Source organism: Oryctolagus cuniculus, chromosome 17, assembly GCF_051225735.1.
Source record: "Oryctolagus cuniculus isolate XC-2025 breed Fujian yellow rabbit chromosome 17, ASM5122573v1, whole genome shotgun sequence".
Classification (NCBI taxonomy): Eukaryota; Metazoa; Chordata; class Mammalia; order Lagomorpha; family Leporidae; genus Oryctolagus; species Oryctolagus cuniculus.
The window spans coordinates 46,640,325-46,921,105 of record NC_142883.1 but is presented as its reverse complement, the minus strand read 5'-3'; the positions used below and the strand labels follow the sequence as shown (position 1 = coordinate 46,921,105).

General features: G+C 56.0%; 4 protein-coding genes across 15 annotated transcripts; 2 read left to right on the top strand and 2 right to left on the bottom strand.

Annotated features, from left to right (window-relative positions):
* Positions 1 to 10,056: 10,056 nt before the first annotated feature.
* Positions 10,057 to 56,275, top strand: YWHAE (tyrosine 3-monooxygenase/tryptophan 5-monooxygenase activation protein epsilon). Of its 2 annotated transcripts, XM_070061174.2 has the most exons (7): positions 10,057 to 10,232; positions 45,287 to 45,486; positions 47,406 to 47,512; positions 48,244 to 48,450; positions 50,602 to 50,738; positions 53,651 to 53,694; positions 55,344 to 56,275. In XM_070061174.2, the coding sequence occupies exons 1-6, from the start codon at positions 10,169 to 10,171 to the stop codon at positions 53,656 to 53,658; spliced, it is 723 nt and encodes a 240-aa protein (XP_069917275.1). In that variant the 5' UTR covers positions 10,057 to 10,168; the 3' UTR covers positions 53,659 to 53,694; positions 55,344 to 56,275. The 2 variants fall into 2 exon arrangements, with proteins under 2 accessions (XP_069917275.1, XP_002718936.1); XM_002718890.6 differs by lacking the exon at positions 53,651 to 53,694.
* Positions 10,074 to 105,110, bottom strand: DOC2B (double C2 domain beta). 8 transcript variants are annotated; one of them, XM_089317584.1, is made up of 12 exons: positions 104,414 to 105,110; positions 96,495 to 96,574; positions 93,305 to 93,379; positions 91,779 to 91,888; positions 91,473 to 91,650; positions 88,897 to 89,054; positions 84,767 to 84,848; positions 84,058 to 84,154; positions 80,672 to 83,690; positions 49,510 to 49,554; positions 47,663 to 47,846; positions 10,074 to 46,762 (listed from the first exon to the last, which is right to left on the bottom strand). In XM_089317584.1, exons 1-9 carry the CDS (start codon positions 104,784 to 104,786, stop codon positions 83,554 to 83,556), a joined length of 1,290 nt encoding a protein of 429 aa, XP_089173710.1. In that variant the 5' UTR covers positions 104,787 to 105,110; the 3' UTR covers positions 10,074 to 46,762; positions 47,663 to 47,846; positions 49,510 to 49,554; positions 80,672 to 83,553. The 8 variants fall into 8 exon arrangements, with proteins under 8 accessions (XP_089173710.1, XP_089173706.1, XP_089173709.1 ...); XM_089317580.1 differs by lacking the exons at positions 10,074 to 46,762; positions 47,663 to 47,846; positions 49,510 to 49,554 and adding exons at positions 55,953 to 62,189; positions 63,178 to 63,373 and having other exon boundaries at positions 80,664 to 83,690; XM_089317583.1 differs by lacking the exons at positions 10,074 to 46,762; positions 47,663 to 47,846; positions 49,510 to 49,554 and adding exons at positions 55,953 to 62,189; positions 63,178 to 63,332 and having other exon boundaries at positions 80,664 to 83,690.
* A 22,935-nt stretch (positions 105,111 to 128,045) lies between these two features.
* Positions 128,046 to 257,732, bottom strand: RPH3AL (rabphilin 3A like (without C2 domains)). Of its 3 annotated transcripts, none has more exons than XM_002719053.6 (9): positions 257,628 to 257,732; positions 205,532 to 205,661; positions 203,938 to 204,081; positions 201,649 to 201,778; positions 177,461 to 177,547; positions 150,815 to 150,989; positions 131,355 to 131,468; positions 130,203 to 130,349; positions 128,046 to 129,510 (listed from the first exon to the last, which is right to left on the bottom strand). In XM_002719053.6, exons 2-9 carry the CDS (start codon positions 205,606 to 205,608, stop codon positions 129,476 to 129,478), a joined length of 909 nt encoding a protein of 302 aa, XP_002719099.1. In that variant the 5' UTR covers positions 205,609 to 205,661; positions 257,628 to 257,732; the 3' UTR covers positions 128,046 to 129,475. The 3 variants fall into 3 exon arrangements, with proteins under 3 accessions (XP_002719099.1, XP_089173712.1, XP_069917281.1); XM_089317586.1 differs by lacking the exon at positions 257,628 to 257,732 and adding an exon at positions 218,715 to 218,844; XM_070061180.2 differs by lacking the exons at positions 128,046 to 129,510; positions 130,203 to 130,349; positions 131,355 to 131,468 and adding an exon at positions 139,512 to 139,971.
* A 17,327-nt stretch (positions 257,733 to 275,059) lies between these two features.
* On the top strand, positions 275,060 to 279,622 carry LIAT1 (ligand of ATE1). Of its 2 annotated transcripts, none has more exons than XM_017349306.4 (2): positions 275,060 to 275,267; positions 278,307 to 279,622. In XM_017349306.4, exons 1-2 carry the CDS (start codon positions 275,063 to 275,065, stop codon positions 278,762 to 278,764), a joined length of 663 nt encoding a protein of 220 aa, XP_017204795.3. In that variant the 5' UTR covers positions 275,060 to 275,062; the 3' UTR covers positions 278,765 to 279,622. The 2 variants fall into 2 exon arrangements, with proteins under 2 accessions (XP_017204795.3, XP_089172787.1); XM_089316661.1 differs by having other exon boundaries at positions 278,304 to 279,622.
* The last annotated feature ends 1,159 nt before the right edge of the window (positions 279,623 to 280,781 follow it).

Sequence of the window (280,781 nt, the reverse complement as noted above, 5' to 3'; positions counted from 1 at the left end):
CTCTCTCTCTAACTCTGACGTTCAAATAAATAAATCTTTAAAAAAAGAAAAAGAAATATGAAACTGCACAGAATGCACAAAGCAAGAAAGGCTATGCACAAGACAGACACAGCTCTTAGAACTGGATCACAGTTAACAACTGAAGGAGAGAGAAATGGGAGCAAGAAAACCCCAGGAAGCCTCTGAGAAGCTAACATGTCTGCAGGGAGTGCAGGAGCGCACTAAGGGCCAACAGAGAAGCCAGACCAGTGAGGCCTGCAGAAGACTCACTTCTGTGAAAGGAAAATGAGATAGAAAATAGATTAGTGGTTGCCTCGGGCTGGGAGCAGGCTGGGTACTGATTGTGCATTGGGACAAAGTTTCATTTTAGTATGATGGAAGTATCCCAAGGTTGGATTGTGGTGTTGGTGTACCACTCTGTAAATATACTAAAAGCCATTGAATTGTATATTGAACTTGGGCTTAAAATGGATGGATTTTATGGTGTAGAAGTTGTATTGCAACAAAAGATATTTTTAAGATGTCATTCATCGCTTGTCCGTGTTAGCATCACTGGAGGCAAACAATACATCGTGGGCCCCTGGAGGGAGGGCACAGGAGGCTCACAGCACGCACCCCACTCCCCCACCCCCCCACCCCCGGCATCCTGGCCAGAAGACCTTGCCCCTGGCTTTATTGATGCACAGGAAACATGAAACCAGGGAGGAAGTTAAATATGTCACAAGGAAGCAAAGAACTGCATCCAGAATGGGAAATGTTCTGTAAGTCAAGTGGCTCTGAATTCTCCCAAATACATCGCATGAAAAGGAACAGCAAGTGGTTACTGATAAGAGAACTTTAGAGTTCTTGCAACTGATGCACTGTGGGCATCTGGTTTTTTTTCCTCTTTTCCTCTAAAAAACTTGTTTCTTTTTTTGATTGATTTATTTATTTAAAAACAGAGATACGGAGAGAGACCTTCCATCCACTGGTTCACTCCAGATGGCCGCAATGGCCAGAGCTGGGCCAGGCCGAAGCCAGGAGCCAGGAGCCTTTTCTGGTTCTCCCACATGGGTGCAGAGGCCCTAGCACTTGGGCCATCTACTGCTTTCCAACATGCAATAGCATGGAGCTGGATCGGAAGTGGAGCAGTTGGGACTTGAACTGGTGTCCATATGGGATGCTGGCACTGCTGGTGGTAGAGTTACCCACTATGCCACAGTGCTGGCCCTCTTTCATTAATTTTTTAAAAAATATTTATTTATTTGAAAGTCAGAGTTACACGGATAAAGAAGGAGAGGCAGAGAGAGAGAGAGAGAGAGAGAGAGGTCTTCCATCTGCTGGTTCACTCCCCAGATGGCCATGATGGCCGGAGCTGCACTGATCCAAAGCCAGGAGCCAGGAGCTTCTTCTGGGTTTCCCACGCAGATTCTGGGGCCCAATAACTGGGCAATCTTCCACTGCTTTCTCAGGCCATAGAAGAAAGCTGGATTGGAAGTAGAGCAGCCAGGACTTGAACCGGTGCCCATATGGGGCACCGGCACTGCAGGCACCATGTTCACCCCATATGCCACAGTGCCGGCCCCATGTGCTTCATTTTTCAAAAATAAATTTTATTGCATATAATTTAGATTTGAAACCATGATGTCGGGGCAGCATTGGGCACAATAGATTAAGCCACCTGTATTGCTAGAATCCAGTGTGAACACTGGGTTCCAGTCCCAGTGCTCCATGCCAGTGCACCTGGGAAAACAGAGAGAGACGGCCAGGACGTGGGCCTCCCACTTTGCCCACGTGGGAGGCCTGGTGCAGTTCCTGGTTCCTGGCTTCTGCCTGGCCCAATCCTGGCCATTGCAGCCACTGGGGAGGGGACCAGAGGATGGAAGGTATCTCTCTCTGCCTCTCTATATACCTTTCACATAAACAAATGAGTCTTAAGAACAAACAAACAAACAAAGGTGATGCTTCAGGATACACAAAGTGAGGAGCTTACTCTAGCGACAGCAAATCCCTCATCCCGCACTGTCTCGCTTCTGTGGCGAGAGCAGCTCACATCTCCCCGTGAGTGTGGATCCCACAGACAGCACAGTGCGACTCCCTGTGGTCTTCATCGTGCACTGAGGCATCAGGTGATTCTTAAAGGGGCAGTCGCCTGGCTAGAGGATGATTAGAACTAAGAAAGTTCACATCAGCAGAAGTCTACATCCTTCAGAGATAAACCCCACAGAGGGATCTCATTTATGATATCAATAGTGTCCGAAATACCTAGGAACAAAACCAACTAGAAATGTTCAAGCCCCCTGTGAATCCAACCGTACAAAGGTACTTAACATCGCATGAAACAAAATTTGAGAAACATCGGAGAAATGTGTTCCTGAGTGGGAAGGCTCATTTTTGAAGAACATTTATTTGAAAAGCAGAGAGACAGAGATAGAGAGATCTTTTCTCCATTGGTTCACTCCTCTAATGCCTGTAACAGCCAGGGCTGGGCCAGGCCAAAGGCGGGAGCCAGGATCTCCATCAGGGACCCAAGTACTTGCTCTGCTGCCTCCCAGGGTGCCTGTTAGCAGGAAGCTGGGTCAGAAGCAGAGCAGGGACCTAATTCTGTGCACTAATTAATCTAGGAGTGTAAATAAATTCAGGCCAACCCCAATCAAAATCAAAATGGATATTGAGAGGATTTTTCCAGTTGATTCTAAAGTTCATCGGGAAAGTTGAGAGTAAAACATGAAGTTGTGCTTAAAAGGTAGTATGCACACATAGTTAGAACAGTTTCAAGGCCAGGGATGGCATTGAGGCTTAGCAGGTTAAGCCACCAGCCGGACCTACCACCAGGATTTTTCAGGTCTGTTCATAATCCCAGAGTCTATGTATAAAAAATGGGTTTGTTTATATTTTTGATGCCCTTTCAACAACTCCTGTCCCTTTTGGTTCTGTTTATTGAGAGAACAGGCAGCACAGCCCAACAATCAAGCTGGGTTTCAGATTTCTGCCTTCTCAGCAGTTTCTTAGGAAGAAGGCGCCTTTGGACAGACACGCTGTCCGTGAGCTCCCTGGTGGAAGACTCAGCATCTCACGCTCTCCTTTTTTTTTTTTTTTTTTGTTTTTTTTTGTTTTTTTTTGGACAGGCAGAGTGGACAGTGAGAGAGAGAGACAGAGAGAAAGGTCTTCCTTTGCCATTGGTTCACCCTCCAATGGCCGGTGCGGCCAGCGCACTGCGCTGATCCGATGGCAGGAGCCAGGAGCCAGGTGCTTCTCCTGGTCTCCCATGGGGTGCAGGGCCCAAGCACCTGGGCCATCCTCCACTGCACTCCCGGGCCACAGCAGAGAGCTGGCCTGGAAGAGGGGCAACCGGGACAGAATCTGGCACCCCAACTGGGACTAGAACCCGGTGTGCCGGCGCTGCAAGGCAGAGGATTAGCCTATTGAGCTGCAGCGCCAGCCCTCGGCTCTCCTCTTGATCTGCACGTGTGCCGTAGCCCTGAGGTCAGCCTGGCAGTACGGCTGGCTTTGCAGAGTGGCGTGGGTGTTGTGAATATGGACCAAAGCCATCATTGGGCCACTCCTGTTGGCCATCACCTCTGCCTCCCAGGGCAGCCATTAGCAGGAAGCTGGAGTCACGAGCCCAAGATCACATACGGGCACTCCAGTGTAGGGCTCAGATACCTTCAGTGCTAGGCTGGACAGCTGCGTCCACGCTGGATCTGCTCATGGCAGGGAATGGAGAGAAATGGGCCTGCGCTGGGGCACAGCAAGTTAAACTACAGTCTCAGTACTGCTTTGAGTCCTGGCTGCTGCACTTGCAATCCAACTCCTGCTAATGGGACTGGGAAAACAGTGGAAGGAGACCCAAGTACTCTCCCCACCTGGGAGACCCCGGATGGATTTCCAGGCTCCTGGTTTCTGGGTGGCCCTGTCCTGGCCATTGCAGCCATTTGCAGATGGAAGAACCTATCTGTCCCTCTAGAAATAAGCAGCAAAAACAGAGACAGTAAAATGGATTCACCTGAAAAAAAGAAAAAAAAAAAGGTGATGAGAAGACAAAGTAAAAATACAGAGTGGTGTCGACAATGGTGGAAAAGTTAAAGTTGGGGCCGGCACTGTGTCGTAGTGGGAAAAGCTACCGCCTGCGATGCTGGTGTTGGCATCTCATATGCACGCTGGTTCGAGTCCCAGCTGCCCTACTTCCCATCCAGGTCTGTGCCTGGGAAAGCAGTAGAAGATGGCCCAAGTCCCTGGGCTCCTGCACCCAATTGGGAGACCAAGAGGAAACTCCTGGCTCCTGGCTTCGGTCTGGCTCAGCCCTGGCCATTGTGGTGATTTGGGAGTAAACCAGCAGATGGAAGTTCGCTCTCTCCCTCTCCCTCTCCCTGTCCCCTCTCTCTCCCTCTCTATAACTCTGCCTTTCAAATATGCAAATCTTAAAAAAAAAAAGACTTTAAAAATCTAATGTATCTCTCACTTTCACAGTTCTGCTCTTCTTCCACAATTTCCCCCATTTAGCCTGGATTTACCTTTGTAAAATGCATCTTCCATCCACTGATTCACTCCCCAGATGGCAACAGCAGCCAGGGCTGTGCCAGGCTGAAGTCAGGGGCCAGGAGCTCCACCCAGGTCTCCCTTGTGCTTGTCCAAGCACTTAAGCCATCTTCCACTGCTTTTCCAGATGCATTAGCAGGGAACTGGATCAGAACTGAAGCAAGTGGGCCTTGAACCAGTGCTCATATGGGATGCCGGTGTCACAGGCAATGGCTGAAGCCACTGCAGCATAAAGCCAGGCCTTTTTTCCTACTATTTTATTTCTGTCTTGACAGACAGAGTTAGACAGTGTGAGAGAGAGAGACAGAGAGAAAGGTTTTCCTTCCATTGCTTCACCCCCCAAATGGCTGCCACGGCTGGTGCGCTGCACTGATCCGAAGCCAGGAGCCAGGTGCTTCTCCTGGTCTCCCATGGGGTGCAGGGCCCAAGCACTTGGGCCATCCTCCACTGCGCTCCCGGGCCACAGCAGAGAGCTGGCCTGGAAGAGGAAGAACCGGCACAGAATCCGGTGCCCCAACCGGGACTAGAACCTGGGGTACCGGTACCGCAGGCAGAGGATTAGCCTAGTGAGCCACAGTGCCAGCCTGTTTTGTTTCTCTATGATCTAATCTTTGTTACCTTCTGCTAGCTTTGGGTTTAGTTCTTTTTCTAGTTTTTTATGCATCTAGTGACGTTGTTGAAATCTCTTGCCTTTCAAAGACATCTGAGGAGCAGAGAGACCTACAGACTGAGTTCCCATCTGTGGACTCTCTCCCCAAATTCCCAAAATGGGATCCAGTCCCAAGCTTGCAGCTGGAAATTCAAGGCAGGACCCCGGTACGGATGGAGGAACTCAACTATTTGAACCTCCCAGGGTATGCGTTAGCAGGAAGCTGACATTGCTTGTGGAGCCTCGACTTGACCCCAGGCACTCTGATATATGATGTAAGTGTCCCAATGTCATTGTTTTAGCTGCTCTGCCAAATGCTTGCCCTCTCCTCCTCTTCCTTCTCCTTTTATAGATTTATTTATTTATTTGAAAGGCAGAATTACAGAGATGGAGAGACAGATATCTTTCATCTGCTGGTTCACTCTCCACATGGCTGCAATAGCCAGGTCTGGGCCAGGCCAAAGCCCGGAGTGAGGAGCTTCATCTGGGTCTCCCACGTGGGTGCAGGGGCAGAAGCATTTGGGCCATCTCCTGCTGCTTTCCCAGACTCATTAGCAGGGAGCTGGATCAAAAGTGGATTGGGGGGTGTGACACTGTGGTGTAGTGGGTAAAGCTGCCTCCTGCAGTGCCGGCGTCCCATATGGGTACCAGTTCTAGTCCTGGCTGCTCCTTTTCTTATCGAGTTCTATGCTATGACCTGGGAAAGCAGTAGAAGATGGCCCAAGTCCTTGGGTCCCTGCATCTGTATGGGAGACCTGGAAGAAGCTCCTGGCTCCTGGCTTTGGATTGGCTCAGCTCTGGCCATTGCGCCATTTGGGGAGTGAACCAGCAAATGGAAGACCTTTGTCTCTGTCTCTACCTCTTACTGTCTGTAACTCTACTTCTGAAATAAATAAATAACATCTTAAAAAAAAAAAAAGTGGAGCAGCAGAAACTTGAACTGGAGCTACAGTGCTGGCTCCCCTTTCTTCTTTTCTTAATGTTGATTTTTTCACAAAGATTTATTTATTTGAAAGTCAGAGTTACACAGAGAGAAAAAGAGAGGCAGAGAGAGAAAGAGAGAGAGAGAGAATGGTCTTCCATCTGCTGGTTCACTCCACAATTGGCTGCAATGGCCAAAGCTGAGCCGATCCAAAGCCAGGAGCCAGGAGTTTCTTCTGGATCTCCCACATGGGTGCAGGGGCCCAAGCACTTGGACTATCGTCTACTGCTTTCCCAGGCCATAGCAGAGAGCTGGATAAGAAGTGGAGCAGCAGGGACTTGAACTGGTTACCATTTGGGATGCTGGCACTTGCAGGCTACAGCTTAACTTGCTATGCCACAGTGCTGGCTCCCGTCTCTTTTCTAATGTTTATTTAAAAAAAAAAAAGATTTATTTATTTATTTGAAAGAGTTACACAGAGAGAGAAGGAGGGAGGGAGGGAGAGAGAGAGAGACAAAGAAAGAGAGAGAGGTCTTCCAACTGCTGGTTCATTCCACAATTGGATGCAATGGCCAGAGCTGAACTGATCCAAAGCCAGGAGCCAGGAGCTTCTTCTGGGTCTGCCAGGACTCGAACCATCGTCCACATGGGATGCTGGCACTGCAGGCAGCAGTTTCACCTGCTACACCACAGCCTTGGCCCCAGTGTTCATTAACTTTTACATTTTTTTTTATTGGGAAGGTAAAGTGACAGAGATACTTAGTAACACAGGTGGTAAGGCTGTGATGGGCTGAATGGGGGATGCAGTGGGGCCCAGCCAGTCTCCCTTGCAGACTCTTCTACCCCTACCCAGCTTTTTTTTTTTTTTTTTTTTGACAGGCAGAGTGGACAGTGAGAGAGAGAGACAGAGAGAGAAAGGTCTTCCTTTGCCGTTGGTTCACCCTCCAATGGCCGCCGCTGCAGCCGGCGCACCGCGCTGATCCGATGGCAGGAGCCAGGAGCCAGGTACTTTTCCTGGTCTCCCATGGGGTGCAGGGCCCAAGCACCTGGGCCATCCTCCACTGCACTCCCTGGCCATAGCAGAGAGCTGGCCTGGAAGAGGGGCAACCGGGACAGAATCCGGCGCCCCAACCGGGACTAGAACCCGGTGTGCCGGCGCCGCAAGGTGGAGGATTAGCCTATTGAGCCACGGCGCCGGCTCTTTTTTTTTTTTTTTTTTTTTGACAGGCAGAGTAGACTGTGAGAGAGAGAGAGAGAGAGAGAGAGAGAGAAAGGTCTTCCTTTTCCATTGGTTCACCCCCCAAATGGCCCCTTCAGCCGGTGAGCTGCGGCTGGCGCGCCACGCTGATCTGGAGCCAGGAGCCAGGTGCTTCCTCTGGTCTCCCATGGGGTGCAGGGCCCAAGGACTTGGGCCATCCTCCACTGCACTCCCTGGCCACAGCAGAGAACTGGACTGGAAGAGAGGCAACCGGGACAGAATCCAGTGCCCCATCCGGGACTAGAACCTGGTGTGCCGGCGCTGCTAGGTGGAGGATTAGCCTAGTGAGCCGCGGTGCCTGCTCTACCCAGCTCTTACCTGTGGGCGTTCTCCAGTGGGTTGTGTTCGGTCCTCCTCTCCTCACATACCCCGTAGGCGGCTTCCACGGCGGCCTGTGTTCTATTTGGAATGCCAGGCCCCTTTCCCAACTCCCTGCTGATGTACCCTGCCTGGCTGATCCTTGGGGACCCCAGAACCAACAGGTGCTTAAAGCAGGGTGGGAACCCTTTCTCCTGCCAAGGGCCATGAGGATATTTACAAGACCACCTGTGGGCCATACAAAATTTCAACTTACAAAGTGCACCTGCTATAGATTTGTTGCATTTCAAGTCCCACCTGAAGTTGCTTTGGCAAGGCCAGAGCAAATGGCCTGCAGGCCTGGTGTTCCCTAGGGAACTCAAGTCTGTCTCAACTCTTCCTAGTACTGCTCTGTCTGTGCAATTGCCTCTCATCCTTTGACTAGGGGTGGGAAGATGCACAGTCTTCATTTTTTCCCCTTAGTGAGCTTTGTATTCTATCTGACCACTTATAAACTCTCGTGGCTGCTTTCTGTACCTTTTGCCTAGATTACTGCAATAGTCTGATGATGTATCCTCTTACTCACTGCTACGCAATACTTACTAATCTTTCTAAAGTATAACTAAAATGGTGTCCCACTGCACACAAAGTCACCAAAAGTGGCCCCCTTGCACGCACAGAATAAGAAGCAAAGTTCCAAGCATGCCATCCCAGGCCTTTGGTAACTTAGTAAGAATCTACTTCTGGCCGGCGCCGCGGCTCACTAGGCTAATCCTCCGCCTAGCGGCGCCGGCACACCGGGTTCTAGTCCCGGTCAGGGCGCCGGATTCTGTCCCGGTTGCCCCTCTTCCAGGCCAGCCCTCTGCTGTGGCCCGGGAGTGCAGTGGAGGATGGCCCAGGTGCTTGGGCCCTGCACCCCATGGGAGACCAGGAAAAGCACCTGGCTCCTGGCTCCTGCCATCGGATCAGCGCGGTGCGCCGGCTGCAGCGGCGGCCATTGGAGGGTGAACCAACGGCAAAAGGAAGACCTTTCTCTCTGTCTCTCTCTCTCACTGTCCACTCTGCCTGTCAAAAAAAAAAAAAAAAAAAATCTACTTCTTATCCCAAATCTGCAGACCCCACTACACAGTGTATTTTTTTTTTTTAAGACTCAAAATTGGGAGAGTCAGCATTGTAGTGCAGCAGGTAAAAACCTCAACCCATCTCGCCATGAGGGTTCTACTCCCAGCTGCTCCACTTCCTTCAATCCAGCTCCCTGCTAATGCGCCTGGGAAAGCAGTGCAAGAGGGCTCAAGTATCTGGGACCCTGCATTCCTGAGGGGAAGACCGGGCTGGAGTTCCAAGCTCCTGGCTACTGCCTGGCCCAGCCCTGGCCATGGCGCCGTTTGGGGAGTGAACCAGGGGACGGAAGATCTGTTTCTCTTTCTCTTCATAACTCTGCCTTTCAAAGAAACCCATACATCTTTTTTTTTTTAATTTAAATTTAAATAATTTATTTGAAAGGCAGAGTGACACAGAAAGCGGGTGAGTGTCTGTGTGTGTGTGTGGGGGGGATTTTCCATCTGTTGGTTCACTCCCCAAAGGGCTGCAAAGCCAGGAGCCCAGGACACCAGGGGGTCTTTGGGTGCAGGTGGTGGGGCCTGAGTACTCAGGTGCTAATCCGCCGCCCCCAGTGCATGTTGCTGGTCCCTCAGCTCCGGTATTTATGGGGTACAGCGTGCTGGGAATCCACGGGGAGGGAGCGACACGGCCGTGGTCCTTGCCTTTGAGAAGGCATTTCCATTTCCGGCTGTTGCCTCTCAGTGGTGCCCTTGGTCTTGGCTCAACTCTCCCGCACGGCGGATTCCAGACCAGGCTCTTTCAACAGAGTCCCTGCTCCTGTCCATGGTGGGCTTAGCGGGGAAGTAACACTACAGAGAAGAAAAGGATGACCGTGCAGGCAGGCGAAATGGAGGCGAGAACCTGCGGCCCCCACGCCGCCCCCGCTCCCTGCCAATGACGGCAGGGCCCAGTGTTTTACCCACGGGTTCCAAAGAGCCCGAAGAATGCCCAGGACTGGGCTTGACCGAGAAAATGGGACACGGTAGGAAAGAGCAACTTGAGGTCGGCGAGGAAGGCCTGCCATTACCAGAACCGTTACAGCTTTTCGCTTTCTCTTGCGCAAGCCCGGCCTCCGACCGCGGTCGGGGGCCCGTCTCCAGCCCCCGAGGCTCCCTCGGGGCCAGCTCGCTCTCCCCGCAGTCGCAGTTCCCGCCTCGGTGCTCGGGAGCCCGCCGCGCGGACGGAGGAGGGGCGTCTGGCTGGTTCCAGCCCCTTCGAGCGCCGAGCACCAGGGCCCGCCCCCCGCGCCAGTTGCCAGGGAGCGGTTGCCATAGAGCTGAGCAGTTGTCCGCGTGCGCAGGCGGAAGTCCCGGATTGAGGCGCCGCCATTTTTGCTGCCCGGACGCGGAGCGAGAGGCTGAGAGAGTCGGAGACGCTATCCGCTTCCATCCGACGCGCAGACCCCGCCGGAGCCGCTGCCGCTATGGATGATCGGGAGGATCTGGTGTACCAGGCGAAGCTGGCCGAGCAGGCTGAGCGATACGACGGTGAGTTGGGGGGGCAACGAGGGGCTGGAATTCTCGGACCCTGCCGCCGCCCACAGAGGCCGGGAATGGGAGACAAAATGGCGGCATCGTCTCCGATCCTGGCCGGGGGACGTGGATTCAGGGAGTAGGAAATGGCTTGTGGGCTCCTGGAGCGATGAGGGGCTCCAGACCCAGGAATTTGACCCCTTCGGCGTCCTTAGCTATAGTCTTCGGCGAGTCGGGAGGCAGAGGCGACAGGGTGGAGGAGTTGATTGTAAAATGGCGGCTGGGGGGAGGGCGAGTCCCCGGGCGGGGGAAGGGGAGGAGATGGCGGGTGCTGTCTCCCGGCGAGCTATCCCCAGGGGAGCTTCTGGGACGGCCTTGGGATGTGGAGAACAATTGGGTGGGGTGATGGGGGGAGAAACACCCGCCACACGGGAGAGCGTGAAGACCGGGAGCCGTAGCGCGGGCGCCTTTCATGGAAATATGGCGGGTGGGGGCGGTGGCTTTTCCCCGGAGGCCCAGCGTGGGGCGGCGGCTGTGGAGCCTCACAAAGGAGAACCTTTGCGAGCGGAGGGCTTCTGCAGGCTGGTGCTGGGGGCCCGTCGCGGGTGGGGGTGGGGGAAGGGGGAGAGGGAATCTCTGCAGTTCATCCTTGGGCGGGGACTGGCTGCGGTGCTGGGATCGGGTTTCCCTCCCGGAGGCCGGCGCACCTTGGGCTGGGGGCGTCTGGGGCTTTTCACCCTCGCCTTTTTCTGTGGAGGTCCAGAAAAACGACGCTCCGCTCCCTTCCCTCGGACTGACCTGGGAGAGCTCGAAGTTCCTGTAATCTCTCTGGCACCTTCAGCACTGGGCTCTGGTGGACACAACGGTGAACAAGAGACAAGGAGACCGTGACTCTTGGTAGTGCAGCCTTGGCAGTGCGTGTGCCTCAGTCTATCAGTGCAAATGGTGGCTTTTCTCTCTACCTGTATCATGTGAAACGGAAAGACTTGTTGAAAAATAAAGTTGTCCAAATAACGTTGAAGCAACTGTGTTTTGGTTGACTCCCCAGGTTTGGAATGCGTGTTCATACTTTGGGGTTCTTAATCTATTCAGGCTCTGATTTGTGGCTTGGGTTTTTGGATTGTGAATGTAGGTGATGATATGTAGTGTTTTAATTGTTCCATTTTAAAGCAGTCATTTTGTGGGAAAATTTTAATGGTCGTCTTTGTTCATAGCTCCTTGGACCCTTCAGGGTTCTTCAATAATTCTTTGGAACTTTATCAAAATGTGCATTGTCCCTTATCTAGATAGTCTTGGGCCATGCATTTTTAATCCCCTGCTCCCCACCCATTTTGGATCTAGGTACCCACATCCTGTCAACTGCAGTATTACAGAAATGAGAAGCCGTATATGTGATTCCCGTGGCTTTCATAGTTTTGTGGGGTAGGGTGGGGTGAGATGGTTGGAATCAAGGGCTGTTGGTCCTTGATGACTTAAGTTACATATTTTTCAAATGCTATGAAGGGCCTTTGCTTGCTTTGAATGCCAATTTGGTCATGTGAATAACCACAAGGCAAATCCTAGAGTATCATCGGAAATTTGGATTTAGGGATTTTAAAATTAGGAGAGAAAGCTTCTAACCCTCAAATTTACAAAAGATATCGAACTATATTTTGTCTTTTGTATTGAGTAGGGTTCCTGTTAAGAGGGGGAAGGGAATAAGATGGGGAAGTACAGCTCAAGGTCAGCTTTGCCTTTATTTCAACGTGTTTAAAAATCACACACACCGTGTGCTCGTGGTGCAGCTCTTTCTCTCCCCTCGTGCTCTAAATAGGTTCCCTTCTTAGTCTGTGTCCTTGGGAGGAAACTTGAAATTATACTCGAATGCATTCTGTTGTGTTGGGATTTAGGCTGAGTAAATTGGTGTGATAACCAAAAAGGATAGGGGGGAAGGTTTTTTATTTCGAAATCTGTTTTTAAAATCAATTTGGAAGCTTATGATTGTAGTTTGTGAATAAATGACAGGTTAGTGATCATCTTGAGTTTGAGTGCTGAGAATTTTTGACCAAACCCCTGTTATTCAGAGGAAGGCCCTTTAGAAAAAGCGTTATGGTTACTGGTTTTTTAAGTGTCCCTTTCAGGAACTAAAAGGGGAAGGAAGTAGAGTCTTATTGGATGAGGAGATATTCCTGTGATTAGGGCATAAGCTGGGGATTCAGTGGAAAGGGAGAAGAAGACTGTCACCAGGAATCAGTCTCTACCTTTGTCCACTCATTTGTTAAGTGCAATAATGGAGTTTTGTTTGTGGTGACAAAAAATGATCCTGGAGTCAGATCACCAAACAAGATTTGTCAGGTGTGGGGATTGTAGAAGATAGAATACACTGAAATGGTTTGCTTTTTAATATTTATAATAAATGTTTGCTTTCCAAAGGCCTTTCTCTTTTTTCTGTTATTGCTGGGTGCTTAACTTTTATTTTGTGTACTGTATTGAACCTAGGAACTAAACTTTGTATCTCCATTTAACTCTGTTCTGGGGAACTGGGATCAGTTTAGGTGGACTATTTAATGGTACTGGAGTAAGAGAGCTAAGATGTCCTGAGGAGCAGGACAGTTTTGGGTTGCCCATAGGAAGTTGTAGTTGAGACTAGGACTGCTTACTTTGAAGGTTGTGTTTATTATCACTGAATTAAGCCAGTCCAACTGAGCATGTCTGATGCATCTTACAGACCCATGTACATGAACCACATAGGACAGAAGAGAAGAGGCTACAGAGGGGAAGAAGTGAATGCTTTCCCCATCTTGGGAGGGAGCTGCGGTGGGATATCAACAAAGCAGTGTTTGGGCATGTGGGATGGTTGCTCGTTGTATCTTTTCCTAATCTTCCTGTCAGGAGTCACTCCATTAGGTGGTAGGGAAAAGTTTTGATAGTTCCTTTTAGTTTTGTCTGTAAATACAGCATATCCAATAATTCACGTTTTGTGAGTCACTTAAGAACCGTTGTTTTAAAACACCATGGCCTCATCTCTAGCTTATTCTGCTAGTGAAGGGTGGGGAGCATGTTTTGAATTAACTCCTTAGTACATGTTTTGTGGGGGGGGGGGGAATAAAATAAACGTTATTAATGAGTTAAATGTATTTGTATTAAATGCCAATGCTTTGACTGTAGGCTAGTAATAGTTTTTTTTTTATTGCTATATGTTAGTTAGTAGTCTTTATTGATAAAATTTTCCCCCTACCTTGTAGAATTGGGCAGTGCACTTTTTTTTTTTTTAAAGACTTATTTGTTTGAAAGACAGAGTTAGAGGAGAGAGAGATCTGGTTCACTCCGTAAATGTCCCTGATGGCCAGGGCTGGGCCAGGCCTAAGACCCGAGCTAGGGGCTTCTTTGGGGCTTCCCACGTGGGTGACAGGGGCCCAGTGACTGGGGCCATCATCCACGGCTTTCCCACACTCATTAGCAGGGAGCTGGATCAGAAGTGGAGCAGCCTGTACTGAACTAGCGACCACATGAGATGCCTGCAGTGAAGATGGCAGCTTAAACCTCAGTGTCACAGCACTGGCCCTGGGTAATGTACTTTTTTTTTTTTTTTTTTTAATTCTGAGTTACCAAGAGAGGAGAGGCAAAGAGATAGAGAGAGGTTTTCCATCCGCTGGTTCACTCCCAACTTGGCCGCAGCAGCCAGAGCTGTGCTGATCCAAGCCGGGAGCCAGGAGCAGCTTCTGGGTCTCCCACATGGATGCAGGGACCCAAGAAACTTGGGCCATCCTCTACTGCTATCCCAGGCCACAGCAGAGAGCTGGATCGGAAGAGTAGCAGCTGGGACCCGAACTGGCGCCCATATGGGATGATGGCATGCAGACGGCGCTTTACCTGCTATGCCACCTTGCTACCGCTCCCCTGTATTTTTTTTTTTTTTTTTGACAGGTAGAGTTATAGACAGAGAGAGAAAGGTCTTTCTTCCGTTGGTTCACCCCCCCAAATGGTCACTACGGCCAGCGCGCTGTGCCGATCCGAAGCCAGGAGCCTCCTCCTGGTCTCCCATGCAGGTGCAGGGGCCCAAGCACTTGGGCCAACCTCCACTGCCCTCCTGGGCCACAGCAGAGAGCTGCACTGGAAGAGGAGCAACCGGGACTAGAACTCAGTGCCTGCAGGTGGAGGATTAACCAAGTGAGCCACGGCGCCGGCCCCTCCCATATTGTATTTTTAAAGGTTCCTTCCACAGGTATCTTCTTTCAGCCTGTGCTCTTTGTATACTTTAGACTTTGGGAACAGTGTTGTGTATATTGGTCACTTCAGTGTATTCTGTTACCTTACGTGACTTTTTAAAATTAACTGATGATTTGAAAGGCAAAGTTGGAAAGAGGTCTTCCACCTACGTAACTTTTTAAAATTAATTGATTATTTGAAAGGCAAAGTTGGAAAGAGGTTTTCCACCTGTTGGTTCACTCCGCAGATGGCCACAATGGCTGGAGCTCCGCTGATCCGAAGGCAGGAGCTAGGAGCCTCTTCTGGGTCTCCCATGTGGTCTCCCAGGTCATAGCAGAGAGCTGGATTGGAAGTGGAGCAGCCAGGACTCAAACTAGAGCCCATATGGATTGCCAGCACTGCAGGTGGTGGGTTCACCTGTGACGCCACAGCACCGCCTCCATACTTAACTTTAAAAAAAAAACACACAATGAAATCATGAATTATTGCACATTTCAGATAATAGATACATTCTTTTTTTTTAAGATGTATTTATTTGAAAGAGTTAAAGGCAGAGGCAGAAAGAGGTCTTCCATCCACTGATTTACTCCCCATATGGTGGCAACAGCCAGAGCTATGCTGATCCTAAGCCAGGAGCTTCTTCCAGGTCTCCCACAAGGGTGCAGGGGCACAAGGACTTGGGCCATCTTTTAGTGCTTTCCCAGGCCATAGCAGAGAGCTAGATGGGAGGTAGAGCAGCCAGGACTCAAACCAGCACCCATATGGGATGCTGGCACTGCAGGCAGCATCTTTACCTGCTACACCACAGCACCGGCCCTGATAGATAAATTCTTACTATTGTGAATGTTGTTTAGGGCCTCTTTTCCCCCTTCATATAAAATGTTCTTTGAACACTGATATGGTGAAGAATACGGCTAGTGTTAAACTGCCAATTTTGGAGTCAGTCAGTACAGGTAGACACAGTGAAAAGCAACCCAAGCAAGCTTTTCTTTTCTTTTTTCTTTTTCTTTTCTTTTCTTTTTCTTTTTTTTTTTTTTTTTGGCTAGGCAGAGTGGACAGTGAGAGAGACAGAGAGAAAGGTCTTCCTTTTGCCGTTGGTTCACCCTCCAATGGCCGCTGTGGCTGGTGTGCTGCGGCCGGCGCACCGCGCTGATCCGAAGGCAGGAGCCAGGTGCTGCTTCTCCTGGTCTCCCATGGGGTGCAGGGCCCAAGCACTTGGGCCATCCTCCTGCACTCCCTGGCCACAGCAGAGAGCTGGCCTGGAAGAGGGGCAACCAGGACAGAATCCGGCGCCCCGACCGGGACTAGAACCCGGTGTGCCGGTGCCGCAGGCGGAGGATTAGCCTAGTGAGCCCCGGCGCCGGCTTTTTTTTTTTTTTAAGATTTACCTATTTCAAAGGCAGAGAGCACTTTTCCACCTGCTGGTTCACTTCCCAAATGGCTGCAGTGGCCAAGGCTGGGCCCAGGACAGAATCAGGAGCTACTTCTTCTTCTTTTTTTTTTTTTTTTTTTTTGACAGGCAGAGTGGACAGTGAGAGAGAGAGACAGAGACAAAGGTCTTCCTTTGCCGTTGGTTCACCCTCCAATGGCCGCCGCTGCAGCCGGCGCACCGCGCTGATCCGATGGCAGGAGCCAGGAGCCAGGTGCTTTTCCTGGTCTCCCATGGGGTGCAGGGCCCAAGCACCTGGGCCATCCTCCACTGCACTCCCTGGCCATAGCAGAGAGCTGGCCTGGAAGAGGGGCAACCGGGACAGAATCCGGTGCCCCAACTGGGACTAGAACCCGGTGTGCCGGCGCCGCAAGGTGGAGGATTAGCCTATTGAGCCACGGCGCCAGCAGGAGCTACTTCTTAGTCTCCCATGTGGGTGCAGGGGCCTAAAGACTTGGGCCATCTTCTGTTTTCCCAGGTACTTTTATCAGGGAGCTGGCTCAAGTGGAGCAGGCAAGAATCGTACCAGCACCCTTAATGGGATGCAAGCTTTGCATACTGCAGCTTTACTTGCTACACAGGCCCCATACAGTCGCCCTTTTTTTTTTTTTTTATAAGATTTATTCATTTGAAAGGCAGAGTTACTAAGAGACAAGGAGAGACAGAGAGGGAGATATTCCATCCTCTGAGTTGCTCCCCAAATGTCCGCAACGGCTAGGCCAGGGCTGTGGCAGCCTAAAGCCAGAAGCTTCTTCTGGGTCTCCCATGTAATTGCAGGTGCCCAAGGACTTAGGCCATCTTCTGCTGCTTTTCTAGGCACATTAGCACGGAGCTGGATTGGAAGAGGAGCAGCAGGATATGAACCAGTGCCTGTATGGGATGCCAGCACTGCAGATAGCAGCTTAACCTGTTACGCCACAGTGCCGGCCCTTGTAGTCACACTTTTTTTTTTTTATTTATCTGAAAGGCAGAGAGAGAGAGAGAAAGGTCTTCCATCTGCTGATTCGCTGCCCAGATGACTGCAAAGGCCAAAGCTGCACCGATCCGAAGCCAGGAGCCAGGTCGTCTTCTGGTCTCCCCATGTGGGTACAGGGGCCCATCTTCCACTGGTTTCCCAGGCTACAGCAGGGAGCTGGATTGGAAGTGGAGCAGCCAGGACTTGAACCAGCACCCATATGGGATGCCAGCACTGCAGGTGGTGGCTTTACCTGCTATGCCACAGTGCCGGCCTCTGCAGTCACTCTTAACAGACCTATGTGTAACAAAGTAAGGTGCTGTTTTATGGGGGAGTAGTATGATGTTGTTTTGGGTGACAAGTGTTATTACTTATTTATTCGAGAGATCTGCTGTCTTCTGGTTCACTCTCCAAATGCCTGCAACAGCTGGGGCTGGGCCAGAGCCAGGTGGAAGCCATGAACCCAGAATTCCATCCTGGTCTCCTTCATGGGTGCCAGGGACTCAGGTACTTGAGTCATCAGTGACTACCTCCTGGGTGCATTAACAGGGACCTGGGTCAGAAACAGCAGCTAGGATTCCTACCAGAACCCGGATATGGGATGTTGGTATCTCAAGCAGTAGCTCAACCCATTGGACCATAATGCCTGTCCTTGCATACTAGTATATGAAGCAGTTACTTCATATAGTAGTATCTTGATGTTTGTGGCTTTGGTACTATGTCACTTTTCTAAAGAAAACTGATGTGTTTTTTCAGAAACAAAGTTCCATCTTAAGGCCCAGTGAGTGAAGTTAGAATGAGGGATTTTATTTAGGCAGTCTTAATGTGTTTATAGGGTTGGTGTTTTGGCATGCAAGTTAGGTTACCACTTGCAATGTAGGTTAGAGTCCTGCCTTTCCTTCCAATCCAGTTGCCTGCTAATGCTCCTGGAAAGGCTGTGGATGGTGGCCCAAGTGCTTGGATCCCAGCCACACATGTGAGACACCTGGATGGAGTTCTGTGCTCTTGGCTCCTGGGTTGACCCAGCCCTAACTGTTGTCACTTGGGGTGTGACCCAGCAGAGGAAGATTTCTCTGCTCCCTCCTCTTCCTCCTCTCCTTCTCTCTCCTCCCCTTCCCTTCCCTCCCTTTCTCCCCTCTCTACCTTGCAAAGAATGTGTGTTCACATACAGGTTCCGCAACTCAGCTTTCTTAGGGTGCTTATCATAGTATCTACTGGAATATGGCTGATGCCATGCATTTCTTTGCTCAAGTACTTTTTAAAAATATATGCTATTTCACACTGTGCTTGCTATTTTTTATAAAGATTTATTTATTTGAAATTCAAAGTTAGAGAGAGAGGTCTTCCATCCACTGTTTCACTCCCCAGTTGGCTGCAATGGCAGGAGCTGTGCTGATCCTGAGCCAGGAGCCTGGAGCTTCTTCCGGGTCTCCCATGCGGTGCAGGGGCCCAAGGACTGGGGCCATCCTCTACTGCTTTCCCAGGCCATAGCAGAGAGCTGGATTAGAAGTGGAACAGCCGGGACTCAAACCAGTGCCCATAAGGGATGCCAGCACTGCAGGCGGTGGCTTTACCCAGTATACCACAGCGCTAGCCCCACAATTTTTTTTTTAAAGGTTTATTTGAGAGGAAGAGTTAAAGACAGAGGGAGAGATGGAGAGGTGTTCCATCTGCTGGTTAACTTTCCAAATGATTGCAATGACTGGAGCTGGACTGACCTGGATCCAGGAGCTTCTTCCAGGTCTCCCATGTAGGTGCAGGACCCCAAGTACTTGGGCCATCTTCCGTTGTTTTCCCAGCCATCAGCAGAGAGCTGGATTGGAGGTGGAGCAGCTGGAACTCAAACCAGCGCCGATGTGGGATCCTGGCCATGCAGGTGTAGGCTTAACCTACTATGCCACAGTGCTGGCCCTTCCTCAAGTACTTTTGAAATAGCTACTGCCCCATCTTCTAACAGATACCTTTAAGTTAATAATGGGTAGTCATAAAACTTTTAAGAGGAGCAAAGGTTGCCAGATTCACAAATGTTCTAAGTAGTATGGATACCTGTCAGATAGGATCAATTAAGAGATAATCAAGAGCCATAATAAAAACATTATTTTTATTGAAGTGGTCAGTTAACAGCGTGATAGAGTTAAGTACTGGTATATCTATATTGACAACCGGAGTTGCCAACATAATTTTATGGTTGAGCTCATTAACAAAACGTCCAGGTTAGTCATGCCCCAGGCACAATTTTAGAAGGTCATTCAGATGTACTAAATTCATGGCAAAAGATTGGGTTTTTGTAATTTGACCACCTCAGGATTTCTTGAAGCAGTGGTAATTCATAATTGTGCTGGAACAGCTATCATAAATTGGGATTGTCCTGCACAGTGAACTGCTTTTTATGGCCATGCTACTTAAGGCCATTTGCTACTATGAGATTTCTTACATAAATTTATATGAAAGTTTCCAAAACTGTGTCCATCACTCTACTACAGGGATAATTGAGGTCTGAGTCCCCAGAGGATTGATCTTTTTTTTTTTTTTTAAGATTTATTTATTTATTTGAAAGAGTTATACAGAGAGGAGAGGAGAGGCAGAGAGAGAGATAGGTCTTCTATCCAATGATTGACTCCCCAATTGGCCACAAAGGCTGGAGCTGCACCGATCCGAAGCCAGGAGCCAGGAGCTTCTAACCGGTCTCCCACACGGGTGCAGGGGCCCAAGGACTTGGGCCATCTCTTACTGCTTTCCTGGGCCATAGCAGAGAGCTGGATCAGAAGTGGAGCAGCTGGATCTTGAACTGGTGCCCATATGGGATGCTGGCGCTTCAGGCAAGGGCATTAGCCCGCTGCGCCACAGCACCGGCCCCTGATTTTATTCTTTATCAAATAAAGTTAGCATTTGCCAGAACATACTATAAATCAATGAGTGAAAGATTTCCTTCTCTCAACCCTGTCTCCGCCATAGAGGGAATGGGAAAAGTCAGGGATGTGGTGGTTGCTGAAAATAGAGCTCGATGGCATACCAGCTAGTCACTTTGATAGTGTCAACACCAAGCACGCTGGTTTTGTTGTTTCTGTATTGAGCTGCTTGTATTTAAAGATGTAGAAGGCTTAGGTGTTGGCATGTATACTAAGCTTAGAAAATTTTCCTCATTTTTCTTTTTAATATTTAGTTATTTATGAGAGACAGTGAGAAACACAGCTCCCATCATCTGCTGGTTTACTCCCTAAACACCTGTAACAGCCAGGATTGGGCAAAGTTGGAGCTGGGAACTCAGTCCGGTCTCTCCTACATTGGTGGCAAGTACTCAGTTACTTGAATCTCTTCCCTACCTCCCAGGGTTTGCTTAATCCAGCTAGCTCAGATATATACACTGAGTTCTGAAAATTTGATAAGGGTTTCTTAGTTCTTCAAAGACTTGGGAAAAAAAACAAATGAATAAAAATGTGAATGATTAATGTAACCTTTCTACTGAATTATGTCAATGTAAGAGCTGCTTCTGGTTGTTGTTTTTTTTTTTTTTTTTTTTGCCTCAGCATCCCAAAACAAAAGTTTGAGGTTTTCTTTTTCACTTTTTTTTGGGGGGGGGGGACAGCCAGAGTTAGACAGAGAGAAAGGTCTTCCTTCTGTTGGTTCACCCCCCAAATGGCTGCTACTGCCGGCGCTCTGCGCCGATCCGAAGCCAGGAGCCAGGTGCTTCCTCCTGGTCTCCCATGTGGGTGCAGGACAGAAGGACTTGGGCCATCTTCCACTGCACTCCCGGGCCACAGCAGAGAGCTGGACTGGAAGAGGAGCAACCGGGACAGAATCCGGCGCCCCAACTGGGACTAGAACCCGGGGTGCCTGCATCACAGTTGGAGGATTAGCCTAGTGAGCTGTGGAGCCGGCCTGTCTTTTTTAAATCTGTAAAAATTGTGCGAAGAGATTTAGACTTTCCTCTCTTCCCCTTACTTTCCCCAGTCTCTCATTTTCTACCTCTGCTTTTACTGGGCCTAATGGCTTTTTGTTCTATATAGCTAAACATATCTGCCTGAGAGTGTCCTATTACATTCTAGAAGAGAAATGTTTTGAGGGAATAAGAAGGATTCTTTTCCTTCTTCCTCTCCATATTGAGACTGATGGGAAAAATACTTTTCTGCAGACAAAATTATACAATCTGTGTGAAAGATCATTTAAAAAAATTGTTTTTAACCTAGCAGAAGTTGACTGGGAAGGAATTTTTAAGTTTTTTAGAAGTGATGCATATACATACATAAAATTATTATTTCCTCTTTCTAGAGAATGTATTTAATTGTGGAGAAGAACCTCCTTTTAGTTTGTACACAAAGAAGAAAAATGTGCATACTTCAGTGTTAAGATTACTGTGTTTAGGGCCAGTGTATGGCTCAGTGGGTTAAGCTGCCGCCTGGAAATGTGGTATCTCATATGAATGCTGGTTCAGGGCCTTAATTGCTCCAACTTACAATTCAGCTCCCTGCTCATGTTCTCGGGAAAGCAGTGGAAAATGGTCCAAGTACTTGGGCCCTTGCCACCTATGTCGCACGAAATTGTATGAAGTTCCGAGCTCCTGGTTTTGACCTGGCCCAGCTGTGGCTGTTGGTGGCCATTTGGTGAGTGAACTAGAAGATGAGATATCTCTTTGGCTGTCCCTCTCTCTCTGTCACTCTGCCTTTCAGATAAGTAAATAAATATTAAAGGAAAAAATTGTGTTTTGAAAAGCCTTACTATTCAAAGTTTTAAAAGTTCTAAACTCCTTTAATAGACATGTGGAGTGCCAAGTAAGTACCAGGCAGTATTCTAGGCACTTGAGATTCATCAGTGAATAAAGCAGACAAAAGATGTCTTCAAGCATTTTTTCTAGTGAAAATATAAGTGCTTTCAGAATTCTTAGTGTAAGAAGAGTTAATCTGACTTGGTAACAATGATGGCGTCTTCTCTGTGCAGGGTACTATACCAGGTGCTCGTTGGTTGACTACTGTTATAGTAACTGAAAAACCTATAAAACTACTTCATTGGCTGACACTAAAGCTATTGAACAAAAATGCCATCCACTATTTACTTTTTTTTTTTTTTTTTTTTGGGGGGACAGGCAGAGTGGACAGAGAGAGACAGAGAGAAAGGTCCTCCTTTGCCGTTGGTTCACCCTTCAATGGCCGCCGCGGCCGGTGCGCTGCGGCTGGCGCACTGCGCTGATCCGAAGCCGGGAGACCAATCCAGGAGCCAGGTGTTTCTCCTGGTCTCCCATGGGGTGCAGGGCCCAAGCTCTTGGGCCATCCTCCTGCACTCCCTGGCCACAGCAGAGAGCTGGCCTGGAAGAGGGCAACCAGGAAAGAATCCGGCACCCCAACCGGGACTAGAACCCGGTGTGCCGGCGGCACAAGGTGGAGGATTAGTCTTTTGAGCCGCGGCGCCGGCCTCCACTATTTACTTCTTATGTTAGGTCCTTACTGTTCGCTCAGTCCTCAAGACAAACCTGCAAAGTAGGTATACCCATTGTACAGATAAGTTCCTTTTTTTTCCCCCCTAAAGATAGAGAGGTTGTCTGTTAGTTGACTCCTACAGTGGCCAGGGCTAGGCCAGGTTGAATCCAGGAGTCTGGAACACCATCCAGGTCTCCAGTGTGCGTGGCAGGGGCTTAAATAATTAGACTATCTTCTGCCCTCCCAGATGCATTAGGGAGCTGAATTGGAGTGGAGCAGCCAGGATTCCAAAGGATGCTCATGGGATGTAGGCATTGAAAGTGATGGCTTAACCTGACATGCTGCAGCAACACTCCCACCCCCACGCCGCTCTCCATGCTTAAAGCTTTCTTCCATTTTTTGAAAGGTAGAGTGGCACAGTGATTGGTCTTCCATCCAGTGGATCACTCAGAATGGCAGCAAACAGCCAAGTCTGGGTCAGGAACCAGAAACTCCATCTTGGTCTCCTACATGAATAGTAAGGGGCTCAAGCCTTTTGGCCACCACCTGCTGACTCTCCCGGTGCATTAGTAGAGAGTTGGATCAGAAGCAGAGTGTAAGAGTACGATATTGTAAAAATCTGACTGAACTCTTTGAAATTCTGTTTCTTATATTTTAATTTTATAGTTTAAAAAGTTGCTTTGAGGGGCTGGTGCTGTGGCCTAGTAGGCTAAGCTGCCACTTGTGGCACTGGCATCCCACGTGGGTGTCAGTTCATATCCTGGCTGTTGCAATTCTGATCCAGCTGTCCTGCTTTTGGCCTGGGAAAGGAGTGGAAGATAGCCCAAGTGCTTGGGCCCCTGCACCCACATGGGAGATGTGGAAGAAGCTCCTGGCTTCAGGTCAGCCCAGCTGTGACCATTGCAGCCATTTGAGGAGTGAACCAGTGGGTGGAAGACCTTTCTCTGTCTCTCCCTCTCTGTAACTTTACCTTTCAAATAAATAAAATTTCTTTAACAAAAATTTGCTTTGAATGGTCTTATGGCTGAATTTCTGAGTGATACTATCTTTCATATATATAGAAGACAGTAGTATGTAGGTTGAGTATATTTTCTGGTAGACAAGAGATAATGGAACTGGAACTGTTACTAAATTGGGAGGAGGGGTCAGGTCAGTCAGTCTAGTCCAGGTTTAAAGATTTATTTATTTGAAAGTCAAGAGTTACACAGAGAGAGAGGTCTTCCATCTGCTAGTTCACTCCCCAGTTGGCCGCAACAGCTGGAGCTGTGCAGATCCAAAACCCAGGAATCAGGAGCTTCCTCCGGGTCTCCCACGTGGGTGCATGGGCCCAAGGACTTGGACCATCTTCTGCTTTCCCAGGCAATAGCAGAAAACTGGATTGGAAGTGGGGCAGCTGGGTCTCTAAAACCAGCGCCCATATGGGATGCTGGCACTGCAGGTGGTGGCTTTATCCAGTATGCCACAGTGCTGGCCCCTGAAAATAATTTTATATGATGACTGTACAAACTACAACATTTTATGCTTGCAGGTTAGAGGGGCTGTGAAGCAAATCTGAATTCAGCTTTGAATTTAGTCTGTAGCTTTGGGTTCTACTTGAGTCCACTCAGCCACTGGTTCATTTACTAGTGAAACTTCCCTTCTGCAAAGATGCATCTATAGTCTTATTTGTTGAATGTTCAGTGATAGCAAATTGCCAGTAAAAGTCATTTTTGGCCTGCCAAAATGTCGATTTCATACGGCTCAACATAATGTTAAGTAGTTGTTGGGACACCTTCAGAAAGGCATCAAAAGGTTATAGGAAGTGCCATGGTTATAGAAGGACTGTATGTAACTTTTTGAGATTGGTTTTAATTTTTGTATTACCTGTTTTGCTTTGTCTTTTTCTTTCAGGGATTCAAGAGTTGCTCTTTATTGTAATTCTTTCAATGCTAGTACTTCTGTCATTTTGGAGAACAGGTGGTATATCAAATACTGTTTTTTGTTTCCAAGCAAATTGAAGGGGGCTGCGTCTTAGAATACCAGCATCCCACATCAGAATACTTTTTCAAGTCCTGGCTGTGTTTCTGATCCAGCTTCCTGCTAATGCACCTGGGAAGGCAGCAGAACACAGCCAAGTACTTGAGTCTCTGCCACCTGTATAGGAGACCAGAATGGAGTTACTGGCTTCTGGTTTCCAGCTGACCTAGGTCTGGCCACTTGGAGAGTGAACCAACCAATGGAAGGTCTCCCTCACTTTGTCTCTCCCTGTCATTCTGCATTTCAAATAAATAAATAAATAACATCTGTTTGAAAAGTGGAATTTATTCTTTTTTGCTGTTTGTCAGGAAAAGGGAATGAAAATGAAGGGCCACACTGACTGTTTTCAGGAGATTTTGTTTGAATGGTCTACTTCATAGTTGGTAAAATGCAGTGTAATAAAATGGATTTAAGGTGTTTGATAATATGTTGTATGCTTCTTTAACTGTGACTCATGAAGTCCCATTTGTTAATGTGTAATTTTTCTTACTGCTCTGTATTTTATTAAAGAATTGCTGTTCTTTCCCCTTCCCTGTTGTAAGATACTTTTTTTCTAGCTTTGATATCAGATCAGGTCTTGGCTTATTTTCCCTAGCTTTTTTCACATGACTATTAAATATGTTCAGATTTACTCTTTCAGATGAAGGAATATGGAAATTAAATATTGTTGAGCATAAGAAAAATAACACACTAACTTTTTTTTTTTTTTTTTTTTGAAGATCGTCTATTTATCTGAAAGGCAGAGCGAAAGGCAGAGCTACAGACAGAGGGAGAGACAGATCTTCCATCCACTGGTTCACTCCCCAAATGGCTTCAATGGCTGGGGCTGGTCCTGACTGAAGTCAGAAGCCTGAAACTCCATCCTGATCTCCTGCTTGGGCCACAGTGGCCCAAGTACTTGGGCCATCCTCTGGCTGCTTTACCAGGTGCATTAGCAGGGAACTGGAAGTGCAGTACCTGGGACTTGAACTAGCACTCCTGTGCGATGCTGACATTGCAGGCTCCGTAACCTACTGTAGCATAATGTCAGCCCTTGCTATCTTGTTTTAGAGGTGCACTGCATGTTTTACATAGTGACTTTTTTTTTTTTTTTTTTTTAAGATTTTATTTGAAAGGCAGGGTTATGGAGAGGCAGAAGCTCTCAGCTTTAGTGCTACCCACCTCTGGCCATTATGACCATTTGAGGAGTGAACCAGTGGATGGAGGCTATCTCTCGGTGTTTCATCCCCTCCCCTGAGTCCATGCTGTTTGTAATTCTGCCTTTCAAATAAGTACATTAAAAAAAATTTTTTTTTAAAAACTGTCAAGCAGCAAGGGCATTGTTGGTTGTAGTCAACAGGGAAAGTTTGAGTTGCAGTTGGAATATCCAAAGGAATTAAGATTTGGATGGTGGAAGAGGGAGGTCTTTGGGATGTATTTATCAAAGGCACTGACAGAATTACGCATTTGAGACCTCAAAATGTAACATATGGGTTAGAAAGGAAAAAATGGAGCCAGATAATTCAAAACCAAGTTTGGTATTTTTCTTTTTTGACAGGCAGAGTTAGACAGTGAGAGAGAGACAGAGAGAAAGGTCTTCTTTTTCCCTTGGTTCACCCCCCAAATGGCTGCCACGGCCGGCACGCTGTGCTGATCCAAAGCCAAGAGCCAGGTGCTTCCTCCTGGTCTCCCATGCAGGTGCAGGGCCCAAGGACCTGGCCCATCTTCTACTGTACTCCTGGGCCACAGCATAGAGCTGGACTGGAAGAGGAGCAACCGGGACAGAATCCAGTGCCGCAGGCGGAGGATTAGCCTAGTGAGCCGTGGCGCCGGCCCCGTACTCTTTATTAGCTCTTTACTACATCAAGCACACTGTTAACACTCCTGAGTGCTTATAACCTTTTGGAATTCTGTTTTTTAATCTTGGAAGTCAGGCAAAAAAGGAAAAGAGATTAAACATATGATTGAATTCCTGTTATATGCCAGGGTATTTACTAACTCTGATAACACACTGAGGAGTGGGTAATCCATGTTACCTAGGAGGAAACAAACTCACAGAGGTCAAGTGACATACTTAGAATATAACATATAAATAAACAAGCAGGAACAAAAATCTAGGGACCAATGTTGGTGGTGGTGTATTGGGTAAAGCCAGTGCCAGCATCCTATATAGGTCCCAGCTGCTAATGGCCTGGGGAAAGCAGTAGAAGATGGCCCAAGTGTTTGGGCCCCTGCCACCCATATGAGAGACTGGGATGATACTCCTGGGTTTGGCCTGGCTTAGCCCCACCTGTTGTGATCATTTGGGAATGAACCAGCAGATGAAAGGTCTCTGTCTTTTGATATCTCCTTTTCTGTAATTCTGTCTAATCAATAAGTAAACGATTTAAAAAAAAATGAGAATCTAGTCTGAATCTGACTCCAAAACATGTTTCCTGTGCTGTGTTATTTTTTTATGCTGTGTTTCCTGTAGTGTGTACCCTTGATCTCTACCTAGGAAAAGGACAAATGGTGTATAGATACTAAAATAAGAATGAGGCCAGCTAATCCTCCGCCTGCGGCGCCAGCATTCCAAGTTCTGGTCCCGGTTGGGGCGCTGGTTCTGTGCCGGTTGCTCCTCTTCCAGTCCAGCTCTCTGCTGTGGCCTGGAAGTGCAGTGGAGGATGGCCCAAGTGCTTGGGCCTGCACCTGCATGGGAGACCAGGAGGAAGCACCTGGCTCCTGGCTTCGGATCGGCGCAGCTCGCCGGCCATAGTGGCCATTTGGGGGTGAACCAACAGAAGGATGACCTTTCTCTTTGTCTCTCTCTCACTGTCTAACTCTGCCTGTCAAAAAAAAAAAAAAAAAAAAAAAAAAAGAATGAAAATGTTACTAGAAAAGGATAGCTTCAAGGATCCTTCCCAGATCTTTCATTTTCTGTAATTTAAAGAAAAAGTTTATTTGAAGGGCCTGTGCTGTGTTGTATTGATTGGATAACTGCAGTGCTGCCATTCCATATGGGGGGCTGGTTCAATTCAAGTGCTGGCTGCTCCACTTCTGATGCATCGAAGATGGTCCAAGTATTTGGGCTCCTGCTACCCACGTGAGAGACCTAGATGGAATTTGAGGCTTCAGCCTGACTCAGCTCTGGCCATTATGGCCATTTGTGGAGTAAACCAGTGATGGAAGAGATTCTCTTTCCATTTGTCTGGTCTCTCTGTGTAAACTCTGCTTAACTCTTTAAAAAAATTTATTTGAAAGAAAGAGTGACAGGGAGGGACAGACATACAAGAAAGAGGTCTTCAGTTTACTGGTTTACTCCCCACAGGCCTACAACAGCCAGGCTTGGGTCAGTCTGAAGCCAGGAACCTGAACTCCTACTGGGTCTCCTAGCATGGATGGCGGGGACCCAAGTACCTAAGCCATCTGTTGTCTTCTTTGGTGGGCATCAGCAAGAAGCTGGGTCAGAAGCTGAGGTGAGACTCCATTCCAGGCACTCTGAGAAGATACATAGACATCCCAATTGGCAGCTTAACCACCTGTGCTGTTTACAGCAGCTTGATTCTTTGATAATACTGAACATAAAGTAATGTCTGTTTGGTTTTTGAGGCATGGAGGGAGCCAGCTCCTTCCCAAATGTCCAAATTGGTCCGGGGGCTGAAGCTGGGAGCCTGGAACTCAGTGCAGGTCTCCCACATAGTTGACAAGAACCCAGCTACTTGAGTCATCACCTGTACCTCTTAGGACTTGCACTGGTAGGAGACTGGAATCAAGAGCTTTGAGTCAGGAGTTGAACCCAGGCACTGTTGAGTTTTAACTGCTAGACCAAATGCTTGCCCCTCAATTTGTTTAACTTAAAGATTTTTAGTGTGTGTGTGTGTGTTTTAAGATTTATTTCTTTGAAAGGCAGTTACATGGGTGGGAGAGAGAGCTTCCATCTGCTGTTTTTCCCCCAGATGGCCACAACAGCCAGACTCAATGTGGATCTCCCATGTGGCTTCAGGGGCCCAAGTACTCCAGGTGCATTATTAGGGAGCTAGAATGGAAGTAGAGCAGTTGGGACTTGAACCAGCAGTCATATGGGATGTTGGCATTGCAGGCAGCAGTTTAACCCGCTATGCTACAAAGCCAGCCCCTGAGTAACAGAGACAGAGGGATCTTTTGTCTGCTAGTTCAATCTACGAATGGCTACAGTGGCCAGATCTGGGCCAGGCTGAAGCCAGCAGCCAAGAACTCTGTCCTGTTCTATTACATGGGTTGCAAGGTCCCAGAAGTTATCATTTGCTGCTTTCCCAAGGGAGCTGGGTTGGAAGCTGAGCACCAGGGATTCAAACTGGGCCTCTAATGTGGGAAGCCCGCTGTGTGCTAATATTTCCTTTTTTCCCGGAAAAAGGATTGATTTATTTAAGATTAAGATTCATTTAAGAGGGAGAGACATCTATCTACAGGTTCACTCTAATGCCTGCAACACCTAGCTGGGACTGAGTCAGACTGAGGCCAGGAACCAGGAACTCCACCAAGGAACCCAATTGTTTGGGCCATTGTCTGTTGCGTTTCCCAGGTGCATTAACTGGAAGTCAAGAAACTGGCACTCTGATGTGGGGTGTGGTTGTCTGTCCCCGGTGGCAGCTTAACCCACTGTACCACAACATTTGTCTCATACTTTTTCCCAAGTGAAGGTTCACATGGTAACTTGGCTTAGAATATAGTACTTTGGAAATTTTTTCCACAAGTGTGCATCCTTGAACACAATAAAAATAATTTGAAATGTTTTGATTGTAGTTTTGATAGACATTAACCACAGACAGAATTTGTGGTTTGCTTTTTTTCATAATTTATAATTTTTTCATAATTTATACCCATATCCATACCTTTTTAAATGTCTGATTTGACAACATGTCTTTTTTGTGTGGTTTTATTGGCTTTTGTGGGGACATGTTGATTGAGACATTATAGATTCCCCAGTCTCTTGTTTCATAGGCAGGGCAGGTATGTGAGCTGTTTCGGCTAGTAGAACGTGAGCAGAAATGGATCGGGTAATTATGTGCAGAGGATGGTGATCTTTTGCTGATTCTTTTGGCTCTTCCCTTCGCTTTTTTGACCAGGGAATCCTCAAGTGCCAGGTGGTACAGATACAAATGGTAGACTGTCACTTAAATATGTAATCCAGAAATGAATCTTTGTTGTCGTGCTGCTACGATTTTAGGAATAATTGTGTTCCCAGGCACTTATGGTAATAGAGAATTGCTGTTTGCAATTCAGGACTGTTGATTGGTTAGAAAAGGTATAATGTTCATTATCTTTGTGCTGTCTATTAAGTGTTGCTAAGTAGATTGCATCCAGATTTCTGCCTTCTGTAGAGTTATTCCAAAATTATGTGCTTCTCCAGTAATGAATAAAATTATTCTTTGGCTGGTACATTAAGTATGTGCATGCCATATGAAGAGTGTTTTGATTTTTGCGGCATGCCTCAGAATATGAGAGAATTATAAAAGGTCATAACACTTGGTCCCCCTGTGTAATATAAATTCTCTGGAGGGGTTTCTTTTCATTGCTTAATTTTTAAACTACATCTCTTTGGAAAAAGTATTGCAATTTTTTTAAAAGATTTATTTATTTATTTGAAAGAGTTACACAGAGAGAGGAGAGACCGGGGGTGGGGGTGGGGTTCTTTCCATCCGCTGGTTGACTTCCCAGTTGGCCGCAACGGCCAGAGCTGTGCCGATCTGAAGCCAGGAGCCAGGAGCTTCTTCTGGGTCTCCCACGTGGGTGCAGGGGCCCAAGGACTTGGGCCATATGCTGTTTTCCCAGGCCACAGCAGAGTGGTGGATCAGAAGTAGAGCAGCCAGGTCTCCAGCTGGCGCCCATTTGGGATGCCAGTGCTTCAGGCCAGGGCGTTAACCTGTTGTGCCACAGCGCCAGCCCCAGTATTGCAATTTTTAAAAAAACATTTATTTGAGAGGCAGAGTTACTGAGAAGCAGAGGAAGAGGCAGGGAGGGAGATCTTCTATCTGCTGGTTCATTTCCCAAATGGCTGCAATGACCAGAGGTGAACTGATCCAAAGCTGGGAGCCAAGAGCTTCTTCCTGGTCTCCCATGTGGGTGCAGGGGCCCAAGGACTTGGGCCATGTTCTTCTTCTTCTTCTTCTTTTTTAATTAATTTATTTGACAGGTAGAGTTATAGACACAGAGAGAGAGGTCTTCCTTCCGTTGGTTCACTCCTCAAATGGCCGCTGTGGCCAGCGCTGCGCCATTCCGAAGCTTCCTCCTGGTCTCCCATGCAGGTGCAGGGGCCCAAGGACTTGGGCCATCCTCCACTGCCCTCCTGGGCCACAGCAGAAAGCTGGACTGGAAGAGAAGCAACGGGGACTAGAACCTGGCGCCCATATGGTATGCTGGCCCCCATGTTCTTCTTTACCAGGCCATTTAAGAGAGCTGACCAGGAGAGGAGCAGCCTGGACTTGAACTGGTGCTTGTATTGGATGCTGGCACTGCAGGTGGCGGCTTTGCCAGTCACAAAATATTGCAGTTTTGAGACATTGATCAGAGAGGGTTCTCTTACCATCCTGACCGTTTTGATCTTGCCTGTTAGTTTTTGGACCTTGTTTGGCTTTCTCCCAGTACTGTTTTTGGCACTGTCTGGTTTTCTTTTATTTGGGGTCACCTCTGTTTCCCCCAAAAAGGGATAGACATGAGACTGGTGCTATGGCATGGTAGGTTAAGCTTCTGCCTGCAATGCCGTCATCCCACATGGTCACCATGGGCAACAGTTGGAGTCCTGGCTGCTCCACTTCCTATCAGCTCCCTGCTAATGTGCCTGGGAAGGCAATGGAGGATGGTCCAAGTGTTTGGGCCTCTGTACCCACGAGGGAGACCCAGAGGAAGCTCCTGGCTTCAGATGGGCCGCGTTTGGGCCATTGCAGCCATTTGGAGTGTGAACCAGTAGATAGAAGACCTCTTTCTATTTCTCCCTCTGTCTGTAACTCTGTCTCTTAAATAAATGAATCATAAAAGGGAGGAGGAGGGGACAGACACTAGGTTTTCCTTGGCTCCTCTGTATATCCCAGAGACATGTGTTTTGTAAATATAGTACAAGAACCACTTCTTTATACAGACAGGGATTCCAAGCTTTCAGAGTTAACAGGGTTTCTCTGATAATAAGACAAACATTTTTAAAATTTAGACTATTGTAAATCTCTTCCCTACATCACCTTTTATTATCAAAGGGTAAAATAACATTTTTTTGTCATAAATTACACAGCAGCTGGTGAAATGCTTTAAGGTACTTATCCTCTTTTCCTTGCTGTTTACTTATATTGCAGAAGGACTTTCTGTGATTTTTTTTTCTCTTTTACAGTATCTGTGTTTTCAGGTTTAGTTATTTTGTGATGCAGCTACATAAAGTACTAATCATGAAATTAAAGAAAAAGAAAATTTGAGAGGGTGGTAGATCCAGCGATGAACCTACTTTATTTTTTAAAAGAAGTGCTGTGATTTAATAGAATTATTAAGTTTATCTTTATCTCAAGAATCCTTCTCCATTTGTTAATCCAGGTCTGTGCATATAAAATATATTCTGATAGATTCAGTACTAATAATTTCCGATAGCTGTGCCTAATAACTAATAAGTGGTTCAGGGTGATTTTTGCTGAAATGACTTTTATAACTACAAGAGATTGATTTTATAGTGTTTTTTAGATTTGTTTGAATGAGTTACACAGAGAGAAGAGGAGGCAGAGAGTGAGTGAGAGAGAGGTCTTCCATCTGCTGGTTCACTCCCTAGTTGGCCACAATGTCTGGAGCTGAGCTGATCTCCAGCCAGGAGGTATTTTTGTGTCTCCCACGAGGGTGCAGCACAGGAGCCCAAGGACTTGGGCCATTTTCTACTGCTTTCCCAGGCCATAGCAGAGAGCTGGATCGGAAGTGGAGCAGCTGGGACTCCATATGGGATGCTGGTACTGCAGGCAGCAGCTTTTACCTGCTACGCCAATGCGCTGGCCCCATTTTAGTTTCACAATTTTTAGATACAGTCTGCCTTTTTCCCTGGCTTTTTTCTAATGACTGTTCTGGGTCGACCCAGTTGACTGCCATCATTTAGAAAACTTCATGCAAGCCAGAAATAGCTTTATTGTCTTAGATCTCTTTCATATTGCATCTTTTGAGAAGATTGTTTCTTTTCCAGTCCCTCCCTTATCAACTGAAGACGTCTGCTGTCATCATCACGACTTCTGTCATCTGGATTATATTTGGTTGAGAAGAGCCCACAGTTATTTTGATCATTTTTATTATTATTTTTGGGTAAATTCAAGAGAGAATGTGTATCAGCTGCTAGTTCACCCTTCAAATGTCCATAATGGCCAGGACTGAGGTGAGATTGAGGTTGTGAGTCAGGAACTCAGTCCAGGTCTGCCATGTGGATGGAGGGGACACAGTTGCTTGAGCCATCAACTGCCCTTTCTCAGGACTGACCTGCATTAGCAGGAAACTCAAATTGGGAGCTGGAGCCAGGTATTCAACCCCAAGTGCTGTGTCGTCATATTCACTAGAGGCCAAACACCCACTTCTTAATATTTTGTAGGTTCTATTTCCATTTTATTTGAAAAGCAGAGAACCAAAGAGACCTTCCATCCTCTGCTTTACTTATCAAATGCCTGCAGAATCCAGGAGCTGGTCACTCATTCTGGGTGTCCTGTGTGGGTGGCAGGGATCCAGCTACCTGAGCAATCACTTGCTGCCTTTCAAGGGTGTGCATTAGCAGGAAGCTGGAATTGGCAGTGGAGTCTGGGCTTGAACCTAGAATCTCTGATGTGAGAGGTGAGCCCCTTAAGCAGCATCTTAACTTCTGCGCCAAATGGGCGTTTTAACATCTTTTTAAGTAGACAGAGGGGCTGGGCCAGGCTGAAGCCAGGAGCTTCATCCCTGTGTCCCATGTGAGTGGCAGAGGGCCAAACGCTTGGGCTATCTTCCACTGCTCTTCGCAGGCCATTAGCAGGGAGCTGGAAGGGAAGTGGAGCAGCTGGGTCAGGAACTGGCACCCCAAAGTGATGCTGGTGTCACAGACAGTGGCTTTACCTCCCATGCCACTAAGTGGGGGTGGGGCCCAGGGGCTCTTCATTGGGAATCAAATCTTTTTTTTTGTATAAAGTGATACTTTCCTGCCTCTCTTTTAGGTTGGATAATAAGCTTTTTTCTTACCCCCCCTCCCCTTTATTCAGTCTTGTCTATAGCAGACAAATCAGTAAGACTTTTAGATTACAGTGTTACAGGTTCTCAGTGCCTTTAATTGCCTTACTAGGAAATCGTTTTCGTTATCTTTTAGTTATTTCATGTGTAGGATTCTAGATCATATAACGTTAGCTATTAAATATAATCCGCCTCTATGCTATAATCTTACTAATTAAAATACTGTTCTGTACAGGCACTTGGGTAAACTTTGGTGACATAGACACACACTAACTTAGATAATACACACATAAACTAATGAACAGACATTAGCCCTTCAAAATTATTCTTTTAGGGATTTTTACAGGCAGGTTTTACTACATTTTCCATTAAAGAAAATAGCCTGCAGAAATAGGGTCTTTGAAACTGCCGCCAAAAGTATTATAGCGATCCTTAAGTAGGTTTCACTAACCTTGGACATAACTCAGTTAAACCCACTAAAAAATACATATCAATCTTTCCAACACAGTAGATCTTAGTCTCCCAATCTTTCTAGTGTTTGTGTGCTTATTGCTTATTGTGTCATTAGATATTGTGCTATTCTGGGAAGTACAGATATGAATATACACTTGAGACCTTTTTAGGAATGTAATACTTGATGGGAAGACAAATACTGATCCTCAATACAGAGAAACGGGGAAGCACAGGAAGGCTTCATATACCAAGAGATTTGAATTTGATTCAGAGGAATGCATAGTTTCCCAGGTAAAGGGGAAAGGTCATTGACGAGTTTTGACAACCCTCTTGTGAAGCAAACCTAAGACTTCCAGAATCTTGAGTGACAATTAAGGCAATGTGTGATGCTGTCCACTTTGCTGCCCTTGGTGTGCTTACCTGTAGTGTTTCTTCTTCTTTTTTTTTTGACAGGCAGAGTAAGACAGAAACAGAGAAAGAGGTCTTCCTTTTTCTGTTGGTTCACCCCCCAAGTGGCTGCTATGGCCGGTGCGCTGCGCCGATCTGAAGCCAGGAGCCAGGCACTTCCTCCTGGTCTCCCATGCGGGTGCAGGGCCCAAGCACTTGGGCCATCCTCCACTGCACTTCCAGGCCACAGCAGAGAGCTGGACTGGAAGAGGAGCAACCGGCACAGAATCTGGTGCCCCAACCAGGACTAGAACCCGGGGTGCCGGCGCCTCAGGCGGAGGATTAGCCTAGTGAGCCGCGATGCTGGACCTCTTACTATTTTTTTTTTTTAATTTATTTATTTGAAAGGCAGAGTTAGAGAGGCAGAGAGAGAGAGAGGTCTTCTATCCACTGGTTCACATCTATTCTTATAGACCAAATAAGGGGATTGTCACACAGACGAACTGAAATGAACGCTCAAATGAGAGGCGTAGTGATTAAATTTAAATCACAGTTCTGGAGACATTGCCTGGGTTGTATTTGATTGATGTGGAGCAGATTTAACCTTCATATTCTTTCATCTCCTTGTATTAAATGAGGGTAATTCTAGAACAAATTTCAAAGGTATTTTGGGAAGATTAAATGCATTAATATATGGAAAGCATGTAGAACAAATGCCTAGTGTGGGTTGTTTTGTGAATGAATTTGTTGGGCAGATGTGTAATTAGTTCAATGAGCAAAACCCAGAACCAAAGCCAAAGCAAAAATAAAAACATTACTCTACTGGCATTAACAACCAGGGTGTCCCAGATATAAATTTGTTCTGCTTAATGAACATCTACCCAGGCTTTTCCCACAAATGAAGGAAAAGTGATCTGGAACCAAATAAGCTTAGTGTTTTTATTAATATGCTCTTTGACTTGGATATATGTTTTCAAGTTTATACAAAAGTGGTAGGTATTTTTTTAAACATTTATTTATTTTGTTTGAAAGGCAGAGTTGCAGAGGGGCAGAGAGAGAGTGAGAGAGGTGTTTTCCATCTGCTGGTTCATTACCCAAAAGGCTGCAACAGCCGGAGTTGGGACAGTCTGAAGCCAGGAGCCTGGAACTTGTTCTGGGTCTCCCATGCAGGTATAGGGGCTCAAGGACTTGCACCATCTTCTGCTGCTTTCCCAGGCCATAGCAGAGAGCTAGATTGGAAGTGGAGCAGCCAGGACTCAAACCAGCGCCCATATGGGGTGCCTGCATTGCAGGCAGCGGCTTTACCCAATATGCCACAACACTGGCCCACAAAATGCAAGTTTTTAGTCAGCCATTCATTGTCTATGAACTATCAGAAGTCCAGAAAGTGTACCAAACTGACTGTATCCACAAGTGATTTGATCACTAATTGGAGTTCCTCGATCAGAAGTTAAAACCACAACTGCTGTAAATATATATGACAGCCTTTTCCTCCCCTAGAAATGTTTAGATATGTTGATAAAAGTGCTTGTTGCAAAGCTGATGGTATGAAGTGCTGCTTATATTGAAAATTTTTAAAGATACTTACTTGGAAGTGTAGAGAGAGAGCGAGCGCGCAAGAAGAACAGGATCTTCCATTTGCTGGTTAATTCCCCAAGTGGCCAGAATGGCTGGGATTGGGCCAGGCTAAAGCTAGGAAATCCAACCAGGTCTCCCACATGGATGGCAGGAACCCAAGCACTTGGGCCATCTTGTTTCGCTTTCTCAGGCACATTAGCAGGGATCTGGATTGGAAGTGGAGCAGCCAGAGCACGAACTGGCTACCATATGGGATGCCTGCAGCTTGGCATCACAGGCAGTAGTTTAACCTGCTGTGCCACAACACGAGCTCCATGTTGAGCAATTTTATGTGAATATAGTGGTTGTCAATCCTCTATTGGCAGGTTTTAAGGGTTTGGCTAGCATAAAGTTTTAGATAAATTTTTGGACATTACGTATTTTTGCTTTCGAGAGGCAGAGAGTGTTCATATTGACAGCCTTTTCCTCAAGTGCCTGCAGTGCTGGGGGCTGACTAGGTGGGAACTCAATTGAAGTCTCTCATGTAGGTGGCAGACACACATCTACTGGAGCCAGGACTTGAACCTGAGCTCTTCATTATAGAATGCAGTTATCCCAACTGGTACCTTAGTCACTAGGCTGACATTGCCTAATACTGCTCCAGTATTATGTTTCTGTTGCTAGTATGAAAAGGGTAATAATGACATTAATGTTACGATGAGAACACTTCATTAGGATCATACTTGGTGCAGTTTGGTACAAAGCATTGGTTATATATATTTGAGGGGAATTAAAATTTTTTTCTCCTGCTCTATAGGAAAGGCATAGAGATGGATAGAGATCTTTCATCTGTGGCTCATTCTGACATTCATTTGCATTAGGAAGCTATCTCTTAGAGTTGGCCTTGTGGTATAGCAGGTAAAGCTGCCACTTACGGTGCTGGAATCCCATATGTGTACCAGTTTGAGTCCTGGCTCTTCTACCTCTGATTCAGCTGCCTGCTAATGGCTTGGGCAAAGCCACAGATGATGTCCCAAGTGTTTTGTCTCCTGCTGCTCATGCGGGAGATCTTTATGGAGCTCCTGGCTTCAGCTTAGCCCAGTACTGGCTGTTAGGACCCTATGAGAAGTGAACCAGCAGATGGAAGATCTTAATCTCACTGTCGCTTTCTGGCTGACTTTGAAAATAAATAAAATAAATGTTTTAAAAAAGGAAAAGGCTATCTCCTGACAGCTTATGCTCTCCCATAATCTAGTAAGTAATTAAGTTTCTTGATTTCCTTAGAGGGCTGAAAGGAATAGTTGGGATTTTACAAATGGTGGGTATCAGTAATCAAAAGACTTCAAAAGTATCTGAATAAGAATCATCCTGGAGGCCGGCGCCGCGGCTCACTAGGCTAATCCTCCGCCTAGCAGCGCCGGCACACCAGGTTCTAGTCCCGGTCGGGGCGCCGGATTCTGTCCCGGTTGCCCCTCTTCCAGGCCAGCCCTCTGCTGTGGCCAGGGAGTGCAGTGGAGGATGGCCCAGGTGCTTGGGCCCTGCACCCCATGGGAGACCAGGAAAAGCACCTGGCTCCTGGCTCCTGCCATCGGATCAGCGCGGTGCGCCGGTCGCAGCGCGCCGGCCGCGGCGGCCATTGGAGGGTGAACCAACGGCAAAGGAAGACCTTTCTGTCTGTCTGTCTCTCTCACTGTCCACTCTGCCTGTCAAAAAAAAAAAAAAAAGAATCATCCTGGAGAACATACTCAAATGAAAAGATGCTCAATACCAGTAGTTATTGGGTAAATAAAAATCAAAAACACTATGATAGCACCTCACTCATACCCTTTAGAATAACTAGATTTTTGTTGGGGTGGGGTGGGCTCCTTCTTTCAAAAATAGAAAGATTGGGCCAGTGTTGGTACAGGGGTTTAAGCCGCTGCCTGCAACTCTATGACGCGTGGTTTGAGTCCTGGCTATTCGCTTCCATTCCAGCTACCTGTTAGTGTGCCTGGCAAAACAGGAGGATGACCCAAAATACTTGGGCTATTACCGCTGGTTCACTCCCCAGATAGCTGCTATGGCCGGAGCTGGGCTGATCAGAAGCCAGGAGCCAAAGAGCTTCTTCTGGGTCTCCCTTGTGGATGCAGGGGCCCAAGGTCTTGGGCCATCTTCTACTGCTTTCCCAGGCCATAGTAAAGAGCCAGATCGGAAGTGGAGCAGCTGGGATTTGAACAGTTGCCCATATGGGATGATGGCACTGCAGGTGGCAGCTTTACCCACTATGCCACAGCGCTGGCCCTGAGCTTTATTTATTTGAAAGGCAGAAAGAGAGCAAACTTCCATCCGCTGGTTCACTCCCCAAGTGGCCACAGCAGCTTGGGCTGGGCCAGGTTTGGGCCATCTGCTGCTTTTCAGGCCTATTATTAGGGAGCTGGATTGGAAATGGAGCGGCCAAGACTAGAACCAGAGCTCATGGGATGCCAGTGTTGCAGGCAGAGGCTTAATCTTCTATACCACAGGATTAGCTCTTGAAATGAATCTCTATTTTTAAAGATTTATTTTATATATTTGAAAGTCAGAGTTACGCAGAGAGAGAGAGAGAGGGGTCTTCCATTCGTTGGTTCACTCCCCAGATGGCTGCAACGGCCAGGGCTGCGCTGATCCGAAGCCGGGAGCCAGGAGCTTCTTCCGGGTCTCCCACGCGGATGCAGGGGCCCAAGGGCCTGGTCCATCTTTTCCTGCTTTCCCAGGCCACAGCAGAGAGCTGGATCAGAAGAGGAGTAGCTAGGACTAGAAATGGCGCCCATATGGGATGCCGGCACTTCAGGCCAGGGCTTTAAAAACCCACTGCGCCACAGCGCCGGCCCCTGAAATAAACCTTTAATAATAATGAGACCATTCAAAGATTGATGAGGATAAGGGAGAAATTAGAATGCTCCTACATTACTGGTGGAATATAAAAAATGGTGCAGACCCTGCAGAAAAAGTTTGTTATGTCCTTCCTCAAAAATTTGTCATGGCCTTGAAGTTGTACTCTAAGATAAATACTCCAGACCAGTGAAAACATACATCCACACATGTTGTAGCATTCATAATAGCCAGAAAGTAGGAACCCAATGTTTGCTGAGTTCACGTGAGTGGATAAATAAAATGTATACTTCAATTTATAGTAAATGTCCAGAATGGGCAAATTTAGAGACATAAGTAGACTGGCGCTTGGGAGTAAGAGTTGGGATTGGAGGTAAATGAGAAGTGACTAGTAATGGATTTTTGGGCTTTTCTTTTTGAGTGATGAAAATGCTCTAAGAATTACGGTAATGGTTGCAGAATGCTATTAAAATACCAAGAAACATTGAATTGTATACTTTAAATAGGTGTATTGTTAGGGTATGCAAATTATGTATCAATAAAGCTGTTATTCAATAAAAGGATAGCTGCTGCTTCTGTAGTTTTGCAACACATCCTTTGTTCATTATTTTCTGGATGTCTAAACGAAGGCAATTGTAGTTAGATGGAATAGTTGACTGTCATTAAGTGTTTTTTTTTGTTTGTTTGTTTGTTTGTTTTACAGGCAGAGTGGACAGTGAGAGAGAGAGACAGAGAGAAAGGTCTTCCTTTTGCCGTTGGTTCACCCTCCAATGGCCGCCACATCGCGCTGATCCGAAGCTAGGAGCCAGGTGCTTCATCTGGTCTCCCATGCAGGTGCAGGGCCCAAGGATCTGGGCCATCCTCCACTGCACTCCCTGGCCACAGCAGAGAGCTGGCCTGGAAGAGGGGCAACCGGGACAGAATCCGGCGCCCTGACCGGAACTAGAACCCGGTGTGCTGGCGCCGCTAGGCGGAGGATTAGCCTAGTGAGCCGCGGCGCCGGCCATTAAGTGTTTTAAATATATTTTGCCCCTCCTGTTATGAAAGTATTGAATGTTCAATGTTGAAAATTTGTAAAGCACAGCAAAGTGAAGGAAAATGTAAATTATTTGCAAGGGTCAGCTTTCTGCTAATGTATACCCCTTGAGAGGCAGCAGATGGCTCAGTAATTGAGTCCCTGCCCACCATGTGACATCCAGATTGAGTTCTGGACTCCTGGCTTTGGTCTGGCCCAGCTCTGGCTGATGCAGGCATTTGGGTGTGAATCAGGTGATGGAAGACCTTGGGCTCTCTGCCTTTCAAATAAAATGAAAAATTTAAAAATGATCTGGAGGGGCTTGCGTTATGGTAGTTTCTCACATCAGAGCGCTGGTTTGAGTCCTGACTGTCCTAATTCTGATCCATCTGCCCACTAATGTATCTGGAAAAGCGTTGGAGGATGACTCAATTACATTGACCCCTGCTGCCCATGTGTGAGACCTGCGTGGAGTTGCTGGCTGGACCTGCCCCAGCTGTTAAAGACATTTGGGGGTGGGGGTGACGCTGTGGCATTTTAAAAAACCATCTGGAGGGGCTGATGCTGTGGCACTGCAGGTGAAGCTTATTGCCAGCATCCAATAATGGTGCTAGTTCCAGTCTCAGCTGCTGCAGTTCCAATCCAGCTCCCTACTAGTGTGCCTGGGAAAGCAGTGGAGGGTGGTGCAAGTGCTTGAGCCCTTGCGTCTGCAGGGAGACCTGGATGGAACTCCTGGCTCCTGGCTTTGGCCTGGCCCAGCCTCCACTGATATGGCCATTTGGGAATTTCGGGGAGTGAACCTCCCTAACTCTGCCTTTCAAATAAATCTTTTTTTTAAATTATTTAAAGATTTATTTATTTGAAAGAGTTACACAGGGAGAGAAGGAAAGAGAGGTGGGGGGTGTTCCATTTGCTGGTTCACTCCCGAATTGGCCTCAATGGCCGGAGCTGTGCCAATCTGGAGCAAGGAGCTTCCTCCTGGTCTCCCACGCGGGTGCAGGGGCCCAAGGACGTGGGCCATCTTCTACTGCTTTCCCAGGCCATAGCAGAGCTGGATGGGAAGTGGAGCAGCCAGGACTCAAATTTATGCCCAGATGGGATGCCAGCACTGCAGGGGGGCAGCTTTACCACTACACTACAGCGCTGGCCTCTCAAATAAACCTTAAAAATATATATCTGGAATAGTACCCAGACATGTCACTTTAATTTTTGGTTAATACTAGATAATTGTGTTTATTTTTATCATGCATGATATTGTAAAACCCTACAGTTAAAATAATTAGTACTGTTTCGGCTGTATCTCAGTTACCTTATGAATTTCTTTGTTGTGACTAATTAGAAAATCTTACCACAGGTTCACCTCTGAGGTGTTAAATTCGGTTTTTGAAACTAGTATGGAAGTGAGAATTTATTCCGTTTTCTTTAAATTTACCCTTTGTTCCATGATCACCGTTTGAAAAGAAAACAAAATTTGTTTCAAATGAACACTTTCAGACTCCAGCAAATAAATTTGAGTTCTTACTCATACTCAGTATTTCTAAAAATGCTTTAGAAGTACATGTTAGACGGTCATTTTTACTGAGGTATGATTTATATAGAATAAAATACATACTTAATACAGGGGCAGCTCAGTTAATTTCGTGACTACCACAGTAGATAGAACAATTTGCATGGCCTCCAAATTTCCATTGCATTTTTTCTGGGATTGGATATAAATGGAGTCATATTTTACTACTTTCTCCCATTTAGCCTGATGTTTTTTAGATTAATCCATGTTGCTTCTGTAAATTTCTTTGTATAGATGTGTACCACAATGTATTCATCCCCCACATTGGTTGTTTCCACTTTTTGACAATTAGGAATAAGGTTGTTATCAATGGGTATAAAAGTCTGAAGATAAACTTTTATTTCTCTTGAGTAAAACCTAGCACTGGGATGGTTGAGTCACACACTATTTATAAAGGAAACTGCAGGGGCCGGCGCCACGGCTCAATAGGCTAATCCACCGCCTTGTGGCACCAGCACACCGGGTTCTAGTCCCGGTCGGGGCGCCGGATTCTGTCCCAATTGCCCCTCTTCCAGGCCAGCTCTCTGCTATGGCCCAAATGCTTGGGCCCTGCACCCCATGGGAGACCAGGAGAAGCACCTGGCTCCTAGCTTCGGATTGGAGCGGAGCGCCGGCCGTGGCGGCCATTGGAGGGGTGAACCAATGGCAAAGGAAGACCTTTCTGTCTCTCTCTCTGTCCACTCTGTCAAAAAAAATTTTTTTATTTATTTATTTGAGAGGTAGAGTTACAGAGGAGGGGGGAGAGAGGTCTTGCATTGCTGGTTTACTCCTCAGTTGGCCACAATGGCTGGAGCTGAGCTGATCCGGAGCCAGGAGCTTCTTCCAGGTCTCCCACGTGGGTGCAGGGACCTGAGAACTTGAGCCTTCTTCCACTGCTGTCCTAGGCCATAGCAGAGCGCTGGATTGGAAGTAGAGCAGCCAGGACTCGAACTGGTGCCCATATGGCACTGTAGGTGGTGGCTTTACCTGCTATGCCACAGCGCCAGCCCAGACAGCCTTAATTTTTTTTTTTTTTTTTTTTTTTTTACAGGCAGAGTGGACAGTGAGAGAGAGAGAGAAAGGTCTTCCTTTGCCGTTGGTTCACCCTCCAATGGCCGGCGCGCTGCGGCCGGCGCACCGCGCTGATCCGATGGCAGGAGCCAGGAGCCAGGTGCTTTTCCTGGTCTCCCATGGGGTGCAGGGCCCAAGCACCTGGGCCATCCTCCACTGCACTCCCTGGCCACAGCAGAGGGCTGGCCTGGAAGAGGGGCAACCGGGACAGAATCCGGCGCCCCGACCAGGACTAGAACCCGGTGTGCCGGCGCCGCTAGGTGGAGGATTAGCCTAGTGAGCCGCGGCGCCGGCCGACAGCCTTAATTTTTAAAGAGATGTCACAACACCTTAGTACTTAATTTTCTGGTATATCCGAAGGGGTGATTTTTTTTTTTTAAAGATTTATTTCAAAAGCTGTGTGAGGGGAGATTATCTGCTGGTTCACTTTCAAAATGCCCACAACAACTGGGTTTGTGCCATGTACAAACCAGGAGCCCAGAACTGCACCTGGGTCTCCCATGAGGGTTTCTGGGACCCAACTACTTGAGCCATGATCCATTGCTTCCCAGGGTGCAGGTTAGCAGAAAACTGAACTTGGAAGCAGAGGTGGGACTCAAACTCGGGCACTCTGATGTGGTATGTGGTTGTCCCACTTAGTGTCTGGAAACTAGATTGGAAGTAGAGCAGGGACTCAACTCCAGGCAGTCTGAATGATGTAGGCATTGCAGGTGGCATCTTAACCAAAACCCAAGATGCTTGTTGCTGAAGGGGTGAGTTTTGGAACATTTTATTGGGGTTAAACAGATTTTGGTTTAAAATGAAGCTTCTTGGGTGTCATCCTCAAGAGTTCTGTCTGAATCAGTAAAATTGGAGAACAGTGTGGTAAAGATGCTATTGTCTTTACTAAAAAAATAGTTTTAGTGAATGTATTGATTCACTTAGTATTTACAGAGCTATATTTCTGGTTTCTGAAAGCTCTTTGTCTTCAGATACTGTGGTATTTCTTTTTGTAATCAGACTGATGTCTTGGACCCTTTTCTGTGCTTGCCATCTAGTGGTAACAAACAGTAACTGTCTAAAAGTGTTAACAGTGAATGGATTCTTAGTTCCATTAAAGCCCTTCTAATGGAGGAGGAATAGAAACAACCAAAAGTTTGCACTTATGACTAACTGTATGCTCAATGTATTTATGGAGTATTAATGAATCCCCCCTTTCTCCTGTGACTTTGGGAAATACAACTCAATTGTCAGTACATTAAAAAAAATTTATTTATTTGTTTGAAAGAGAGAAGGAGAGGCAGAGAGAGGTCTTCCATCTGCTGGTTCACTCCCCAGTTGGCTACAACTGCAGGAGCTGTGCTGACCTGAAGCCAGGAGCATCTTCCAGGTCTCACACATGGGCACAGGGGCCCAAAGTGCTTGGGCCATCCTCTGCTGCTTTCCCAGGAACATTAGCAGGGAGCTGAATCGGAAGTGGAGCAGCCGGGACTTGAACCGGTGACCATATGGGATACTAGCACTGCAGGTGGTGGCTTTAACCCACTTTAGACAGTGCTAGCCCCCTAAAATAGACCTTTAAATAAAACCTGTCATCAAAACTATAGCATGGAAGACAAAGAGCCTTTTTTTTTTTTTTTTTTTTTTTTTTTTTTTTTTTTTTTTTTTGGACAGGCAGAGTGGACTGTTAGAGAGACAGAAAGGTCTTCCTTTGCCGTTGGTTCACCCTCCAATGGCCGCTGCAGCCGGCGCACCGCTCCAATCCGAAGCTAGGAGCCAGGTGCTTCTCCTGGTCTCCCATGGGGTGCAGGGCCCAAGCACTTGGGCCATCCTCCACTGCACCCCCGGGCCACAGCAGAGAGCTGGCCTGGAAGAGGGGCAACTGGGACAGAATCCGGCGCCCCGACCGGGACTAGAACCCGGTGTGCCGGTGCCACAAGGCGGTGGATTAGCCTATTGAGCCGCGGTGCCAGCGTCAAAGAGCCAATATTAAAGAGATCTATAATATAAGTTATAAAGGAATAAAAATGACCTCCTATAATGCCCAATATATTTAGTGCGAAATTACTTAAAATCCGTGCAGTTTTTCATTATATGCATTTCCCATAAATTATTGAAAGATCCCTTTTATGGTTTGGAGACATCTCTCTCATAAATGCATAACCATACGTTTCCCATTAAAAAAAATAACTGGAAGTTTAAGATTAAAAATTTAAATTCTAAAATGTATTGTCTGGTGGGCAATACATGTGGGAGATCTGGAAAAAGCTCCAGTCTCCTGGCTCCAGATTGGCCCAGCTCTGGCCGTTGCGGCCATTTGGGGAGTAAACCAGCGAGCGGATGGAAAGCTAGCTTGTTCTCTCTCTCTACCTCTACCTCTCTGTAACTCTGCCTTTCAAATCTTGAAAAAATGTTTATTTTTATTTATTTGAAAGGTGAGGGAGAGAGAAAAGAAGCTCATTCATCTGCTGGTTTACTTCCCAAATACCTCCAACAGTCAGACCAAAGGCAGGAGCCAGGACCTCCAATTGCTTGCATGGGTGGTAGGGACCCAAATATTTGAATCATCATCTACTGCCTCCTAGGGTGTGCGTTTGCAGAAATCTGGATCAAAAGTGGAGCCAAGACAGTGTGGGTTATAGCTGTCCCAAGGGGCAGCTGAGCCTAACCCACTCTGTCTATCCTTGAAGTTACTTTGTTGAAAGTCTTACCTTTGTTTTCCATTAGACTGTCAGGGTGATAAAGTCTTTACTGTGAAAGGGATATGTTGAGTTTGTAAGATGCAGAGGCCGGCGCTGTGTTGCCAGCATCCCATATGGGCGCCAGCTCGAGACCCGGCTGCTCCTCTTCCTATCCAGCTCTCTGCTGTGGCCTGGGATAGCAGTGTCCTTGGGCCCCTGCACCCACGTGGGAGACCCAGAAGAAGCTCCTGGAGTTGGATTGGCACAGCTCTGGCTGTTGGTGGCCATCTGGGGAGTGAACCAGCGGATGGAAGACCTTTCTGTCTCTACCTCTTTCAAATAAATAAAATCTTAAAAGTTTAAGGTCTGACATTTGCTTTTCCTTTATAGAAATGGTGGAATCAATGAAGAAAGTAGCAGGGATGGATGTGGAGCTGACAGTTGAAGAAAGAAACCTCTTATCTGTTGCATATAAAAATGTGATTGGAGCTAGAAGAGCTTCCTGGAGAATAATCAGCAGCATTGAACAGAAAGAAGAAAACAAGGGAGGAGAAGAGAAGCTAAAAATGATTCGGGAGTATCGGCAAATGGTGAGAATGTTGTAGATTTATATCTTTTCATCTTTTACTCATCTGCATTAGAAACTACAAGCTGCACAGTATTCAGGGTCCCATGGAAAACGCAGAGGGTGTTTTGCGCACTATGCAACTGCAGGAAAAAAATTTTATTTAAAATGTTTTTTATTGTGAAAACTCTACAATTGAAAATAACGTTCAGGGCAGTTTCACAAATGTTTGTAGGCCACACAATTTGATAGGTAACTGTAGGTGCAAAGATAATAGTTATTACCCTTATGGAGATTTAGTTTAATCATTGTTTCTGTTAAGGTCTATTTTTTAATTGATAGGTAGAGAAAGAGGGAGAGACACACATTCTATCCACAGGTTCAGTCCCCAAATGACTGCAACAGCCAGGTCTGGACCAGGCTGAAGCTAAAAGCCAGAAACTCCATTCTGGTTTCCCTTATAGGTGGCAGCGGCCTAATTACTTGGGCCATCTTCTGGGGCCTTCTCAGATGCATTAGCAGAAAGTTGGATGGGAAGTGAAGTAGCTGGGACTGGAATTGACACTCATACTGCATTGTAAACATCTCCCTTAGTAGTTTTTTAAAAATAGAAAGTACCAGAATAGTTGATTTGGTAAGAAGTTATTTCAGATGTTCCGTAAGTGTGTATGCATAAAATATATAAAATACTTACTGTAGGTCTTTGAAATGCATAGAGAAAGTTCCCCAGCTGCTGGTTCACTCCCTAAATGCCCACAACAGCCAGCTAGGTCAGGCTGAAGTCAAGATCCAAAACCTCATTGTGGTTCTGTGGATAGTGAGGACTCAAGTACTTCAGCCATCACATGCTGCCCAAAGTCTATATTAGCAGAAGGCTGGAATCTGGAGTGAATCTGGACTTGAACCTAGGCACTATGATACAAGATGTAAGATGTGAGTTACCCAAGTGGCATTTTAACCATTTGCTGTCTCCAGACTCTGGCCCTACTGTAGGATTTGTTAAAAATAGTTTGATAGCCATTAACTAGTGCAGTGACTCTAAACCAGAGGCAATTTTGTCCCTCAGGATAGTCTGAGCTTTTGAGGAGGAAGGGTTTGGAGTAGTAGTTACATCCAATAAAGGGAGGTTTTAGAGAATGAAATCTTCAAGGGTAATCTCTGCTTGAAAAAACACAAAAGGAGGTGGCTTATTCTGAAATGAGCAAATTTTACTCTGGATAAGGGTAGGACTACAGAATATAAAAAGACAACTTATTACAGTGGAATGAAGGGTTCAGTGCTGTAGAGGTTCAACAGCGTCACTGTGAATAGAAAATGGGAGAGCAAGTGAACATGTGCATTTTCAGCTTTTTGCATTGATAGCATGGCAGTTACATTGAATACATTTTTGATGAGGTAACTGGTTATGGATTTCTTTTTTTTTTTTTTTTTTTATTATTATTTTTTTTTTTGACAGGCAGAGTGGACAGTGAGAGAGAGACAGAGAGAAAGGTCTTCCTTTGCCGTTGATTCACCCTCCAATGGCCGCCGCGGCCAGCGCGATGCGGCCGGCGCACCGCGCTGATCCGATGGCAGGAGCCAGGAGCCAGGTGCTTTTCCTGGTCTCCCATGGGGTGCAGGGCCCAAGCACCTGGGCCATCCTCCACTGCACTCCCTGGCCACAGCAGAGGGCTGGCCTGGAAGAGGGGCAACCGGGACAGAATCCGGCGCCCCGACCGGGACTAGAACCCGGTGTGCCGGCGCCGCAAGGCGGAGGATTAGCCTAGTGAGCCGCGGCGCCGGCTCTGGTTATGGATTTCTGCAGCTTAACTTTTTTTTAAAAAATTCATCTAAGTGCCCAATACTCATTAGCAATGCTGTAACTGTACTGTGAGGGTGTGTGCCTGCATATGTGTATAATACTATATAAAATTTCTAGACTTAATCTCTTTTTCCCCCCTCCAGGTTGAGACTGAGCTAAAGTTAATTTGTTGTGACATTCTGGATGTACTGGACAAACACCTCATTCCAGCAGCTAACACTGGCGAGTCCAAGGTTTTCTATTATAAAATGTAGGTTCTCTATTAGAAGAGAAAATGTGAGGTTAAAAGTTGACCCTCTTAGAATCATGACTTTCTATGTGGATTTTTGATTTTTTTTGTATTTGAAAGGGAGGAGGGTGGGAGACAGAGATTGATTGATCTTCTATCTAGTTCACTTACCAAATGGCTAAACAGCCAGAGCTGGGTCAGGCCCACACCAGGAGCCTGGACCTCCTTCTGCATTGTGCATCCCTCTTCCTTTGATGTAAAAGATCCCAAGTGCTTGGGGGGGGACCATCTTCCATCGCCTTTCTAGGAGCATTAGCAGGAAACTGGATCAGAAGAGCAGCTTCCAGGATTTGAACTGGCCCGAAGAATATTTAATGTTAGAAGGATTCTTACAGGGGACAGAATGAGTTTCAACTTAATTTTTTTTAGTGCTCATCTGCAAATTCATTGCTAAAAAATGTAAGAATATAAATGTATTAGCTTTCGCAGGTTCTACAGTGCTATTTTTCACAGTATAATAGATAGAAATTTTGTCCTGACTAGTAAACTGTTTTACTTGCTTGTTATCAGGTAATTTGAAATCTTTATGGGAAAAACTGTAAGTCAGTCATTCCTAAAGTGCCTTTAAAAATCTTCAAGTATGTCTAACAATATGTCTTTGTCACTTATCTTAAGTAACATAGGAAAAAGTTATTTTCTTTAAAAACCATTGTTCCTAATTCTGCTTTTTGCCTCGCTTTGTGTTGTTGTAGGAAAGGGGACTACCACAGGTATCTGGCCGAGTTTGCCACAGGAAATGACAGGAAGGAGGCTGCAGAGAACAGCCTAGTGGCTTATAAAGCTGCTAGTGATATTGCAATGACAGAACTTCCACCCACGCATCCCATTCGTTTAGGACTCGCTCTCAATTTTTCTGTATTCTACTATGAAATCCTTAATTCCCCTGACCGTGCCTGCAGGTAAGTCATGAAAGAGAACAGAAAATTTAAGGTTTATTTATTTGAAGGAATTACACAGAGAGAGTTCACTCCCCAAATGGTCGCAACGGCTGGAGCTGTGCCAGTGATAAGCCAGGAGCTTGTTCTGGGTCTCCCACCTGGGAGTCTTTGGGCCATCTTCCACTGCTTTCCCAGGCCACAGCAGAGAGCTGGATCGGAAGTGGAGCAGCTGGGACTCGAACGGGCACCCATATGGGATGCCGGCACTGCAGGCAGTGGCTTTACCTGTTACGCCACCGTGCCGGCCTTGAGAACAGAACTTCTGAGTGCAGACGTGAGAAAGGTACAAAGGAAGATAGGATTGCCTTTTTGGATTTGTCTATACAATATTGAAAATGCTTTGAATAGTAATAAAGGTAGGCCCATCTCAACCCACTGGTATACGCATTAGGATAATTACATTTATGGGAAGTTGTTATTGGTAAATTGAAAATTTTATCTGACATGTGGAACTTCGTCCACATTTCCCACATGGGTGGCAAGGGCCCAAGCACTTAGGCCATCCTCTGCTGCCTTGCTAAACCCATTACCAGGGAGCTGGATTGGAAGTGAAACATCTAGGACTTGTAACACTAAGTGTACAGTTTAGTGACATTAAGTATGTCCACAGTATTTTGTAACTCACCACTCTTAATTCAAAATTTTTTTTGTTCCAGCCACCCCAAATAGATTGTAACTTACCAGTTCTTCATTTTGCCCTTCTACCAGCCCCTGGTAACTTCTATTACTTTCTATGAATTTGTCTCATTTAGGTATCTCACATAAGTGGAGTAATAATAGTGCTTATCCTTTTTTGTCTGCCTCATTTAACAGTTTCAAGGTTCATGGCTGAATGACTTTGGTTGGTAGTTGAATTTGTTTCCACCGTTTGCCCTGTTGTGAATATGCTGCCATGCACATTTTGTGCTAAGTATCTGAGGCCCTGTTTTAAACTTCACCTAGGAGTAGAATTACAGGGACTTGATAATTCTTTTTGAGTAATCAGCCCAACTGTTTTCTACAGGGATTGTGCCATTTTACCTTCTGTCAGCAATGAGTGCATGAAGGTTCCATTTTCACCAACACCTGTTTAAAAAAAAAAAGTAAAAGATCGATTCATTTATTAGAAAAGCAGAGTTATATCTGAGAAGAGACAGGGAGATACTCCATCTGCTAATTCACCCCCACCCCCCACCCCCAATGGCCGTAAGGGCAAGTAATGAGCTAAGCTGAAGCCAGGAACTTCTTCCAGGCCTCCCATATGGGTGCAGGGGCCCAAGCACTTGGCCATCCCTCTATTGCTTTCCCAGACACATTAGCAGGTTGCTGTAACAGAAGTGGAGCAACCGCCAGGACTTTAAACCGGTGTACACTGAATGTTGACATTGCAGGCGGGGTTTAACACACAGTCTTGAAGTGCCAGTCCCTAATCTATCAGTTTAACAATAAATATTATAGCAGCAAATGAAACTGTTGAAAAGATTGGAGAAAGTGGACTAGTAGATGGAATGTTCTACAAAAGGAGAGGTGAATATAAACTGGATTCAGTTCAATGCAACCTAATATTATTTAATTTGAAGTAGCTATAGTTAATAATGATTGAGTCTTTTTGATTGTCCAGTCTTGCTGACACACACCCGATTCCAGCTTACCTTCATGCCTTATCTGAAGTTTGTACGATTAGTTCAAGTTTTACTTCTTCATTATTTGCTCTTGGGTTCCTGCGCAATCTTTTCTAGAATAGCACTACATTCCTAACTTCAGTCCTCCATCCCTAGATGTTTAAGTTCATTGGGGACTTGGATGGTCTTTTGTTTCCTTGTTACTGATACCATTATTTGGTATGCGTAGCTTTCAGTAAATATGGCTGCTTTATTTAATTTGTATTCAATGGCTTATATGATCAAACATCCCTGAATTCTGTTTGGCCTTTTTTTGGCCCCAAAGCTAACTGTTGACTTGGTTTACGATGGAATTTGGCATATGCTGTTAGGTCTCATAATAAGTAGTGCTTCAAATGTTTTTATTCCCAGTTAATTTTCTCCAGTTAGATCTACACTCTGTAGGGGAAAATTGCTAACTCACATAATTTTTAGTTCTGTTTTTATGATATAATTATTTAAATACTTCCAGGTTGGCGAAAGCAGCTTTTGATGATGCAATTGCAGAACTGGATACGCTGAGTGAAGAAAGCTATAAGGACTCTACACTTATCATGCAGTTGTTACGTGATAATCTGACACTATGGACTTCAGACATGCAGGGGGATGGTAAGCAAATGCTGAAGTTAAACATGCTTTCAGTTAGAATCTAGTCAGACCCACATCCTGACCTCTAAAATGTCAAATTTTAAATAGCTGTTTTTGCAGAAGAAATGTTACCAAAGTGCAAATTCTCCATTTGGGCTATAAAATTATAAGGCAAAGGAGATTTTATGTTTAATATCCAAAGACTCCAAAACTGTAATGTTAAAATTCTTACTTAACACTGTTCTAGAGAATAGTTCATCCAGTAATTGCATTTAAAATGGGATGTTATCAGTAGATATTTAATTTTTCTTTGTGGAACTCTTCCTTGAGAAGGAACTACTTTTACCCTCTTGGAGGCTACAGTGACGTGGAATATTCTGAGGTCCTCATTTGAGATTTCTGGTGCAGTCCAGTGTTTGGAGAGGTTTTTAGTTGGAGATGGGTTGCTACTTGACAAAATTGGTGATTTTTGGAGATTAAAAATCAATGACAGATTTAGGTGTCTACATTTAAAATAAACATTAAACAATTTTTGTCCAAAGCTGATCATTTGAAGGAAGTGGACAGGAGGACAAACCTAAGTATGAATTGACCACTATGATACAGTTTTACCAAGTTGGGTGGGTGGGGGTTGTAGGTTCTTGGTGAAAAAGTTGTTTGTCAGTTTTAGCTATAGGCTTTTCAGAATGTTACCCAAACTGAATTGTATATTGCATTTTCTAAGGCTAGCTTTTGTTGGTTAAACCAGAAATTTTTTTAAAAAAATTTGTTTACTTCAAAGAGGTAGACCTTCATTGCTGGGATAGCCACAACATCTGGGGCCAGGAGCTTCCTCCAAGTCTCCCATGTAGGTGCAGGGGCCATCCTCCGCTGCTTATCAGGGAGCTGGATCAGAAGTGGAGCAGCTAGAGCTCAAACTGGTACTCATGAGATGCTGACACTGCAGGTGGCAGCTTACCCGCTTTGCCACAGTGGCAGCCTCAAATTTTTATTTGAAAGAGGGGAATGATTGAGCTTCTGTCTGCAGATTCACTCTTCATATGCCAGCATTAGCCAGGACTGGGCCAGTCTGAAGCTAGGAACTGTGATCTCTAGTACTTGAGCCATTATTTGTTGCCTCCCAGGGTGTGCATCATCGGAAAGCTGAATTAGAAGCAGAGGTGGGACTTGATCCCAAGGCAGGGTTGTTGTTGTTTTTTTTTTTTTTTTTTTTTTTTTTTTTGACAGGCAGAGTTAGAAAGGTCTTCCTTCCGTTGGTTCACCCCTCAAATGGCTGCTACGGCCGGCTGTGCCGATCCAAAGCCAGGAGCTTCCTCCTGGTCTCCCATGCAGGTGCAGGGGCTAAGGACTTGGGCCATCCTCCACTGCCATGGCAGTCTTGACAGGAACACAGGTGTCCTGAGCAGTGACTTAATCCACTGCACTACCCTACCTGTTGCAGGGATGCTGTCTTCCACCTGCTGGTTCACGCCCCAGATGGCTGCAGCAGCCAATGCTGGGCCAGGCTGAAGCCAAGAGCTTCATCTGGGTCTCTTACATGGGCGCAGAGGCCTAAACACTTGGGCCATCTTCCACTTTCCCATACTAGTGGGGAGCTGGATCAGAAGTGGAACAGCTGGGTTCACAAACCAGCAGAGATGGTGATCCTAGCTGCTGTGCCAGTCCTGGAGTTTTTCTGTGCCTTTACAGATAACTCTCAGAGTGGGTATTAAGGTATGTATGTTGTCAGACCCTCCGCTCTGGAATTGAGTCATGTTTATGGCTGATTTTAGATTATGGTTACAAGTGTGAGAATTAGGTGACAGCTTTTTTCCCACTAGCATTGATTCAGGATTGGCACAAGACCCATGGCACACATGACCTAGGTAACAGACTTCTGTGCAGTTCTTTTCTACACAGCTATCAACTGCTGAGGCTCAAAAGCACTGTACCATTTCTCAACAGGTTCCTTTTAACTTGAAAATTCTATTAATGACTTTTGAGAAAAATGTTAAACTGCTGTGGACTCTTCACAAGTCCCTCTCAGTTCTAATCTCATAAGGGTAGCATGTGGAGGGTTTGATAAGTAGTGGTTGTGTGTGTGTGTGGTTTTTTTTTTTTGATCATTATTAGAGCAACAGGGACAGATCTTCCATCTGTTTCATCTCCCAGATAACCACAGTTGGGCCAGGTTGAAACCAGTAACTCCAGCCTGGTCTCGTTTTCCAGGGACCCAATCGTCTGCTTTCCCAGGGGTATTAACAGGGAACTGTGTTGGAAGTAGAGCAGCTGGGACTCAAACCAGCACTCCAGAATGTGATGCCAGCATCATCAGTGCTGGCTCAAATGGAACATTGTTTTGGTGAAGTTTTTTAGTCACTTTTGTTATTCAGGTAATCTGTTGACAAATTCACAGATATGTACAGGTACTAAGAAATTTTCATTCCTTGAAGAAGTTAATATAATAAATTGAGTTTTTTTGCTTACATTTAGTGAGATAACAGTCATGGAATTGGGAGCTTTCCAGGATGTTACTTGTATTAAGTTTAAAGATCAAATTATTTTGGTACTGGCTAATTAAAGTAGTATATTTCAAAAGGAAAGATTCACTTTGAAGCGTTTTGTAACTATAGAGTATGTTAATGTGTATTGGAATCACTGCATTTTTCTCATCAAGTGATTTCAGTCCTTTTACCTCACTCCAAAATCTAGAACAATAGCCAAGAATGCCCCCAGTACGTACCTGTCAAGAGGAATTTGTTCCATCCTCTTTAAGAGTCAAAGGAAGGCTTGGTCTGATGATTTTGTGTGTGTGTGTGTGTGTGTGATGTTTATACAAAGTTAACAAGACCATATATATATATATCACTAATGTTTTCCTGTCTTGCTCTTATTTTTCTTACAATGTTACTTTCATGTGATTGTTCTCCTTCACTCTCTCCTTTGCAATATAGATTCCTAAAGGAAAATTCAACTCTTCCTTTCCTAAAACTGTTTTGTAAGTCATTATCATAGCACAGTGAATTCTGCTTTTAGTTTTTGATTCTTCACTAATCATGCCTGCATATTATCAGTTGCTTAAACAGTTATGGCCTGCTACCCCTGGTTGGGTGTGACTCCTGATATTTTTTATGCCAGAATTACTTGGAGCTTTTGGAAAATCTAATGGTTGCTTACGAGTGAATTCAAGTGTGTTCTAGTGTTGTATGTATGTTAACTATATTTTCGTGGTGTGTTGCTGTTAAGAGTGAAGTTCTCTGTGTTGTAAAGTTTGCAAACATTGGTCTTTGGATACCAACTGAGTGTCCATTAGTTCTTTCCTCAATAAATGGTTGTCTTTGCATATGTCTTAATTTTTACAGAGTCACTTAAAAACAGACTAAAAGGAGGTCTTTTAAAGGCACAGGGGAGGGAGAATTTTTTTCCATCCTCAGGGTCAGTCAACGAATGGCTGCAACAGCCAGTACTGGGCCAGGCCAGGAACTCCATCCTGGTTTCTCACATGGGTGGCGAGGGCCCATGTACTTGGGCTATCCTCTGCTGACTTCCCAGCACAAGTGGAGCATCCAGGGATTTGGAAGGGCACTCCAGTATGGGATGCCAGCATATTGTAAGCAGGCTGTTAACCTGCTGTACTGCAACACTGGCCCCCTAGAGTCACATTAATTTCAGACATTTTTGTCACAAGGGATTTTAAAGTGATTAAAAGTGTTATTTAACGATAATCAAATTGAGGTCCTTAAAACTATAAAAGCTATTATTCTCCGTGTAAGATCTTCACATTTGCAGGCAGGCAGTCTTAGCACATTGCCTGTGATTGTCAGGCTGATTTTCCACTTACTGATAGGAAACTAGTAGCTAGGAATTTTAAGTGATTATAAGTACGAAAGAATAACTTTTGAGCCTGCATGCTTCCTTATTATGGCTGACTTTTTAAAGGCATAGTAATAGGTAGGTGACCCTCCAGGGAAGAGGCTGGCTTTCTATCGCATGTCATCATAGCGCAGTTGAGATCCCACAGGCTATCTTGTTCAAGAGGAAAAGAGAAATAGCATGAGAACTGGTCCAAATGCCCTTCTTTAATAACCTCAGGGGATCTGGTTTACTTTGCGCATGCTGTTTCACTCCTGGTTAAAGTTCGATGTGACCTGACCAGTGTACAAAATGTAAAATACTCATTTACCACAGAATTACACCCCCTCCCAAAAAAAAGGAAAAATACTACTTTGGAGTATTTTTCCACTTGGTCCACATTATGTTGAAGCCTAATATTGAGCTTGTGGGTAAAGTAGATTGGAGGGGGAGGCGAAAACACACTTGATTGAAGGTGAGGTTATTGAGAAAGAGTATTTTGACCTGATACAAAAGCTTGAAAACCATTTTAAGAAAAGCGTTACTTTGGCTGTCTAAAGAGCTTCTGTAGCATAAACACAGTGAGTTTTACTGTGCCTCAGTTTCTTTCATTCTGATTGGCCACATCAGTTCTGCGGTCCAGCAGCTCTTTCTGGCTTAGGCGTCTCAGGTGTCAAGAATGGTAGAAGTCCTTTGCCTGTCTGTGTTTAATACCAGTTAAAGCAAATTTAGTGAGTCTTTATGCTTGGAGTGACAACCATGTGACTGCTAATTACCTGTCTGTGTGCTTTACAGGTGAAGAGCAGAATAAAGAAGCGCTGCAGGATGTGGAAGATGAAAATCAGTGAGACATAAAAGCCAACGAGAAACCAGCTCTGACCGCCCCACCCCTCCCCATCCCACCCCTTGGAAATTCCCCATTGTCACTGAGAACCACCAAATCTGACTTTTACATTTGGTCTCAGAATTTAGGTTCCTGCCCCCCCCTTCCCCCCTTTTTTTTAAACAGTTTTCAAAAGTTCTTAAAGGCAAGAGTGAATTTCTGTGGATTTTACTGGTCCCAGCTTTTAGGTTCTTTAAGACACTAACAGGACTGCGTAGAGGCCTTTTCAGCATTACTGTATTGTCTCCGTGCCAGATGTGGGGAGGTCACCCTTAGAAATGGAAATTACACGTGAAAGTCACTAGACTTCTAGGTAATGCAGCTGAGAGGTTAAGCACACAATAGAGGCATATGTGGGATCATTTTTCCTTTTCCTACTTGTTTAAATCGGCTTTATACCAATGTTTAAAGTTAATTGGATGTTAGCTTGAGGTGGTTAAAGATTGTTTGGGAGAGTTTGTTGTAATGGTTTTGCTGTAAAAGTGTTTCAAACTCTGCTGAAGTGTTGCTGACAAGCATGGTGCTGGTAACAGTTCAACAATCCGTGGCTGCTCATTCTTGCCTACTTTTCTCTCCCTCTGAAGCAGGTTAGCATTGAAGGTGGTATGGAAAAGCCTGCATGCGTGTTCAATTCTTTGTTTCTTCTCCTTTCCTCTCCCCTGCCCCCCCTTCCCTCCTTCGCTCGCTCAACCTCTTTTGTTCAGTATGTGTAACTTGAAGCTAATTTGTACTACTGGATATCTGACTGGAGCCACAGATACAGAATCTGTATTGTTCTTACTGAAACACAGCATGGAATTAACATTAAACTTAAATAAAACAAACCTAAATTAAAAATGCCAAATATTATCACGCCTCCATCCTTTATAGTTCTAAAATAAAATCTCAAGTCCAAATGCATTGGCAGTATTGTTTGCCTGAATATGAGGGACCCCGCCCCCCTTTTCTTCAGTAAATCATTCAGCCTTTCTCAAAGGTGTATGTTTTATCATTTGGATATGAAGAACACTAATCTCAATTGATTACACGTCCTGCCTTCCAGACCAGATAGCAACATATTTATTTAAATCATTGAAGTACTACATGCATATTTAACACAAGTATAACTGTGGGTCGCTTTATAGCATGGGGCTCTGTGTTGTACAGTAACATAAGGCATCAAGTGGGTCATAATCATCCTTTGTAGGCCAAGGTACGACTACACACTGCTTGCCTGCAACGGGCAGAAGCAGAGGAGCATAATTAAACCTTGTCTCAGTGACAGGTGCCATCATGAAGACAGTGGCACCGCAGTCCCGCTGCCCAGGAGCATCTCGGTGCAGTGTCGTCTCCAGGTAGTTCAGGTATCTGTATGTCACTTTATGGAGGGCATTTAGATTTGAGTAGTGATAAACACTTGATATATCAAAAGTCAGTGTACTAGTTTTAGACAAGTAGTTTCTAGCCCTGCTGTTCTGATTGGTTCCACAGTGAATATCCTTGCAATGGTTTCTGCCAGATACTTGCATGTGTATTTGTAAGATACAGTTCTAGATTGACATATGCCAGGAAATACACATTTTTCAGTGAGTAAATGCTTGTTATAGTTGAGTCTTTCCTAAAAAAAAGGGATTGACACTACATGTATATTCCAGGTTAAGCTCTTAGCACAAAGACTTAGCAAGTTAACGGCCTAGTAGTATCTGGGTAGTGTGTAGCTCAAGCATGTGTCAACAAGTAGAATAAGTCAGGTTTTGTGAGTTGCTGTTTCATGTGATAGCTGAAGACCATTACATACAATTCACCCTGTCCACATGGAGCAACCTCCAAGAGGTTTTCAGGGTGATGGGGATCTGTTGCCATTATAAGGTGGACAGATAACCTGCTGCATTTAAAGCGTAAATGAAGGAATTTATAGCACTACATTTCTTAAACCACTCATCGGATGCAGGGTTCTGTGGGCCGTAAACCACACTGAAACTAGTGCCCGAATGCAGGAGTTTGAAGAGTTCATATAAAAAGAGCCATGTTTTTACTTAACAGTCTGGCTTGTGGAGGTTTATGTGAATTTGCTTTTGAAAGAATTCTTTAGTTGGCCTTGTAGATTTAACAGTCAAGCCACAAGGATTCCTTGACCTTTTTCAAAAAGGAGCAATCATAAGTAGAAGCAGTGAAGGTAATGTGGAAGGGTAGAAGTGATGGGTGTGGGTTTTTAGATCTGGAAGATAATGGAGACTAGAAAGCTAGCTTAGCCCCGTGGGGATAGCACCATGCCCAACGCCAACATCTGGGGGCTGGAAGAGAGTAAGTCATATGCCCAGGCACTGGCAAAAACCTTTCAGGATCAACTACCTTCAGTGGAAACTTTACAACTAAAATGCAGTTGATTTGTCTTGAAAAATGTTCTTAGCCTGAGGGTGTTTTCTTAAACATTAGGAACAACAACAAAGGGGTCTGTACCAGTACTTGTGTTCTGGGGTGGATGACCAGAAAGAATATTTGCAAATTGACATTTTGTTGCATGCAGGAGAATGAGGACGAACTTTTAGTTCCGTCAGCGAAAGGAGAAATAGTGGAACAAACATCTGGCTTTGCTCCTGCCCCAGATGCCAACCTAAGACACTACTGATGCTAGAGCAGAGGCTGCTGCTGACACCTGGGGATAAAGACCTATTACGTGTTGACAGCTGTCGCTGCTTCGCCAAGAACTCTGGTAGATAACGAGTCATTAAAGGAACTTGTGAGCATCTTTGAAGGAAGTGGTGATGTCCACATCCAGCCTGGCTCAGGAAAATGAAGTCCTTTCATAATTGATACTTGGCACTAACAAATACTGTCTTATCAAAACATGTTTTGTTGAAGTACTAATGTGATATGTGATCATCTACAGTTACATCTTAATACCTGTGAGGACAATGTTTTACAACTGATAAAACTTTTTTGATAGGCAGAGTTAGAAAGGTCTTTTGGTTCACCCCCGCAAATGGCCACTACGGCGGGCACGCTGTGCCCATCCAAAGCCAGGAGCCAGGTGCTTCTGGTCTCCCATGGGGTGCAGTGCCCAAGCACCTGGGCCATCCTCCCCTGCTTTCCCCGGGCCACAGCAGAGCTAGACTGGAAGAGGAGCAACCGGGACTAGACCCCAGGGTGCCGGTGCCACTAGGCGGAGGATTAGCCTAGTGAGCCATGGTGCCAGCTGATAAGGGTGTTTTCAACACTTAGGAACACCCTAATTTGGAAGTACAGGTGTGCATTTGTCTATGTAACAAGTCTTCCAATTTAAAAGTTTACTTGGCTAAGTTAGAGCCTCCATCCATATACATGACCACTGACCTGTCAAGTTGCCTCAGTGTTAGAGACCCTTAGGGTCAAACTTGCATGTAGCACTTTCGGAAGTATCTCTGAAACAGGCCTGGTGCTGTCGGTTAGCGCTGCGGGGAGGATCCTAGTTCCCTGTGCTAGGCTGTAGACACTGGGCTGCTGTGTATAAGGGAGGGTCAGGACATTTTCTGTGCGAGTCCCTTTGTGGCATTGGTGTCTCACAGTGGAAGTAATTGCACAACTTGGGCAACTCCTGTCAAGCTGTCATTTACCAGTTTGCAGTCCTGCAACACCTAGCACTACCTTGGCACACGTTTCTGTCTCTTCTCGCTTGTTTGCAGGCCTCCCACAAAGACCTTTTCTCTGCCCTGTTGTTTTGGTGTGGTAGGTTTGGGTAAGGCTTATTTCAGTGCCTAAGTTTTCCTTCCAATAATAGCACATTTGTTGCTATGGTAACAGGCCACAATAAATACCAAACAACATTTATTCTCGATTTCAGGAATGAATCGCCTTTTAAAAATCTTTTAAAACTTGATCCTGTTACTAAGGAGACACAAATCAAAACGAGATGCCTATTTCATCTGCTGTAGTCTGCAGAGAGACTATGGTGAGGGCATGGGAAAGCGTTCTTACATGTACATGGTTCATGTGTGACCTACAGACAGATGTTTTCATGAAGGAACACACTGGGCAGCACTCCTACCAAGAAACAGGTGCTCACACCTCTACCCCTCCCCTCGTTACCTTCTCTCCCCAAAAGGAGACTAGCATTTTGTCACCAGCAGTTTGCCCGATTTTGAACTTGAGCGGCATTTTTTCTCTTGTCACCATCACGCGTGTGGGATTAATCCATGTCCATAGTAAGTTTCCATGGGTATATGGTGCATGTTGTATTAGTGTAGGTGGGTGTTGGGTTGCTGCAAGTGTTAAACATATTGTGGACATGTGTTTTGGTATACACACATGCATTTATGTTGTATGTATCTAAGAAGTGTAGCATACCACATTGCACACTTACATGTGTGTGTAGAGACACACACCTCTAGGGTCAGGGGGGATGCCTATGTTCAGCTTTGGAAGATACCACAAGAAATCTTCCAAGTGGTCACACCATTCTAAAGCTGCACTAGCAGCAGAGGAGCGCTCCAGCCGCCCCTCACCGGCATCTGGCACAGTCCACCCGAGTTCCGCCATTTCGGCGACTGGAAGTGGATTTAAATCAGGACTGCATTTCCCCGCTGAAGGATGTTCCAGCACCTCAATACACTACACAGTCGGGTGGCCTCTTGTTCAGTGCCTGCCTGTGCCTGCATTTCTGCTGGGTTGTCATTTTCTTACTTACAGGCGATATCACCTAGGTAATGTGTGTGTCTGAGCGGTATTAGAGTTACTACGGCCTTTTCTAACTCTGTCCTGCTTTTACACTGGGCTCTCTCCCCATGAACACAGGGCCTTCATTGCTCCAGTTTATCCACTGTTTTCCTTGGAGTGGTAAAGTGACTGTGTGTCTTATTTGTGAAATGATTGCCTGCCCCAAGGTCGTGAATCACTTTCTAGAAACCGTGAGTTACTTGTCATATTTAAGCCCAGAGGCATGTGGGATGTGTTTGTGTGTGCTGTCAGGGAGATGTTAGTATTTCTGCCTGTGGTCATCAGATGCCCTAGTGTGACACTGACTCCTCCTCGGGGCAGTGCCACTCAGATAAAGAATAATTCAGCATCTGCTACTCCAGGTTTGTTGTTTTTCAAGACTATTTGTTATTATTCATTCTTGCATTTTCCACACATAGTTGAATAGTTGCTCACTTTCAGTAACAACAGCAACAATGGAAACCTGGGATTTTTATGAAGATTTCATGACATCTAAGGCATGGCGGGGAGAAGTCACATCCCTGACACAATCATATCCATGAATACAGCACATCCATTTATTTAGATCTTTACTATAATTTTCATAGCTTTTATACAACCTTTTGCTGTTGGATTTCACTTCTAAGTATTTGATTTTTCTGATGTTAAAGCACTTGATTTTCACATTCAAAACAATGTTAAAGATATATTGATGATTGTACATTGACCTTAAATTCAGTGACCTTATTAAAGATTAGAACAACAGTTTGAGGTTGCCTCTGAGGGAGTTTTTGTAGAGGATTACCCTTTGCATGTGCTTCTAAGTATTTACAAAATTCATTCATTTCAGCAAGTCAGGCGTAACCTGAACGCTCAGCCGTGGCACATCCTAACCGTGTGCTGTGCTGCTGTTTCAAGGGGCGAAGCCGGCCCTCTGCCAGCCTAGAAAGGCGGCTGCACAGAGTGTCAGATGAGAACGTGCGTAGTCTGTCACGTGCAAAACAGAAACCCATGCACACGGTGTGTGCGTGTCCATCCTTAGACTCCTGCAGGGTACAGCTTTTCATTGAAAAAACCAAGTGCTTCAGTGAGGCCTGACATTCAGCACTCACGTACGTACGCAGTCCCCACCGCGGTCGAGCGAGCTTGTCTTTCCCCCCGAGAGCTGCCTTGTCATGCTTTGTACTTCCCTCCATTTTGTTCCCCTCTCTTCCTCCTCCCTCTGTCCCTGGAGCAGCCACTAATGTGCTGTTATTTTGCTTTAGTTTGCATTGTTCAGCATTTTGTATAAGTGGGATCAAATACTTACTCCCTTTTGGGAAAGTCTGTCTGGCTTAGCTCAGGGTCATGTTCCGTGATCCACCCACGTGTGTGTGACGTCCCAGTTCCCCGGCTGCTGAGAATCACTCCATTGTGTGATGCACAGTTCGTTTATTCCCCTGTTGATGGACATTGGGTTTATTTCTAGTGTTTGTCCATTACAAATAAAGCTGTGAAATATTTGTGTACAAGTCTGATATGGACCTGTTTTTTTGTCTGCAGATTAAGAAGTTGAATGTTTGGATAGTATGGTCAGCGTACATTTAGGATTGTAAGACACTGTCAGGGTGGGATCAAGTCCTGTGCCCGCATCTGATCCAGCTCCCTGCTGCTGGGCCTTCTGCTGCTGCTTTTTGATGCCAAGTGCTTGGGTCCTTGCACTCAGGAGGGAGACCCAGAGAGTTCTGGGTCCCTGACTGCTGTAGTATTTGGGGAGTGAACCAGCTGATGGCATCAACCAGTCTGTCTGCCTTTAAAATAATAAAGCTTAGGCCGGCGCCGCGGCTCACTAGGATAATCCTCCGCCTTGCGGTGCCGGCACACCGGGTTCTAGTCCCGGTCGGGGTGCCGGATTCTGTCCCGGTTGCTCCTCTTCCAGGCCAGCTCTCTGCTGTGGCCAGGGAGTGCAGTGGAGGATGGCCCAGGTGCTTGGGCCCTGCACCCCATGGGAGACCAGAAGTACCTGGCTCCTGCCATCGGATCAGCGCGGTGCGCCGGCCGCAGCGGCCATTGGAGGGTGAACCAACGGCAAAGGAAGACCTTTCTCTCTCTCTCACTGTCCACTCTGCCTGTCAAAAAAAAAATAAAAAATAAAAATTAAAAAAAATAATAATAAAGCTTGCGGGTCTGGTGTTGTAGCACAGTGAGTTAAGCTGCTGCCTGTGACCCCAGCATCCCATGTGGGTGGGTACTGGTTTGCCTCACTGCTGAACCAGCTCCCTGCCAATGTCCCCAGGAAAACAGCAGTGCATGGTCCAAGTGCGGGGGCTCCTGCACCCACGTGGGAGACCCAGAGGATGCTCCTGGCTCCCGGCTCCAACCTGGCCCACCCTATTTGTAGCAATTTGGGGAGTGAACCAGTGGGTGGACGCTCTCTCTCCCCTCTTGAACTCTGCCTTTCAAACACATCTTGAGAAAATAACTGCTTAAAAATAGAAACTGGCTGGCGCCGCAGCTCACTAGGCTAATCCTCCACCTAGTGGCGCCGGCACACTGGGTTCTAGTCCCGGTCGGGGCACTGGTTCTGTCCTGGTTGCCCCTCTTCCAGGCCAGCTCTCTGCTGTGGCCAGGGAGTGCAGTGGAGGATGGCCCAAGTCCTTGGGCCCTGCACCCCATGGGAGACCAGGAGAAGTACCTGGCTCCTGGCTTCGGATCAGCGCGGTGCGCTGGCTGCAGCGCGCCAGCCATTGGAGAGTGAACCAACGGCAAAGGAAGACCTTTCTCTCTCTCTCTCTCTCTCTCTCTCACTGTCCACTCTGTAAAAAAAAAACAAAAACAAAAACAAAACAAAAAAAAAACACGGAAACTGTTGAACCTGTACAAAGCGGGGCCAGTTTACGTTTGCTCAGCAGTGGGCGGGAGTGCCGTTTCTCCACATCCTCCGGCGGCTGGCTCAGCCGAGCGTCACGTCCTGCTGTTCTAACAGGCGTGCGGTGGAATCTGTGCTTGTGCGCAGCACCCTTAGGTGTGCCATTTGCCACCTGTGTATCTTGTCAGGAGCAGTCTAGTAGTTGAGTTCTGACTGGTGAATGAGGGGTATCGTTTTCAATCATTTACCTTGTTCATTTCAGCAGTATCTGCAATGTTCACGCCACAGGTCTCACGTATTTCATCATGCTGGAGTTGCCACTGGGGATGCCCGTATTCCACACTGAACGCCTGGTTCAACTCCTGGATACTGTTTTCCGTCCAGCTCCCCGCCGTTGCAGACCCTGGACGGCAGCAGGTAGTGGCTCACGACTGAGTCTGCCTCCTGTGGGAGACCCAGAGGGTCCGAGTCCTTGGCTGTTCCAGGCACCTGCTGGTTCACCCTCCAATGCCTGGAACAGCTGGGGCTGGACTGGTGTTGAAGGTGGAGACGCCCACCGCTGAGCCACCACCCCTGCCTCTCAGGAGCCGCATTAGCAGGAGCGTGGAGCCGACCAGGAATCCAACCTGGGCGTTCCCATCAGAAACCAAGTTCATAACCACTCACCTAAGGGCCTGGCCCTAAAGGCTTATTTTTGTGTTTTAATTCTGATGGTTCACACTAATATAGGAATGTATTTTTTTATTTTCATTTTATTTGGAAGATGGACAAAGACTTTAACTCCCCCAGCACTCATGACAGCTGGGGCTGGGCCAGAGCCAGGAGTAGGGCACTCCATCCAGTCCTCTGTGGGTGGCAGGGACCCACGTACTTAAGCCGTCACCTGCTGCCTCGCAGGGTGCACACTAGCAGGAAGCTGCAATGGGAAGTGGAGCTGAGACTCAAACGCAGGCCCTCCAGTATAGGATGTGGCTTCCTACCTAGCGGGCCAAATGCCCGCTACGGTTTATTTCTGTGCATTGTTCTTTTAGAAGTTTTTAAAATATTTTATTTATTTGAAAGGCAGACTTACAGAGAAGCAGAGGCAGACAGATCTTTCATCTGCTGGTTCACTCCCCAGATGGCCGCAATGGTCAGAGCTGGGCCAATACAAAGCTACGAGCTTCGGCCAGTGCCGCGGCTCACTACGCTAATCCTCTGCCTGCGGCGCTGGCACCCCGGGTTCTAGTCCCAGTTGGGGTGCCGGTTCTGTCCCGGTTGCTCCTCTTCCAGGCCAGCTCTCTGTTGTGGCCCGGGAGTGCAGTGGAGGATGGCCCATGTCCTTGGGCCCTGTACCCACATGGGAGACCGGGAGGAAGCACCTGGCTCCTGGCTTCAGATCAGTGCAGTGCGCCATTTGGGGAGTGAACCAATGGAAGGAAGACCTTTTTTTTTTTTTTTTTTTTTTTGACAGGCAGAGTGGACAGTGAGAGAGAGAGAGACAGAGAGAAAGGTCTTCCTTTGCCGTTGGTTCACCCTCCAATGGCCGCCGCGGCCAGTGTGCTGCGGCCGGCGCACCACGCTGATCCGATGGCAGGAGCCAGGAGCCAGGTGCTTTTCCTGGTCTCCCATGGGGTGCAGGGCCCAAGGACCTGGGCCATCCTCCACTGTACTCCCGGGCCACAGCAGAGGGCTGGCCTGGAAGAGGGGCAACCGGGACAGAATCCGGCACCCCGACCGGGACTAGAACCCGCCGGTGTGCCAGCGCTGCTAGGCGGAGGATTAGCCTAGTGAGCCGCGGCGCCGGCTGGAAGACCTTTATTTCTAACTCTGCCTGTCAAAAAAAAAAAAAAAAAAAAAAAAAAGCAGAGTTAGAGATCAATGTTACATCTGCAGGATTCCTCCCCAAATGGCTACTTCTTCCTGTTCTGCCGTGGGGAGGTGGGGCGGGGGAGAGGCCCAAGCACTTGGGCCATCTTCTCTGCTTTCCCAGGTGCATTTGCAGGGAGCTGGATGAAAAATAGAGCAGCCGGAACATGAATCGGCACCCAAATGGGATGCCGGCACCACAGGCACCCATTATACCACAGCACCAATCCCTGGATTGTATTTTTTTTTAAAGATGTTATTTGAGAGGCAGAGTTAGAGACAGGAGATGTAGAGACAGAGAGGTCTTCTAGCGTTTGGTTCACTCCCCAAATGGCCACAACAGCTGGAGCAGGGCCGATCCAAAGCCAGGATCCAGGAGCTTCTTCCAGGTCTCCCATGTGAGTGCAGGGGCCCAAGGACTTGGGCCATCTTCCACTGCTTTCCCAGGCCATTAGCAGGGAGCTGGATTGGAAGCGGAGCAGCCGGGACTGGAGCCAGTGCCCATAGCCAGGTGGAGCCAGGTGCCAGCACTGCAGATTGTATTTTTTCCTTTAATGAGTCTCTCCCGTCCACTTGGGCACCTAAGTGTGACTGCTGTCCCTGTGGCTGTGTCAGGGTCTCCAGCGCACAGCCCTGTTGTGGTCCACCTGCGGGTGACTGGCAACAAGATACCTCAGTTTCCCCTTTCACACTAGGCCATGTGGTCAAGCATTTTATTTGTACCACATGTGTGGTAAACCCCTCAATACTCATTTTTTTATAATAAAAAGTCATTTAGTAAGATTATACGAGGCATAAAACAGTCTCACACATTCACCTGAGGGATCCCCTGTCTGTAGATGCAGACTGCCATCCGGCATCATTGTCCTTCTTCCTAAACAACTTTTTTTTTTTTTTTAAATGATTTATTTGCAAGGCAGAGTGACAGAGAAGGAGAGATCTGCCATCCACTAGTGTAGTCCCTGAACAGCCACAGTAGCCCGGGTTGGGCCCAGCCGAAGCCAGGATCCTGGAACTCTGGGGTCCCACGCGGGTGCAGGGGTCTAGGCACGTGGGCCATCCTCTGCTGCTTTCCCAGGTGTGTTCGTAGGGAGCCGGATCAGCAGTGGGGCAGCCGGGACCCGAGCTTGTCCTGCATGCCCGGGAAGCTTTGCCTGGGTGCCAGACTGTTGGGTGTGGGGTATCTCTCTTCACCTCTCAATCGTCCCGAGCTTTCTCTGGGCCACGGTCAAACTACTTGGAAATCCTTTGATCTGTCTGGGTTTTGCTTTTATCACTTGTTAGGCAAGTCTGGAGTAGTGCTCAGTTAAAGCCAGTGTTCCCCACTACAGAGCCAAGATCTTTCTACCCAAAATCCCTTGGGGGTGATTTGGGGGGGGGGCAGATCTTGAAATTTTTGTATTTCCTCTGGCCACAGAGAGGAGCTGCTGTTCCCGACCTGCATGAACGCTGGCCCGGCCCTTCTCGCGTTTCCAGGCCACCTCACTCTCAGGCACACGTCGGCTGGGGGCCCCTCTGCTCTTCCACCTCGGGTTGCCCTGCTCTCCTGTGCCCTGGCCCAGCAGCCCTGCCAGCAGGACCCTGGGAGCCTGGCACACACGGGGCTCCTGCTCTGCCCTTGGTCGTCCGAGTGCGGCACAGCCCTGCACTCGGCCTGCAGCTCGGTCCTCTCAGGCCAGAGGGTCAACGTGATCCCCGTCATTCTAGCTTGGACAGGAGCGGACTCCAGAGGCCTGCCGCCCCAGCTGCTCACTGTGAGCATTAAACAAGTGGCCGCGCCCGCTACACTCCGGGAAGGGGGACGTCCCAGACAGCCTCTCTCCAGGGAGCGCCTCAGCTGGGCTCTGGACTCTGTGGCGGAACCCACCTCTCTGCTCCTGAATGCAGGCCCAGGGCAGGGACAGACCCCGGCCGTCTCATGGTGCGTAACCAGTGGCCCGGCACTGCTGCCTGCTCCATTTCAGTGAAGAAATTGCCCTCCCAAATAAAGATCCCTTAAGGGGCCGGGTAAAGCTGCCACCTGCAGTGCCAGCAGCCCACGTGGGCTTGGCTGCTCCACTTCCGATCCAGCTCCCTGCTAATGCGCCTGGGAAAGCAGCGAAAGATGGCCCAAGTGCTTGGGCCCCTGCACCCACGTGGGAGACACACATGAAGCTTCTGGGTCCTGGCTTTGGCCTGGCCCAGACCCGGCTGTGGCTGCCATTTGGGGCGTGACCCAGCGGGTGGAAGCTCTGTCTGTGTCTCCCCGTCGGCCCCTCTGCCTGCCTCCCCGTAACTCCATCTTTCAATAAATAAATGTTTAAAGGAAAAAAAAAATGATAGAAGTTCCAACAGGCTTGAAGGTAACTCACTAGAAGTGACCCAATCCTAAGGTGACAGATGGACAGAATGGACCCTGGGACACGTGTGGGGTGGAGGGAGCATCACAAGGTCCAATGGGTGCGCACGTGGAATTCCACAAGGAGGCGGCGCGTACAGCTTCGAGGTAGGACAGTTCCCTCACGTTTCGTGGAGGACACATCGACAACGACGCCCATGGAAAACGAAGCCCAGTGAGTAGAACACCAGCACCTCGGCCATCCTATGCCCAGACTGAAACCCGAAGGCAGGAACACGTCGGGAAAGCAGCCTGCACACACGCCGGCGAGCCGCTCTCGGGCAGTGCAACTCGCGTTACCCACTTTTCCAGTCTTACTTACTAAAAAGCTAAGTACCTGAAAGGCACCAAGGTACAGAAACCGCACGTCTGGTTCACTTCCCCAGATGCCTCCAATACCCAGGGCTGTGCCAGGCTAAAACCTGCTGAGGAGCCAGGAAGTCGATCCGGGTCTCCCACTGGGCAGCAGAGCCCCAAGCACTCGGGCCATCTTCTGCCGATTTCCCAGGCGCACTAGCAAGGAGCTGGATTGGAAGTGGAGCAGCCGGGACTCGAACCAGTGCCTGTGTGGGATGTTGGTGTCACAGGCAGTGGCTTAAACCTGCTATGCTATAACACCGATTCCTTGTTGCAAAATTTTAAAATATATGTATTTATTATTTCAAAAAAAAAAGCTCTATTTGCTTGAAAGGCAGAGTTACACAGGGAAAGGGAGAATTATCTTTCGTCCTCTGGTTCACTCCTCAAATGGCTGCAAGAGCCAGGGCCGGGCCAGGCCGAAGCCAGGAGCCAGGAGCCGCAATCAGTGTCCCACGTGGGTGGCGGGGGCTCGGCACCGAGTTCCCAGGTGCATTCGCAGGGAGCCGGGCTGGAAGCCGCGGTGCAGGACTCTGGGATGTGGGATGTGGGGGTCCCAGGCTCCGGCTGAACCTGCTACGCCACAGCACTGGCCTTTTCCAAGTTCACCTCTTCACTCTTCCCCACAGCTCTGATGTGACACGTACGGCCACTTAGCGTGAGTACAGTAACTAAGATGGAGAGCTCACCGGGGTTCCGCAGCAGGTGTGAGCAGGAAGAGATGCACGGGGAACCCGAGGACGCCGAGATGACCTGCGCACAGAGCAGCAGGAGGAACGCAAACAGAGCCCGGCTGCCCCAGGACGCGACGCCGCCGTACGTCTGGCGTTTCCCGGGTGCCACAGAATGAGAAGACAAAGGGGAAGAGAAACTCGCAATAAAAAAATGACCCAAACGTCCCAAATCCGAGGGGAAAGAAAGATAGGGATTTACGTATACAAGCAGCTCAGTGACTACAAACAGGATGAGTCCCAACAGGCTCTGAAAGGGCGAGAAGAAATCGCGTGCGTGGACCCTCCATTGCAAGAGCAGCCACTTCCGCCTCAGAAGGTAGCGTGGCGACACGGCTAGAATCCAGAGGGGGAAAGCCCACCCACGAAAGGCAAGAGCTGCCCTTCAAGAATGACGGGACAGGGGCCGGCGCTGGGGCATAGCAGGCAAAGCTTGGCCTGTGACACCAGCATCCCTTATGGGCGCTGGTTTAAGTCCTGGCTGCTCCACTTGCTATCCAGTTCCCTGCTAATGGCCTGGGAAAGCAGTGGAAGAAGGCCCAAGTGCTTGAGCCCCTGCCACCCGTGTAGGAGACTCTGTTGAAGCTCCTAGCACCCGTCTCCTGGCTTTGGCTTTGGCTTAGCCCCAGCTGTTGTGGCTGAGTGAATCAGCAGATGGAAGACCTGTCTCTCATTCATTCTCCCTGTGTATTTCTGCCTTTCATAGTAAGAAAAATAAATACTGATGGGGACAGGCTGGGTTAGTATTGTGCACAGGGGGTTACACCATTGCTGGAGACGCCCGCATCCCTTGCCTCTGATCCAGTTTCCTGCTGACGTGTGCTCTGGGAGGCAGTGGAGCATCGATGGCTCCAGTGCATGGGCCCCTGCCACCCCGTGGGACCTGGATGGAGTTCCTGCCTCCTGGCTTTGTTACGGAACAGCCTGGGCCATTGCAGGCATTTGGGAGATGAAACAGAAGATGAAGCTCTCGGTCTTTGTTATTCTTCCTTTCAGATAACTGGGGCTGGCGCTGACTGTGGCACCGTAGGTTAAGCAGCCCTCTGCAGCACCAGCAACCCCTATGGGCGCTGGTTTGAGTCCTGGCCACTCTGCTTCTGATCCAGCTCCCTGCTAATGTCCTAGGAAAGCAGTGGAGAGTGGTCCAAGTGCTTGGGGTCCTGCCTCCCACGTTGGAGACCTGGATGAAGCTTTGGCTTGGCACAGCTCAGGCAGTTGTGGCCAACTGGGGAGTGAACAAGCGTATCGAAGACCTCTGTCTTTTCTCCAAATAAATAAATCTTTAAAAAAAGACAGAAGTGACATTTCCAGACAAAGGAAACAGGATTCATAACCAGCAGGCCCGCCCTACAAGAAGAGGTCCATGGAGACTTCAGGCTGAAATGAAAGGGCATCAGACAGGAATTCAGACAAAAGCAACTATAAAGAACACTGGCAAAGATACCCTCACGGGTAAATAGACCACCACCAGTGTTATGTACCGGGCACGTGGTGTTTCAGAATTTTCATTTTATACGCAGGAGAGACAGTGCACCATTTCCCACCTGCTGGTTCGCTCCCTAACCGCCTGCAGCAGCCAGGACTGGGTCAGGCTGGAGGCAGGAGTCTAACTCCGTGTGTGCTCCCCATGGGGGTGGCGGGGCGCCCAGCACTACAGCCATCGCGGCGGACTCCCGGGGCACGTGCTAGCAGGAAGCCAGAACGGCATCAGACCTCAACCCAGGCGCTGCGGTCTCCGAGCTGCACCTTAGCCACTGGTTTTGACCTGAATGGCTCCGTCAGGGTCTCCCACGGTGGTGGCAGGGCTCGACCACTGCCCGAGCCATCATCCGCTGCCGCCCAGATGCCTCAGCAGAGGCCTGGATTGGAAGCAGAGCGCCCAAGACACGGCCCAGCACTCTGAAAGGGGACATGGCCTCCCAAGCAGCAGCTTTGCCCGCTCTGCCACGATACTGGCCCCCCCGCCAAGGTGCGGCTTTGAGCCTCCTCCCTAGATCATTTAGCTAGTCAAGTGCACAGAACAGAAGCTGGAAATACAGTAGTGAGCAGACAGTATGTACACGTGTGACCTGTGGCAGGAAACGGAGGAGGGACACAGGTGTTTAGGAGCAGAATGTTTGTCTACAGTTGGAAGCAATATTACTCACACCAGGTTGTTACCAGTTCATGATGTTAACTGTAATACTCAAGGTAACCACTAGAAAAAGAACATACAGAAGGGTTTGGCACTGTGGTGGGCTAACTTAGTGGGCTAAGCCTCTGCCTGTGGCTCCAGCATCCCATATGGGCACCAGTTCGAGTCCCGGCTGCTCCTCTTCCGATCCAGCTCTCTGCTGTGGTCTAGGAAGGTAGTGGAAGATGACCCAAGTGCTTGGGCCCCTGCACCCATGTGGGAGACCCATAAGACACTCCTGGCTTTAGATTGGCTCAGCCCCAGCTGTTGCAGCCGTTTGGGGAGTGAACCAGTGGATGGAAGACCTGTCTCTACTTCTCTCTGCAGCTCTTTCAAATAAATAAATCTTTAAAAATTACACACACACATACACACACACACAGAAGATGAGGGAATAAAAATATGAAAAAAAGTAATAGTAGAAATGAAAAAAAAGATTTAAGACAGAAAAGAGATGAAGTACATCGTTATCAATAATCACATTAAATGTCAATGTGGTAGATAATATTAAAAAGGTTGAGACTGGCCAACTGCATTAAAAAACACACAGATCCATTTATATGCATACAAGAGACTCACTGTTGACATAAGGACACAAAAAAGGTTGAAACAATGAAAAATGATATTCTGTGTGCATTATTAGGACAGACACAATGAATGTTAGTATTCTTAGAGAACATGAACATCAAATCAAAAAGTTGGGGCTGACATTCTACTGCAGTGGTCTAGTGCAATGGGTTGTGCTACTGCCTTCAAGGCTGGCAGCATATGGGGGTGCTGGTTTGAGTCCCAGCTACTCTGTTTCTGATCCAGCTCCCTGCTAATGTGCCTGGGAAGACTGGATGATGGCCCAAGTTGGGCCCCTGCCACCCCTGTGGGAGACTCAGGTGGAGCTCCTGGCTCCTGGCTTTGTCCTGACCCAGCCCCAGCTGTTGTGGCCACTGGGAGAGTGAACCAGCGTAGGAGATCCGTCTCCATCTCTCCCCCAAACCTCCTGTTGCTCTACCTTCCAAATAAATGAAACTTAAAGTCTACAAGTTACAAGGAAGGACATTACGTAGTAAAAAATGTTCAATACTGCCAGACAATATAACAAACATGATGCATATAAATAGGATTCCCAAAGTTCATAGTTCATGAAGCAGAAACTGACAGAACTGAAAGGAAAACTGAACTACTTAAACACACACACACACACACACACACAAAACGCGGAAATGGAATTAAAAGTTTGAGAACAAAAATTTTGAAACCTGTGCGTTGGAGGCATCTTCCTAAACTTCATGGAAACACATACCATAAAAACGTCTAGACATGATTTCAAAAGTGCTCTGCACCAGAGCCACTTGTCCGGGCCCGAGCAGTAGGTGCAGCTGTCAGGATGCTGCCTGGGGCACCTGCCTCCCATGCTGGAGCCGAGTCCAAGTCCTGGCTCCGCATCCCATTCCCGCCCAGTGCACCATGGGAGCAGAGCGACAGCTCCGTTTCCCTCCCGTCACCCACGTCACCCACGTGGCAGACCCAGACTGAGATCCTGACTCCCGAATCCAGCCTGGTCCAACCCCGGCTGTTACAAGTATTTGGGTGAGTAAATCAGCAGATAGAAAATCTGTTTCTTTCTGCCTTTATTTTTTATTTTTATTTGACAGGTAGAGTTGTAGACAGAGACAGAGAGAAAGGGCTTCCCTCGTTGGTTCACCCCCCAAGTGGCTGCTACGGCCGGCGCTGTGCCAATCCGAAGCCAGGAGCCAGGTGCTTCCTCCCGGTCTCCCATGCGGGTGCAGGGCCCAAGCACTTGGGCCATCCTCCACTGCCTTCCTGGGCCACAGCAGAGAGCTGGACTGGAAGAGGTGCAACCGGGACAGAATCCGGCGCCCCAACCAGGACTAGAACCCGGTGCCCATATGGGATGCCAGCACTGCAGGCGGAGGATTAACCAAGTGACCCACGGCTCCAGCCCCCTGCCTTTATTTTTAATTTATTTTATTTATTTGAAAGAGTTACAGAGAGAGGTAGAACCAGAGAGAGAGAGAGAGAGAGAGAGAGAGAGAGAGAGAGGTCTTCCATCCGCTGGTCCACGCCCCAACTGGCCATGACAGCTGGAGTTGCTGGCCCTGCAGTTTGTTTGTTTGTTTTTTTTTACAGGCAGAGTGGACAATGAGAGAGAGAGAGACAGAGAGAAAGGTCTTCCTTTGCCGTTGGTTCACCCTCCAATGGCCGCTGCGGCCGGCGCACCGCTCCGATCCGAAGCTAGGAGCCAGGTGCTTCTCCTGGTCTCCCATGGGGTGCAGGGCCCAAGCACTTTGGCCATCTTCCACTGCACTCCCTGGCCACAACAGAGAGCTGGCCTGGAAGAGGGGCAACCGGGACAGAATCCGGCACCCTGACCGGGACTAGAACCTGGTGTGCCGGCGTCGCTAGGGAGTTCTCCGTTTATGTCTCTCCTTCTCTGCCTTTCAAATAAAATGAAGATGAACAAATAAAAGAAAATCAATACAATCACATGAACAAAACGAAAGAAAAACCACACGATTATCTTAACTGATGCAACAACAGTTGACAAAATTCAACATCCTTCAATAAAAGCAGTAACCTAGAAATAGAAATTCAGTACAACAAATGGTGTGTGTGTGTATGACACTTTAAAAAATTTGCAGAAAACAGGATTCAAAGTTTATTTTGATGCAAAATTTGGAATGCATGCCTATGTGGGATCTCCAAAAATGCATGGGAAAATGGGCGTTTTCAATATGCTATGCATGAATTTAAAAATATCTTACACCAAAATAAACTCGTCATCTAATTTTCCCCACACGTTTTTGGACTATGTGCACACACCACACCAAGTAGTACTCATGATGAACCCCGGGGGCTAGCATGCTCTGCTGAAAGAGTTTCCTCCAAGGTCAGAACAAGACAGAGATGGCTTTTTTTTTTTTTTTTTGACAGGCAGAGTGGACAGTGAGAGAGACAGAGAGAAAGGTCTTCCTTTGCCGTTGGTTCACCCTCCAATGGCCGCCGCACAGCGCTGATCCGAAGCCAGGAGCCAGGTGCTTCTCCTGGTCTCCCATGGGGTGCAGGGCCCAAGCACTTGGGCCATCCTCCACTGCACTCCCGGGCCACAGCAGAGAGCTGGCCTGGAAGAGGGGCAACCGGGACAGAATCTGGCGCCCCAACCGGGACTAGAACCCAGCGTGCCAGCGCCGCAAGGCGGAGGATTAGCCTAGTGAGCCACGGCGCCGGCCCAGAGCTGGCTTCCTTCAGTCCTTCTATGCAATGCCCAGTTGGAAGTGCTGGCCAGAGCAAGTCCTCAAGAAAGCAAGCGTTCAAACTGGAGAGAGAGGGGCAATTGCCTCTGGACGTAGAGGACATGATCTCATCTGCGGAAAACCCGAGGATTCCCCCCCAAATTGTTACAGCAAGAAGCCAATTCACAAAATTGCACGATACAAAAATCAACGCATACAAATTCTATTTCTGTACACTAGCCACAGATGTTCCAGAACTAGAGAATTATATTCACAATAGCATCAAAAGAGTAAGTCCTAAGGAATAGTGAACTGAGGAGGTGAAGAGCTTGTACATGTAAACTACAGAGCATTTCTGAAATAAATTAAAGACATAAATAAATGGAAGACACCTGTGTTCACAGCCAGGCAGATGTAAATTAACATAATAGTATTTGGGGCCGGCACTGTGGCGCACCAGGTTAAAGCCCCAGCCTGCAGCGCTGACATCCCATATGCGTGCCAGTTCCAGTCCCCGCTGCTCCACTTCTGATCCAGCTCTCTGCTGTGGCCTGGGAAAGCAGTGGAGGATGGCCCAAGTGCTTGGGCGTCTGCACCCGCGTGGGAGACCAGGATAAAGGCTCCTGCCTCCCGGCTTTGGATTGGCCCAGGTCTGGCCATTGTGGACATCTGGAGAGTGAACCAGAAGATGGAAGACCTTTCTCTCTCTGCCTCTGCCTCTCTGTAACTCTTTCAAATACATACATATATTTTAAAGATACTAGTATTTGATTTTCCAAAGTAGTCTATGGATCCAATGTAACCCTTCAATATTCTAATGGCCTGTCTGATTATTTTCTTTCCAGAAATAGGGAATTCCAGCCTACAATTCATATGGAATTTCAAACCAGCTTGAATAATTACTTCTCCAACATTTTCCCCCTATATTTAAAAAATATTTATATCTCTTTCAAATAAATAAAGAGGGAAAAGGAGAGACAGATCTGCCATCCACTGGTTCACTCCCCAAATGGCAGCAATGGCCAGGGCTGGGACCGACTGAAGCCAGGAGCCAGCAGCTTCCTCCAGGTCTCCCACATGAATGGCAGAGGCCCAAGCACTTGGGCCATCTTTTGCTGCTTTCCCCCCAGGCCATTAGCAGGGAGATGGATCGGAAGTGGAGCAACCAGGATGTGAAAGGTGCCCACGTAGGATGGTGGCATCACAGGCGGTGGCTTAACCTGCTATGCCACAACGTCAGTCCCTCAAAATTGTTTTCTTTCTTTGTTATTATTATTATTATTATTTTTTGACAGGCAGAGTGGAGAGTGAGAGAGAGACAGAGAGAAAAGTCTTCCTTTTTGCCGTTGGTTCACCCTCCAATGGCCGCCACGGCCAGTGCGCTGCGGCTGGTGCACCGCGCTGATCCGAAGGCAGGAGCCAGGTGCTTCTCCTGGTCTCCCATGGGTGCAGGGCCCAAGGACCTGGGCCATCCTCCACTGCCTTCCTGGGCCACAGCAGAGAGCTGGCCTGGAAGAGGGGCAACTGGGACAGAATCCGGCGCCCTGACTGGGACTAGAACCCGGTGTGCCGGCACCGCTAGGTGGAGGATTAGCCTATTGAGCCGCAGCGCTGGCCCAAAATTGTTTTCATTTCCCATTAAAAAAAAAAAAAAAAAAAAAAAGGCAGCACAGTACTCAACTCCGTGTGGGGTCAGCGCTGTCACACAGCGGGCAAAGCCGTCGCCCACATCCCATATGGGTGAAGGTTTGAGTCCTGGCTGTTCCACTTCCAATCCAGCTCCCGCTGATGGCCTGGGAAAAGCCATGGAAGATGGCTCAGGCACTTGGGCCCCTGGCACCTACATGGGAGACCCAGAAGAAGCTTCTGGCTTCAGCCTGGCTCAGCCCTGGCCAGTGCTGCTACCTGGCGAGTGAACCAGCAGACGAAGATCTGTCTCTCCCTCTTTCTCTGTAACTGTTTCAAATAAATTAAACTTTACAAAATACATGATAAAATAAAACTGACAGGCAAAGCATAGGCACACAGACCAATGGGACAGGATGGAGAGCCCAGAAACACAGCCTCACATCTTTGGTCAGCTGATTTTCCAAACAAGTCCCAAGTCCACTAATGGAGAAGAAAACAATCTTTTCAACAGAAAGTATTTGGAAAACGGATATCCACATGCAAAAGAACCGAGATGAATCCTTAGCACACCCCATACCACACAGAACATCAAGTCAGTGGGTCACAAACATTCAGAGATAAAGCTCTCATGAGGGCCGGCGCCGCGGCTCACTAGGCTAATCCTCCACCTAGCGGCGCCGGCACACCGGGTTCTAGTCCCGGTCGGGGTGCCGGATTCTGTCCCGGTTGCCCCTCTTCCAGGCCAGCCCTCTGCTGTGGCCAGGGAGTGCAGTGGAGGATGGCCCAGGTGCTTGGGCCCTGCACCCCATGGGAGACCAGGAAAAGCACCTGGCTCCTGGCTCCTGCCATCGGATCAGCGCGGTGCGCCGGCCGCAGCGCGCCAACCGCGGCGGCCATTGGAGGGTGAACCAACGGCAAAGGAAGACCTTTCTCTCTATCTCTCTCTCTCACTGTCCACTCTGCCTGTCCAAAAAAAAAAAAAAAAAAGCTCTCATGAGGACACGTGGAGCAAAACCTTTATGACATTGGATCTGGCAATGGCTTCTTGGATGCGACATGCAAAGCACAGGCAACAAAAGAAAACGGATGAATCAGCCTTAACATCAAGAGCTCTTGTGTGTCAAAGTACTCTGTCAAGACGGTGCAGGCGCCGGCACTGTGGCACAGCGAGTTACGCAGCTGCCTGCGATGCCAGCATCCATGTGGTGCCATTTGGAGCTCTATAAAGCCCCGCCTGCAACCCAGCATCAGGTCCCGGACAGAGCTTCAGGCTCCTGGCTTTGGCTGGGCCGGCCCTGGCTGTTGTGGCCATTTGGGGAGTGAACCAGCAGACAGAAGCTCACGCTCACTCTCTCTCACTCATTAAGATTTATTTACTTGAAAGGCAGAGTTGGAGAAAGAATCTCCCATCTGCTGGCTCACTTCCCAAATGGCCGTGGCGGGGCCGGTCCAAAGCCAGGAGCTGGGAGCTTCTTCTGGGTCTCCCAGGTGAGTAAGGGGCCCAAGACTTGGGTCATCTTCCACTGCCTTCCCAGGCACATTAGCAGGGACCTGGATTGGAAGTGGAGCAGTGGGGACTTAAACCGGTGTCCACAGGAGATGCCTGTGCCGCAGGCGGCAGCTTAGCAGCTTAACCTGCTATGCCATAGCACCTGCCCCTAGGACGGCCATTTTTAAGAACACCACACTAGGGCAGGTGTTGGGGCACAGTGGGTTAAACCACTGCTGCTTGGGGTGCCCACATCCCATACCGGAGTGCTGGTTTGAGCCCCACCCAGCACCTCTGCTTCTGAGCCAGCTTCCTGCTAACGCATCCCCGGAGACAGCAGGGGATGGCTCGAGTGCTTGGGCCTCTGACACCCACGTGGGAGACCCAGATGGAGTTCCCAGCCCGGCTGTTGCTAGCATTTAGGGAGCAAACCAGTAGATGAGGGATCTCTGTTTTTGTTTACTTGAGAAGCAGAATAACAAGCACAAAAGCCTAAACCCGAAATTAGAGAATGGCAAGTATCGGTGAGGATGCGTATAAAGTGGAAGTCTCGCGCACTGCTGGCGGGAATGCATGGTGACGTGGAAGACAGTGACACAGGTCCTGCACCGTCACACAGAAGCATCGCGTGTCTCGGCAGTTCCGCTTCTGCGTGTCTATCGGAAAGGATTGGAAGCAGGGGCGCAGATGCTGACAAGTCCGTGTGTGCAGCAGCAGGATTGCTGATCGCCCACGGCGCAGACCGTCTGCACGGTCGTCAGCAGATGAACGGACCGACACGAGCCGTATGTGCGTGGAACAGCGCATGATGCCGCGTCAAAAGCAAACTCTGGCGCAGGCTACCGCACGGAGGGACCTTGCAAATATGCTGGCCAGTCCGAGCCAGGCAGGAGGACATTCTATCTACATGAGCCAGCTCTACGAGGCAAATCCGCAGCCACGCAAAGTAGAACAGGGCGACAGGGGGCAGGGGAAAGGGAACGCGGAGTCACTGGAAGGGCACAGAGCTGGTCGGCCGATTAAAGTCTGGGAGTGCACAGCCCCGCGGGGACGGCTCCACTGCCTGGCCAGGCTCCTAGAGAGGTGCAAGTGGGCGCAGTGCTTGGCCTAGCAGTGAGGATTCCGGCTGGGAAGCCTGCACCTGCACCTCCCTGTGCACATGCTGGGAGGCGGCAGGTGGTGGCTCCGGTTGTTGTGCCCCCATCACCCCCGAGAGGCCGCGACAGAGTTCTCTGCTCGCAGGCTCAGCCCATCCCAGCCGTTGTAGGTATCTGGGGAGCGAACCCATGGATTGGGGGGGGTTTCCATCTGCTGTTTCGCTCCCCAGATGCCCCCAACAGCCTAGGCTGGGCCAAGCCAAGGTCAAGACCAGGAACTCCATCCAGGTCTCCCAGGTGAATGGCAGGAATCCCAGGATCTGCATCAGCAGGGGTTGAACCTAGGTCCTGACGTGGGGCGCAGGTCTCCCAACAGGCGTGCTGAGCACTGGGCGAGCTGCCCTCTGTCTTTGCTTTCACCTGGCTCCCGCCCAGGGCTGCGGGGTACCAGTCTCTCCCTGGGCTGGCTGCTACTTCCTCCTCTCTCTCGCTCAGGGACTTCCTAACCAAGTACGTGGGATCCTGCATGCCCTGCTGGTAGCCACAGTTCCGCCGTGTGATGTCACCCCTGCCCTCTGACCCAGGGAGGGAGTGGCAACTCCAGTGAGTCATTTCTTTCCCGAGAGGCAAGGGAAGAGACGCAGGAACGAGCCCAAGGGGGAGGCCATCCGCACTCAGAGCCGTGGCCGCCATTCCGCATCCTCCCCCGACGCTGCGGTCTCCCAATGCTTGTCCACACCGCTAAAATCGGATTCAACCTCAACAAGGAAACCTGCCTTGGTGACAACACGGACGGCCCCAGAGGATGGGATGCAGAGTGAAAAAGGCAGCCACGGCCGGGCGAGCCCCAGCACTGCCCAATGCTGCTTACACGCTGCACAACTGCCAGACCCACGGGAGTGCGGAGGCCTACCAGTGGTTGCCAGGGGCTGGCCATCATGGGGTCGTCCAATGGGGGCAAAGCTCCCTCAGGCCAGCCCATCAACCCTGGAGAGGGCTACACCACGCGGGGTCTGTGGCTCACCAGCCCAAGCGTGCACAACTCACGCTGTGTTCCTACCACAATCCACTCCCCACCCCACCCCCCAATAAAAAAAAAAAAAGACCAAAGGGACGCAGGGGGCCCCGGCAGTGGGGGCCCGTCCATCCCCTCAGTGGCAGGGGAGGGGGGCATGGTGGGTGCAGGGGTGTCCCAGCTCCTGGAGCTGTGCGTGGCTCATGCCCATCCTTGTGCGCCAACTAGCACCTGGGCGAAGCAGGAGTGCATGGGCAGAGTGGGTGTGGAAGGCGCAGGGCAGCGAGCAGGAGTCCGAGCTGTCTGGTCTCGCAGTCCCAAGCTGCCCATCAGGAAGTAAACTCGGGTGGGGAAGCCACCCAAGTGCCCCCAGCGCCACATCACCTCCAGGTCCTGCCCCGCGGGCCCCTGAGGCAGAGGTGACCACTGACTCTCAGTCCAGACGGACAGCAGGGCCCAGGGGGTGAGCCCCGGGCGGTCCTTCCCGGCACAGCAGAGTGACAGTCCTGGGACCTGGGCACTTCCCACCAGGCCTGACCACTACCCGCTTCTGCCAACAGTGCAGCCCAGAAGTGAGGCGCCACGAGGCTTAGACAGCAGAACCCTTAACATCCTCGGGTGAGCCTTGTGCCTGTTTCCCCATCTGTCGAACGGGGACTGGACCAGTACCTCACGGCTGGGAGGATTAAATGAGGTCATACCCACGGGACACCCAGAGCAGTCCGCCTCAGTGCGGGGTTGTTGCCCCCAAGAGTGCGATTCCGGCACCTTCTCTCTGGTCCTGGCAGAGTCCCTGCAGTACTTGGGGGCTCTCCTTCCTGCACACACGGTGCAGAGCTGGGAATGGAAGCGACACCCTCCTGTGGGACAGGGCTATCCTAACTCCTAGGCCACACAGCCACCCCTTCCCGGAGCTTGCCTTTAACAGCCACCCCTGGATGTCGAGCCCTGTTTCTTTTTTTGGGGGGGGTGTTACTGCAGTCAGACAGACAACGGTGGCCCCCACTCTCCTAACAGCTAGCAGAGAACACACACACACACACACACTGACGACACACGGTGCAGACCGAGGGGTGCCGTGGTATTGGAGCCCCAGGCCGGGCTCTCGGTCACAAATGACAAACACCCCACCGCTGGGAGTGGAAGGCCCGGAAGGCCCCCCGGGGCCTGGACCCCAGGCCTCCAAACAGGGCCTGGTCCCCGCCCCAGACACTGCCCAGCGGCACTGCCACCAGGAATAAAGTCATGACTGAACCCGAGCTAACAAGAACCAGATGGTCCGCGGCTAAAGCTGATGACACGAGGCCACGAGGCCACCCTGCCTGGCCACGGCCTGCCCTGCGCACACGTGGCCATAGCACCCTCCCCGCCCCCTCTCCGACGTGGGGTACCCAAGCCCCGTGTTAGGACGTCCAACCTGCACCCGACTGAGAACACAGCACAGCACCCCGCACCCCTGCCCGCTTTTGAGGCCCCTCCTCTGCCTCCCCAAAGACGAACGAGGACAGCCAGACGCCCGGGAGCCGGCGGCCGTCAAGGGATGGCCTCGCCCCAACCGCGCCCCCTTGTGTTGTCCACTCAAGCCGCGGCGGGTCGCTTCCCCGCGCCCCACCGGCCTCCCAGCTGCCCCCAAGCCACTGCCCGGGCCCCTTGCTGCGCTGGCCGAGCCGCCCGCCCCCCAAACTCCCCACCTCCTCAGCTCACAGCCGCCCCGACCTCCCGCCCACCTGCAGGGGTCACGTCGGGAACGGAACGCCCAAAGGCACTCACTCACTCACTTTAAGGAGAAACGCGTAGACGCGGCTCACGGTGCTGCAGGGCCGGCCAGGCGGCGGTGCGGTGGGCGCCGAGAGACCCCAGGGCCGGCTGCCTGGCCCTCTCGCGTTTATAACCAACTTTTCTGCCGCCCACGCCCCCCGGAGCACAAGGCCCTCCCACGAGGCCCACCTGGTGTTGAGAATTCGCACCAGGACTATGGGAACCAAGCTCGTGATACATGGGGGGCCTTGGAGGAGAGTCGACCTGCCGGCCACGGCCCCCTAGTTCCTTTAGGCCGCGTCCTTGGTCGTCATGTAGCATCATTATTGCGTTGGCTATTGACGCTGTCGCTGATTCTACCCCGCGTGCCTGGCATTAGTCCTAACGCCGCACAGCCGTTGGGCTGCACGAGCGGCACGGGGCATACCGGCCCAGGTGAGGCCCGATTTGAATTTCGGGCTTGCAGCGGGCCGGCCGCGTGGCTCTGCGCGAGGAGTCTCATTGCCCTCTTGGGGCCCCGTTTCCCCATCTGGAACTTGGCGGTCTCCGTCAAGCGGGGGTCTCGGTGACAATGCGCTTCCCACTCCCACCGCTCCACATCCATGAGAAGGAGGCTCCCAAGCCAACATCGCCGTACGACGTGTCCGTTTACTTTGGGTTATATGTCATTATAAACATTAACAAAGAAGACTTAAAAAGGACACCCTGGGGAAAGGAGGACGAAAGTATAAAAGTTGTGTCGTGGGGCCGCCGCGTGTTTCTGCGGCCGTCACACGGTGGCAAGACGGTGTGAAGCAGTGCACGCGAGTCCATGCAGCAGGAGGTTCGTCGTGTCGCGGAGGAATAAAGGGCAGGGCATGCACGGCCCGGGGAGGTGCAGCTCCTCGCTCTCGCCACTAGAGGTCAGGAGGTTACCGCTTCAGGGCTGGAAGACGGGCCCGTCGGGGATTGGCTAGTGGCGGCGGTGGGCGGGGCGGAACCCAGGGCCGGAGGGGGCTGCAGCGCTCCGGCGACCCCCCTCCCCCGCCGCGTTACTGACAACAGACTTTGGAATGACTTTTTTTTTTTTTTTTTTTGCATCAGACTTCCCGTCTTTGTGGGGCTGACGGGCCAGGGGGAGGAAAGATGCCTGTTTGGGGTCAAAGCAGAGCCAGTTGTTTTCAGGCTCCCTCGAGGAGGGGGGGGGGGGCTCCTGCCTGAGCGCCCCACAGGGCACCTGCAGACACGCGCGCATGTGTACAGCTTTGGGGAGGCCGCGGGCCCTGGACTGGGTGCCCAGAGTCCTGCTCCAGCCGGGCCCCTTACCACGACCCCCTCTCCCCTTGGGCCCCCAGAAGCCCCCTGTTCTAGCTGTGTGGACAAAGGAGCTGCCGCCTTGCCCCCCGGGCCACAGGGTCAAAGGCTGGGTAAGGGCAGAGTTCAAGGCCTGGCCAGGGGGCTGGTTTCTGAGCCAGCAAAGGGACAAGGTTCCTTGTCTCAACACACCACAGAGCTCCCCGACAGACAGGGGCCCGGGTCCTCTGCCCCTGGGATGACAAGCCCCGCTGTGTGAAGGGTCCCTGGGTCAGAGCACGCGGCCCCCTTAACCCAGGGCAAAGGCTCCGGAAGACGGGGCCCCAAGGCTCCTCCTGGGGTCCCTGTGAGCCCAGAAGGGGCTGATGGGCACTTGCGGGATTTGAGCCACCACCCCGGCCACGCTCGGTGATGTGCTTGGTGTCTGCAGCAGATTCCGGCCCTCACACCATTGGGCCCTGGGGTGGGTGGGCAGCAGGTGGGCAGCTAGTGGGACCCCCGTGTGAGCCCAGCACCCCACTTCCCCAACCGCCGTGACGGGCGCCGCTGCGGATCCCGGCCTTGGGCAGGTCACCTTCCTCCGTGGGCCTCTGTTCCCGCCGCCCAGCTGTGGGCTCACTGTGACGGGGCAGCGGCCTTGACACCCCTCCATCCTGCATCTGTCCTTCCAGTGTGGGGGGCCCTGGGCAGCCGGGTTGGGGGTTTCCGGCCCAGCCCACCCCCTGAGCTGGGGCTCCCTCTCCAGTATTCCCAGGCTTCAGGAGGGCCAGCAGGCCATGGGCAGACACTGGGGGGCTCGATCCCCAGCCTGAGCCAGACGTAGAGGTCAAAGGGCAGAGGGGGAAGCCACAGAACCACGAGCCTCCTCCGCACGCCTGAGGACACCCTTCTGTCTTAGCCGCCCCAGCCTCCCGCCCCAAGGAGCCAGCAGGAGCGCGGGGCGTGGGCTGACCTGCCCCTGCCCCTGTCCGCAGCCCTAACACATCTGCCCCCAAGCAGGACCCTGGGGCTCCCGGCTCCATCACCTTCCCCCAAGGGCCCCCGCCCGCCCCGCCCTTTCCCCCATTAGAACTTCCCCCTCCAGGAAGCCTTCCCTCCCCTCTGTCAGGTGGCACTGCTCATCCCTGCTGCAGTGGTCTGCAGGGGCTCCCTGAGGGCAGGCCGTGGGGGTGGCGGATGTGAAGCGCTGTCAGCCGGCCCGTGTTCCCTGCCGTGTCCTGGCCCCCAGCCCGCAGGCCCCTCTCCACCAGCCCAGCAACGCCAGAGAGAGGCGCATGCCTTCCAGCCCGTTTGCCTACCCCCGGGAGTCGGCGTCCTTGGCAGTACCGTCTCCCGCCCGCCCGGCCTGCCCTCCCAGTGCGCCCCGCTCCGTCCTCTCAGCGTGTGCCTTGCTGCTGACCTCTGCATGGTTCCGTGCCCGCTGGCCGGCCCCGTCCCCTCCCCCGAGCAGGTGCTGGGGCTGAGGCCGGCTCTACCCTGCCTGGCCCTCTGTGGCCTCCAAGGGGCTCTGGGTCCGAGCAGGTGTCCTGGATCTCCCCCCGCGTGGGGGCTGCAGCCCTTGGTGGCAGCCGAGGAAGCCCAGGGCGCAGCGGGCGCGGGGCCGGGGCGGTCAGTCGCTGAGCACGGCCCCTGGGAGCTGGCTGGTGAGCGTGTGCCAGCGCTCGATGCGCTTGTCTTTGTTCTTCAGGCAGTCGAACCAGTGCTTCAGCCGCTCGCCCTTGGCATTGATGCCGAGAACCACGCCACCTGCAGGGGGCGGCAAGGGCAGCCAGCGGCACAGGCACGGCGGCAGGTACTTCCCTGCCGCTGGGCTCTGAGCGTGGGCAGCGTGTGCCCTCCCTCCACCACTGTCCCCACCGGCCAGGGCGCAGGGGGCTCGGGCCGGCCCCAAGTGCTGACCGCCAGGGTGGCTGCGTGGCCCCCCGGTGCTCCTTCCCTCTCTGGGTCTGTCTGCCCCTTTGAGGGCCCTCGTGCTGCCCAGGGCAGCTGGTTCCTGACCCTGACTCTCCCCAGAGGCCAGGGAGGAGGGTCCATGGCCGGTTTAGGGCTTCAGGCCTCAGCTGAGCCCAGGGCAGGCAAATGGCCACCCAGCGTGCCCGTCATGCCTCCTTACCAATGAAGTCGTTGGACTTTCCGATGTCATAATCCCAGACGGTGACCTCCAAAGTCTTCTTGGCCAGGTCCCCGTGCTTAATCTCGTAACAGAACTCCTGCTGACCAGAGGGCGGGTGATGGGGGATGGGGTGGGTGGGGCGTGTGCCGGGCGGTGGGCGGGTCCTCACCCATGCCTCCCACTTGCACATGAGGGCCCCGGGGGTCCCCGCACCCTCCTCCACCTGCTCCTTCTCTATGTTCCCGCATTCGCTGCCCACTTGGCCGTCCCCGACCACTCTCGGGCCTGGCTGGGCTGACCGCCTCCTCCTCTGGGACCCTCTCCCTGGCTTCGGGGCCCTCCACTCCGGGAGCATCCTCCAGCCACCTCTGCCTGGCCTGGAGCGGCCGGGGTGGCTCTGGCTCGGCCGAGGCCCTCTGGTGCCCTCCCCACCTGCTCCAGGGAGACGGGGATGCACCCACGTGTGCACCTCCCGCTGTACCACCCCCAGGCTGAGGACCTTCCAGGAACAGGGGCATCTAGATCCCTCCACTGAGCACCCCTCTTTCTCACATCTGCTCCTCCCCAACCCTGCGACCTCAGCAAGGAGCCCGATCGCCTCCACACTTGCCTTTCCTGCCCTACACCCACATGGCCACACCCTACCCGTGGCCCCCAGCCCCCCATCTGGCTCCCACAGTGGCCTGGGTGGTGCTCTGCGCCCTTGCACCTCATTGAACTCCGGGTTCAGGGTCTTCTTCTTGACGGCCGTCTTGTGTTTGGATCTCTTGTCCACATCTGGCTTCAGGTATCTGGAACCATGAGGGAGGCCAGGCAGAGGGTCGGGGGGAGTCCTGGGAGCGGACAGGCCGGGCAGGGCTGCGCAGAGCAGTCCGCCCTTGGGGAAGCGTGCCCGGGCTCCTCCTGTCCCAGCACTGCAGTGGCCGGGGTAGGGGCCAGCCGGACTTCTGCTCCTGTGCCCGCTCCCCACAGCCCCTAGGAGGCAGGGTCTCTCTCGTTTCTGGGTGTCTAATTCTTATAAGGTTCACGAGTCCCACCAGAAGAACGTTTTTAGCAGAGTTGGGCCCTGGCTCAAACCTCCTTCAAAAACAGATTTGGGGCCAATGCTCTGCCTCAGTGCTGGCATTCCATATGGGCACTGGTTCTAGTCCCGGCTGCTCCACTTCCGATCCAGCTCCCCACTAATGTGCCTGGGAAAGCAGTGGAAGATGGCCCAAGTCCTGGGACCCCTGCACCCAAGTGGGAGACCCAGAAGAAGCTTCTGGCTCCTGGCTTTGGCCTGGCCCAGCCCCAGCTGTTGTGGCCATTGTGAATCAACAGATGGTTCTCTCTCATTCTGCCTTCCAAGTGAATAAACAAATCTTAGAAAAGAAACACAGGTGTTGGGGGCCAGCACTGTGGTGTAGCGGGTAAGGACGCCGCCTGCAGTGCCAGCATCCCATATGGGCGCCAGTTCGAGTCCCAGCTGCTCCACTTCTGATCCAGCTCTCTGCTGTGGCCTGGGAAGGTGGCCCAAGTCCTTGGGCCCCTGCACCTGCATGGGAGACCCGGAAGAAACTCCTGGCTCCTGGCTTCGGATCAGTGCAGCTGCGACTATGGCAGCCAACTGGGGAGTGAACCAGCAGATGGAAGACCTCTCTCTCTCTCTTTCCCTCTCTCTCTGTGTAACTCTGACTTTCAAATAAATAAAAAATTAAAAAAAAAAAAAAAAAGAAACACAGGTGGCTGGGGGGTGCTTGGCTTGGTGGTTAGGACACCATGCCGCATATCTGAGTGCCCGGGTTTGATTCCCAGCTTGGCTCCCGGCTCTAGATCCCTGCTCCCACAGAGCCTGGGAGCAGCAAGTGATGGCTCAAGTGGTTGGGTCCTGCCACTGTCATGGGAGACCTGATGAAGTTCCTGGCTCCCAGCTTCAGCCTCCGCCCAGTCCCGAGCATCAGAAACAGCAGATGGAAGCTCTCTCTCTGCTTTCCATGTAAGTAAGTAACTGTAAGGCACACTCGGCTCTCTGCGTCCTCAGCGGAGTGGGTCCAGGGCACCCCTCCGCCATGGGCACCCAAGTCGAGGCTGTTCCACTCCCTCCCGTGACCAGCACGGGCTTTGCAGAACGCCTGTGGGATGCTCCTCCCTGTGCTCACCAGCATGCCGGGATCGGTGATGGTGAGTGCCGTGCCAGTCGTTGCTAAGCCACACTCGATTGGAATACTGACAAGAAAAGCCATCTGTTGGCCGGCGCCGCGGCTCACTAGGCTAATCCTCCACCTAGCGGCGCCGGCACACCAGGTTCTAGTCCCGGTTGGGGCGCCGGATTCTGTCCCGGTTGCCCCTCTTCCAGGCCAGCTCTCTGCTGTGGCCCGGGAGGGCAGTGGAGGATGGCCCAAGTCCTTGGGTCCTGCACCCCATGGGAGACCAGGAGAAGTACCTGGCTCCTGGCTTTGGATCGGCGCAGCATGTTGGCCGCAATGTGCTGGCCGTGACGGCCACTTTGGGGGTGAACCAACGGAAAAAGGAAGACCTTTTTCTCTGTCTCTCTCTCTCACTCTCTCACTGTCCACTCTGCCTGTCAAAAAATAAATAAAAATTTAAAAAAGCCGTCTGTATGCCATCAGTCCAGATGTAAGTCTTGAGTATCTGATACATTTTTTTAAAAATTTATTTTCATTTACTCGAGAGGCAAGAAACAGAGACCCCCATCTGTTAAGTCACCCCTCAAACACCCAGGCCCACGGTGGGAGCTGGGAACTCCACTGGGTCTGCGTCACCTGCTGCCTCCCAGGTGTGCACGAGGAGCAGGAAGCTGGATCGGGGGTGGAGCCAGGACCCTGAGCCCAGCACTCACCATGGGAGTGACCTCAGCTGCGAGGGGAAACACCGGCCCTCCTCAGGGTTTGCGAGCTGCGATTGGGTGAATCTGCAGCTCAGCCCACAGTCTGCACAAACAGCAGCACCATGCACAGTGCTGGCGGGCTCTGCAAGTCTGGGAGCTGTCGGCGTGTCCTTTGTAAGCGCAGGGCACGCCATCACACGTGTGTGCCACGTCTTGTTAGCCTGTTCCTCTGCTGACGGCCGGCGGCTGTTTCCAGTTTGCTGCTGCTGTGAGAAGCAGCTTCCCACCCGAGCCTGGGGGCCTGAGGCGCACACGGGACAACCAGCACACGTGGGGCGTGCACCCCCCACCTGACGGCATGCACAGCGCCTCCTGGGTGAGTCCAGACAGCTGCTGCGGCCCCTCTCTCCAGCGCTGCACACAGCAGATCGCACAGTCTTGCTGTTGTTGAGGCTGGGCCCTGTTCACTGCTGATCACATGGAAACCGGCAGCGCCAGCACCATTGTCGGGCAGCCTCCCCTGGCGCCTGCTGTCATCAGACTTTTAAAGCTAGCAGCCTTTCTTTCTTTGGAAGGCGGAGTGATAGAGAGGCAGAGACGGAGAGATCTTCCAGCTGCTGGTTCACTCCCCAGATGGCTGCAATGGCCAGGGCTGGGCCAGGAGCTCCACCTGGATGTCCCAGGTGGGCCAAGCACTCGGGTCATCTCCTGCTGCTTTCCCAGGTGCATTAGCAAGGAGCCAGAGGGGAAGCGGAGCAGCGGAGACTTGAACTAGCGCTCTGACGTCGGATGCCAGCATCCCAAGTGGAGACTTAACCCAGTGGGCCACAACGCCGGCCCCTCTAACAGCTCTAGGGGATGCGATTCACAGGGTGTGCGGCACATCACAGGGGACCCCAGAACACGTTCACTGACCAGAGCAGAATCCCATCCCCCTGGGCAGGCGCTTGCCTGCTGCCCCCGCCTGCCCCAGCCCTTGGCAACCCCTCATCTACTTCCCGCCTCCCCGGATCTTCCTGTTCTGGACACACACAGGATGCGCGTCTGCCATCTTCCATCTGGTGCCACGTCTCCAGGGCCCGTCTTTATCAGAGCAGGTATTAGAACGCCATTCCTTTTGACGGCTGTATAGTATTCCAGCGCACACGACACCCACTCAGCAGTGGCCAGGCCCTTGTGCGTTGCTTCCACCCGGGGGGCAGTGGGAAGTACCCCCCTGAGTGTGCACTCGCTTCCTAAGTGACTGCCGACTGTTTCCCAAAGCGTCTGGGCTCCTCTGCATAGACTTTTACAAGTGACAGGAGCGTGACAGCGGCCGGGGGGCAGAGCCCAAGTAGCGCTCCCTGCAACAGATGACCCTGTGGCCTCAGTCTCCCGGGCTTCCACAACACTCTCTCCTGCTTCTGAGTCCTGACCCCTCTATCCCCGCCCCTCTCCCACCTCCTTCTCTTGAGCCAAATCCCGCTCTCCTCAGTCTGGCCCTTCCACAGGGTCCCTGGGAACCCACCCGTGTCCACCCACCTCTGGCACCTGTCACCCTCTCAAATGCCACCTGTCCCCCCCAAACAACAGCTCAGGGCACAGCCCAGCCCCCAGTGGTGTCACCCCCGTGCCACCGTCAGTCCCCACTGGAGGGTGGGGGGCTCTGATGTGCCCCTGTGGTCCAACACAGGGCCTGCATGCGTGAGCAGCTGCGGGGTCCCCGTGGAGTTCCTTCGCGGCACTCTCCCTGGCCCCTCTCCCCTGGCCCCTCTCCCACCTGCGCACGGCCCTCTGGGGTGCTGGGGTTGCGGGAAGGCCTGGCCACGGTGCCAGGAGATAACTACTCCCTGCCTGCATGCTCTGCAAAGGCATCCACCTTCTGTAAGCCTTCATGTCCTCACCTGTGCAATGGGCTTGCCACCCTCGCCCCGGTGTTGTCAAAGGAGCACCTAAGAGAGGGCACCGAGGTGGACACCACGCCCACTACCTGCCAGGGTCCCGGATGCGGCGGGCTGGGGCCGTACACTCACATTTTCACATAGGGGTCTGAGTAGCCGTTGGCGTCCATGGCGGCCAGGTGTGCGCAGCGCACGATGCCCACGAGCAGGCCCTGCTTCTGCGAGCTGTACTTGAGGGAGATGAGGATGCGGCCGCGCTCCTCCAGGGACTTGTCTTCCGTCTTGTCCACCTGTCGGGTGGGGCAGGCGCTGGGCTGTCCTCCCCTGCTCCTCCCTGGCCTCGCTGCCCACTGTGTGGAAGCCCCTGCCCGGCCCTGACCCCCGCTCCTCCGCCCCAGGGGCCTCAGACCGCCCTGCACAGCTGCCCCGCTGGGAAATTTCGGCCCGACTGGACGCACGGACGTGGGCTGGGAGTGGACTTCACCCTCGTGAGTGGCGGACCTGACAGCACGCGGCAGTGAGACGGAACTCCAGCCTCAAGTCTGGATGAGCTCTGCTGGCTGCCTTGGGCGCCTGCATCTCAGCTGCGCTGCCTCCGACGGCAGAGACGGCGCTGCGACAGCTGCTACTCAGCCACGAGCCTCGAACGGCTACTCGCTGACCCCTTTCAGAACCCTGCTGTGGTGCCTCTCGGCGTCTGCCCGGCCCTCCCGGCAGTCCACACGTGCTCTGCATGGTTCTGTGCGCCATCAGCCCCTGATCCCTCCAGGGCTGGGCTCAGCTGGAGGGACCGGCCTGGCCTTCCTCCCGCCATCGCACAGCGGTGTGGTGGCTGCCTGCTTCCCCACACGTCTGTCCTGGACCAAAGCAGGAAGGGTTCGGTGAAGCCACCAGGGACTCACTTCGGTGCCAGGCAGAGCAAGCCGTGGGCAGAGGGGCGCTGTGGGGAGCGCACGCGACAGCCGGCTCTGTGATTCCCACACTGTGGGTGGGTGAAGGCCTGGCCCAGGGGAGGCTTCCAAGGGAGCCCAGGGCGGGGGGGGGGGGGGCAGGGTCAACTCCAGGTTCAACCTCACGCCAGCAGCTCCAGCCTGCACAGTTCAGAGGCGGGCCTGTCTGCCCAGCCACCTGGGACAGTGAGCATGCACCCTGGCCCCAGCCCCTGGACGGTGCTTCCCGGAGCCCCAGCAGAGTGCCAGGCTTGGCCCCTTGGGGAGAAGCCCGAAGCCAGAGCTGTGACTCCCTCCCTCCCACACCTCAGCGGCTGCCCAGTGCCCGCCCCAGGGTGAGGGCTCTGCCTCCCACCTCCTCAGGCACCGCCCACCCAGGCCCCTCCGCTCTGCCCACCACTGCGCCCCACCTGGCACACGAGCAGGGGCCACCGCCCCCACAGCCCTGGAGCCAGAAGGCAGCCTCGTAACCTGACACAGCGACAGGCGGCCGTCACCGTGGGAACTGCACGCTTGTGCCAGTGACACTAAATGGCAAACGGGGTACTTTGGAATTTCGCGAAGATTGAGTTCCAAGAAAGGCACATGCGACGTGGTGCAAAAAACACCTAAGTCCACACGTGGCTTTCCTCAAGGCTCGTCATGGGGGGAGGGGTGCTCTCAGCAGGTGTTCCGGGGCTGGGCTGGGATTCTCTGGGGTTGTTTCATATAAAAACCATCACGTGTGCCCTTGCACATAACTCACACACGTGTGCACTCACATCCACGCTGCACACTCTGTGGATGTTTACCCCAGCGATCCAAACCCAGAAACACAACTCTACCAGGAGCCGATGCTGCCTTTCGCGGGTGACACAGATCACTGGGAAAAACCGGGCTACCTGTGGCTGGTGACTAATGAGACGGGAAAGGTTGCACCCATCACACAGTGTCTGTGCGTGGGAGAGACGTGACAGGCGAATAAAAGGTGAGCAAGTTACGCAGGATGACAGAGGCGGATGCTGGGGGCAGCGCAGGCCGCAGGCTGACTGGTTCCCAGGGCTGCACCTGCGATCCAGGGACTGAGGGCTCCAGGCTCCCTGGGGCTGGCCACACACACTCAGGTGGTGGCAGGTGTGTCCTAGTGACCTGCTCAGGCCCCAGGGGGAATGTGCCACTGCCCACTCCTGAACCAGGGGCAGCAAGGAGTGGAGAGCAGAGAGGGAGGGAGGGAGGGAGGGAGGGAGAGAGAGAGGCCGGGCCAAACAGACTAACATTTGGACAGCTAACTCTGTCCTCAGGCAGGGGCGGTTTCTGGGAAAGAACTATTTCCTGTCTCCCGGGGTGGCTCCCAGGCCCCGCTCGCCTCACTCGCTCCAGCTGTACGTCCGTGCATCTGACCCTGGCCGCCTCGGTCCGCAGCTGCCTCAGCCTTCCCCAAACCTGGGCACTGCCCTTCCCCCCAGGGGAGCTGCCCTGCGGGCACATCCCATCCCATCTGGCTCCTGTCTCTGCAGCCCGGGCCTGAGCCACGCTTGCTCGATCGCTCGCTCGCTTGCTCGGCTGCTTGCTGCCTTCCTGGCTTCTCCCTTGCAGCTGTCATTCGCGTCAATTCCGCTTCTGTGCGTCGCCCCACTGTCGCCCGGGGGGGGGGGGGGAGACGTCGGGGCCCTCCCAGCCTCCCCTTCACCTCTCTGGGCTCACCGCCCCCGACCCCGCTCCCTCTGCTCCATTCTGTGGCCCGGAGCAGGCAGCTGGTTCCGTCTGTCTCCCCCGCACCTGCAACCTGCCAGGTGCGCAGCAGGTGCGCCCTGGGCGGCGCCCGCTCACCGGCAGCTGCTTCTCCAGGCAGATGCTGAACGTCTTGGTGTGGTTGGGCTTCAGCTTCTTCAGGGGCACGCGCGTCTCCCCGATGAACTCATTGTGGCGGAATTTGTCCTCGTCACACACGGAGATCCTGGGGGGCAAGGGGCACGGCCGGGGCCTCAGAAGCACTGGGCGCCCCCAGTCTGCTTCCAGGGATCTGTGGGTGTGGCCGGGGGCCGGGGAGGGGGGGAGGGAGTGGGCGGCTGGGGCCCCACCCACCGCAGGGTCTTCCGGATCATGTCCTCGTCTGTGATCCCGTAGTAAGTGAGGGTCTCGTTCCACGTGGGGTTCAGCGTGTTGCGCAGGGTCTTGGTTCTGAGCTTATTGGCCTGCAAAGAGGAAGCGGGTTCTGAGCCGGGACCAGCGCAGGAGCCCGGTGGGGATGATACGCCGGCCCCAGGGCGGCCATGTCCAGTGCCTGGAGCCTGTGGATGCGTGGCCTGACACCTGGGTGTGGGGGGAATGGGCGTGCACGTGGAACGGAGGGCGCTGATTGGCTAACTGTAAATGGGGCGGGCCCAGGGCAGTCACAAGACCCAGGGCAGGTCAGGGGCAGGCGTGGCTGGCTTTGCAGATGCAGGAAGGGGCCACCAGCCTCTCAGCCAGGGTGGCTTATAGGAGGAGGGCAGCCCTGCCGACACCGCGAGCGACTTGGTCGTTTGTTACAGCAGCCGCAGGAAGCGGTTCCCGTGGTCCTCGCACTTTACCTGCCCCGCTCCATCAGACCCTCAGCTCCCGGTCTGCTGTGCCCTGATGGCCGCCGGCCACCAGCACAGCCTCTGAGGTCACGAACCCCAGCTCGAGGGACCCCAACAGGGCACACAGTCTCTGAGCCCACGCACCCCACATCAAAGGAGTACTCACGTGTCTCCCGGCACTGCTTAGAGCAAGACCGCGCTTCATACAACGCTGCCCTGGGTTGGGGGCTGCGGGTGGGGTTTCCAAAGCCCACTCCCGGGCCCATGAGTCTTGCTCGGAGCTCGGTCCCTGAGCTCCTGTCTTGGGCCTACTTCCCTGGGATACCCGCCCTTGGCACCTGCAGCCCTGAGCCGTGCTGGCCACAGGAGGACACTGAGGCCCAGGCAGGGACCACCGGTGTCCAGGTGTGGGGGATGGGACCCAGCCCTGCCTTCCCTACAGTAGGAGTAATGGCTCCTCCTGGACAGGTGGGTCAACTCAGGCCCCGCCCCCTGGTAGGAAAATAGAATACTGAGCAGGAAGATGCACACAAGGACGAATCAAGCCTGCTCTTCCGTGCTAAGGCTCACCTCGGTGCTCTGGTTTGACAGCAATTTTTTTCTCTTCCTCCCTAGACGCACCTGTTGTGCCAGTACCCTAAGCACTGCCTGGGTCGGGTACATGGGAACAGGAGTCTGTGGGCAAATACACGGGCAGCTGCTGCCCGTCATCTCCTTTATGGAGACACAGAGCAGCCCATCAGCTCGTCAAAGGCGCTGACGAGGCCTGCAATAAAGGGCCTCATTTAGCCAGGTCTTCCCATGTTATCTGAGCCCAGATCCCTTTGTTTGTACATGATATTAACCTCCAGCTGTGAGTGTGTCTAGGAAACCCTCCTGGGGACTCTGGGGGTTTCTTCAACCCAGCAGGCGTATAATTCTGACTCACAAGGCCCTAGGGTGTGAGACGGGCAGGAGCTGGGCGCCCACCAGCTTGCTTGGGCCCTTCAAGAGAACGGGAGCCCCAGGCTCAGCAGGGAGGGCGGCCCTGGGAAACAACCCTCTCACCTTGCTGGCTCCCGGCAACAGGTGCAGCTTCACGTAGGGGTCGGCCAGCCCATTGTGGTCCATCGGCTTCAGGCCCTGAGCAGGGACAGCAGACGGTGTGAGCTGGGGAGTGGGGGGTGCAGGGCAGCCAGGGCCTGGGCCAGCCGAGGCCCTCTGCCCCTCCTGGCTGAGTTCACTGCCCTCTTTCCCGAAGCATCCGGGCCACACCCTCAGGTCAGGGAGGGCCCGCCCGCCCGCCCCTGCCGCCAGACACGCAGGCCAAGGCCTCTAGTCCCCCGCCTTGCTGGTGACCCTCCTTGCTCCAAAGAGGCCCGCACTGTCCTGCTCTGGTCGGGGGCTTCCCTCCTCCGGGATCCGCCCCCTTTGCAGACACAGCCTCTGACTCTATGTCACCGACTCCTCATCCTCTACTCATCCACGCGCTTCCCGGGGGTCACAGGAAACCGCCGCGGGGCCAGGCTCCACGGCCAGCCCTCCGCGACTGCAGGGCTCCCGCAGCCGGCGGCCGCGGAGGCTCCGTCCACAAGGTGGCGCCCTCCCCAGCTTTGCTTCCAGCTCCTTCGCCAATCGTGCCGAGAATGCCCCACCGGGAGCCCACCGACCCACGCCCGGCCAGGCGGGGGGCCGAGCTGACCTCAGGCTCCTCCTCCTGGGGCCTGCATTTTCCCTTCCCGCACGGCTCCCCCTGGGGCCTGACTCAGACCAACCGCAAGTTTACTACACAACGGGGATCGGCTGCTCCCACCAGGCGCGCCCCCCCCCCCCCGCCCCGGGCCGCCGAGGCTCCGCCCCCCCACCCTCTGGTAAGGCGAGGAGGCTGCCCCCGCTCGCGCCTGCGCTCAGCCCTCGGCTGTGGGTACTTCGCAGCTGGGCGAGTGGGTGGGTTGCTCAAGGCCCTAAGCCTCGTCCGTCTCATCTGTAAAAGGGGTTGATAATCAGCTTTCCCCGGGCCTGAGGGGAGCAGACAGCACAGCCGCGGGGCGGGCAGGCGGGAGTTTGCCCTTCCCTCCGTGCCAGGCCCCTGGGACTGTGACCCAGCGCCTGCAGGCCGCTGCCGCTGCACGTTTGTCCGTGGCTGTGCAACGTGTTTGCAGGGGGTCAGGTGTCCGGCTTTCCTCTCACACAGCTCTGGGCCTCCAGAACGCCCGGCGTGTCTACCCCTGCCTCGGTGGCCTCGCCTGCGGACCTCCGAGGTGGGGAGTGACGCCTGCTCCGTCCTACCGGTCCCTGGACTGTGCTGGGGCCTCTGCCCCTCCCCCACCCCTCCCACCAGCAGGTCTCTGGGGGGCCTCGGGGGCCGCACACTTGGCTCAGCCACAAAAGCGACCGTGGGTGCAGCCAGATGCCCGGGCACTATTCTGTCACCAACTTCCGGGCCCACACGGGTGGCCTCCCTGGCCCCCCGGGGATCCACCTGCTGCCTATGGGGTGCGGACAGGGTCTGCTCCCAGCGAAGGTCAGGGGCGTGACGGGAAGCCCCTCAGAGGGATCCCCCCAGCTTACAGTGTCTGCCAGAGGTATGACCCGGCTCTGGGGCGGGCTTCCACAGGCCGGGGCGGCGGAGGAAGTGGGAGGGGTCTCTAGCTCTGCCAAATGTTCAGGGGCGGGGTCTTCCAGACTCGCCAGGGCCAGCCTGCAACAGCAGCCGTCCCACGGGGAGGAAGCTCTGCGCCGGCACAGCCCGCGGGGCCTGGAGGGCTTCCCTGCTGCCCTACTGCAGGGTGCCACATGGGGGGCTCCCAGAGTGCTCGGATTCCTGGGGACCCACAGCGGAGGGGTCTGTCATGTGCAGCCCTGGGCTCACCGGGTGGGGTCTGTGTCCCTGGCACTGAGCTGACAATGGGGCTGGGTTTGTGTTTTACAGACAGGCAGGGGTCCCGCGCGGGGTTTTCCTGGCTTTTTGCACGTGTGTGTAGGGGGTGCGTGTATGGCCGTGACTGACCCTACTGCACACACAGCAAAGCCCGAGGTGGCCAAGTCAGGGCCCAGCCTCCCCTAAACACCCCCATCTCGCTCCTACCCCAGGGACCCAGCCCATCCATGCCTGCACTGCCTCTTCTATGAACCTGGGGGTTCACAGAGAAGGTTCCAGAGGGTGGGGACACCACTGTGGCTCTGGGGCCACCCATCCCCCGCTGTGGTGCCTGCTGGGCCCCACAGTCAGCAGAGGCATATGTGTATACCACAGGTACCTGCCTAGACCGGGGGTGCCCACACGGAGACACACACACACACGTGCACACATGTGCACACACACGTCAGGCTGGGGAGGGCAGGCAGCTACACACAGGGTGGGGGGGTCCTGGGGTTTGGGATGGAGGAGGAGGGATGGGCTCTGGCCAGAGTGGCCTGACAGCCTGGGTAACTTCTCTAAGGCAGGGAGGAGCCACAGAAGGGGCCTACCCCACCCCGGGGAGGGGGCCCAGAGGAGAGGGGAGGGTGGGGACACAGCAGGCAGGTGGCTGTGGCCCGTGGTGGACTGCACTCCCCCGCCTGCTGTGGCCCACGTGGGATGGCCCATCCCGCTGGGGGTGCTCAGAGCCAGGGGCTGCCCCTCAGCTGGCGGGTAGGGCCAGGGAAGGCGTGGGTCGGGAAGGCCGGGGTGGGTCAGGGCCCAGGCAGCTCTGTGGGGAGCCCGGCCCATCCCCAGCCCCGCCAGGGGCTCTCGTAGGCCTTGCAGGCCCTTACCTTTCGAGAAAACATCAACTTGGGCACCTTCCTCCCGGAGGGAGCCATGAGGTAGGGGACGGAGGGAACAGCACGGGTGAGAACAGAGCTGGCTCGGGGAGGGGCTCCACAGACACCCAGCACCCAGGGAGCGAGGCCAGGAGGCCGGACCCCTGCCTGGGGTGGTCTCAGCCTCCTCCGCGGCCCCAGCGTCCAGGGCAGGAGTTCGGAGTCGCCCACTCCTCGGAGTCCGGGCGGCCGAGGTGCTGGGCGCTTGGGTGGGAGAGACCCCCAGCAGCAGCCGCAGCCTCCGTCCATGCCTGCCCTGCGGGACCCACAGCCCCCACCCCCACCCTGCTCACACCCTCCGGCCCCTCCTCCCTCTGCTCTCTGAACACCCGCCTGGCAGGGATTTTAGTTCTCCCTGCCCTGCCCCGGTGCAGCCCAGTGGACAGAGGCAGGGCTGGGCTTCCAGCCGGCGGCACAGGGGCGCAGGGGTGTGGGGGTGCGGGCGTGGGCCTACCTTGGCCTTGCTGATGGTGCAGTGCAGGGCGTTGCTCTCCTGGTCGTACAGCAGGCTGAAGTCCAACGTGCCCAGGGCGGCTGCCGACAAAGAGGCCCGGGGTCACGCAGCGGCAGGGGAAGCCGCACCGGCCCCTGCCTGCCCAAATGGGCCTTTTTTTTTTTCCCCCCAACAAGAGACAAAATATTGTTTAGAGAAATCAGTGCAGGCCAAAGTCATCCTTAGTAATTCTCAGGGGATTTAAACACGTAGACTCTAGGAACGCAGGCAGCGACTCCAATCAGACACAGCATCGGGACCCAGCCCGCCTCCCCCTCCACCCCAGGTTCTGGCCCAGGTTCTGGCCACAGGGCCACCTGAAGAAGCCGAGCAGCCCTCCAGGTTCCAGTCACCGAGACGGCTCACAGACGGCCGCTACAGCCCTGAGACCCGCTGGTCACATTTCAGTTACCCCTATGGGCTCCCGTTCAAATCCCGGCTGCCCCACTTCCCATCCAGCTCCCTGCTATGGCCTGGGAAAGCAGTGGAAGATGGCCCAAGTGCTTGGGCCCCTGCACCCACGCGGGAGACCTGGAAGAAGCTCCTGGCTCCTGGCTTCCCCCTGGCCCTGCCCTGGCTATTGAGGATTGAGGTTACTGGGGGAATGAACCAGCGGATGGAAAATCCCCCTGCTTCTATTCTGCCTTTCAAATAAATTAATAAATCTTTTTAAAAATAAAGTAAAAATTACCCAAAAGTATTTCTTTATGGAGATGAATGCCCCAGATCTCTCAGCCTTGGCATACTTCCTGCTCACTGAAGTCACAGGCACATTTTAACGTCCCTGGTGATGGCATCATCGGTGCTTGTCATTTTTTTTTTTTTTAAGATTTATTTTATTTGAAAGGCAGAATGAGAGAGAGAGGGCTTCCATCTGCTGGTTCACTCCCCAAATGGCTGCAACAGCCACGGCTGTGCCAGGCCAAGGCTTGGAGCCTGGAACTCCATCCAGGTCTCCCACATGGGTTCAGGGGCCCAGGTACTTGGGTCATCCCTCGCTGCTTTCCCAGGCGCATTAGCAGGGAGCTGGATCAGAAGTGGAGCAGCCGGGACTTGAACTGCTGCCCACACGGGGTACCGCTGTCCCGGCTTGGGGGTGGGGCGGTGCTTAACCTGCTGCGCCACGGCTCCGGCCCCGTCAGCGCTGCTCTAACCTGCACAGCCTGTGAGTACTAACACACAACCACCGCAAATTTACAAAACTGAAATCTACACACGTGAACCACACCGCGTCCTCCAGGTAACAGGTAGAAGTATAAAGGTGGGCCACCAGCAAGGACAGAATGCGTCTCCATGGCAACTGCCGCCCACTGAGCACCTACTGTTTGCCGGTGCCACCCAGCCCTGGGAGCGGTGTCACTGGCCCATTTTCCACAGGAGGAGCTGAGGCCCGGAGGTGAGGCTCAGGGGGCCACCCCCACTACCCAGCCTCCTGCCCCAGCCCCTGCGCTGCACTGCCTATGGCTGGCCCAGGGTGGTGCGCATGTGTGCCAGGCTCTGGCTACAGGAGCTCCTGTCCTCCCTGGGCAACTGCCCTCGGTGTCCCTCAGGCCTGAGTGGCCGGCAGAGATGGGGCAGAGAGGCTGCAGGCCCTGGCCAGGCCGACCGCCGAGCCACTGGAAGGCTCCCTCGGGGCTCGGCCTCTGGGGGGGCCGTGGGCCAGCAGCGAGGAGCAGCTGGGTCCCCGTGCTGCTTCCCCGTCTCTCAGAGGCAGCAGCCACTCTCAGGGGCCAGGAGGAGGGTGCAGCAGGAACGGGTGCAGCTGCCACCCTCAGGAGCCGGCACACGCAACAGCTGTGGCCTTCCACGCCGAAGAGGCTCTTGGCACCAGGCCAGGACGGACCCTGGAGAGCAAAAGGCACATCCCCTTATGCCTTCCGCAGCCTGGTCCTGCTTCCAGGCCCTGAGCTGGTGAACCGTCTCATGCACACATGTGTTGTATGCTCAGGATACGTACGGGGCAGGGTCCCTCTCCCCATGGTGAGCACTGCTTACGGGAAAGAATGGATGAAAAGAACCCACATGGTGGAGTCCACTGAGACAGGAGCCACGGAGGTCCTCAAGGGATGCCTGGCCTCCACTTGGATGAGAGCTATCAAGGAAGGCTTCCTGGAGGAGGCGATGCCTCACCTGAGCCATGATGGAGAAGTAGGAGTTGGCCAGTGGCACAGGGGGGCTTTGTGGCTGGAGAGATGCTGGGCTGAGGGGTGAGGTGCCTGTTCTTTAGGCAAGGGCTGGAGCTGGGCTCCTAGCATGGGGCTTGGTCCTCCGGTGGCTACTGGCCAAACCCCGCCACAGCATCTACTGCAAAGGCAGAGCTGGGGAGATGGCACCCGACCACACGGGCCCTTGCAGGAGGAGAGCACCTGCCCCGGGCGGGCCAGTGTTCCGTGCAGCCGCCCGCTCTTCCCAGGTGAGGACAAGAGTCGTGGTTGTCGTGCACCCCCTGCCAGGCTCACGGCCCCGCCTTTGCCTGTGGCAGCCTGGACAGCATCCCTGTGTGTGACCTGAGCGTCTCCCACGTCTCTGTGCCCCGTCTGCCGAGTCCCGGCGCACGGGAAGCCCTCGGAGGTAATTATAGACGGCGCAGTCCCACTTTGGCAGCTTTTCTAGAAAACTGGACTTGCCCCCCCGAGACCCGTTCTGGAACAAAACTGCTCAAACAGGATCGCTCCCTTCCCCACCTGGGGAGCTCACGCACAGTGTCACTCAATGCTGCTGCCTGTCACTGCTACCGCAAGACAAGGGGAAGGCTGGGGGGTCCCTCCGCTGGCAGCCCCAGGCGGCCCGGTTCTGACTTTTTTTTTCAAGTTTAATTTATTTATTGGAAAGGCAGAGTTACAGAGAGGCAGAGAGAGAGAGAGAGAGAGAGAGAGAGAGATTGATCTTCCTTCTGCTGGCTCACTCCCCAAATGGCTGCAGTGGCCAGAGCTGGGCTGATCCAAAGCCAGGAACCAGGAGCTTCTTCCAGATCTCCCGATGGGTGCAGACTGCTTTCCCAGGCCATAGCAGAGAGCTGGATGGGAAGTGGAGCAGCTGGGATTCGAACCGGCGCCTATATGGGATGCTGGCACTGCAGGCGGCGGCTTTACCTGCTACGCCACAGTGCCAGCCCCTTAATAAAAGTTTTAAAAGAAAGAGTCGGGCCGGCGCTGTGGCGCAGCGGGTAAAGCCACCACCTGTGACGCCAGCAGCCCATACTGCGCCCTGGCCATGCCCTCCCGCCCCATGCTCTGTGTGCTCAGGCTGTGTGCTCACCAGTAGTTCACAGGAGTGCAACGTGGGCGCCAACACACCCACGCTTTCTGTGTTTTGCAGCCCCAGAGAAGGACAAGCGGGAGAGACAGAGGGCTGCCTGCTCCCCGGGGCCTCCTGGCTGCAGAAGGGGGAGGCGCTGCTTGCGACAGAGACTCTGTGCGACGAGGGCCTGGACATGGCCCAGCAGAAGCCACTGCTGCCAGCCCTTCCCGGGGACCCCGAGCCTGGGTGGCCCTCCGACAGCCTGAAGCCCTCTGAACCCAGTGACAGCTCTGTAAGAAGTGACAGTTAAGCCACAGCCTGCGACACTGGCATCCCAAATCTGAGCGCTGGTTCCAGTCCCAGCTGCTCTGCTTCTGATCCAGCTCCCTGCTAACGCACCTGGGAAAGCAGAAGATGGCCCAGGTGCTTGGGCCCCTGCACCCGCGTGGGAGACCCCGAAGAAGCTCCTGGCTCCTGGCTGCAGCCTGGCCCAGCCTCGCCTGTTGCAGCCATTTGGGGAGTGAGCCAGCTGATGGAAGAGCTCTGTCTCTCCTTCCCTCTCTGTCACTCTGCTTCTCAAATAAATAAAGAAACGAAAGAAAGAAAGGACAGCGTCTAAACGGAAGCGTGGCGTGGCGGCAGTTTTGGGAAGCCCACCAGTGGTGAGGCTCTCTTAGGGAGCGAATGGTCCCTAGGCTTCATTCCCTAGAGGAGACGCGCGGCTCAGAGAGGGAAGGTGACCTGGCTGGGCGGGCCCAGCGCAGCTGCCCAGAGTCCGGGTCTCTTCACTGCCTGAGTTTCTGCCTTAAAGCTCAGTGGATCCCCACAGAGCCCCGGGGTTTAGCTAAAGTCTTAGCAGGACACAAAAAGGAAACCGGAGAGAGAAGGCAGAGCCCCTGGAGGGGGCGGGGCGGGCCTGTGGGGGGAAGGCACCTAGGCTGTGAGTGCCGTCGCCCCCCCCAGCCCCATTTACATTTGCAGAAATGGTGAGGGCCGGGCACTAAGGGGCCTCTGCCCCTCAGATCCTCCCTGGCTAATTTGAGGCGGTCAGCTTGTGCTAGTGGGCTTCTCTGAGGCCTAACGCCTGGGCGTGGCTCTCTTGACCCACACACCACTGGGACAGGAAATGTGTCCTAAATAGAGAGAGAACTACTTACCCAAAATTTCACTTATTTTTATTTAAAAGCTGGGGGGGGGGACCTTCCATCTGCTGGTTCCTCTCCACAGTGCCCGCGATAGCCAGGAGCCCGTAACTCCATCCGGGTCTCCTGCATGGCGGCAGAGCCCTCGGCACTCCGCGTCATCTGCGGCCTCCCAGGATCCCTTGCAGGGAGCTGGACTGGAAGTGGAGGTGCCAGGACTGGAGCCAGCACTGTCACATGGGCTGTGGGTGTCCCAAGCCGTGGCCTGACCTGCTGTGCCACAACGCCCACCCCCAAGTGCATTCCTAACCACAGCACCAAACACCTGCCCCTGGGCCGACTTTTTCTGAAGAAAAATGTCAGCCTTCCACATACTAAAAACTAAAAACAAACAAACAAAAAACACACAAGCAAACAACTGCGGCAGGAACCACGGACAGCGACGCAGTCTGCATTGAACCTGATCCACAGGTGGGGACAGTGGGCACGGAGCAAGGCAGGGACAGGGGAGGAGAGGAAGGGGGGGTCATTGGCCAGGACAGGGCCGGCTGGCGGCTCTGCAGCCCTCTGCTTTCGGTTGCTGAGAACTCCCTGTCCCTCCCAGACCCACTGCGGCCCGGTGGCAGCACGGCCTTGGCCATGTGATTTCCCCCGATTCCAGCTGCTGGGCCGTGGCACCCCTGGTGCGGCTGGCCTCTACATACCGCCCTGCCCTGCCCCCCCTCCTGCACCTCGCCCTCCCCTTTGGGTTTCGAGTGCACTGGGCGGTCAGAGGTGGGTCCAGCACCGAGCCGGACATGTTGGGAGAGTGCACACAAATATCATGGTGGGTCTGGGCAGCACACGACTGAAGGCGAGCGAGGAAGGGGCACACAGCCAGCAGGCCTGGCACCTTGGCGGCACACCCAGCCACGAGTCCCGACTTTGCCCTTGCTCCAGGTCTCGGGGCTGAATTATGCAGGCTTAGGTTGATGCATGAATCTTATGGGAACTTCTGGGAAAGGTTTCTCGGATCTTAAACTGCGAAATGGAGTAGGAAACTGGTCCTCAAATCTAGGTGACACCTGGACCCACAGCAGCCACCTTGAGCCGTGAGGATTCTGCTGGGTTCATGGAGGCACAGGCACCACGAGGACCCTGGTTTGCGCCTGGGTGTCTCTCACCCACAAATGCATGGGAGCAGGAGATTGACGCTGGTTTCCAGCCTCGGAGGGAAAGAGTGTGGCCGAGTGGGAAGACAGAAGCATTGCCAGGGACGGTGGCGAGGGGTCTGGAGTGGCAGGACCATCACTGTGCTCGCGGCCCAAGCCACGGGCTCTGGTCTCCGGTTTCTCCCAACTCAAAGCCTCTGAGCCATGGCAGCTTCGGAGGCTGGAGCAGTAGCCGCAGGTGGTGGTGGGTGTCTCTAGCAATGGAGCTCTGCCCCTTGGGCGGGCCGGGGTGGGGAGGGGCAGGGGCACCAGTGTTTGCTGCCTGTGCCCTTCCCACCCTCCCAGGAGCTCTGCTGGGAACACTAGGCTCGTGCCTTGAGGTGACTTAATAAAGGATGGGCTTTGGAGGGGAAACAGAAAGGCGGAGTAAATCAACAGCACTTGTCTCCCGGCCTGGGACAACACAGCAACCGCCCTCATTTCTTTTTGTTAGAACAGAGATAATCCAATAATTAGGGCAGCAAATAGCATAACCCTGGCTCAAGCCGTAATGAACCATCTGGCTTGAATCATTTAGGCTTATTCAGGGATCTGGCTGTCAAGAGCCCAGAGCAGGGCACACGGCCTGGGGCAGCGGGTGGAGGGCAGACCTGCCCCCAACCTGTTCCCCCCAGGGGCAGGAGCCCAGGTTCCTGCGCTCGAAGCCAGGATGGGGTCCAGGCCTTGAAAGGCGACGGCGGTGGGGGGGGGGGGGGTTGGGGAGGGAGGGAGGGCACACTGGCTCCGGCTGTTCCCAAGCCTCTTGTCAGTGTTTCTTTAGTGAGTCCTGGTGACATGGGTGTGGCCAGCCCACAGCTTAAGCTCACCAGGCTGTGTCCACCAGAGTCCGCCCCCTGCCAGGACACCCCGCCCAGCCCTCTGCCTGCTGCTAACCCTGGGGCGACAGACAGGTGGCGGGGCTGCTGGCCCGAGCCCCTGGCTGTCTGAGGGCTCTGGGACTTGTTGGCCGTGGCATGCAGGGGCCCTCTGTGGCAGGAGGAGTGTGGCCTGAGGCTCAGGGAAGCCCTGCCCCACCTGCCCGCTCCCTTGGCCCAGGAGTGGCTTCTCCAGAGGTGACTTGGGATTCAGGGCGGCCAGGAGCTGACTTGTCCCCTGGAGGGCCTGCTCAGAGGCCAGCAAGGGAGGGGGCCAGGCGCGGGGTGGTGGTCGGGGTGCGGGGTGATGAACTCTGCCCCAGTCTCCCAGGCTGGCAGGAAAGTGGGGGAAATGATTACTCCCCCACCCCCATGCCCCGGGGCAGGGCTCCACCTGCCAGGCCTGTGGTCCAGGCCTAGACAGAGTGCTCAGCCCCCCCCCCCCCCCCCGCGGTGGTGGGGCCTCCCCAGGCAGGGAGGCAAGTGCCAGCACTGTGGGTGGCACCGGTAACCTCCACTTGGGCAAATTATGGACTGGGGGGAACTCCAGGCCTGGAGCCAGGTGAGGGCCCCAAGCAGGCTATACAGACCCAGGGCCGGGTTTGACGCTGGGTTTCCGGGTCTCAGGGATGCAGCTGGGGCCACAGCTGGGTGGGGAGCCCCTCGCACCGTGTCCCTAGCCCCACCTGGTGCACAGCGACTCCCCATGAGACCGTGACCTCCTGCCTCGGTTTTGCCCACCAGCCCCGGGGCCGGCCGGGCCTTGGCCCCGCGGATCCGGGGCCCACGCCTGTTCCCTGGGGGCTCAGGGCGGGGAGGAGGGGGCGCGGGTGTAACAGGTGGGCAAAGGTCGCCGGTCCGGCCAGCACCGCGGCGGGGTCCACGCAGCGACAGGAGGGACCGCCAAGGTTTTTCCGAAGGACAACCGGCCCCGCGGTCTTCCCGGTCCTCGGCCCGCGCGCCAGAAAAGCCGCCGCGCACTGAGGGCTGCTGGGCCCACCGGGAGGCCCGGGCTCCCCGCCCCAGCCCGGACCCTGGGCCGCGGGGCCTGTCCGGAGCGGCTCGCGCGCGGGGAGCCACCGTGCGGCCGGCAGCAACTGGTGTCTCCCCGGGGCGCAGCTCCGCCCTTCCCGGGAACAAAAGCCGCCGCCCGCGCCCGAGCTCCCCGCAGGCGGGCCGAGAGGGGGCGCGGCCCCGGAACGGGACGCCCCCAGGGGGCGCCCCCAAACTTCCCACCTCACCGGCCCCGGCAAGGAGGTGTCGGGCGGGTGTGCAGGGTGCGCGGAGCGCACGGGGCAGGCGCGGGGGCCGCGGGCTGGGCGCGGGGCGCGCGGGAGGGCGAGGGCATCGCGCGGGGGCCCCGGGGGACGCGCGAGGCCGCGGCGCGCGCCCCGCGAGGGGAGGGGGCCGGCGCCGGCGACTTGGAAACTTACTGCAGTCGTCCGACTCGTAGCCGTCGGCGTCCGGCTCGTCCTCGGGGGGCTTGGCGGGCGGCCGCGCCGGGCTGGGGCCGGGGCCGGGGCCCGGGCTGGCGCCGTAGGCTCCGAAGAGCTGGTCCACGTCCTCGTCGTCGTCGCGGGCGCCGTCGGAGGGGCTGCGGCGGCCCGCGCTGGCCGCGGCCGGGCGCGCGGGGGTGTCCGGGGGCGCCTCGGCGCGCGGCCCGGCGGCCGGGGGCAGCCCCCGCGGGAAGCGGGGGAAGTAGTCCGAGATCTGCTTGATGGGCCGGATGGGGCCGGGGCACACGTCGATGGCCATATGCTCCTGGATGCTGATGGTCGCCTTCTCCCCGCGCCGCCGGAGGGTCATGCAGGCAGCGCCGCCCCGCCCGGGCGCGGCCCGGCCCGGCGCGACCCCAGCCCGCGGGCGGCTCAGCAGGCCCGGCGGGGCGCGGCGGGGGCTGCGGGCGCGGCCGGCGGCGCCCCCGGACGGCCTTGACGCGGCTCCTGCCTGCTCGGCGGCGGCCGGCGCGAGTGAGTGCAGGGGCCGGCAGGCAGGGGGCGGGCCCAGCCCGCGTCACCCGGTAGCAACCAAGCAGGGTGAGTGCGCGGGCTGTGCGGGAGGCGCGGAGCGGAGCGAGCCGGGCGGCGCCACCCGCGCCCGCACTCGCGCTCACACCGGCGCGCACGCCGGCCCGGGACCCTGCGCGCGCACACGGCGGGCGGGCGGCCAGGGTCCCCGGCGCCTCTGGTTTGCGGTGGCTCTTGGGGCCAGCTGACAGCCGGCTGAGCAGGGACCGCGGGCCACGCAGCTCCGCGTTCCTGCGCGGGCCGGCACACGCTGTCACTCTCAGGACACACGCAGGTGTGTGCAGGGAGCGCTGAGCACGCACAAGCGTGTGCAGAGACAGTGACAGTTCCACTCACGCCTGCAGGGTGCGCGTGCACACACAGGCATGCTAGATTCTGTGGCACAGAAGCCCCCCCCACCTCCCCCTCCCCCTCATGGGACACAGAAACACCCGTGCAGATGCTCAGGGGACCCTGGACACATCTCCCCGTCTAACCTTGCCCACTGCACTCCTGGTAGCACAGGGCCCAGCTGCTCCCACACCAGCAGGAAGTGCCAGGCACACGCAGCTGGGCACTCTCAGGTCACCTGCCCGCTGGGCCTTTGGCAGTGCCTCCCTTGCTCACTGAGTGGCTTGCAGGACCCAGGGGCACTGGGTGGCCTATCAGGAGGGGGTGAGGTGAGGGTGGGCCTGGGCAGTGAGAAAGGAGGCAAGGCGCAAAGGCAGGGGCACAGGTGCCCGCCTGCTTAGGCCTAGGTGTGGCCAGGGAACTAAGTCCATCCCAGCAGCCCAGCCCAGGCTGCCGTCTGGCTGGGAACTGAGCTCCACCGGCCGACGGCTGCTGACACAGGTGCGTCCCTGGAATCCTGCTCTCCTACCAGGAACGCTTGTCTTCCTGTGAGTCTGAACGAGGACCCTGAGCCTGGGTCGCCCCTCTGCCACCCGCGAGCCTGGGTCGCCCCTCTGCCACCCGCCTCGCCGCGGGGTGGGGAGCCGACAGAAGAGAGGCCAGGCCTTGCTTGCGGCTGCATCATTCCGGCAGCTCTGAACCTGTGTACCCCTCCGGGCAATGGGGTTAATTCTAACTCCACAGGAACCTCACAAGGTCAGCTTTCTCTTCCCCTTGCCGTAAGAGCCAAGGCCCTGGTGATTAGTGAGGACCTAGCGTCGGGTTGAGTTCTGAGCTGGTGGTGGTGGCCGCCACGCACCTGGGGAAGCCCGGAGCATGCGCAGTGGTCGTCTCATTGATTGCTGTCGCACCCCAGCGCGGAGGGCAGGCACGCTGCTCCCATTTTGCAGGTGAGAGAATTAAAGGCTCAGATACAGGCACCTGTGCAGGCGGAGTGCCGGCTGGTTGCAGAGCCGGGATGAGAATCCATCGTTGAGTCTGTGTGGTGTGCTGTCCTGCGGAAGGGCAGCTCATATATAACGCACATTTGTTTATCACGATTCCGAGGCCACGGAGTCCAACGCTAAGGCACCGGCAGGTTTGGCGTCTGGGGAGGGCTGCTCTCTGCTTCCAGGATAGCGCCTTGCTGCTGCCTCCTCTGGAGGGGAGGTCGCTGGGTCCTCGCCTGGCGGAGGGGGAAGGGAAAAGTGGAACCAAACTCCCTGTGACAGGTGCTTCTATCCATCAATCCACTCATGAAGGCGGATCCTCCCCACACAGCAGCAGGTGTCCTGACTTTGCTTTTTTGCATTTGTTGGAGAGACAGAGATGGATGCAGAGATAGGGAGAAAGAGGGAGAGAGAGAGTGCTTCATACTCCAGGGTTCACTCCCCAAATGCCCACAGCTGAGCTGGGGTCAAAGCTGGGAGCCAGAACATGACCCAGGTCTCCCACGTGGGTGGCAGAGACTGATTACTGCTGCCTCCCAGGATCCAATAGCAGGAAGGTGGAGTCAGGAGCTGGACACTGAATCGCAGTAGCCCGCTGTGGGATGCCAGTGTCTCTACTGCCAGACCTGCAGAGCTGTCCCGGGGCTCCTCGGACAGGGTCCACCCTCACTGGGGAGGGGAAACAGGGGACCTGCCCAGCCCCAGCCCTGGCCAGTGTGGCCAATTAGGAAGTGAACCAGCAGGTGGAAGACCTGTTTCTGTCCCTCCCTGTCTGTCACTCTTTCAAATAAGTAAACATCCTAATAGAAAGAGATGGGTGACTGCAGACACCGTGTGGATATTGTTTGCCCAGCACAGGTTCTCTTGCCTTCCTGCTGCAAGCTGTCATCACATGCCCTGCACCTGCCTCAGTTTCCTACCTGTGAGATGTAGTGCTGCCCTTCTTGTCTGGGGCTGGGAGGGGTGCGGAGCAGCAGATCTGCCAGCTGGCAGGTGTAGGGAGCTTCAAGCCCCAACAGTCATGTCATCTGTAGTCCCCCATGCTGCAGTGGGCAGCCGGGGTCGGTGCTGGGGGTGTGGCTCTGCCCTGGTTCACTGCCTCCCCCTCACCTCTCCTCCACAGGCCTCTGAGCACCTGCACTCTCTACAGTCCCCCACAGTGAGGCACACGTGGGTGGCCGGGGCTCCGGGGCCACCGGGATGGCCCTCAGTGCTCGTCGCAGCCCCTCGCCCCTGCTGGCTCGGAGTCCACGCGGGCCGACACCGGAGGTGTCTTAACAAGCAGCCCCAGATTATTTTTATGAAGGCTGAGAATTGCTGGCTCGGGAGGTGCTAATGGTTTCACACAGTGACTCGCAGCCTGTGGGCTGTGTCCCCACCGCTTACAGGTGTGTCACACCCACCCACCCATTACAGCTTGCAGAATTTAGTGGTTCTTTTTGGAAGGGTGCATTTTTTTATTGTTGATTTTTGATCACTGCATTGCTTATCAATTCTTTTTTAAACAATTTTTTAAAAGATTTTATTTATTTGAGAGGTAGAGTTACAGACAGAGAGAGGGAGAGACAGAGAGAAAGGTCTTCTATCCATTGGTTCACCCCACAAATGGCCACAACGGCCGGAGTTGCGCCAATCCGAAGCCAGGAGCCAGGAGCTTCTTCCCGATCTCCCATGCAGGTGCAGGGGCGCAAGGACTTGGGCCATCTTCCACTGCTTTCCCAGGCCACAGCAGAGAACTGGACTGGAAGAGAAGCAGCTGAGACTAGAACCGGCGCCCATATAGGATGCCAGTGCTGCAGGTGGAGGATTAACCTAGTGTGCCATGGCCCCTGCTTATCAGTTCTTAACTCTGGGGAACTAAGGTGGGGAGTGGGGTGGAGTTTCCAGTGGGGTTTGGCGAAACCGCCCTGGGGTGCCTGATACGCCCTCCTCTGGGTAGGATGAGCTCCTGTTGTCTGAAAATCGCCAGCTGCTCCCTTTCCTTCCAGCAGGTCACCTCTAGGCAGTACTTGGCTCCGTGCCCACAGCTGGCACCTCTGGCTGGTGTTCTCGCACCCCCTGGCCCCAGCTTCCCCTGGCAGCACCTTGTCTGTGTTGCTGGGAATTGGTAACTCAGGCAAGGGGCTCCTGGAGCAAGTGCACGCAGTGTGCTCCTGGAAGGAGAGGCCGTGCTGCCTCCTGTGTGTTCCTCTCTCCATGAATCCCCACTTCAACAAACGCCTGCTGAGCACCACCCTGGACAGGCCACGGCCTGCAGGGGCTGGCTGGTGAACAGAGCCCAGTTTCCTTGAGCATCCAGGTGATGGGGGGCGAATCAGAAGGGACCTAGGAACCCTCCCCTGCCTCTTTTGCACACGGGGGCCCTAGCAGTGAGGCGTGACGGAGCGCGGATGGGTGCAAGTCACCTTAGGTGTTGGCGCCGTAGCTTGTGGCTGCTCCAGGCACACTTGATGTCTTAAGTGATAATGAAAAATGGAGCTCTTTCTGCTCATTTCTTACGCTCTTTCTCATAAACACATTACACTTGCCACACTACATTTACGAGCTCTGGGCCCGGCGGCGGGAGGCTAACGCTTACCTAATGATGTCGCTTTGCACACGTCTGCTCTGCAGCTGTGCTGACGGCCCCTCCTGGGAGAGCCGTGGAGCCGTCTGCAGACCACAGGTGTGGGGCCCCTGCACCTCACCCACCCCTTAGCTTTCCAGATGGCAAAACTGGGGCCCACGCCCGGGCGTCTGGATGCCTGGCTCACACGGTTGCTGAGGTTGCACAGAGCTGGGAGGCAGGGCTAGGCTCTCTCCCCCATCCCTGGCCAATGTCTGGGCCGCTGCACTGGAAAGGGGTGAGGAGGGGCGACTCACCTGGCACCAGGTGGCCTCTGGCAGGACATCAGGTGCCACGGAAGCTTAATGCTGAGTGGGTGGATAGGTGGGGGAGGGGAGAGCCAGAAATGACCTCAGGGAGGACAAGGGTATAGCTCTCAGCCCGGTGGCAGTACCACTGATGAGCCCTCTACCTCCAGAGCCTGGGACTGTGGGAGCCCAAGAGGTGGGTTCCAGGGGTCTGCGGGCCCAGGCAACGCTCAGCAATGTACGGATCAGGCTGGGCAGGCACTCTAGCAGTTCTGAAACCCGAGGCTGGCAGACACGAGTGTTCCTTTAGACAGCTTTGAATTCAATATCAATTCAAAAGCATCAGTGCAAGTGGTGGCTTCCAATTACAACTTTTAAAATTTATAAAATATTTCAGATGTACAAAAAGACCTACAGTATTGTGGAAGAATGCCTGCTCCACTCCTACCAGCCAGCTCAGAAATAAATGAGTACAGGTTCCTCCAGAAGCTGAACCTGGGGGCTGGCATTGTGGCATAGCAGGTAAAGCCATTGCCTTTGAGCCTGGCTTCCTATATGGATGCTGGTTTGTGTCCTGGCTGCTCCACTTCTGATCCACCTCCCTGCTAACGCATCGGGGAAGGCAGTGGAGGATAACCCAAGTCCTTGGGTCCCTGCCACCCATGTGTGAGACCTGGATGAAGCTCCAGGCTCCTGACTTTGGTCTGGCCCAGCCCTGGCCATTGCAGCCACCTCGGGAGTGAACCAGTGGATAGAAGATCTTTTTCTCTCTGTCTCTCCCTCTCTAATTGACTTTATTTTTTTTTAAATTTATTATTATTTTTTTTGACAGGCAGAGTGGACAGTGAGAGAGAGAGAGAGACAAAGAGAAAGGTCTTCCTTTTGCCATTGGTTCACCTTCCAATGGCTGCCACGGCCAGCACGCTGCGGCCGGTGCACCGCGCTGATCCGAAGGCAGAAGCCAGGTGCTTCTCCTGGTCTCCCATGGGGTGCAGGGCCCAAGCACTTGGGCCATCCTCCACTGCACTCCCTGGCCACAGCAGAGAGCTGGCCTGGAAGGGGGGCAACCGGGACAGAATTCGGCGCCCCGACCGGGACTAGAACCCAGTGTGCCGGCGCCACAAGGTGGAGGATTAGCCTAGTGAGCCACGGTGCCGGCCTCTAATTGACTTTCAAAATAAATACATCTCTCTCTATTTTTAAAAAGACTTATTTATTTATTTGAAAGGCAGAATTACAGAGAGGCAGAGGCAGAGAGAGAGTTCTTCCACCTGCTGTTTCACTCCCCAAATGGCTGAAATGGTGGAGCCGTGCTGATCCAAAGCCAGGAGCTTCTTCTGGGTCTCCCACATTGGGTGCAGGGGCCCAAGCACTTGGGCCATCTTCTATTGCTTTCCCAGGTGATAGCAGAGAGCTGGGTTGGAAGTGGGGCAGTTGGGTCTCGAACTAGTGCCCCTGTGGGATGCTGGCACTGCAGACTGGGGCTTTGACCCACTGTGCCACAGCACCAGTCCCAGTAAATACATCTCTTAAAAGAAAAGAGTTAAACCTGGAATCACCGTGCGACCCAGCAATTCCACTCACAGGTATGCATCCAAAGGAACTGGAAGTAGGGGCTCCAGTTCCTGATGCAGCCGCCGCCACTGCAGGCTTATTCACAACCAAGGTGAACTCAACCCACGTTTCCATCAACAGGAGAAGGGGTAAACACAGGAGGTCTATCTGTACAACGGGAGTTACTAAGCCATGAAAAGGAATGACGCTCTAATGTATTCTGCAACCTGGAGGAACCCTGGAAACATGTGAGGTGAGACAGCACACAACAGTACAACTACTTGGGGCTGGTGCTGCGGTGGAGTGGATAAAGCTGCCACCTGCAAAACCTAGACCCTCCATGTGACAGGCAGAACCCAACTCCCTGATCCACCAGCGCCGCCTCCTGGGCATTGGAGCCAAGCTGAGTAACTACCCCAGGCCTCCCTGACGTGGGATGTGGATGTGGGCGTCTCCGCTGCGGGGCCCCGAGCCTGCCCCTTCACTTTTCGTGGAGGCCACAATGTAACTGCTCCACAACTTCCCTCCCTCTCTCCTACCTTGGGGCGTTTAGGTTGATTTCTGCTCTTGCAGTTACGAACATACCCCATACCCCAGCCGCTGACCCTGCTTCCTGGCTCACTCGTGGGAGGGCTTCTTCAGTTTCCTGCACAGAGAACTGCTCGGCTGCAGGGTCAGGCAGCGCCAGCTTCTCCCCGGTGGGCAGCAGCATCCCCAGTGCCGGCAGCTGGGAGAGCGGTCCTCGCATCCTCACCAGCACTGGGCATTGCCACACTTGATTTTCGCTTGTCTGAAAGGTGTGAAGTGATAGCTGCTTGTGCTTTAATTTGCTCTCCTTGCCAAGCACTTGCTGTTTCATGGCTGCCGCTGGGGGTGGGCAGGTGCTGTCAATGCATAAAAGTAGCAAATTGAGAGCTGAAGAGCTTCTATCAGTAAGGGCTGGTGAGTATCCCCAGCCACTAAACAGGAGACGGCAGCTCCGTGTGCACTAACACAGAAGACGCAGTGATGTGCTCATGCACTAAGACCTCACTTCTCACATTTATAAAAAAAGCAAGGGGCATAAAATGTGTTCCTTTTTTTTTTTTTTTACAGGCAGAGTGGACAGGGAGAGAGAGAGACAGAGAGAAAGGTCTTCCTTTGCCGTTGGTTCACCCTCTAATGGCTGCTGTGGCCAGCGCGCTGTGGCCGGCGCACCGTGCTGATCCGAAGGCAGGAGCCAGGTGCTTCTCCTGGTCTCCCATGGGGTGCAGGGCCCAAGCACTTGGGCCATCCTCCACTGCACTCCTGGGCCACAGCAGAGAGCTGGCCTGGAAGGGGGGCAACTGGGACAGAATCTGGTGCCCCGACCGGGACTAGAACCCGGTGTGCTGGCGCCGCAGGCGGAGGATTAGCCTATTGAGCCGTGGCGCCGGCCTCCATTTGTGTTTAATAAAAGGATACCTATACATATATACACACATTTTTACTTATTTTTTTATTTATTTATTTGAAAGGTGGAGTTAGAGAGAGGGAGAGGCAGAGGTAGAGAGAGATCTTCCATCTGCTGGTTCACTCCCAAAATGGCTGCAGTAACCAGGGCTGGGTCAGGCCAAAGCCAGGAGCCTGGAGCTCCACCCAGGTCTCCCACATGAGTGGCCGGAACCCAAGTTCTGGACCATCTTCAGCTGACTTCCCAGGTTGTTCCTACACAGGAAACTGGCTCTGAAGTGGAGGAGCCTACCCTCACTCTGGCACTTTGGTATGGGATGTGGGTGCACCTGCTGCACCCCGGCCCACTCCCACGCGTGTGATTTTAGATACACAAACGAGTGCAGCTGACATGGAGTATGTGGATTAGGGGGGATTTTTCTGCCCTGTGTGTTTTCCCATGTATGTGTGTTGCCTGTCAAGGATGAAGTCCGAGAACAGGCAGATCCACAGAGGCAGGAAGGGCAGGCCTGAGGGTGGGGGTGGCTGCGACGGGTGCAGAGTTCTGGCCTGGATGATGAAGTTCTGGGATGGGGAGCAGGCTGCTTAAACACACAGTGGCTGTCCCAAGGTCACCGGACTGCATGCTGAAACCCGGGCACACGGCACACGTTATGTCAATTTTACAATACACTTCGGTAGGAAAAATATAACCCCACAATGAAAAAAAAAATCTTTATAATTGCACCATTTGAAAAACACCCTGGGAGGCAGCAGAAGACGCCCAAGTTCTGCTCCCAGCGTGGGACACCCGAGCTTGGAGCTCCTGGCTCCTGACTCGGGCCTGGCCCAGCCCTGGTTGCTGCAGGCATCTGGCGAGTGAACCGGATGATGGAAGACCTCGCTGTCTCTTTTAAAAAAAGTTTTGTCTTAAAAAGAAACAATCGTTCAAGATCTTGTCACCGTCTCAATCGCAGCCCGAGGCGGGTGTTCATCATGGCGCTGCACGCAGGCAGCAGAGGGGGCGCCGGGGGCGGGGGACGCTGGATCCACCAGGCAGGACTCTTCTACGGAGGGGCCCGGGCTCCCAGGGCGCTATCCCGGTCCCCAAGGCCCCGGCCCGGCCTCTGCCCACCTCCTGCACGCAAACAGCCCGGCGCGGGGGCCTGGCCGCGCCCCGCCCCGCCGAGCTCCCCCAGCCCCCACACGCCCTCCGCGGCTCTCTGACCCCTGCCTCTGCACGCGAAGCTTCCGAGGACTCGGGTCTCGCCGGTGCCCGCGCTGGCCTCCTCCGCGGTGGTGCAGCCCCCGGAGGCCCCGCCCACCGGCTCACTAGCCACGCCCACCCGCAGCCCAGGAGGCCTCGCCCACCGTCTCCCCCGGCCACACACTCCGTCAGAGCCCCGCAGTCGCCTTCCTGGCACCTGCAGCCCACGCCAAGGGTGCGGGCAGGCGGGGGTGCGGGGGGCAGGGCCCAGAGAAGGGGTCCACGGGCTGGGTGGCTGCGTTGACGTTCCCTGCTGCGGCTGACCCAGGGAAGCCCCTCCCTCAAGTCCTCTCTGACAGCTCGTCCACGCTTCCCTGTACACACAGAGCCCTGGGTCCCAGGGTCCCAGGGGCAGTTTGAAGATCGTGGGCACCCCGGGATAACCCAAAGGTCAGCCATCAGGCGAGACCCCGCCATGGGCCTGCCGTGCCCCTGGCTGAGGAGCCACCTCGTGAGCTGGGACCCCCACTGCGGGTGCTTTGTATTTTTTAGAGGGGTTGGCTCACAAGATGCCTTAAGTACCGGGTGAGTGCTGTCCTCAGTAAGTCGTGTGGTGGGAGTGGAAGGGCGGGTGGACCCCACATGGAATTCCCAGGTTGGTGAGGGTCAGTGAGGTTAGGAGGAGGCAGAACCAGTGGCCCCAGCCCTCACCAGCCTGTGTGCTGGGCCCTAGTGCCCTCCCCGTCCCCTCCCAGGCCAAGGCTACCATTGCACCTGGGCTGAAGATGGCCCAGCCTGCTGCAGGCCCGTGTCGGGGGTGGGGCTTCCCTGAGGTTCACTTAACACCCGAGGGCACCTGCCAGCTGTGAGCCAGCCCTCTCCTCCTTCACACAGTGCAGTGGCCGCAGTCCCCTTCCCCAGCCTTCCTCAGAGAGCCCAGGGTCAGGGTCCGGCTCAGGGGGCTCAGGTTTGACCTTGGTCCTGAAACCTGTAGGCTTGGAGAGCCAGTGGAGGGGCCAGGTGCAGGGGCGCAGGTGGCCCGGCTGCCTTGCTGGGGCCTGGCTGCAGCTGGGGTGTGATGGGGGCAGGACATGGCCCCACGTCCTCACTGTGTCCATCCTTTGGGCTTGAGCTGGAGTCATCCACCTGCCTCCTAGCTGAGTGCAGGGGGTGCTTGGCTGGGGCTGCACTTGGAGCCCCACTGACGGATGATGGGGTCCAGCCTGCCCTGCCTCCTGGCACGGGCAATCCCAGGCCCGGGCCTCTGCTCCGCCGTCCGCCTCACCCACTTGGCACCTGCTCAGGCGTTACTTCCTCCACGATGCTGTTAGGTAGGAAGTCAGAAATGAGACTGTGGGGGGGGGGAGGGGCTAAGGGAAACAAAGTATCTGGGGGAGCTCACCTGGGAAGTGGCGCAGGATCTTACTCTGCAAATCCTGCCCTGACCCCATAACTTCCCAGGTGGTCTCAGCCCTCCCCCAAGGAAAGCTCCCCAGGAGAATCCTCTCCCCCAGCACCTACTGGGTCACCTGGCCTGCTGACAGGAGCACTAAGACCCTTATATCCCTCCTCCAGGGCAGGCGCCCTGGGGGGAGGCAGGAGGCTCCTCTACCACCACCCGGTGGCCCCCAGTCTCATAGCCCCGGGTAGTGAAACCTTGGGAGGAATTTCACCTAATTCACGCTCAACTCTTTGTCCTGGAGGAGGAGGAAGAGGAGGAGGAGAAGGAGGAGGAAGGGGGCTGAAGGAGGAGGGGGGGGGGGAGAAACAGCAGGAAGAACTGGACCCCGTGCCCTTACAAGCCCCAGTCTGAGTACAGACTGCCTGCTCAGCTCTCAGCTCTGCGGAGCCGCCCGCCTGGCCTGCCAGGTGTATCCTCTTCATTTAACCATGTGACCTTGCTCTCCCCAGTCTGAGTGACGGGGCACTCTCTCTCGGATTCTGTCCCATCCATTCTGATGGATGCCCTATCCCAACACAGCTTGTGACCTCCTCACCACTGCTCTCTGTCTCACGTCTGAATTCTTGCACCAAGAACCTACCCCACCATCTTGCTAACAGTATCGCACAGCGGGCTTTCCACAATGGTCCCTGGGGTGGCTGTGGCTGCGCCACCCTCCTGGGCTTGTCACACGTGCTATTGTCACAGCAGGCTTCCCACGGGCACAGTGCATCCTTACAAATACAGGAACGGAGGCCCAGGGAGGTGCCCTGCCCTGGCCAGGGTCACACCATGACTTGGAGACCAGGGGTCCTGGCTCTGTGCAGCCCCCTGTCCAGGGCGGGGCGGAGGTGGTGGTGAGGAGGGGACTCCTACCCTCTCCTGCCATCTGGGTTCTCTGGCCACAGCTTCTGGCTCAGAGTTTGAAGACCACCCACAGTGAGGCCAACAGGGTGGTAATTCCTCGGCTGTGGCCCTGCGCTTGGGGTGGCTGCACCTCAAGCCCCTCCCACAGGCCTGGGCAGAGGGCCCTGGGGGGCCAGAAGAATCTACCTCCTTTCTTTCGTTCCACCTGCACCTCAGCCCAGCCTGCCCCTGGGCCTTGGCACTCACTGGCCCCACCTCCTGGAACGTTCTTGCACCCAGTCACGTTCACCTTCCAGGTCTCAGTTGAAGACCACCTGCTAGAGAGCCCCCGGGAGCCCCCGGGAGGCGGCTGCGCACGGGTCCTGCTCTGTGGGGGCAGGGAGCCGGCAGCAGTGCCCGGCCAGAGGCTGAAGGGAGGAGTGGGAGCACCCAGGCAGCCGAGGGGGAGACCACGCGCTCACAGGCCAGCGGGGTCCAGCCCGCTCCTCCCAGCCTGGGTGCACCCCCACTCCTGGCAGGCAGGCAGGCGGGCGGGCGGGCGGCCTTGGAGACGGCAGTGAGCAGCAGTGGGAGGAGGGAGGAGAGAGTGCAGGGTCATCTGTCAGCGAGAACGTGGAGCGCCTGGTAAAGTAGGCGCCATTCTGAGCCCTCTCCCAGTGTCTGCCTGGGCAGGCTGCTCCCGTGGGGCTGGGGACAGCCGAGGCAGCCCCAGGGTTCCCCTGGAGGGACAGCACCGCCATGCCCATCCCCTCCCCTTCCTGGGGTCACACAGAGGCCGCTGCTGCTCCCCCCGCTTGGCACGGCCCCACCCACCGCAAGGCCGGCCACCAGTACATTTTAATGATTTTGAATTTCAACACACAACGGTACAGGGACTTAACGCGGCAAACCCCCAAGCGTTCCCACCAAAATGAACATTTCATCCTTTTTTAAAGAGAGGCTTTTTTTTTTTTCAACTTACAAAAAAGTGAGCTACAGCATGAAAAACTGCATCAAAGGCAGGTGCACAGCCCAGGGAATGAAGTAAAGGAAGCCGGCCTAACGGGCAGGCCAGGCCCCTGGCCCAGCCCTGCAGCTCCCCTCGCATTCACCAGCCGCCCGGCGGTGCCTCTGTACTCTGACGGTCACCGTATCACCGCTGAAGCTTTCCTGTTAAAAGGTATAAATGCAGGGGGCAGGCGTTTGACCTGGCTGTCACGACCATGGGTCACTTCAGAGCACCTGGGTTCAACCCCTGGCTCTGGCTCCTGACTCCAGCCTCCTGCCGGTGCAGACCCTGGGAGGCAGCAGCGATGGCTCAGGTACTTGGGTTCCCGCCACCATGGGGGACACCTGGCTCCCAGCTTCAGTCCTGGCTCAGCCCTGGCTGTTACAGGCATCCGGGGAGTGAACCAGTGAGTGGGAGATTTCTCTCTCCACCTGTTTCTGTATATAAATACAAACACAATGAAGCACTATAGCTAAACACTTCCCATCTTGCGTCCCCACACAGGGCGACTTCCCTGCGTGACTGCACCATGTTTGTGTCAGATACACATTCTGTGTGGAATGAAACTTCACGAATGTCAGCAATGCTGTATATGTTATTCTGCATGCTGCTTTTTCATTCAAGTCTAAACGCTTTTTATAAAACAGCATTATTGAGGCATAATTTATACACCAGACCATTCAGCCACTTCAAGTGTGCAATTTAATGATTTTTAGTAAACTCACAGAGCTGTGCAGCCACAGCACAGCCCAGGTTTAGAACATTCCCATCACTCCTGAAAAGTGGAAATGTTCTTCTCTCCTTTTCCTCTACGTGTTTTGGGTATACATTTAAATATATATTTCTGTTTTATTTGAAAGGCAGAGAGAGAGAAAGAGGCGGTTGGACAGAGATCGTCCATCCTCTGGTTCACTCCCCAAATGCCTGCAGCAGCCAGGGTCGGGCCAGGAGCCTGGAACTCTGGGGTCTCCCATGTGGCTGGCAGGCATCAAGCGTGTGAGCCACCAGCTGCTGCCCCCCAAGGGTGCCCATAGGCAGGAAGCTGGACTTGGAAGTGGAGCCAGGTCTTGACCCCAAGCACTCCGGTCTCAGCTACGGGATGTGGGTGGCCCATGTGGGTCTTCACCGTCACGCCAAACGCCCGCCGGATACACGCTTTAGTAACTACTGCTTGTAAAGCTCCTACTATGTGCCCGGCACCGCTCTGAGGGAGTTAGATATGTGACCTCCACCAATCCTCACAGCAATGGATGACACTGGGGACAGAGGATGAAAAGCTGCCCAAGGGCCCCCTGGCAGAAACCGATAGGGCATGGTGGGAGCCTGCGGGCAGACCCCAGAGAGTCAGAGCTTCCCACCCCCCCAAGCCCTCAGGCCGCCCTGTCCAGATCCCACAGCAAGGGCAGAGCTGAGGTCACAGCGGCCAAGTGCTGGGCTCAGAGGCACCAGGACGGGTAGTGGCAGGGCTGGCATCTGCCCATGCCTGGCTGCCCCGTGCCAGTCTCCCCTGCTGTGTTCACTGCAGAAAAGGAAAGGGGGAGAGAAGGGAGGCGGCGGAGCTGTGTAGGGAGAGTGAGGAGGGCAGGACGCACTCACGGCCCTGTGTGCTCACGCAGGCAGCCACCTGTGCACAGGTGCACACCCACACAGGTGCACACACAGCTGGGGTCTGCAGGGCCCTCGCTGCTCGGGGTGAGGACGGTGTCACTGTGTCTGCACACAGGTGCCTGGGGTGTGGCTGCGTGATGTGAACTGCTCCTGGGGTGTGTGTGGTGTGGGACAGGGGTGCTCAGCCTTTGCAGGCCAGGCCTGGGAGAAGCCTCGTGAGGGACAGGCCTTTCCCTGAAGGGCACTCGGTGGGTGCTCACGTCCCTCCTCTGCCCTGGTGCTCTGGTGCCTGGCAGCAGAGCTGGGTGTGATAGCCAGGCACTGCCTGGCCTGTGCTGGCCAGAGCAGACTCCCCCCAGGTGTCTTCTCCCCGGCCTGGGTGTTTCTGGCCCTTCCCTGGACCTCTGCAGACCTAGAAGCCATGGCAGCCGCTGAGAGCGTGCCGTGTGCAGACACTAGTCCCCGAGGAGGCATAGGACAGTGGCTCCCGGCAGGCGGGCTGCAGCAGGCAGCCGTCCACTCTGTAGCCGCATCCCTGAGGCAGGCCACTCATGAAGCCAAGAGGTGTGTGGGCTCGCGGATTTAGAAGTTCACAGAGCGAGATCAGAGGACCCTACTGGGCCGGCATCGGTGCAGGCAGAGGCTGGGGTGGCAGGCAGGGAGGAATGACCCAGGCCAGCCAGCTCAGGTCCCACACGCACCCCCTGGGCATCTGCAGCTGGGACACGCCCCTGATGACCTAAGGACCCCGTTGCACCTGCCTCCTGAACTGTACAATGGCACCAGGTCTCCCCCAGCCCAGCACAGTTAATTTATGGCTCTGAGGAGAGAGGGTGCCAAATCGTGTCCAAACTATAGCACAGGTAAACTGAGGCCCGGAGTCTTCTGCTGGGTCCCAAAGGCCTGCAAGAGGTGGGCTCTGCATTCAGACCACCTCGGACTCTGCACAGACCTGGCGCAGGAACAGCACAGCCCCTGCCCCACCACCGCGACCCCTGGAGCCCGGAGCCCGGTGTCCACAGCACCCCCTCCAGACTTGGTCCTGCCCAGGTGGTCTGCAAAAGTGGACACACTGGCAGGTCCATGGGGAAGCTTCTACCTGTGCGGGACACAATGGGATAAGCAGAGGACACGGTGGACAGTTATTCCCAGGTAGGTTCTTTAATGTAAAAAAGCCAGCCATTTACTTATTTGTATGCTTTGTTTGAGACATGAGTGATCTTACTCAAGGTCATTATTTTTCCATCAGTCAGACGGGAACGCGAGTGGCCCGTGCCTACCCTCCAGTCTGGGCCGGGTCGCCCCTGAAGCCCGAGCGTCTCCAGCACGCCCCTCAGGCCGCCTATCTCGGCCTGGGCCTGGGACTTCCTTCCCCGTGGTCTCTGCTCCTGAGCTGCCTGTTGTGTTCACCAGAACAGCCGGGCGGAGGAAATCCTGTCCAGGGTGTTCTCGATCTTCACGCTCCCAGCTCGCACTCTGGACTGAGTTAACAAAATAGAAGAAAACTCTCTTTCTTATCTCCCAAACTTCAAGGCAACTTTGGCGCTGGGAACTCAGCCAGTTCTGGGGAAGTGAAGGGATCAAAGGCCTTTCAGCAGCACAAAATAAAAATAAAAAAAATCTCCAAGATGCAGCCCGGCTCCGAGTTCAGAGCAAAGATTTGCTGACTCCTGTTTATCTCCTGGCCCCCATAAAGGCGTCCACTCTCCCGCGGCATGGGCAGCAGGTTCAAAAGGAAGCCGGAGGGCTGTCTGGGACTGAGCCCTTCAGGCATGGGCTGTGGCTCCTAGGCCCTGGGACTGTTCAGCGCAGGGATAGAGAGGTCTCGGTAGTCCGCCAGCACCGAGTGATCAGACCCAGTTTATAAGATGCCCACACACTGATCTGTGGAAAGGGGCATTCGAATCCCTCCTGGAAAAATTAACGAGCCCCAAACAGGCAAGGAAAGGATGGTCTGCAGCTAGCCGGACGCCTCCGAGTGTGGCCGGCACCCCAAGCAGAGGGCCTGGAGTCAGGTGGGGCGCCCTGGCGTGAGCAGGGCCACGCATGGCCGCAAGCTTGCCTTTGGGAGCGGCTCCTCCATGATGGGAGCTGCAGCTCCCCACCTCCCCCACCCGCCCCAAGCTGCCGTCAGCACCCAGGCCAGCTGCCCTGCGCTCCCTGTGGTCATGCCCAGTGGGCAGGGACTGAGAGGGTTAGGAGACACTGGGCATGTCCATTGGGAGCCTGGGCCTCAGAGAGGTGAGGATACTTGCCTAAGGTCGCACAGCTGGTCAGTACTGCTTTCTGCCCCCGACCCCCCAGCTGGGGGCACATCCTGCTGCGGGGGGCTGTTGGGGCCACGCCTGCCAGGGGCTGACCTCACGGCGGCGGCAGCGGCGGGCGGCACAAGGCTTTCATTTCTCTTCCCCAGCTCCACCGCCGCCGCCAATCCCCACCGTGATCACGGTGTTTCCTTCGTCAAGCAGGGCGTGAGGAAAATCGCTCCATGCCTGGAATCATTTATCGTCTTGTTATTCCCATTAGCGGGCCCTGCTTGAGCCTATTCCACGCTGAGCTGCGGGAACTCCTAGCGTGGAAATCCCCGGGCCGGCCAGGAAAGGCTGCTTCCTGCCCCAGGACTGGCGGCCGGAGGTGCTGCCTGCAGGCCTGGGGGTGGGCGGGCCACGGGGGACGGCAGGAGGGCGCCGGGGATGGACAGCAGCAGAATCCGGTGGGGGTGGGGTGGCGCAGTGGCGTGCCACGGGGCTCTGCTAGGCTGCTGGGACCTGCAGCTGGAGGAGGCCGGTGCAAAGGCAGGCACAGTCCTCGGCGGGAAGGAGAAGGGCACCAGGAGGCCAGGGGACTCTCAGGCAGGCCTGAGCCGAGCCTCAGGGTAGGGTGGGGGAGCCCCATGGCTGAGGTTAGTCCTGGCCCTGCCTCTGTGTCATCCCAGGCAAGGTGTTTGAGGTCTCCCAGCCTCCGTGTCCCCTCGTGCCCAGGGGGGTGATGCCGCCCACCCCCTGGGGCTCTGAGAGTTAACTGAGATCAGAGTGTAAAGGCCGGACTCCGGCAAGCATGGGGGAGCCAGATCCCGGCTCTGGAGGGCGACAGCCGTGCCCAGCTCACCTGGGAACTTTGCTTCCTTCCCAGCACCGCGCCCCACTTCCTGGGCAACCAGTGCATCCTGGGAGACCCTGGAGTGCTGGTCACCCTGGCTGTGGCCTCCCTGTCCCTCAGACACAAAAGGGGCTTCCCGAGTCCATGTTGGTGTCCTGGGGAGTGGGGCCTTGGCGAGGGGTTTTGCAGACTCCCGGGGCTCTCTGCATTGCCTCTGGCTGATTCCGAGTCGAGGTGGACAGAAGGGTCCCTCTGTCCGCAGGTGTGGACAGGTGAGGCTCAGGTGCACACTCAGCCTTGTCTGCCTGCACAGCCACCTCCACGAGACACCAGGTGTGCAGGGGACACCGTGGCTGCGGGGGGTGGGGTGAGGGGGCACCTGTCCCTGCAGTGCAACCCCACCCACCAAAGGCAGCCATTTGGCTTCCCTCGGGCCCCGCCCACCACTGAGCGCTCTCCTCTCCTCTGAAGCCCGCGCACTCCCGATGGCTCTTTCGAGGCCTCGGCCCCTGCATCAGCCTTTGGAGGTGTTCTCCTGACCACAGGCAGCTCCTCCCCAAGAGGAATGACACAGCAGGAGTGTCCACATGGAACCGGCTGAGCTGCAAAGACTCCAAGAGTTGGGAAAGGGCACCGTGGCCTGGCTGGCTTGGGGTCCCCACCTGCAGTCTGCTGATTTCTCTCCTGGGTGGGCCTGGCTCAGCTCTCAGGGGCTGCCGGCCTGTGAGGGTCCCTTCCCCAGGTCACACCTTTGTGGGGCAGGTGACTAGGCCTGTGCTCCACCCCCCACCATGGCCTGGAGCTGCTCCAGCGTCTCAGGTAAGAGGGAAACTGAGGCCCATGCTGGCCCCCACTGAGGCCCCCTGGGGGCAGCCAGGGGGAAGGGATGTGAATGGGTCTGAGCTGGGTGCTGCAGGCACACCTGGGCTGGCTCATGACATCTGTGGTACCAGGGCTGCTTTATCCCCACAAGGGCTGTGGCAGTGGCTTGCATGGCTGTGACGCGTGGGGCTCCAGGTGCAAGGCGGCAGGAGACACCGCGTGAGCTTTGGTGGGTTGGTGGGGGGCCTGAGGCAGGCCCTTGGAGCCAGGATCCTGCCCCAGACCCTCACCCCTCCCTCAGCCCAGCAGCCAGACCTGTCAATCCCACCCCGCCCCAGCCATGGCTGCACCTAGAAGCCTGGCTTGGTCCCCAGCGACCAAGCTCCTCCCGGGATGTCTGGCTGCTCTGGATGGAATGAGCCCAGCTGGGGACCCCACAGCTGCAGGGGAGTGCAGGTTGGGGTTCCTGACCTGCCGGGCTTCCCTTAGTGATGGAGAAGAGATAGGGTTGGCACCTGGCAGTGTTTCCATCTATTTGTCCACCCATCTATCCATCCTTCTGTCCACCCGTCTAGCCTCTCAGACGCCCTTCAGTACCCCGGTCTAACCAGAACATCCATCCATCTCTCTGTAGACCTCCCAGTGCTCCATTGGCCTGTCCATTCACCCGTCATCCATCGTCCATCCCCCATTCAACCATTCACCTTCCGTGCATCCATTCCGGCACCAGCCTACCCACCCACTCATTCCTCCACCCACCCAGACACCCAGCCAGCCAGCCAGCCAGCCAGCACAGTTTCTTGATAGCTAACCAGGGATGCGTGAGTCAGGCTCAGCTTCTTTAAGGAGCCGGTGGGGGAGGTGGGCTCTCGGGAACTCAGCACTGACCGCATCTGGACAAAGAGCAGGGGCGGGGGTGGTGGAGACTCGTCTGGGCAGGCCCCTGCCTTGGGGACGGGGTTGCCCACCCAGCGTTGTGCTCCCCCATCCCCTGGGGAGCCTGTGCAGAAGAGGAGACGCAGTGGGAAGGAGGAGGGTGACAGGCAGCTGCTCAAAGGTACAGTCAGACTTCAAATGTCCCCAAAGAGCATCTGCCGGGAGGCAGGGCCAAGTACATGGAATTATTCCTCCCGTAATTGGCACTGGAGAAGCTGCAGACATCCGGGGTCTGGATCAGAGCGCCCAGAGCTCAGCCTGTCCACTGAAGATGTGGGGACAGCCTCTGGGACCCCGCCCACTGTTCTCCCTGTCCTGGGCACTGACACGGGGCAGTGGGAGTACGCCCTCCTTTGAGCTCAGCACCAGACAGCTTGGGGGCAGGGCCAAACCCTGACCCTATGCACAGCCTTGTGCCAGCTGCTGAGGCCGGGAGTGGGACGAGGTCTCCCCGAGGGTCCTTCTCCTGGCAGGCTCGGGGCTGGGCCAGGGCCAGTTTTCCCTCTACCCCATCCCTGTCCAGAGCCTTGGCCAGCACTGCATGAACAGACTGTCATGATATTCTGTAAATGGGTGAATCGGAATATCCTGGTGTGCACACGCATGTGTATGACGTCTTGTATGTGCACACATGTGTATGTCCTGGTGTGCGCACTCATGTATGACAGCTGGTATATGCACACATGTGTATGACAGCTGGTGTGTGCACACGTGTATGACAGCTGGTATATGCACACATGTGTATGATGTCCTGGTGTGCACACATGTGTATGATGTCCTGGTGTGTGCACACATGTATGACAGCTGGTATATGCACACATGTGCATGCTATTCTGGTGTGCACACTCGTGTATGACATCTGGTGTGTGCACACGTGTATGATGTCCTGGTGTGCACACATGTATGACAGCTGGTGTGTGCACACGTGTGCATATTCTGGTGTGGGTACTTGTGTATGACATCTGGTGTGTGCACACGTGTATGATGTCCTGGTATGTGCACACACAGATGGCATACATACATACAAGTGTGTAAAATGTCCTGGCGTGTGCACATGTGTACGATGTCCACCTCCTGGGGCAAGAGCCAATTCCACTGCACTTCCAGCTGGCACCTGGGGCACCTGACTCCTCACTGGTGCTGTAGGCATTCTCGCCCTCCATGGCAGGTGCGGTGCGGGGAAGGTGCAGCCTGGGGTGGAGGTCGCCCGAGCAGGGTGTTGGGCACAGCCTCAGCCCTTTCTGCTGGGGACCCCACTGGGGGGGGGCAATCCCTGCTTCCTTCTCCCGCCTTCAGTGCACTGGCCAGGGCTGGTGTAACAAGAGCCAGACCAACGAGAGAAACGCACGCACACTTCTTCCACACCACTTTTCTGTGGTGTGGAGTCTTCATAAGGAAATGAAGTCCCAAAGAAATAGCCCGACTGGTGGCTGTTGACGGGGGTCTGATGGAGAGTGGGAGGCTGGGGACAGAGGTGACCGGGACGGGGGCATTGCGCAGCGGGTCTGTGCAGACGTCTCCGTACCCCCCCCCCCCCCGTCTGCACAGCCGAGCTGTTCCTTTCCTCTGGGAACAGGGTGGGCGCCTCTCACGTGAGGGTCTGCCCGCCTGCTTCAGGTGCAGGTCAGAGTGCTTTCTGGGGGCGGGCGTTTGCCCAGCGGTGAAGATGCTGCCTGGGATGCCCGCAGCCCCTGTCTGAGCGGGATCGAGTCCCGGCTCGGCTCCGATTTCAGCTTCCTGTAGTGCGCACTCAGGGAGGCAGCAGGGGATGGCCGGCCCACGTGGATGCAGCCCTGACACCCACACGGGAGACCTGGATGCAGCTCCTGCCTCCTGACTTCTGCCGGGTCCAGCCAGGCTGGTTAGGGCCTTTGGGACATAAAGCAGCGGAGGAGAATCCTGTTTTTCTCTTTGCCACTCATGTAAAAAGAATCATCGTCATCTGCTTTCTTTCTTTTTCTTTCTACAGGCAGAGTTAGACAGTGAGATAGAGAGAGAGAGAGAGGTCTTCCTTTTCTGTTGGTTCATCCCCAAAGTGGCTGCTACGGCCGGTGCACTGCGCTGATCCAAAGGCAGGAGCCAGGTGCTTCCTCCTGGTCTCCCATGCGGGTGCAGGGCCCAAGCACTTGGGCCATCCTCTACTGCCTTCCCAGGCCACAGCAGAGAGCTGGACTGGAATTGGAGCAACCGGGACTAGAACCCGGTACCCATATGGGATGCCGGCGCTGCAGGCGGAGGATTAGCCAAGTGAGCCACGGCGCTGCCCAATCATCTGCTCTCTGCATGTGCTGTTCTGCAAATTCGCTCAGCACCGCACGGTGCCGTACTTGGGGGCATGAACTCAGCTGCCACACGGAAAGCAGGCCTGAAAATAAACATGTCACTCGTCCTCCATGAACTTCCTGAAGCCCCCTTACACTTGGTCATCCATTTTCTTTTTCTTTTCTTTTGAAAGATTTACTTGTTTGAAAGGCAGAGTTACAGAAAGGAGAGAGAGAGATCTTCCGTCTGCTGGTTCATTCCCCAAATGGCAGCAACGGCCAGGGCTGGGCCAGGCTGAAGCCAGAAGCTTGGAATTCCTTGGGGTCTCCCACGCGGGTGCAGGGGCCCAAGGATGTGGGCCATTGTCCACTGCTTTCCCAGGTGCACCAGCAGGGAGCTGGACGGGAAGTGGCGCAGCCGGGACTCCCCGGCGTCATGAGCAGCAGCTTCATGTGCCACGCCGCCAGCCCCGCACCCGTTTTCACAGCAGCAGTGTTCACAAAAGCTAAACGGTGGAGACGCCCAACACGCCCGTCAACAGAGGCACAGATAAACAGACGTGGTCCATCACCCCACAGAACCGGGACTAGAACCCGGTGTGCCGGCACCACAAGGTGGAGGATTAGCCTAGTGAGCCGCAGCGCCGGCCCAGGAGTGCAATTCTGACCCGGCTCCAGCACCAGTGACCTGGGCCTCACCACGCTCAGTCACAGCAGCTGGACACACACGACCCCTCTCAGGGTCAGGGAAAGGGATGCGAGACGGAGCCGGGGCAGGGCATCGGGCGTTGCTGCGGTGACGGTCACACCACGCTGTGACGGAGCTGGTGTCACAGAGCTGTGTGCTTACAAAGGGCTCGCGTGCCAAGTTTCCTGTCACGCGTATTTTACCACAATTTAAAGCAAAGGCCAGGAAGGGGCCCGTGGCAGGGCCTCGGGAGGGGAGCTGGGGACCTCTCAGAATGTGGGGGCCACGTTCTGTGGCCTGGCTCGCATAGGCCTCCATGGGGAAGAAGGTCAGTGCACAGCCAGGCCCCGATGCTGCTGCACCTGGAAGCTCCTGGTAGCCCTCTGAGCCACACCCACCTCTGCACCTGCCCACCTGTGGCCTCACTGCACCCTCCCAGTCCTGGAGGAGGGAGGCCGAGGTCAGCACCCGGCACCCTCAGTGGCGCCAGGCTGTGGACATGAGACGGTTCCAGGGAGCAGGCAGTATTTCGGTTTGGGGACCGGGCTTGGGTCTCATTTGCTCCGTCAGCACCAAGGCACACACCACGAGCGACGGCGCCTCCTCCCCCTCACCCAGGTTCCCTCTGAGCTCCCCGCCCACCGCCTGCGTCCTGCTCCTTCCACCCCGGAACCCCCACTCGCTCTGACCAGCAGACGCCAGCCCTGCGCCGCGGCCTCAGGGCCGTGGTCTTGGGCGTCTGACGGCCCCACACCAGAATGCAGGTTCCAGACCTCTCTGGACGTTTCCTCTTCTGCGATGTGGGAACAAAACTCACTCACTCCTGGGGGGCAGAGGGTCCCCTCAAACTTGCAGCGGGTGCCTGACTCACAAAAGGTGGCCATGACAGCCAGGAGGCAGGAACTCAACCCAGGTTTTCCATGTGGGTGACGGGAACCCAGCACCTGCCGTGTCCCAGGGTCTGCAAGAGCAGGAGGCTGGTCAGGAGCCAGGGACGGAGATGGAACCCAGGCAACCTGATGTGGAATGTGGGCGTCTTCACCGCCAGCCAAACACCCAGCCCTGATTCCGTTTCTTGATTTTTCAAGCACTATGTATGAATGTTGTATACCATTATGTATTATAAAATGTCACGACTGAGCCCTCACCCACAACCTCCCTGGCACACACACCTTCTAGGGCCCCTAGAAGCTGCTCAGATTGGCTGCACAGCCACACCATCACCCCAGGGGCTTTCTTTGCCTGTCTTCTTTGTCTGATTTTCAGCTTCCTGTGTCCCCTGCATTCTCTTTCCTGACTTTCTCCCTTGTTTGTCTGGAGCACATTCTGTAGTAGCTACCTGGGGAAAAGAGAGTGTGAGAAGCAAAAGATTTCAAGGACTCACGAGCCTAAACATGTCTTCACTTTTCCCTTCCTGTTCCACTGAGACTTGGCTGGATGCAAAAGCCTAGACTAGAAATCATATCCCCCCCCCCCCTCCCCGAATCCAGCAGATACTCCTTCACTTGTGTACTTGTATTCTGGCTTCAAAATTCAAGATCTGCTTTGAGAATTTTGACACCATTTGAATCCCTGATCCTTTGTTGGTGACCTGTATTCTTCCTCTTTGGAAGGTTTTAATTTTATTTCCTTTAAGATGTCCTGAAACTTTGTGACGACAGGCTTCAGGCACAGGTGTTTGGTGCAGCAGCTTGAGCTGCATCTCAGGACAAGTGCATCCCATACCCGAGTCTGGCTTGGGACCTGGCTGCTCTGCTTCCAATCCCACTTCCTGCTAATGCACCCAAGAAGACAGCAGGTGATGCCTCAAGTACTTGGGTCCCTGCCACTGGGTAGAATTCTGAGCTCCTAGCTGTGGCTTGGCCCAGCCCTGGTTGCTGTAGCCATCTGCAGAGTGAACCAGTGGATGCAACATCTCTTTCTCTGCCCCTCCCTCTGTCATCATGCCTTTCAAATAAATAAATCTTTTAAATAAAATCTCTGTATAGATGGTATCACAATGTATTTATTCTTTTGCCATCTGTTTCTTTACTCAGCATTGTTTATGAGAGTCATGCACTTCTTATTTGAGAGGCAGAGAGAGACAGACGGACATGGAGCCAGGCAGAAGCTGAGGTGGGAACTCAGTCTGGGTCTCCCACGTGGATGATGGGGCCCCAAGTACCTGAGCCGTCAGGAGGCAGTGAAGCTGAGTACGGAACCCAGGAACTCTGACACGGGATGCGGGCATCTTAGCTGGCGTCTTAACTCCCAGGCTCTCTTCCTCTGGGCAGGTGGGCTTGGTTTTTCCACTGGCCCTGAGGTGTGTGGGCTCCCAGAGCAGCGTAAAGTGCTCCGACAGCACCACGCCGCTCCCGCCCGCCCAGTTCTGTGCCGACACATCTCAGGACAGGGGCCACCGCAGTGGTGTGAGTGACACACAGGCTCCACGCAAATCTCCATCTTTACTGATTTAATTCTGAAGTATAACACGTCCTGGGGTGACAGCAAGTGTCTCTACCTCTGCCAGGGCGAGGGCACAGAAGTCCACCGTGGGGGCCTGAGAGCTCTGAGCTCAGAGAGGTGGCAGGAGGGGCGTGTGTGGACCCTGACACACACACACACACACGCACACGCACACCCATGCACACTCTCTGCTCAGCCAAAGGCTTTCTGCAGGCATCTGCCCGCACTCGGAATGATGTCTTTTTCACGCTCCACCAGACCCACTGAAGAGAAGTGGATCGATGTCTTCGGAGAGCCCCGTGCCTGGCTGGGGACCGCGCCGAAGGCGGCTCTTCCCGGAGGAACTCCTGGTGTTCACCAGAACTGGGCCAGTTCCTCAAGCTGAAGAAAGCCTGAGCCACAACAGGGGTGGGTGTGTGTGTGATGGGTGGGGTCAGGGAGGGCGGCAGGGCCCTGACAAAGAGCCAGGCTGCGGGGCGGTGGGGGGTTCCTGGGCGGCCCCGCCACTCTAGGCTCCAACGCCGGCCCCGAAGTGCTAAGCTGAGCTCTGCTGGGTGGCCCAGGGTTCAGTACTTCCTGCATTAGCATGGATGCAGAGAGAGCCCGCCTGGTGGCCGCGCTGACACAGCAGCCAGCATGGGAGAGCCCCACGCAAGCATCTCCAGGCCCCCAGCCCCACCTGAGGCCCACCCAAACTTAAACACAGGGTGGATGGGGCCGGGGGGGGGGGGCTGAGGGGTGCGGTCAGCAGGGCGTGTGCAGGAGGAGGGCCCCCTGCAGAGAATGAGCACAGAAAGGCACTGGGGGGGGCGGCAGCCTCAGCCCCCCCCCCCCCCCCCCCGCAGGCTCCCGGAGTCAGAGGTCGCAGCCCCTGGGGACGCCAGCGAGGGCTCCAGCTTCTCTCTTGAGATCTTCCACCGGCAAGTTCGCTCCAGGCACCGGGGCAGGCCTGGGGACCCCAGGGGCCACGTCAGCAGCGGGGACTGGCCCAGGTGTGTCTCTTGCCTTTGGAGGAGAGAGGAAGGCCACACGTAGTGAGCACAGGGGGCCCTCAGTGACAGCCTGGTTTTGGGGAACGAGGGGCACGTGACGGCAGGGCAGGCAGGCTGTTTGCCGGGACAGCGCCTGGTGCAGCTGGGGCCCATCGTGTTCCTGCACGGTTTTCTCCAGCTTGGGTGAGAGGAGCTTCAGGTGCGCCCCTCCCTAGCTGACGATCCCAGGCTGCGGGATAGGGGCAGTGGGCACGGGAGCCTCGGACTCTCGCCCTTCTCCTCTGGGTGGCCTGGTTCCCACAATGGGGACAAGAAGCCTTCCGGCTGCTCTGCCAACAGAACGGAAGGAAGCTGACCTTGGGGATGCTGGGCAGGTGGGGCTCACGCCACCCCCCCCCCCCATTCCAGGGGCTCTGCAGTCTCTGGGTGGGTGGATCTGGGTCCCTCAGGTGCATGGTGGGTGCTGCAGTTCCCAGCCCCGGTGCTCAGAGGCCCTGACAGGGTGTGCAGAGCACGGACGGCAGGGACCACTGCTGCCACTGCTGAGGGGGTGTGCATGGTCACCATTCTCATTTCAGCCCCCTCGTGGGTTACTGTGGGCAAGCACAGGCCTGGCAGGGCACTCGGTACACGGGGAGGCTGGTGACGTCACCTGGCACTCTGGGAAGGGAGGGGGAGGCCTGCGAGGGGCAGCTCGGTACTCACCAGCGCCCTTTGGGGCGGCCCGGGCCGTGGTGCCCTCCTGAGGGTCTGCAGCGCTCACCCCTGTCTCGCTGGCCAGGCTGCTCTGGCTCCCTGAGAGGTGGCTGGGCGGGCGGGCGAGCCCCGTCCTGGGGGAGTCCAGGCCAGCCCCTGTAACAGACCACGCGAGGGCATGAGCAGCTGAGACTGGGCAGCTCCGAGCTCCAGCGGCTCAGCGGCGGGGATCCCAGGGAAGCGGGGGGACAGTGTCCCCTTGGCCTGCTGAATCCCGTGGGAGCCTGGCTACCAGTCCTTGCATTCGAGGCATCACCAAATCTTCTCCAGTCTTTGGGCCCTAATGGGCCACAGCTGGGTCGGTGTGAGGGGCAGGGCAAGAGCTGTCGCGGTAGAGGAAGGGGAGGGTGATGCTGCCTGGACCCCAGGGCTGGCGGGTTTCCTCTGCACTCTTCTAGAGCAGAGTGATCTGCGTGAAGAGGCCTAGGAGGCCGCGTGGTCCAGGACGGGTCTCACCTCCTGTACCCCTCTGCCTGCTGACAGAGCACCTGCAAAACCGCCTGCGGAGGATTCCGAGCCCATGTCCAGGCTCCGGGGGAAGAGTGTTATGATCAACTAGTGATGCCTGCTGTGGGCATAGGAGTAGGGAGTGGAAGTGCATGTGCCAGGCACTTGCCATCTCTGATCCAGCCCAAGTTTCCACTCTCCGTAGAATTCCTCCCCCATCAGCTCTGACAGCTTGCCCGGTCTTGGTCCCCAGGACGGTACCCCAAGGTCTTTAATTCTGGATTGGGGCAGTTATTATAAAGCTCTGTCTTCTTATGTGCTGAAACCAGCCTCCCCGAAATGTCCAGCCCAGGAGTGACCCCTGCCTGACTCTCAGCTCTCCAGGGGCGACGTCTCAGCAGGGAGACGCTCATGGGTGAGCCTGGGGGGATCCCAACTGTGCAGGCAGAGGGCGCGGGGGCCTGCAGGGCCTCCTCCCCTCCCCTGCACATGTGAGGGCCCCTTCCCACCCCGCTCTGCTGCTGCTCGTCCCAGGCCCAGGCCCACTCCTCTCCCCTGAGCTCGAGCTGCTCCTTGGACACTGGCTGGGGAAGCCCCGACCCAGAGACAGCAAGGCTGAGCCCTATCTGGGGCTTTCTTAGTTCCCCCACTCACCTGATTGCCCCCAGGGTTTGTCGCCTTTCAGGTCCTTGGCCCCAGTGGGTGGGAGTCTGTCCTCCTGGCTGGAGGAGCTGACGTCGGAATCGCTGTCACTGTCACTGGAAGCCACTGGAACAGACAGACATGGGCACAGGAAGCTCCCCAGCCACTGCCAGCAGGCACCGTGGACAGAGCCATGACAGAGCGGCCTGGGACCTCGGCCAGCCCTTCTGTCTGGGGCTCAGGTACCATATCCCGGGTGCTCCTGAGCTGAGGAGGCCGGGACTCGGGCTCAGGACACCTGCGCCAGCAGGGAGGGCTCAGCCCTTGGCTGGCCTCTCCGTGTGTCTTCCTTGTGGCAGGACCAGGCCCTCCCGCCGAGGGAGAAGTCGACTGTCACTTGCTGTGCAGGCAGGGGCCTCTGAGGCCTGCCCCGGGCAACGCTGAGCAGTTCTGGGAAGGACAAGCAGGGCTGACCCAGTGAGCACGCCAGGTGCTTCGCACGTGTGGCTCTGTGCAGGAAACAGCGTCAGCCCCATTTCACAGGGGAGGAAACTGAGGCACCTGGAAGTGGAGGGGCCGGGATGCTAACCCCACTAGGCTGGCTCTGCTGTGCTCGTAACCCCTCGGATGCCACACGGAGCCGGCGGGCCTGGGTCCTTGTCCTGGTTCATCTGGGGCTAAGGCTTGGATGGGTTTGTCTCTGCCCAAACTCAGGTTGGAGCTTACTTCTCCCCGAGGCGGCGTCAGGAGCTGATCAGCTGGTGGGGGTGGGCACTGCCCTCCCGAGGGGACCCACGGCCTTTCCCGAGACGGGGTTAGGTGCTGAGGAAGCGAGCTGCTACCGCGAGAGCGAGCTGCTAGGTGGCGAGGTCTCCCTGGGTGTTCTGGTCTCTCGGGCACACGCTCCTGCCGTGTGACACCCCCGCCGTGTGGTGACCCGGCACGAGGCCCTTGCTGGATGTCACTGCCCCAGCTTGAACTTTCTGGCTGGGCAGCCCACAGTGGGAGTCAGCATGGCTCCTCTCATCCTACATTCTATCACAGCTATCAACCCAGAAACCCAGCGCCCTCGCCAAGCTCCGGGGCCCACACAGCCTCGTGCGTGGTGCTGCTTCCGCCTCTCGCAGCGGGACCGGGAGCTTGGCAGCTGGCTGCAGACCCCCGTCGGTGTTCCTGGTCCTCCCCCGTTTCTCCCCGCTGTGCCGCCTGCTCATGGCGAATCTGACAGACTTCGCTAAGCAAATCTGTCCTCAAGACTTCCCGAAGCCTTGGTTTTAATGAAACGACTCTGGCTCTTTTCATCAATTTATGTAACATCTGGTTAAGTGACAGGATGATAATAACAAGGCCAACTGTCCGGGAACGGAGGGATCAAGGGAGACAGCCCTGGCTGGCGGGTGTTTTCCGCAGGGGATGCTGGGTTGGGGGTTTTTTAGGACTGACTGAGCTCTTTGCACCCAGCAACGTGCTGGCTTTTTAGCGAGATCCTCTCACTCGATCCCCCCAGCGACCCTGAGCCGTAGGTGCCCATCTGGCGGGAGATGAAACAGGAAAACAAATCAATCTCTACCGGGGTGGCTAATAGGTTTTGTCTGATCTGCCCTGTCTGGAGCCCAAGAGAATCGGAGCCTGCATTCAGGCTCAGCCGGTTAGGGAAACCCGTGTGGGGCCAGGGAGGGGAGAGGGGCAGCTTCACCCAGGTCCACGGCCTTCTGGGCAGTCCTTGTGCTTCCGGCACTGCTGTCTGTTAGCTGGGAGGAGGGGCGGCCACAGGTCACCAAGCAACCAGAAGGGTGGGGCTGGCTGATGGCTGGGGCTCTGACATCCTTACCCTTTGTTCCTGGGGCCGGCGGCCGGCACACAGTAGGTGCTCCCCGTAGGTCTGACGATGACCACATAGCTCGTGCCCCTCTTTTGTTCTTGGGTTCTGCTGATTTTACCGCCTACATGGTTTTGGATCAGCTGCCTCCTGGCTACTGTCACTGCTGTCACCGGCCTGGCTTGGTTCAAGGCCTCAACTCCTCCAATCTGGTCGCCTGTGCTGACGTCCCCCGGGGCCCTGCTTACAGGCGTTTCCCTGCCAGGGACGCCACAGTGGAAGCACAACCCCAGCTGCCCCCCACTGCCTGCAGGGCCACGGCCAGGCCCTGCCTCTGTCTCCTTCTCCAGCCGTGCTCCATGCCCCTTACTCTCTCACCTGCGCACCACCGCCCAGGGAAGCCTTCCCCAGTGCCCAGGGCCCAGTGGTGGAACACTCCGTTCATCCAGCTGCAACTGCACACCAACGTCTGGGCCTGCTGTCTGCCTCCACGTCTGGGGCCCCACCAGGCCATGGAGCTCGCTGGGGCACCGGGGCAGAAGGCCCCCGGGGTCCCCTTCCTGGAGACCTGGCCACCGGGTGGGGCGGGAGTGGTGAGCACACCACAGCTCTGGCCTCAGCTGGTTCCGTGACTGCACCTGTCTCTGCCGCTGCTTTGCCCCCTGCTTGCCACGGGGAGCTCTGCTTTGGCGTTTGGGGCTTTTGTGCCGTGGGCTCGAGAGGGGATGGGGAGGAAGGGAGGTTGTGGCTAGGCGCCCCCTTCACAGCACTTGAAAAATGCAAGTAAAACCTTGTCGTCTCTCGAAGCTGCCCTGCGGGTCCTGACGGGGCTGCTCTGACCATGAACCCACCGAGGCCGGCCCTCGTGCAGTCAGTGCTGTGAGCATTTGCGTAGTTTGACTCACTCGCTGGCTGACTAAGCAGCAACCTGTGGGTCCCCAGACAAAAGGGGAGGAGGTGGACTGGGGGGGCGGGGACGCCTCGAGGCCCTCGGGCCAGCAGCTGGCGTGTGCCTCCCATGGGGGAGGGGGTGCTGGCACTGATGGCCCCTGGAGCAAGGGAGGGTGAGCAGAGCAGCCGGGAGGCCGCAGGGGCCGTGGCGGGATGGAACTCCACACTGGCTTCCCTGTGTCTCCAGCAGGGCTGCGTGTTCCTGACTTGGGGTGTCCCATCTCCTTGGGGCTGGCATATGTGAGCCCCATCTTTCAGGGGCTCCAAGGTGTTGATGCCCAGATCCTCTGGCGCTGGTGGGTGCAGGCCAGAGGGCTTGGCAGGAGCGGCCGGGCCAGGCTGCCCCAGGTCCCAGGTTCTGGGGGCGAGCTTACTCGCCCTAATTCTCAACCCTGCATCCTGGTGTGTCACCACCGCACCTGTATGATGTGGTCACAGAGTTGGGCTGGGCCACACTACGCTGGGAGAACAGCACTGGCCTGAGATACTCTGTCCCCAACAGCCCCCCGGAGGTGGGGACAGGGTGCCATCCTGCCCGGACCCCTGGCTGCACGAGGGGTGAAGGAAACAGGCAACCTCCCCCAGGGCAGGCAGAGTGCTGAGGGCCACAGCCAGGGGACGCAGCCTTGGGTGGTAGCTGAGCTCCAGGGTGTCACAGAGGAGGGCCCACCTGGCACTGGGGGAGGCCGGCCTCCAGCACCTCTGCCGTTTTAGGCCGGGGCCTCCACTCTGTGGCTCTGACCCGGACGCCTCTCCTGATCCCCTCTAACAAATCCCCCCGAGACGCGAGTCCCAGGAAGTCGCACAACAGCCAGTGCCTGGCCCAGGGGTACTGTCACCCTCACCCACGGCCGCGGCTTGCTCGGCTGCCGCTCCTTTGCGCCCTGAGAACGTCGCACAGAGCCCAAACCCTGGGGAATTCGCCATGTGGCTGCCGTCGCCATCTCAGCAGCTGCCACCGGCACTCTTCTGGTCTGGTAACAGAGCTTTTAGGCCCATCAATCTTCTGGCCCTTGCTCCTCCCTCCTCCACAAAACAGTCTGGGAATCTGTAGGCTGCTGGCTTTTTTTTTTTTTCCCCTTCTCCTTTAATTCCCCAAAGGCTGAGCGTGGGATGGCTCGGCGATGAGCTCCTGTACCCTGCCCACGCCTGATTTTTCAGGTTGAAGTTGGGAAACCCCCGGGGACCATCCCCAGGGCCTCTGGAGGAGGCTTCACGGGGTGGCCGTGAGGTGGGCTGAGGGGGCTCCCCTGCTCCCCCTCCATGGTGGCCGGAGCTCCCAGGGCCTTTGCAGGGGGTGGGGGTACAGCGCCACTGGGGTCTCTGCAGGGCTGCCCCACTCTGCCAGGCACTCACGTCCTGGGTGGGCAGCCCAGTGCCAGCCACGCCCACTTCTCTGGGGATAGACCAGCGTCTCCCCTGCCCAGCTCTCACTCTCGGATGGATTTGCAGTCTGACTGTCACCATGGAAACTCAGAGTTTTGGTACATGAAGGGGGGGGGTTTCCATTTTTCTGTCTTTCCTGACTGCTTCAGAGGACAGCTGCTGGCCTGTGGTGACGGCTTGCCTGGGACAGTCTGGGGGTGGGTGGGACACCGTGCTGGGAGCTGGGGAGCCACTTCCCTGTCTGCTTGGTCACCACCTCTTTTTTTTTGGTTTGTTTGTTTGAAATTTTTATTTATTTACTTGAAAGGCAGACTTAGAGACAGAGGAAGAGACAGAGATCTTCCATCTGCTGGTTCACTTCCCAAGTGGCCTCAATGGCTTATGGCTACACCACACCAAAGCCAGGAGCCTGCAGCTCCATCTGGGTCCCCCATGCAGGTACAGGGGCCCAAACACTTGGGTCATCTAATCTTGCTTTCCCAGAAGCATTAGTAGGGCGCTGGATTGGAAGTGGAGCAGCAGGAACTCCAACCAGTGCTCGTATGAGATGATACTGTATCACAACGCCAGGTTCCACACTCCTCTTTTTAAAAAACCTATTTCTTCATTTGACACACAGACACGCACACACACACACACACACACACACAATCTGTCCGCTGGTTCACTCCCTAAATAGCCACAACTGCCTGGTTGGGGCCAGGCCAAAGCCAGGAGCCAGAAACTCCATCTGGGTTTCCCACGTGGGTGCAGGGGCCCAAGCACTTGGCCATCTTCCACTGCTCTCCCAGGCGCACTAGCAGGGAGCCGGATGGTAAACAGAGCAGCTGGGACTTGAACCGGCACCCATGAGGGATGCTGGCGTCCCAAATGGCGCTCACCCTGCTGTGCCATCATCCAGCCCCTGGCAACCACCCCTCTCCGTGACCTCAGGCGTCTCTCCAGGCTGAGCCAGCTGCCATGTTAGGTGAATCCTGGGATTCAACACTGGCTCAGCCCCGCGGTGGCGACACAGAGGCCTCTCCCTGGTGGAGAGGTGGGGAAATGCCCCTCTGGGCCAGCCTCCCCACCCCCGCCATGTCCTGCCTGGGGCAGGGGGGAGGGGCTGCTCTGCTCAGAGGCTCTCAGAGCCCCCAGAAATGATGGGAGCCAGGGAGGAAGAGAGATATTTTCAGCAAACATTCTGCCAAGCCAAAGCAGATGGTGGAACATTTTGCACACTAAAAACAACATTTTTTTTTTTTTTAACTGTAAAGGGAAGATGCTAAGGCCCAGGGGGACGCACAGCTACTGCCAACTCCCCCTCCCAGGCCACCAGGCCGCACAGCAGCAGAGCTGTCCCCGGGGAGACGGCCGGCTCTGGGCTGGTGCTGGGGGCCGTGTGAAGAGGCGCTGCTCTGGGTCAGACACACAGTGGGGGGGCCTGTGCGGCCACTTCCCAGCTGTGTGCCTCTGGGCCAGCTTCTCCCCCTCTCTGTGCGCAGTGGGCTCCTCTCCGAAGGGGGGACTCTGAGCCTTCGGGGAGGTGACACACACGAGTGTCCAGCACAAGGGGTGAGTGTGTGAGCAGGGCTGGGCCCGGGGGTCACCACGTCTAGCGCCCAGGCCAGGCCCGGCAGCAGGAGGGCCTGCCTCTTCTGAAGATGTGTGCAGGCCCAGGCTGCACTTCCCAGGAAGGTGAGAGCCCGGCTGCCTCCTGCAGCCACTCAGCAAGGATTTGGACCCAGGCCTACCCACCGCCAGGATCATGGCGCGGCCACCTCCCCTGGTGTGCGGGGCGCCCGTGGCTCTGCTCCCCCAGGATGCCCACGCTCCGGCCGGCACGCTCCCGGGGACAACCCCCTGCTGGCTGGCCCCAACCAAGGCAAGGCTCGGGCTCTGGCGTGGACGCTGCTGGGCAAGCACCACCCTCTCCCTTCTCACCTGTACGACGGAGGCAAGCACTAACCCCCAGCAGGGAAGTAGGAGCTGTGTGAGCCAGCGATGCTTCCCAGAACCAGGACAGGACTCACGTCCCAGGAGCCCACGGGAATCCTGCGCCTGCCTAGGCCCCCTCCTGTCCCCTTCAGAGCCACTGGTTCCTGCCTTGGCTTCTCCAGCCGCACGGGGGAGCGCTGTGCCAGGGACTGTGTTCGTTACCTCCCGCCTCCTTTCCTAAGCCCTCAATGCCAGTTACCCCAGACTGGAGGCAGAACTACCCGAGGGTGGTCAGCAAGGGGGTGGCCCCCGGGGCCCCTCCTGCCATGGCTGTGCCCCTCTGGGCCCTCTGGGCCTGCCCTGGAGCACAGACAAGGCTGCTGATGGCCTCAGCCTAGGAAAGGGACCTTGGGCAGGGGCAGGGCGGAGGCTGGTGCCATGGACACAGGATGTGGGCCCTGGGGCAGTACACTGCTCACACCCATCCCCCCAGCCCCCCCCAGCCCTGTGGGGAGCACACTGTTCACACCCATCCCCCCAGCCCCGTGGGGAGCACACTGCTCACACCCAGCCCCGCCCAGCCCCGTGGGGAGCACACTGCTCACACCCAGCCCCCCAGCCCCCCAGCCCTGTGGGGAGCACACTGCTCACACCCAGCCCCCCAGCCCCCCAGCCCTGTGGGGAGCACACTGCTCACACCCAGCCCCCCCATCCCTCCCCCATGGCAGGGACACTCAGGCTCCATTTGGCTCAGAATCTCCCTCCAGGGCGGGGGCAGGAGCAGTGTGGCCTGGAGGCCTGGACTTGTCCACCCAGCGATTTGCCTGCAGGAGGCAGAGAAGGGCTCCAGGCCACCCTCCCACTCAGAACCTGGAGTCCGGAGATGTGGGTGGGCTGCCTGACCACGCAGCCTCACTTCCTCACTGGGGAGATGGGGACAGTCACAGGACCACCAGGAAGGGCCAGGAGATGGTGGCATCTGGGGAGCCCTCCCCCTCCCCGAGGCATCCGCCGGGGCAGCTCAGGCCAGGCTGCATCATCCGCTGTCCGTTCTAACAACCCCTTCCTTGGGGTTCAGACAGACAGGAGGCAGCGGACGACGAGCACAGACCTCAATCGATAGAGCCGTGGTTGCCAGCACTGAAATCTGCAGTCCTGCCCTGGCAGGAGGGAGGCCCGGCCTGGTGGGAGCTCCCTGCAGCGCCCAGCTGCCCTGAGGCCAGCGCCTGTCGGGGCAGGGGGCTGGACCCCATGGTTCCCACTTCAGCTCCGGGAACACAGAGCCCCAAGACCTCACCGCGTGGCTGGAATCGGCTGAGGCTGCTGTGGGCTCTGGGCCCCTGACTTCCGCCACGGGGCTACTGAGCATGCGCTTGGGGCAGCAGCAGCAGCCCAGAGAGGCCCCTCCGTTCACGCCCACCAACGTGCTGGTGCTGGACTGACTGAGGGTGCCAAAGGCCCAAACAAACCCCCGTGCACAGGCTGCCCCTTGAGGACTGTCCCACAGGACCCAGCTGGGCGCCCCGAAGCGTACGGGAAGGGCAGCTTCCTGAGCACCAAGGTCACGGAGCAAGTTATTCCCTCTCTGTGCCTTCTGAGCAATGGGTCAACAGTCACGGTGAGGTGGATGCACAGTGCCCAGTACCGCCTGCGCCAGGCAGCCACGCCACCCACGGCAGCTGCTGCTCTCCTCTGCCACCTGGCACCGAGGCCAAAGTCTGCCCCTGTTACCCACGCAGGCCAAGAGGCAAACGGAACCAGGGCCTCCCTCGCTTGAGCCCAGCAGGACGGCAGAGGTTCACTGCCGAGCACCTGTCAGGGCCCACGGGCGACGTGGGAACCCTGCAGCACCCACCCCGTGACCCTGCCTCTGGTGGGAGCCACAGCCAGGACCACCTGACCATCACACTGGGGTCTGCTCACTTTCTTTTCTTTTTTCTTTTTTTCTTTAAAGACTTATTTATTTATTTGAAAGGCAGAGTTACACAGAGAGGGAGGGACAGATTTTATATATATATACATATGTGTGTGTGTATATATATATATATATATATATATATAGAGAGAGAGAGAGAGAGAGAGAGAGAGGGGTGTCTTCCATCTGCTGGTTCATTCCCCAAATGGCTGCAATGGCTGAGGCTGGTAGGCTGAAGCCAGGAGCCCGGGACTCCATCCAGGTCTCCCATGTGGGTGGCAGGGGCTCAAGCACTTGGACTGCTTCTATTGCCTCCCCAGGCACATTAGCAGGGAGTTGGATCAGAAGTGGAGCAGCCGGGACTTGAACTGGTGCCCACGTGTGAGAGGGCGGGATCAAAGGCAGCGGCTTCGCCCACTATGCCGCAGCACTGGCCTCTCGTTCATTCTCCCGACCCAGACACACACCTGCTGCATCGAGTGCCGAGTCAGTGGCTGGCAGGGTGCATGTGCAGTGACGGCCCCCATCCCTCTGAGCGGAGCAGGCCCCTTGCCCGCCTCCTGCGCGGGTCTCTCCGTGGATTTGGCGACTTCTATTAGCTTCAGACGAGATGCAGTCCCATCTCGCCAGGATGAGAGAATCTGTGCAGTGAGCAAAATGAACGGAGGCGGGAAGGTGGTGATTAATCCTGGGCCAGGGCTTTCAAGGAAGACTCGGTCAGCTCACAAGCACTTAGTGGGCGGCGCTCCCCATGCGCTCTGCAGGTGGCGGGGCCGCACAGGGCTTCTGGGACGTCCTCGGCAGGCACGCCTGGGACAAATGTGTGCGTGTGTGAGGCACACAGGGCAACGGGGCTGGTCTCCCCCGGAGAGAGCGCCTCAGCGATGACCTGAGAGCTGGTCCCTCGCGGGCCTGACCGTCCTCAGTCCAGCTTCTCTCCCTCGGAGCTGGGCCGGCATGGTGGTACAGCAGGCCAGGCCGCCAGCTGTGACGTCACATCCCAGGTGTGCAACCGTTCAAGTCCCGGCAGCTCCACTTCCAATCCACCTTCCTGGGAAGGCAGAACAAGGCCCGAATGCTTGAACCCCTGCCTCCCACATGGGAGACCAGGAAGAAGCTCCTGGCTTCTGCTTGGCCCAGCCTGCCACTGTGGCCATTCGGGAAGTGAACCAGCAGGTGGAAGATGTCTCTTCTCTGTAACTTTTCCAAATAAAGAAATAAATCCTAAACAACAACAAGATACGTAAGGCTGGAAGGGACGCGATCCTACGTCCCAGCCACTCAGCCCTGGAGGAGGACTCTGTACGCCTAGGCTTTCAGCACCCCAAGTCTCCCCATTAAAACAGGAGCGTGGCGAGGGTGGCAGCTCTGGGCCTCCGTGATGAGGCATGGAGGCACGGGGCCACGTGGGCAGACAGGAGACTCCCTCATCCCCATGGAGAAGCATGACCGGGTTGCACACCACAGGTGTCCCCGCTAGTCTCCCCTTCCATCCACTCCTTTCATGGGGACGCCAGACATGCTCCAGAGACAACAGGGAGGGGCGGGGACTGTGGCAAAACAGAACAGACCCCCTGGGTGAGGGGAGGGCTGCTGCCTCCCTGGCCAGTGTTTTTTTGAGGGGGCTGAGCCGGCAGGCCTTCTGCATTTAAAAAGAATGAGAATTCTCCAGAACGCAGAAAGCTGACACTGGATGTAAGCCAGGAGCCACAGTCAATCGCCGTGAGACCAGCTTGTGGCCCATTCTATGGGAAAATGTCTGCCCGTCACAGCCGCAGCCCGGGAGGCACCGCCGGGAAGCACTGGTGGGAGGGGTAGCCTGGCGACCGACCACGGGCTTCGGGCAGCTAGGGCAGTGCACAGTCCACACCCAAGCGCGGCTCATTAACAATGAATGCTCTTCTGGTATAAATAACTCGCTGCGTGGAGAAGCCAGGAAACAGCGTATGCATCTGACGGAGAAATGGCCGCCTTGAAACGCTGATGAGACGGAGGTCTGTGGCTCAGAGCCGGCGCGGCCACTTGGCTTTCCCGGTCCTAGGTCCCAGCACGGGGACATGGCTGTGGATGCACAGCACGGCCCACAGTGAGCCCCTCCTGGTTTCTGACCCGCAGGATCTGCTTGGGTGCTGCCAGTGACAGGAAGCTCATTACCTGCCATGATTAAACCTTCGGTTCTGTCTGGACGGCTGTCAGTTGAGAGACACATGTCCCCCTGCCACGCCCAGCCCAGCTCTGTGGAAAGCAGCCCGAAGCGGCCTTGCCGCTGGTTATGGTTACGCCTAACTCTGGGTGCCACGCCGACACGTGCTGGCCGCTCACTTCCCCTCCTGAGTGTGGGTGCCGGGTCCTGAGCGGGGAGGGGGTGGGAGCAGGTGCTGGGGTACAAGCTGCTGAGTCAGCACAGGCAGGGACAGAACTGCACTGGCAGATGCTGCTGCGGCCGCCCCTCGGCTCCGTGTGACCCCTTTCCCCAGCCGGCCTTGTTGGTCTCCGTCCTGGCCACCAACCCCACAAGGAAGGGGGAGACGCCGTGGTGGGGTGGGGTCTGGACACAGGCTTTCTTCCAGGACTCGGAAGTCTGGGGCCCAGGCCCTCCTGGCTCAGCCGGAAGTTGTGTGACCCCGGGCAGGAGTCGCCCTCCTCATCCATCATCATGAATCCACCCCGCTGCTGCCCGCAGCTGCCCCGTGGGCTGTTTTAAGCACCAAATAAGATAATGACGGTGAGTCAGAGCGCTCGGCGGAGGCCAGCGCGGGACTGTGGGACGTGGGGGCGGGCAGTTTCCCGGGGGTCAGACCGCAAAGGTGGCCCAGGGGGTGACACCTGCAGCCCAAGCTGAACCGGCCCCTGCTCAACGCAAACAGAACCCCAGAGGCTGCTCCGCTGGCCACAGCCAGGAGCACAGTTCAGGACTCGGAAGGGAGTTGGAAAATCTCGTGAGCCAGGCTAGCGGGAGGGAGCTTCCGTTCTTCCCAGAATGACCCACCCGGAACACATCTGAAACCTCTGAGACCTTGAAGGGGACCTGCTGTCGCTCTGGCCACATGGGTCGGGTCGGACCCAGGACACGGGCATTCGCCTCCCAGCTGCAGGTGTCTGTGTCCCTGCCGGGGGCCCCTGGGGATGGACAGGAGGCAGAAACAGGCACCTGTCCACTGCGAGCAGTGTTCTTCAGGGTCAGGGTGGAGGCCAAGGTCAGGGGACCCCAAAGCCAGCCACGCCGCAGGGCAGCAAGGGAGGCTTCTCCACCATAGGCCCTGCCCTGCGGGCTGCCCCGGGCTCCCAGCTAGGGGCAAGCGAGGCAAAGCCAGGGCCAGGCTCCCAGGAGCTTGGCTCGCTGGCTCCCGTCTGAGCAAAGCACACACATTAGAGAGAGCTCTCTGAACGCTGCACGGACTCCAGACACGGGGCTCAGGTGGGAAAGGAAGACACACACATAGCTCAGAGCACACCCAGGGCCACGCCGCTCCAGCTAACACAGCACTGGAGGCTGCAGGAGATAACGAGCCACACCCTGCCCAGTGGCTTGGCATGGGAGGCGGAGAGCCCTACCCGAGAATAACCTCTGCACAGGACAACTTCCATCAGAGAAGGCCACCCTGCACCTCTCCTGTGAGTTGGCTCGGCGGCTGGGATGAAGGACGCTATGGGAAGGGTCAGCCAGCACTGGCCTGCTGCTATCAGCAAGCCTGCAGAAGCCAAAGGCTTGGTTTTCCAGCTGCCCCCCCACCCCCCCCTTTTGGCTTTCTTTTCTTGGCAGTGATGGCAGGAGCTGCAGCAGCCATCTTATGACTGTGAAGGTAAAGAGCAAGAATTGCTATCACCTCTGTCCTGATGCCACTGAGATGCTGAACAAAAGCTGTGGTTTCCTTACTCTAAGCTCCTAGTCTGTGAGACTAGGAAGAAGCAAATGTAAGCCCTCATTTCCAAATACGCCAGCTGACAAGGCAGCCACTCCCTCCCAGAGATCTCTGTGCTCAGACCCAGGCAGGGAATCCAGCCCGAGGGAAGAAACCTGCAGAGAAGGTGGGCCCTACCTCTAAGGGGCTGTGACACAGAGCCCCAGCACCGGCCCTACCGCTAAGGGGCTGTGACACAGAGCCTCAGCACCGGCCCCAGCAGCCACACCGGCTACTTCCCAGGGCAGCAGAGAGGCCATGCGGAAGGCAGAGGCTGAATGTTACTGAATGAACTCGGGGCAACGATGTGCCAGGGAGAAGGAGCACAGAGCACACACTGCACTCCCCAGGGGCCGCCAGGTCTGACCCCAGGGCCAGTCACCAGCAGGAACTCAGGCCACGCTGTCCTCCCGTGCCCCCCGGCCCTGGGGACGAGGCCCGTGTGCAAAGCCTTCCTGGGGCCCAACGAGTGTGCAGGCAAACTCCTGGCTACAACCAACACCCAGGGGCCAGAGGGGCAAGACAGCAGTGGGCTCAGGGGATGAACCCGCTGCCCAGGGGCACCAGAGCCGCCACCTGCTCTCCCTGAGGTCGCACGGAGGAAACAGACGCCTCTGCTCTTCCCCCGAAATCTGCCGTCTGGACCCTTCCCCGTAACGCGTTTCTGGATCCACTCGGAAGGGGCTGCGAAGCTAACTCCAGCGACTGCATCCACCTGCTGTCCGCCCATGACACGGAGAACTGCTTGTCCTACGCATCCCAGAGCTGTCTGACTGCGCCACTCCATCTACTATTGATTAATTCCACAATAAATAAGCTATTCTCTAACTTCCTCATGCATTTTTAACTTGAGATACAACTCACATCCCATAAAACGCACCCTTCAGCTCCGGCGGCTCTTAATGCCGTTGTGCAGCTGTGTGGCCATCTCCACTGGCTCAGGCGGGTCCGTCACCTCCAAAGGAAACCGAGCCTGCCAGCAGTCACCCCCCGCCCCCACTCTCCCTGAACCCCGCAGCCGCCCACCTCACAGACTTCCTGTCCGCACGCTGTATCTAAATGGCATTGACGCAGGGGCCTTTTGTCTGGCTTCTCTCACCCACTGGGAGGTCAAGGTCGCCCAAGGACTGATGTGCGCCAGTCCCTCACTCTTTTCATGGCTGTGTAATATTCCGTTGTGTGACGGTGCCGTGTTCCGTGTATCCCCCGTGTGACTGGGCCGTGTTCCGTGTATCCCGCAGGGTGACTGGGCCGTGTTCCGTGTATCCCACAGTGACTAGGCCGTGTTCCGTGTATCCCACAGTGTGACTGGGCCGTGTTCCGTGTACCCCCCGTGTGACTGGGCCATGTTCCGTGTATCCCCTGTGTGACTGGACCGTGTTCTGTGTATCCACGCAGCAGCTGGACTTTCTGGTGGCTTCCTCTCTGCCTAGCTGTTGTGCGCGGCGTTGCTCTGAACATCTGTGTCCTCACAAAACTTAGAAAAGCATCTCATTTGCTTCTTTCAAACAACTCTGCTTCAAAAAGTTTGTGGAAATGGCCTCAAAAGATAAGTTTAGCGGTCAGTGTTGTGGTTCAATGGGTTAAGCCACTGCCTGCGATGCTGACAACCTATATGGGCACGGGTTCAAGTCTCGGTTTCTCCACTTCCCGTCCAGCTGTTAATGTGCCTGGGAGTGCAGGATGGCCTGAGTCCTTGGGCCCCTGCACCCCCGTGGGAGACCTGGAAGGAGCTTCTGGCTCCTGGCTTCGCCTGGCCCAGTCTCAGCCATTGCGGCCATCTGGTGGTGAACCAGTGGATGGAAGCTCTCTTTGTCACTCCCCTCTCTCTCTCTGTAACTCTGCCTTTCATATATGGAAATCTTTTTTTTTTTTTTTTCTTAAGATAGGTTTGGGGTGGGCATTAATTTAGTGGTTAAGCTGCTGGTTGGGACACTGTCGTCCCATGCTGGAGGCTGGGTTCAAGTCCCAGCTCCACTCCTGACTCCAGCTCCCTGCTAATGCACACCCTGGGAAGCAGCAGGTGGTGGCCCAAGGACTTGTGCTCCCGCCACCCACATGGGGGCCCTGGCTGAGTTCCTGGCTTCTGGCTGGAACCTGTTCCAGCCCCGGCCAATGAGGGCTTCTGGGGAATGAACCAGCAGATGGCAGCTGCCTTGGTCTGTCCTTCTGCCTCTCAAAAAAAAAAAGTGTTTATTTTGGTGTAAAACATTTTGAAACCCACACATATCAAAAAGCTTACAGAATGCATATTATGAAAAAATATGCATGGATGTCAATTTTTTTGCACCAAACGACACACCTTTGAATTGCATTTTCCATGAACTTGTTGAAGACTCTGTGGTACACATACTCATTTAGAAGGACCAGCACTTTGACCTGGCCCTCCGTGCGGGCCTCACTTTTGCCCTCTGTAAGTGCTACGGGCAGAAGAACACTCCACTGCCCAGCGCAGCTGCACTGGGCGTGGGGCTGCCCGGGAAGCGACGCAGGGTAAGCCGGGCTGGTGCTCTCCTCCTGCTGCCACCCTGAGCCGCAGGGCAGCTTCTGCACCTGGAGGCCCCGCCACAGGGCACCTGCCAGCGACTCCACCCTGGCCTGCGGCGTCTAGGGCTGCGAGGGCGGCAGGTCCTGCTGCTGCAGCCCAAGCCCACGGGGACGGCCACACGCTCTCCTCTTCACACTGCTCCTGCAGCTCTGATGGCTTGCTGGGGGGATTATAAAAGGACTTTCCTATTTCCACTTGTAATTGGCCAGGGCAGAGACAAGCCTGATATTTTCATTTATTTATTTTTAAAAATTAAAAAGCAATTTAAGATTTTAGTTATTATTTGAAAGAGTTACAGAGTGGCAGAGGCAGATAGAGAAAGAAGAAGAAAGAAGAAAGAAGAAAGAAGAAAGAAGAGAGAGAGAGAGAGAGAGAGGTCTCCCATCCACTGGTTCACTCCTTAGATGGCTGCAACAGCCAGAGCTGGGCTGATCTGAAGCCAGGAGCCAGGAGCTTCTTCCGGGTCTCCCATGTGGGTGGCAGGGCCCAAGGACTTGGGCCATCCTCCACTGCTTTCCCAGGCTATAGCAGAGAGCTGGATTGGAAGTGGAGCAGCTGGGACTCGAAACCGGCGCCCATATGGGATGCTGGTGTTGAGAGTGGTGGACTTTACCTGCTATGCCACAACGCCGGCCCCAGCTTGATATTTTTAAAAGGATCTATCTTGTGTTTTGCCAATTCCTCTACTTTCTCATTCATCCTGGCAGACTGTTTTTAGCATAATCCGCTCTGTTTTCTTGGTATTCAGTCCTATCACCCACAAACGGAGGCCTTCTTTCCTTCTCTCCTCTCTCCCAGTGTTAACACGGTTTTCCTGTCTCGCCTGATCACACCGGCAGACTAGAAACCGCTGCGGGCTGGGTGGCCACGGCGGCCCTGACCTGTGTCTGAGCCGGGGCTCCCGCGCTCAGCAGCACTGCTGCTGGGATCGCTCCTCCTTTGGTGACTTTTATCATTTGTGATTCCCCTTTCTCTCACTGCAGTTAGGCTTTTTATCCAGCAGAATGTCTTCCCTTGGATTTTGGACTGAGGAAGACATGTGGAAGCAGGATAGGAATCTCATAGGCAAAAGAAAGACAAACTCGAGTTCACGCCAAGAAGAACCCGTGTTTGAGTGTCGAGAGGTGCGGTACCCAGGGCCACGGTCACACCAGCAGAAGGTGGGAGTACGGAGAAAAACCTCCAGCCCGTGTAACGTCCCCGCCCTGGAAGGAGTGGCTGCAGGCCAGGATGGGGCAGCTCGGTGACAAGGGGCAGCGGGTGTGACCAGGCCAGGGTAAGGCGGAATGTGGACGGTCAGTGAACAGTAACCACGGGAGGAGACATTCAGAGGCGCCAGCTTACACACACCAGGTCTCTCCAGGTACAGCACTCAGGACCAGAACTGACGCTCACAGACAGCGGGTCAAGGGTCAAGGGTCAAGGGGCAGTCTTGCTGCGGGGAGGGAAGGGGCCTGTTAGGAACACTGCTTGGCGATGTCTCCTGAGATTCCGAACACAGGGGCCAGTGCTAAGCCACCACTTGCAATGCTGGCATGCTGTATCAGAATGCTGGTTTCAGGTTTTGGCTGCACCACTTCCGATCCAGTTCCCTACTATGGCCGGGGAAGGCAGAGGAGAACGGCCCAAGTGCTTTGGCCCCTGAACCCATGTGGGAGACTCAGAAGAAGCTCCTGGCTCCTGGCTCTGGCCTGGCCCACCCTTGGCTGCTGCAGCCATTTGGGCAATGAATCAGCAGATGGAAGATCTCCCTCTGTCTCTCCTCTCGCTGTTACTCTGCCTCACAAATAAGTTAATATTTTTTTTTTTTTTAACAGGCAGAGTGGACAGTGAGAGAGAGAGAGACAGAGAGAAAGGTCTTCCTTTTGCCGTTGGTTCACCCTCCAATGGCTGTTGTGGCCGGCGCCCTGCGGCCGGCGCACTGCGCTGATCCGATGGCAGGAGCCAGGTGCTTCTCCTGGTCTCCCATGGGGTGCAGGGCCCAAGCACTTGGGCCATCCTCCACTGCACTCCCTGGCCACAGCAGAGAGCTGGCCTGGAAGAGGGGCAACCGGGACAGAATCTGGCGTCCCGACCGGGACTAGAACCCGGTGTGCCAGCGCTGCAAGGCGGAGGATTAGCCTAGTGAGCTGTGGCGCTGGCCATAAGTTAATCTTAAAACACACACGTACATACAATCACCCTTCTGGAAGCCTGCCCACGGAAATGAGAGCACCAGCACATCAGGCTGCACCTCAGAGGACATTTCAGAATTTTTTGTGGGGGCAAACAGTTAGGAACAGGGGCTGGCATTGTGGCGTAGCGGGTAAAGCCCCTGCCTGCAGTGCCGGCATCCATATGGGTGCCAGTTTGAGACCCGGCTGCTCTACTTCCAATCCAGCTCTCTGCTGTGGCCTGGGAAAGCAGTAGAAGGTGGCCCAAGTCCTTGGGCCCCTGCACCCGCATGGGAGACCCGGAGGAAGCTCCTGGCTCCTGGCTCCTGGCTTTGGATCGGCGTAGCTCCAGCCGTTGTGGCCAATTGGGGAGTGAACCATTGGATGGAAGATCTCTCTCTCTCTCTGCCTCTGCTTCTCTGTAACTCCATCTTTCAAATAAATAAATAAATCATAAATATTAAAAAAAAAGTTAGGAACAACCTGCGTTTCCCCCAGTAGTTGAGTGACTAAATGCAAGCCACGGGCTGTCACCCAGCCATCAAGAGGGAGGCCCCAGGGACCCTGCTGTGCCAGGCTTCTCTGGGAAGAAGGCAACACGCCGACCCAGGGATGGGGCCTTAATTTTGTTGCTCTGCAAAAGCAGAACAAAAAACCTCCACAGAGCCCCCGAGTCCCAGAGCCAGTGTAGGTCTGCAGCAAGACAGAAAAGGGTGGCGAACAGGAGAGGGTTTTACTCTTCATTTAGCTTTCGCTTACTGTGCTAACACAGGTCACGCATCCTTGCGCAATTAATTAGCAACGAGAGTTCAGAGGAGCAGGAAAAGGAGCCACTTCCCTCACTCGACTGCTCTGGACAAGACGCTCACGGCCTGTGAGCACTGATTCCTCCCCGAAGGGGCACAGACAGAACAGGCTGCTGGGAGAGGTGCGAGCAGCAGGTGCACCTGTCCGAGGGCATGGAGAGGGACGAGGAGGAATGGCTGAGGGGAGAGAGTTGCAGACAGCAGCCTTGAGCAGGAACCGCTGATGTCCTCATGAGCTCTGGTGTGGTGAGGCCAGGGTGGGGCATTGGGGGGGGGGGCAGGGTGGTTTTGACCGCCTCCAAGTACCCCCGGCCCTGCGGGAGCCCCACAGGCTGTTCAGCTTCCTGCAGAGGGTGGCTGGCTGCTCCCTTCGCTCATTCATCTTCTAGCGAGCATCGATTCCACGTCACCCCGGCTGCATCCTGAGGTCTCGGCCCCGCCCTGCCCGTGTGGAGCCGCCAGCGTGGTGGCCCAGCCTGGCCTCCAGTGCAGGTCACTGATCCCATCCCAGCTCTGTTTGGGCTGGCTACAGCACTGTGAGGGTGCCCCACACCCCAGTACACTTCTGACCCCAGCCCCTGCTAATGTGCACCCGGAGAGGCGACGGAGTCCCTGCCACCCATGTAGGAGACCTGGGGTGAGTACCTGGCTTGGCTTTTGGAGAATGAACTGGCAGATGGAAGACCTGTCTGTCTCTGTCCTACACCCTCTCTGTCTCTCAGACGCATTCGTTAATTAATTGGAGGATTTTTAAAAAGAGGGCATGGCCAGTACAGCGGCCCAGGGAGGGCCCTCCTTGCTGATCCATGCCTGGGCCGCAGCTTGTCCGCTCTGCCTGCCTCTTCTACCCCGCAGCCCTGGGCTCCCCCATGGTCGGTCCTGCCCACTCCCACCACCCTCCCCACACCAGCCTTGGAGCGAGGCCCAGGTCGCAGGCCCAGGTCGCAGGACAGGGCCTCCATGCAGCCAGCCTCAGAGCGAGCCCGGGCAGCAAGTGGAGACCTAGGGTGCTGGGATGCAGTCTTGGGGCCATGCATTCAAGGGCCACCGTGTCTGTGTGGCCACGGGGGCGGCAGAGGCTCGTGTGTGCCTGCACATGTATGCCCGCCCAGGAGAGCAGTACATGTGTACACACGTGTGCTGATGTGGCGCTCACGTTGCAGCACGGGCCTGGGGCTGGGCTAGGCTGCACCTGCTCACAGACCGCAGGCCCGCCTTGCCTGCTGGAGGCAGAGCACTAACACGGCCGGTGGGCGGCCACCTCTTCCCGCAGTCTGAGGGACACAGAGCACCCGGCAGGGCTCGGGCAGGAGAAAGTCCCAGCTCCAAGGGAGGACGGTGGTGACCTCCCCAACAAGTTCCCGCCAGCTCCCACCCAGGACTGGCTGGCCACGGCGCCCCTCTGGGGCAGCCCCCTCCCTCCTGCCCGCTGCAGCCGCCCCTACCTGCCTTGTCTCTGCGTGCCAGCCCCGTGGTCACTACACCGTGGTGCACTGGTGGAGCCAGAGGCAGACTGGGGGCTTGTGGGGGGGATGCCTGGCCGGACACGAGACCCTCTGGGAGGGGATTTCCACCTCCTCAAATGCACTGTTCTACAGCCTGACAACTTTTATGCTGAACATACGTTGCTTTCTTTCGCAGTGAGAGGAACAGCCGGCGACATAAAGAAGGGCGGCGGCGGTTTCACACTAGCCTGGACCGCTTCCTGGGCCTGCCGTGAGGCCGGCAACTTTGACCACAAAACCATGCGTGGGAACATGCAGCCTGGAGCGGCCAGGCTGGGACAGCCCTCCCCGAGCGCCACTGCAGCCACCCGGGGCACTGGGCACAGTCGCTGACTCCGTAGGACCCGGGAAGCTGGAGTCCTCCCTTCCCTAGACACCATGTGAAAAACGCTCCACGCTCCACCCTGGCGCCACGGCCACCGTGCGCTGCTCAGGGCGCTGGCGTGTGAAGCCGCCCTGGGCACACTCCCGCGTTGCCCATGCACCAGGAACAGAGGCAAGGGGCAGGTGGGTGTGGCCTCGCATCCCCGCCCTGCTGCCTGGCCCGGGAGAGAGGGTGCACAGTCTTACCTCTTCCTCTGGCCCAGGTGTAGACGCGGCCGCTCTCAGTGCTTCTGGGCTCGGGCTGTGCTGGCTCCACGCGCAGGGGTCGGAAGTGGGGGTCATCAGCGCGGCCGGGGGTCTTCAGGGGCAGGATGTACTTGGGGAGCCCTTTGTAGAACCAGGCCCCCGACCTCTTCCACACCTGCATGGGGGAGGCATCTGCTCAGTGCACAGGCGCAGGCAGCCCCCGTGTGCTGTGCAGCCCCGCAGGCCCCCTTGTGCTCCGTGTCCTGTTCTTCCTTCCCCCCAGGGGACACGGGGCCACAGAGCTCAGAGCAGAACGTGCATGGGGGTTCTGGCCCCATGCCCCCGGCCACTGGACAGTCACTGGCCTCCTGGGGTTGGAGAACTGGGTGTGCACTCCACGCACTCACAGCTGCTTTAAGGGCAGACCCCGCGCTCTCCTGTCTGCTGCCATCGCTGTCCCCCACCTCCATTTGTGACCACCTCCTGGCAGTCACCGCATCTACTCTGACCTGTACCCAACCCTCTCTTAGAACCACCAGAGCTGGGAAGCCCAAGATCGCACGGTGCTGTGGCATCTCCAGGGGGTCTGCCGCTGACAGGTGCTTCCCCTCACTCCTGTCCTCACCTGCACCTTCTCCTTGGCCCAGGCCTACAGCCACAGAGATGGACAGCTCAGCCGCCAAATACCTGCAGGGATCCCACCCACCCCCGACTCCTCCTACCTGACTCCTCCCCCTCAGGCCTGTCTCTGTCCCTCAGGACAGGGGCTTAGAAGTAGCCACCAGCTTCTCTGCCCTCTTCCAGGCTGTGGCTCCGCTCTGAGACCCCAGGCCTCCCAGGAGCCCCTCTTGACCCCCACAGCTCCCTGGGACTCTCAGAGCTGCAGGGGTCAGACTGCACGTACCAGGGCCCAAGCAGGTACAGACATCTGTACATCCCTTCCCGAGGGGATTCAGGGTGAGCAGACCCCTGGGAGGCCCAGATGCCCACCCTTGCCCCTAACACGACTGCCGGGGTGAGAAAGGCTCAGGTGTGGGGCACGCAGCCCCTGGGTGCCGGGGGCCCCTGCCCGGCTCAGCCCAGGAGGCACCCAGGCCTTTCCCTCCTGTTCTTCCTGGGGAACGAGGGAGAGTCGACAGCAGCTTCCACACGCACTCGCTGGGTGGCTTCTTTGAGCCTGGTGAGACGAGCTAACCACGCCTGTCCAAGAAGGCGGCTGACAAAGCTGGAAATGCCCAGCACCGTGCCGGGCAGGAGAGGAAACACTCGGCACACACCGCCAGCCTTCCTCCTGCCTGTCTCCCCCAGGGACTCTGGACAGAGCAACAGGAAGAGCGGGGCTGGACCACGGCACAGCACCGGGAAGCTCTTCTCGGAGGGCGTCTCGCATGGGACGGGCTCCACAGCAGGTGCAGAAAGGGCCTGGATCCTGAGAGCCCCCGACCAGAATTCAGAGCAGCAGCTGAGACCAGGTCCCCAGGTTCAAGAACCACCGAGTGCTTCCTAATCCCTTTTCCCACGGAGGAGACACTTCCTGCGTTGTGTAGTGAGGGGTGGGAGTGTGTGAAGGAATGACGTCACCTTTTCAGGGATAGAGCAGGCCTTGGCATTGCTGTGCGGGCACCCTGCTGTGAGCCCTGGGCCCATTCCCCAATGGCCGCGTGGACAGGAGGGAGGAACAGCATGCATCTCACAGGGCGGCAGGAGCACGGGACCCATGAATGAACACAGCCTCGAGGCCAGGCACAGAGCAGTTGCCTAACAGATGGGACACGGCCCAGCTACCTCCTCCATGGGGACAGATGGAACTGCTTTATCACCAGTGGACCGAACCTCTCACTGGAAAGGAAGAATCTCAAGCAGCAGACGGGCAGGCGATTAGCCTGGTGGTTAAGACGCCGTGTCCCACGCTGGAGCACCTGGGTTTGAGTCTTGGCCCCTACTCCAGCCCCCTGGTAATGCCCGTCCAGGGAGACAGCAGTGACGGCTCGAGGAGTTGGGTCTCCGCCACCCAGTCTCCTAGGGTTTCGAAGCCCCCAGCCACTGCAAGCCTTCAGGGAGTGGACCACAGGATGGATGCTCTCGCCCTCTTTCTCTGACTCTCAGATACAGAAACACTTGACCACTAATCAGAATATAGGTCAGCCTGATGCTAAGTGGTCGCTGGTGCACCCCAGAGCGCCAGGCGTGGGTGTGTGAGTCGAGACGGCATCCCTGGGAGGAAGGGCCTGCCCCTGCACGGTCACCCTCTGGGGAGGGGGCGGCGCTTCGTGGGGCCTCCTTCCGAAAGCCTCGTCTGCTCCCCTCGGAGCCCCGCCTTCCTACAAGTACCCCTCTGTGTGAGTGGAAACAGGCAGGGTCCTCACGTCGGCCCCACCAGCGCTCATGGAGAAACTGGATCCTTGAGTTAACAGTGGGGCCTTCGGGAGGGAAGGTGTCGAGGGCGGGGCCCCCGCGATGGATCAGGGGCTCTACGGGGACGGGAAGAGACGCGGCCGACGCACTTGCTCCTGGCCACTTGACGAGGCTGCAGGCGCCCCGGAGCCGGCATCACTGCTCTCAGACTTGCCAGCCTCGGGAGCTGGGAGCCCATGAACCCCTGCTCTTTCTAAGTTACCCCTTCTCAGGCATTTTGTTACAGCAGCAGCAAAGGCACAAGGATCATCATAACGCATGCGCATGGCCTAATCCACGATGCACCGACGTGAGACGCTCCCTCCCAGCCCCATTTTCCAGATGGGAAAGCTGAGGCTCCAACATGTCTAGCCACCTGCCCAAAGCCAGCACGCCACCTGCTGGCCTTGGCTCCACCCTGGTGGCCCAGAGCCTCACCCTGACAGCTTCCAGATGCAAAGCAGGGGCTGCCTGAACTGTGGTCGAGCAGTGAGCCAGACACCCTCCAGACTGTAGGTGTCCCACAGTCTGCATTTCCCCGGTGGTGGGGGGGGGGCGTACTGGGCAGAGCATACCACCAGCAGCACAGGGGCCTCCCAGGTCTAAGAGGCCACACAAGGCAGCCGGGGGCCCAGCGTGTGGACAATGGGCCCACTCAGGCCCACGCACAGGCCCGTGTCCTGGTCAGTCTCAGCTTTCCCCGTGCTATACCCCGAGCGCGCCAGCCCCCGTGCTCCTGCACGAGCTGGGTTCCCAGGGGACCAAAGGACCGAAGGCTTTCGTGAACGGTGCGGGGGTGGGGCACGTGGAGCTCGGTAAGCGCTTTGCCTGCTTTTTCCCCTGAGCAATGCACACAGAGCGGACACAATCAACACAATTAAAAAAGCAGGAGAAACTACAGGTCAGAACAGCTCAGCCCTGCTCAGCCCAGGGGTGGGCACTTCCCTGCGCCTGGGTCTGGGCGCCTACACAATTTTGTGGGTTTTATTTTGGAAAACAGAGAGCGTAGATGCAACCTGCTCTCCCTGACCTGGCTGCGTCCATCACAGTGCTTGCTTCTTGTTCGTAACCATCAGCGCCACTGTTCATGGCAGCTCCACACTGTGGGTTGATTCAACTCAATCCAGGCCCTCCCGGATGGACGCCAGAAGTGTGTCTGGCTTTTCCGTTCAGGAGCAGCCATCACTGCCATCCACAGTGCTGGGACGGCTGGGTCAGGGGGTGTGTGCGCTCAGACAATGCCACCCCCGGGCATGGGGCGGGCACGCACACCATGGAACCCAGGGTCCCGTCTGCTCAGAGCAGCTCCCTCGGTCAGCTGGCTTGGAGAGACGGGCGCTGCGGAAGACACGAGGGGGCCCCTGCACCCCCAGGCACAACTCTGGGAAGGAAACACAGCCCCCACCCCACGCCAGCCAGCCAAGGCCCTGTCTGAAGGGGAGTTGACAGGGCGACACCGAGGGTGACACAGCCATGTGACCAAGAAGACCTCATGGCCACACAGCGTTCAGTGGAGGAGATGAGAAACATCACAGCTGCATTGGAGGGCTCTGTGGGGCCCAGCAAGACCTCAACTCACAGCCCCCATGTTCAGCTCACCAGTGTGCACGGCCCTTTTTTTTTAAAAAAATTTAAAATATCTCCATTGTGCTGAAATGTGCATGAAAGTTAGTGCTTCAGGGCCGGCGCTGTGGCACAGGGTATAAAGCTGTAGCCTGCAGTGCCGGCATCCCACATGGGCACCAGTTGAGGCCTGGCTGCTCCACTTCCAATCCAGCTCTCTGCTATGGCCTGGGAAAGCAGTGGAAGATGGCCTGAGTCCTTGGGCCCCTGCACCTGCATGGGAGACCTAGAGGAAGCTCCTGGCTCCTGGCTTTGAATGGGTCCAGCTCCAGCTGTTGCAACCATTTGGGGAGTGAACCAGCAGATGGAAGACCTTTCTCTCTTTCCCCTTGCCTCTTCCTCTCTGTAACTCAGCCTTTCAAACAAAACAAAACAAAACAAAACAAAACAAAACAAAACAAAACAAAAGACAGTGCCTCAACCACTGTTAAGCACACGATTCAGTGATGCTGGGCGCATCCATGGTCGCGCAGCTGACCTCCCGGGCTCCTCCCACCCTGCAAAGGCAAGGCCCCGCGCCATCGCGCTCCCAGGTCTCCACCCCTCCACTGCCTGTCTCCATGGCTCGGACTCTGCAGGACACTTCATGCGAACGTGTAACTGGAAGGTAAGTTTATTTCAGCACAGAACACTCTCGGCATCCAGGCCCAGCTTTTTCCTGATAGCGTTTTCTATGAACACCGAAGACCCCCGTTGCAGGGGGAATTGCAGCGCATGCGCCCCTTCGTTTCCCGTAGCACAGCGCCTCCGAGTCTCGTCCCTGCTGCAGCACGTACCAGAACTTTTTTTTTTTTTTTTTTTTTTTTTTGACAGGCAGAGTTAGACAGTGAGTGAGAGAGAAAAAGAGAGAGAAAGGTCTTCCTTCCGTTGGTTCACCCCCCAAATGGCCACTATGGCTGGTGCGCTGTGCCGATCCGAAGCCAGGAGCCAGGTGCTTCCTCCTGGTCTCCCATGCAGGTGCAGGGCCCAAGCACCTGGGCCATCCTCCACTGCACTCCCTGGCCACAGCAGAGAGCTGGACTGGAAGAGGAGCAACCGGCACAGAATCTGGCACCCCAACCGGGACTAGAACCCAGGGTGCTGGTGCCGCAGGTGGAGGATCAGCCAAGTGAGCCATTGTGCTGGCCCAGAACTTTCTTCTTGGGGCTAAAATATGTCCCAGCGTGTGTGCAGACCGCATTGTGGTCACATGGTCATCTATCACGGAACATCTGGCCCTTCTTTTCTCAGACAGAAAAAGCTCCCATCTACGGCTTCAGTATCCAAATGCCTGCAGTGGCTAGGGCTGTGCGGGCTGAAGCCAGGAGCCAGGAACTCAATCCAGGTCTCCCACGTGGGCGGCAGTGACCCCGCTACTGGAGCCGCTGCCACTGCCTCCCAGGATCTGCACTGGTGGGAAGCGGGAGTCAGGAGCTGGTGGCGGGAGTCAGGAGCTGGTGGCGGCAGCCCCAGCGAACCCTCCTACTGTGTGTGCCCCCAGCCTCTCCTCTCACTCCTCTCCCGCCTCCCGGGATCCCATGCCTCAGTCTCACCTCCTGATGCAACAACCCCCCCCTCCACCCCTCCCACTTAGAAAAGCACAGATCAGAGAGTGCTCTCGGAAGACAGGATAAGGAGCGCAGAATCCACGCCATCAGGCTGTGGGAACGAAACTGTTGGTGCCCGGCTTCCTTTGGGGGTACGTAGCCTCCTTTCCCACTAACCTCACACAGCTCACCCCGGTATCATCAGTATCATGCTTGGCAGGGCCACGGCCCCACAGGCCTGCCAGGCCAGGCGCCTCCCCGGGGTTCTGTGGGACTCGTCACCCCTCTGAGTCCCCTGTAACGGGTCTCTGTCCGTGTGCTCTCCCACCGTCACTGGAATCTGGGTGGGAGGTTGGATGGCTGGCCCTGCTGCCCAGGCTGACCAGTGACCCTGGCCAGTGTGAGTCCCCTGTCAGGTGGGCAGAGCACACAGGTGTGTCCCCAGTGCAGCAGGTGCACCGTGCAGATGTGCACACACGCGCTGTCAGCACTTTGGAAAATGCCTTCCACATGGGTGAGCAGGCCCAGAGAGGTGAGAACGTGGGCCCAGCTGGGCCGGGATCTGAGCAGAAACCTCTCCTCCCCATGCCAATCCATGCACATCTGTGACCTTCTCTCACCCGGCCGCCCACCCCCGCCCTCCCTGCAGGACATGCAACAGGCACTTCCAGTCCCATGACCCCTCAGCGCCTGACGTCAGTCAGCCCCTGTCCACGTCCCCAGGAGCCGTGGTGGGAAAAGCCCTGCATGGGAACAAACGAACCCCAGCCCCGTTCCCTTCTGGGGCAGCCCCACCGCAGGGCCCACGTGTGCTCTGCCGTGATAAGGGCGGCCGTGCAGCCAGCCTTGAAAACGGGACTGAAGGAGGCGAGGCCCGCGGGGCGTCCCTGGCGCTGGAGGGGGCGTCTGGCGGCCTCCAGTGTCGCCCTGTGCGCTCGAGCTTCAGTCTGCATTGTGATTTCAGCTCACGGCCAGCCCGACTGCAGACGCTGACGGATATTAGCCAGGCTGTTCCCAGGGAATTTTAATTACCACGATAACAATCGCTAATCACCGGCATCCCCTAAACGGCGGGGGCTGGGGGGGTGGTAATTTGAGGGGCCCTGCTGGGAAGCAGCAGAGGTGACAGCAGAGGCTGAAGGCCTCCGTGTGTCCACGGCTCCAGCCTTGCCCCTGTGCACCCAGCGTGACTCAGCAAGCGTCTTTACCGGCTCAGGGGTCTGCCCCTGCGTCCCTCTCCCTGCAGGTCGGGGTCGGGGGATGGTCTGGGTCTTTGCACAGGCTGCTCCCTCACCCGGCCTCACCTCCACCCCAGCAGGCAGTCCAGGCCCCAGCAAGGAGCCTGCAGGAACAGAGGGCAAAGCCAAGAGGCTGCCTCCAGAAGACAGGGTGAGACCTCACCCTCGGGGAGCCCTCACTCTGCCTGCCTCACAGTGGTAGGGGGCTGGCCTACCCTGGAAGAGGGGAGGCGGCCACACACATACTACAGCCTCCCAGGGGCTCCAGCAGACAAGCAAAACTGCCCAGTGCCACTGCCATGGCCCCCGAAACCCTGCATCTCAGGGCCAGACCCAGCCGCTCCCACCCCCTCACCACATGAAGCTCGCTCCATCTCCAGGCCTTGGCAGAGGCTCCTCCTCCCCCTTCTCCAGACCAGCTCCTGGCTAGACTCTGGGAAGTCACTTTGATCTAGAAGCTTCCACAGACCGAGCCTTGCACATCTACCACTGTGACTTGCACACCCTGGGCTACGACGCCGGCCCGGCCCCTTTCTGCGTCTGCTTCCTGCTGGCACATCAATCAATCCTCTTTTTTGAAGAAGAAAAGGCTGCTGGAATGCAATAATACGATGTAGAGAAATAAAAACGCAAAGTGCAAGCTGGATGAGAAGAGTGAGGCCATTCTGCAAGTCTGCCCCAAGAAACAGGGACGGGGGAGAAACGGCAGGAGCAGAGGCGCTCGACTGGAGGGGTGCGTTTCTCGTAGGGCCCCTCCAGGAACACTTGCCTTCTCCGTAAAATCAAATACAGCCTCACTCTGTTAGGCAATATTTACTGAATTTTTTTTTTTTTTTTGACAGGCAGAGTGAACAGTGGGAGAGAGAGAGAGAGATAGAGAGAAAGGTCTTCCTTTTCTGTTGGTTCACCCCCCAATAGCTGCTGCGGCCGGCGCACCAAGCTGATCCAAAGCCAGGAGCCAGGTACTTCTCCTGGTCTCCCATGCGGGTGCAGGGCCCAAGCACTTGGGCCATCCTCCGCTGCCCTCCCGGGCCACAGCAGAGAGCTGGACTGGAAGAGGGGCAACTGGGACAGAATCCGGCATCCCGACTGGGACTAGAACCCGGGGTACCAGCGCCGCAGGCGGAGGATTAGCCTAGTGAGCCATGGCACTGGCCTACTGATTTTTAATAATTGAGACAGACAGGGTGCACTCCCAGCTGCTGGTCCGCTCCCTACTTGTCAGGGCTGAAGCCAGGAACCAGGAACGCAATCCAGGTCTCCCAGGCGGGTGGCAAGAAGCCAACTGCCCGAGTTGCCACCACTGTCTCAGGATCCACACAGCAGAAAACGGGGCTCAGGAGCGGAGCTGGGCATCAAACCCAGGCGCTCTGACGCAGGGCATGGGTGTCTTCACCCCCAGCCCAAGCGCCTGGCGCTGTCTGGGGTTTTGAAGTCTTCTCAGAACCAACCTAGAGGCAGACTATTCCGTGCCTCCTTAAGAGACCTTATCTATTTGTCATTCATTAATCCCAGGGCCAAACCAAAGGCAGGCTGCATCCCAACTGCCCTGCAACCCAGCTTCCACTGGCGAGTGACAATCACGCCACACAGCCTCCAGCTGGCCACCTGTCTCCTTTATCTAACACTCCCAACCAAGCCAGCCTTTCCCCCACACTCAGTCATCACAGGGCCGGGGCAGCCCCATGCCCGCCACACCAGCAACGTGAACCCCTTCCTCTGCCTTCCCTGCCGAACCCCAAGCCAACCTGGGGTCCGTGCTTTCCCCTCGCTCCCCTCCGCCCTGACGGAGCCTGGCGCTTCCTCACGGGCCCTGCAGGGTGTGGGGAGTGTCCTTTCTCCTCCTTCCTGCGGCATTAGCCTCTTGGGGTCATCACTCATCAGCTCGGTAAACGACAACCCGTGCACAAGGCAGAATTCACTGTGGCTGAAGAGCTGCCCTTCTGGGATCTCTCAGCAAAGGCGTCATCTAGGAGAGGAGGGAGAGAGAAGAGGGGCATGCACGCCCACACCCCCCAGAGGGGGCCGCACAATGAACACCAGAGCCGACATGAGGGAAAGGAAAACACAATATAAAGTTACTAGTTTAACCGAAGAGCGAAGAACAATAAAACCATCCAAAACTGGGAGGAGGGCGGGGACGCAGTCCTGTAGGCTGGCCGGCTCCACAGCTTTCAGAGCACAGAGTTGGCAGCACCTTGCACCGGGGAACCAGGACAGGCCTGGCTGTGGCCGGCGTGGTGGCGCAGCGGGCTAAGCCTGCTCTTTCCACACTGGCATTGCACATGAGCACCGGCTGGCATCCCGCTGCTCTGCTTCCAATCCAGCTCCCTGCTCATGCACCTGGGCAAGCAGCAGAGGATGCCCAAGTGCTTGGCTCCTGCCACCCATGCGGGAGACTCAGATGGAGTTTCAGGCTCCTAGTTTTTGCCTGACCCAGCCCCACCCACTGGAGCCACTTAGGGAGTGAACCAATGGATAGAGGATTTCTCTGTCTCTCCCTCTCTGTCACTCTGCCTTTCAAAAAAATAACTAACTCTTTAAAAAAGCCACACAATCACATAATTCAACTGTATTTTCTAAAAAGGAGAAGGGAGGCTTGGTAGACCCAGTGCAGCACGCAACCCTGGCAGGCGACCACCGATCCCCGACACAGGCTCTGCAGAGCTGTGTGTTTGGCTTTCTAAAGCACATGCATGAACGACTTTGATTAAAATGAAAACACAACAGACTGGCAATTGGCTGTCGATGATATTAAACCCCTGAGTCGTGGGGCAGGTGGCCCTAGGAGGAGCCGGGACCGATATTGAATCTGGAGGTGGCTTCAGGGAGAGATGCAGGTGCCCAGGGAGCAAAGCAAAGCAGCGCCTGAATTACACTGTAGCGGAGTGAGCTAGGGAAGGACTGGGGAGGGAAGCCATGATCTGAAAACCTCAGCGCTGGGGCACAGTGTGTTAAGTCGCTGCCTGTGGTACGGGCATCCCATGAGGGTGCCAGTTTGAGTCCCAACTGCTCCACTTCCGATCCAGCTCCCTGCTAATGTGCCTGGGAAGGTGCAGAGGACGGTCAAAAGTCCCTGGAAGAAGCTCCTGAATCCTGGCTTGAGCCTGGCCGAGCCCCAGCCGCCGTTACCACCATTTGGGAAGTGAACCAGTGTATGGAAGATCTCTCTCTCTCTCCTGATTTCTCTCTCTATAACTCTGCCTTTCAAATAAATAAATAAATAAATCTTACAAAAAAAAAAAAAAAAAAAAGAAAGAAAGAAAACCTTGGTGTGAGTGGTGTGAGCTGACAATCCTGATGTTCTGTCTCTGAGGAAAGCCAAGCCCCCTGGCATGTGCCTCCAACCCCCACCCTGACCCTGGGCATGGGACTCTGTGTGGGTCTGCAGTGAGAACCGGGCATCCATGGGAGCAGCAGGGCCTGCAGCAGCCCGTGGCTGGCGGAAGCCCCGCGTCTCTCTGAGATGGCTGCGCGGCACCCTGGCTGGTTTCCGTGGGGACAAGCGAGCATGAAAAGCCATGGTCACTGCCAAGGACGACAGGCTGGGCGAGCTCATGCTGCTGCTGCTGCACACAGCACGCCGACTCGAGAGGCGCTAATGTAACGGACACACTTGCTTCCAGCCTTGTTTTCTGCTGGAAATGCCAGCTGTCGCTCAGACCAGATTGGTGCCTTCCCCACCCTGGAGTTCTGGCTGGCAGCGGGACCACCTGCTGCGGACCACCTGCTGGAGGCGCGGCACTCGCAGCCCGTGTGACTGCCAGCTCCTTGTAAGGAGCAAGGGGTGCAGGAAGCAGTTCCCAGGGCCTGCTGGACATGGCCGTAGCCACAGAACCAGAGCAGGCACAAAGATGGCCCTGGCTGCCGCCTCTGCCTGCCCTTGCAGTCCGGGAACGGCTCTGCTTTCAGGCAGATCAGTGGGAGCTGCAGAAATGGAAGAGAGCGGCATCCATTCTTCCTAAAGCTGCCCGGAGGTCTGGTTCAGGTGACCCGTGGTGAACCGGAACACAGATGCTGCTCGACTTATGATGGGCTTAGGTCTCAACGAAACCATCATAAATGGAAAATACCCTACATGGACACCCCTAGCCTGCCCCAGCACAGCACAGGGCGGGGATCGAGGGGCTAGCCCGGCCACTGCCCAGTGTCCCCCGTGACTCACGTCCTAGTTGCCAGCCTGGGAAAAGACCACAGTTCAAAAATCAAAGCATGGATTCTACTGAACATGGATGGATCTCACACTTTGGAAAGTTAGGAAAACCTTAAGTCAAACCAACGTAAATTGGAGCCCACTTGTAAAACAATTGGAACGGGGGACTTGTGGTGGTACAAAAAGTTCACCATGGCAATGAAACAGAGAATTCAGGGGCCAGCACTGTGCTGTAAAAGGTTAAGCCTCTACCTGCAGTGCTGCATCCCCCATGGCGCCAGTTTGAGTTCCGCTGCTCCATTTCCAATCCAGCTTCCTGCTAATGGCCTGAGAAAGCAGTAGAAGATGGCCCAAGTACTTGGGCCCTTGTACCCATGCGGGAGACCTGGAAGAAGCTCCAGGCTCCTGGCTTCTGCCTGGGCCAGCCTCAGCAGTTGCTGCCATGTGGGAGAGTGAACCAGCAGATGGAAGATATGGGTCTCTCTCCTCAAAAAAAGAATTCAGTTTAAATAACCAATGTAAATATAAGCACAAAGTACAAAAATGTGAAAGAATTATGCTTAAAATGGAGACATGGAAGACTCAGTCAATAATCCGAGGGCAGGCTTGGGATGCTCACATCCGGTGCAGGAGTACACGGGATCGAGTCCTGCCTCTGCTTCTGATTCTAGCTCCCTGCTAACGCACTCCTTGGGAGGCAGCAGGTAATGGCTCAAGGATTTGGGGCCCCTGCCACCCATGTGGGAGAACAGGATGGAGCTCCTGGCTGCTGACTGTGGCCTGCCCCAGTTCCAGTTCCTGGCTACTGCAAGTATTGGGGAAGTGAACTGGTGGATACAAGACAGATGTCTCTCTCTCTCTCTCTCTCTCTCTCTTGCTCTCTCTCTCTCCTCCTTCTCTTTCACTCTGTTTTTCTTTCATCCCCCCCCCCTTTTTTTTAAGATAGTGAGAGAGAGAGAGACAGAGAGAAAGGTCTTCCTTCCATTGGTTCACCCCCAAAATGGCCGCTATGGCCGGCGCGCTGCACCGATCTGAAGCCAGGAGCCAGGTACTTCCTCCTGGTCTCCCATGCAGGTGCAGGACCCAAGCACTTGGGCCATCCTCCATTGCCTTCCCGGGCCACAGCAGAGAGCTGGCCTGGAAGAGGAGCAACTGGAACTAGAACCAGTGCCCATATGGGAAGCCAGCGCTGCAGGTGGAGGATTAACCAAGTGAGCCACGGCACCGGCCCCTCACTCTGCCTTTCAAATAAAGAAATAAATCTTAAAAAAAAAAAACTCATTCAAACAAATAATAATCTGGCTCCAAATTCTAGATAGTCTCAATGAAACCCAAGAAATGTCTGGAAATACTAAGTGCCAGGCTGCTCTGTCTTCATAGCACGGGGAGGTACATGGCTAGACAGCATAGCCTGGGATGTATAAATGGCCACACAGGTGCGGACCGCATGCCTAAGATGAATCCCAGGACGAAGGCCAAGGTTCTGCAGTGCTGGGTTTGGGATGTTTTCTTTCCCTCCCACTTCCTTCCTTGTTTGTTTTAGATTTTCTCCTTGTTGTTGATGTTTTCCTTTGGACAGGAATTAAGTTTAGGGTGACCATCCTTCCTCTGTTCACTCCCCTGCCTCTGGAGGATGACCCCCACCAACAACCTCCGTGGAGGGCGCCGGCCAGCCAGCCATGCACACAAACATCACTTACGGAGGCAGGTGCTCGGCTCAGGGTGGAGGTGCTGTTGGGGGCGCCTGCATCGTGTATCGGAGTTGCCTGGGTTCAAGTCCCAGATCTCGATTACAACCAATGCGCACCTGGGGAGGCAGCAGGTGATGACTTGAGTACTTGGGTCCCTGCCACCCACACGGGAGACCTGGACGGAGTTCCTGTGTGGGAGGTGAATCTACCGCTGCCTCTCAAATCAAAAAAACAAACATTTTAAAAACAGAAAAAAGACCCCAAGTCTTCATCCTGTGGATGAAGATCGAGCAAAGGAAACACGCTCTTTCGAGCGGGTGGCCCGGGGCGTAAATCCTCACCAGGGCCCTTCCTCTCTGCACGTGAGTGTTCACACACTGCCTTCCGTGGCCGTCCCGTCCTGGGTGCAATCGGAGTAGGGTTCGAGAAGCGCCAGGACCACCGGCAGAGCCGTCAGCACCCCTGTTCTCACGGCTGCTCTCCCCAGCTATGACTCCCACCCTGTGCTTGTCACTCCGGAGGTGCCAACTCCTCCCTGGGGTGCTGGGCGGAAGGCTCAGGGAGGGCTGCCCAGGAGCACCGTAAGTCCCTGGTGTGTGTGTGCGTCAGAACCCTCCCCCACGCCGCCCCTATGGTAGGTGGGCACAACACCCTCACCCCCAGGGTAAAGACAGGCCCAGGGTACTGCTGGTGGGTTTCTGGACTCCTGGTTCCCTGAGCGCCAGGCGAGTTCCCACACCTGACCAGGAGATGGACCAGGAATTAAGGCACAGCACGCACCTGGCTTCTGCAAAGCCCCATCCCCCATCCCCGGGGAGGCGAGCAGAGCAGGGAGCATCCGCAGGCCCTAGCGCATTTCCTCTTCATTTCAAGTGGGCTTTTGAGCAACCAGGTCAGCCTGGGAGGCAGGCGATTGCCAGCATAGTGGAAAGGGAAAAAAATGCAGTGAGAAAAACCATTTTGAGGTGCTATCTGTTTTCTTGACAGATAATTTAAACACCTTGGCTGGATTATTTCAGAACCAGGGGAAATGCTTTGGCTTCCATTAACCCCTGGTGAGGGGCTCACTCCTGCGAGGCCCCCCGCGGGGGATCAAGGGGAACCAGTCGGCAGGCTGGCCGACCTCTACCTCTGCCTTCGCTGCTGCCACTGCTGCACGGCTGCCGCTGCTGCACGGCCCTGCCCCGAGGGGCTGTTCCCCATGGCTGCCCCTGGGCTCGCCCACATTTCTGCCACCTTTGTCCCAGACGCTCCAGCAAGTTCAGCAGATCCACCCAGGCTAAGGGCGCTCTGCGCTCCTGTCGGGTCCTGGTGCTGTCTGTCTCCCACACGCCTCCCGCACTCTGCATCTGCATGCGGCATGCAGCCCTTCCAATTCCATCTTCTCTGTTCCAACACAGGACTGAGAAAGGGCAGAGCTGTTACGGCAGTGTTAGGCTGCTCGCCGGGAATGAACAGGCTGGGAACAGGGGCTGCATAGGCCACTTACACGGAGCCAGGTTTTTTCGGGGGAGCGCGGCGATTTTGAGTCCATTCCCAGAACAACAAACAAGCCCCCGTTTCAACACAGTCTCAGAGACGCACTCCTTAAACCCCAGGTGGCATGGTTAGTGGGCTGACCCCGGCGCAGGGCTGGCAGGTGGCATAGGGTAGCATTTGCCCCAAGGGTGCTTTCCCCAAGGAGGATCCTGGTGCCTGCTTCCTTGCTGACGGGCCTAACTCCCTCTGGGGACACCCGAAGCTCTGAGGCGCCATGGCCTCCTCTGTCTGCCATGGTCACCGCCTGTGCCCTTGTTCTCTTCAGCCCTGGCTCTCCCTTTCCCCACAACCTTCTTGGAGATAGGGTGGGTCTTTCTCCACATCACCGAGGTGAGCTCACTGCTCTGTTGTCTGACTTTGTAGGTCTCCTGTTATCTTTGGGGTGTATGCCTGTGAAACCTAGCATCTGTGGTGAACACGTATGTTGTACACCTTACATTTCAAGGACTCATATTCAAGGGGATGGCATTGCGGCACAGCGGGTTAAGCCACCACCCGTGATGCTGGCATCCCATATGAGTGCTGCTGCGAGTCCCGGCTGCTCTGTGTCCCAACCAGCTCCCTGCTACTGTGCCTAGGAAAGCAGTGGAAGACGGTCCAAGTGCTTGGGACCCTGCCAGCCACATGGGAGACCTGGGTGGATTTCCAGGCTCCCAGCTTCAGCCTGGTCCAGGCCCAGCCATTGTAGCCATTTGGGGAGTGAGTCAGCAGACAGAAGATCTCTCTTTCTGTCTCTCTCTAACTCTGCCTTTTAAATACACAAATAAATCTTAAGACAAAAGAATCTCGGGGCCAGCACTATGGCATAGCAGGTAAAGCCACCGCCTGCAGTGCCAGCCATCCCATATGGGCGCCGGTTTGAGACAGGGCTGTCCCACTTCCAATCTAGCTCTCTGCTATTGCCTGGGAAAGCAGAAGATGGTTCAAGTCTTTGGGCCCCTGCACCCACATGGTGACCTGGAAGAAGCTCCTAGCTCCTGGCTTCGGATTGGTGCAGCTCTGGCTGTTGCAGCCAACTGGGGAGTGAACCAGTGGATGGAAGACTTTCTTTCTCTCTCTCTCTCTCTCTCTGCCTCTCCTTCACTTTCTGTGTAACTCTTTCAAATAAATAAATCTTTTTTTTTTTTTTTTAAAGAATAAAGAATCTCATCAAGTAAATGTCTACGAACTCCTTAAGAAATCAATTACTACTAGATCTGAGAGGGCCCTGGAAGCCTTGTTTTGTTTAAAAAAAAAAAAATCTGTGTGTGACTCTCAATAACACAGATACATATTATTACTGGCTTTTGAACATAATTTCTAAACATTTAAGGCGCAGAGAGACAGAAGCCTCCTTTCTGTTGGTTTGCCCCCTCCCCAACCCACAATAGCCAGGTGGGCCAGGCCAAAGCTGGAAACTCGGCCCTGGTCTCCCACCAGGACAGCAAGGACCCACGTCCTTGGGCCAGCACTGCTGCCACCCTGGACACACGTCGGCAGGAAGCTGGGCTCGGGGGCTGAGCTGGGACTGAAACTTGGGTGCTCCGATACTGGATGCGGTGTCCCAGCCGGCGTCTACACTGCTGGCTGCACGCCTGCGCCGGCGTTTCGCTCCCGGTGTTTTGATTCATCCTCGGTGCGCTGAGCTGCAGGTCTCACTGCTGTGAATTATTTCACAGCCAGAATCTATCCTACTGTGAAAGGACACTGGCTGGCTTCCAGGTGTCCGCTAGGACAAGGAATGCTGTGCTGCGCACTCCTGGCGCGTCTCCCGGGCACGGGTTTATCCCTGCCCGCAGGGTGCAGGTCATGCCCGGGAGGCAGCGCCTGGAAGCAAACACGAGGGGGCCGGCCGGGGGCCCCTCCAGGCAAACAGGGAAGCTGACCTTCACGCTGATGCGGTACGGGGAGCAGCAGGAAGGCTCCAGGGTCAAAGGACTACAAGGTCCTAGGATCCGAAGCCAGGTTCAGAGGTGTGCATGTTAAAATACAGGTCAGGCGGGGGCTCTGCTGTGAGCCCATCAGCCAGCCTGGGATGTGGCAAGTCACAAAGTCGCGGTGAGGAGAGAGACGGGGACCCTGGGGTCCCCTGGAGATTGGAATCACTACGTTGGCAAAAGAGGGAGGACAAGGCCAGAGGGCCCTCCCTGTCCGCCCCCACCGTCCTGCAGCAGGCAGGGGCAGGAGTGGGTCCGGTAGAAAGAGCCTGTCACACAGCCCAGGCCCCTCCCAGCACTGCACATCCAGGCAGTGCTGCCTTGGCCCCAGCACTACGGAGCCAGAGCTTCCAGCTGGCTGGGAGACAGAGACACCAACGCCAGCCTCCCTGGGCCTGTTGCCAGCCTGCAGGGATCGCCTGGCGGCCAGGACTCCTCCATCTCCCACCCTCACCACACTGGCATCACAGCAGGGCCCGCACCTGGAGCTACTTGTAGGGGTGCGTGTGGGTGTGTGTGTGTCAGGCTGGGTACCAACTGGGGGCCCAGCAAATCCCTCCTGAAGGATGCAGCCTCCCCTGAGCCCCCGGGCTGCATCTGGCCAGCAGCTGGCTGGGCGAGGGCATAGTCGTGGCAACTAGCGCCACTCGGCACCCAAAACACCAGTGGGAAAATCAGATCATCCAAACTGTCATTCAAGTGCACGTGAGAAAATAGAGCAAATCCCAGTGTTTTCCCTGGCTCTCTGCCCACCTTCCTGGGGGCACACACAGGTGGCATCACACCACGGAAGACCAGGACATGGCAGATCTGGGGCCTGGGTGGGACTGGAGCCACCTTGGCTGATGGCAGGGATGGGGAAGTGTCCTCACCTTGCTATGGTCAAGGCCAGCCCAGCGGGCACAGGGCTCCCAGCTCTCCACGGAGCCCTGAGCACAGCCCAGGGACTGACAGGACCAACCACTGGCAGCCGTGGGCCATGTCTGGGTGCTGAGGCTCCACACTGGACCATGGCAGCTCCAGAGAACCTTCTGCGATGCCTCCTCCCAGCCCTCAGCACTTGCCTCAGGGGGACCCAGGACCCAGAGATGAGGGGCCTCGCTGGCCATGCCCGGGGTGTCCTCCAATGCTTGGATGACCCCCCCTCAGCTGCTGGCCTCCCCAGTAAGCCTCCAACTGTGCTGAATCTGCCTCCTCAAAGATGCCCATTAGGGAAAGGGGTGAGGTGCTGCGGTCAAGGTGCCATTTGGGAGGTGTGCATCCCACACTGGAGTACGGCCCACACTGGAGCATGGTCTACACTGGTGTACGGCCCACACTGGAGCATGGTCTACACTGGTGTATGGCCCACACTGGAGCACGGTCTACACTGGTGTACGGCCCACACTGGAACATGGTCTACACTGGTGTACGGCCCACACTGGAGCATGGTCTACACTGGAGTACGGCCCACACTGGAGTATGGCTCACACTGGAGTATGGCCCACACTGGAGTGCCTGGTTGGAGTCCTGGCTCTACTTCCAATTCCCGTTTCCTGCTCATGTGCACCTTGCAAGGTGGCGGCAGATGGTTCAATTGCTTGGGTCCCTGCAACCCATGTGGGAGATCTGGATTGAGTTCCTGGCCCCTGGCTTTGGCCTGGCCCAGTCATGGCTGTTTGGAAATTTGGGAGTGAACAAGCAGACAGAATATTGATCTCTCTCTCTTCCCCAAATAAATCAAAGCAAGTGAATTCAAAGAGGTGCCCTGTAGCCGTTCTGCTGTCTGTTTACTATGGTAACACATACATAACATAAGGTTTACTGTTGTAACCACTCTGAGGGGTGCAGCTCAGTGGCATTAAATACACTCACACAGTTGAATCTTTGCTCCTTCCCAACTGAAACCCTGTACCCACCAAACCCTAACCTCCCCCCAGCTCCTCCCCTGGCCCCGGAACTCTGTCTCTGTGACTCTGTCTCCCAGCACCTCGTGAGTGCAGTCACATGGCAGCTCGTGTCACCTGGCACCCAGGCGGCACTACGAGGCAGATGCGGTCTGAGTACTGTGCACGCACCACACCCTGTCTGCCCACCCATCTGACAATAGGAGGGACTTCCACATTCTGGCTGCTACGAACGCGGGTGCACAAATATCCACCCGAGTCCCTGCTTTCTTCTGCATTTGTATTGAGAAGCGAGACTGTCAGAGCCTATGGTGAGCTTAGGTTTAATGTTAGGAGGAATTGTCGCACTGTTTCCCATAGTGGCTGCTGTGCCATCTTCCCACCTGCAGTACACAAGGGTTCCAATCTCTCCACATCTTCACCAACATCTGTTCTTTTTTTTTTTTTTTTAATATATATATTTAATTAGAAGGGCAGAGAGATGGAGAGAGAGCACCATCCATTGTTTTACTCCCCAAATACTCACAATGCTCAAGGCTGGGCCAGGTCAAAGCCGGAGCTGGGAATGCAGTCTGGGTCTCCCATTGAGTGGCAGATCCTCCGATCTGAGCCACCACCTGCTGCCTCCCAGAGCGCGCATGCACACGAGAAGTGGGAATGGAATGCAGCACCAGGACCTGAACCTGGGGCTCCGACACGGGATGTGGACACTGCAAGTGGCGTCTGAACAGCTGTGTCCAACACCCCCTCCCCCAATGCTTTGGTGCCAGCACCCTGACGGCTTTGAGGAGGTGGCCGAGCTCCTCCGGCACGTCCCTGCGGCCTGACGCCTTGCCCTGTCCCGCTGCTCCTTTTCCCCACCCAGCATCGACACGCAACATGATGCACTTAGTTTTGAGTTTGTACTTTGCTGTCAGTTCCCCACGGGAAAGGAGCCTCAGGGCACAGATGGGTCCGTTGCATCCCGGGGGCCCAGGACCGTGCCTGACACACAGAACACTGGGGAGGACTGGACGGCAGGGCTGTCAGCAGCAGGCGCCTTGGGGGAAGACACGCTGGGCTCCAACCGCTTGTTCCTGTCATCTTTGGGCTCTAAGCCTGTGCTTCTGCATCTGTCACAGGACGCACATTCTCCTGAGTACTCGCTGGGCTCCTGTGTGGATGAGGCGAGATGCCCACTGCCTGGTCAGCAGCAGGGACCATGGGTCCCGGGGTCAGGGACACAGCGAGGGCAGTCAGTTCCCTGTTGCACCTGCCAGCTTCCCAGAGAGCACAGGCTCAGGTTCAAGCAGGCACCACAAGCAGCAGGTGGTGTTGCAGGCGGCCCAGGCTGCCTGCAGGAGGGTGTAGACCACGCTGGGCACTGGTGGGGGTGTGTGTGCATGTGTGTGCCAGGAGCCTCCTCTGCCACTCAGCCCTGTGTGGGAGGCCAGGAGGCAGCAGCGACAGCGGGTCTGCCTGGCAGAGCCTCAGCAGCGTGGGAGGTGACCGACACACTGAGGAAGTGTGACCATCCGGGTCCCCCAGGGACGCTGCGACAGCAGCCCAGAGCGAGCCAGGCACAGATGGCAGAGCGCTCAGGCAGCCGCCCGCCCCGGCGCCAGCCACCCACTCCTGAGCGCACTCACGGGCCTGTGGAGAGGGCCCTCTGGCAAAGCTGCTGGCAGCAAAAATCCAAACTGCAAGTAACAGCAGGCCTGGGAGGGAACCAGCGCGCACAGACAGACGGCAGCTTTCCGAGGGCGCCGGCCACCTGCCCGCACAGCAGGTGCCACGGGGATGGTGCTGGCTGCAGAGGGAGGGGCCCTGATTCTCCCCACCCCCTATAGGCCCACGAGGAAGACTCTCCCAAAGGGACTGTGGGGCACTCCAGGCTGGGCAGGCTGGAGACGACTTAAGGACCATCCCATGAAACTCTTCCTATTCCAAATTCTCCTTGCAGTCCATTGACAAGCAGGGACGAGGGACCCAGCATCCACAGGTGCTGAAGGCCCTCATCCGGGGTCACCGGTGATAGAAGACATCAAGGAAATCCAAAGTGCTCTGCTGGGAGAGGTTCTAAAGCGGCCAGCACAAGGACACTTTCCTGCAACAATTGCAGAGCACCTGTGTGTGTATGGGGGGGGGGGGCACTGCAGGAGGGGCAGCAAGGGTCCAGGCCTCTGCCCAGTGACCATGGCGATGCAGTGCCACGAGGGAAGGTGAAGCCAGCTCCTTGCAGGGGAGACCCCGCTAATACTCTGATTGTGTTAATCAGCGTTCAATCCCTGACAACCCCCCTGACCTGGCCTGCAGCCTCAAGGAAGCCTCTCTGCCTTCTGGTCTGGAGCCTGGTTCCTGCTTCTAGACTCCTGGAGTCCAATTAACTCCTGCACTGATTACAATGTAACTTTTTTTTTTTTTTGAGTCCAATCCAGAGTCCAATTAACTCCTGCACCGATTACAATGTAACTGTGAATGAATCACTCTTTTTTTTTTTTTTTTTTCTAAATGGAAAAATACAAAGGCCAAACAATGAGAGTTCCCAGTTGGCAGCTCTGGTGTTTAGAAGCCCCCAGTGCAGTCCCTCCCAAGCCCAGTGAAGGCTCTGCAAAAGCCAAGCAGGAGACAGGAGCTCCCGGGCGTGGTGGGGGTGGGGGCTGCTAGGACGCCTGCATCCCGTGCCAGAGCGCTTCCCTTCCCATCCTGCTGATGAGCACTCAGGAGGCAGCGGGTGAAGACCCACGTGCTTGGGTCCCCGCCACCCGCGTGGGAGACCCAGACTGAGCTCCTGGCTTTGGCCTGGCCCAGCTCTGGCTGTTGTGGGCATTTGGGGAGTGAACTACAGAGTGGGCAATCTCTGTCTTTCTTTTATTTTATTTATTTATTTATTTTAGACAGGCAGAGTGGACAGTGAGAGAGAGAGAGAGAGAGAGAGAGAAAGGTCTTCCTTTGCCATTGGTTCACCCTCCAATGGCCGCCGCGGCCGGTGCACTGCGGCCGGCGCACCGCGCTGATCCGATGGCAGGAGCCAGGTACTTATCCTGGTCTCCCATGGGGTGCAGGGCCCAAGCACTTGGGCCATCCTCCACTGCACTCCCTGGCCACAGCAGAGAGCTGGCCTGGAAGAGGGGCAACCGGGACAGAATCTGGCGCCCCGACTGGGACTAGAACCCAGTGTGCCAGCACCGCAAGGCGGAGGATTAGCCTAGTGAGCCGCGGAGCCGGCTCTCTTTCTAATAAAACTAAATAAATAAACTAAACACAAGAAATTGCAGACCGGCTCAGGTGGGATGGAAGTCAGCTGGAGCCAGGCTCCCTACAGCAGAGGTGAACGGGCCTCGCCTGCATGGCAGGGGCAGGGGCCTCCTGGAGAGCCCTCCTGGTGCAGCAGGGCTGCAGAAGTCTGGTGTCACACAGCATCTACCTTTCCTTGTCCAAGCCTGATCCCCAGGCCCAACCAGGCTGGCGACATGTGCTTCCTGTGGAAGGTGTATTTCCCCAGGCCAGGCTCGGCGTGGGAGAGCGGGGAAAGGCAGGAGGAGCCAAGGCTGCAGCCCTTCCTGCCCTGTGGGGCTCCCCCCGCCCTTGGTCAGGTCCCAGACAAGGGAAGGGGCTGGGAGAGACCTGCATGCTGCCTGGGGTCACCCTGGGTCTGCAGACTTTGCTGCACTAACGCTGAATAGACAGAGAAGGCTGGCACTGGGGGAGGGCATGCCCACCACGCTGGGGATGCCGACGCAGGCAGCAAGCAGCTGACAGAACAGAGGGGATGACTGCGTGGTGTCTTGGAGAGACAAAGACCAGCCTTCCACGGAGGAGCCAGAGCAGTAAATGGGCAAAATTCAAGGAAAGAGCAGCAGCAGCCAAAGCTACCCTGGGGCAAGAGCACAGAGCGGTTGGAAAGGGAGCGCTCGCCCAGGAGCACCCACGGGGGCAGCTGCTCTGGGGCGTGGGTGGGGTTGCCCGCCGGGGCTGAACCTGGGTGCCCCCATGGCCCAACGTCAAGTATGCAGAAACTTGGGCCTGGGAGCTCCAGGCAGGCAAATGAAAGGCTGTGACAGAACTGCTCAGCACAGCAAAGGGGCCGAGAACAAATGAGATGCCCACCACGGGGACAGCCGCGGAGGCTCCGTCAGGATCCTGAAGGCGGAGCTGGGGGCTGTGATAGGAACAAGGGCAGCCACACGCATCAGTAAGGGGGAATTTCAACAGCCCAGCGCTAACTGTATGAAGCAGTGTGCATGTGCACACTCACACGCGTGTACAGCTCATGTTATGCATGTCACAGTCACATGCACTGGCTTGTGCCCATCGGGATGAACTGTTTCTCCCTTTGGTTGTTGTATTACGGCTCCTCAGACTGCATGCAAATGTTGCTGAAGATGGTTTTCTATTTAGGATATTTACACACACACACACACACACACACTCCCAGACAAAACCCTGGAAACTACCCAAGTCAGACTTCCACATTCCAAACAAAACAGGAATCAGTGATGTGGAAGAAAAGCTTGGTGGAGGGAAAAATGAAAGGAGATGAAAAGGACCTGGCAGGTGCCTGTCTAGAGAGGGGCTGGAAGCCGACGGCGGTGGCCGGGGCAGGACACACGCAGAAGAAGCCGGGTGCAGGCGGCGCACCCTCGATCAGGTCAACAGCACTGTCGCATGGGGGCACGGTCATGCTGTGTTCCTGACAGCTGGCAGAGAGGAAACCAGGGACGAGGTGGTGGCAGGCACCGACCAGAGATCACCAACAAAAACCCTCACCAAGAAGCTGATGGTCAGGGACATCTGTGGCCGTCTATGGGCACCACGAGCCTTAGTGCCCTCAGCAATGACTGAAGTCAAATTCAACTGAGCACCCATACTGATCTTTTTCACTTATAGAAATGAAAGGGGGTGAGCAGCGCTGTGGCATAGTGGGTAAAGCTGCCGCCTGTGATGCCAGCATCCCATATGGGCACCAGTTTGAATCCTGACTGCTCCACTTCTGATCCAGCGCTCTGCTATGGCCTGGGAAAGCAGTAGAAGATGGCCCAAGTCCTTGGGTCCCTGCATCCACATGGGAGACCCGGAAAAAGCTCCTGGCTCCTGGCTTTGGGTCAGCACAGCTCTGCTCATTGTGGCCAACTGAGGAGTGAACCAGCAGATGGAAGACCTTGTTCTCTCTCTGCCTCTCCTTCTCTCTCTGTATAACTCTTTCAAATAAATAAATAAATCTTTTAAAAATTTAAAAAAATGAAAATAGCTCCTTTAGTGCATTTCCCAATTTGCTTGTGCTTTTTTCAAAGGTCCTGTCTGCTCTATCTTGTTTATATTCCTTCTCATGTTTCAACGAATCAACTTAAATCTTACCCGTTGCTCTTGCCTTCCCTGGGAGCCAATTCTCCTGGTTGCTCCCTTTCCCTGCACATTCCCGTGGGACTTTTCTCCATGTGATTGGTAGATGCCAGAGATAAAGCCCACAGAATTTTAGTAGGAAAGATGATTTATTGCATCATCAGTCAAGTAGTCTTTAAAAAGAAAAATTGAGAGAGCGCTCCCCTCATCTGCTGGTTCACTCCCCAGATGTCTTCAACAGACCTGGCGACTGCCACAGCCAAAGCTGGGTGATGGGACCTCAAACCAGGTTTCCCACGTGGGTAGCATGAACCTCATCACCTGAGCCATCACTGCAGCCTCCCAGGGTCTGCACTAGCAGCAAGCTGGAGTCAGGAGCCAGAGCTGGGAACCGAACCCAGGCACTCTGATGTGGGACCGGCATCTTAACAGCAGGCTGACCCTTCCCACCCGCTGTGAGACAGCCCCTAGCCAGCACCCCTCCTCCTCCCAGTCCTTGTCACCATCTGCAAAGTCAGGGTTCACCTGGTCGCAGTCTCTCTCCCCCACTGCTTGGTACACAGAAGATGCTCAATGAACACATGATCCACGCCCCCGGGTGGAATGAATGCAGGAGACTGCAAGCCCCTCCGCAGCAGGGGGCTGGGGCTCACACCTGCTGCACTGGAGTGCACACAGGACAGCCAGCAGCGCCCACCTGCAGCCCAGAGACAGCGCATGGCCTTGGTGGCCAAGAGGATGGAAGCAAACTTCCCCGGGCACGGGCATGCCTGTTAGGAAACCCAGGCGCTTCGCCAGGGTGCGCTTTTGCACGTGGGAGGTTCGTAGGGGTGTGGCCCTGGCGGCTTTAGACGCCCTTGCTATTCGGCTTCCTCTTTGTTTTTCCGAGGAAAGGCACGAAGAAGACAATTACTGCCAGTTTCCCACCCCGGAAGCAGACGGGAAAACGCAGTGCCCACAGGCGCGCGCACCCATGTGGCCACAGCCCTGCAGGCCAAGCGTCCACCAGGGCCGAGGCGCAGCGGGAGGGGACACCCCTGATCCCGCTGAGCTCCACCGACCTCCAAGAATTCAAGGACAAGCTGATAGCGCAACGCGCAGCCTCAAGTGCTCTGCCGTGGGAGAGATAAGAACATTCGCGCGGAGCTATTTCGGACTCTTCTGGACATGCGAGCACCCTGGAGATTAGCGCCACGGGAGGCCTTCCCTGCTGCCTGCCCAGGACGATTAAGAGGCGCGAGGGCGCCTGCAGCGTGCTGCACAGGGTGGCAGCCTCGGTGGCCCTCCGCTGAGCTCATCAGCTTGCTGCGCGCGGCTTCCTGGCTCTCTGCCCCCGACAGCTACCATCCTGTCCTGCTGGAGCACCCACGGGGTCGTTTTAAGCAACTGCCTCTCTCACACATACTGCAGGTTAAAAGGGGCCCCCTGAAAATGGGAGGGGCCTCAGTCAGAGGGGACATGCCTGGCTGGGCAGGAAGGGGAGCTCTCCTGCTGAGGGTACCCCGCTCTCCTGCGGACACTGCTGTGTCCTCACGGCCACCCTGGCAGGGGGGGTTTACCACCTCTGCGGCCAGATGCCGGGTGAGGAACTTCCAGGAAAAGCAGAGGTCCCACCTGCCGCCAGCCGTGTGGCAAAGACAGCAGTGACAGATGAAAATGTTTTTAAAACAAGCAAATTTATCTATGCACCAAAGCCAGATTGCAGGTCTCAGTGGAGCAGAAAGCCAAGGTATTCATGGGCTTGAGGGGCTGACGGCCCAGCTGGCTGAGCTCTGAGGCCAGAAGCAGGTGTTCAACTGGTCTTCCAAGGCACAGGGGCCTGAGGTGCCCTCTGGGAGATGGGGCCTAGAGCCAGTCACTCACAATGAGGCTGGTGGGGTTGGCGCGGTGGTGCAGTGGGTTAGGTGGCCGCCTGCAGTGCCGGCATTCCTTATGGGCGCCGGTTCAAGTCCCGGCTGCTCCACTTGCCATTCAGCTCCCTGCTAATGACCTGGGAGAGCAGCAGAGGCTGGCCTAAGCACTTGGGCCTCTGCACCCACATGGGAACCCGGATGTAGTTCCGGGCTCCTGGCTTCAGCCTTTGTAGCCACTTAGGGGAGTGAACAAGCAGATGGAAGATTCTCTCTGTCTTGCCCTTTCTCTGTAACTCTGCCTTTCAAATAAGTGAACGAATCTTTTAAAAAGTAAGTGATGCTGACAAGGTGTTTCCCACCCATGACAGACAGGAGGCTGAAGGGAGCAGAGGGCCGCCCACAGCTGGCGCGAGGGTGAGCCCGAAGCTGAGAGGACAGCTGGCAGCAGCACACAGGGCAGCGCCAGGCCAGGCGGCCACAGCAAGGGGGACTGGCTCAGGGATGATCCATCAGTACCAAGGACAGACCGGGGACACCTGGCTCTGTCCTAGGGGACCCAGCAGAGGCAGCTGCAAAGCCGGGCAGCCAGGAGAGTGGAGTGGGAGGCGACAGGTGGGGAGGGAACGAGACGGACTTCCTCTGGAGAGGAACTCACAGACCCACATTGCAAACGCCCAAGGGAAAGGCAGGCGAGGGAGACGTGGAGAGCACCTCACACAGATGGGGCGAAGTGCAAGGTAGCACCAGAGACTCCACACAGGAAGTGCCATGGGCTGCAGCCGGGAGCCACGTGTGCCTTCTGGCAGGGGAGAGGTGAATGGCAGAAGAGCAGTGTTCATGGGTTTTCCAAAACTCAGACTGAAGCTGTGCCCCGGCAAGGCACGATGGACGCGGAAGTCTGCAGCGGGCAGCGGGCAGCGGGGGGCAGGTTCCCCACACCCAGGCCCTCCACCCCAACCTGGCCTTCCCATGGAGGACGCCGCCTGCCTGCCCCTGCTCGTCGGGCTCCCCGCCAAGCCTGGTGTGGGGAGGAAAGCCCAGTCTGGGGCAGGGGCGGCCCCCATCTGCTGCTACTCGAGTCCACTCTGAGCCTCACCTCAGCCCATGGAGCGGGGTCAGAACAAGAATTACAGAGAAGCAGACGGCGGCTCCATTCCCAGCTGCCCCCTACTCACTCCGTGTCCACAGGCACTCAACCGCTGCGTCTCCACTTCCCTGCCAGGGAAGGGGGTAAGGATAGCGTCTCCCCCCCGAGGCTGCTGTCAGAGGCCCTTGCGGCAGCAGTGGCCACAAGTGGACACTCACCTGGGGCAGCTCCTACCGACAGTCCCTGCCAACACCACCCACACGCATGCACAGTGGGAGGGGCTCCTTGCCCCTACCACAGACCCCCGGGTACACAACCAGCACCTGTAGCCCCCGATGCAGGGGCTGATGAGCAAGCCAGCAGGCTGTCCCTCCCACCATGCATGCCGATTCCCCCCAGCCCTGGCTGGAGGACCTACCTCTCTCTGCTCACTGCAGATCTTACACAGCCACAGGGGCCGCTTCTGGCCCGGGCAGGTCTCGATCCCACACTTCGTGCAGACTTTCTACAAGAGAGAGCACACAGGGTATAAACACATCGGCCACCTCCTCCTTGGCTCAGTGGCAGGGACGATGGCAACCCCAGGATGCCTGGCTGTCTTCCCAGGGCGTGGCTGTTGCTTTGGTGCAGAGGTTTGGGGCCACACCAGAGACACAGAGGCCCGAGGATGCCCCGGCTGGCTGTGGGCTATGAGGGATCTGAGAACAAGGCGCTGAACTGCAGTCTCCTCTCCCACCCTGTGATGCTCTATCGAGACCACACCAGAAACACGTGCTGAGAGTCAAAGCTGCTCTTTATTATCAACAGCAAAGAACTGGAAACAACCCCAACACCTGATCTCAAGGAAAGTTCTAGACACACATGGAATGTTAAACAGCCTGAGCATAGCCACTTGGAAATGCAGGCAGGAAATCATGTCAATCAGCACTTGTATATATCCACACAAAAAGCTGACACGTGGGGTCAGTGTGGTGGTGCAGCAGGTTAAGCTACCACCTGCAGCACCAGCATGCCATGTGAGAGCTGGTTCAAGTCTCAGTTGCTCCACTTCCGATCCAGCTCCCTACTGGAAAGCTTTCCCTGGGAAAGCAGTGGAGGCTGGCCCAAGTGCTTGGGCCCTGCACCCATGTGCACGTGGTAGACGCAGAAGAAGCTCCTGGGTCCTGGCTTCAGCATGGCTCAGCTCTGGCCATTACGGTCATTTAAGGAGTGAAACAGTGGATAGAAGATCTCTCTTTCTGTCTCTCCCTCTCTCTTTGTATCTCCCCTCTGTCTGTAATTCTACCTTCAAAATGAACACATAAATCTTTTTGAAAAAATAAGCTTACATGTAGGGGCTGGAACTGTGGCATAGTGGATAAAGCCACTGACTGTAGCATCAGCATTCCATGAGTGCTGGTTTGAGTCCTGGCTGCCTCACTTCCAATCCAGCTCCCTGCTAACGTGCCTGGGAAAGCAGCGGAGGATGGCCCAAGTGGTTGGGCTCCTGTACCCTTGTGGAAGATGTGGAAGATGCTCCTGGCTCAGCTCTGTCCACTGAAGCCATCTGGGGGAGTGAACCAGTGGATGGAAGACCTCTTTCTTTCTTCCTCTGCCTCTCTATAACTCTGCCTTTCAAATGAATAAATAATTTTTTTAGATTTATTTATTTGAAAGTTAGAGTTAAACACAGAGAGAAGGAGAGGCAGAGAGAGAGAGAGGTCTTTATCCGCTGGTTCGCTCCCTAATTGGCCACAATGGCTGGAGCTGCGCTGATCTGAAGCCAGGAGCCAAGAGCTTCCAGGTCTCCATGTGGAGACCAGAGTCAATAAATCCATTTCTAAAAACAGGCTCACGAGGCCAGTGCTGTGGTGTGGCAGGTAAAGCCGCTGCCTGAAGTGCTGGCATCCCATATGGGCGCTAGTTCGAGTCCCAGCTGCTCCACTTCCAATCCAGCTCTCTGCTATGACCTGGGAAAGCAGTAAAAGATGGCCCAAGTCCTTGGGCCCCTGCACCTGCATGGGAGATCTGGAAGAAGCTCCTGGCTCCTGGCTTCAGATTGGCACAGCTCCGGCCGTTGCGGCCATCTGAGGAGTGAACCAGCAGATGGAAGACCTCTCTCTCTCTGCCTCTCTGTAACTCTTTCAAATAAATAAATAAATCCTTAAAAAGCATATGTGACAGGCTGGAAGACACCGGGCAACTGCCTGAGCACTGGCTTTATGACGAGCTCCTCGCTTAACGACCGCTCTCTGAAGCCCTAGTACGGCAGCACTGGACCCATTTCCCCGGGGCCACGGCCAGCACAGTGGATAAGGCCGGCCCGGGGCTGACGCCAGAGCTGTGACAGCGTCTCCTCTGCGGCTTCAGAAACGGCGGGATCGTTGTGCCTTCCACGGGGCTGGAGCAGCTCGCAGCTTAAACACCGTTTTCCTTCCCCAGCAGGCACTGCAGCAAGCAGCGCAGGGCGAGCCACGGGAAACGCGGGTGGCGGACGTGGGTTTGTTGGGGCTGAGCCTGGGTCTCAGCTTCCCCAGGTGCAGCCTGACTCAGCCACGCGTCACCTCCCCAGGGGCTCAGAGCTGGCCTCGGGGCCACCTGTCCCTGTGGGGAGGGGAAGGCTGGCGCAGTCGTTTGGCCTTTTCTGCAGGCTGCCAACAGAGCAAGGAGCTCTCCCGGCGAGAGAAACGTCACCAGTCTGGCTTCCCAAAGCGTGGTGTCAGCAGCCTGATGGGGCGGCTGGCTTGCACGCAAGGGAAGCTGCGAAGCCTTCGTGGGGTGAGAGGACTGGCTGCCGCCCAAGGCTCAGGTGTGCGAAATGTCACTGCTCATTTATTGCTCCAAAGCAAAGCGGCACCTGCTGCAAGTTCCTGTCCCAGGCTGCCGGCGAGGCCCAGGCATGACTGGGGTCCCAGCCCGGCTCTGCTGAAGGCCCCAGGCCTGGGGTCTCTGAAGGTCCAGCACATCTGGGGAAGGTCCCCTGGGTGCCATCCATGCCCTCTGAGCTCTGTGCCGGTCGTAGGTCTGGGATCATTTCTAGAAAGGAGCTCCTGGGGAGCTGTAGCCCTAAGCTGCCATCCCTGATGCGATCTGGAGCCTGCCCCTTCTCCTCGCACCCCCAGTGCTGCCTCGAGGACGGGATCTGCCGCATCGGCCCATGCATGGCACCGGCTGGGCCTTCCAACATGTGCCTCCCATCCCAGGGTCCAGCAGGTAGGAGGGCAGGGGTGCCGAGGCCAGTCGGCTGTGCCTCCCGGCTGATCCCTACTGCCCCACATACCCATGGGGCGTGTGCAGCAGCGAGCAGGGGTACAGGGCCCCAAGAGAGGTGAATTGCCCTGCTGCACTTATGGGGCTTGGGACGGCTTGCCCCTCCCAGGGCTGCCAAAGGGGACCCAAGGTCTTGGGAGCAAGGAGGGAATAAAATACCCATGACTACTGTTTGCCGAGCAGTTACAAGGCCAGGAACGGTGGCCCCAGCAACAAAACACAAGCAGGTGGGTGACAGAGCTGGGGGGGGGGGTCGGAGACCTCACAGAGCATGCGAGGTGGCCAGTCAGTGACAAAGCAGAGCCTCTCCCTGCTTCAGGAGAGCCAGTCCCGCCCTCCTTGCCCAGGTGCCAAGCTGGCACCCACGGCTCTGCAGGGGGCAGGCTTCACTCAGGCGCTCCAGTGAGTGGGCAGAGAAGGCGACACAGCAGGAACTGGGACAGGCTCTTTGGAAACGTGAGAGCAGCAGGCAAGGGCTCACCCGCTGCCCGACATGGGCTCTAGGAGGAGGACAGGTCTCCAGAACAGGCAGGGAGCCCGGGGCCCCGCCTCCCCACTGACCCCCGCTGGCTTCCCACAGCCTGGCCCTGGCTGCCCTCCCTCGGAACGCAGCTCTGGGCACAGTGCAGCCTCGGCCCTGTCGTGGTCACTCAGCTGCCCTAACGAAAGTACCCAGGACCAGGCGGGGAAGCCCACAGCTCTGGAGGCCCCGAAGGCCCACCCAGGGCGCCAGCACTGCTGGGTGCTGGTGAGGGCCCCTTCCATCCTGCAGGGTAGAGTTGGGAGATCTGGTCTCCTCCTCCTGGGGGCTCCACTGTCATATCTTTAACCCTAATTCATGCCCACAGGCCCTAAAATACCACCCCACTGGAAGTGAGGGCTCACAAGACACATACGCTCTGTCCATGCAGCCCCTGACCAGCATCAGGCGTCTCTCTCCGCTCTTGCACACTGGAGCCCTGGAAATGGGCGCAACATCATCCATCTTGGCCCTGGAGGCCTCCAGGGGCTCCACCTCCAGCCTTCCTGCACCCTGTCACAGGTTTTAGGTTCCTGGAAGGATGCTCGTGGCTCGTGCAGAGGCAGCATGGCATGGTGCTGGGTGCTAGCTTTGGGGGAAGCCAGAGCTACCCTAAGCCTCAGATGTTCCCATCTGTAAAATGGGATAATAATGTTTATCCTCCAACGTTTTTCTAAATAGATTTTCTGTGTCTCTAAAAATTATTTACTGGGGTCAGCATTGTGGTATAGCTGGTAAATCCACCGCCTGCCCTGCCAGCATCCCATATGGGTGCTGGTTTGAGTTCTGGCTGCTCTACTTCTGATCCAGCTTCCTGCCAGTGGCCTGGGAAAAGCAGCAGCAGATGGCCCAAGTGCCTGGATCCTTGTTGCCCACACGGGAGACCAGAATGAAGCTCCTGGCTTCAGGCTGGTCCAGCCCTGGCTGTTGCGGCCACCTGGGGAGTGGACCAGTGGATATGCAATTGAGCGACGATTCATTCTCTCCCTCTCTCTCCCCATGTCTCTCCTTCTCTCTCTAGAACTCTTAATTTCAAACTAAATAATACATCTTTTAAAAAATTACTTATGTATTTGAGAGGCAAAGAGAGAGACAGAGAAAGAACTCCCATCTGCTGGTTTGCTCCCCGAATGCTGGCAACAGCTGGGGCTAGGCCAGGCCAGGCCAGGTCAGGAGCCCAGAGCTCAACCTGAGTCTCCCACCTGGGTGGCAGAGACCCCAGGTACTTGAACCATCACTGCTGTCTCCCCGGGTGCACGAGCAAGAAGCTAAATCAGGAGCAGAGCTGGGGCTCGAACATGGGATGTAGGAGTCCCTGGTGGGGTCTTCACCGCCACGCCCATCACCCGACCTGCCGGGGCTGCTCTGAGGATCCTGAGATGCTCACGCACAGCTACCGACACCGACTGTCCGTCACGGCTGTCTCCAGCGACACCCCCTTGCACCGCGGTCTTGACCCTCGCCTGATTCTCCTCTAGACCTGTGCTGTGGAATACGGTAGCCGCCGGCCAGGACGGGCACTGAACTGAGTAATAATGAGTCACTAGAGCAAGCAGCTCAGGTCCTCGGTGCCCCCACCCCCCGCGGTTGGCAGCCACCCTGGCGGACAGCAGGAAGACTCCCAGAGCATTTTCACCCCTGCGCTAGCTCTGCCGGCAGGAGGGCCCTGGGCTGCGAGCCCAGCACTCCCGACTCGCTCTGTGCTTCCAGCCGGCACCCAGCACTCCCGGCACGGCTGCTGCAGCCAGACCACGGGCTCATGCACTTGCCCACGTCAGTCCCCTGTACCGACCCCTGCTTGCCCCTGACCATCGTGAGGCACCACCCCACGTGCTCACCACCCACGTGGAGCGCAGTCCACATTGGGGGACACGGACGGGCAGGACAGGAGCCAGGCCTCTGTGCACCCGGCAGTCACTTGACGCTCACCCCTGCAGAACTGCACTGCAGGACAGCTGAGCGGGTCTCGGAGGATGAGGACAACCGACGCTGGGGGCAGGGAGGGTGCGTACCCGAACTCCGTCCTGTCTTCCACACACGGCTGCCAGGGCACAGAGCCGCCCAGCTGGGGCCAGGGCAGGGGGCAAGCTCCAGTCTGGGCTGCGAGGTGCGAGAGAGGGACGGGAGCCCCGTTCCTGCTTGGGCTGGGACCAACCTACCTGCCCCAGCAGAGGGGCCAGTGCTGCCTGCTCCCCGGCCCCAACAAGGGCTGCAGCTGGCCAGGTGGGGAGCAAACCACTCTGATCCTACCTCAGGTTGCGGGGGAGGGCTTTCCTGAATGTCCCCACCCACTCCTTGCCCTGTGGGGTGCTGTGGGGGAGGGAAGGGCACAGCAGGACACACACACAGCCTGGACTGCACACAGCCTGTTTCCAGGCCATGGTCAGTTCTTGTCACCTCTCGGGCATCTTCACGCACTGGCACGCGATGGGCTGGCACGGGCCCCGGGCAGAGCCCGCCTCCACTTGCAGTGATTCACAATCGCTGCTCTATTAAGTCTCAAATCAGTAAGAGAGGAACCAGCCTGTCCCTGATGGGCCCGCTCTGTTTCCAGGATCAGCACAGCAAATTAAGCAGGTGGTACTTAACAAGGCCTGGGAGAGCCAGGACACGTGAGCCAGCCTCTGCTGTGTCTCGGTGCCAACGCGGCTCTGCACGACGTGCCGCGGGGCAGCCCTGGGAGCCAGGCGTGGCCGCTGGTTTTCATGCTTGGGATGGGCTTCCCTCCAGGGGAACTGACCTGGCCAACCAAGCACTAGCTTCCTGGCCATGGAAGCCCCACACTTCTTCAGAGACGAACAGATCTCTCCCCTGCTGTTGGCTCACTCCCCAAATGCCCATAACAGGCAGGAGCCCAGAACGCAATCAGCTCACCCACATATGTGGCAGGGACCCAAGTCCATGAGACAGCACCTGCTGCCTCCCAGGGTACACATTAGCGAGAAGCTGGATTGGAAGCAGAGGGACTCAAACCAGGCGCTTGGAGATGGGATGCGGGCGTCCCAGGCGGCATCTTTACCCCTGCACCAAACACCTGCTCTAGCCGCCTGCACTCTGCAGCCTGGACCTGCGCCTGAGCACTGAGCAAAGCAAGCCAAGCCTGAGGGCTGACTCAGAGCGGGAGCGAGGCAGCCCAGGCCTCCAGCCGTGCGTGCTCTCTCACTCATGCCCAGTCCTCCATGCACCCTTTGCCAACCCCGGGCAGGGTGTGCTGCACATGTTGCGCTGCACACACGGGGCCACACCGTCTCCTCACTAACCCTGGCCACAGGAAGGACACAGGCATGGGGCCGAGGGCTGCCCTGGACGTGGCACTTCCCTTCTCTGGGCCTTGTGTCCTCACCAGTACACGGGGCGAGAGGCAAGCACAGGGGACAGCAAAGAGCAGGCAGCACATCCGTCCCAGCAAGGGACCCCAGCATCCATCACTCACACAGCCACGCCTCCCCCATCGCTCCCGCCCAAATAATCCGTCTCCCAGGACTCCAGACTGTCTACACCCGCCAGCTCCCCTCCATCAGCCCTTCCCGATCTACACTGCCATTGCCCGTGCCTGGCCTGTACCCCGTCATGGGCAGCTCTGCCCACCCCCACCTGGGCCGGCCTCCAGCTGGTTCCCCGCACGGCAGCCAGACTGTAAATTTTCAACGTGCAAATCTAATCGCGCCACCTCCCCCATCCTGCCAGCTTCGGCCCCTTCCGAGGCTCCCTGCTGCAGGACAGAGATCTGTTCCCCTCCCAGGTGTGCCAGGCCTGCCCGCCAGCCTCGGCTCCCTCCGGTCTCCCCTGCTCCCCCACCTTGCTCCCCACCCTTTGGGACTCCTTCAGGCCCTGCTTCCTGCTCTGCCTCTGCCCCAGCACTGTTGCACACGCTGCTCCCTGCATCTGGGATGCACTGGGCCGCACTGTCTCCTCATTAACCCCTGCACCCTGCAGACCTCAGCAAAAGCACCACTTCTTCCAGGGAGCCTTCCCTGACTTCTCGCCCCACTGGCGCTTGTGTGGTACCAGGCTCTTGCCTCTGCTCTCCCACTGTCGGGGGCTGTGGCTTTACCCTCGGGCGTGTGGCTATGGGACTCCTGTCACTTCAGCCATGAGGCTGTCAGCTCTGTGGGGGCAGAGGCCAGGCTCACCTTCCTGTTCTCAGGGCCTGTGTCTGCAGGATACACAAACCAACAAGTGGGAGCTGCCGTTTGCATTAAGCTGACGAGGCAGACTCACTCCAAGGTGTCAGCAGGTGCCCTGCTCAGCGTCCTCCTAACCCGGCCACTTCAGTTAGGCCTCAGCTCCACGGAGCCCCGGCCACGGCCAAGACCGACAGTGCAACCACAGGTGCGTGAGGCACCTTACGTCCAGGCCTGACCCACTTCACGCAGAATCCTGCCGAGCTCCACGACTTGAGAGGACAGAGGGGGCTCCGTGTCGGCCTGGGGCAGGGGTCAACTCTGCCCTGCGAGCAGACACACAGTGTCTCGGGGAAGACGGGTCTGGGACCACCCAGCAACCTGGCAATCGACCCCACACCACTCTTCGGGCCTGAGGGCCTCGGGGTCATGATTTATCTCAGAAGGCACTGCTGCTGGGGCGCAGCCTGCCCAACATGACGGACCTGTGCTCGTTGCTCTGCACAAGGAGCCCGGAAGACACCACACCACGCTACGGAACCAAACACTGAAAACCGCTGATGTGCCAGGCTCCTGGCTTCTGCCTGGCCCTGCTCTGGCTGTTGGGGCCATCTGAGGAGTGAACCAGCAGATGGATGATCTCGCTGTGTGTCTCTCTCTTTCTGTTGTTTTGCCTTACAAACACAAATAAATAAACACTTAGAAAAATTAGGACAGCTGGTACCCCAAGGCCAGGAAGACACTGAAGGCCCTTTCTGGGGGTTCTGAGGACGCACAGCACAGGGCTCTCTGGAGAGCGCCCGCGGCCTGGAGGAGGTCATCACCCGGCAGCCCCGAGGCTGGCAGGTGAGCTGTTCTGCATCAGAGAGGGGTGTGTACGGAAGGGTGGTCTGTGCGCCCCCATCGGTGGGGGGGTGACAACGGCCTCAGCACAGGCTCAGCGTGGACTTCACCGCACACCGAGTTCCTCACGCTAGAAGCAACTCTTCTGGAGCTGGCGCCAGGGTTCTTGGGTTAAGCCGCTGCCCGTGATGCCGGCATCCCTTAAGGGCACTGGTTTGGGTCCTGGCTGCTCCATTTCCAATCCAGCTCCCTGTTAATGTGCCTGAGGAGGCAGCAGAAGATGGCCCAAATGCTCGGGCCCCAGCACCCACATGGGAGACCTGGGAGAAGCTCTTGGCTCCTGGCTTTGGCTTGGCCTAATTCTGGCCATTGAGGCCATTTGGGGAGTGAACCAGTGGATGGCAGACCTCTCTCTCTCTTTCCCTCTAACTATTTAAAATAAGTAAAAATAAAAACTCAACTCTAAGTTTATTTGTTATTTGAAAGGCAGAGTGACAGAGAGAGAGCCCAAATGACTATAGTATCTGGGGCTGGGCCAGGCCCAAGCCAGGAGCTGGAAATTCCACCCAGGTCTCCCTGTGGGTGGCAGGGGCCCCAATCCTCAAGCTGCCAGGGTGCCCAGGAGCAGGAAGCTGGGTCAAAGCGAGGAGCAGGATTGACCCTGGGTGCTCTGATGTGGGACGTGTGCATCCCAAGTGGCGGCTTTCCCGCTGCAGCACAGCGCCCACCCGTAGAGATCCTATCTGCAAAAGGAAAGAGGTTACTGTGTTTTTAGTGTCACGGACGATGATGACAGAAGTAGAAAACTTGACAAAAATGACACTGCAGCAGTCTACGGAATGAGAGGGAGCGAGAGTCACAGAGAAATGACTGAGGCCGGCGCTCCGCTGTCTGTGTTGGAGCCCCGCAGAGGCCCACGCGGCCCACGGGGGTGTCTACAGGGGCGGCGTCAACCAAGCAGGGCCAGGTAAACCCATGGGCAGGATTCCTGTTCAAAGGAAGCTGGACACGGCGGGAAATTACGGCCCGCTTGGTTCTGTGATCAGACCTGCATTTCTGCTGAAGGCACGGCCAGGCGGGAGGCAGGACGTGCTCCCCTGGGGGCTGCGGCCAAGTGAAAAGTCAGGCCCATGCCCCCCCACCCCGCCCTGCCAGGCCACTGACCACTCAGATCCATCCCTTGATGAGGTTCCTGGGGCTTAGCCTGGGGGGCCGGCAGGGCAGGGGCTGGAAATGGCGTTGCTGCCACAGACGGAACGCATGGACCCTGCCCTGCTGGCCGGCAGCAGTGAGCGCCTGGAATGTGGTTAGCCATCCGCGTCATCAACATTTACGCACTCCATGGGACCGATGCCACCCCAGGCTCCACGTGAGCCGGCGCCTGCAGAATCTCGTGTGGTGTTCACAGGCACTGCATACGGACTCCAATACTGCCTGGTAACCGAGGGATCTGATGCTGTGGGGAACTCTTCCTGAGCCTCCACTGTGGGCGCCCGCTGCCCCGGTCAGGCCCCGCAGTGTCTGAGGGGGAGGGCATAGCCAGGCCCCTCCTCTCATTCATTATATGAGGCCAAGGCCAGCAGAGCCAGCCTCTGCCCCAACCACGAGCCAACACGGAGGCCCCAGGGCCCTTGGACGCACGGCCTCGGGGAGCTCAGCTGTCTACTGCCCGGGCTGAGACAGGCTCTCCATGCTTCCACCCACTGCCCTACCAGGGAGCCTGACGCCCTCTGCTCGCCTGGCTGCTGGCAGCCCGGTGAAATTGCCCAGCCAGACCGGGGCTCCCCTCTCTGTCCAGTCCACCCCAGGGCTGCACTGCCACCACTGGGCAGGCCTTTCTCCTCCCCTGGAGGAGCCACCGGCACACCCCAGGTCTGTGCCAGCTCCCCTGCCCCTGGCTGCCTCCCCCAGCTAAAAGCAAGTACTGCTGTTTCCTGCTGATTTCAGGCTTGCTTCTTCTTTTTTGTTTTATTTAAGATTTATTTCTTTGAAAGAGTTACAGGGAGAGAGAAAAAGAGATAGAGACAGAGACAGAGACAGAGAGAGACCCTCCATCTGCTGCTTCACTCCCAAATGCACCGATCCAAAGCCAGGAGCCAGGAGCTGCTTCCAGGTCTCCCACATGGGTGCAGGGTCCAACCACTTGGGCCATCTTCCACTGTTTTCCCAGGTGCATCAGTAGGGAGCTGGATTGGAAGTGGAACATCCGGGACTTGAACCAGCACCCATATGGGAGGCCAGTATCACAGGCGGCAGCTTCACCTGCTATGCCACAACGCCAGCCCCGAGGGCTCGCTCTAAACACCTCCTCCGTGCCCTATGCTTCCGAGCAACCAGCTGCCGCTGCGTCCTGGGAGCAGGGGAGGGCTGGCGAAGGCGGCGCGGCTGCTGTCCATTATTGGTATTCACAGAACGCGCAGCACGAAACCACGGCTCGGACACGGCTGTGGCTCACCTCTGCACTCCTGTCTCGCTGTGCGCGTGTCTGCCCAGGGAATCAAGTCAGACAGGAAGCTGCCAGGCTGGCTGGGGAGGCCCCTGCCTCTGGTCACTCCTTCTGGTCCTGGGCATACCCCTGTCCAGGCACGAGGAACAGGAGTGGCCTGAGCCACTTTGGCCGCAATGACACGGGGGGAGTGGGGGCAATGAGGTTTCCACAGGAGCCGGGGAGGTAAAAGGGACAGAGAGGGACTTTCGGATCAGAACCTCAGAGGAGGGTCCGCAGAAGCCGGCACATCTGATGATGGACACTCAAACAGGAGGCGGCACACCTCGGTCTCACTCCAGGCGCCCACCTGAGGGCGCTGGGCAGGGTGTTCAGAGGGCCCCATGCACAGTCGCCTTAGTGCAGAGCACAGGTCTGAGGGAGCCTGCAGGCAGCTGTGGGCCTGTGATCGGGGCAGGGACGGGACCAGGTGCTGCCCGCACAGGGCTGGGGAAGACAGCCTGGGACAGCTGCCCGAGCGAGATGAGTAAGAGGAGTGAGAAGGAGCTGGAGAACAATCGAAACCCCTCCTGTGGGCAGATGCCTGGTGGGGGCCGTGCCATGGCTCAGCAGCCCCACCTCCACGCCTGGGCCAGTGCGCTGGGCCTCAGCTTCGGTTCCTGGAGGGCGCCAACTATGCTCCTGTCTGTGCCTGGTGGGGCTCCTGGCAATGGGGTCTCTGGGAGGCCTGGCAGGTCACAGCCCCTCTCAGCCTCAGTTTCTCCATTTGTACCCCTGGGAAAAAGCTCTCTCCCACCAGAGCAGGGAACACCAGGGGTGAGGCAAGAGTCTGGAGAGGAGAGGCCGGAAGAACCCTGAGCGCTCGCTGGCTTGCTGCTCTCCTTCGTTCACTTGTTTTTATTTGGAAGGGGGAGGGGGAGAGGGAGTGAGGGAGGGAGGGAGGGGGAGGGAGAGAGAGAGAGAGAGAGAAATATGAATGCATATCTTCAGTTTGCTGCCTCATCCCCCAAGAGCCAGGGCTGGGCCAGACTAAGCCAGGAGCCAGGAGCTCCAGCCAGTCTCCCTCACGGGCGGCCATCACCGCTGTCTGCTAGGGTGCACCTCAGCAGGAAGCTGGACCAGGAAGTGGAGCTGGGCACTAACTCCAATGTGGGACACAGGCGTCCACAGCGGGGCCTCGACCGCTGCACCCGAGGCCTGTGCGGCCTCTTATCAAGGCCTGATCCTTGGTTTTGAGGCCTGGGCTTAAAGGAGCTGGGGTGGGGGTGGGGGTGGGGACCCGGCTTCTCCTTCTCCCTGGGCTCCCCCTCAGCAGGACAGCTGCCCAGTGCTCTCCCACGGGGACCCAGGACAAGCCGAGGTCAGTGATCAGCAAACAGCCGGGGGACACACTGCGGCAGAGCTGCGGGTAGTGGGGAGGGCGGCGAGGCCCCAGGGCCTGTGGGGCGCAGCTGGCAAGGTGCGTGGCGCCGAGCCACACCACAGACTGGAAATGTCATTATCTGTTATTTACCACAACAGCGGACAAGAGGCTGCACGAAATTACCGTTCCTGTAACAGCTGCTAAGCAGGTCTGCCAACGAGGCTTCCTGCTGTGAGCAGGGAGGGGGTGGGGGGGCTCTGGAAGCGGCTGTGTCCAGCCCCGGGGGAAGCAGCCGCTGAGCTCAAGCGGTGCGGGTGGCAGCGGGGAGGGGGGAGGCAGGTGCCCTCAGGGGAGAAGTCACTACAGGACAGGCCGGACAGCCCACAGAGCCCTGGTCAGTGTCCCCGACGCCCCAACCCAAGGCTTTCCTCAGTGAGGGGCTCGCCTCGGGGTCACTCTGCTCCGTGACTTGGCAACCACAAACGTTCACAAACCTCCTGGGTGTCCAGCCACAGTGCGGGCCCCTCCAGGGTGCGACAGATGTAGGGGCACCGCCTCCCAGAGCCTCGGTCTGGGCAGCATCCCACTGTGGATGCCCAGCCCCAGGGTCCCCAGCGTTGGGGACACTTAGCCACTGGCCTCGGCAGTCCACCTGCAAGCTGGCTCCAGACGCCGCTTTCCTGCACGCGGCAGCTCCCTCTTCCCAGGAAGGTTAGGCTGAAGGCTGTGCTGCCGGGACTGAAGTCACCTCTGGGTCTCAGTTTCTCCTTCTGGGCAATGGGTATAAATGCCATTTCCCCCACCTGCCCTGGGAGGACTCGAGGGACACATGACAGCACAGAATGTCAGAGGCAGAGGGGCATCTCAGGAACACCACGACCCCCACACCAGCCTGGAGGGTCAGGGGTCAGTCACAGCCCGAGCCAAAGGGCACCGGGTAGCAAACCGAGCAGGAAACCACCACGAGGCCCAAGGCCTGGAGAGAGGAAGGGGTTTTATCTGAGGTCATGGAGAGCTCAGCGCAGAGCTGGGGCCAGGATGGGTCTCCTGACTCCCACAGGCACAGGGGGAGCAGGCCAGGAAGAGCTGCAGTGGCCAAACATTTCAGCTGTGGACTCACACAACACCACCCCCAGCCCCCCACCTGCCCTCTGGGTTATTCCAGGACCAAAGAGCTTCCTGGAGGACGGCCTGGAGCTGTGCCTTCAGCTGGATTTCTGACATGTGGGTGGCAGGGGGAGCGACGGGCACAGGAAAGCGGCCGGAGCCAAACTGCAGCAGGACCGTGGCCCCCAGGGGACACTGAGACCCAGGCAAGCGGCCGGCCTCGGCGCTGCCTCAGTCCTTCTCCCAACAGGGTGTGTGGGCAGCCTGGGGGAGGACAGACTCCAGGGAAGGGTGAGAAACCCCCTGACATTCCATGGCTCCTAAAAACAGCACCAGGTTTACATGGACAGGCCCAGGAGAACAGCTTTCACATGTAAGTAAGTTAAAAAAATGACAAAGGGGCTAGTGCTGCGGCATAGTGGGTAAAGCCGCCGCCAGAAGTGCTGCCATTCCATATGGGCGCCGGTTCGAGTCCCGGCTGCTCCATTTCCTATCCAGTTCTCTGCTGTGGCCTGGCAAAGCAGTAGAAAATAGCCCAAGTCCTCGGGCCCCTACACCCCTGTGGGAGACCTGAAAGCTCCCTGTAGGATAAGCTCCTGGCTCCTGGCTTTGGATTGGCGCAGCTCTGGCCATTGCAGCCATCTGGGGAGTGAACCAGCGGATGGAAGACCTCTCTCTCTCTGTCTCTACCTCTCTCTGTAACTCTGTATTTCAAATAAATAAAATAAATCTTTAAAAAATGACAAAAAATGGGGCTGGTGCTGTGGCGCAGCAGGTTAACGCCCTGGCCTGAAGCACCAGCATCCCATATGGGCACCGGTTCTAGTCCTGGCTGTTCTTCAGATCCAGCTCTCTGCTATGGCCTGGGAAAGCAGTGGAAGATGGCCCAAGTCCTTGGGCCCCGCACCCATGCGGGAGACCCAGAGGAAGCTCCTGGCTCCTGGCTTTGGATTGGCTCAGCTCTGGCCGTTGCGGCCATCTGGGGAGTGAACCAGCGGATGGAAGACCTCTCTCTCTCTCTCTACCTCTCTCTGTAGCTCTTTCAAATAAATAAAATAAATCTTTTAAAAATGACAAAAAGGAAACCAGAGAGTAGGAGCATATTGCATCTCTATGAGCACGGAGCAAGACGGAAGGTACAGGCAGGCGCTGCCCTGGGTGGCTTTTCTCACTGTCCAGCAGCGACGTGCTGGCCACTGTCCCCAAGAACAGGGGCACACTTCATTCCTGTCAATCCTCACAGCCGTGCTGTTACTCCCAACTCCCAGGCCGCGGAGAGCCTGGAGGAAGCAGCAGCCCTGAGCCCCGAGGAGCCAGGCCGCCCGAGTCCCGGCCCTAAACCTCTCTGCGATGGGCTAGGCAGCGTTCCCACATCCCAGACAGAGAATACAGGGCATCAGGGGGTGCCAGCTCACAAAATTCTTCCACCCCCGGGCCTACCCCACAGACCCTGGCACCAGGGGCAGGCATGTGTGTGGCCCAGGGCAAAGGTAAACACTTGGGGTTCCCGGTCCTCAATCCTGGGCCCCGTGGCAGTGCCGAGGCCAGCACAGGAGCAGGCGCGGCGGCCCCAGGAACTCCTCAGGACGCGGAGACTGGCGGACGCGTCACCCTCAGCGTCAGAGATGCTGCGCTCCTTTTGTTTCTTTCCCCACAACCGTTTGCTAATGTGAAACCCTTTGGAGCCGACAGGTTTCACAAAAACAGTCGCCGCTCCCTGGCCGCGTGCTGGCCGCCTCTCGTTCTCGGTGCAGGAGACGAGGTCACTGCGGCTGGGGAGGGGACAGCAGCTGCCAATTCTGGAATTGCCGTCAGAGTCTGGGTGGAGGGCCCAGGGCGGGGCTGGAGCGCAGGGGAAAGCTCAACTTGGGATGAGGTCAACGGGCAGCCTGAAAGCCCGAAGGCCTTGGTGGCTGAACCTGGGGCAGCCTGGGTCCATCTGGAAGGGCAGTGTGGCGCCTGCCTCCCCTCCCCCCCGGAGGTCTCCCAGCAGCCCACTGGGGTAGGCTCAAGGGGAGTGGCCAGCCACCCCCACCCCATGCTCCCAGCACAGCCCATCTGCTGGGCACCCCCTCCACCAAGACGCCTGTGGCCCCATGTCACTTCGGTCACCCTCATGAGATCCCCCTCTGGGCTGCTGACCTCGCTCCCAACCCCTCCGACTGCCAGGCCTGGGACCCTTCCCTGGACCCCCAGCCCTGCTGCAGCAATGGTCCCCATGAGCCCCTCAGCCCAGTTCTCACGGCAGGCCCGTGCACAAGCGCAGCCCAGGGGTGAGACCTGCTCCTGACCTCCATGTAGCCTCAGTTTCCCCACCTGCAAGGTGGTTTGTGACCTCCTTGGGTGGCTCTGCTGCTTAAGGCAGCGGGGGGCAAGCTCTCCCATCTCGGGCAGCTTCTGTCCATTGCTCACTGGGAACTGTCCTTCGAGTCCCGTCTGGCCGTTCCTGCCTTAATTGAGGCCCTGCTTACAGCTAGGTGGATAATCCGGTATGGGTACGCTCTCGTCCTGCTTTCCAGCTCTGTGTCCAGACCCAACCTCCCTAAAGACCCACGTGATGTCATTGCACCTCTGAGCGCTCTGCTGTCCCCGTAGGACGAAACCCCACGGCCCTTCCTCACGCCTCCCTTACACCGGCCCCTCTCCCTGCGTGTCTCCTCCTTCCCCAGCCTGCCTCTGCTGCTCCCACGGCTGTATCCCTCAGCAGGGCTGGGCCTCCCCCGCCACGCCTTCCCTAGCACCTGTCACCCACCTGCCCAGGCCTGGCTCCAACAGCAGCCTGCCCTGTAGCAAGACCTCCCCACTTGGGCAGGTGCCCACCCGGCTCCCTGCCTTCAGCTTCTCCCACTACCCCGCACTGTCTGCCGCCCAGGGGCTGCTCCTCGGCCTCAAGGTCTGGTGTGGAAGGCAGCCGAGTGAGCAGTCTCCAGAGACCTGTGGGCCTGACCCCTGGGGTGGGCACTTGGGTCTCCGTCCAGGAAACTTGGGCATGGCTGCCACGGGGTCCCCAAGCCCACCCCAAGTCCGGAGGACCCTGAGCCGAAGGGCAGCGCACGCGGCTGGCACACAGGGCGAAGGAACGGGCTCTGAGCCGCGCGGCGCTGGCTCCTTCCTTCTGCTTTCTCTGGGGGAAGAGGAGCGTGCTGCAGACGCCTGGATGACGGCATCCTGCCCCTCACTGCTGAGCACGGCGGGACCGGCCAACTCCACGCTCCCGACAGTGCCAGCACCACGGCACATACCCCACAAGGCAGGCAGATTAAATGCCTTTTCCCAGGAATTTAGGAACCCTGGTAGCTGCATGAAAAAAAAAATCTGTCTTGGTAAAGAGGCACAAACACAAGCCTTCCACGTCTGAATCAGGCCAAGGGCGCTGGGAGGCCAACCTGGGGCTGACTCTGCTGAGCCGGCGGGCGCCCGGGGAGGCTGCTGCTCCTGCGGCTCCAGTGGGGGAACCGTGGCTGCGGGGCGGGCAGGGAGCAGGGGCAGTCTCTACAGCCCCACTGTGGCCCTGCCAAAGCCCGACTCCTGCACAGTGCTTCCTTCCAGGGAGCCAAGTGCTTCAGGGCCCGCCCATCCCCTGGCGGGGCCCGCACCGCCTCACACACAAGCAAGGTGGGCAAGCCACCCACGGGGCCATCACGGCACAACGGAGAACCACGACGCGATGCAGACGTGGGCTGGAATCCTACTCAGCCTTTCAAAAGGAGATGCACGCTACGGCGGGGACGAGCCTCGGGGACGTTTATGCTACGGGCACATGGCTGGCATGCAGATTCTGAACCTGAGATCCTGCCTGCCAACAAGCATCCGGGGACACAGTCAACATCCGGGGACACCCACGACACACGGCGCACCCCTGGAGAAGCGAGGGCTCCCCGTGCTTCTGCCTCCAGGACGAGCTCTCTGAAGAGCGGGTGTGGCCAGGACCCCCGAAGCTCAGCGGCCCCCAGCTCCAGATGCGGAACAGAGAGGGTGACTGAGGCTTGCGGAGAACTCAGCAGGACACACTGGCACTGAGCCGGGTGGGTGAGAGGAGCCGGCAGTCTCTGGCTCACCCAGGGGTGGGGCCTGCCCCCCCGCTGAGCTGCACCTCTGCTCTCCTCAGGGTTTTGAGCGAATGCCAGGTTGCCTCTCCTCTTCCCACCAGCACTCAGAGCACACGGCCAGGACCAGCGTTTCTCAGGCTGCCTCCCCTGTGCCCACGCCGCTGGCCACACTTGGCTGAGACCACAAAAGAACCTGACCGTGTCTGTCCATCGGTGACAAAGCCAGCCTGGGCTCCGCAGGGCCTCCCCCGGCTCTGCCCAGCCTCCCTGTCCCCTGTGAAGCCGGACTCTCAATCACGCTGCGAGTGGCTGACTCAGATCTCGACAATTAGGAGCGCCGGGCCTCTCTAATTAACCAGCCGGGCCCTCTCCCTCCGCACGACGGCCCTGGGATAATGAGGGCAGCGGCCTGGGCGGGCAGCGGCCCAATTACGGAGAGGCCCGCAGCGCCTTCCACCGCAAGCTCGTTAGCCTGGGGCTGTGGGTTGCTTCCATGTGCCCAGGAGCCAGCAGGCCTGGGCTGGACACGTCCCATGCCAGGGTCTCCCCAGTGCCCCTGCTCTCCAGCCTGCACAGGCCCACATGTGCCCCCAGATCCCGGGGTGCCGCCCACCCCCATGGCGAGGAGGCAGAAGGCAGAGATGAGAGATGGAAAATGGACAGAAGTGGGCAAGCCCAGAGCTGAGGCCTCTGGACGCCACAGGGAGCTCACCCAGGCACTCCACGGAGCACCTCCCACCCAGGGAGCACGGGTCTGTGTCTCCTCACTGCGCCCCCAGCGCCTGGCCAGAGGGGCAGACAGGCACTATCTGTGCGGTGAGTGACCCGATAGATAACGCTCCCCACCCGCCCCCAACATCAGCTCCTGCGGGGACTACGTCCGGGCCCTCCTGCTTCTCCAGGCTCCCAGACAACCGCTGCCTGCACAGCCACCCACCCTCTGCCCAAGTGCAGCTTGTGCCCCGAAGGCCTCAGCTTCCTGAAGACCCCAGGATGTCAGCCCTGGAGGCTGCGGCAGCACGCCCATCCCCCCTCCGAGGTCTGCTGGTCCTGCTGGTCCAGCATGCAGCTCCCGACCATTTCCAGCTGCGAGCCTCAGCCTGCACTGTCCCTGTCTCCCTGATGCCTTTGGCTCTGCTCTCAGGCTCACAGGGGCCACCTCCTCCAGGGAGCCCTCGTGGCTGCTCTCAGTCCTGGAAAGCCCAGCCCCAGTCCCGGTGGGTGTCACTCTGAAGACTGTTGTCTGATCACCTCCTGGACACTGCCCCTGTGGGTTTCTCCTGAGCCAGGACCCACCCACAACAGGCTGCAGGCGTGACTGAGTGCCGGTGCTTACACAAGCCACTTACCAGCATGGAGAGGCCCCCCAGGCGACTCGGGGACGGCTGCTACTCCGTGGCTCTGAGGGCTTCCAGAGGTCTCTCCATAAATTATGGAAAGTATGGGCCTGTGGGCGCTCCAAATTTTAAACCAAGAAAACACGAACTCTAACAGGCAAACTCAGGGTATGATAGACTGAACTGTGCCCCTCAAAATTCCTAGGCTGGAGCCCCAACCCCTGGGTGACTAGTCAGAGATGGGGTGTTCAGGAAGTGATCGGGGTTAAATGAGGTCATGGGGTGGGGCGGCGTCATGGTGCCGTGGGTTAAGCCACCGCTTGTGATGCCGGCATCTCACACCACAGTGTAGGTTTCAGTCCTGGCTGCCCCTCTTCTGACCCATCTTCCTGCTAATGGCCCCGGGAAGGCAGGACGATGCTCCAAGGTTGGGACCCCGGCACCCAGGTGGGAGGCTTGGATGGATTCCTGGCTCCTGGCCTTGGCCTGGTCCAAACCTGGCTGTTGTAGACATTTGGGAAGTGAATCAGTGGATGGAAGATCTCTCCTCTCTCTGTACCTCTGCCTTTCAAAGAAATCAATCTTTAAAAAAAAAAAAAGGGAAGAGAGCATGCGCTTCCCCCTGCCACCAGAAATCACAGGGGCGTGGCCGCCGCCCACGAGCAGCGAGGGGGCCTGTCCCCCAGCCTCCTGAACTAGGCGACGGGACGCAGGCACCTGGTCACAGCTGAGCGGGCTGAGCCAGGGGCACCACGCAGCCTCTCCTGTGATACATGGGGCCCAGGCCGCCCCAGCAACCCCGTGCAGTGGGAGCAGCAGCCGGCCGACAGGCGTCCCCGCGTGCTCGCCTCGGCCCAGGCCTTCTGCCAAGGGCAACCCGTTTTACTCATGAAGCACACAGAGGTGCTGGGAGCCAAGGGGACTTACAAAGTGACTCTGCTGTGGCCACGCTGGGAGCTCAGACCCTGCTGCAGGGGGCGGGGGTGGACCCAGCGACTCTCGCCCCACCCACAGCAGTGCACGGCTCTGTCTCCTTCCTGGGACCCTCACTCTTCGCCCCTCTAAATTTCCCCCATAGAAGACACGGGGAGACCGACGCTCTGCGACTTGGCTCCCACCCTTCTCTCTACGTGCCCTGCAGTCCACGAGACACACCTCTTAAAACACGAGCCTGGGGGCGGGTGTTGGCCACGGTGATTGTGACACCGCTTGGGCCACCCACGCCCCAGGTCCGAGTGCCTGGGCTGGAGCTCCGGCTCCATGCCTGACTCCGGTTTCCTGCTAACGCACACCCTGGGAGGCAGCAGGGGACGGCTCATGTCACCGGGTCCCTGCCATCCGCACGGGAGACTAGACTGGGTTTCTAGCTCTGGCTCTGGTCTGGCCCAGCCTCGGCTGTTGCAGGCATTTGGGGGAGTGAACCAGGAGATGGGGCTCTGTCTCTCTGCCTCTCAAATAAATTAAACAAACAAGAACTTAAAACACAAGCCAGATCACACCACACCTGTGCTTCGAACACTCCACTGCTCCCATTAAAACTGCCGTAAAATCCCAATCCTCCCCTGCCTTAGCAAGCCCATGTTACCGCCACGCCCACGCCTGCCCCGGTTCCTTCGTGTGTGCAGCTGGCCTCTGCCTCGGGGCCTCCGTGCTTGCTGTTCCCTCTACCTGGAACACTCCCCCCACCCCCACCCCCCCGACCTCGCCGGCACTGCCTCTGAACTCAGAGAGGCCGTCCACATGCACTCTGTTTTCTTTGTAAGGATTTTATTCATTTGTTTGAGAGTCAGAGTTACAGAGAGTGAGAGCCAGGAGCCAGGAGCTTCTTCCACGTCTCCCACGCGGGTGCAGGGACCCAAGCACTTGGGCCATCTTCGACTGCTTTCCCAGGCCACAGCAGAGAGCTGGATCGGAAGTGGAGCAGCCGGGTCTCGAACCAGCGCCCATATGGGACACCAGCACTGCAGGTGGAGGATTAACCTACTGCGCCCATTTTCTTTCAATGTAGGTCATGCCGTGTGCTCGCTGTGTCCTGCCCCTGCAGATGAAGGGCTGCAGCTCTCGCACTCCCGGCCGCCAGCACCTGATGCGGGGCCAGCCCTTGGTGGGCAGTGAGCGAACGAATGGCCAGTATCCTCAAAGACAGATAAAGAACATCCCACAGCCCCTCACCCGACGCCCCCTCTCCCCACCCCTCTCTGGGGCAGGGCTGCGGAGGGCCCAGAGGGCTGCTCTGCTGCCCCCAGCAGGCCCAGGCTTTCAGCCTGCAAACAGGAGCCACATCCCATGGAAACGGGCCGTCCTGGGGGCTGTGGGGTGGGGTGGAAGCAGGGCAGCACTGCGCCCGCACCCCCCATATCCAGCCGAGGTCCTTCCCTGGGACCGGCCGGCGCCAGTGCCAGCGCCAGCACCAGCGTTGCCTAGGAAATGGCTCTGCAAGCAGGCGTTAACCCCTCAGCTGCCAGGGTGGCAGCGAGCCTCCTGGCAGAGGCCCCGGATTCTACGGGAGCGGAGAGAGGACTCGGCCCTGCTTTCAGGGCCCACTGCCCTGGGGTATTTGCAGCCCCAGGGGAGCAAGGGGCAGGAGGAGGACATGGGCTCCCAGGCTCATGTCCCGAACCATAATCCCCCTGGGAGCAGGACCGTCCCCAGTCCCTCCGGTCTTGGGCCTGTGAGGAGCAGCACCTGCTGGCACCCACACCCCCATCAGGTCCTGCCTTCCCATGCACTTCTTCAGCCCAGCTCAGCCCTGGGACGGAGCCGGGACAGAACGTGGCTGGAATCCCGGCTTCCTCACTCCCTAACCGGCCTCATGGCCTTCCTGCAAGCAGTTTTCCAGGGCCACTAAAGGCCCTGGCCAAGCTCGCTAGCAGCCCCTGTGTTCCAAGCTGCATTGGTCTCGTTGCCTTCTCCCTCTTTACCTGTGATTTCCTCCCAGAAACCAAGGTATTTGATCGTTGCTTGCTTCTTAGTTTGCTCACCCACTATCATCTCAAGAGAGAAGTTGCTTTCTCTGTCATGTTTGCCACAACTCCAGGCTTACAGCAGTGACAGACACGTGGTGGCGACCTGACGACGGGTTCCAGCAAAGCCAGAACGGGGCGCCAGCATCCCACGTGGGCACCTGCTCATGCCCAGGTTGCTCCACTTCCACTCCCTGTTGGTGGCTTGGGAGGAGCAGTGGAAGACGGCCCAAGAGCCTGGGCTCCTGCCAACAACGTGGGAGACCCAGATGAAGTGCCTGGCTCCTGACTTTGGCCTAGCCCAGCTGTGGCTGTTGAGGCCATCTGGGGAGTGAACCAGCAGATGGAAGATCTCTGTCTCTCCTTTTTCCTGTAACTCTGCCTTTCAAATAAATCTTATATAAAAAAAAAAAAAAAATCAGGAGCCAGCGCTTTGGTGCAGTGGGTTAACGCTCTGGCCTGCAGTGCCAGCATCCCATATGGGCGCTGGTTTGAGACCCAGCTGCTCCACTTTCAATCCAGCTCTCTGCTATGGCTAGGAAAGCAGTAGAGGATGGCTCAAGTCCTTGGGCCTCTGCACCTGCATGGGAGACCCAGAAGAAGCTCCTGGCTCCTGGCTTCGGATCGGCGCAGCTCTGGCCATTGTGGCCAATTGGGGAGTGAACCATCAGACGGAAGATCTCTCTCTCTCTCTCTCTCTCTGCCTCTCCTCTCTCTGTGTAACTCTGACTCTTAAATAAATAAATAAATAAATAAATCTTTTTTAAAAAAATCCAGGATGAAAGCAAAGGAGCGGAAGATGTAGATTTTTGGGACAGTGTCTCCAACCTGGGGAGCCACAAATGGTAGCAGATGTGCAGCACTGAGTGCAGGCTGGGAGCTGCGTAACTGGGGAACAGCACAGCAGCCACAGGGACCTGGAAGCGCGCTGTGGTTTGCGTGTGGTCTGTCTCCCCACACCCACGCAGGAGTTGACCCCCAGTGGTACTGACGGCATTAAGAGGGTGGAAACTGAATCTACTGCGGTGTTCAGAGGTGGCAAGGTGTTACCATGTGGCTGCATCCTGGACACACAGACACAGATGCACCCTCCTGCAGCACCTGGGACTCTGCTGGCGAGAAGGCCGTCACCAGCACCGAGCCAATGCCATGCCCTTGAACCTCAGAACCGTTAGCTAAAGATATCCCTCTTCTGGGGCCAGTGCCGTGGCGCACTAGGTTAACCCTCCGCCTGCAGTGCCGGCATTCCATATGGGCGCCGGTTCTAGTCCCGGTTGTTCCTCTTCCAGTCCAGCTCTCTGCTATGGCCCGGGAGGGCAGTGGAGGATGGCCCAAGTGCTTGGGCCCTGCACCCGCATGGGAGACCGGGAAGAAGCACCTGGCTCCTGGCTTCGGATCGCCGCAGCACTGGTCATAGCAGCCATTTGGGGGGTGAACCAATGGAGCGAAGACCTTTCTCTCTGTCTCTCTCTCACTGTCTGTAACTCTGTCAAATAAATAAATAATCTTAAAAAAAAAAAAATAAAGAAGCCCCTCTTCTTCGTGAAGTCAGGCGTTTCTGCTGTGGTGATGAAAAGCTGATAAATGCAGAGTCTCTGGCAGGAAGGAGAAACGTGGGCTCCGTGGGTGGGAGTGGGAAAGCGAGGTGCCCAGTGATCTGGAGTGCCGAGAGGCAGACTACTCTTTGGGCAGTGAGAGAAAGAAAGGCAAGTGACAACTCCAGAGGAAACAAAAAGTTACATTAAAAAAGTCTTGGATGCAACAGGAGACAATTCCCGGCTTGGGGCAATTCACTCTAAGGAAAAGATCTGCTTTCCCCTGAGCGGCCAGGGATCGAGAGAGAACGAGGGAGCAGCAAGTGCAGCCCTGGCACGCGACGGGGCCCTGGGAACCAGCACCTACCCAGTGAGGACGAACGTGATCTCCTAACATTCAATCGTCACAGCGTTCTGAGGCACCTGTTACAACTCACCCTGTTTTTTAATTTTATTTTATTTTTTATTTTTTTGCCAGGCAGTGAGAGAGAGAGACAGAGAGAAAGATCTTCCTTCCGTTGGTTCACTCCCCTAATGGCCGCTACAGCTGGCGCTGTGCTGATCCGAAGCCAGGAGCCAGGTGCTTCCTCCTGGTCTCCTATGCGGATGCAGGGACCCAAGCACTTGGGCCATCCTCCACTGCCCTCCCAGGCCACAGCAAAGAGCTGGACTGGAAAAGGAGCAACTGGGACTAGTACCTGGCGCCCCAACCAGGATTAGAACCCAGGGTGCTGGCGCCCCAGGTGGAGGATTAGCCAAGTGAGCCATGGCGCCAACCCACGACTCACCCTGTTTTACAACAAGGATGACAAGGCTGGAGATGCCACACAGGTTTTCTGAGGCCACGCGGCTCAAGGAAGGGCTGGGATCCACACCCAGGCCGTGAGGCCCAGAGGTCCACTCCCCCGAGCTGGCCCTAGAAGCCAGGCCACCTGATCCTCGGGCCCTGGTGCCTCCTTGCCAGGAAGCAGAGGCTCCCACTGCACATGCGCACTCGCGTGTGCGCACACACACACACACACACACACACGCATGCACACGCTCCCTCCCTCCTTCAGCCAGGGCCTTACCTTCCTGCAGTCTTGGCAGAGCACCGAGGAGCTGCCCAGGAAGCCCAGCACCTCCCCGCAGAGCAGGCACTGGGACAGGCCGTTCCCCAGCGCGTTCCGCCGCATGGTCTCCAGCCGCTCCACCAGCCGCCTGCAGCAGGGGACGCAGGGTCAGACGCCACGTGCTTTTCGGGCTCCCGGTCCAACCCCTGCTGGGCCTGGTGCCCTCAGGCAAGCTGCTCCCTCACCCAGGGTGCCCTTCCCCGCCTGCCCCTTCCTCCGGCTGAGTCCTCCTCTCGTCAGTCTCTCACCAGCAACTAACTGAGCACCTGAGAGGCTCCAGGGCCGAGACCTACAGCCAACACGGCAGGGGCAGGCGGGGCCCCGCGCCCACGATGGGGAGAATCCACAGGCAGGCGCACTGCAGAGAGCAAGACGGAGGGCGGGACGCCCCGGGGGCAGCCGTGCAGGCTCAGGATGAGGAAGGGCGTGGAGTGGGGGACCCTGGCTTGAGGAAGCTGGAGGGCGAGCCAGGCCACATCACAAGGGGTCTGTAGCTGTGCTTTGGTGCAGCGGGTGAGCCCCCTCCTCCCAGACGGGCGCCAGGCCGAGTCCCGGCTGCTCTGCCTCTGATCCAGCACTGGAGAATGAACCAGTGGATGGAAGATCTCTCTCTTCCCCCTCATCCTCACCAAGTCTGCCTTTCAAATAAATAAAAATAAATCTTTTTTTTTTTTTTCAAGTTCACCCTGGCTTCTGCGGGAAGCAATGGAGACAGGGAGGGGAGGGAGCGAGTGGGAGCTGCTGCTGGAGTCCGGGAGGGAGGAGGCGGGCGGGCGGGGGGGGGGGGACAGAGGCCCAGGAGGGCAGCGGCTGCAGGTGAGCAGGGAGCAGGGAGGCAGGAAGGAAGCAGCTGCTCCCTCTCCTGGGGCCCCACGGCCCCCACCCCGCTGTTATCCCCATGACAGGACGGCCCGGAGAAGACACGAGCATCCCCAGGAAACTGCTCTGCTTGTTGGCGACTGTACCTCTGGTACCCAGTGGACGCCTGATGAAAGTTCTCGAATGAAGGGGACGGTACAGGCTGGCACCCAGACCTCTGCCCGTCACAGCCTGGTGGGAAGGACGCCGCCTCCCCATGGGGACGGCACAGGCCGGCATCCAGTATGTGGACGTCATATCCCCATGGGGACAGTACGGGCCGGCACCCAGTACATGGACGCCCTCTCCCCATGGGGACAGTACGGGCCAGCACCCAGATCTCTGTCCATCACGGCCTGGCAGGAAGGACACCACCTCCCCATGGTAAAGACAGGAAGCCAGGGGCTCAGAGCCATGAAGTCACCTACCAGGGGCACACAGCTCCTGGAAGGCCCAGCCCACCCAGGCTCCCCGAAGCCATGAGGGACAGCAGGCCGGGCCACGAGGGTGCCTTCAGGGCCGGGAACAAATCCGCCCCAGCCCTGCCTGACCCTCTTGTCCTCGGGACCCCGTGAGGCCAGCCCTGTGCCTCTACATCTCATCAGACCCATGGACGTCCTGCTCTGTCTGAATGACCAGGAGGCACTGCCTTCGGGCTCCAGCCAAACCTGGCGCCCGCGGGCGGGACTGCAAGGGCGAGTGCAGAAGGCAGCACGGAGAGGCCCGGACAGCAGCTCTGGAAGCTGCCGGGGCATCCTGGAGCCCACCGAGAACACCCCCGGCCGCTCCCTGCGCGCCCTCCTGGGGCAGGCCCAGGGACCCCCATCTGGGGCCCCAGCCAGGCGGCACGCCGCGTGCCTGCACTAAACAGAGACCACCGAGTCTGCGCGGCCACAGCTCCACTCGTGTTCCGGGGTTTCCACGGGGTCTGCTTTTCTGAAAACAAGGACTCCTCGACAGAGAAAGGCAAAGGAGGCCAGAGCCGAGCCAGCTCCGCCCAAGGCACGACACTCGCGCTTCCCGGCTGTGCTTCTCAGTGTTTCTCAGATTTCCTAGGCAACAGCCACTGCTTGTGCAACAAAACAAGACAAGACACAACAGAAACACGGGGAGGCTGAGCTGGCCGGGCTCCGGACACCAGAGGCCAGGGAGGGGCCGGGACCAAGCTGGAGGTGCACCTGCCGCAGCCTGGGCCTCTGCGTGCAGCCCTCCCGGCTGGCCCAGTGCTGACTGGCAGCGCACAGCACACGTTTCAGCAGGTGCCCTGAGGGCGGGGTCCGGGCCTGCACTGCAGGGGGGCCTGGGCAGAGGCAGGGGGACCTGACTCACTCCCGGGGTGACCCACGCAGCACCAGGGCCCCTGGCGCCAGCGGCAGGCCCCGCCCTTACCCGACTCTCTGCTGCTCCAGGACGTCCAGGCGCTCGGCCCTCTGGATGACCTGCAGGACGGCGTCCACCTCGGCCGGGCTGAGGCTCTGGCTCCTCCGCTGCTTCTCCGTCTGGTAGGTATGCACGGACCAGCCCGTCTGCAGCCTCGGGAGGGAAGGCCACAGTCAGTGCGCAGACCTCCCCAGCGCAAACCCAGCACCCGGCCCACGGACACGGGTTCTCTTGAGCTTGGTCTGCAGGGACCCTGTGCTGTGGGTTGAGAGCCTGTTCTTGGAGCTTCTGTCCAGCCCTGGTGTATGTCCAGCCTCGGCACCGTCATGTACCAGCATGGGATCCGGGGACTTCCTCCCCAACCCTGTCCCCTGCTTGCCCCTCCCCCTCCTTTTCGCATTGTTCGCCCCCTCACTCTCTGCACTCAGGCTCGCGGCCTCCTGCCTGGCCCTCTGTGAGTCATGCTCCTTCTACCCCAGGGCCTTTGCACCTGCTTCCTGCTGCCTGGAAGCAGCCTCTTCCCCTGCCCCCAGGGATTTCCATCTAACATCAACATCTCCCCCTGTGCCCCAGGTTTCAGTGTAAGAGTCACACTCTCAGGGAAGCCCCTCCTTCGGCCCCCACAGCCGGTGAGCACTGCCGAGGCAGCACAGGTGCGGGAGGATCCCCGACAGCGCCCACCTCTCCCACCCGTGCTTCCCACAAGGGACAGCGCTGGCCCCCGGGGCTGCTGTGCAGCCAGTGCCTGGCACCCAGCACAGGGTTTTAAACACACTGATGCTGTCTTCAGGCCTGGAGGGTGGGTGGCCCTGAGCTGGAGCCAGGAAGGTGACTTCCTCAGGCTCCCCCGAAGCCCTGAGCTGGGCCAGGCCAGCAGGCAGCACCCGGGGAGGAGATAAAAGCTCTGGCTCTCGCAAGGCGACAGCTCTGGGCAGGCAGAACCGAAGGGCACACTGCAGGGTGGGCTGGGCCAGCTCCATCCCTGAGCACCCTCCCTGCAGATCACACGGATTCATTTTCCCACCCTTTGATGTCCCAGCCCCGGCCCCCAGGGGCGCAGAGCATGTAATTGCCAATTTCTTCGACTTGGCCCCGTTTGGGACACAGCGGCTCCTGTGATTGGCGCAGTGTGATGGTGGGAGGGGCACCGCGGGCTCTGCAGTGCCTCCGACCCCACGGAGGGATGGGGTAGGGGAACCAGTCGCACTGGTCCTGGGTGGCGAGAGCCTGACCCGACCAGAGCTGAGGGGTCAGCAGGCTGAAGAAGAACAGGACAACCAGGGCCCCAGGGGGACAGACGGGAACCAGGTGGGCAGAGGGGCCCTGTGCGGGGCTGGGGTCGTGGGGCTCGGGGAAGAGGCCGCTCAGCAGCTGTCCTGCAGATCTGGCTCTGTGCTGTCCTCCTCTGACTCAGGGACGGCAGCCGGCGCTCTGTGTCCCTGCAGCCTGACGCAAGAGAAGAGGCACGCGCGGGAGCCAGTGGCCTAGCCCGGCCCCTCACTCGCTGTCCTCCTCTGAGAATGGGAGTCTGGGTGGTGGGCACATGGGGGAGGGCCTGGCAGGGGTGGGGTGGGGGTGCCCGCCGGAGCCCTGGGGCACTCACTTGGCTCGCAGGGCCAGCTGTCGATCATTGGGGCAGACCCACTGGTCACTCCCGCTGCCGAAGATGGTGTCGGCCATGGCTCCTGGTGCCCAGCCACGGGCAGGCAGTCACACTGAGAGGACGTCGCTGGCTGGAGAGCAGAGGGCAGAGAGGCTCCCTGTGAACCCAGACCCCAGACTCAGCCTCCCTGCTGGACTCGCTCCCACATACCTCTGCTCTCCCCTAGGCTCCGATGTCTGGGAGGGGAGACCAGTAGGCCCTGTGGCTAAGCGACCAGAGTGGACGTGACCAGCAGCACCTCAGAGGATTAGCACAGAGTGCAGAGGAGGCACACCCTCCGTCAGGTGGCCCCTGGCGGGCATTCGATCCCTGCCCATTCCTGGGGCCGGCCCTGCCACACTGACCACACCCCTAGCAGGAGGAGACAGTGAGACAGCCGGGCATCCCCACCCCACGCTGGGGCCAGGCACCCGGGCTCTCCCCAGGAGGTCACGGCAAAGACCATAGAGCTTTCTGGAGCCAGGCGGAGAGCGGGGAGAGCGCAAGCACAACTGAGACTACCACCTGGCACAGGGCTGCAGTGACAAGGACGCCCCGGGAGCCGGCAGGGGTGACTCTGCTCCAGAACCGCCTGAGGGTCCCATGTGAGTGCAGGCCAGCCTGGGGGCGGCCTCCACCACCAAGCGCGGCACCTACTCTGTCATGAGGACGCTGCCCCCGCGTTCGGGAGGGGAGGGAGAGCTGAGAAGGGAGGAGAGAAAGCAGAGTACAGCGTGGAGGAGGGGCGGAGTGCTGGCGTCCGGGGCATCACAGCCCCAGTGAGGACGCAGGCTGCGCTGAGGCATCCGCACTCCCCGGGCCAGAGGTTCTCAAACTCAGAATTCCTTTATGCACTTTTTTTTTTTTTTTTTTTTGACAGGTAGAGTCGTAGTGAGAGAGAGAGAGAGACAGAGAGAAAGGTCTTCCTTCCATTGGTTCACTCCCCAAATGGCTGCTACGGCTGGTGCTGCGCCAATCCGAAGCCAGGAGCCAGGTGCTTCCTCCTGGTCTCCCATGCGGGTGCAGGGCCCAAGGACCTGGGCCATCCTCCACTGCACTCTCGGGCCACAGCAGAGGGCTGGCCTGGAAGAGGAGCAGCCAGGACTAGAACCCGGTGCCCATATGGGATGCTGGCGCTGCAAGCGGAGGATTAACCAAGTGAGCCACGGTGCCGGCCTCCTTTATGCTCTTAAAAACAGAGGTTGGGGACCGCTCTCCATGACACCAGCATCCTGCATGGACACTGGTTGGAGTCCCTGACACAGGTGGAAACCACCACACGAGTGAGTGGTGGCTACACAATCTTGTGCATGTGCTGACACCACTGATTGTACCCTTTAGAAGTCGAACTGCATGAGGTGTGAGTTATAACTCATGGAGTGTTAAGAAACACCCTTGAGGCCGGCGCCGCGGCTCACTAGGCTAATCCTCCGCCTTGCAGCGCCGTCACACCGGGTTCTAGTCCTGGTTGGGGCACTGGATTCTGTCCCGGTTGCCCCTCTTCCAGGCCAGCTCTCTGCTGTGGCCAGGGAGTGCAGTGGAGGATGGCCCAAGTGCTTGGGCCCTGTACCCCATGGGAGACCAGGATAAGTACCTGGCTCCTGGCTTTGGATCAGCGCGGCGGCCATTGGAGGGTGAACCAACGGCAAAGGAAGACATTTCTCTCTGTCTCTCTCTCTCACTGTCCACTCTGCCTGCCAAAAAAAAAAAAAAAAAAAACAAACCACACCCTTGAAGGGTGCGGCAGATTAAGCTGCCAGTTGCAACACTTGCATCCCCTACTTGAGCGCTGGTTTGAATCCCGGCTGATCCACTTCTGATCCTGCTTCCTGCTAACAACCTGGGGAGGCCGCAGAAGATGGTCCGAGTGCTTGGGCCTGGGCCACCCACATGGGAGACCCGAATGGAGTTTCTGGCTCTGGCTTTAGCCTGGTCCAGCCTTGGCTGTTGTGGGCATTTGGAGAGTGAACCAGCGGATGAAGAACTGTCTTAATTTTTTTAAGATTTATTTTATTTATTTGAAAGGCAGAGTAACAGAGAGAAAGGGAGAGACAGAGAGATCTCCATCCACTGGTTCACGCCCCAAATGGCCACAATAGCCAGGGCTGGGCCGGGCCTAAGCCAGGAGCCAGGAGCCAGGAGCCTGGAACTCCAGCAGGGAATGGGTAGCGGGGGCCCACGTGCTCAGATCATCATCCAGTGCCTTCCCAGGTGCATCATCAGGGAGCTGGACTGGAAACTGTCACCCTGAAATGGGAATACTGGCATCGCAGGCCGTGGCTCAATGCACGGCGCCACCTACTACTTCCTTCAATGGTTTTTAAATAAAATTAAATAAACATTAAAAATATTCTTGAGTACTCCAAGATATATGGGCTATGTTTATGGATAGTTAACATACTAGAAATTAAAATGGGAAATGGGGCTGGCACTGTGGCATAGTGGATAAATCTGCTGCCTGCAGTGCTGGCATCCCATAAGGGCGTTGGTTTGTGTCCCATTGCCTCACTTCCAATCCAGCTCTCTGCTATGGCCTGGGAAAGCAGCAGAAGATGGCCCAAGTCCTTGGGCCCCTGTACCCATGTGGGAGACCCAGAAGAAGCTCCTGGCTCCTGGCTTCAGCCTGGCCCAGCCCTGGCTGTTGTAGCCATTTGGGAAGTGAACCAGCAGATGGAGGCTCACTCTCCCTCTCTGTCTATAACTCTGACTTTCAAATAAATAAATAAATCTTTTTAAAAAGGAAGTTAAAACTGGGAACTTTTTTTAAAAATTAGGCACATAATTTAAATATTTTATGAAAAACTATTTTCAAAACAAAAATGTTAGTGAGATGAAAGGCACTGTTTGTAGTTTGACCAATCTGTTTAATGCTGGGCTTAGCAAAGACACCTGGACATCCACCCTGACTTTTCATCACAGCTTTCACGATGCATTACTCTGTTAGAGTCCACGGGGAACCCGCGCCCTCACAGGTGCGCATGACAGGTGGAAGAGGGACGAGTGTGTGACAGCCCCTCCAGACAAGGCGGGTATCCTTCCTGGACACCGCACAACACTCAACTAGACGGCAGTTTCTTAATGAGCAGTTCCAATATGGCATCTGGAACCCCATGAGCAAGCTTTTCATTTTCTGGACATTTGCAAGACAATGACGCCAAGGGTCTTAATTCTATAATAACTGGTGGGGCCAGTTTTGTGGCAAAGCAGGAAAAGCCGCTGCCTGCAACTCCAGCATCCCACGTGGGCACAAGTTCAAGTCCCAGCCGCTCCATTCTGATCCAGCTCCCTGCTAATGGCCTGGGAAAGCAGTGGAAGATGGCTCCGGTGCTTGGGTCTCTGACCCATGGGGGAGACCCAGATGAAGCTCCTGGATTCAGCCTGGCCCAGCACTGGCCGTTGGGGCCATCTGGGGTGTGAATGAGCAGATGGAAGATCTCTCTCTGTCTTTCTCTCTCTCTTTCTTTAACTCTGACTTTCAAAATAAATCTTTTTCTAAAATTTTATTTATTTATTTGAAAGGCAGAGTTACACAAAGAAAGAAAGGCAGAGAGACAGAGAGAGACACAGAGAGAGAGAGAGAGAGAGAAGTCTTCCATCCACTGGTTCATTCTCCAATTGGCCTCAATGTCCAGAGCTGAGCCAATCCCAAGGCCAGGAGCCAGGAGCTTCTTCCAGATCTCCCACATGGGTGCAGGGGCCCAAGGACTTGGGTCATCTCTGCTGCTTTCTCAGGCCATAGCAGAGAGCTGGATCGAAAGTGGAGCACACGGGACTTGTACCAGCACCTATATGGGATGCTGGCATTGCAGGCGGTGGCTTAACCCACTACATCATAGCACTAGCTCCAAAATAAATAAATCTTTAAAAAAATTAGTTGTGGCTTCATGGACCCCCTTAGAGATCCCTGGACCACACCATTTCTGTGATGACCAGCAGGGGGCAGTGTGCAGACTGCCACTCACTGACCACACAGAGACCAACCCCACCACTTTCACCATGCCTGTCCCTCTATCTCTTCCGCACACCCAAGCACCTGCTCTTCCGGGTGGGACCTGACACTCCACTGTGGGCCAAAGAGACCTGGATAACCTTAGGGCCCAAAGAGCCAGGCACGGAGACCGCCATGGCCAGGCCCAGTGCCTAGGGGTGCGGGGGCTCCTCAGACCCCATCTCTTGACTTTCTCCCCAGTGATGCTAAGGTACAGCCCTGGAAAACACAGATGGGGTCAGAAGTGACACGGTCACTGGCAACATTATACCAGTGCCTGCCTTCCTGCCTTGAGTGCACCATGGTTTTGCTTTGCTGAATTTCTGTTATCTTGTGAGTGGCACAGTCACACCATCCCGTGTGGGTGTGAAAAACATTACTCTGCTCAAAGTAAACATTGAGAATGCACAACCCAGCAGCCTGTCTGTCCTTTCCAAGCTGCAAGAAACACAAGGGATGATGTCTCCAGGATGTGCAGGGGCTGCGCCCTGGGCAGATCACAGAGGCCTTCAGAGGCTACTCCCGCCCCGGCCTGCAGGGGGCACCATTGCTTCCACAAGCCCTGAGCCTGCCTGCCCAACCTGCAGTGCTCAGCCAGGTGTCCCAGGGGTGCCTCAGGGAGGACCCACCTGCTGCACAGGCTCCTGTACCAGGTGTGGAGCTCCACACGGCTCCAACCTCCAGCTCCTTGGCAGTGGAGATGGGTGGGGAGCACCCAGGAGGAGGAGCAGAAACTGGCTCGGAGATACCCTTCAGGGCTCCAAACCAATGCCCCCAGATGAATCTCCAGGGAACGAACCCTTTTGTCCCCTCTAGGTTACTTCCTGGTGGGCCCGGAGCTCTGGGATAAATGAATGACATCCCCCTACCCCCAACAGACATTCAAGGGTCCTTTAAAAGGACGCAGCCTCCTTTAAAACATTGGTAAAAACCTCTGCCAAAACAGCTTGTCAGCCTGCAGCCACCACAGCCTGCTCTACTCTGTTCTTTCTCAACCTGACCATGACTCCTGCAGTTGAAGGGAAGAGAGGGAGGCCAGGAGGCAGAGGAAACCCATACAGCGAGCCGGCCTGCGCCCTGACCAGGGTGCTGCCCCCACGCCGCATCACCTCTACCGTGGGACAGAGGAAGGAGCTAGTGACCGTGGGACGGGCGGAGAGGAAAAGGCTGTGAACGTCTGGCTTTGGGGGAAGCTCACTAGAGGCCCGAGAGCAAGGGCATCGTCTTCTCTGGGCCTTGGTCCCGAAGGAGGGGAGAGGCAGAGGCTGAGCGACCACCCTGTGGTTCCAGCACGGGGCTCCCACTTGCCAGCTGCATGAGACAGGCGTGGGTGGCAGGCCAGGGAATGGAGAAGTGGGGCTGGGGCGGGGGAACGGAGTCCCTGCCACAGGTGTGTCCAGGGAGGAGAACACAGCAGCCATGTCCCCAGGCCCCACAAGGAGAGCCTGGAGTCCAGCGCTGTGCAGCAGGCAAGGGGCACTGGGGGCGTCACCTGCAGATGACAGCTTCACGGTTGGGCGGGCAGGGCCACCGGGCAGCGCCTCTGGGCCAAGTCCCGACCCTGCTCTGGGACTGCTGCGCCCGCCCCAGCTGCACCTGCGCCTCGAAAGCTGTCCTTGTCCCACCGTGGAGGAGGAGTATTTTAGGAGACGCCGATGGGACCAGCACAGGTTCTCCAAGCCTGTCCCACTTGAGCGGGCCTCCAGCTCCCTGACCCAGCCTCAGACAAGGGCCTCGCCGGGGGGCTCCCCTGCCAAACAGTGTGCCCCCCCCCACAACACACACTTCCTCCTGGGGGTGGGTCTCCAGCAGGCAGGGCAGGGCACAGCCCCCACTGTCGCTCCCCCTCTTCGTGGAGGAGCAACACAGGACCCTGCGCTGTTCTTTCGTCTGCTCGGCCCTCCCCGGGTTTGCTGCTGGTTCTTCCCGGGTTGGCTACTATCCCTTCCACCTCCGTGGAAGGGCAGTTCCCCCTGGCCACATTCCCCACTTCCGCAGGGGAGCGGCACACCGCCGGCCGGCTTTCTCGGGGGCTGCACGGGTTCCCTTAGATGTTCCCCATAGATGTTCCCTGGCGCATGCCGTTTCTCTCCTCCTTTATAGTCCTCCTCCGCCAATCCCAACTCGGCTGCCCACACGCCGAGTACGCTGCTCTCCTCCAATCAGGAGCAAGTCCTACAGCTTATTAGTTGAACTGGAGGCAGCTGTGTGGAAGCTGTTTACTTCTCTCCCAGCGCCATATTGTGGGAGAGCAGATGCATAGAATAAGTCTTAATTCGAGTAACTTAGTCTAGTCCGGATTGCTCCCCACACCCCACACTCTCAAAAGGGGGTCCTTAAAACTTCCAAAGAGCCACCTTTGCTAAACACAGTGTTTGCTGGAGGAGTGTGTGTGTGTGTGTGGGGGGGGGTGTGTGAATTCCCCAGGGAAGAGGTCAGGGAGTGAAGAAGCAGGGGAGGGAGGCAGCTGGCCCGGAGCTGGGCAGAGGCAGGGCCTTATGGACAGAGGGCTGGGGCCTCTGGTCACTTCCTCTGGACGAGGGAGGCGTGCTCTTGGGGTTTGGTCTGTCTGTGACAGGGAGCTTCCCGGCCGTGACGGGCGAGAGCTGGAGCAGAGGGGTGCACGTGTGCACGTGTGCAAGGAGCTCAGGTCCTGGCTGCTGCGGGGGAGGGGTGGGTGGGGGCAGGAGACAGCGAGGTCCTCCTACTTCCCTCTGCTCTGCCCACTGAAGGCCGCGCTCCCCGGGGGCCCTGCGTCCTCCCTCCCCAGGGGCCGGCCCAGGTCTGCTGCTCCGAGACTCTGTCCCATGGCACTGCCTTTCGTCAGATGGCCCCTCCCAGACACACCAGACGCGCTCAGTGCAGAAGGTGGCCTCCATGGGGCGCTGCAGCCTGGTGACCCTGAGCAGCTGGCTCCTCAAGATGCCTCCTGCTGTGGTCAGGTGCATGGGGCCCACTCCCTGCCCAGGGGCATCCACCAGGTGCCTGCTGGGAAGCCAAGTCCTCCTCACAAGTGGCTGGGGGCTGCCACTGCAGGGGCACAGGGTGCAGCAGTCACCTTGGGGGATGGAGGCTCCCGAGGCAGATCCCTTAAAACAAACCCATTCTTAGAGGTGGATCCAAGCCTCCCCTGGTGCTGCTGCAGGTACTGCAGGCAAGCCGTGCCCCTGAGCAGTCACTGCACCCTGGTGCTGGCTCTTGGGTGCTGCAGGGTACCATGGCCCAGAGAAAAGCACCCTGAACTCGACCACCATCACGCCCGGGGCAGCACACTGCCTTCCAGTTCTGCTCTGTAGTCGGGTTACAGGGTTCACATGAAATCGGGTTCTGAGCTCTGTGCATTGTTTGACTATTTTGTCGTCATGTTGTACTTCCCTGCATTATTAAAATCTTCAAATTATGGTTTTTTTCAATTGCAATTTATTATTCTGGATAACAGCTTATATCCAGAAGTGCTATTCTTTCCCTGTCTGGTTTGCAATTCAACACTGAAGTGCACAGCCTGAGAAACAGCCTTCGCGCCCATCTCTGACGACTTCCTTAGGACAAGGTCTCCAGAGGACAAAACAGGGCACGTTTTGGAAACACATTTTTGAGAACTTTTCTACAGTAGCGTTCCAGCCACTCAAAGCTGTCCGTCGCTAGAGCTGGTGCTGCGTGTGGCACAGCGGGTTAAGCTGCTGCCCACTCACGGTGCCAGCGTCCCAGCATCCCGCATCAGAGCGCTGCTCCGAGTCCCAGCTTCCTGCTAATAACGGCCCCCAAGCACTGGATCCCTGCCACCCACAAAAGGGGGACCTAGATGGACCTCCAGGCTACTGATTTCAGTCTGCAGTCTGGCCCAGCCCTTGCTGTCGGCATTGTCCACCACAGAATGTTTGCTGGAGGCAGCTGTGCCCTGGTGGGGTTTTCTTCTTTTTCAAAAAATTTTTTTTGACAGGCAGAGTGGACAATGAGAGAGGGAGAGGGAGAGGGAGAGGGAGAGGGAGAGGGAGAGGGAGAGGGAGAAAGGTCTTCCTTTGCCGTTGGTTCACCCCCCAGTGCGCTGATCCGAAGCCAGGAGCCAGGTGCTTTTCCTGGTCTCCCATGCAGGTGCAGGGCCCAAGCACCTGGGCCATCCTCCACTGCACTCCCTGGCCACAGCAGAGAGCTGGCCTGGAAGAGGGGCAACCGGGACAGAATCCGGCGCCCCGACCAGGACTAGAACCCGGTGTGCCAGCGCCGCAGGCGGAGGATTAGCCTATTGAGCCGTGGCACCAGCCTCAATTTTTAAAAATTTTAATTTATTAGAGACAGAGAAAGTGAGAGAGTGAGAGAGTGAGAGAGAGAGAGAAGAGACAGAGAGAGGGAGAGGGCTCTATTTGCTGGCTCACTTCCCAGATACCCACTGCAGCTAAGACTGGGCCAGGCGGAAGCCAGGAGCCCAGGAGGCGCAGATTCTGTGTTTCGGAACTCCAGGCCGAAGGTCTGCCGAGAGTTCCCAGGACGCGCACGGCCACCCTCGCTGCCTGGATCTGGGGCTCCTCAATCAAGGCTGTGGCCTCCCTGACAACGCAGCAGGCTCGGGGCAGCTGAGCCCCATGTGACCGAGAGGCCGGGGCGGGTCCCACAGCCCCTGTCCTGCCAGAGGTGCTCTGCTGCAGGGTGAGGGCCGCCGCTCTGACCCTGCACCCTCACCGATGCCGGACACCCGCCCTGGAGCCTCATCCCAGCCACCGGGCCAGTCCTTATCGCCCGCGCCCCTTCCTGTTGCCCTCATCTCGCCCACCTGTAGACCCTGGCACTTCCTGCCCTGATGTCACTTCAGGGACACTCTCGCTGACACAGCTGTGTCTACACAGCCCCCACAGTGTGGTACACACGAGTGAGCTTTCACAGAGCCTAAGGCAGGTGGTGACCTGAGCTCCGGAGACCCAGGGCTGATGAAGTCATGAGTGAGACCCTTCCGCACAGAATCACATTCCCAGCACTGCAGCCGCACCGTGGGACTGTGACAAGGCTGTGGTGCCCAGGACAGACCGTCTCCATGGTAACAAGAAGTGATTTAGGGAGGAGAGCAGGCGGGGATGCCGCAGGGAACAGTCCACACGGAGGGCAGGGCTGGGTTCCCAGGGCTGGCCAGAGAGGCCTCAGTCTAGAACAAAAGCCATGTCCCCCCACCGGGAGCAGTGTCCGGCCCTGGTGGGCAGCATTCCCACGAGGACACAGATGGGCTCCAGACGGCATGCGGCAAATGAAGCCAACCCTGCCCCAGTCTCCAGCCAAATCCCCACGTGGAACGCTTTGCGCTGTGATTTTCCACTTGTGGCCAGGGGCCCTGACAGCAAAGGCAAACAGGAGACACACAGGCAGCCAAACCCACCCCCCATCCTAGCCACGGGCCAGGGCTCAGGGCTCAGGGCTCAGGAGAGAGCCCAGAGCCAGGCAAGTGGCCTCTGTGGCACTGGAGAAGAGGCCTCGCCCCAAGCACCCAGGCCAAGCTGCACTGGAGTGGGAGTGGAGCCAGTGCCTCTGTGAGGACAGGGCTGGGACCTGTCAGTCGCGTCCGCCTGGCAACGGAGGGAAAGGGGGCTGCACACCTGCCCCTGCCCTTTGCCAACCCAAGACTGTGAGCTGCAGAGCCCAGGGCCACAGGGGAGGAGACGGGGGCTTAAAGGAGGGAGCAGGGGCCGGGCTGCAGGGACAGAATACCTGCCAGCGCGTTGCGGACGTCAGGACGGAGCCTCCGGCTGCACCCAGGTGCTAGTGTTGCAGGGAGCCTTAGCAACAGGCCCTGACATCTGCTCCGTTACTATGATACGGAAACACGATGACAGCAGCCAGATAAGGGGCGCCCAGACAGCAACACGGCCTGCACCTGTCAGGCTGCGTGGGGAGGATGAAGGCTCCAGACAGGACACTCAAAGGCCCGTCTGAAACCCCAGGGGGCTGCCTGCTCGGAAGCAACTCGGGCTGGGTGTGCACAGGGCAGGGCCCGTGTGGATCCGGGAGACAAGACGGGAGCCCAGAGGAAGCCAGCCTGACGAACGTCCCTAAAACTCCGCCCTGCTACCAGGCGGGCTTCGGGATCTGGGGCGACTCCCCACCTCCTCCCCGGGCTGCTCTCCTCCTCCCTGGCCCTCAGCTCCCTTCGGGGGCAGCTGCACAGGTGGTCCTAACAGCCCAGGTCAGGCTGTGTGACTCCTACTCCATGACCTTCAGTGGCTCCCCACTACCACAGGGGAAAGGACCCAGGCTGCACTCCAGGTTCTCCATGGTGTCACCTGCCCCCACCCTCCCATAAACCCACCCTCCCCCCGCCTCTCATCAGGTCACCTTTTCTCTGCACGTCCCCGACAGATGCCGGCTGTCCTCACCCAGCTCCCAGGTGGACGGAGCACCCTTCTTCCCTTCCTGGCATCTCCTTCACCCTTCTGGGGGTGGTGGGTGGTCCTCTGCCTCTGCTGCTCCCAGCTCTGGGGGTGCAGAGTGCCTAGGACATGCCTACAGGGAACCTCACAGGTCCAACACGGCACACAGGCTAACGTCCAGCCTCCCAGGCCTGCGGACAGCACGGCCCCCGCCTCCTTAATCCTCTTCCTCCTGGCCACCCACAGGCCCAGCCCCCTGTCTTAGCTCCGGCCCACTCTACAAAGTGGTCAACACCAACCAAAACCACAGGCCATCTAGAAAGGACTCCAGTTGTTGGGTTAACGGTCAACAATGAGATAGCGCAGTCGATGTCAGGGTCAATGTCAAAAGTGACCCATGACCTGGAAGGTCAAGCACAGCGAGAGCAGGCATAACAAATGGCCCCAAGTGGCAGACACGGCAAAGCACGATCTAACTATCCAGTGCCGACGTGGAGAACACAACACGGATCTATCAGGGCTGTGGGGAAGTGACGACTCCTCCTTGTCTCAGCCCCCACTCAGACTCCTCCTCTTAGAACACCCCCCGCCCCTGCTCAGACCCCTGTGCCCTTCCATTTGGATGACCCGTGAGTGACCTCGTCCATGGCGCCTCTCCCTCCTCCCTCCGGGGCCCCAGAGCTCAGAGTCCATCACTGCCCCCTGCAGGACAGGAACAGCCATGTGCGGTTCCACACCTTCCTTCCACAGACATGCAGAGCGCTGGCTGCACCAGGTGCACACCTGGAGGCCCCTCCCGTGGCCCTGGCCCGGGCAGGGGGTGGGGGTGCAGGGCCTTTCTTTGTACCTCACCCCTCTCCCACCGCGGCCTCACACAGGAGCTCACAGAATGCTGTGGGGTCTTTGTTCTTGCCTAGGAAAGTAAATCTTCGGGAAGCTGTAACGGCCTAAAATGCCCGCTCGGGTGGGCCCCAAATCCCTGCCTGCCTCTTTGTCTACCTGAAGCTGTTTCCTCACTCCCAGACTGAAATGCAAAGCAGAGCCTGCGGGCAGAACAGGACGTGAGCTACCTGCTTCTTCCCCTCGCTTCAAGTGCCAGCCCTGGGATTCTAACGGCCTCTAGCTCTGTCTGCATGGCCCCGGGCACAGCTTGCTTGTCAGTCCTGAAAGGCTGCCACAGAGGCAAGACTCCCGAACCAGATTCCCAGGACTGCCCCGCGGAGGCACAGGCAGGAGGGAGGGCAGCCTGGCCGGCTCCACTCCCCACATGCCCGGGCAGTATCAGTCTCAGAAAATCACTGCACACTGGCTGGCTTTAAATGGCTCTGGAGCCTCTGAGGCCAAGGTCAAGGTGCCAGTGGGGCTGGGCTCTCTCAGGGAAGACCCCCTCCCACACCTGCTCCTGGCGTCTGCAGTCCTGGCCGGCAGCTGCCTCGCCCAGCTCTCTGCTCGTCCTCACAAGGAGTTCTTGTCTCTGTGTCTCTCTTCTCACGAGGACGCTGGGCACTCCACGTCCTGGCAAGCGACATCCACAGTGACCTGATTTCCAAATGAGGTCCCCCCTCTCAGGTGCTGAGGCCGGGACCTCCCCAAACCTGCTGTGGGCAGACAACTCAACCCACAACACAGGGCTAACGAGGGCCAGAGCCCTACCTGGAGAGTGGGTGGAAGTGGGTGGGGACACCACGCACCCTGGGTCCTTTAGTACATGGGCATTGAAACCTTGGTCTAAAATGACCCTCAATGTTGTGGGTTAAGCCGCTGCCTGCAATGCCACGTCAGATTGTTGGTCTGGGTCCTAGTTGCTCCGCTTGCAATCCCGATCCCTGCTAATGCACTTGGGAAAGCAGCAGAAGGTGGCTCAGGTCCTTGGGTCCCTGCACACGTGTGGGAGACCCGGATGGAGTTCCAGGCTCCTGGTTTCAGCCTGACTCAGCCCCAGCTGGTGCTGCCAACTTGGGGAGTGAACCAGTAGATGGAAGAGCTCTTCCTCTCTCTCCTTCAAATAAAGAAAGTAAATCTTTAAATAAAAATGACCCCTGGGGCTCCTGGGTCAGAGACATAGGAGAGAGGTCTAAACTCTGGGGCGGGAGAAGTCATGGTTCGTATAAAGTGAAGCTTCAGGAACACCACCTCAGTCAGTCTTTGCTTGTCTCGGGATTCTTCCCGTGGATGGCGGAAAGTGGCATTTTCATGTTCATTGACTTGCAACTGAAATTTTCTATTTCCCTTAATTACGACTATAGGAAGCCATACTGCTGGCACCAAAGCCACAGCTGTTTTCCTATCACAGTACAATGGTGCCGGAATCTCAAAACACCGCTTCCGGTCTTTGCTGCTTTAAAATGGCAGACTCGTGCAGAGGCCCAGTGAGGCCGGATCACCCCCACGCAGCAGCACCCATTGGCCCAGCTGGCTTCCCCGGTCTCGTCTGTGTACTCAGACCCCCGATTGTGAGAACTGCTCCACGGCTCCTTGTGCAAGGAGTCCATGGCCCCAAAAAGAAGAGGAGACGGAACTGGGATTTAGCTCACAGATAACATCCAGTCTTCAGGGTGAGCAGGTGCCCCCGGCCTCGGGTGCCCTACAGGCGCTCCGAGGGGCGTGGGGTGGGAGGGGCGGGCAGAGCTAAAGCCTGCTTCCTGGAGAGCAGCGGGTGCGGCTGTGCACAGTCCCAGGGAGTGGACTTCCTGCAGAGGGAATCTGATCTCGCTCACACCTTGGAGCTGCTCACTGAAGGAGCCCGAGGGGAACCTCCCCACAAGCAGACAAGTCTCTGCAAAGGAAACCGCCCCTCGCCGCTCACCTGCCTGCTGCAGTCCCGATCCCGGCGCGCTCACAGGCAGTCCTCAGCTCCTCGTGGCGGCTTCCCGCACGGCCACTGTCCCTGCAGCCACTGCCCAGCCCAGCCTGGACACCAGCTCTCAGGTGCCTCTCCTCAGCCCGGCCCCACCCCTCCCCATCCTTCTGCCCAGGACCCTGGCCCTGGCTGTTTGCTTAAAGCCGGCAGCCACGGCAACTTCCAGCTGGCCTGGCCCACTATCTGCAGGCCAGCTGTCCCCGCTCATTCATGGAAACACAAACAGACGTTTCTCTGTTCCAGCTCCAAGGTCAAGCACCACACTGCCTGGGAGCCAGCTGCCTGCTTCCCTGCACACCTCTGGCTCCCCTGGCAGGGGCTAATAATCCCCCAGTACGTGGGGATGCCCTTCAGGAAGGACCACGGTGGGGATTGCAAGGCCCCAGTCCCAGCGGCAGGCCTGAGAGTGCAAAGGGACCACGGGGCGCACGGCTTGGTTTGGAGAAGGTGGGCAGGGAGGTGACCCGACAGGAGCCCTGGCCTTTTGCCCAGGGGTCTTGGTGGCCTTTGGGAGGAGGAGCCCACACATTACAAAATGCTCCTGCACATGCTTGGCTTGACCCTGCGCCACCAAACTGGGAAGGGAAAGCAGCCAGGGCCTCCTCCTCGCCGGGCACCAGTCGCAGGCTGACCAGATGGAATCCTCGTCACCAGCCCCAGGGGATGACACAACTGTCATCCCCTCCCATCCCCTGTGGCCACTGTACCTCCCACAGAGCCCTGGCTGCAGACTGTGGGGCCTGAGGACAGCAACTGATCAAGGGGTATTCTCCACGCACCCACTGCGCACCTGCGCTCGGAGTGTGCCAGGAGCTCACAGAAACTGGGAGTCGGTCAAGAACTGGCCGAACAGGTGTTCTGAGAAGGCGGGGGGCTGCCTGGGCCAGAGCAGCCTGGATGGCACCGCATAGTGGGTGAGCTGGTAGTGTTTCCCGGGGCAGGCGGCGGCTGGGCCTGGGAGACTACCAGCTGCTGCCGCTGTGCTGTCCCCAAGAAACCCATGGAGCAGAAGGCACCAAAAGAACCGCTCTCTGAGAAGGCCCAGGCGTCATCAGTGACAGCCCCTGTCCCCAGCCCCGTCCCCAGTATCCGGCCCCAGTGCTCACCCTGACCGCAGGCCCCTGTGACCCTCAGGGCTTTCCTTGCGGCCAGGCTGCCACACAGACCCAGCCCTCCCTGCCACCAGACTCTTCCAAATCAGGCCTGATGTCCTCACCGGGAGCTCACGGCCAGGCTCCACCCCACCTTGCCAAACCAGCCTCCCAGACCAACAGGAGCTCTCAGCATCCCCGCCCCCCGGCCCCAGCCCCAGCCTGAAGCCCCTGCCCCCTCCTCGGCACCTCGCAAGCAAGGCACTGCCACCTCTCACCGCGGGTCCTGGATGGTGAGTGTGCCTGACCTCGTGCCTGGGGGGCGTGTCTGGACTGGGGTTCAGAACCGACTGTCACCTCCTGCTGAGCACCTGCTAAAGGCACACCCACAGGCAACGAGGGGGCTGGACCCTCAGTTTGTGCCCTCAAAACGCATCTGCAACCCCAGTGAGAGATAACTGGAAACCTCTCGGAACTCGGAACTCTGAGCGGTCAGCCTTCGGGGCCTGAATCTCCAGCGGTGATTTCTCCCACGACACCAAAAGCCTGACCAACCAAAGGAAAAGGAGGTACCCTGGGCTTTACCGAAATTTGTGACTTTTGTCCATCGCAGGATACTACTGTCAAAAGGTGAACAGACACTACCCACAGAATAGGAGGAAACACGCAAACCATAAATGCTCTAATGGCCTGGTATCTAGCATACGTAGACAATTCTTACAACTCAACAACAACATGACAGACAATCCAACTTAAAGATGGGTGGGGAGGGGCACGTGCGGTGCACAGCAGGTTAAGTCGCTTCCTCCAGAGTTGCCAGCCCCATATGGGCGCCAGTTCAAGTCCCCGCTGTTCTACTTCCCATCCAGCTCCCTGCTAATGTGCCTGGGAAAGCAGCAGAAGATGGTCCAAGTGCTTGGGCCCCTGCCACTCACACGGGAGACCTGGATGGAGTTCCAGGGTCCTGGCTTTGGCCTGGCCCAGCTCTGCCTTGGCTGTTGTGGCCATCTGAGGAGGGAACCAGTGGACAAAAGATCTCTCTCTCACTCTGCCTTTCAAATACACACACAAAAAATCTTTTTAAAAAATGGGCAAAGGGTTTGAAAATAGACATTTCCCCACAGAAGAATAAAAAATGCCCAAAAATCACTAGAAGGCGTTTGGCATCACCTGCCATCAGGGACATGCAAATCAAGATGCTTCGATTTTAAAAATGGAGAATGACAAGTGCTGACAAAGCACTGGCGACGTGGGAGCCCTTGTGCACGGCTGCCGGGGAGGTAAAATGGTGCAGCCCCTCCCTGTGGACAAGAGTCTGGCAGCTCCTCAAAGAGTGAAAGAAGGATTTATCACATGACCTGCAACCCCACTCCTGGGCATACACCAACAGAACTATGAACAGGCACGCGGGGGCTCGAGTGGTGGTGCAGAGGGTTAAGCCACTGCCCCCAGTGCTGGCATCCTATATTGTCAAGTCCCGGCTGCTCCACTTCAGAGCCAGCTCTCTGCTATGGCCTGGGAAAGCAGTGGAAGATGGCCCAAGTGCTTGGGCCCCTGCACCTGCATGGGAGACCCAGAAGAAGCCCCTGGCTCCTGGCTTTGGATCAGCTCAGCTCTGGCCATTGTGGCCTTTTGGGAAGTGAATCAACAAAAGGAAGATCTCTCTGCCTCTCCCACTCTCTGTAATTGCCTTTCAAACAAATCTTTAGGAAAAAAAAAAGGAACAGGTGTGTAAAGAAAATCTTGTACATAAATGTCCATCACAGCACTCTTCATAACAGCCCAAAGGGGGAGAGAGGCAGTGTCCTCAATGGATGGGCTGCTTGACCATCCACCGTATACCCACACAAGGGAATGTCATTTGGATATGAAAAGGAACAAAGTACTAATTCGTGGTACAATACAGATGAACCTTGAAAACGTTACACTCCTACAAGGAACCAGTCACCTGGGTCACTACGTGGTCCCATTTACACAACGCGTCCAGAACAGGCAAATCTGTGGAGGCAGGAAGTAGACTTGGGGGGGGGGATTGGAGGGGAGGGGAAACTAAAGGGTATGGGGCTTCTTTGTGGTGAGAAAAATGTTCTAGAATCATGGTGGTGGCTACACAAATGTACGAATATATCAAAAACCACTGGGCTGTACATTTATTTACCTAAGGGTGCAGGCAATGGTCAGTGAGCTGTATTTCAATCAAGGTGTTTTTTTGAAAGAAATTGTGGCACCGTGAAGAATGAACCTGGGGCCTGAACAGGGCAGGCAGATACACCGTCTCAGGGGGCCGAGGGCCTGCCACTCACGTTCGAGGACAGATTAACTGCAGATCGACCCCGAGCGGGGAGCAGGAGGAGGGGCCGACGCAGGGACCACAGCGGCTCTGTATTATCCTCGGGACTCTGTGACGAAGACTTGCACGGTGAGCTCTCAAAGGCTCAATGCCGAAACGTGAGCCACAACACAGCAGCAGCTTCACAGTCCACGACAAAACACGGGCCTGGTCTCCACGATGCCAACAACCAGACACATGAACAGAGGGAGGACGCGACGCTTACGGGGCAGTGGAGTGGATGGATACAGGGGGAGGGAGGGACCAGAATGCCACGGCAGGGACAGCTGCAGGCAAGACGAACCGCTGGGTACCAGGCTGCTAGCAAAGAGCCCAGGAGAAGCAGGACCCGTGCACAGCCTCGGCGTCTTCCCCAGGCTCTTCACGACCCACGAAGGGAAAAGCAGTACCTTCACCGCGGAGGGACCTGGCGGCCACCGGCTGACCCCGAGGAGGGCGTGGCGTCACTTGGGTGGGGCTCCATCTCCTCCCGAGAAGATGGCAGCCAGAGCCCGGTGGAGGCCGTGTTACTTGCTCACTGACCAGTGTTCCTGCCAACCCAAGTCGCCAAAGAAAAGGGGAGACGAGGGGCTGGCAGCTCGCGGCAGCAGGCAGCGAGGAAAGCCGGCGGAAGGCACACAGCGATTCTCTCTGCCATCACCGCAGCTTTGCTCCAAGCTCAAACGTATTCCAGATGAAAAAGCCTTTAAAGATTCTCAAAATTTTCCTAATTAAAGAAAAAAACCCTTTTGGTGCCTGCTGTTTGGAACCCCAAGCCTCAAGAGGCCTGTGCGATGCGCCCCGCAGGGTGGTGTGTGCTGGGGAACACCCCCTGAGTGAGTGTCCACCGGGGAGAGGCGAAGGGGCCCCAGAATCCGGGCCAGTGGGCGCAGGAGCTGCCCGAGGCGTCAGGACCACCGTCAGGTCTCTGGGCTGTGGGCAAGGTGGAAGCTCGAGCCCTACTCCAGGCTCTGGCCTCCTGGAGAAGCGTCCCAAGTCCAGGCACGAATACAACGTACAAAGTGATGAAGTTCATCTGAACGGAGAGAAGACACACACAGGGCACTGCAGAGTGGGCCAGGACAGGGAAGGGTGGGGCTGGGGAGGGTGTTTCAGTACAGAGACAGAGCGCCCCCTCCCCACTGCCGGCCTCTCCCAGCTTGGAAAGCGGTGTGGTCACATGGTACCGCCCCAAGGTCAGGGGAGGTCCACTCCGGGGAAAGGGTCCTTTGAGTGACAGGTGGGTGGGCAGGGCTGTCCCGATCTAGCTGCCTGCCTTGTCCCGTGTCACTTCCAGGCCTGTGGTTGCTGCTGAGACAAAGGAGGGCTCTAGGGAAGGTGGGCAGAGGACAACAAACCAGAACTTCACAGAGCTCAAACATGGTCTTTGAGCAAGCACTTGGATACGGGATGTGGGCATCCCAAGACGTATCTTAATACACTACCCCCAAAAGCTTGGCCTCAGTATTTGTGTATTTTAGTGTATGTGTTGCTGAAACCAGCACTGAGGCAGGCTGAAACACTCCCACTTCACAGATGAGCCAACTGAGGCTCAGAGAAGTGAACGGCTCACCAAAGTCACACGGGTAGTACCTGGCAAAGCCCCAGGACTTGAACTCCAGGCTCAAGCTCTTAACCATAAGGGCATCCCAACTCCTCCACACACCACAGTACTTTGCCTTTTTTTAATATTGGAAATGCTTTTTTAAAAACCAGTTCACTCTTTCAAAAAATATATTTATTTGTTTGAAAGGCAGAGAGAGAGAGAGAGAGATCCTCTATCTGCTGGTTCACTCCCCCAAATGTGGGCCATTCCAACAGAGCACATTTCTCCCCACCCCCACCTTCAGCCAATCAGGTAAACTGCTCCCGGGTATAACCCAGGCCCATTAAGCCCACCTGGAATGCTACACGACCTTTAAGCTGATTGGAGAGGAATATTGGCGCCATTATCAGTTCCGTTCCTATAGTCAGTGTTCCCCTGAGTTAGTTACACCCACTTCTACCTGCTCTTTAAAAGCCTATGTCGCTGTTAATAAACTTGGACATGGTTCACTCCCCAAATGGCTAGGCTTAGGCCAGGTTGAAGCCAGGAGCCAGGAACTCTACCAGTTTCCCACGTGGGTGCAAGGACCCACAGACCTGGGCCATCATCTACTGCTTTCCCAGGCACATTAGCAAGGAGCTGGATCAGAAGCGGGGCAGGTACTTGGACTTACCCCTAATAGAAGAGCTAGAAACATGCCAGGGGATTCCAAATCAATCCCATCAAGGTGGCATGTACCAATGCCATCTTACTAGTCCAAGGGATCAGTTCCATTCAGAATTGATCATAATGATAGGATTAGGGGAGGGGGAGGAGGGGAGAGGGAGGAGGAACCCATATGGTTGCCCATATGGGATACCGGTGCTTAGTCAGCAGTTTAACCTGCTGTGCCACAACGCCAGCCCCGACACCACAATGCTCTTTGCAACAAAGAACCACGTGTGTCTGGGGACCTTTTCCCACCCCGCTACCCTGACATAATGCACAGTCTTTTTTCCTTGTCCTTACAGATAAATTAGAGATGGTGAATATGATTCTACACGAGGAAATTCTGTCTTTGCAAAAGTAAGAAAACAAATAATCCAGATAAAAATGGGCAAAGGATTTGAACAGAGTCTTTGCGAGAGAAGAGGAAGAAGACAGACGACTACCGTCTGTAGCAAACAGGCCTACGAAAAGACGCTCTATGTGCCAAGGCCCCTGTGGGAGCCCGAACCTCCTCCCACCCTAGGTTCCCCTACACGTCCATGCCTTGGATAAAGCTCGACTTTCCAATGAGGGCAGTCACAGGCTAACGAGTAACTGGCAAGCCTGAACCCAGCGCGCCAGGGCAGATGGGGGGAGGTAGGCAGCACTGCTGTGGGCGGGGGGGGATGGCAGTGCACGAAGCCTCCAGCTGGGAAATCACAAACCAGAAACCACCCAAGAACAAGTCCCAGCTTTGGCGATCACCGTCAGAAAAATCAACCAGCTTCCAGCACCAGAGAGGAATCCATGTGAACACGGACAGACCTACGTAGGACCCACGCTGCTCCCCGGGGTCGTGTGGAACGGGACGCTCACTCAGGGAGCCGCGGGCAGACCCGGGCCATGACCCCATGCTTGACTGCACACACACCTTACAGAGGTTTTCTAAGATTTCCCTTGGGTACCGAAGATGTGAATTCTGAAACCTGTACCGTAACACGGCGTGCACCTGTACCCTGTCTGCTTGGCTGCATCTGCGCGCGGTGGCCTGGCGGTCCAGTGTCAATCAACTCTACTGCCAAAGGACGCAAATGGCTTCACTTATTGGGGGGGGGGGGAGTGGGAGAGTGTTGGGGGGTCCCCAGTGCGGCTGCAGAAAGCCCATACTTCCCATTTCCCTCCCACGGGGTCTGAGCTCCTGAGGCCCTGCCCCTCGCTCCCCGTACCCAGCTTAGAAACTCATTCTAAGCAACCACGAACACGCATACAGAAATCAAATGGAGAAACTAACCTACGCCTAAGGCGATAAATACCCAGACTTGCAATTCATCATGTGAAGCACACTTTTGGGACTTAACAATACAAGATCACACAAGGAAAAAAATAACTGCTGCACTGTAATGGAATCTCAATGTGGTTTCTCCCCTCTTTCACAATACCTTAATTCTCGTTGCATTAAGGTAATGTTTTTGGATTCCGGTTGAGCACAAGTACCTGAAACTGCAGAAAGTGAAACTGTGGGCTGACGCTGTGGTGTAACAGGTGAAGCCGCCGCCTGCAGTGCCGGCATCCCACATGGGTGCTGGTTTGAGTCTCGGCTGCTCCACTTCCCATCCAGCTCTCTGCTATGGCCTGAGAAAGCAGTAGAAGATGGCCCAAGTCCTTGGGCCCCTGTACCTGCATGGGAGACCTGGAAGAAGCTCCTGGCTCCTGGCTTTGGTCTGGCCCAGCCCTGACCATTGCAACCATTTAGGCAGTGAACCAACAAATGCGAGGTTCTCTCCCCTCCACCCGCACCCCAATTCTTCCTCCCTACCTGTCACATAAAGAAATATAAGGAACTACAATTCAGTGATAAAAATGAGCTGGCAACACTGCTGTATCAGGTTGAGGCACAGCAGGTACGTTCACGACCTCATTGGCTTTGCTCTGACCTCACTAAGCACAAGGGAGAAGGTGGACTCTGCTTCACCCCACACCACCGCTCTGCAGCAAGGCTGCCGTGGGCGACTCGGAACCTTAGGGCCGCGTCCCACATGGTCCCAGCTCATGTCCCGCTACTTCCAATCTAGCTCCATAGCTCCCTGGCCTGGGAAAGCAGCAGAAGTCATGTATCTGGGACCCTGTACCGATGTGGGAGACAATGATGAAGCTCCTGGCTCTTGGCTTCGGCCTGGTCCAGCCCTGGCTATTGTGACCATCTGGGGAGTAAATCTGCAGATGGAAGATCTCTCTCTCTCTCTCTCTAACTCTACTTTCAAGCAAATAAATAAATCTTCTTAAAAAATACAATCTTTTGGGGCTGGTGCTGTGGCACAGCTGGTAAAGCTGCCTCCTGTAGTGCTGGCATCCCATATGGGGGCTAATTCGAGTTCCAGCTGCTCCACTTCTGATACAGCTCTCTGTTATGGCCTGGGAAGGCAGCAGAAGATGGCCCAAGTCCTTGGGCCCCTGTACCTGCGTGGGAGACCTGGAGGAAGCTCCTGGCTCCTGGCTTCAGATCGGCGCAGCTTCGGTCATTGTAGCCGACTGGGAAGTGAACCAGCAGATGGAAGACCTCCCTCCCTCCCTCCATCTCTCTCTCTCTTGCCTTCTCTCACCATGTAACTCTTTCAAATAAATAAACAAATCTTTAAAAAATACAATCACTCTATGTTCCACCAGTTTCTGTTTCCTGAAACAATGACACTGTTTCACGGATTCCTAACACTTCAAAGTCCCCTCTCCACATCCCCGGATGTCCCCAGCGAGTGCCCCCTGCAGTCCCCAGTGCCTGTACTACCAGCGACCTGACCAGCCCTGCTGGGAAGGGTCTGGGAAAAGTGCATGGAAAACACCTATTAGGAAAAAAACCGGCATGGATGCCTATATTTGTATCAAAATAAAGTTATCTCCCAGCTCCATTTCTCCCTGAGCTTTCTGGGCCCCTCAGAGGTGTCCCTGTCTTCCCCATCTTGCCCAGCCCTCGCCTCACCCATGCCTTGGGCACTACTCCCATCCTCACCCCTGGAGACCGCCAGCTGGGATCTTGAGAGCCAAAAACAAAGTCTTCTTCCTGACTTCTCTGTATTTTCAAAGTAAAACAGTACTTTTAACATTTTTATACACTTACTTGTTGGAAAAGCAGAGAGAGAGAGAGCGCTCCCATCCACTGGTTCACTCCCCAAATATCCCCAACAGGCAGGGCTGAGCCAGGCTGGAGCTGGGAGCCAGGAGCTCCATCTGGGTCTCTCACGTGGGTGGCAGGGGTCCAAGCACTGGAGCCATCACCTGCCATACCCCAGGATGCACACAGCAGGAAGCTGGAATTGGGAGTAGATCGAGGTCTCGATAGGACAGACTCGGGACGTGGGCACCCAACACTGCCCGTCACTAGCCGTCCAGTTAGAACAGTCCTTGGCACACCAGCCTCCTGGCACGCTGCAGGCCAGTGGCTTTCCTTACATGACTGACTGCCCACTCCCTCTGGTCTGCTTGCTTGCTCTGGGGCCAGGCTGGCCGCATCTCCCAGGAATAGGCATCGTCTAGGTGAGGGCCGAGGCCAGGCCACTGGCTCAAGTCCCCGGGGCTTTAGTTTTGCTTCAGCCTGCGTTCTCTCTTGGGGAGCTTGTCAATGAGTCTCACACCCAGCATGACCAGAATCTCACTACACATTCACCAGGCAGGCGTGTATGCAGGGGCTTCAAAAGGCTTGTGGAAGATCAAATTAAAAAGTTATTTTGGCATGAGGAAAGGAGAGGAGAGGAGAGGGGAGGGGAGGGGAGGGGAGGGGAGCAGAGTGACCTCCACGCATACTTGAGGTCATGATAAAGTTCGTGGGGGGCAGCCATTTGGCATGGTGGTCAGGATGCCACCTGGGATGCCTACGTCACGTATCAGGAGGGCCTGGGTTCAAACCCTGGCCCCACTCCTGATTCCAGCCCCACTGCTAATGCACCTGGGAGCAGCAGGTAATAGTTCAAGTACTTGAGCCCCTGCCATCCACACGGGAGTCCCTCATGGAGTTCCTGGCTCCTGGCTGCAACCTGGCCCAGCCCTGGCTGTTGTGGGCTTTTGGGAAGTGAACCAGTAGATGGGCGATCTCTCTCTCTCTCTCTCTCTCTCTCTGTGTCTTTCTCTCTTTCAATTAAAATAAGTGAATAAAGAGGTCTTAAAAGTTCATGCAAGTGTATATTACAAAAAGCTATGCATTATGAATATCAAACTTCTGATGTAAAATACAGGTATCTTTCAATTCCACTTTTCCACAAATTTCTGAAATAGCCCCTGTTGGTATGTGCCAATAATCAGCTCAATCTTTAAATAAATGGCTTACGTCTTCCAGCAAACGAGACACTGCGAACCAACAGAAGATACCTCCAAGTACAATATCTTGGTGATACAAAAGGTTTTGTAAGTTACAGGCCTCCTACCCACCCAAAAAATGTGCTCACAAACCACAAAAAGAACATGAAACGACACGGAAAGAAGCCAGTCTAAACAGCTATGTCCTGCTACCAGCTCTGGGACGCTGACAGAAGCATCAGGGACCTGCTGGGAGACGGGGAGGGCGGGGAAGTGGCGCACGTGGGAGCTGCAGGGCTGAGCATCCCCAATGCCAAGGCCGGAAAAGCTCCAAAACCTGCACCCTGAGTGCCACCATGACGTCACAAGTGGAAAATTCCACATCTGACCATGTGTGACCAGGTCGTGGTCAAAGCGCAGGACAACATGACTGCACAAAGTTACCTTCAGGGCATGTGTGTAAGGCGCAGACGAAACCAACTAATTCTGAGTTTAGCCTTGGGTCCCCTCCCCAAGATATTTCATTATGTACCCACAAATATTCCCAAATCCCAAAACTCGGCGATCTGAAACCTTCTGCTCCCAAGCATTTCAGTTCTGAGTACAATCCCGTAACATTCTCTGTGATAGGGAAACGTGCCGCACACATCGGCTGGAGCTGCAGGAAGTCAGACGCTGAAAGTGAGCCCGGCATAAACCACTGGCGTTAGTTAACAGCCGCGCATCAGCACCGGCTCAGGCGCCGGGAACGCACCCCATCCCTGCGAGGTGTTGACGACGGGAAACCAGAGGAGGCGCGGGCTGTGCCGGAGCTCCCTGTGCACCCCGTGTACTTTGTTGGTAAACGTTAAACCGCTAAAGAATAATGATAATAAATGCTTCCGAGCGGAATAAAAACTTTTTGAACTTTTACATCATCTTATCAACAGAGGATAAAATCCCACCCCAGTCTCTATCAGCAGGGAAGAATCTTGTCATTTAACGGCTGCATTCACGCCTGGTGTCATTCCCTTCCGGACGCTTCCGCGTTGATTTGCAACATGGTCTCATCACCTGCACTTGTCAAACGAGGAACCCGCAGCACCTGCTGCTATTCAGGGTTCGAGCACCATGTCACACCCTGTGGTCCTCAGCGGCACACAGCCCGGTGTGGACACTGGAAAGTCATACACGCCAGCTCCCTGTTCTCTCTCTTCCTCAGTGCCTGGACCGCAGATCGAGTCCCTGTGTTTGTGTATTTATTCGGGAATCTCTGTAGGGCCTGTGGGCGCACTGCACAGTGCACGGGATGGACCCAACCACAGTGCTGCCGAGTGCCGGGCCTGCACAAGGAAGGCGGGAGTAAAAGGCGGGCACGGTGTCCAGGAAGAGAACCGTCCCCTCAGAAGGGAGGAGGCCTCTGGGACGGCCCCTGCTCTCAGAACTTCAGTGCTGGGAAGTAACTCAGGGAGCTGGGCTAGTGAGGCACCAAGGAACCCACCCGGGCAGGCTGGCGACTGCTGGAGGTTGCAGCTTGGGGCAGCGGCGGAGGCCACAGCCCCCATACCCTGGGAGCGGTGAACACATTAAAGGATGCAATGGGAGAGGTGAAAGAGAACCATGTGACCCACCTGGGCCAAACCTCAGGGCCGGAAATGGCCCACTTCCTCCTCCTGCAGGAACTCTGGTGCAGAGAAGAGCTGCCTGCAGCCCCCAGCACACCCCATGCTGGGCCAGGAGACAGCAGGAACAGGTCGCCAACGCCCAGCCCATCCCAGAGGGGCAGGCCCTTCCTTTCCAGGCCTCCACAAGCAGCCTCTAGCCTGTCCACAGAGAAACCACGCTGGGCTCTCCTCGTACCTGCCTGGCTCCAGCGTCCTTGGCTGGGGAGCTCTGGCCCCACGTGGCCTCTGGCACTGCAGGCTGTGACTTTACCTGCTACGTAACAGTGCCGACCCTGAAATGTGAGCATCTTAACTACCAGGACAAAAGCCCCCCCCCCCCCCAGAATGGTCTGTTACTCTTTTGACTTGGGCCCCTGACTGGTCACCCTGCCTGCGGCCCTGGAACCCACGGTGGGCCTGCAGTCTGCCCACACCTCGCGTCTCCGCCTCCCCCTGTCCTGTGCTTCCCCCACCTCACCTGACTTCCACGAGCTCTTCTCATCCAACACGGTCCCGGATCTCAGGCAGCCTCACGCCACCTGCCACCCTGCGGCTCCTGTCCTGTTCTTTAGTAGTGTTCTCCTTTAAAGGAACTCTTTTACTCAAATCTGTTTAAGAAACTTTCTCTCCACCATACACAGGGAGCCATATCCCTTGCCACTGAACAAAAGGTCACTGAATAAAACAAAGTTATGCTCTACTGCACAAGAAAGTAAGCAATTAGCCAGCAGAACATCTAACGCTCATCTGTGTAGTTAAAAATACGCCAGCTCCTCGCGTACTCTAAGAAATGCTGCCTCAGCAACTTAATTTGGCTTCTGCTTTCCAAGCCCATCTCCCGGTTGTCAGGGGACTTGTCACGGCCCTGTCCTGGTTGACACCAGATGCGGGTACCTGGGGACACAGATCCCGCAGCCATGACCCATCCTACACACGGCAGGCCAAACAATGGAAACAGCCCTCACACAGAACCCTCCCGGGACCCCAGACCCACCTGCTGCTTAGTGTTTCATCAAAACACAGCCCCTGGGACCGGCGCTGTGGTACACCAGGGAAGCCGCTGCCTGCAATGCCGGCATCCCATATGGGTCCAGTCCTAGCTGCTCCACTTCTGACCCGGCTCCTTGCTAATGCACCTGGGAAAGCAATGGAAGATGTCCCAAGTGCTTGGGCCCCTGCACCCATGTGGAAGACCAGGAAGAAGTTCCTGGCTCCTGGCTTCATTGTGGCCCAGTCCTGGCTGTTGCAGCCATCTGGGGAGTAAACCAGAGGATGGAAGACCTTTCTCTCTGTCTTTCCCTTTCTCTGTAACTCTTTCAAAAAATCAATCTTTAAACACACACACACACACACACACACCCCTTGGCCATGAAGCCCAAATCCCTCTGTGCCCACTCGGGCATTTCGAAGGATGATACAGACAGCACAGAGCGTGCAGTGCCGGCCCTCCCCCGCTCCTGCCGCCTCCCACTCAGGGCAGCAGGGCCCTGGGACAGCCCTGAACAGCGGTTCATAATCCAGCCCCCGATGAACCAGACCCTGCCAGCACAGACACAGCCCCTCCCTGGAGTCTGCAGACTCCCGGGAGAGCCCGGTCTGAACGGAGCCGTGAGGCTCAGAAACACCTACCAGGAACCGAGGGGCTAGGACAGGAGCACAGCTGGCTGAGCCTCCCTCCACGGTTGTCAGGGGCAACCTGAGGACGCCAGAGGAAGCTGTGGATCACTCAGAGCCGATGCAGGGGAGGCCCAGCTGGAGCCAAAGTAAGGCCTGGATTCTCCTTGGGGATGGAGGCCTGCCCTGGCCACCCCTGGCGGGGAGTGTTCTGCAGAGGGAGGTGTTGGGTTTCTTACCTGTCTGGATGCTTTTAGGAATTCCTACGACTTTCCTGGTTAGAAAGGGCCCGTCCTGGGGTCTGGGGTCCAAAACCTTCAGTGCAGGCATTGGGGGGCGCACGGGACAGCAGCCTCTCAAAGTGCCCGATGCCCGAGCCTCTGCCCCTGGTGTGGGCCTGGCTCCTCGGGAAAAGGTAAACTGAGGCACGCACAACCAGACCTTGAGGGACAAGGGTCAGGAAAGGGACGGCACTTACAGCCTGAGCCCCGCCTGCAGAGGGAAGGTGTCCCTGGCTGACCCTTGCATCGCACAGCGAGTGAGTGGCAGAAGACGGTGTTTTGGTGACGAGGACATTGGCAGCCTCTTCCCCACCCAGCAGATCTCAAACAGGGTTCCAAGGAGCCCCACATGGCTGCTGTATTCCCACTGGTGGAAGACAGGAATGGGGACCAAGTTGAGCTGGGGGGGGATCTCCCTGGGCCCAGCTGCGGCTCTCAATCCCCACAGCAGCTTCAGGGACCAGAGGCGACCTTGCACAATGCCTGGGACTCAGGATTGGCGTCTCCACTCTCACAGTAAAGGCCGGCTCCCTTTGAAGCCCTGGGACCAGACATGGTGGTGCAGCCAAAGTGTTCACACTGAGACTCGCAGCCTGGAGCGAGTAACCCTGCCCCCAGTGGCACAGCAAACGCTGGGCCCTGCCAGCCAGCTGGAGCAAGGGGCGGGGCTATCTGCTGCCACTCAGGGAGGAAAACAGTCCTGATGCCACTGCCTACGGCTGGATCCAGCCATGCCTCAACTACTGGTTTGACTGCAAAGCTGTCAGGCCCATGAGGCCCCTCTTTGCTTGGCTAGTTTGAGTTGGGTCCTTGTCACTTGAAGCCCAGAGCCGAGAAGTCACCCAGGCATGACCGGGAGGGAGAACACATACACCTCTGCCCTGACCCAGCCTCCCATTCCGACGGACTCTATACACACCCTGGAGCTCAACATGAGCTTTCTGCTTCTGTCCCCACCTGTCCCCCCGGAGGCCTGGGTCATGGCGGCGGCCACCTTCCCTGAAAGTGCCCAGTATCCACTCCCAGGCTGACTTCGGCGCCAATGCAGCAGCCACGTGGTCCAGAGGGCACAGCCCCTGGATGGTGCGGCAGCCTCTCCCATCCTGTCACCACATGAGACCTGCCCCCTCAGCGTCCACCCGTCTGGTCACACTCCCAGGGACACCCGACGCTGTCCCGGGTCATCCCGGGCTCTCCCAGGGTCCGCGTTCAAGGCTCTGTCACCCACCTCCTCACAAAGCACCCAGGAAGGCAGCCTTCCTGCCGACAGGAGAAGCCCAGCTCCCATCCGTGGTGAGTGGCGTGCAGGTCAGCAGCCGTCCACCCAGCATCAACCCCTGACCCAGGAATTGTGGGCAACAAGACCCCATGGCGGTTGTATCTCCCCACTCTCCGGCCTAAATCTCACCAAACATAAGAACAGGTGCCAACTGCTTAACACATCCACTCTAGGACTTGAAAGGAGGAGGCAAAAACAGATCAACTGAATGACTCATAATGAAGCAGAGTGCTTCGATAATTAATATAAATAGAAAATAAAAAACTCCCTAGCTAAGCAACTGCAATGCTTTAAAAAGCTCGAGAGGAGGAAACGAGGAAAATAAATCTCTAACTGTAAAACGGAAGCATTAAAAGAAGCTATGCTGAGGGCCCGGCGCTGTGGTGTAGCGGGTAAAGACGCTGCCTGCAGTGCTGGCATCCCATATGGGCACTGGTTCGAGTCCTGGCTGCTCCACTTCCGATCCAGCTCTCTGCTATGGCCTGGGAAAGCAGTAGATGGCCCAAGTCCTTGGGCCCCTGTACCCGCATGGGAGACCTGGAAGAAGCTCCTGGCCCCTGGCTTCTGATCAGCTCAGTTCTGGCAGTTGAGGCCATGTGTGGAGTGAACCAAGGGATAGAAGAACTCTCTTTCTGCCTCTCTGTAACTGCCTTTCAAATAATAAATAAATAAATATTAAAAAAAAAAAGAAGCAGCAGCAGCTATGCTGGAGCTGGCACTGTGGCATAGCAGGTAACGCCACCATCTGCAACACCAACATCCCACATGGGCAACAGTTTGAGTCCCGGTTGCTCCACTTCCAATCCAGCTGCCTGCTAATGCTCCTGGAAAAGCAGCAGAAGATGACCAAGTGCTTGGGCCCCTGCACCCACGTGGGAGACCTGGAAGAAGCTCCTGGATCTTGGCTTCAGCCTGACCCAGCCCTTGTTGTTGTGGCCTCCTAGGGAGTGATCCAGCAGATGGAAGACTCTTTCTCTCTCTTCTCCTCTCCCCATAACTCTGCCTTTCAAATAAAGAAAATAAATCTTAAAAAAAAAAAAAAAAAAAAAAAAGCCATGCTTGGGACGAGCGTTTGGCCGCAGTTAAGACGCCAGGGTCTCGTATTGGAGTGGGTCCAGTTCTCGACTCCCACTCCTGATTCCAGCTTCCTGCCTATGTACACCACGGGAGATAACAGTGAGGGCTCAAGTAACTGGGCCCTGACACCCATGTGGGAAATCTGGACTGAGTTCCAGCCTCCCAACTGGCACAGTCCTGGTCACTGTAGGCATCTGGGGAGTGGACCAGCAGATGGAAGCATGCTCGCTTGCGCGTGCTCTGTGTGTGTGTGTGTGTGTGTGTGTCTCCACCTAATTAAAAAAAGAAAAGAAAATAAAACTGGGCGGAAGATAAATGCTCCAAGTGTGAGACATACATATTTTAAAATTAGAAACGTGTTGGCACTGGTGTCATTCAGTCTGAGCCACACAGAGTGCTGCTGGAGGCCTGGGCCAGGCCAGCAGTGGGGTAGCGGGCAGGGCTGTGGCTGGGCTGGGGCCAGGGTCTGCCGCAGGGGTCCCCCAGGGACAGGAGTTGTGGGGGAGGCAGGCAGGAGGTTACAAACCAAGTCCAGGAGCACGAGCGGAGCCCGGCTCTCTCCTTGAGCCCTGCCTTCACCACAGCCGACCTGGCTCCCCCAGTTCCTCTGCACCTGCTCACCTGCTGGGGGCCTCTCCACTGCCCAGCGGCTCGGAGCCACACCTCCCTCCTGCTCCGGGAGCCCCGGGAACCGCAGCATCTTCCCCACAAGGGCCGCCTCACTGCCTTGGTGCCTTCCTCCAGGACCCAGCAAACGAGCTCTGCCGTGAAGTCGGCCCCGACCCCGGCCTTCTGGACGGTGCCTCTGCCTCCTGCGCCAGCCCACCTGCCCCTGCCTGCAGCCGGGAGCACCGACTGCCATACACCATGCTCATCTATATCTTTTTTCAACTTTTTTAAAAAGCAGAGTGATGGGGGTGGGAGAGAGAGAGAGGGAGGGAGGGAAAGAGAAAGAGGGAGAGAGATTTTCGACTCAAAAGTTCACTCTCCAAATGCCCACAACAGGTGGGGCTGGGCCAGGTGGAAGCCAGGAACTCCTTCGGGGTCTCCCACATGGATGGCAGGGCCCGAACACTTGGGCCATCCCCTGCTTGCTGCCTCCCAGGCACATCGGCAGGGAGCTGGAGGGAAAGCCGAGCTGCCAGGCCTGGAACCACCGCTCTGATATGGGCTTGAGCACTCCCAGCGCGGGCTTAACCCGCCACACCACAACACCCACCCCACCTCCACCTTTATCTTCTGCTGGGCCAAGTCCACAACAGCTTCTGCTCTGCACCCTCCTGTTCACTCCACAACTACTAACTGAGCGCCTGCTCCGTGCCGTACCGCGTGCCAGCACGGGGGCTATGGCGAGGACTGGGACCGACACCGCCCCCGCCATCTGGAAACGCAGTCTCAAAGGAGGAATAAAGCAGTCGGCAATGAACAGCAATGACTGTCAGGATGGGCGTGATCAGGGCTCTGACAAAGGGTAAGAGCCGGGCATGGTGTCCTGAGGAAGTGACATTGAACTGGGACGAGAGGGTGAGCAGAATGCACTGGGCACTCTCTCCAGGCACCTAAGAGGTGTTTGCTAAGTGCTAGTGGAACAAACCACAGACCAACAGAAATCCCTGGCATGTACCCTTCGTCTCTCCAGACGTGACCTCCCCACCTCCTGGCACCCCGATGGGTCACTCTGACAGCACCCAGAGTTTTACAGCTGGCATGCCCCCAGGGCCCACAGGACACACCCCAGGGTCACCCTTGTAGAGGTGGCTCAGCGGGAAAGGGTAGAGATGGGTTCGTGAGGACTGCCATGGGAGCAGGAGTAGAGGGACTCGGCACTTAAGCCAAGGATTTCCCCTGCCAGCTCAGGGTCCCTCAGACGACCACCCTGGCAAGAAATGCCCTTCGGGCCCAGCTGCCTGCACGAGTGGCCATCACCGGGTGTCCTCTTGCTGGTGGACCGCAGGAACCAGGCTGCCAATGCTTTTTCTTCCTGTCTGCCCACTGGCTCGGAGCCAGTGTCTGGTTCAAACATCACACGCTGTGCACAATTCTGTGGCCTGAACGTGAATTCTAAGCCTCCCCTTGGCTTTGACCTTCTAGTTAATTCACATTGTTTCCCAGTCCTCATTTTATAGGATTCACATAATTACTTATACACACACACACAAGTATATACACATTCACACACACACACATACATACACACGAGGGTGTTCCAAATTCTGAAAGAATGTGTATCATGAAAAAAACTACATACAGCTTTCCAAAAACACTGCACCAAAATAAACTTCCCTTTTAATTCTATTTTTCCATGCACTTTCTGAAGTACCCATCATATACACACACACATTTCCCAATACTCATATATATTTACATAAGCATAATATGTCCAGAGCTGGGTCTTGTGTGGAGCCTCCTGTGTATTCTCATCACATGCATTTCTCATATACGCAGGATACACAGAAAACACACTCTCATCGCCATGCTCAATTGCTTTATGGGGCAATCAGCAGATAAACGGATAAGAGGCAGGAAAAGCAAGGACGGAAAAGAAGAGAGCATGGGACCAGAGATCAGAAGCCAGGCGTCTCGTCCCTGCTCTCAGCAGCTGTGCGACCGTGGAGGGGAGAAAACCACACACACCCCTCCTCCTCCACCCCGGGCAACCCGAGCCTTCACCAACTCCTGACGCCTCTGATGCACCTCCTGGCAACAGACACAAAATGGGCAGGACTGTGACCACGCCAGCTAGCGCCGGCTGTGCACCCGCCACTGGCCATCAGCATTGGGCACACCACCCCAGGCGTCCAGCACGCAGCCATAAATAATAATAAGACACCAGACAGCATGGCCGGCTCACAGCTGCTGCAGGAACTGAGAGGGCAGGCCACCCTCAGAAGCCGCATCTGCAGTGTCCTTGGGCCTCTCCTGCCTGGCTGACTGACGGACCTGGATTCCTTGCTCCTCCCAGCAAGAGCCAAGGCCCCAGCCAAGGTCATCACTCCTCCAGCAGAAAGGGCCTGGGGCTCCAGGAGCTCCGGCTGTCTCCTGTCCAGTGTCCCCTGCAGAAAGGGACACAGCGTGGGTGACCCATGGACCCACTGAAAGATGAACCAAGACTGCATACATCAGGGCTGCACAGGCAGCTGACCCTCGCTCATGTCCCTGTTGGCCTACACAGGCACTGCCCACTTCCCGCTGTCCCCAGTCACACGCCCGTCTCCCACCTTCTCCAGGGCCACACCCACACTGTGCCATCCCCGCCACTCTCAGAGCCTGGTGAGAGTCCCTGGGTTGGGGGAGGGCAGAGGTCAGTGGCAGAGGGTCCTTGTCGGCCTCACCTAGCAGAGTGGCCTTGAACAGCAAAGCTGAGAAACGCAGGCTCCCTCCCCGTCATGCTGTCCCCTCCCTCCGCACTGTCACGGTGAGCCCCGCCTGGATCCCAGGGCACCGTCCCACACCCTTAGGATGAACCCCAACTCTTTCCCCTGCATACTGCTCTCTCCTCCCGGGGTCCCACGGGCACCGGCTCCTCCTGCTTGGGAAACCCCACACCTTCTTACCCAATTCACTCTGCTTCTAACTTCTGTTTAACACTGTCATTGAGATGCAGCTCACAGACCACAAAGCATGTCCTGTGGTGAGGTTCAAGGTTTCCCCTGTAGCCAGTTCCACCTCATTCTCATCGCCTGGAAAGGCGCCTATTAGCAGCCACACCCGTTCCTCCCCCTCCACAGTGCTCTACTTTCTGCCTTTAGGATTTGCATATTCTCGACGCTTCTTATGAAGGCAATGGCACAGGGACCTGTGTGGCCTTTGTTACTACTTCATCTTTTTTCCTATTCTAATCTTTATTATTTCTTTCTGCTTGCTTGGGGTTTAGTTTGCTGTTCTTTTCCTAGTTCCTTCCTTTTTTTCTAAAGGGGAACAAGAGAAATCTACCTCCCGCCCTCTGCTCACTCCCCAAATGCTTGGGAGCTGGAAGGTCAATGCAGCTCTCCCACAGGTGGCAGGGATGCAATTACCTGAGCCATCATCTGCTGCCTCCTATATAGGATACGCATCAACAGGGGCTGGATCAGAGCGGAGCAGGGACTCAAACTCCTACATGGGCTGCGGTTGTCCCAAGAGCTGACTTAAACTGTGTACTAAATCCTGCTCCCTTTTTCTAGCTTCTGAAGAGAGAAGATTACTGAACTGCTTTGTTTGTCTTTAAGATTTATTTGAAAGCCAGAGATGGAGAGACAGAGAGAGACAGAGACAGAGAGAATCTTCCACCCGCTGCTTTACTTCCCAAATGCCTGCAACAACTGGGGCTGGACAAGGCCGAAGCCTGGAGCCAGGAACTCCACCGAGACTCCCAGGTGGATGGCAGGAACCTAAATCCTGGAATCGCAGCCTACTGCCTCCCAGGCACATTAGCAGGAAGCTGAACCAGAGTCAGAGAGTAGCCAGGAGCCAGACCAGGCAACCTGACCCGGACTCGAGCATTCCGACTGGCAGCTTAGCCAGCTGCACCACAACGCTCTCCTGCCCTCCCCTCCCCTCCCCTCCCCTCCCCTCCCCTCCCCTCCTCCCCTCCCCTCCCCTCCCCTCCTCCCCTCCCCTCCCCTTCCCTCCTCTCCTCCCCTCCCCTCCCCTCCCCCCTTTTTTTTTACAGGCAGAGTTAGTGAGAGAGAGAGAGAGAGAAAAAGGTCTTCCTTTGGTTCACCCCCCAAATGGCCGCTACGGCTGGCACGCTACACTGATCCGAAGCCAGGAGCCAGGTGCTTCTCCTGGTCTCCCATGCAGGTGCAGGACCCAAGGATTGGGTCATCCTCCACTGCACTCCCGGGCCACAGCAGAGAGCTGGCCTGGAAGAGGAGCAACCGGGACAGAATCTTGTGCCCTGACCGGGACTAGAACCCGGTGTGCCGGTGCCACAGGCGGAGGATTAGCCTAGTGAGCCGTGGTGCTGGCCTTCTTTTTTTTTTTTTTTTTTAAGATTTATTTTTATTTATTTCAAAGGCAGAGCCTTAGAGAGGGAGAGAAAGAGATCTTCCATACTCTGATTCACTCCCCAAATGGATGCAAAGACCGAGACTGGCCAGGCCGAAGCCAGGAACCAGGAACCTCTTCCGGGTCTCCCACGTGGGTGCCGGGGCCCAAGCACATGGGCCATCCTCTGCTGCTTTCCCAGGTGCACTGGCAGGGAGCTGGATTGGAAATGGAGCAGCTGGGACTTGACCCAGTGTTGCAGGTGGCGGCTTCACTGGCTACGGCACAGCACTGGCCCTGCTCCCCTTTTTCATGCAGATGCTTGCGGTTATGAGACTGCTCATTCCCCACACCTGTAAGGGTCTCCTGTCCTGGGACTGGCCACTCAGGCCTCGCGTGTCTGACAGGACCGTGTCACGGGCTCGTGGGCCCCTGCAGGAGGCGTGGCTGGATCCCCACTCTCCAACCTTTGCAGAGGAGCAAGAGCCTTCCTACCTGGCGCGCCCACACACACCCTTCAGGAACAGCACCTCCTTCCTGCTCCTCCCCACCCGCCCCCTGCGCCTGCCCAGAGCCCCTGCTGCACATCTGTAAGCAGAGCCCCGCCCCCCCGAGAATGCCAGACAACAACCTCCTCCCAGACAAGGACCCCCTCAGCGCAAGCCTGCGCCCCTCGCCGCGCCACCCCTGCTCTGGACTTCTGGTCCGCACAATGCAGGGCCAGCCACGGTGGAGCCCTGGCTGCCCTGACCCCAAGCATGACCCAGACGGAAACGTGCATTCTGCAAAGGTGATCCGGACTCCACTGGGCGCCTCCTTCACTCTGGAGTCTGCCCCTTTGCTAGAATGGTCAAGGGTAAGGCAAGCCTCCACGTGCCACGGAGACCTGAGGATGGGTTTGTGGTGCCCCTTCGAGGGCCTGCTTCTCCCCCATTTAACAAGTGTCACCCCTGGGGGGTGGGGAGGGGGCGTTGCCACAGCAGCTGAGACGCTGATGGGACACCCGCATCTCAAGCCACACTGCCTGGGTTTCAGTCCTGGCTCTGCTCCCAGTTCCAGCCTCCCACTAATGCTCACCGTGGGAGGTGGCAGGGCTGGCCCAGGTCGTCAGGCCCCTGCCACCTCAGTGGGACACCTGGACTGCTTTCAGCTCTTGGCTCTGGCCTGCCCAGCACGGGGGGGGGGGGGGGGGAGGTTAACCAGTTAATTTATTTTAAATTATTTTAATTTAAAATAAAAATTTTAAATTAATAAAATGCTCACAATAAATATATAATGGTGGGGCCAGTGCTGTGGTGTAGCAGGTAAAGCCACCGCCTGCAGTGCCAGCATCCCATATTGGCACTAGTTCAGGTCCTGGCTGCTCCACTTCCTATCCAGCTCTCTGTTGTGGCCTGGGAAAACAGTAGAAGATGGCCCAAGTGCTTGGGCCCCTGCACCTGTGTGGGAGACCTAGAGGAAGCTCCTAGCTCCTGGCTTCAGATTGGTGCAGCCCCAGCCGTTGCAGCCATCTGGGGAGTGAACCAGTGGATGGAAGACCTCTCTCTATGCCTCTGCCTCTCTAATTCTGCTTTTTAAATAAATAAATAAATAATCTTAAAAAAAAAAAAAAACAACCTGAGAGTGGGACAAAGGACTTGGTGTCCAGGTCAGGGTCACTGGACCCCAAGAAGTGGCGTCTGCAGACAGGGAGCTCCCCCAGCAGGACTAGAGGTGGCGGGCAGAGCAGCCCTCGGGGCGCAGGGGTGGGGAGGAGCGAGCAGCGCCCGCAGCTGCAGCAGCCTCCGACTGCTGGGAGACACAGCCCGGCGGGTTTCACCGTCTGGGGCTGGAAGGCATCTCTCAGCCATCGCTGACCTTTTCCTGGTGAATTTCACCCCTGGCACTTTCCTCTTGATCAAACACTCCCAGCGCCTGACATTCACAGGGACAAGCGCGGTGACAACTCAGACACCAGTTGAAACTGGGTCGTTTCCTGGCACTACTTGCGATTCGATGACATTAAAAAAAGAAACCAGAAGAGAATTCATTTCTTTTTTTACTTCATAGAATAATCTAGACCGGAGCCTCCTTGAGCAAACGGCCCCTTCCCTGGCAGGGAAGGAGGACCGGGGACCAGAGCCCAGCTCTGGGGTCACTGCACCTGCTCCCAGGACACCCCCGTGGAGGGGCAGGATCAGTGAAGCCGGGTTCCAAACCTGAAGCCCAGAGAACAGGTGCACCACAGTGCGCCTTCCACATCGAGCCAGGGTCCTCTGCTAACGTTCCACGTGGGACCCAGAGAAAATCATTTTAATGCTGGGACCTAGACGCAAAGTTAAGGGGAAAATGGAGAACAACCTTGCTCAGCTGACGTGCTGGGCTGCCTGCTGCAGGCGTTGAAAGCTGGAGCTCGAGCTGAGTTCACCCCACCATGGTCTGGGTGCGGACTGACTGTGTCGCCCAAAGGCGCCTGTGCGAAGCTTGCACCTTGAGGGTGGTGCTGCGGGGAGCGGGGACCTCTAGGAGGTGGGGCTCAGTGCCAACCAAGGGAGTCAGGTCTCCAGAGAGGTTGCCCTTGAAAGGGAACAACGCAGTTCCCACGGGAGCCCAGCTGGGTCCCTGCAGAGTGAGTGGTGACACACAGGGCAAGAGGACCAGTGTCTCTGGCTTCCTGTTTTTTTTTTTTTTTTTTCAAAATTTATTTATTTTTATTTGAGAGGCAGAGTTATAGAGAGGAAAGAGAGAGAGAGGAGAGAGAGAGAGAGGAGAGAGAGAGAGATCTTCCATCGGCTGGGTCACTCCTTGGATGGCTGCAACGGGGGCGGTACTGTGGCGCAGCAGGTTAGAACCCTGGCCTGCAGCACTGGATCGGCGAAGCTCCAGCTGTTGCATCCATCTGGGCAATGAACCAGTGGATGGAAGACCTCTCTATCTCTCCCTCTCTGTTTGTATCTCTTTCAAATAAATAAGATAAATCTTAAAAAAAAAAAAAAAAAAAAAAGGAGGGGGGGGCACAATGACCATAGCTGAGCCAATTCAAAGCCAGGAGCCAGGAGCATCTTCCAGGTCTCCCACCTGCTTTCCCAGGTGCATTAGCAGGGAGCTGGATCAGACAGTGGAGCAGCCAGGACTTGAACTGGCGCCCATATGGGATGCTGGCATTGCTGGCGGCGGCTTTACTTGCTACGCCATGGTGCCGGCCTCTGGCTTCCTGTCTTGCACACCCTCCTGTCCCTGTGATGCTGCCCACCATGAGGGCCTGACCTGAGGCTGAACAGATGGCGCCATCTGAGGCTGAGACGTTGAGCTTCTCTTCTTCATTAAGTCCTCAGCCCTGGGGATTTTGTTAGAGCAACAGGAATCGGTCTAGTGCAGAATCCTGCCATGCAAACAGGGGTGGGGAAAACCCAGGGGCGGGTGCCAGGCAGCCTGCACCCCGAGTGTCAGCAGCACGAGCAGGCCCCCTGACAGTTTGGCCTCCAGCGGTTGCCTGGGGACAAAACGTCGTCCATCAGGGCTCGTTGGTTGTAAGCAGCAGCAACCAAGTCTGGGTGACTTAGGAAGAAGGGGACAAAATGGGAGACCTCCTTGCTGCCGGAATCCACGGGAAGCCTGCAGACTCCAACGGGGAGGAACCGGAACCCACCAGCTGCTGCCAGGGAACGAGCGGCTCCACGTCCCACCCTCCCGTTAGCTCTCAGAATGGACCGCGAGCCCAGCGAAACAGCCCTGCGCGGGTTGTGATGCTGGTCTTGGTGTGATGGTGGCCGCGGGCGTGGTCCACCTTGAAGATGGGCGTCTGGGTGGCTGCTGCGCTTCACCCCTGGACAAGCACCCAGCAGTCCTACAACCACGAGAAGTGAACCCGAGACGCAGAACGCCTGAGAGGAATGAGAGCAGGTCAGCCAGAAGCTGACGGCCACTTGCTCGGATACGGCCCGACACAAGACGCACACGTTCACGCAGAGGCCCAGTGCTATCCAAACACGGAAGCGCTCACCCGGACACCCACGGGGCCACTCCCCACGCAGCATACAACCAGGGGGAACACGAGCCTCGGCCACGAGCACACGCCACAAACTTGGTGCTCCAGGCCAGGCAAAGCCAATCCACAGTGCAAACAGGATGGCGGCTGACACCAGCGGAGTGGGACCGGGACCCCCTGGGGGGAGGTCCGAGGACATTTCTGGGCCCTGACAGGGGTCTGGGAGGCACAGGTCCATGCATCTGTCTGAGCGCTGAATGGAGCCCCTAAGACTTGTTCCTTTCTTTCTCTGCACAATTTTACCGCCAATAAAGAAACATAAACAAATATTGAACTTGAGTTAACGGTAGGCCGGCTGGAGTCTCCACTGTTTTGTTCAACGAAAGAAGCTATTAAGGCAGTGAAAAGGTACACGCAGAGAAGTTATTTACAACACATAATAGGCACTGGGCTAGCACCAGATCCTGGATGTACGAAGATTGCCTATGAATCAGAAATAATCTAATATGGAAAAAACAGATAAAGAAAGGAAGAGATGTGTGAATGGGGGAACAGCTCAGCTTCCACAATCATCAGCAAAACGCCAAGGTAAACCACAGCGAGGCACGGGCGGCAGGTGCACACTGGCCAGGCTGGTGAAACCTAAACATACGGGGCAGTGCGCAGCACAGCCCCCTGCCTCACAAATCCACTCCTACACACACCACCTGAAAACACACAGAGCCCGCCAGCACATGCGATAAACCGGGCAGTAAAAGGCTAGAACCACAGCAACAGGCACCTACAGGGCCCGCCTCAAGGACCCACGTGCACAGGTCCGCTGCTAGAGACAGGCAAACAGGTGAGTCCACCTGTGAAAGCTCCAGAGTGGGGCCGGTGCTGTGGCACAGCCGGTGGAGCTGCCACCCGTGACGCCCGCAGCCCCGTGTCACAGCGCAGGTTTGAGCCCCGGCTGCTCTGCTTCCAATTCAGCTCCCTGCTAAGGCACCTGGGAGGAAACAGGTGATGGTTCAAGGGCTTCAACCCCTGTGGAAGACCAGATGGACTTCTGGGTTCCTGGCTTTGGCCTGGCCCAGGCCCTGGCCTTTGCGGCCATTGGGGGACTGAACCAGCGGATAGAAGGTCTCCCCCACCCCTCAAATCTTATAAAACAAAAAGTCCAAAAGTTTACAAGGTCTTACGACACATTGTTCAAGGATGTGAACCTGTGTGGCAAAGCTATAAAGAACAGAACGCTCATGACTGCAACAAACTTCAGTCCCCACTTCCCCTGGAAGGGGTGGGGAGGGAGGAGAAGGGGGGAGGAGGGGAGAGGGAGGGAGAGAGGGAGGAGAGAGGGAGGAGACAGGGAGGGGAGAGGGAGGGGAGAGGGAGGGGAGAGGGAGGGGAGAGGGAGAGAGAGAAGGGGAAAGGAAAGGGGAGGGGGAGGAGAAAAGGGAGGGGGAAGGGGAGGAGGAAGGGAGAGGGAAGGGGGGAGGGGGGAAGAGGGGAAGGGGGCGGGCCATTTCTAAAGTGCTGCTCAGACTCCAATGCTTACAGTAGCTGCACACGTCTGCTTTATCGCTCTTCTTTAAACTGCACACACGTTTTCTATACTCTTTTGCAATAGGAGCACCGTGCACCATTTTTTCACAACTCACTAACTCGGGAGCAGGTGCTTGGCCTATGGGTTAGGACACGCAGTCCCGGGACAGGCACTGTAGCACACACAGCAGGTTTAGCTGCTGCTTGTAATGCCAGCATCCCACAACACAGTGCTGGTTCCAGTCCTGGCTGCTCTGCTTCTGACCCAGCTTCCTGCTAGTGCATCTGGGAAGGCAGTGTTTGACAGCCCAAGTGCTTGGCACCAGCCTCCCACATGGGAGACCTCGATGGAGCTCCTGGCTTTGACCTACCCCAGACCATGGCTATCTGGGGAGTGAACCAGCAGATAGAAGTCTGTGTTCATACTTGCTCACTCTCTCATCCTCTGCTTTTCAAATAAATCTTAAAAAAAAAAAAAAAAAAGGTGGGGGTGGGGGAGAATTTCACATCAGAGCACCAGAGTTCAGTTTCTGGCTCCCCTTCCTAACTCCAGCTTCCCCTAATGTGCACCCTGGGAGGCGCAGTGACAGCTAAAGTAATTGGGCTCCTGCCACCCTTGTGGGAGACCCGGACTGAGTTCCTGGCTCCTAGCTTTGGCCCTGGCCAGCTCCAAATGTTGAGGGCATTTGGTAAGTGAACCATTGCATGGGAGCTCTTTCGAATAAATGAGTTTAAAATGTTTAAATCAGGGGGCTGATGCTGTGGCATAGCAGGTAAAGCCACCGCCTGAAGTGCTGGCATCCCACACAGGCACCAGCTCGAGTCCCAGCTGCTCCACTTCTGATCCAGCTCTCTGCTATGGCCTGGGAAAGCAGCAGAAGATGGCCCAAGTCCTCGGGCCCCTGTACCCATGTGGGAGACCTGGATAAAGCTGCTGGTTCCTGGCTTCAATCTGGCCTAGCCCTGGTCATTGTGGCCATCTGGGAAGTAAACGGCGATGGAAGATCTCTCTCTCTCTACCTGTCCTTCTCTCTCTCGGTAACTCTTTCAAATAAAAAAAATGAGTATTTTAAAAAATACATTGTTATAATTAAAAATGTGCCAGTAGGTAGGAGGAGAGGGGGAGGAAGTTGAGCCAGGACTTACTGCGTATCCCAGATCCCGAGTGCCTGGGTTCAATAACCTCCTCTGGCTCCTGACTCCAGCTTCCTGCTAATGCACACCCTGGGAGGCAGCAGGTGGCTGCTCCAGGAGTTGGGTTTCTGCCACCCATGTGGGAGACCTGGATTGAGTTCTGGTTCCTGGCTGTGTGGGTGTTTGGAGAATGAACCAGGAGACGGAAGATCTCTATCTATCTTTCCCTATCTCTGTCTCTCAAATGTTTAAAGAATGTGCCAATGGAGAAAGAAGAGACAGATTAAGGAAAAAACAGGAAGCCCAGAAACTAACCAGTCTGTAAACTAAAATAAGGCTAACAATGCAAGTCAGAGAAAAGGGTAAGGACACCCCCAGAACCTGGGACCCTGGTGAGTGTCCTGGGAGGCTGAGGCACGAGGAAGGGAGGCCCTCTCACTGTTTACTTTTTGTGCTTTTCAACGTTGGAGCAACACAGCCACACAGGCTGAACGTTTCTAACTGCAAAATCCAAAACCTGAAGTGCTCCAAACTCCAACAGTGAGCACCCACAGGACACACACGCGGAAAACTCCTCATCAGGAGTATTAACAGGGATGTATAAAATTGCCTTCAGCCCACGTGTTTGAGGTGTGCACGCAACACAAATGAACTTCCTGTTTAGCCTTGGGTCTCATTCCCAAGGTATTTCATGATGTATACACAAATATTCCAAAATAAAAAAAAAACCTAAATCTGAAATACTTCTGGCACCAAGCATTTCGGATAAAGGATATGCAAACTCTAATGTATACTCCAAAAATAAATTTACATTTAAAATACAGTTGGTGGGGTAAGACAATGGGAAGAACTCGCCGGGCAGCCAGCGTTGTGGTGCAGCACATCAAAAGCCACTGCCTGGCCGGCGCCGCGGCTCACTAGGCTAATCCTCCGCCTAGCAGCACCCGCACACCGGGTTCTAGTCCCGGTCGGGGCGCCGGATTCTGTCCCGGTTGTCCCTCTTCCAGGCCAGCTCTCTGCTGTGGCCCGAGAGTGCAGTGGAGGATGGCCCAAGTGCTTGGGCCCTGCACCCCATGGGAGACCAGGAGAAGTACCTGGCTCCTGGCTTTGGATCAGCGCAGTGCGCCGGCCATGGCGGCCATTGGAGGGTGAACCAACGGCAAAGGAAGACCTTTCTCTCTGTCTCTCTCTCTCACTGTCCACTCTGCCTGTCAAAAAAATAAAATAAAATAAAATAAAATAAAAATTAAAAAAAAAAGCCACTGCCTGTGATGCCGAGGTGTCCCACGTGGGCAGTGGCTTCCAGGCCTCACTGCTCCACTTCTAAATCGTCGTCCTGCTGACGCACCTGGGAAAGCAGCAGATGATGGCCCAAGGTCTTAGGCCCCTGTGAGAGACCCAGATGGAGTTCTAGGCGCCTGATTTTGATCTGGCCCAGGCACAGCCATTATGGCCATTTGCGGGGGGGTAGGAGGGATGCGCAGATGGAAGCTCTCTCTCTCTCTCCCTCTCTCTCCTTCTAACTCTGCCTTTCAAATAAATAGATCTATCTATCTATCTATCTATCTATATATATATATTTAAAGAACGAACTGGTAGATAATTTGAAAATAAGTAAAATCGGGGTCTTACCTTGTATGTCAAACCAAACTTAAGTTTTGATTGGATTTTAGTTGGATGTAAAGGGGAGAGCTGGACAGAAAGAACCAGAAGAGGGGCCGGCACCATGGTGCAGGTTAATCTTCTGCCTGCGGCGCCGGTTCTAGTCCTGGCTGCTCCTCTTCCAATCTAGCTCTCTGCTATGGCCTGGGACAGCAGTAGAGGATGGCCGCCCCTGCACCCACAAGGCAGACCCGGAAGAAGCTCCTGGCTCCTGGCTTTGGATCGGCACAGCTCTGGCCACTGTGGCCATCTGGGTAGTGAACCAGTATATGGACAACCTTTCTCTCTGTCTCTCCCTCTCACTGTCTGTAACTCTACTTCTCAAATAAATAAATAAATTCCAAAAAAAAAAAAAAAAAAAAAAAAAACCAGAAGAAAACACAAGTGAATATTGATGTGATCTTGGGGTGGCAAAGACTTCTCAAACCTGAAAGCAGGGAGGGAGCCACAAACTGAGAGACCAAGGGACTTGATCACATCCGACAGCCCAGGCTGTCCTCACACGACACCAAGGACTGGTGGCCTTGGTGACATTGATTTCTCACAGTTCTCGAGGCAGGTCCAAGGTCAGGAGCGAGCTGACCTGGCGGCCAGCGGGGGCTCATCCCGGCTGTCCTCACACGGCCTCTGCTGGGGCTCGGGACAGCGAGGCAGCGAGCCCACTGGGGTCTCTTCCTGTGAGGTACCCCCCTGTCTGCAGGGCTCCATCCTACCCTAACCCTTCCTTACTCCAGAAACAGGCACTCAGCGGGGCAGGGAGGGGGCTTCCCCTGTGCGTTTTGGGGGGGCACACTCAGTTCGTAACACCGCATAAACACTGAAAACCTCTAGGTTTAGGAACATGAAAAAAAAAAAAAAACCACCAAGCTGAGGGAAAACTGTTCATTGCATGCATGTAAAACCTCATGGATGAGCAAGCATTTTAAATAAAGTGCAGGTTACAAAACCACTTAACACAGTACGACCTCTGTCCACAGTGACCAGGGATGACCATTCACTTTACGAATGCGACGTCGCAGTCAAGAGCCTCTCGGGCAGGTGCCCACTCTGCAGGCTGCAGGAGGCTGGCGGGGAGCCAGGCAGAGCACATGGCCCCAGGCACACCACAGCCTCTACAGGGCCTAAAACACACCCAGAGACGGAAGGCTGATGGGATAATTTTTAAAATTATTATTTAGTTAAGAGGCAGAATGACAGAGAGGGACATTCACTGGTTCACTCCCCAGATGGCCGCAACAGCCGGAGCTGCGCCGATCTGGAGCCAGGAGCAGCTTCCCTGTCTCCCACGTGGGTGCAGCCACCCCCCCGCCCCCCGCCACCTCTGCCTCTGTAACTCTGCCTTTCAAACAAATAAATAAATCTTAAAAAAAAAAAAAAAAAGAAGGAACAGGGGCCAGCATTCAGCAAAGGTTAAGACACCAGATGAGATGCCCACATCCCATATCCGAGTGCCAGCGTTCAACTTCCAGCTCTGCCTCTGTTTCTACTTCTTGCCAATGTACCCTGGGAGGCAGAAGATGGCCCAAGTACTTGGGTTTCTGCCACACATGTGGGAGACCCACATGGGGTTCCTGGCTCCTGGCTTCAGCCTGGCCCAGAACTAGCTGCTGGCAAGCATCTGGGGAGTGCACCAGCAGGTAGAAAATCTGTCTGTCCGTCTCGTTGCTGTCTCTCTTTCAAATACAATGAAAACTTCTTTAATTTGAAGAGGAAAGAATTTCTACTCTGAGCTGCTCCTAAAGGCAAAACACGATACAGGGGCCTTTTAGTCCCAGTCCACCCGAGGCAGGGACAGAGTGGGGAAGGACGCTCGGGTCAGGAAGAGGTGTACACTGGATGTAAATTTCTAAGCACATAAGTACTTTTCCTTTCCTTTCCTTAAGATTTATTCATTTATTTGAAAGTCAGAGTTCCAGAGAGGAAGCGACAGAGAGTGGGATCGATCCGCCATCTGCTGGTTCACTCCCCAAATGGCCACAACGGTCAGGGCTGAGCAAGGCTGAAGCCAGGAGCCAGGAGCTTCTTCCAGGTCTCCCATGTGGGGGGCAGGGCCCAAGCACTTGGCCATCTTCCACTGCCTTCCCAGGCACATTAGCAGGCAGCTGGGTCAGAAGTGGAGCAGCCAGGACTGGAACTGGTGCCCGTATGGGATCCTGGCACTGCTGCAGGCGGTGGCTTTATCTGCTGTGCCACACGCTGGTCCAGTACTTTTCCTTTTAATAATTTAAAATCGGCCGGCGCCGCGGCTCACTAGGCTAATCCTCCGCCTAGCGGCGCCGGCACACTGGGTTCTAGTCCCGGTCGGGGCGCTGGATTCTGTCCCGGTTGCCCCTCTTCCAGGCCAGCCCTCTGCTGTGGCCAGGGAGTGCAGTGGAGGATGGCCCAGGTGCTTGGGCCCTGCACCCCATGGGAGACCAGGAAAAGCACCTGGCTCCTGGCTCCTGCCATCGGATCAGCGCGGTGTGCCGGCCGCAGCGCGCCAGCCGCGGCAGCCATTGGAGGGTGAACCAACGGCAAAAAGGAAGACCTTTCTCTCTGTCTCTCTCTCTCACTGTCCACTCTGCCTGTCAAAAAAAAAAATAATTTAAAATCAACTGTTACGGTTAAAATGAATGAATTTTATGACATATAAATTATATAACAAATTACTTTGAAAATTTAAAATATCACAGACATCTCTCTAATCAATTTCTTTGCCTACCCCCAGCCCACCCCCATCCCTTTATCCCTTCTCCGAGGAAAGTAGTTATTAAAAGTTTCAAATACATTTTTGTGGACCATTTTTTATTTTTTAAAGAATTGTTTTATTTATTTGAAAGGCAGAGTGACAGGGATAATGGGGGGAGGGGGAGGGAGGGAGAGGGAGGGAGAGAGAGAGAGAGATCTTTCACCCACTGGCTCACTCCCCAGATCGCCATGACTAAGCCAGGCTAGAAGCAGGCGCCAGGAACTCCATCTGTGTCTCCACCATCAGTGGCAGGCAGAGGCTTTCCCAGGTGCACCAGCAGGGAGCTGGAGTGGAAGCAAATCTGCAATGGCTATGGGATGCCGGCGGCTTTCCTAGACCCTGCAGGGCTGTGTCACATGCACCTGGATTCATGGAGGGCCGGGGTTGGGGGGGGACGCAGCTGGGGGGGGGTATCCCGCCGTGTTCTGCTCCCTGCAGTGCGCCTTCTCCACCTTATGATCTTAGCGCTCCATCCACACTGTCACATAAACACAGAGTTCCTTTCCAAAGGGGCGCGGTATTCCGAGGTTTGAAACACTCATGCCACATATGGTTTTCCACCCCTGCAAACAGCCACAAAGGCTGTGCCAGATCTCGCCATATGTGCCGTTCTCATTCAGGTGGAGCCTGAGAAACGGAATCAGCGTAGCTGTCACCATGCCTGTGGCCGCGCATCCACCGTGCCACTCCTTCGCCGGCCTCAGGTCCCACAGATGCACAGAACAGATTCCCGTGAAATGTCTCCATGTCAGTTTCAGCCGGGCACTCCGGCCTACCCGAGGGTCATTCTGGGCCTCGGCTTTGTCCCCTTACACTTCCTCACTGATCAGTTCATCGCCCCACGGTGAGATGGGCCGTCCCAGCACTGGCAGCATGCAAGGCTGAGCCGACGATCACCTGGGACCCCTGACCAGGGAAGGAGGTCCTTCCGACCGGTGCCCAGTGAGTCGGGGCACTTGTTGCCAGTGGATGGGGGGAGGGGGATGAGCAAGAGGACACTTCACAAACCCTGGCTTCGACGCAGCTGCTGGGAGTGGCCAGACCCAAAGACAAAAATGCATTAACCCGTAAGTCAGGCAGGGGCACGGCGGTGGTGGCGGCATGAGTCAGGCAGGGCTGGAAATGGACACTGGCTCACGCTCCCTGCCCGGCAAAGCTGCCACCAACTTCGCAAGGATGCTCCCCACGGTCACAGCAATGTGCAGCTGATTAAGCGTCCGCGGCGTGCTAAGTGCTTTTACGTAAGGTTCTGACTGCGCACCGCGGCCTTACATAAGGTGCTGGGGTATTTTTAGCAGCATGTAACTGCCATGTGAGTGGGGGAGCCGCTCTCCCAAAGAACGATGCTTCCTTTGCAGGCTGCGCGGGCAGCTCACTGCTGTTTGGGAAGCGGCCTACGTCTGTGCTGCGGGCGGGGCGGGGCGGGGGGGGGGGGCACCACTGGTAACCTGTGGCTTCTTCAGGCTGATCCGGCTCCTCATAGCCAGCAGGAGGCAGTACAATCACTGTGCTTATCCCAGAGCATCCTGGCAGTGAGGAAAGGGGCACTTCAGGGACTGCCCCTCCCCCACCAACCCAAGCACCCACCCTGCAGCTCAGCAAGCCCTCCCCAAGCCCAAGGGATGGGAAAGACAGGGAGAACACAGCGTAGACCCTGGCTCTGCTCCCACAGCCTCCAGCTGGCCCTCTCCCCCAGAACCTGGGCGCCTGCCTACCCTCCCGTCACCTCCCACCTGTCACAAGACACCCAAAGTCCCAGAAAGGGGAAGCCCACGTGGGGCCGCTTGCAAGGGAATGGCAGGTGCACACCCGTGCCCTGAGCGCAGGGTCCTGGCTGCCGCTTCTCCTGCGTGGCCAGGTTTTACTGCAGTGTGACGGACACAGAGAGAAGGCCATCCACCAGAACTGATGCATTCCGACAGCAAGAACACACCTGTGGGGGCAGTGCCCAGGCCTCCGGCCACCGTCGTGCCTCTGGAAATCACCCTGGCTCGCGGCACTCCACGTGGACAGAACCACACGCATGTGCGAGATTCACCCACAGGTCGCCGTGTGGCTGCGGGCTGCTCATTCACACGGGGTGCCCTCTGCACTCACCCCAGTTTGTGTGTCCACTCTATGACCGACAGATGCTGGGTGAGCTCCTGGTTTTCTGGCTTCTACGTGCAGTGCTGCCATCAAAACTGGAGGGCGTACCTTCATTTCGCCCACCGCAAGACGCTTAAAACTGTGCAAACTACTTCTATAAGCCTCAGATTCTGGGGGAGTCAGTCTCCAATTCACCCTCTCGCCAAGCAAACATGCTCCTGCCGTCACCTTCATAGCACCCAGCACACTGGCCACAGGAGTCAGGTTTCCTGCAACTAAGCCCAGGTCTACCACCTGCTTGCTGTACGTCTCTGGACAAATACCTGACCTTTCTGTGCATCGTCTTCCCTGCCTGGAAAATGTGATACAAATAGTACCTTTTCATTTTACCGACGATTAAATAAGGGCGCCGTGTTTGCACACGCTGAGCACTCTACCAGAGTGAGTGGCTACAATTCCTGCCAAAGGCATCCTCTCTTTCTTTTAAGATTTTATTTATTTATTTAGAGGTAGAGTCACAGACAGAGAGAGGGAGAGACAGAGAGACCTTCCATCTGCTTGTCACTCCCCAAGTGGTCTCCATGGCCAGAGCTGTGCTGATCTGAAGTCAGGAGCCAGGAGCTTCTTCCAGGTCTCCCACATGAGTGCAGGGGCCCAAGCACCTGGGCCACCTTCCACTGCCTTCCCAGGCCATAGCAGAGAGCTGGATTGGAAGTGCAGCAGCCAGGACATGAACCAGCACCCACATGGGATGCCAGCGCTGCAGGCAGAGGCTTAGCCTACAATGCCACAGTGCCATCCCCCTCTTTCCTTTTTAAAGACTAACTGGGGTCAGCGTTGTGGCAGTTAAGCCCCTGCCTGTGATGCCTGCATCCCATATGAGCATCGACTGGAGTCCTGGATGCTCAGCTTCTGATCCAGCTCCCGGCTACTGGCCTGGGAAAGCAGTGGGAGATGGCCCAAGTGCTTGGGCCCCTGAATCCTCATGGGAGACCTGCATGAAACTCTCACATCCTGGCCCCAGCCTGGCCCAGCCCCAGTTGTTGTGGACATTTTGGGGGAGTGAACCAGCAGATGGGAGACTCGTGTCTCACTCTGTCATTTTGCCTTTCAAATAAATTAAAAAAATTATTTATTTATTTTAAAGGTGGAGTTACATGGCTGGCGCTGCGGCTCACTAGGCTAGTCCTCCGCCTGCGGTGCTGGCACCCTGGGTTCTAGTCCCGGTTGGGGTGCCAGATTCTGTCCCGGTTGCTCCTCTTCCAGGCCAGCTCTCTGCTGTGGCCCGGGAGTGCAGTGGAGGATGGCCCAAGTGCTTGGGCCCTGCACCCCATGGGAGACCAGGAGGAAGCACCTGGCTCCTGGCTTCAGATCGGCACAGCGTGCCAGCAGTAGCAGCCACTTGAGGGGTGAACCAACAGAAAAAGGAAGACCTTTCTGTCTCTCTCTCTCTCACTGTCTAACTCTGCCTGTCGGAAAAAAAAAAAAATTAAAGGTGGAGTTAGAGAGAGTTGGCAGGGAGGAAAGGGCAGGAGATCTGTCCACTGGTTCACTCCCCCAATGGCTGCAATGGCTGGGGCTGGGCCAGGTTGAAGCCAGGAGCCAGGAACTCCATCCCAGTCTCCCACATGGGTGGCAGGGGCCCAAATACTTGGGCCATCTACCCCTGCTCTCCCAGGCACCTTAGCAAGGAGCTGGATCAAAACAGAGTGGCCGAGACTTGAACTGATGTTCCCAGGCAGTGTCACAAGTGGCCGTTTAACCCACTGCACCGCATCAGCCCCAAGCACCCTGTCTTTCTTAGCAGCCCCGAGGCAGCCCGCTCTGGGTGGTCCCCGCCAGGAGACGCGTGAGCAGGACCCACGCAGAGGACACAGCAACCGGAGACAAACAGCATCGCCCCTTCACACTGAGGAAGCTGCGCCCGGGGGGCCGGCACACCACTGCCTGCTTCTCGGCTTTTTCAGCGATCACAAGGCACAGCAACCGCCATTAACGTCCTTTTACCCGTGGGGCACTGAGCGTCACTCAGAATGTGACCTAACCCAGGGTCACTATTAATGGGGTGCCAGCAGCCTGGCGACAGCCTGCTGGGGCACCAACAGTGCCCAGAAATCACCATCTGGAAAAAAAAATTACCCTAATGTCTAATGGAAAAGGAGAGCAGGGAGGAGTACTGCTTTCTTTCTTTCTTTTTTTTTTTTTTTAGGCGACAGAGATGGAAAAAAGCCCCTGGAAGCACACAGTGCAGAGACCCAGGAGCAAGAGGCTGGGGCCTCCATGCCGGTTGCCATGGTAACGGGATTTCACAGCAGGCACTCATTTCCCCATGACAGTGACCTGCAGAGAACAGGGAAGGACGTCTCCTAAGCAAACTTAGTTGAAAGCCTTTACCACCACCAGGGGCTGGGTGGGGTCTCGTTGACCAGGAAAGGGGAGCCTTGCAAGGTGTGCTCCACCCCGCAACTCTGCAAGAACAGCCCGGAAAACTGCCTGTGCTCAAGGCCTCCCGGGGCAGGTGTCACAGCTTCTCTGAGTCACCAGTCCCACCGTTAGCCATCTGTCTGTTACAAAGTGCTTTCCTGGAGACGGGCGGAGTCCCAAGTCACCAACCGACCCATTAGTGTTCTGCACACCTGTGCCAGGTGCGCAGGGCACACAGGCTCTACCCACCGAGGCACGCCCCTTCTTGGACAGGCAGCAAACCCGAGGCCGTAGCAACAGCCTTGCAAGTCAGGCAGGTTGCAGCAGTTTTAGCCTCCACTCTGCTCCCCAACGAGCTGTGTGCTTAGAGAGGGGGCTGCCCTCTGCCTGAGGACCCGAACCCTAAACCAGCCAATCTGGAAGTCACGAGGAGCCGACAAAAGCAAGGAATGCTGGGGATGATGCCCGGGGCACACCAGCCCAGGAAATCCACAGCGGCTCTGATTAACAGTCTGAACGATGCACAGCAGGCTAACAGCACACAACAAAGTATTAAACTGCACCCCCAACCTGTAGCCAATCCATGCACAAGCCTGCAGGCACACAGATGAATGTGGGAATAGCGCAGGAGGTGCTACAGGAGCCATGCTGGTGGTGGTGGGGTAATGACGAGGTGGTCTGGGAGGTCTGGGGTGGGGATCCCTGCACTGAGCACTTACACAGGGCCCCGTCCTGGGGACCGGTGGGGGGGCAGGAGGGCAATGAGACCCGCGGGCCGTGGTGGCTGGAGGGTGCAGGGCCAGCAAAGGGCCCCAGGCAGCCAGGGAGGGGAGCAAAGCCTCCCCAGGGAAAGCACATAGGGCAGGGGCAAGGGGGCCAACTATGGTGCACAAGGTGAGAGAAGCCGCAGGTCTGGAAACTGGTTTGAGGGAAGGAGACCAGGCACTGACAGCCTTGAAATCTGGGCAGGAAAGTCAGAGCCTCTGCAGGCTTCTCAGGGGGATGGGTCGGTGACATGGGAAAAGGGACCACGAGTGCAGGGGCGACACCGTGGAGGGGTTGCTGTGCGGGGCTGGCGGGGAGCATGGCAGCAGAGAAGGCAAGCGAGAGGCTGCAGGACTCTGGCCCAACACAGCCGAGCTTCTCCAAGGAGACTCCTGGTCAGCTCCCCCTCTGGATGAAGGGAGGGGGGCGGCAAAGAGGAAGTGGAACTATCTAGAACCAGCAAAGCCAGGCGTCTGCTTCCCAGGCAGAGCCACAGAGGGCCCGCAAAAGAGAGCAAAGGACCTTCGGGAAAGCGGTTCAGGGGTTTCAACAACCTGCCGGGGCCAACAGCCAGGCTGCAGCGAGGGCGAGGCGGGGCACAGCGCGGAGGCAGCCGCAGGTGCAGGGCACGGTGGGGGAAACGTGGCTCTGATGTGCGGCTCTGCGAGCTTGTTCAGGAGACAGAGGCCGAGTGGATGCGAGAGGCAGGGGTGGGAGGAGGAGGGCCCGGAGACACAGCGGGCTGCGGTCCCGGCTCCTGAACCAGGTCCTCAGACTGCCGCTCCGGAGGAGGAGCGCTCACCTGAGTCCCCTAGCTCTGATCTCACAGACAGCGGGCTTCCACCTTGCCCGGCACACCTGCCCCACGCACGCACGCAATCTCCAGGTGGGACAATCACCCACCCAGGCGAGTGATCAGGTGTTCAGGAAGGAGCCCCGAAAGGAGGCTCCCGCACCGCAGGTGGCCCGCACACCCTCGCGAGCCAGGGCCACCACCCCTGCACCGGGAGCTGCATTTCCTCAAAGCCTGCCTGGCCGCTGGGGCCGGGCTGCCAGGCTCCTGGAAAGATACCAGGCGAAGCCGGGGACTCCGGCCCCCGCCAGCGACAAACACCCCCATTCGGCACCCACACACGCCGCGGTGCCCACGGAATCCCACTGCTGACCCCTAACGAGGGGCGAACGCCCAATGTCACGGCACAGGACCCTAAATAGGCCAAGAGCAGAGGGGCGGGGACCCGCGACGAGCCCCAGCCCCCTCCCGCCGCCGCACGTGCGCGCCGGGACAGGCGCTCGGTAAACACCGCACTTGTTGACTGGCGCGCTCGGACGCTCAGCCCAGCGCCGCCGGCCGTCAGCAGCCGCCCTCGCCCGCCCCTCCTCCACCCGCCGCCCCCGCCTCGCCTCGCCCCGCCACCCCCGCGCTGGGGGCTCGCGACGGGCTCCGTGGAGGGCCCCGGGACAGGAGCCGGGAGCAAAGCCTCCTGGGGGGGCCAGGCCCAGGCCTGCCCGGGGTATCCCCAGGCTCCGGGCGAGGCCACCGGCGGGCGCGGTCGGCGAGGGCAGCTCGGCGCCAGGCCCTGCCCGCGCCCCGCCGGCCCCCGGGCCTCGCCCCTCCCCCGGGCGCCAAGAGCTCCCAGGACTCGGCCGCCGCTCTAGAGCCGCCCTGCACGTGTCCCCCGGTCCCCTGCGCGGAGCCGAAGGCAATCTCCGACTTCAGAGCCCGGGCCCCTGGGCGGGGGCGACCCCACTTTTCAGCCAGACGTACCTGGGGGTCCAGCTCGGCTGGCCGCGCGCGCGCCCTGGCTGCCCTCTGGCGGCGGCGGCGGGAACCCCGCCCCACCCCGTCCTGCCCCGCCCCGCTCAGAACCGGCACCTGTTGCTTTGGCCTGGGAAAAGCCCTGGGCCTGCGGTCACCTCTGGACGGCTGTGCGCGCCACCGAGCGAGCCTCCAGCGCACCTCTTAGACCCCGCGTGACGAACTGCGGGGTCCTTTCTGAGCAGCGCCAAGCCCAAGGCCAAGGCCTGTACTCCTGGTTCCAGCAACAACCCGCGCTACATAACGCCAGGTGGCAGAAGGGGGCAGATGCGGGTTCCCGAGCCTGGAACCGGGGGTGGCAGGAGCTCAACAGGTGTTTGTTGAATGAACAGGGGCCCCACTGATGGAGGCACACGTTAAGGCAACCTGCTGCAGCCCCTAACAGCTGTGAGAGGCCATGCACAGCGTTCACCAGGCTGCTGTCTTGGTGCCATCATTTAAACAATAATCTGCTGTGTCCATTTCGCCCGGCTCTGGGCCTCGGTGATGGGACATTTGAAACTGTCCTCTGATGGCCCTGGAAATCAGTGGCTGAGTGACAGCCAAATCTGGGGGTCCTGGTTTCCAGGGAATACCTTCCTACAGGACTAGATCTTCCTGGGGAGGTGTGGGCCAGGGTGAGTGGACAGCCCCCATAAGCTGGCACTGTGGTGTAGCCGGTGAAGCCACCACCCGGACACTGGTATCCCATATGGGCACCCGTTGATGTCCTGGCTGCTCCACTTCTGACCCAGCTCCCTGCTGTGGCCTGGGAAAGCAGCAGAAGGTGGCCCAAATGCTTGGGCCCCTGCACCTGCGTGGGAGATGCATAAGAAGCTCCTGGCTCCTGGATTCGAACCAGCCAAGCTGGCTATTTGGGGAGTGAACCAGTGGATGGAAGACCTCTCTCTCCCTCTAAGCCTCTCACTCTCCCTCTGTCTCTGCCTTTCAAATAAATAATTTTAATAAAAGAAGAAGCTGGCGCTGTGCACCTGTGCTGACCCTAGCCACACGGCACTCAGTTTTCTACTTGACTTCAGGTCCCAGTGTGGTTTGTGGCTATGTATTCATGTAGCCTAGGCTCGGGCTCTTTATGTGCAAAGTGGAGAAGGGCACAGTCCTGTGGTGAGGGCTGGGCGAGATCAGATAGGGGAAGCCCCTGGCCTGCTGTAATCTCCATCAGCAGGAGCTGCTGAGTGCAGCACCACGATTGTCACCTCCTCAGCCCAGAATCCCAAGGCTGCAGGGATCCACTTGGCCCACGCCCCAGTGGCCCTCCGGGAGTCCCTTACCTCGCCGCCTGCACAGCCCCAAGACAGCCCTCCCCACCTCTGCAGCCAGCTGAGAGCGATGAATATGCTCACCGGAAGCTGCCTCCACGAAGTACCTGCTCCTGGCTGCAGCCGCCTCCCTCTGGAGCCGGGCAAAGCCCATGCCTTCGAACCTTTTACTGCCACACCCACGTGGGCGCTGTGAGGGAGCCCTCGATGCACCTCCACTGGCTGCAGCCGGGCTTCACTGGGGCTTCCCGTGTGCTTCATTTACCCTTTGCTTTCCCACAGGGCCCCAGAGCAGTAACCAGAGAGCCCGCAGGGAAACACACGCAGCCCCCCAGCAGCCCCCCAGCCACCTCCTTCTCTCGGCCCACGGGGCAGCACCCTAGGGCCCGCACCACTCCTCCTCCAGTGTGAGATGGTCTGTCTCTCTGGGGAGCTCCTGCATGCTTCCTGCAGAGGGGCACACTCTTCCACACGTTTGTCGCCACAGGTGCACACACGGACACCACCCCAGAGCAGCTCATGAGCTGCACGGCTCCTGCCACCCAGGTCGTGGGGAGAGGCCCTTTTTATCCTTATTAACTCCTCTTCCCATAGCCTGGGAGAGCGCCCCCACCTGCTCAGCAGGGTGCACAGTGACCTCCGGAGGGCGGGTGGGGGGCAGTGTCTGGCACAGGAATGAAGAGGCTGCTTGGGACGGGATGTCTGCAGCCCATGTCGGAGTGCCTGGGTTTGTGCCTCTGCTCCTGACTCCGGTTTCCTGCCAGTGTAGACCCTGGGAGGTAGCAGGTGATGGTTCAAGTGCTTGGGTCCCTGCCACCCAAGTGGGAGACCTAGAGTGTGTTCCCAGCTCCCAACTGCCATATGGCCAAGTCCCAGGTGTGGCAGGCATTTGGAAAAGTGAACCAGGAGATCTGTCTCTCAGCTCCCGCTGCTGCCCTCCCTACCTTTGGGCCTTTTCAAATATGTTTTGTTTTGTTTTAAAGATTTATTTATTTGTTTTAAAGTCAGAGTTACACAGAGAGAGGAGAGGCAGAGAGAGAGAGAGAGTCTTCCATCCGATGGTTCACTCCCAATTGGCTGTAACGGCCGGAGTTGGGCCAATCTGAAGCCAGGAGCTTCTTCCAGGTCTCCCATGATAGGGCAGGGGCCCAAGCACTTGGGCCATCTTCTACTGCTTTCCCAGGCCACAGCCACAGCAGAAAGCTGGATTGAAAGTGGAGCAGCTGGTTCTCAAACCAGCGCCCATATGGGTGCCGGCACTTCAGACCAGGGTGTTAACCCACTGCGCCACAGTGCCGGCCCCATATGTTTTTTGTTGTTTGGTTTTTCTTTTGGACAGGCAGAGTGCACGGTGAGAGAGAGAGACAGAGAGAAAGGTCTTCCTTTGCCATTGGTTCACCCCCTAATGGCCGCTGTGGCCGGCGCACCGAGCTGATCCGAAGCCAGGAGCCAGGTGCTTCTCCTGGTCTCCCATGCGGGTGCAGGGCCCAAGCACTTGGGCCATCCTCCACTGCACTCCCGGGCCATAGCAGAGAGCTGGCCTGGAAGAGGGGCAACCAGGACAGAATCCGGCGCCCTGACGGGGACTAGAACCTGATGTGCCGGCGCTGCAAGGCGGAGGATTAGCCTAGTGAGCTGTGGCGCCAGCCTGTTTTTTTTTTTTTTTTTTTTTTTTTTTTTTAATGCAGCCTCCTCACCTTTCTTTTGCTGCAAGATCCAAGCAAGCTCTTTCTTCTCTTTCTTCAAACGGATTACAGGGATTACGGATACTTAGGTAGAGATATAAGCTTCTGGCTGCAAACCCGGCTGTGCTGCAGGGAGGTGAAGCCTCCATTCACCGTCGGCAGACAGTTAGGCACTGCCGTGGGAGCTGGGGACTCACAGGGGGAGCCAGCTGGGGAAGCTGCAGCCTCCAAGGAGCTGACCCTCTAGAGAGGGGCTCACACACCTCAGAGAGTGCCAGTGGGGCCAGATGGGCACTCCCCGTCTCAGAGTGCCCACTGCAGTCCCCCCACAGAGGTGGACAGCTGGTGAGGACCCTCACCCTCTGCAGAGGAGCTGCCAGATACCCTTCCAGACCTCCCAAGAGGGGCCCAAGCTGGCCCTGCGACCCTCACCCTGACCTTGCTGAGAGCAGCAGACCGAGTGCCTGGAAAGACCCCCTCCAAGACACGAAGGATGCCCGTGAGCTGGGCATCTTCCCAGCATGGTGCTGGCCAGGCCGCCATGGCTCCACAGCCCCGGAGCAGAGCACGGCCAGGGACAATGTCGGGTGGGGGGAGAGGGTGTGACTGCCTGGGGACGGCCGTGAAGCGGCAGCCGATTTCTCAGCGAATGGACACTTTGAGCTGGGGGCTCCTGTGCTGTGGGCACCATGCTGAGCCCTGCAGTGTGCACAGTGGTGTCACTAGCCACCACTCACCTGCCCGTAGTAGCACAGCCCCCTCCAGCTGTGACCATGGCAAACGTCCCCTGGGGTCACCCCACTCCCTTCAGTGAGAACCATGCATCCGGGGCCCGATGCCCGTCTCTGGCCCAGAGAATTACAGAAGGATGGGTGGGGCACTGCTCAGCACTCGAAGGGGTGTGTGGGGCGAGCAGGGCTATGTGTCCACCATTGGACCACGGCACTTCCGCCAAAGGTGTCAGGGGAGACTGAGGAAGGAAGCCGAGCTCAAGCAGCCTTGAGAGAGCCCCCAGGCAGAGGAGGTGGCTCGGGGGAGCCCCAGCCACCAGCAAGTCAGGAACGTCCCTCTGGTGCAGGGAGGGAGGGAAATGAGCCCTCCTAGTCCACACCAGCACCTGCACTGCAGAGAGTGGGGCAGGGGAGTCAGACAGAGAAGGTGGCTCAAGTGGCAGCCTGAGGAAGGCCCAGCCAGCCCTGTAGGGGTCAGCTGTTCACGGCAGTGATGAAACACCCGAGGCCGGCTTGCTTTGTAGAGAGAAGAGGTGCATCTGGCCCACGGCTCTGGAGGCGCAGGTTCCCGACGGGTCTGTCTCATCTGGGAATGCTCCCCTGCTAGCAGGGGCCCGAGATGGCACAGAGCTTCCTATGGCAAGAGATGAGGGGCATACGGCCCAGCAGGGCGCCCCTCGAACGACCTGATCCAATTTAAGCACCCTCTCAAACCCCCCCCCCCCCATCACAGCCTGGCTGTCTCCACCCTCTTAACACCATTCACAGAAGACGTGGGGGCCTGCAGGGCCCGCATCCCTTATCAGCGTGCAGCGTGAGTCCCGGCTGCTCTGCCCCTGCACCCACTTGGGAGACCTAGATGGAGTTGCAGGCTCTCAGCTGCAGCCTGGCCCAGCCCTGGCTGTTGCTGCTATTCGGAGAGTAAACAACAGATAGAAGATCTCCATCTCTCTCTCTCTCTCTCTCTCTCTCTCCCTCTCCCTCTCCCTCTCCCTCTCCCTCTCCCTCTCCCTCTCCCTCTCTGTGTGTGTGTGTGTGTGTGTATAATTCTGCATTTCAATAAATCAGTACCGCTTTTTTTTTTTTTTTTTTTTTGAAAAAGGAATAATCTCTGTACAGCAGCTTGTGCTCGGCCACTTGTGGCTTTTGTGTGTGTACACGGGGAGGTGCTGGGTGAGGAGGGACCTCGCTATCTGTGTCTCACTGCTGTGAAGCTGGGGCACAGCAGCCTCAAGCAAGCTGCCTCAGCACACAGCCGGATGGTGGCAGGCCCGGGAGTGAGGTCTGACCCCAGAGCCCGCTACGCCATCGCACTCCATCCTGGGCCATGCAAAGGAAACCGCAGGCGTGAACCGCAGGGGGGCAGGAGTCGGGAGGCTGTCGGAGACTTGGAGGATGAGTGGAAGTGTGCTAGGTGGGTCGGACGGGGAAGGCCACTAGGGTAGAAGGAGCAGCAGGAACACAGGCACAGAGAAGGCAAGCAAGAGACGGCAGAAATGCTGACTGCGGCAAATGGGGAAGCAGAGAACGGGGCCAGCGGGGCAGATGGACTGGGGTGAGGAAGGTCTCAGATGCCTTACCGACAACACCGATTTTCTAAAAGACATTTTTGTTTATGTGAAAGGCATAGTTACCTAGAGACAGTGAGGGAGGCAGAAAGAGAGATCTTCCATCTGTTGGTTCACTCCATAAATAGCCACAACAGCCAGGCCAAAGCCAGGAGCCTGGCCCTCCATCCGGGTCTCCCACAAGGGTGGCAGAGGCCCAGGCACTTGGGCTGTCTTCTGCTGCTGTCCCAGGTGCGTTAGCAGGGAGCTGCACACGTATGGGATGCCAGTGTCGCAGGCAGCAGCTTAACCCGCCATGCTACGATGCAGACCGTGAAGTCTGCAGGGACAATCAGGCAGTGGCTGGAGTGAGATATTAAAGGAGGAAAAAGAAAGAGCAAGGCTGCTCTGCACAATTGCAAAGCCTGGGGCAAGAGCAGAGAGCCCCACGCACCATATGTCTAAATATTAACTGTTGTAAATCCAATTGACAACTGTTAAGTAAAATATGTACTATTCTCCTGTCCTGACAAATACACCTTCAGAACAACCTGGAAGGCCAGACTGAAATTTAGACTCCGCTTCCTCAGCACTCTGCCCCCACTCACAGCCACCCCCTCCCTGGTCTTCCCACTCCCGGCGTGTCCTGCACAGCTGCACTGCACAGTGTCCCTAGAGGACACCTTTGCCCACCTGTCCAGTTTCCATGCTGCCCTGGCTGTGCTTAGGAGCAAGGCCCACATTGGCCCTGCAAGCAGGCTGGAGCCACTCGGGAAAGAAGCCCCACTGCCCCACGGATCAGAATGTGGCCAGAAGGAGGGGCAGGAGGACACGTTACCAGTATGCAGGACCCCTGAACCCACAGACTCCTGTCCCTTAGAGAGACACAGCTGGAGCAGAGAAGACCGGAGCCGGTAAGCCTGAGGATCCAGAGTAGGGAGTTCGCTCGCCCAAGGCCAAGGCTGCTGCAGTGGCAGAGCGGACCCTGCCTGCCTTCCTTGGGGAAGATACTGACAGCCCGGGCCGGGCAGAGCAGGGATCTGGAATCAGCACCCAGCCAGCTGGCGGGATGTCCAGGCAACAGGAAGGTGCAAAGCCACAAGCTCTGCCCAGGGCACAGCCATGTCAGCACCAACAGGGAAAACTGGTCCTTCCAGGGAGATAACCTCAGCTCTCACCTGCTCATAGCAGCCGCCACAGAGCCCACAAGAAAGCGTAAGCAGGGACCGGCACTGTGGCACCGTGGATCAAGCTGCAGCCTGCAACACCAGCATCCCATATGAGCACCTGTTTAAAACCCAGCTGCTCTGCTTCCGGTCCAGCTCATGCACCTGAGAAAGCAGCAGCAGATGGCCCAACTGCCTGGGCCCCTGCAACCCACGTGGGAGACCTGGATGGAGCTTTGGGCTTCTGGGTTCGGCCTGGCCCAGCCCTGGCTGTTGCAGCCATCTGGGGAGTGAACCAGCAGATGGAAATTTCTCTCTCTCTCTCTCTCTCTGTTATTCTGCCTTTCAAATAAATCATTCTTAACAACAACAAAAAATAACCAAGAAAGTATAAGCAGAGAAACTGACACAAATGGAAAACATCTCCACCTCTCCTGGGGCTCAGTGAACATCATTATAAGATCTACTGCCCCTTAGAAACTATGGAGAACTGGACTGCGGACTCGAGGCCCTGCTGGGGGGCTAGCTACCACGGAGCGGCTGGGCCAGTCATTTCCCATCTGAGGACCAGTTCCGGCCTCTGCAGAGCAGGGCTGTACTCGCACCCTCACAGTCACGGGAGTGGGTTCAGAATGGAGATCTGTGCCGGGTGGAGGTGGGGCTGTGAGGGCAGGAAAACCCCCATCACACTCTGACCTCAGGAATCCCAGTCTGACAGAGGACGGACACAGACAGCTGCTCTCCAAGAATCACCTCTTTCCTGCTGCACTTCGTCGGTCAGCAGTGTTTTCCAGATGAATACATTGAACTTCAGATAAAACCTTCTTTCAAGGGCTGGCATTGTGCTACAGCGGGTTAAGCAGCCACCTGGAGCCCTGACAGCTCTGCTTCCCACCCAGCTCCCTGCTAGTGCGCCTGGGAAAGCAGCAGACCATGGCCCGAGTGCTTGGAGCCCTGCACCCACGTGGGAAACCCGGATGGAGTTCCAGGCTCCTGGCTTCGGGCTGGCTCCGCCCTAGTCATTGTGACCAATTGGGGAGTGAACCAGTGGATGGATGATCTCTTTCTCTGTCACTCTGCCTTTCAGCTAAATAAATCTTTTTAAAAACGTTCTTTCAAGGAATGGAGAAAAACGTATTTTGTTTCTGTGCCGCAGAAACAGCAAATCACAACTGAATATGAGATTTTATTCAAACTTGTCATTGATGAAGGAACCAATAAGACGAGGAAACAAACCAATTCAAAGAACAATTTTAAGAGCAGAAATGCACACATTTCAGAAATGCTGAAATGAGGTTGCTGATCAACGCAAGGCTGGGCTCCGCCCTCAGAATCAGCCCTTAGGGCATTTGGACCTGGCTGAAAAGCCCAGGAGAGCATTTCAGGCATAGAAAGCCAAGACACTGGCAAAAAATGACCTACATGAAGGACCTCTGTGAGAGAGACCCCAGTGGAAAAAAAGGGGCCATCAAAGAATGAGGCACCTTTCTCTGAAGGGAGGAGAAAACTTTCACTTTGCTTATGGCCCTGTCTAAATACTGACAGTGTTTGTAGACTCAAAAGGCTTCCATTGCCTTGGCAGCTCACGACAAGAGCCTTGGATGATCACTGAGCTCATAAATAAGAGTGTCAATTGTTAAAGCAACAACAGGAGTCACTGTGCACTTGCTCCCTATGTAGGATCTCTGTCCTTAATGAGTTGTACTATGAGAATTAACAGTAAAACTTGTCATGTCTTCAAACAGTACTTTATACTTTGTGTGTCTGTGTGGGTGCAAACTGTTGAAATATTTACTTAGAGTTGATCTTCTGTATATAATTAAAAATGAATCTTAATGAAGAATGGGATGGGAGAGGGAATAGGAGGTGGGACGGGAGTTGGGGTGGGAGGGCGGTAACGGGGGGGAAGAACTGTATTCCTAAAGCTGTACCTATGAGATCTGTATTCATTAAATAAAAGCTTTCTAAAAATAAATAAATCTTTAAAAAAAATAAACAAGGCTGGTTAATATCCTTAACATACCACAGGGCAATGAAGTGCTCAACTACATTGCATTTGGGGACTCCTTTTCATGCCTATGGGGCAGAAATCAATCACATCTTTTTTTTTTTTAAGATAGATTTCATTTATTTGAAAGACAGAGAGAGGTACACACACACACACACACACAGGTCTTCCATCCGATGGTTCACTCCCCAAATGGCCACATGGCCGGAGCTGAGCCAATCCAAAGCCAGGAGCCAGGAACTTCTTCCAGGTCTCCCACATGGGTGCAGGAGCCTAAGCACTTGGGACATCTTCTGCTGCTTTCCCAGGCATGTTAGCAGGAAGCTGGATCAGAAGTGGAGCTGCTGGGACTCGAACTGGTGCTCATATGGGATACCAGTGCTGGAAACTGGGGCTTTAACCCACTGCGCCACAGCGCCAGCCCCTCAATCGTATCTTTACCAGACAAAATTCACCGGCTATCTGAGTGTATAGGAATCATTTGTATGACTGTCTTTTATAGCTTAATTTCTATCCCTATGGAGTTGTAAAGGAGCCAGTGACTAGAGAGCTCCCAAAGGATGCCCACTTGGGAGCTGGCACTGCACAGAAAGGACACTGGGGCCGTTTCCAAGGCTTGCACACCTCAGGCTTGAAGAGCCACCCCCCCCCCTCGGGGCCATGTCTGTGACCTTCTGAGATGGTGCGGCCTTTGCAGAACGTGCGCTGCTGCTGTCGTGCTGGGGGAACGTCATCCCTTCTGACGCACGCATTGGTCACCAAAAAGTTGTCTCACCTTTCTCAGCTCTGGGCCCAGGCCCCGGAGTCTCATCTCCCTGCTCCCACCCAGCCTCGCTGTCAGGCCAGGCCCCGCCTTCTCCGACCTGGGTCTTGGATTCTCCTGGAAGGTAAAGGAACTCCCCCTCTCCAAGGCTGGCGCAGCTCAACGGAAATCAGAAGACCTAGGGAGTCAGACACAGTTTTCCCAAAGACAAACACGGTTCTAGGTCGGCCTGGAATTGGTGGGGCTGGAGCCCACGGGCCCAGGGACTCCCTCCAAAACATCAAATCAGTCAGAGTAGCAAATCCCAGTGTCACTGAGACAGGCCACCACTGCCCATCAAGGCTTCAGAAAACAGCCAGGGCATTTGTTAGCCCAAGGCAATTTCAAAGCCAGCGCAGGCTTTCATGAGAAACTGAGACCAGGAATTACCAGGAGAAGAGGGTCTGACCACGCCAACCGGCCCTGGAGTGAAGAGGAAGCCCGGAGCCCAGGGTGGGGAGGGTTTTGCATTCCTCTGCTGTCAACAGGAAGCCTCGGAGGCGGCGGCTGAAGCGTAGAGGGGAGGGGAACGTGTGGAGAGATTTCCGCTTCACCGAGGTCACCTCGGGCAGCACGGCCCGGTTCGGAGGTTACTGTGGCAGCACAGCGAGAGCTGGTGGCAGAGTGACCTCGGGTAACCGCTGCAGGCGCGGAGCAAAGGCAGTGGTCCTTGACGTGTCTCACTGGTAAATCAGTAACGAATCGGAAGGAGCTGGCGAGAGGGAGGAATCAAAGATGCTCCGGGCTTCGGGCTTGGGTGGCTGGGTGGCTGGTGGTGTCATTCGCCCAGACAGACGGGCAGGAGGACCGAGTCTCAGGGCGAAGATGGTAGAGGTGATCTGCGTGCGTGTTGGTGTCAGGTGCTCTGTCAACAGGATCAAGCAACAAAAAACTTAGCTTGATGTGGCTGACCAAAGACCAGCTTTTTTTTTTTTTTTTTTTTTTTTTTTTGACAGGCAGAGTGGACAGTGAGAGAGAGACAGAGAGAAAGGTCTTCCTTTTGCCATTGGCTCACCCTCCAATGACCGCTGCGGCCGGCGCACTGCGCTGATCCGATGGCAGGAGCCAGGTGCTTCTCCTGGTCTCCCATGGGGTGCAGGGCCCAAGCACCTGGGCCATCCTCCACTGCACTCCCTGGCCACAGCAGAGAGCTGGCCTGGAAGAGGGGCAACCGGGACAGAATCCGGCTCCCCGACCGGGACTAGAACCCGGTGTGCCGGCGCCGCAAGGCGGAGGATTAGCCTAGTGAGCCGTGGCGCCGGCCAAGACCAGGTTTATTTATCCTCTCACATAAAAAGCACTCCCGGGGCGGGCACCTGGCTCAGTGGTTAGACCCCTGGTTGGGACGCCCTCATCCCATACTAGAAAGTCTGGGTTCAAGTTCCAGCCACTTCCGAGTCCAGCTTCCTGCTAATGTGCACGCTCGGAGGCAACAGTACGGCTCAAGTGGTTAAGTCCCTGCCACCCACATGGGAGACCTGGAATGATTTTTCTGGCTCTTGGCTTTGGCCTGCCCAGCTCTGGGTGTTGTAAACATTTGAGAAGTGAACCAGCAGATGAAAAATCCTGCTGTATATTTCTCTGCCTTTCAAATACACAAAATTAAATTTTTAAAAATATTTAAAGGGGCTGGTGCTGTGCCGTAGCGGGTAAAGCTGCTGCCTGCAGTGCTGGCATCCCATATGGGCACCGGTTCGAGTCCCAGCTGCTTCACATCTGATCCAGCTCTCTGTTATGGCCTGGAAAAGCAGAAGAGAACGGTCCAAGTCCTTGGGCCCCTGCACCCAGAAAGAAGCTCCTGGCTCCTGCCTTCAGATCGGCGCAGCTCTGGCTGTTGTGGCTATCTGGGGAGTGAACCAGCAGATGGAAGACCTCTCGCTCTCTCTCTCTCTGTTTCTTTTTTCTCTGTTTCTCTCTGTAACTCTACCTTTCATGTAAATAATAAATCTTAAAAAAAAAATAAATGAAAAACACTCTCACTTCAAGAAGCTCCAGGGTATGAATTCAGCTAATCAAGGGTTTTTGTTCTTTTCCTTAGTAAACAATTACAACCCCCCACCCCCACTCAGTCTCATAGGCTCCTCCATCCCCCGGTCCCTATCCTGTCATTGGAGCTAATGGCCATCTTAAAGCTTGTGCTTATCACTGTGTTTCTAAAATGCAATTTGATCAAGAACGCATGTGTGCTAAACAACCTATTATCTACATTTACTTGTTTTTGAGCTCTAAAGAGGATATCAAACAGTACTGTGGTCACCAGCACTTTCCTTTCTTTAACATTATGTCTCCAAGGTTTCCTACAGGGCAGAATCAACCATGGTTGCAGTTCATTCTTCCACTAATGCACAAAAGTCCACGTGCACCTGCACCACTGAGTAGATTTCTGCTAGTATGCACGCTGCTGAAGGGACATTCTTGACAGCTCCTGGGGTCAATATGCAGGAATTTTGCTTGGGGCTGGCGCTGTGGCACAGCAGGTTGCCCTGCCATCCAGGTTGTGCTGGCATCCCATACGGGTGCTGGTTCAAGTCCTGGCTGGCCCACTTATGATCCAGCTCCCTGCTAATGGCCTGGGAAAGGAGTAGAAGATGGCCCAAGTTTTTGCGTCCCTGCACCTACTTGGGAGACCTGGGAGAAGCTCCTGCCTCCTCGCTTCAACCTGGCCCAGCCCTGGCCATTGCAGCCATCTGGGGAGTGAACCATCAGATGGAAGATCTCTCTCAGTCTCTCCCTCTCTCTGTAACCCTCTGCCTTCAAACATTTTTAAAAAAAGAGTATTGCTTGGGTCTATCTCAAGGATTGGGGTTCCCAAGGACCCTGCCAACCTGGGCACATTGGCTTTGTCCTCAGATCAGCCCCATCACTCCCATCACTGCCACTACCATGCAAGATGTTGGCCACAGTCCCAGGCAACACGTCCATGCATCACCGCCCCCAGAAGAGATGCATATCTCCTCCTCCACATCTTTTTTTTTTTTAGATTTATTTATTTATTTGAAAGTCAGAGTTACACAGAGAGAGGATAAAGAGAGAGAGATCTTTTATTTGCCAGTTTACTCCCTAGATGGCCACAACAGCCGGAGCTGCACCAATCTGAAGCCAGGAGCCAGAAGCTTCTTCCGGGTCTCCCACATGGTGCAGGGGCCCAAGGAGTTGGACCATCTCCACTGCTTTCCCAGGCCATAGCAGAGAGCTGGATTGGAAGTGGAGCAGCTGGGACTCAAACTGGAGCCCATATGGGATGCTGGTACTGCAGGCAGCAGCTTTACCCATTATGCCACAGCACTGGCCCCTCCCCCACATCTTCTTACCACCAGGTAAACCTTTCCCAGGAAGTTCTAGGAGATAGCCCTCAAGTTTCAGTGGCCAGCAGTGGGTAAGAGCTTCCTTCTTATCCAACTTTCGGCTAAGGGGAGGGACTCACAGTGACTGAGACGGAGCAGGCTGCTCCCCTGAAGTCACAGGGCAGGGCAAAGACATGAGGCCAATCAAGGCATGAACTCTGCAGGCAGGGGGCAGGTGGGGAGGGTCAAAGTCAGGAGGCAGCTGCACCAGTGTCTGTTTTGCCTCCAGCCCCCACCTTTCACCTCCACATGTCAAACTGATGCTACCTGAGGGCTTTTCTTTGCTAGTGGACATAAACTGGGCCTGTGCTCTGCAAGCCAGAAGTGCAGAGTTAATGCCCCCAGAGGCAACCTCTTGGGAGAGATGGTGGCTAATACCTGGCTTCTTTGTCACCTCTGAGCTGGGCTTACTCTGAGCAGGTTACGCTGCACCCCCCCCCCCCCCCGAGATACCCAGGAGAGCTTAGCTCCAATCACACACAGCGGTAATAGCAGGATAATTAGCCCTCTCTTACCTGTCCTGCCTTCCCTGTCTCACTTATCTACTTCCCTACCAGTGCTTCTTAGGATCAACTTCCAAACAAACTCTTTGCACTCAATCCTTTGTCTTAGAGTCTGCTTTTGGGGGAACTCAAACCAATAGACCAACCAACACAGCAAACAACAAGGTTCGCCCGGGTACATGTGAGCAAGTTGCGAGGTTGAGCTGGATGCTGGATTTCGGACACATGGGCTCCAGGCCAAAGGTTGAAATTGAAAGTCACCAGCCTTCAGGAAATGATTGAAACTATAAGCAGAGATGCAAACACCTTGAGAAAATACACAGAACTTTAAGACACGTTTTCTAGACAAGCCCGGCTTTCAGGGGCTGAGAAGAGCGGACTTATCAGTCCAGGAGGTGGAGCAGCCAGAACGCCGCAGGTGTGATGGCCGAAAAGTCAAGCAAAAACAATGTTGCAAGAAGGAGGAAGCGGTCATAGTGTCAATGTTGCTGAGAGGCAAAATGTGACAAGGGCAGAGGTCCATCAGACTCAATGATAAGGATGAACACTGGTGGCCTTATGGAGCTGCTTGGTAGTGCAATGGGGTGAGCGCTCCACCGGTAGCCATGGGTTAGTGAGGACACAGAGACGGCCGAAATGGAACGATGCACAGTTGCAGCGCCTGTAAACATTCAAACAGCCTCCTCGGCGAGGACTTCTGTGAGTATTCCTCCCATGCATCCCTGTGCCAGAGGGGATCTTCCTCTTTCATAGCTCACTGGCTGGCCCGGCACAACCTCCACGCAACCTTCACTGAAACGGGAGAGGCAGGCTCAGGCTGGCTGCAGCCAGCTAAGCATTCAGGCAAGGAGGACCAGCAGAGGGGAAGACAGGCGGGAGGGCAGGCGGCCTTTCTGAGCACCTGTCTGTGAACACAAGACCGAGTGCAGATGGACACCTGGAAAGCAAGCCCCAGACATCTCAGCCAGCAGCTGGCCACCTGCACAAAGGACCTCGTCACCTACATCTCACTTAGCTCCAAGGACAAAGGCAGACGGGCAAGAGGCACACACAGCGTGCTCGCTGCTGCAGAGCCGTGCTGGGGGGCTTGCCAGTGGGTGGGAGGACTGCGCGCACACACAAACTAACAGAAGGGCCCTCTACAGAGCAGCGTCCACACGTGCAGAGTGCGGATCAACACCAGCAGCGGCCACGTACGGAGCGCTAGAGTGCCGAAACTTAGAGACCCCGTGCATTCCCCAGCATGCTCTCAACAGGCTATCTGGAAGAAAGAGACAGGGACATCTGTACAGAAAGGTCAAGGTTCTAGAACAGTTGCAACAATCTGCAGAAGGGACTTGGCTGGAAGGCTAACACTCTGTTAGGGAGACTTACTTTAAAGCTATGATAATCAGTAATGGTATTGGCTTATGGATAATACAAAATACAATAATGGCATTGGTTTAAGATTGACAAGCAGGGCCAGTGCCGTGGCTCAATAGGCTAATCCTCCGTCTGCGGCGCCAGCACACCGGGTTCTAGTCCCGGTCGGGGCACCGGATTCTGTCCCGGTTGCCCCTCTTCCAGGCCAGCTCTCTGCTGTGGCCTGGGAGTGCAGTGGGGGATGGCCCAAGTGCTTGGGCCCTGCACCCCATGGGAGACCAGGATAAGCACCTGGCTCCTGGCTTCGGATCAGCGTGGTGTTCCGGCCACGGCGGCCATTGGAGGGTGAACCAATGGCAAAGGAAGACCTTTCTCTCTGTCTCTCTCCTCTCACTGTCCACTCTGCCTGTCAAAAAAAAAAAAAAAAAATGACAAGCAGAATAATGTAACAAAATAGGAGATTCACACAAATAGAGTTAATTGATTTTTCTATAAGAGTACCAAGTCTTTTCAAAATAAATTCCTGAAATAAATGGAAACCCATTTTGCAAAAAATAAACGTTGATTGTTATGCACAAAATTAATCTGAGATGGATCTTGGACCTAACCTTCAACCTGAGAACCACAAGGCTTCCTGAAAAAAATATAGCACACCATCTTTATGATCTAGGGGGTGGCAAAGATTCCTTGGACAGGATACAAAGAGAAAATATTGATCAAAGAACTTAACAGTTCCTTTTTTTTTCTTTAAAAAAGAATATTTATTTATTTACTTGAAAGGCAGAGTTTGAGAGAGAGATCATCCATCTGCTGTTTCACTCCCTAAATGACTGCTATGGGGGAGGCTGGGCCACGCCAAAGCCAGGAGCCTGGAAGTGTATTTGGGTCTCCCACATGGGTGACAGGGGCCTAAGCACTTGAGCCTTCTTCTGCCGCCTTCCCAGACACAATCGCAGGGAGCTTGATTAGAAATGGAACAGCCAGGACTCGAACTGGAGCTCACGTGGGATGCCAGTGTCACAGGCGGTAGCTTAGCCTGCTGTGCCACAATGTCGACCCCTTAACAGTTCTTGGCAAAAGACTCCAGTAAGAAAATAAATATGTAAGCTCTAGGTATATATCTGACAAAGCATTTGTATCCAGGAAAGGTAATGAACTCTGACAAAGCAATGACAAAGATAAAAAGAACCCAATTACAAGACGGCCAAAAGACTTCAATAATAAGCACTTAACAAAACAAGGTACAAATAAACAGCCAACACATTAATTGATCATCAGGCAAACGGAACACCAAAGGCCAAGCAAATACGTCTTCCCCACTGGAATGACTAAAATTGAAGTGTGGTATTCCAGCTACCTCCCATACCACTCCAAAGGTTGGTAACTTGAACAGGATCTCTCTGTATTAGCCAGCTTTTCACTACACAACCAAGCACCTAAGACAAGCTGCCTATGAAGGAAGGAGGTTTCTTTTGGCTCATGGCTTTGGGGGTTCACAGTGCAAGATCAGGCATCTGACGTCACTGGCAGAGAGGAAGGGCAGGAGAAACGCATATGGTGAGCTGGGAAGCAGAGTCAGGGAGCAGCCAGGCCTGACTCCGGCTGCTACGGCCAACTCTGGGGAGAACCACCTTCCAGGGACACATCCTCAGTGACCCAAGGCCCGCCTCCCACCCAGCCCTCCACCTTCCAGTACTCACTGATGACTTGGGAGCCGAATCATGTCCAAACTACAGCGACTCACACAGTTTCTCTGGCTTGGCCGGGTGGATCTGGCCTGGTGGTCTCACCTGACGCTGCAGCCAGACCAGGGCTGGGTGTGGAAACGCGGGGGCTGCAGCAGCGGGGGCACCCCACTCTCCCATCACGTGATCTGGGGGGGTCTCTCTGGGTGGTCAGCACGCCAGCCTCGGGGTCCTCAGATGCCTTACGCAGAGGCTCACGACTCCAGAGCAAGCCTTCGACTAAAAGGGCTACTGGATGTGCACGGCTCCATCACCGGGCGGATGAAGCGACCCGGGGTCACCTCCACCACTCCCTGCGGGTTACACGTGAGTCAGCAAACCCACCCACACCGTGCGTCTCCTGTGGGAATGGCACTATTCCAGAAGATGTGAGGTATTCTGGCAGCTGTTTCTAGGTAATACAGTTGATGGTGGGTAAACCTGGGAAGAAAAGCCGGTGATAGATCACAAGCCACACGTGAACAGCTTCAGCTGTATGTGAATGGACACAGCAAACACCTGGAGGGGTGTTGGCCATCTGGTTTGGTTTGATTTGATCACTAGGGGATTTTCAGCAAAAGAGGAAAGAATCCAGGGGCCAGCGTTGTGGCTTAGCCTCTTGCAATGCATCCCATATAGGCACTGGTCCATGTCCCGGCTGCACCACTGCTGATCCAGCTCCCTGCCAATGCACCTGGGAAAGGAGCGGAAGACGGCCCAAGAGACTGGGCCCCTGCACCTATGTGGAAGACCCAGAAGAAGCTCCTGGCTCCTGGCTTTCGCTTGGGCCAACCCAGGCCATTGGGGCCATCTGAGGAGTGAACCAGCGCCTGGAAGATCCTCTCTCTCTTTCAAAATGAATTTTTTTAAATGGCCTTTAAAAGCTCACATTCTAGCAGCTGTGAGGCTCAAACATTGGTAGAAAGGGTTTAAAGGCAGAGCGGTTCTTGCGGGGCCCAGAAGCCCCCAAGCCGGTCAGGGCAGGCATTCCCAGGCCAGGAAGGGCACAGGAGCTGACGAGATAACATCAGCTAAAAGACTCAGAACTCCGCGGCCGCTTGCCCCGCGCCCCGGCGGCTGGCAGCGTGCACGCATGCGCACTCTTGAGCCCGCCGGGCGGGCTCGGAAGCTTCCCGACCACGCACGCGCCGGGTGGCCGGTTGCCATGGAGACGCGTGGCCTTGCCCAGGCTGCCTGCTCCCGGAGCCGCCGGCTCGGCGCCGCCCCGGCGCAGGTCGCTGTCCCACGGGCGGATGGACGGCCCCAGTGCGGCCAGGGCAGGGGGATTCAGCGAGGTGGGCGAAGACGAGGAGGACGAGGAGGAGCGGGAAGGCAGCTCCGCGGGCTTGCAAGGAGCCAGGCTGCCCCCCATCGTGGGCGGCGCCTCGGACGCGGCCAAACAGAAGGTGAAAAAGAAGAAGAAGAAGAAGAAGACCAAGGGGTCGGGCAAGAGGGACGGTAAGAGGAGCGACTGCGCGGCTGCTTGGGCCCCGGTCCCTGCGCCGCTCCTCCCAGAGCCCCCCCGCCCCGAAGGCCGCCTCAGACACGGAGCTGAGACTCCTGCGTCCTGGACAGGGTCCCCGCACTGCCCGCAGGCCGCTCCCGCCGACGCCTCACCCCCAAGCAGACGTTGCGGTCTCTCGACTGGCACCCCGGATTCTCGGTGTCTGCAGTTCCACCCAGAGGACCCCCCCCCCACACACACACAGGAACCCTTAGCTGTGCGCAGGCACTCTGGCACCTGCCTAACCCCTTAGCCGGGACGCACAGCCCTAAACGTGCACCGCTTCCCCACGGCGCTCTCTGGCAGCTCTGTTCGGATAGTACGGTCTCTGGTGGATGAACCTGGAAGCGGCGCAGGTGACAGAGGATAAGGCACATGTGGATAGCGCTGTCTTGATGTGAACTGCCATAGCAACTCCTGGAGGTCTGGTCTGGTTTGCTCACTTGGGAAAGGAGCAAAGGATCCAGCAGTCCTAAAGGGCACCCGTGGGGAACAGATATTTGTGGGTGGGCAGTGTTTAAAAGCAGAGAAAGAACTTAGGGTATCTCTTAGGTAACTAAGCACCCCACTGAACAGAGACCGACCCCAGTGGCACACAGTGAAGACGTTCTGTGACAGGTGCTCACTCATGTAGCCATGGAAATGCTGACCCTCACGGGCAAGGGCACCCGCCTCTGGACACCCACACCCATGCAATCGCGTCTACCCGGGCTCCACAGGCCCGTGCACCAGGGGCAGCTGTCACCTGCGTGGACACACCACGCTAGTCACTGCCCCGTCCTCCTAGAGTCCCCAGCACCTGCGTACCCCTCCTCTCAGTGGGACAGTGGGACAGACCCAACATGTGCACACATTCTGTCTCCACACACACACAGATATCACTCAGGCACTGCTGTGCACTGACCCCGCAGCCCAGCAGTACTGTGCACATGGAGTCCTGCACAGCTACTCCACCCTTCAGGGACACCTTCACATGCGAGGGTCAGGCATTGGGCACAGTGGTTCAGATCCCATCTGGGACGCCTGCATCCCATATTGCAGTGCCTAATTCAAGTCCCAGCTCCATTTTTAAAATAGATATATTTATTTATTTGAAAGGCAGAGCTACAGAGAGGCAGAGGCACACACAAAGAGAGAGAGAGGTCTTCCATCTGCTGATTCACTCCTCAAATGGCCCCAACAGCCGGAGCTGAGCCGATCTGAAGTCAGGAAACAGGAGCTTCTTCTGGGTCTCCCACATGGGTGCAGGGGCCCAAGGACTTGAGCCATCCTCTGCTGCTTCCCCAGGCCAAAGCGGGGAGCTGGGTTGGAAGAGGAGCAGCCGGGACTAGAACCGGCACCCATATGGGATGCTGGCACTTCAGGCCAGGGCTTTAACCCACTGCACCACAGCGCCAGCCCCTGCATCTAACTTGTAATTTCATTTTCCACAAACTTTAAAAACTATATATTTTTAAAAGATTATTTATTTGGGGGCCACTGTTGTGGTGTAGCCAGTAAAGTTGCCGCCCATAACGCTAGCATCCCACGTGGTTGCCGGTTTGTGTCCTGGCTGCTCCACTTCCAATCCAGCTCCCTGCTAATGGTCTGAGAAAGCAGCGGAGGATGGCTCAAGTATTTGGGCTCCTGTCACCCACATGGGAGGCCTGGATGAAGCTCCTGGTTCCTGGTTTCAACCTGGCCAACTGCTGGTCATTGTGGCCATCTGAGGAGTGAACCAGCACATGGAAGATCTCTCTCTGTCTCTCCCTTTCTCTCTGTAATTCTGCCTTTCAAAATAAATACATCATAAAAAAAAGATTCTTCATTTGAAAGGTAGACTTAGGGAGGGAGGGAGGAGGGGGGAGGGATGGAGAGAGAGACAGAGAGAAAGTGTCTCATCTGCTGGCTTACTACCCAAAAACAATGGACAGGATGAAGCTGGAATTGGGAGCAGAGCAGAACTCAAACCCAGGCGCTCTGCTATGGGCTGTAGGCGTCCCAGGAAGCATCCTAACCTGCTCCCCTCCCCACGGAAGTCCTCTAATGTGCACACTGAGATTGGCCGCCATCCCAGAGTCCCAGCACCTCACTGTGCTTTGCCCCAGGGCCCCAGGCTTCCTGGCAGAGGCGCTGAGCACCCACTCTGAGGACAGAGAGCGCACCTGCCCGTGAGTGCTGGAAGTCCACTGTCCCCAGTGCGGCCCACTCAGTGGCCTGGCGATGGTCAGAGACTGGCTGGGGGCAGAGGGAGCAGCGCCGCCCCTGTCAGCATCACGGGCAGGGGTGGGGACCGATGATGGTCGGGGCAAGGTCGGGGCGCACTGTGTGCCCCGCAGAGTGAAGGCAGGGGCTGAAGCGCTCTCTGGCCTAGCTTTGACCGTAGGAGTCCCAGGGCCACACACCTCACTGCATCGACAGGGGACACCCACCAGGTGGTTCCTGGGGAGCAGGAGGGTAAGGAAAGCAACCCCCCCACCCCCGACAGAACCAGTTTTTCTTCCTTTGCTTCCTGGGGTAAGAGGAAGCCATGGTTCTCCCTCCCCAAAACTAGCAGGGTGAGCGAGTCTTGTAGATAACCCTGAAACACAGCTAACGTTTGTAGAACAGCACAAGCCCCGGCCGCAGGAGTCCCCGGCTGGGCATCCTGCCAGTCACCTTTCGGGAGCCTTCCCGCCGTCCTCCCTTCTTCCACCGTGGAGTGTCTAGACTTGTGGTGGAGTCGTCGCCCACAGACCTGGGAAGCTCCTTGGCACACGGGTGGTGGGGCAGCAGGGCGCAGTGGGGGGAGAATGGGACCCACGTCCCAATCTGGCCTCGCACCAGCTTCCGTGCCTGGGGCTCTTGGGGCAGGGCCGAGACCCTTTATCCAGAGGGGCTAGCTCGGTCTGCTCCATTGGTGTTTCCTCCCACCCTGGGATAGCCCAGCTGGGTGCACGCAGGCAGGAGGCACACAGGAGGCTGAGAAGGCAGGGCCCTCAGCCCCAGTGCTAACCTGCTCCTGTGCTCAGCAGATAAACAGCAGAGTCGCACCCTGAAAACTCGGCCGCCTGCCTCCTCTGGTGACATCGTAAGTCCCAGCCAAGAGCAGGACCCGAGGTTGGAGCCCAGAGCGGACTCGGAGGAGAGCAGGCCCAGCCCTTCCTACTCCTCCTCGGGGAGCCTGCCCCACTTCACGGGCCCCGTCAACGAGAGCCTGCGCTGGGTGGGGGTCCTGGCCGACCCCGAGGCCGAGAAGGAGAGGATCCGCCTATACAAGGTGAACCGCAGGAAGCGCTACCGGGGCCTGGCCCTCAAGGCCGTGCACCCCGACCCCTGCGCCCAGGAGCCCCCCGACAGCTTGCCCTACCTCCCCGACAAGGACTGCAGCCCCAGTGGCCGGCCGGCCGGCTCCTCCAGAGGTGACCGGCCCGACCTCTCCTTGGAAGGCCCCCTGGCTACCAGGCTGCTGGCCACCAGCCCACCCGACTGAGTCAGCCCCCCACCCCCCGCCTGGAGTTTCTGTGTTACAAAGAAGGCAAATAAAAGGCCGTCGGAGCTGTAGCTGAAGGAGGCGGGTGTCTGGTGTGTGGACAAGCCACCCTGCTTAGAACAGAAGCAGCTAAGTGAACAGTTCTCAGGAGTTGCTTTACTGAATAAGCTGGCGTCTTATCACAGCTAGAAATCTGTAATCTCCCCTGAAAAGCAAAGAAAGCGTGTGGATACACACATGCTGAGCCCGCCCTTCCTTGCAAGGCCGCTTACCAAGTTCCCACTCGTTTGCCATCACGCCCCGGCCACATCTCCAGGCAGAGCAGGTGCAGTCCTGGCCGTGCGGAGGTCAGGCCGGCCTCTGCCTTCCAGCCACAGGCCCTCACTGATGCACCAGGGGCTCCAGGAAAAGAGGGGGCTGGCTCCGCCCCGGGGCAGGGTGTGCAGCCTGGGGTACAGTGGACCCCAGGCCTGTGGGCGCTTTGCAGCTTCTCCCAGGGGTGGGGAGGGGGCGTGGCCCGGGATGGCTCTACCGCGCTGGGTGGGTATGGTTCTGGGAGAGTGCTTGCTTGTGAGTTCCGGGCAGACACTGGCCTTCCACATCCCAGAGCCTGGTTTCGAGTCCCAGCTCTGCCTCTGATCCCGGCCCCCTGGGAGGCAGCAGGTGCTGGGTCAAGTGCTTGGGTCCCTGCCACCCACGAGGGAGACTGGGATTGACTTCCAGGCTCCTGACTTCGGCCTGGCCCAGCTCTGGCTTTTGAAAGGTGGGGGTGGGAGGTGGGGGGCAGAGGGGGATTAATCAGCACATGGAAGACCTCTGTCTGCCTCTGTCTCTGCCTTTCAAGTAAATACAAATCCATTTAAAAATGTTGACATTTGACAACAGAGCTGTATTTATCCCTTCCCCACCACGTGGAAGCTGTGTGACCTCAAGCAAATTGCTTAACCTATCTGAGCATTAACGTCCTCATCTTAAAATAGGGATGTGGGCCTTCGCCATGGCTCACTAGGCTAATCCTCCACCTGCAGCGCCGGCACACCGGGTTCTAGTCCTGGTTGTGGCGCCAGATTCTGTCCTGGATGCTTCTCTTCCAGTCCAGCTCTCTGCTGTGGCCCGGGAAGGCAGTGGAAGATGGCCCAGGTGCTTGGGTCCTGCACCTGCAGGGGAGACCAGGAGGAAGCACCTGGCTCCTGGCTTCGGATCGGCGCAGTGTGCCGGCTGTAGCGGCCACTTGGGGGGTGAACCAACGGAAGGAAGACCTTTCTCTCTGTCTCTCTCTCTCACTGTCTAACTCTGCCTGTCAAAAAAAAAAAAAAAGGACCTGGGGATGCATGCACGTACCCGTGGAGTGGTAGGAGTGAGAATCGGTGATTATAGAGTGCTTAGCACAGTGCCTGGCGCTACAGCATGCGACCTGCAAGATCCTCCAGGTCGGGGCCACCGCTGTGGCATTGTGGGTTAAGCCACTGCCTGCAGCACCAGCATCCTGTAAGGGTGCTGGTTCAAGTCCCGGCTGCTCCACTTCCGATCCAGCTCTCTGCTATGGCCTGGGAAAGCAGTGGAAGATGGCCCAAGTCCTTGGGCCCCTGCACTCACATGGGAGACCTGGAAGAAGCTCCTGGATCTTGGCTTTGGATCGGCTCAGCTCCAGCCACTGCGGCTACTGCAGCCACTGGGGAGTGAACCAGCAGATGGAAGACCTCTCTTTCGCTCTCTCCCTTTCTTTCTTTGTAACTCTGCCTTTCAAATAAAAAAAATCTTTTTAAAAAATCCTTCAGGTTGGTGCAGCCACACTGGCACCAAGGAGATGGTCCTTTCCTGGTGAGGGCGTGGAGCTGCGGCTTCAGAGGCAGGCTCGGGTGTCACCCAGCAGACCACCCCCTGAACGACGGGGGTCCAGAGTGACAAACAACACAGGACTAAAGCAAGGGCCACAGGCCAGCGTTCTGGGGAGGGGCTTTCCACCAGACACGGAGGGCCCACTTATGGCCAGTGTGGTGGTGCCGTGGGCTAAGCC

Excerpts from the sequence above, each read along its gene's own strand:
- YWHAE (XM_002718890.6), top strand. The coding sequence starts at position 10,169 with ATGGATGATCGGGAGGATCTGGTGTACCAGGCGAAGCTGGCCGAGCAG. Across the intron at positions 47,513-48,243 it reads AAGGTTTTCTATTATAAAAT|GAAAGGGGACTACCACAGGT; the intron begins GTAGGTTCTCTA and ends GTGTTGTTGTAG. Across the intron at positions 48,451-50,601 it reads TCCCCTGACCGTGCCTGCAG|GTTGGCGAAAGCAGCTTTTG; the intron begins GTAAGTCATGAA and ends AAATACTTCCAG.
- DOC2B (XM_089317584.1), bottom strand. The coding sequence starts at position 104,786 with ATGACCCTCCGGCGGCGCGGGGAGAAGGCGACCATCAGCATCCAGGAG. Across the intron at positions 93,380-96,494 it reads GCACCATCAGCAAGGCCAAG|GGCCTGAAGCCGATGGACCA; the intron begins GTAGGCCCACGC and ends GTCCCTGCTCAG. Across the intron at positions 91,889-93,304 it reads TGTTGCCGGGAGCCAGCAAG|GCCAATAAGCTCAGAACCAA; the intron begins GTGAGAGGGTTG and ends TCCTCTTTGCAG.
- RPH3AL (XM_002719053.6), bottom strand. The coding sequence starts at position 205,608 with ATGGCCGACACCATCTTCGGCAGCGGGAGTGACCAGTGGGTCTGCCCC. Across the intron at positions 177,548-201,648 it reads TCTGCCAAGACTGCAGGAAG|AAAGTCTGCACGAAGTGTGG; the intron begins GTAAGGCCCTGG and ends TCTCTCTTGTAG. Across the intron at positions 150,990-177,460 it reads TCTGCAGTGAGCAGAGAGAG|GTGTGGAAGAGGTCGGGGGC; the intron begins GTAGGTCCTCCA and ends TCCCCCATGCAG.
- LIAT1 (XM_089316661.1), top strand. The coding sequence starts at position 275,063 with ATGGACGGCCCCAGTGCGGCCAGGGCAGGGGGATTCAGCGAGGTGGGC. Across the intron at positions 275,268-278,303 it reads GGGGTCGGGCAAGAGGGACG|CAGATAAACAGCAGAGTCGC; the intron begins GTAAGAGGAGCG and ends TCCTGTGCTCAG.